Source organism: Mustela putorius, unplaced genomic scaffold (assembly GCF_011764305.1).
Source record: "Mustela putorius furo isolate JIRA1106 unplaced genomic scaffold, ASM1176430v1.1 tig00000281_pilon_pilon_pilon, whole genome shotgun sequence".
In the NCBI taxonomy this organism is placed as follows: Eukaryota; Metazoa; Chordata; class Mammalia; order Carnivora; family Mustelidae; genus Mustela; species Mustela putorius.
This window is the reverse complement of record NW_025421343.1, coordinates 26716824-27005181: the sequence shown is the minus strand read 5'-3', so window position 1 is coordinate 27005181 and position 288358 is coordinate 26716824.

The following is a 288358-nucleotide window of genomic DNA, read 5'->3' as shown; positions in this document are numbered from 1 at the left end:
AGGAAGGGAAGCAGGCTCCCCGCTGAGCAGAGAGCCCGACGCGGGACTCGATCCCAGGATCCCTAGATCATGACCCAAGCCGAAGGCAGCGGCTCACCACTCGTATATCTTCTTTGGAGAGATGTCTATGCAGGTCTTAGGTTCATTTTTAAAAATTGGGTTTTTATTATTATTTTATATCAAGTTACACAAATTCCTTACATATTTTGGATATTAACCTCTTATCAGATACATTGAATAAATGTTTCTTTATTTGCTGGATGCTCTTAGACCATTTCCAGCGACTTTAAAGGGTTCTTTTTACATAATTTTTCATCAGTTTCTGGGAATGAGGGGGGCATTGGGGCGATGGCATTCCTCATCCTGCCAGAGATGGAACCCATGTAAATGACATAATATACACACGTTATAAATGATACAAATACATGTGGATAGAACATTGACACTCCTTCAGATCTTCCTATGTGCTCTTTTTTTTTTTTTTTTAAAGATTTTATTTATTTATTTGACAGAGAGAAATCACAAGTACACTGAGAGGCAGGCAGAGAGAGAGAGAGAAGGAAGCAGGCTCCCTGCTGAGCAGAGAGCCCGATGCGGGACTCGATCCCAGGACCCTGAAACCATGACCTGAGCCGAAGGCAGCGGCTTAACCCACTGAGCCACCCAGGCGCCCTTCCTATGTGCTCTTAATTGACATGACGCCCTGCTTCCCTCTCCTCAAAGTGACCACATACTGAAATTTTATAGTTTCCTTTACCTTACAATTCTTTTTATCAAATAATGATCTAGGCCTAAAATATGTAATATTTTATATTAATTTTTTGAATATAAAATAAGTATTTTATATTGATTATTTTATATTAATTATTTCATATTAAAGACTATTGCCTAAATATAGCCTTCTGAGACCCTGTTTTTGGCCTACATTATATTATTAAGATTTCTCCATATTGCAACATGTAGTTATCATTTGTTATTTTACTTCTACCTAACATATTATGGGGTGAATTTATTTATAAGCCCTTTCTCCTTGTGATGGATGGTGGGTTGTCCCCAGTTGTGCTTTTTATTCAGTGTGTGGCTCACTCTGCTATGATGTCCGACCGAGGCACTTGACTAAAACTGGTGACAGCAGCTAATTAATTATTTCTGTAATACACAATCCAATGGACACCTAGCAGCCCACATCCTACAAGACTACACACTGCCACTCAACTGAGCTGGCTTCTCCCTCCTTGAAAAACTTGCTCTCTTGGTTTTCATGACATCGCTAGTGTGGCTTATCTCTCGCTTCACTGATTTTCTCTTCAAAATCTCCTTTGTCTTTTCTACCTTCTATCTGTGGCCTTTAAATTATATTCCCTATGGCCTGATCCTGCCTCGCTCAGCTCTCTCTCCTTCAATGTCAAAGAAAAGTATTGCCTGAGGTACTTATTACAATGCAGATTTTTTTTTTTTTTTTTTGGAGCTGGGGGTAGGCGAGTTGGGGAAAGGGGTTCCCAAAGAGATTCTATTTTAGTATAGGGTGTAGTGTAGGTTTAGTATAGGGTGAGAAACAAGAGTTTACATCATTAACAAGCACCCTTCTCTGAGTGGATGGTGGTAGTTCTTGGGATTTATCCTATTGTCTTCTCTGTAAAAAATTCTCTGCTTTTCTTAACTTGTGATGTCTTCTGGAGATTTTATGAAAGTTAATTTATTTTTAAAGAAATTGCTGACACTAATAACACTTTTAACAACCTTGCATTGAGCACTGCCTTTAAACAGAGCAGAGTAGCTGTCAAGCAGAGTTATAGACTGTTTTCTATGCTTTGGAGATAGCACCAGTGAAGAGCCGGCTGTGTGGTAGAGCTATCGGTTACCAGAACTGATGGAGTCAGTGGTGCTAGTCAGGCTAAACAATTCTTTGAAGCAACGGGAACCAGAAAAGCTTGAAAACCATAGCCACCTAATATGAAAAAGTTGTTGGATAGCAAGACTTTCCCTGTTATCTGTAGATTTGGGCAGTGTGGTGTTGATGGGCAAGATGATGCTAATAGATAGGCAGGAAAGAAAAAACTAGCATTTTGTAGGCCATACGTAGGACTTTTATCTTTATCTCAGTTGGAACAAGATACCACTGGAGAGTTTTAGGTACCGCAGTTTCTCCCTTATGTGCAGTTTTGCTTTCCATGGTTTCAGTTATCTGCAGTCAACCTTAGCCTGGAAGAAAGTGATCCTTCTGACAATAAGTCAGAAAGTCAGTAGTAACTCAACACTATGTTACAAGGCCTACGTCATTCCCTGCTCTTCATCTTACCACGCAGGCATTTTCTCCTGTCACGTCATCACAAGAAGAGGAAGGGTGAATATCTCAAAAGATATTTTGAGAGACAGAGAGAGAGTTCTCATTCACATAACTTTCATTGAAGTATATTGTTAAAATTGTTCTACTTTACTATTAGTTATTATTAATCTCTTCCTGTGTCTAATTTATAAATTGAACTCTATAGTTCTATGTGTATAGTTTTTTCCTATATATGGGGCTTGGTACTATCTGTAGTTTCGGGCATCCTTTTGGGGGTCTTTGAACGTATCCTCCACAAATAAGGGAGACTACTGTATAGTGATAAGGTGAAGGCAGCGGGACCCATGATTCCAGATGTGTACTTTGAAAAGGTCACTCAGGCTGTGTGTGGTGAATAAAATGAGTGTAGGATTCCGTTGTACTTACTGATTGAAATCAAGGAGAGATAGAGGGTAACTTGAATCAGAGTGGTAGCAATAGAGATGAGATTTGATTGCATGGCTAATTATGACTTATGATAAACTGGGCTTATTACTGGGTTACACAGAGGAAAGAAGGGGAAGAATGGTTTGAGGAACTTCCACGTTCCTGACTATACTACTGGATGAGTTAGGGTGCCATTGACTGAGGATTGGACTGATGTTAAAAGGCCACTTCTGGGTCTTTGCTTACGTAAGCATCGGCAGTCTTTAGATCTGAGTGATAGTGACCCACGTGGACAAGTCATGATTTGTGGTTTTCCTGTTTTCGTGGATGGAGAACTAAGGAAAATTTGTTTTTGTGTATTTCATGCATGTTAATCTCTCATCACTGATAGTTATTCCCATGTGGATGTAAACATGGTGCACACAATTTTTATCCCTGGAAGAGAGAGTGCCTTGACTCTCTCTGGTTCCACTTCAAACATCCAAAGGAATGCCCTCATTGTTCCAACTTGCTCAGCTGTCTATCCGTGGGCTAATCAATGGTGCCGGGATGGGTGGGGCCATGTAAACACGTAGCGATGCCTGTGGGAACCACGTGAGTGGAATGGGTGGGGAGAATTAAGGGATCGTAAGGATTCAGAGACTACTGTACAGTAGGTGTCCAAGGTATACTTGTTGAGAAAAACAGAAAACAAAAACAAAAACAAAAGCAAAAACAATTCACTCTCTACAGGACAATGCTGGTTTTATAATGTTTGCCTGATCTTGTTTTGGGTACAATGTATGCACCCATAGTACTTTCCTTATAATATAAAATACTGTGAAGTACTTATCTTAGCACAGTAAAGTACTATAAAGTAGATATCTATTTTGAGTACTGAGGTATGGGATGAATTGTGCTTTCTGGGTTAAAGCACATAAAGCATTTTATTTCCCTATGCTATGATTTTCCTTCCGTAGGTCCTTTCCATCCCTATAAAACTGGCCAGAAAAAAAAAAAAAAGAAACTTGGATATAGTAAATGTGGTGTAATGCTATCTTTCCACACCAAGAAATTGTCAATTTGCTCTATAAAAATATGGATTTTATGTACTTCCTGTTGTGTGCATGAGGAACCCCCAGCGCTCCAGCCCCCTGCCCCCATATTTGTGTCTTCCCTCACCCCATCCTCTCAAATTATACTCATTTTACTTCAGGAAATGCTAAATGACTTCTCTCATCCAAAACTGATTCACTCGGGTAATCATTCCATCATTTCACTGAGGTTAAGAGAGTATAAAAATTATGATGATCCTTAAGAAGGAAAATGGAAAGATAAATTGGTTATGACTAAGACAGAAAAAAATTGAAACACAATTGCTGGCGTATAGATGACTTAGGCAAAGGGGAAAGCCAATTATCCTACTTCGAAAGATTATAGGCAATAATTGTAAAAGCTTTCCTATTTGCATAATCATTTTGCGTCAGAGTAGGATTGTTTATCTCTCTTACATGCCCACATTGATAAATTGTAAATTATCCTTAGTACATTAGTGACACAGGAAGATGTCCTTTTCTTTTCAAGCAAACACACTTTTTAAAAAGTAAGGAGGTTACATTTAGCATTTTGTACTTCGATTTTCAAATACATTTGTTGCTCATGTAGGTACTGCGTTGTTTTCTTTGTTTTCTGAAATTCAAGAATGTTGGAGGAGATCATGGAGAAGATTGCCCTGGGCAATCCAAAGAGCCTCACCCTCTCTTCTGTCCTTGGAATGGACATTCCGCCCACCCTTCCCACGGTGGGAGCCATTTTCAAGGATGCAGCCTTGACAGAGCAATGTGTTGTTGAGGCCTCTGGCTTGTTGTCTACATGAGTGAACACCGTTAAGGCCTCTATTTAACTTCTAGGATTCTGGTGGGCAGGTACGGAGACCTGGGGTCTTACAACAAAACTCTGCAGGTAAGCTGCCTTACTTACTTAACATACCACCTGCCAATCTGGAATGCTCGGCCTCTTCCGGCTCTCCCTGCCCTCAGTGTATGGAGGCCAGTTTCTGATTTCACTTAGGAAGCTCTGAGGTTTGTGAACACCAACAGCTTAAAAAATATCCTTTGGGGGGGGCACCTGGGTGGCTCAGTGGGTTAAATCCTCTGCCTTTGGCTCAGGTCATGATCTCAGGGTCCTGGGATCAAGCCCCGCAACGGGCTCCCTGCTCAGCAGGGAGCCTGCTTCCTCCTCTCTCTCTCTGCCTGCCTCTCCACCTACTTGTGATCTCTGTCAAATAAAATCTTTAAAAAAAAATATCCTTTGGTTTTGAAAAATAGAGCTGTAGAAGGTTCACATTTTTACGTTTTAAGCCCTTTGAGATTTTTTTCTAAATTTTAACAACTCCTAATTAGACGTGTACCATATATTGTAATAACAGACAAATAGTGTAAAAAGGAAAACCACTAACTAGGATTACTTGGTACTCTCATTTGATCATGGAGTAAAATCTAAATCTTTCAAATGCCAAATTTAAATAAGATAAGCCATATTTTGGGGTGCCTGGGTAGCTCAGTGGGTTAAAGCCTCTGCCTTTGGCTCAGGTCATGATCTCAGGGTCCTGGGTTCGAGCCCCACATCAGGCTCTCTGCTCAGCGGGAAGCCTGCTTCCTCCTCTCTCTCTGCCTGCCTCTCTGCCTGCTTGTGATCTCTGTCTGTCAAATAAATAAATAAAATCTTAAAAAAGATAAGCCACATTTCATGTTTCTATTACTCTCCTCCTTCTCATTCACTGCAGTTATAGGGACATGTTAAGGCAATCTTCTAAATTTTTCTTTTAATCCCTTGAACTAGAAGCAATGTTAAGAATAAGGAGAAACTTACAGACTCTGCTATATGCCTTTCCTAGGTCACGAGAAGAAAATAACAGCAAAGGGAAAGGAGGATCAATACGTATTTTTCTCATGGTTCACGCCTTGATTCTCTCATTCATTCATTTTTTCATTCATCGACATTTGTTGAACATAGCTTTCGTTTCAAGGGATAAGGAAATAGCAAAGCAAGGCAATCATAACCCTGGTGGGATGTCAAAGAAAGATACACAGGACAGTTGTTACAATTCGGAGGGATTAGTGCCGTGGGGTGGAGTGGAGTACGGGGGGGGGGGGTGGAGGAGACAAGTCAGGGGAGTATCTTCTGACAAGAGTCATTTGAATTTAACATTAAGGGACAAATTGCCATCCGAGTGCAGTGAAGAGAAAGGATATTTCCGGGCGCCTGGGTGGCTCAGTGGGTTAAGCCGCTGCCTTCGGCTCAGGTCATGATCTCAGGGTCCTGGGATCGAGTCCCACATCGGGCTCTCTGCTCAGCAGGGAGTCTGCTTCCTCCTCTCTCTCTGCCTGCCTCTCTGTCTACTTGTGATCTCTGTCTGTCAAATAAATAAATAAAATCTTAAAAAAAAAAAAAGAAAGGATATTTCCGCTGGAAGGAGTCACATGTGCATGGCGTGGAAAAGGTAAGCTCGCTGGGGGACACATGTGTGGCTTTCCACGGCTAAGCTTGTGGATATCTGAGAGGGGCGGTAGGTGAAGCAAGAGGAAGGTTTGGTGGGGAAATGTTCACTGGGAAGGCGATCGGAAATGGTCTTTCTGTCCTACTCGTGAAATACCATTATTAATCTTTTCCTAACTTGGTGAAATCTTTCCCAAAGCCATTGTCTACCGGGAAAGTCCTCATAAGTCAGATTTGGACAGCTTTGAATTTTCCTGATTAACGATCGGTTCTCCATTACACTTTGTAATATGTAGGCTCGGCCCAAGTTTCGTAACTGTATCTTTACGTCGATAAGCCAAATATGATTCCTTTTCTTCAGTCTTAAATACCAGTGAGTGCTATTGTGAATTGATGAACCCCTGTTATTTGCAAAATTACCTCTATTGTTGCAGCCTGACAAATTACTAACAGATACACATCACAAAAATGCCAGGCACTTCAGCTCGTTTAACTGCTTTCGTTGGCATTTTATTCCGTCCCCCCATGATTACTGTCATTTTTTTTTTAGCTCTGTGTTAAATCACCGTCTAATTATGCATCATCACAGCAACTCGTAACAGTTGAGCATGTCTCACTCCTAAATTCTAAAAGCAACTCTGTTGAGTCAGGCTCATGGGAGAGAGTGTTGTCCCTTTACTTGACCTTGCTTTACCCTTCGGGTGTTTGGGGTTTTTTATCTCCTTTGTGATGGGAATCTGCTCTGGGATAGTGGGAAGCTTTTGAAAAATTCATTGATCACAGGAAGTGAGGAGTAAGAAGCAAAGCAGGAAACATTCCCCCAATTGTCTCCCTTCCAAATTCAGATGACCTGGTTTGTTTTTTTTTTCCTTTCTGATTCACCTTCCTCATGCACTGATGGGAAGCTGGAGGTTGAATCTTGAGTTTGGAGCCAAATAGGATCACACAGGTACAAGTCAATTAATCTCTGTTTCCTCATTTGTCAAATGAGCACAATCCCACTTTCCCATCTCATAGGGTTGTGGTAGGGCAAAATGTCCTAAATGATTGCTTGGTCCCCACCGAGCAATCATTTGGCAGACTGCCATCCATGACTTTCAGGGAATGTTGCCTTTTTAAAATAGCTAGGGATGACGGGAATTTGCCTCTTGGAAATCATACTACTGGTGCTAACTGGGAAACCTTCAGGTGGTTTAGGGAATCCTGCAGAAAGTATCAGTTTTGATCCTGGTGAAATCCCTTTTAGAATTTGGAATCTAAGGTGAATGGGTGTGAGAATGAGCCATTCATCAGTGGTCCTGGAGTATTTCAGCGGCTCCATGACCTCTATTTTCATTTCTCACATACTTTTCTTTTGATCCCTCGATAAAAATATCAAAGAATTTCAATAGGTTCATTTATAATTATAATCTCATCTGGGATCATCACCTGTTCCCATTTATCAGCATTAGCAAGGAAAAGTGGTACATTTTTATTTTTATTTAATGAAGAACCAGCTGCTTTAACAGATGTTTCATAAATTTAGAAGATGCCTTGCACTTCTTCATCAGAGAAAGAACACCTAAATGCTCTCTACTTACACAACAACGAACGTAAGTACTTTCTTGACCATCGCATTTCTCAGAATAAATAAATCACAAATTATTCAACTCCCACATCAATAATCAATACATAATGGTAGATTACACAGGCTTATCTATCTTCGCTTTGTGTTTTATCTTGAAGACCATTATTCAGAGAGAGATGATTATAATGTGGGGTTGTTGGTGCTTCTGTAGCTTGGCTTAATCTGCAATCCAGCAATGGAAGTATTATTATCTTTAAAAAGCCAGAGGTGCAGGGATGCTAAGGTCATTCAGCTAGAAATAGCAGAGTCTATATTCAAACTCCGGTCTCTCTGACTTCAAAATACATTTTCTTTGCACCCTTACCTGTCTTACCAGCCAGGTATAGTTCCATACAATTTTTCTAGTGAATGCATAAAAAATATTCTTTCATCATGCTTGGAAGAGATATATTGTTCAAGGAACTCAAGAAGGGCCTTCTTAACAATCCCAGAATATTGGCAATTGATTAGAAAAATAAAAAGAGTCAGGGCTCTTCCAAACATAATGGAAATGAAGATGATTTTATATGGTCGTATAACCTTAGGAAGGTAGTACGCAGTCAGAACACACTAGGCCGTGAGTCAGACTATCTTGAAGGAGAAATCTGAGATGTGCCTGGTGGGGAGTGTGAGGGCATTGTGCTGTGTCCTAGAGAGGCCCATAGACTTGGGACGCTGTCCTGATGTCTATAGAAACACTCCCCTCCCAGAGTTCACCATACTGAAACTTAGACATTGAAAATCTTCTGAGTTACTCTGCATCTCTGAGGCAATACCTATGCCCCAAGGTGGGTGGTGAAAACACACTCTATAATTTAGTTAAAAAAACTTCACCATTTTATTCCCAGTCAGCTTCACATAGACACTTGTTTCATTCAAGTAGTCATGAGTGTTTTGTTTTGTGGGAAGCAAAACTTTTGTTGATACTTCCTACCTCCTCATTCATTTTATTCTCTGAAATTAATTAGAAGAGAAACAAAACATGACTTCCAACACTGTTTTCCTTGAAGTTTTCGTTTTGTTTTACTATCAAAGATGAATTACTTTTCTGTTGTGGCCTTGATCATTCCATAGTATCAGGTAACCTTGTTTTCTTATTTGCTCCTCTCACATATTTAACATCTCTTGCCAGTTACCGACTCAGTAAACACCCATCCTATCCATCCTCTCTAAGAAAATAAATCTGCAGTTCAGAAGAGAGGTCTGGGCTGCAGATTTAAATCTGGGAGTCACTGGCATGTGGTGGGTATTTAAAGCCATGAGACCAGATGAGGTCACGATAGGAGTGTGTGCAGGTGTCCCAATGTTGTGATGATGGGTGGGCAAGTGGCCCCAGCAAAGAACATGACGAATGACTAGTGAAGTAGGAAGAAAACAAAGGGAGGGCATCCTGGAAATCCCAGTGAAGAAAGTGTTATGAGGGAGAGAACAGCTCTGCTAAATGCTGGTGATAAGTCAAATAGCTGTAGACCGAGAGGCAGATTATCGGGTCATTGATAACCTTTAAAAGAGTAAATGCTACACTCGTAATAATGATTATGAAAGTACTTTTGTTTTAAAGTCAAAATAGAGAAAATCTTGATTAAGGCAAATATTAAAGACAGTATTAGCAGGTTAACTCTAGGAAAAGACATTAGAATCATTTTGAGCCAATGGAACTTTAAAATATTTAAATAATACAAAGCAGAATGCAATACATTGTATTATGTCAAAATTCCTTTTGTTTCCAATTTTTTGCATAAAAAGAACCATTCCATGATTCATATTAAAAAAACTCTCCTTACCTTATATTTTGTCATGTCACTGTAGTCTGTCTGTGTTAGCCCATTGCCAGTCCCCTAGATCTTTTCTGCATATACGTTCAGTATTTCTTATTGCACCTATCAGCAAATTCTTATCTTCCCTGATTCCTTGTTCAAAGGGCAGCATAGCATAAAGACTTTTTCATTTTTTCTTCATTAATAACTCAGATATTTCTGCATTAGTATACAGAGAGCTTTCTCATTATTTATGGATGGATAGTGTTTCATCCCAGTTTATTTAAAGAATTTTCTTTTGATGGACACTTGGATTTTTTCCCCTAACTTTCAAAATTAGATGATGCTATCACCTTATATATTTCACATGTGTTCAAGTATGTGTATAGGATAAAGTCCCAGAAGTGAGATCCTGATAGAATTTTTTGTAAATTTTATATGCACCATCAAATTTCCCTTCCTAGAGATTGTACTATTTTGCCCTCCCAGTAGCCAAGGTATGTGAGAACCTGCAACTCTAAAGCCTTATTAACAGAATGTGTTGTCAAATTTTTGGATTTTTGCCAATATGGTAGATGAAAAATGGTATCTCTTAAGGTTGAGGATGAGTACATTTGTGTATGTTTAAGGGCTGTTTGTATCTTTTTTCCCCCTGTGAACTTTATGATCATATCCTTCACCCATTTTTCTATTGCGTTTTTGATGCCTTTCTTCCACCCTTTTAGGAGCTTTTACTATATTAGGGAGATGAACTCTTGCTTGTGAGGTGAGTTGTAAGTACATATTTTCTGTGATTTGTCTTCTAGCTTGGATTACTTTGGTCATGTAGAAGTTTTTATTTATTATTTTTTTAAATGCAACTGTGCATTTGAATTTATAATTTATTTTATAGCCTGTAAATTTTAAGTCAGTAAAATGTCTCCTCCATATCAAGATCATAACGGGATTTGGTATGTATACTTCTAGTACATTTTTGATCCATACCAAGTTTGGTTTGGTATGTGCTATGAACACAATTTATCTTTTTCCAGATGTCTACCCAGAGGCAACAACTCCATGAAATGTATATATATTTGCACACACACACACACACGTGAGATTTTATTTATTTACTTGATAGATAGAGATCACAAGTAGGCAGACAGGCAGGCAGAGAGAGAGGAGGAAGCAGGCTCCCTGCCGAGCAGAGAGCCCGATGCGGAGCTCAATCCCAGAACCCTGAGATCATGACCCCAGCCAAAGGCAGAGGCTTAACCCACTGAGCCACCCAGGTGCCCTATGTGTGTGTGTGTGTGTGTTTGAGTGAGAGAGAAAAGGCGGGTGCACATGTGTGCACATGAATGGGGAACTGGGTGGGAGGGACAGAAGGAGAGGGAGAGAGAGAGAGAGAGAGAGACAGAGAGAGAGACCTTTAAGTCCTTTCAACTTGGGGCTTGATCTCAGGGCCCTGAGATCATGATCTGAACTGAAATTAAGAGTCAGACACTAAATTGACTGAGCCACCCAGGTTCCCCACCCATAAGAAGTCCATCTTACTTCCTTTGATTTAAGATTCTGCCTTTATCATACATCAAATTCTCATATGTATTTGGGTCTCTACTTGGGTTTTCTATTATCTTCTGCTGGGCTGTCCACACGATCCCACTGCTCTAATTACTGTGGCTTGACAGTATGTTTTAATATAATAAGGTCCAACCTCCTTCCTTTCCTTTCCACAGTTTTCATAGCTATCTCTGGCATAATTTAAATAGTTGTGGAATTACTTGATATACTTATATTTATGACATTAAAGAAGCTTAAAATTGTTTTTAGTTGATAGTCACTTAAATCCTTTCAATCACCCACTTATTCCATCAATATTACTTGAGCACCTACTATGTGCTTAGCGCTTACTATATATTCAGGACATGAGTGAACAAAACAAGCTGCTGCTCTCTTAAAGCTTTGTAGCCACCGACGTTAGTCTTGAGTCTTTCAAGACTCAAGAAAAAGGTATATTTGATTATTCTTCACATCATCTGAATTGAATTAAAGTAGAATGTCAACTTTGCCATCTCAATATTTTATGAAGGAAAAATACTCAAAATCTCATGCAACATCTATAATAAATCATCTTTGAATCAGAATAGTAAAGAATATAAACAGTATGAAGAAAAGAAGAAAGTGCTGGAGAAATATGAGATACCCAAGAGATATCTTGTTCTTCAACTTACCTCGGTTGAAATTAAGTGTCTATTTAGTGTCATAAATTTGCAGTACAGTGATCATATGAACATTTCAGCAGTTGACCAGGCTAGGAAATGATCATTTATACACTATATCAAGTGTTTAAAATTTGACTCCTAAACTGTTAATAATAAGATTGTAGTAATAATTTTTTTGTTGTTGTTGTTAAATTCAAGATTTATTCCTAACTCTCAAGAGCTATGACAGGATATTTGACATCAGCCTTGGCTTTGGTTAACTATTGCTTTTAGCACTTGACGACTTTGTATGATATAAAAATACATATTCTGAGGTTCTTTACCATCAATTATGTTTTCCAAAGATAGAAGCCAAAAGATGGAAATTACAGGCATACGCTTGCTGTGTCAGTGACACGTCAGACTCACGACTATCTTTTCCACAGTTAGAAGTGTTCTCAGCCCCCAGATAAACTGTCCAGTGAACAAAAGTTACGTGGAGGCAACTTACCCAGACTTTGGCCTGTTGCCAGATAGGATTATCCCTTAGTCCTTTAGCAACTGTCACACACCCTAGATAAATCATTTCAGGCCTTGTCATTACAAAACCAACTTATTCAAGGACATAATAAGAAAACACCTCATGTATGTAGTTCACTGCTTATGCCTTAGAACCTCCTTCCCCTTCTCACCTGCCTTTTCAAATTTCAGCCATTGCCTCTACAAGTGCATTCTTTCTGTACTTACTCCCAGGGAGTTAAGCACAACACATCATTAGTTGTTCACAATATACTGATTGCCTCATAGCAATAGGATTAATACTGTGGTATACTCCGATTTGGCATCCATAGAATCACCTGGTAGGACTGTTGAACCACAGACTGGTGGGCTCAACCATAGATCGCTGACAGAGTAGGTCTGGGAGTAGGTCTGGGATGGGGTCCAAGAATTTACATTTCTGACAAGTTCCTCTATAATGGTAATGCTGCTGATCTGGGATAACACTTTGAGGACTACTGATCCATTATTACAGTAGTGGTTTAACTTTGTTTTTCCACTTGTCTATGAATTTGTGGAAAGCAGATCAAATTTAGTTTCATGTCAACCTCTGGAATCTAGAAAAGTATCTGTCACATCATAGATATTTTATAAACAGCCGTTGATTAAATGCATGGAGAGTTTTGTTGAATAGTACTATTTTGGATGTATAAAATTTCACAATTTTTGTACTTGTGAACTACTTTTTTTTTTCTTGAGAACTACTAGTTATTTTCTGGGGTATTCAATTTCAAAGGTAACCGATAGCTTTAATGTAAAATATGAAGTAGTTTGTCCAGGAAAGTTTGGATTATTTGCTTTATTAATCACTAGCTAATATCAAAGATAATTTTTTTTTTAAAGTAGGCTCCATGCCAGCGTGGAGCCCAACATGGGGCTTGAACTCATGACCCTGAGATCAAGGCCTGAGCTGAGATCAAGAGTCTGACGCTTACCTGACGGAGCCACCCAGGTGTTGTTCCTTCAAGATCATTCCAAACTAATATTTTACTTATAAAAAATGGAAACAGGTTCTTACTAGTGTATTGAGACTGTATGTATTCTCAAAACAAAACACCTCAATCTCAGCAGAGATTTCAGATAATAATAATGAATATTACCATTGCCTGAAGGTGAAGTTGCATAGACTATGTGTAATAACACTCCGTGATGCCAGCCATTAAGACCTATTGCATTAGCTCTATGGGGCAGTGATCTCGGGATTCCCCAGGTAGAAAGAATAATTGGCAAACATATAGAAAAGTTGAGTAGAAAAATAGTACCAGTTTTCCAAAATTGCCACCACCACCAACACCCTCCAAAAGGAAAATCAAATGAATCAAAACAAAACAAAACGAAATGAAACAAAAACCCCCCTAGGATATTTTCTACAAAATTAAAGATGGAGAGGGATGAAGAAGGGGAGAACTATCCAATGGATTGGTGAAATGAGCACAAGCCACAGCACAACTTTATTTCCTCTCAAAGCAGCACTCTCCTTTGGTGTTGGTTTGTGGAATAATCAGGTCTCCCCTGAAGGGTCTTCTCTCTTTCTGTCAACACCTCCCCCACCCCAAAAGGCAACCTGTAGAGGGACCATAAGCTTTGCCCTCCTTCGCCAGGCAGGGTACGCCAAATGCACCCTCCGGCCACGTGCAGGTGAAGAAGCTGCAGGTCAGACTAGACAAACATTTGGTCCGTTGACCGTTAAGTCAGAATACAGCTTGAGACACACCATGTGTATTTTGAAAACAAACCATTTTGAAATATTTTTGAAAAATAGAGCAATTACTTGAAATAAATCTTAAAGTAAAGGTTAAACATGTTGACAGCAACATGTGCATTTAGCTTTCTTCCCATTTCTAGTACTTGTTTTAAGATTTTCTTATTCTCTGCCCAAATATTTGTTGACTTGGGAACTGATGAAAGGACAGAGATAAGAAAACAAAACAAAACACACACACACACACACACACACACACACACACACACACACCCCAAAAAAACCCATTTAGTCTGTGACCTTACTCCTTGGCTTATGCTCACTGAAATAATAAAACTGAATGAGGTAATTTTCATTTTGCTATTTTCTCTTCTTTCTTTTCACTCTTAATCCCACTTTTAGATTGCCTTTTTTTTTTTTTTGTTTTTAACCTTACTTTCCCTAGATGCATCTTCCATTGTTAGTGCTACCCAGAGTTCAAAAGTTTTTTCAGAGGTAAAATTCTTCTGCACTCATTGTCTGGCATTTAATTTTTAATGTCTCTCTTATTCCCACCCCCCACCCCCCCCAACAACTTGTATTTTTCTTTTCCACGGATTTGATCTCTTTGGCAGCTGGCATTGTCTCCATTATTTCATCCCAATCACATAAATATTGTCAAAGTACTCACCTCTGTTTTACCCCAAAAGAGAAACTAGTGGATAAAGAACATGCTACACCTTTTCTTTCTTTCAAAGAGAAGATAGCTCTTTTGCATGAAATGTCTCCCTTGTAAATTTCTTTATATTTTCCTGTAATAATTAATCTAGTCTTTGTATTTAAAAAGTGATGTCATCCTCTTCTACAGATTCATTCTTTGTTGGAATCTTATGTATTCTTTTCACCACAGAAGAGAAAAATGTTATAAGAAGTGAAGAAAGAGCAAAAGTGAGGAAGAGAGCTCCATCTTACCTATTAAATTTCTTCTCTTTCCTTTAGGACAATCATGTCTGATTTCAAATTTTATGTAAGTGCCTTGATTTTATACTGATTTCTAGTTCTAGCCTCCAGGAAACTTAAAACAATAGATAATAATATTAGATTATATCTCCTAAAATTACTATATATATATATATATATATATATATATATATATAAAATATCTCCTAAAATGTCCATGTATATTTATATAAATATATAGATACAACATATCTCTCTCTATATAGATATACCATATCTATCTATCTATCTATCTATCTATATCTCTATCTATCAATATATATATATTTCAACTTACTGAAATAGAATCATGTCTAGGAAGTATGTTCTCAATGTGATATCTGCAAATTTTGGTCTGTAAAATTTTCTATTCCAGTGTTAACTACTTAGCTTTTGTTTCTGGCATGAGTGGATTATCTTGTTGATTTTGCCTTCCTGGGATCCAGGAAGGATCTTTACATTAATTTTGTTGAGACTTTTTTAACAGTCAGGAAAGGGTACTATTACTGGCTGGTAAGATTTTGGCCTTGATAATAGTTTGTGGACTAGAACAAAAAGGACATTTCTTTGTTTAGTGTAGTTGGTGTCGACTATCCCTGTGCTTCAGAACCACCTGGAGAGTCTTTTGAAAACTATAGATGCCAGAAATTAACTCCCAGAGATTTGATTTCAATAAGCTTGTGGGGAGGGTAGGGAAGTAGTCAAGAAGTGAGTGTTGTTGAGAACTTTTGAGTTGATCCTAATGTGCAGTTGGCATTGTGAATCACTGGTTTATCATCAGGTCGATAAACTGGACGGATACAGGTGCGGGAGCTTCTTCATGGCACTGAGCAGACCATGGCCTTTCAACATGTGTCCTTTTTTGGTGTGTCCTTCAGAGTCCTAAAAGAAGACTTGAACTCTGGACCCACAGTGGTTACGTTTGCCTCTGCCTTTTCTTTTGCATGGCTACCATATACCATTCCTTTGAGAAGAAATGTAAATGTCCAGATTATTGATGAAAATCAGGGTAACTGAAGAGCGGAAAAGACAGAGCATCCATTTCAGGGGGGAACAATGAAAGAGAGAGCATGTGCTTTTGTTTCTGAATCTGGCAAAGGGTGCTGCTAATCTGGTTATATCCATCTTGTCAACGTTGCCTACAGACTTATTGTTGTCTGTCTACAGAGATGGGACATTAAGTAGCCCATATACGGTGTTATTTATTTGTTTATAGGTTAATTGTTCAGAATATTGATCTCCTGGGCTCATTTTCCCATTCTTTCTCAAATACCCTTTCAAATCAACAAACATAAACTAGGACAGATTCTTCCACACAGAGGACTCTTAAATGGTACAGATTCTTTCTACTTGGTGCCTTTTTGAAAAATCACTCTTGTACGAAAGCAAAATCTGATATAAATATTGTCACCATTCTAGAAGTTAACTATACCGTTTTTGATCCTCACTTTGGGAGAGATGCAAGAAACTAGCTGGGAGGCACCCAATTTTTGACCATTGGCCCTTTTGATTAATTTAGCAGGTGACTAGAAGGAGACCTCTGAGTTGCCATAAAATTCTATAAATTTTTCCAAGAAATTACTTGAGGATGTATTACCCAGCTATGTGAGTGCTTCTGTGGGACTCTAAATCTGCCTTTAAAATTGCAATAAAGAAAAAAAAATTACAATAAAGAATAAAAGCTTAATTCTGAGCAGTAGGGATATAGGCTCTTCCCTGCCCTCATTTTCTACTGCCCGTAGTTGTCATTACACGGTAACCTCAGCCTTAATTTTGTAATGCATTTTGTTTTTTAATTAACAAAAAGTAAATTTAAAGCCTCCCACCTGACCATTGGGTAGGTATGTGAAGAGAAGGTGGGTCAGGTGCTTGCTAGAGGATTTTAATTTCCTTGATGGTGTTGTGTACAAATCCAGTTGGGAGACTCAGAGGTTGAAGGGCACGGTGGGGAGACAGCACCAGAAGTAGAACCTGAAAATCCAGAAGCTCAAGAAATCAATGGAGAATCTGAAGAGACCTCAGAGACGGAGGGCAACAACTTGAGCTGACAATCTGAGTAAGAAAAGGGAGATTCTGCAGTGGAGGCTTCAGAAGCGAAGAGGGAGTCAAGAGCAGGAGATAGAAATGTAGATGCAGAAAGGAATTCCAGGAGCAAAAGTAGCTGGAATAGGGGAGTGTTTGCAGAGGCAGCAGAAATGAAATGCGATGAGTTGAGAGGTAACAACAGGATGTTTTAGTTGTCTCAATTCCACTTTTGATTTTACACTATTTTTTAAAAGTATATTTTATCTTTGGTATTATTTGGATTTATGATTAAGAAATATATATTTTTTTCACAGGACCTTATGACACTTGCCATTGGAGAAGAAAATTCTACTAGATAATTGGTTTTTTGAACGCACTGAAGCATCCTCTGTCAGATGGGGGGTTTGGAGGCCATTTTTTTTTTTCTTGAGCATGACATTTAGCTTTTTTTTTTATATGAAGAATCTAGATATCGCTGGGATCATATCTGTACTCACACACCCTCCTCAAGTGAAATGTGTTTTCTTCGCCATGAACAGGGCAGAGGGAGAATGGTAGAGGATGAGTGTGGAACTTTGTGGAACTTGAGAATTCTTAGGCAATAGTGAAACTTAGTGATATTGTAATCAGTTAGGAATGTGTCCCACTCTAAGCGACAGAGATCCTCTAAATGCTGGTTTAGACACATAGAGACTTATTTGTCTCTGATTCCAAGAAATCCAGAAGTAGACAGTAGAGTCTGTCCCCAGAGGTACTGTTGAGATGCTGGTTCTTTCTCTTCTCTTACATCTGTTCACTGTGTAGGCTTTATTATCACGCTTATGGACATATGGTCTCTAAGTGGCTCTCACTTCAGTGTCCCAGGCGTAAGAACAGAAACAGTGTCATGTGGCAAGAATGGAGTTGGGGTCTTCTCTTTCCTGTAACAGAAATCCACGGTTTGAATGTCAATCACCCTAACTATGTCACGTGGCCACTAGAGTTGCAGGGGTGTATAGAGAAGTGAGTATTTTTACGTTGGCATATTATCACCCTTAAACAAAATGAAGAATTTATGTATGTATGTATGGATATCTGTATTTATGGATGTATTTCAGGGAGAGAGAGCATGCCCCAGTGGTGGGGAGAGACAAAGGGAGAGGGAGTAAGAGGAAGCAGACTCCCTACTGAGCAAGGAATGGCTCATCCCAGGACCCTGAGATCATTACCTGCGCTGAAATCAAGAGTCAGTGGCTTAACTGACTGAGCCACCCGGGGGGTCCCAAAATAGGAGTTTTCTTAAATGACAGAGTGTATACTGGGTGGACAGTTACAAGTGTCACACAAAAGCTTATAGGTAAGTGCAGGAGTAGATGCATTTCTAACACCTGAGAATTAGACCAGTTAGGGGGACAATGTCTAAATTAATAGTGAGATTAGTTAGATCATCCACAGTATAGTCAGTGGATAAGGTCTGAGGCAGTTTTTTTCATAAGGATACCAATGTTTCTGTGAGTTCAAAAATAAATATCTTAAAGTGAGGAGAGTTTTATTTATGTTTTCACTGATCTATGAATGGGAGTAAAATATGTCTCTTCTTTTTGTCTACCTGTGATCCTTAACTCCAACCCATTCCACTCACATGAAGCCAGAACCAGAATGCTGTTTCTTCAGTAATATGGAATTTTGACCTGTAGTTCTATGCACTTACTTAAAAAAAAGACATTGTGTTTATTTCACAAATAGAACTAAAACTCCCACTCATGTGGACTAAATCTAAAAGTACACAACTGGATTTCTGTATTTCATTTTTATTTTTCAATAATAAGGTACCTGCTTATTTTTATTATTTCTTCTTTTTTCTTACACAGTAGGTAGCATACTGTATGTGCTCTTCAAACTTTAGTTTTTATTTAATCTTTCTTGGGGAAAAAGTGCTTGATTTTTAGAGATCTTCCTCATCCTTTTTCATAGCTGCCTAGGACTTCGTGGTGTGGATGTATCAGAGCGTGTTCAAACAATTTTCTACACATGGGCATTTATGTGACTGCCAATATTTAATTTTGGGGGGGAAATAGACTGTACATACATTTTTGTTATTGTTAGAAGTGTTTCTTCAGAGTCAGTTTCGAGAAGAGGATTGCTGTATCAAAATGCAAGCATTTGTACACATTGCTAAGACTGCCCCTCCCCTGCATTAAGCCTGGCAACAGTTCATGGCAGTCAGTTTGGGCTGCTCTAACTGATTAGCATAGACTGGATGGCTTGAACAACAAACATTTATTTCTCACAGTTCCGGAGGCTGGAAAGTCCATGACTGAGATACCAGCAAATTTGGTATCTAGTGAGGACCCCCTTCTCAGTTGTAGACTGACAACTGCTTGTTGTATTTTCACATAGGCACAGAGAGCAAGAGCATTCTGGGGTCCCTCTTAATGAGGGCACTAATGTCATTTTGGAGGGCTTCACCCTGATGACCTAATCATTCACCCTGATGACCACATTGGGGGTTAGCATTTCAATGTACGAATTTGGGGGACACCTATTCACAGCCTGTTGCTGTTTGCATCCCTGTTAGCAATGTAAGAGAGTGTCTCTGTCCCCGACTGCCTCACCCAACAGTGTGTTGTTACACGTCAGAGTTTTTTCCAATCTGACAAGGGAAGAAATGGTATCTCAGTGTGGTTTTCACAGGCATTTCTCTTGTCATGGCAAGGAACATCTTTTCATATGTTAAACAACCATTTGTACATCTTTTTGTGAATTCTGTTCATGTCATTTGCCAACTTTTCTGTTTTCTTACTGAAACCCTGCTGTGTTCCTTACACTTCCTGCAGACATCTCAAAGACCCGAGAAGGAGAACCTAAGTCTATGTGCAAACAGAAGCTTCCAAATGCTTGTTGTGGGTTTTGTACCAGCCTAGTTCCTTAACAATGAGCTAGGCAATACAGATTAACTCTATTATTTTCAAGTTGCTGATTCAAAATGACAGGCATGGGTCCCGGAATTCTTTATTTTAAGCTGCCCCCCAGTGGTTTTCGCTGCCTAGCCCTGTGTGGGCACTATTGATAAGGCTCTTCCTGGAACAGCAAGACTGGCTTCAATTCAGAAGCCTTCCCTGGGAAGAGAATGGGCTGGATGGGTGGCTGGTGAAGGCTGCCTCAGACCTCAGGAATACACCAGAACATTATAGCTTACCTACACATTTTACCAGGTTAGCTTTGTCCTCCATGGGGAGAAGGTGCTGGTTAAGCCATTCCTGGTCTTCCAAAAGCTGCTGGACCACTAGGCATCTTGCCTCTGAGAACGAATCAAAACTCACTATTGCATAAGCTCCTCAGATCTAGATTGCCTAGCTGACTTGCTGTTTTCATTTTGTTGGCTTTTGTGTTCTCAGATTTACACTTTGGTTTCTCAGGACTACCTTATACTCTGCTTTTTGGGGTGACTTGATTTTCTACACTACTGACTTTAATTCACTCCATTCCTTTTATCTTATTATGTACGGTCTCTTGGTTTTGACTGCTCCTTTGGCTCTGGGAAAAGGAATTCTTAGCCCTTGGAACCCAGAGCCCAAGTATTCCGTGATTTCTATGTGGGTAGAGCTTAGGGGCAGCAGCAATCTGGTTTGAATGTGGGCCTGGGATATCTCTCCAGAAGATGTGTTTGCATCATTAGAGTCTAGATTTTGCTTAGATTTTCTGTTTATTCACATGGAGATCCTGGAGGTTAATAAATTAAGTGCCTCCCATTTGTTTTCTGGAGTAGCCACTAACATATATTAAGTTGGGCTGGGCCTCTGTGCATGAGTACATTTTATATGTAGGTTGCAATACAATATATGACAACCTGGTCACAATCTAAGTTCCTGATCCTCTCATATTTTCCTAGCTACAATTGTTTGTTTGTTTCTTTCTTTTTTTAGATTTTATTTATTTATTTATCTTCAGAGAGTGAGAGCATGAGTCGGGGTAGGGGCAGAGGGAAAGGGAGAAGCAGACTCCACGCTGAGCAGGGAGCCCAATGTGGGACTCGATCCCAGGACTCCAGGATCGAGCTGAAGGCAGCCACTTAACTGACAGCCACCCAGGCTCCCCATCTACAATTGTTTCTGAATAAAAAAGTAGACTGATCTAAGAAACGTAGAGCAATAAATTTTTTTTGAAATGGGGAAAGCTATATATAATGATATCTTTTTTTTGTTCAGCAAAAGAGCTCATATTCTTATATTTATAATTGTTTAATACAAATAAGATTGAGAGGGTATGGTATGCTGGTCAAAAGAGGAGATGTGAGAATAGTTGGAGGTGATGGTAGGGGATCAGCAACAGATCAAAGATAGGCTGGCTCAGAGGAAGAATGTCTTCTTATTGTGCCAATCTGGATTTTCTTGTCTTTGACTTTATGAAACTTTGGTCTAATTCTTGTATTTACAGAACTTTACCTTAAAGTTCAGAATCACTGCATAAGGGGTGACATTAATATAAAACCAGAAATCACTCAAAAAGAAGAGTGAAAGCCTGACTAAAGTCTGAAACATAGCCAGGTATCACAGAAAGTGAAAAAACTGAATCCGCTGTACTATTTCTGCAGGTGGAAAGGCCACAAAAATCACAGATGTCTAAATTTGGAAGGAAACATCTTAGAAGGGCTCTCTGGTATATGGCCTGAATATTCTTTTGGAATTCTACAATATCCCCAGGGAAAAAAGGATCTTAGATAATTTTCTTTAAAAAGATTTATTTTAGACATTAAAAGTAATGCATCTCTCTTTCTTATAAGTGTAAAGCATACAGATTCTTTCTTCTTATTTTTTTAATCAACTTCTTCTTAAGGTCATCTGCCCTATATAGGTATATTTCATTTACCTATTGATTGAAATTGGGTTAGGGCTCTGCACTAAGGTTCTTGGTTTCTGGTCCTTCTCTAAAACTTAACTTTTAGCTTTCTGATGTTGTCCCCTCTCCCCATCCCCACCCCCGCATCTATCTCCTTTTGTCTTGAAGACCTTTCCTTATCTGTAGAGAGGTTCTAGAATATGTATTAATGGTCATTCTCACAGTCTCTTGTTTTGGAATCTCATTATTGTGAACAGACTGCAAGTAGATTTTCTTTAATATTCTCCTGAAACATATTCATTTTGTGTGTCAGCTGGTAAATAACATTATGGAATAAACACAGCATCATTAATTAAGTATAATTGGTAGTTGGTCGTTCTCTCCTCAAAAGTTGGAGGGAATAAAAACACATTCTTACTGTTTTGGTTGGTCTGTTATAATTAGGCCAATCACCAGGAAACAAAATACTTAAATGTAATTTGCAGAAGCCACTAATTCTTACCTACTCACTGTTCAGTTATTTCATGAGGTAAAGACAGTGGTGCTATATGAAATAGGTGTTGAACCCAAAAGCCATTTGGGTACCATTTGGATTTGCCTCCTAGGAGTCTAGTAATTATTCTTGAGCACCTTTAAGAAAAAAAAGACTTGAGCTCCAGGAGGACCTCCAGATTTTGAGTCCATTCAGCAATGTTTTACAAAAGAAGGTTTAACTCAATATGTACTCAATAAGTGATAGCTTGTGTAAGAAAGGGGTTGTTGCTTTCCCCCCCTCATTTAAGAAAGATTATTTTTCATCTCTCCTGAATGAAGAATGAGGGGATGTGCTTAGGTTAGATGACAGAAGGAGTTTCCTCCTGACTAGGATTTCTTCTGTGGTTGTGAGCTCTCTTTTCAAAGAGGGAAGTGGTTTTCAGAGTGTAGAGACATCTGCACTGTTTTTTCAGGCGACCTAAATGCTGTTTTATCTATAATATAAAAATGTCTGTATTTTGGGTTCTCTTATGTGTAACAATTTATTTGTAATTTTTAAACGTTAAAGCCCTGGGAAAGTTCCGGGGACCAGCAAATGAAAACAGATGGGTTAGGGTTTTGAAGACTGTAGGGTCTTTGAGATCTTCGATGAGAATGGTGTCATGGTCTGAAAGTCAATGAAAAATCTTTCCTTCAAGGACTTCAGTTTCTGCCTCAAAATGAACTTATGAAACAGATTTTAAAAAGACTAATTAATTCACTTGCAAGAAAATTCAGTAAACAATGAAACTATGCATAATATATGTAAGGGTTAGTCAAATTCCTCTATCTTAGATAATCATCTGATTCTCCATGGTGGGACTCAGGATTGTAGTTCATTGGGAACTCAAGTCTCTCTCATGACTATGTGTCCCACCTTGCTGGAAAAGGCCAAGTAGATGAAGACCCAAGAGTAGTCCATCTCTGCTCTGGTTATTATCACATGGTTTGGAACAAAATCATGAACCAATACAATTTTCTCACTTGTTTATTTGAACTGAGAAGCATGAAGGGAAGTTGCTAGCTAGTGGAGGACCCTGAGGTCAAAGAGTCAGCATCCTGAGAATTGTAGCAAACTTATGAACTTGTATAAATCAAGGAAGTTTAAGATTCTCTTCAGTGAATAGCTAAGAATGGAACAAGCATCAGAGAGGAATTGAGATGCCCCCGGGGAGATTATATGCCTTCTGTGTTCTGTGTTTCTAGTTTCTTGAAACCTCTTGGAAATATACCACCAGTCCTGAGATTTCAGATACTTATTATATTCTTAAAATGCATTTCATTTTACTTGCAATTTTATCTGTTTTCTTTGCAGCCAAACTAGCCATACAAATAATTTTTATACAGATGTGTTTAAGTAGCAATATTTTTCACATTATTTATTCTATGTTTCATTACTTCTACAGCAAATATCTTTTTTTTTCTGAGAGGAAGTGTTTATTACTAATGCAAATTATTTTATTTTTTATTTAAAAAATTTTTTATTTATTTCTTTGAGATAGAAGGAGACAGCGAGAGCTCGAGCAGGGAGAGGGGCAGAGGGAGAGAGAGAAGCAGATGTCCTGCTCAGCAGGGAGGCTGACATGGGCTCTATCCCAAGATCCTGGGATCATGACCTGAGCTGGAGGAGGACACTTAAACCGACTGAGCCACTCAGGCCCCCCTAATGTGAATGATTTTAAATAATATGTTAGTGACATAAATTCAGTCTAGGAAAATGAGAATAAAATACATTTGAGTATTTTGATTCAAATCTATTCACTTAAATCAATTTTTATTTTTAGTAAATCCAATACATTCTATGTGCTCTTTTTTTTTTTTTAAGATTTGTTTATTTATTTTAGAGAGAGGGAGATCGAGTTGAGTGTATGGGGAGGGCATAGGGAGAAAGAGAGTCTCAAGCAGATTCTGTGCTGAATCCAGAGCCTGACTTAGGGCTGGATCTCACAACCCTGGGATAATGACCCTGAGATTATGACCCTGAGCCAAAATCAAGAGTTGTATGCTAACCGACTGTGCCATCCAGGTTCCCCTCTGTGTGCTCTGAGTTATGGTAAGTTGTACTCAGTGGTTAACAGATGATGACAATTTAATGGAAAGGGAAAATGCAAATTATCTAAATATGTAAAAACAGCATTTGATGCAACTTTTGAGTTTCTATGTGTATAGATATCAATTCATTGACCTATAAAAGAAATTGTTTTATTTTATTGAATAATGGTTTCCAAGTGAATACATAAACATGTTTACTTTGAAGCTTTATTCTTACTCTTGATCAAATCTCATCTTCTCCCTAGCTGGGGCTATGGCAGCTGGATGTAGAGAAGGTGCAGGCTGATGCCTGGCTCTGGGTCCTCCCTCTATATTATTCTTTCCTGGGCATTGAATTCTCTGGTGTTGTGGACAAGACAGAAACATATGGGGAAGCAGACATCTTCTTCTGTGTCAGTGGTGGATCTATGTCTTTTCTTAGACTCAGTCTGGTTCTAGATGCTTGTGGTATCTATTGGCATGAGCGTTTCCACTGTGCTTGGTTTTCCTTAGGGCCATTTACCTCTTTACCCCAGCTCTCATTGTCACAGAGATGTTCCCCAGGAGGAGCAGACATGTCTCCCTTCATTTTCCTGGAAGTACCTACTTCAAGTCATTTCTTGGATTGGACATCCCATCAGTTGGTATCTTCAACTGCCTGGACATTCTCAGCCCATATATGTACACCTTTTTGTGGACTGGATGTTTTCCTTTATGCTCTGAGGGCTGTGGACAGCTGGAACAGGTGCCTAGGAACACCAAAGCCTTTAAACTGCCTTGGTAACCTCCATCCTTCGTGAATCTCTAAGTCAGAAAGATACATCATTTTTTTATGTTTGAGAATGACCTCTAAACTTTAAAGGAAACCTGGGAAGCGCCCACTTCCTCCACACCATGGTGGAAGAAACAGACGCCCAAATGGTAATATGATATACTTTGGAGTTCAAGAACCCTTAGCATGCTTCTCTCCAGGGCATTGCCAACAAGGGCCTGAGAGTTCTGTGGCTCAGCAAGTCTCCAGCCAGAAAACTAGATGTCATTAACTTTTTCTTCCTGGAATCTCCAGTCTTCACAGATGATTATCTGGCTCTTTGGAGGGAGAACATTTCTGATTCCACTATCTTTTCTTCATAAACACCATAGCACCCATCTCTATGGCTCCCTTGTCTTCTTTTTGGATGTGGAGATTAGTGGAGGGTCAACCACTCGGGGAAATTCTGCACTGTGCTTCTCAACTAGTCCTGCAGGGATATACTGGCTTCAGCTCCAGCTGAGGACAGCTCCTTGTCAATAGAAGATAACTTTTGCCTTTTGTCCAGAACAACACAGGAAATCCCACTTTACCTATAAATCAGAGACTCTATTTGTCCCCAACTCTCAACATTTTATTCAGTGCCTTTCAAATAATTGGAACTCAGTAAACATTTACCAAAAATAAAGACAGGAACAGTTTGGATAAGTTCAACTTTAATTTCAAGAAAAAAATTTAAGAAGCTTCCAAGAGAGATGGAAAATGGCTGATAGAATGAAAGGCTATATAGAGGTTAGAAGGGATTTATGAGAAGAAATCAGGTCCAAGTAATCTGACATAATTCCCTGCTGACATTCTCTGATGAAAATTAATGATTGGAAGATGATGTATTAAGATATTGTATGTAATTTAAATCGAGCGAAGTTGTGCATTTTATAAAATAGTAGAGAAAAGGGACTTGGGAATCAGTATTAAACCAAATAGCCAGAAAATAGAAATAAATACTGAGTTTTAGGCTGTGCCTATTTAGGATGAAGATATCAACCATTTCAGTTTAAGTGAGTGTGTGTGTATGTGTGTGTGTGTGTTTTAACTGATTTGACTTTTATTTGACTGACTTGACCAAATTGACTTGCTGTTTTGAAGCCATGGAAACAGAGTTGTGATGTGCTATTGGAAGAGACAAAATAAATACAGATGGGCTAGGGTGTTCATGAAATTTTTTTGTTTCGTATGGCTATTTGTGGGATTGACTTGTGTAATACAATTTCTAGTTCATATTTCCTTTAAAGTTTCCCCACTTTTTTTTTTCAAATGGAGAATTATATTTGAAGTAGGTAGATTTTAGGAAATTTAGAAAAGAGAGTTATCAGTTTCTTATTACTATAGATACTCAGGACCTCCAAAATTCAGGAAGACCCTCCATTTCAGAAGCATTCCCTATTGAAACTGCAGTGCATTAGCTCTTGACCGTCTCTCCCCCTGCACGTGGTAAGCTATTTGAAAAGTACCTCTTTTTAATAGAGGCTAGTACATACTAGGAATACAATAGTGGCTTAAGGCACAAATGAATAATTATTAGGAGCCCCAATACCAGTCTTACAACCCAACTCAGGTATTTCACATGCCTGGAGTGAATCCTGGTTACCAAAGGGCTCCTGAAATTGCTGGCTTCTCCCTAACCTCTGGTATGATTACTCAGTTCTTTACTGATGGGCAAGTTTATAATATGAATTAGGACTTTCTGCTGAAATGCATCTTGGTTACTAGGGCACTACTACTTCCTAGATCTTGCCGGATCACTAGTCAGCATAGACCCCCTCACTATCCCTCAACTGCAGACCGATTTCTAACCAAGCATCTCTCTGGGGGAAGCACTGCAGAACCTTCTGTGTGACCTTAACCATTGTCTGAAGACACTCCTTTCTCCATATTTGTGACTGGAGTCTCAACCAGCTCAGAATCTTTGAATACTGTTATCAGTCAGAAATTAGTTCCATCTTTCCTTCTGCTTTGGATAATGGAATTTTTACTGCTGGGACCAATTTCAGCTCATAGGAGGCTAGTCTTTAGTTTGAGTTAGTCCTGTAGCTCCAGAACAATTTGTCCTTAGGGTCCTCCCTTGGCCCATAAGCAGATAGGTAGATGAGATAACATTCAAGCTGCTCCGAGCTAAGGTCATCCTGGATAGAGCAGCCTTTTGCACCCCTCTGCTCTCCTTTCAATTACCTACCTCTTCTGTCCACCAAGAACTTGCTACCCACACTGCTTCGGGAAGCTGAGAGGCTTCCAATGTACATTAATGTTCTTGGGGTGTTGGCTAGAGCTTTCCCCTGGGACTGGTCACCTCCCTTATTACAGCCGCTCAGGATCTTATCCACTACTTGGATTGATTAGAGAAATTGGACAGTAAACGTTTAATAGATTCTGCAAATGTTATAGGTCTCATGTATTATAAAGAAACATCCCCCAGAATCAATAAGTGCATTCCCACAAATGACTGAAATATGTGTGGATTATTCTGAATAAATTACACAGGAACAAGAACAAATGAAAAAAAAAAAAGAAGAATTGGGCTTTGTAACAGCTGTTATATCTGTTGGCTCATCTGAGTAACATGGCTGATGACTTACAATGAGACACAAGCATTTATTGTGGGAAATATTTCAAGGAATGAAAGCTAGCCTTTTTATTTGAGATGAAGAAAATATTTGAGAGATTTAGGTACCTTTAGAAAAAGATGTGTTTGGTCCCCATTGAGGACTTCTGGTCACCTCTTAATAATCCGAGCTCTTTAAAGTTAAGAAAGACAATCTGAATTTGATGAAATTGACATTTTATTGCATCTAGTCCATTCCTCTATGTGGTACCCACCTCAGGGGTTTGAGTATCTGCAAAAAACCCCAATCCCTGATAATTTATTTTCTTTTCTGATTGTGTTTCCAATGCCAGTTATCCCAAACTTGTCCTATTTCTCTCCCTTCCTCAAACACAGTTCTTAGAGGATATCCCTTAGAAGGGATATCCCTTAGAAGATATCATTAGTTATATTACCGAAATGATTACAACTACCTGGTAAACTATCTCTATTCAATATTTTTCACATCCTTACCAAGTTTTCTATTTCCCTAAGATTTTGGAGGAAAACATATCTCTTCTTGAGAAGATGAATCCTCCACTCTTGCACAGAATCTCATCCCTCAGCTTCCGGTAAGACACTGTGAGAGTCAGTGCTATGTCATTGCATGCATCATCAGGTCTTTTATAAAAAGAATCTATTCTTCCTCTCTATCACTTAATATTTTAGTCTTATGTCTCCTCCCTTCATTGTAAAACTCAGTAGAATATCTTTTGAGCACTGCTTGCTGTGTTTTACAACTTTAACCTAGTCCTTTCTTAATGAGTTTCCATTAGCCTTGGATATTCATCATTCTACTCAAACTGTTTTCTTCAGGATTAACAATAATCTCTTAATTATCTCTGTACATTATTCTTGGGCTCCCTCTTCCTCAACCTCCCTGCAATATATGGGATAGCTACTCCCTTCTCTCTTCTTGAATAGCTCTCTTTGCTTTCATGACATCACATTCTCCAAATTCGCTTTCTACATTTAAGAAGATATCAGCTTTATTGAGATATAATTCATATAAATGATTTTTAGCCAATGGAATGTGACTGGAAGTTATAGATGCCATTCCAAGACTCCTCCATAGATACTTGCAATGCTGATTTTCATGCTATTTCCATCTTTGGCTTGATATTGGAACCTACAAGCCACCATGTTAACAATGGTTCACAAAAGGGAAAAAGGAAGGGGCCTGAGTCTCTGAATCACTGCTTGGAGAGGAGCCTTCTGCCCCTCAGGTGCACTTCTATGGATGGAAGGAAAGCAAAACCGACATGCATTTATGTTTAAGCCATTGTACCCTTTTCACTTTCAGGCTTATTGTAGTAAATGCTACGTCAGCATATGGAAGTCAGCTGTGCCAACATTCTGTATTTTTATTTGCTAACTTTATTATTGAAATATAATCTTTGTGTATTTTTCCTTATTATCTTAAGTAAATGTTTTTATATATTAATTCACCATTTGTATTTATTTTTTGCAAATTGCCTCATTCTTTGTTTGTTAATGTTTCTCTGAAGTTGTTTTTTCCTTATAGATTTCTTTACATTTTAAGGACATTATATTTTATGTTAGATAGACTGGTGATACTTTTTCACAACTTTGTACTTTGTCCTATTTTTAAAAAATCTTTTACTACTTAGGTATTAGTGATTTTATATAGGAAATCCTTTTATGGTTTTTGTTTATGGTTTTCTCTTGTTTCTATGTTTAGTGTCATTTCCAAAGTACTTTCCTATTCTGGAATTATATTCTAGAAGTTTCATAACATTTTTAAAGCATCTAAATCTTTAATCAATCTGGGGTTTAATATAGTATAAAATTCCTTTTATTTTTAGTATTTGGTCCACGATCTTACTCATAGTAGGTACTTAATTAATATTTGTTAAATTTTACTGTCTCCTTTTAAAAATTTAGGGTTGGATTAGATCTGTTGTTCTTACACTGTAATCCTCAGATAATCAACAGTACCTGGGAACTTGTTAGAAATGCAGTCTCTTTTTTTTTTAAGATTTTATTTTTAAATTAATTAATTAATTAATGATTTTACTTTTTTATTTGACAAAGAGAGACACAGCGGGAGAGGGCACACAAGTGGGAGAGTGGGAGAAGCAGGCTTCCTGCGGAGCTGGCAGCCAGACGTGGGCTCTGTTCCAGGATCCTGGGATCATGACCTGAGCTGAAGGCAGACAACAACTGAGCCACCCAGATACACCCTAAGATTTTATTTATTTATTTGAGAGAGAGTGAGAGAAAGAGACAGCACAAGTGGGTTTGGGAGGGGCAGACGGAGAAGCAGACTCCCACTGAGCAGGGAGCCTGACTACCCAGGACTCCATTCCAGGATTCTGGGATCATGATCTGAACCTAAGGCAGCCCACCCGCCCTAGAAATGCAAACTCTTGGGTTCCACCCCCCGACCTATTGCAGGGCATAGCAGTCTGTGTTTTAACATGCTGTCCTGGTGATTATAGTGCAGGTTAAAGTTGACAGTTCCTGGAATAGAACATACGGAAGGTCGTATTTCTAGCCAAATTCATCTGAGAAATACTTTTTTTTTTTTTATGTTAACAAAACCTACTGCTGTGGAAACCTGATTCTCTCATTATTGGCGGAGTAGGAAATAGAGAAGAATATGTTCATTGCTAGTCCTTGTGGGACAAAGTCATGATTGCAGCAAGGGTCATAGTTCCTGGGCTTCTCAGCCTCCACTCTGCTGCCCACAGGATGCTTCTGCTTGCCTCGGATGACTTCATTTCTTTGGAATCTTTCTTTAGAACATCCTAGAAAACCTTTTCTTCCCATGCAGTACATTGCTACAAACGCTTTAAGCCCTTCTCTATCAAAACTCATTGCCTCCAGTGCTTTGCTCCAATGTGCAGTCTTGGAGGAGAGTTCCAGTGCCCCAGGGCTCTCGGCACAGAAATGCCAAGAGCTCAGTCACAGTAAGACCTTACAGCTCTGAATGGCTGGCCAGATCTCGGGGGTGTTCCTGGGAGGTCACTCAGTGCCTCTTGCATTCCCCCTTTACTGCCATGCGCACCCCTGGAGTTGCACTGCAAATTTCTGAGGTTAAAGAACCCTTCTGGTAATGGTCCAGGGATATTACAGATCTCACAGTCTAAGCAAGCATTCTTCACTTACTTGCTTCCAAGGCTGTCTACACCTATCCACCACCTTGAAAACAACATTCTTTCCCTTTGCCTCTTATAGCCCTGGAAGACTCACCAGGAAGAGTTTATAGAGGGTAGACTGGGAATTATGTTTTAACAGCATATTTAGTTTCCTCCAACTTAATGTTAAGATGAATCAATCTTTAGAAAGAACTCCTAGTCTCTACCTCCTGCAGAGCAGTAGGAGAGAAGTTTCTATTCTAATCCGGGGAGTGGAATGTAGGAGTGAGTGCTTGTTGTAGTCCTTCTAGGATGGGCTAAGGGATTTCTTATTATATAGCAAAGCAGACAAACAACTCACCAAAAACAAGAGTTCAGGCTCTTTCCACATATGTCACACTAAGCCCAGACACATATTTCTCTGATATCAGAACTGATATTAACCACATCAAGGCTATGATGTTGAGATTAAGTGTATTTGTGTAAAGGGGGATGGGGAATGAGGTTTAGGTAGTAGGTGTAGGGATTCAAGCAAGAGGAGTAAGAGATTGCCACTTAAGCCATAGACAAGACCTACTGAGCACCTTTGAGAGAGAGAAAGACAGAGAGAGTGTGTATGAGCACTCGTGCACGTCAGGCACATACATTCAGAGTTATACTCTGAAAAGTCCCAGGATGTGATTTTGCTTTATGCGGAAGCCAGAAATGCCAATCCTACTTCTTGAGGGTAAGACCCTCCTGCAGGGCTTCTGGCCTGGGGGAATATTCTGGTGGGGGGGGGGGCGGGAGACAGCTAGGCAGTGCCTAGGGGTCTGCTTTCACAACCGGGTTCACATTTAGAAAGTGATGTTCTACCTGACAGCACGCTCACTGCAGCAATTTCTGGCAGTGTTAATACTAAGGAATTTGTGTTTGGGGCCGGGAACGGAGAGGGAGGAAGATAATTGGCAGGCTGCACATGCTGATCTTTTCCCGGGCTCCTCTTTCCTCGGGCTTGTGGCTGGGCTGGGTTTGCTCGCTGCCTCCGACCCGCTGAGCCGATTGGGCTGTATGCAGCTCGGGTCAGAGCCTCCTGGCACAGGCAGCCGCGCTCCCTCACTTGACATCTCATCTCTCATCCTTCCTCAGATCTCGTCAACCTACAGAGCCTGCTCTGGCGACAGCTATTAGCGAAATGACGGCGAGGAAGGCGGTGACAGCGGTAGCTGCCGGCATTTATTTTACCTTTGGTTTTTGCTGCACAGAAAATTCCAGAGCTGATGAGGTCTGCGCTGTGGGGGAGACACGGAGAAGTGTGCATTGGGTTTGAGGAAGGTGGCACTCTCAGAATCTGCCCTTTCTCCTATAATAACATGACATTTGGGCTGAATGGTCTCCAGCAATGATTTAATGCCTCCTTTGCCTGGACGTTTGTCCATTAAGATCGCAGGCTTGACAGGATGCGTTCAGGGTTGTATACTGGCACCAAGGCTCAAGGACTACATATTTCTGCTTCCTGCATAACATTTGTAAGACCTTTTATAAATTCAGGGGCAAAACAGGAAGTTAGTTTCCTACTATCTCTTGCATTCTTGCTTTTTCTCTGTTCTCCTTGCCAAAATGATATCTTGTACCATCTGCTTACCCAGCTCAGTGCTATACAAAGTAGGGACAGAGGCTCCCCTAACCTCCAGTGCCATCCAACACATGCCTAGATAGAAATACACATGATTTCTGCATCCCTTTCTTCTCTGTTACCTACTCTACAGTTTGTCGTAGTGCATGGAGTACACAGACTTTATAGTCAGACCTACATCCCAGTCATGTCCTGGTCGTTTACTAGCTATGTGACCTTGGGCAATACGTTTAACTCCTGAGTCTCAATTTCCTCATCTGTAAAGTGGGTGCAGCAATGAAACCCATGTTTTAGGGTTTATAAACGTAGTGTTTATAAAATAAGCTGGCCTACAGTAAGTCTTCAATGCCTAGTAGTGGTTTTGACATTTTGTAAAATGTATCTTGTGTGTGTGGATTTCACATTTCTTGTGATGTGTATGGATGGGTCCTGGGTGAATACAAAGGACTTAAGCTATGAAAATCTTTTACTTCATATTAACCATTCTCTCTTCCATGCATCGTTTCTATTCCGTCTGCCATTGATCAAGTTATGGAGCTAGCATGAAATACTTATTAACTTACCCACAGAGACATGAAGGTATCTGGATACATATGTACATGTACATGTGTGTGTACATTTGTGTATGTACCTGTATATACATATATATGTATATATATCCATCTATATGATAGATTCATAACACATATTATCTGGATAGGTTAGCTTGAGTATAGCATTTCCATTAATCAATTTCTGCTTCTAGATTATTTATAAGATATTGGTCTTTTCGTTGATTATCTTCAACTAGAGTCAGTAATGCTTACACTTATTGCATTATTGTAGCTAATGGAAATACTTCCATTTGGATATCTCTATTAACAAATATTGTGCTTTTAAATATATGTTCTTTGATGCATTTATGTATGTAATAATTTAAGTTGGTAATTTGTTCATGTATAATGAAGATCATCCATTATAATGAAATTGAGGAACACTGTTACAGATTAAATGATAATTACGTTTGATCCTTCTGCTTAACTAGGTAGTACTGGCTATGCTTATACTGGATACAGCTTAAGCAGAATGAGTGATAGGTAAGATGAGTTTTTTCATATCAATATTTCACTAATCTCATATGTCCATGGGCCAATTTTCCAGTACAGTCTCAGGAAGGTGCTGCTATAATTTTTTTTCCCCTGAGCAGGAAAATGAGCCTTCTGATGTCCTCATGGTTCTGCCCTTAGCTAGCTAGCTAAGAATTACACTTACAGCAGCATGTTCTCTTCATAGTTCGTTCACTTGAACTCCATGATACTGGCCCCATTTCCAGCTTCCACCTCCTTGCCTCCATATATGAAGAAAAATGCCAACTACCCAATGATGTGAGGGAAAAGTGGGAATAATTCTTTGGAATGTTAAGCATTTTCCTTGACCGTTTGGAAGTCCAGTGTACAGTGAAGGCATAGGGCCATTTTTGGAAGAAGAGAGGGAAGATGGAATTCACAGTTTTGGCATTCTTTCACATTCCAGAGACTGGAGCCTGTGTGTGTGTGTGTGTGTGCCCGTGCACGTGTGCATGTGTGTGTAGGGGAACTTACTGCCTATATCAATCATAAACCTCCTTTGTTGTTCGCTGATTGAAGTATGAGTTATTGAAACAAGATTGTGAGTAAGTTGAAGCCAGAGAATCTTTTTTAGAAATGTACTTGCCTCAAAATGCTTAGCATAGTGTAGGGACATTTTAGGCACTCAGTGGGTTCTTGCCAGGTGAAACTGAAAGATACTTTTTTGCTTCTTACTGCCTGCCTAACACTGGGTTGCATAAAAGCAGCTCATGGGAACTTGTTCATTACATTTGCTCCATAGATAGTAAGGCAAATGCTTACTGGAAGGAGGGTCAGTGAGACACAAATTCAGGTGGTGATGAATGGTCCATGCCCTTTTTTGATCCCTAATGACTCTAAATTACTTTTAGTGATAGATGCCCATTGAGTTTTTCACAAAGTGGTGATATGAAATCTACTCCAAAATATAGGATTGCTTAAGAATAAGTCTCCTAGAAATTAAGCTGAAAACAAGAAAAATTTCCGAGACAGAGCTGATGTCCATTGCATGGTAGCACGCTGCCAATTGGGAGCCCTTTCAAGATTGGAGATTTTCCTAACCAGTGCTAGGGTCAGAAATAAGTGGGACTGGCAGTCAACCATGTACATGCCCAAGAAGCATACTGTGATGGTGAGGCTTGAGAACATTTGCTGTACCCTACCATTGTTATGTTAGTGTTATCACTTATGGCTAAAGGGTGCTGATAAGGAAAGGACTGTGGGAAAAGAGGTAGTCCAAGTATTTTAAAATGAGCACAATATTCCATTACTAAATATATCATGTCCCCACTTATTGGATCAAAATTATCCTTATTGAGCCAGGGATGGTCATGGGAATTGTAATTTCTCTTGTCTAGGTGATTTATTCATTTTGTGTTTCTTCGGTTTCTCTAGGGTGGTCTGGCATAAGCCTGATCACCCAGTAGAATTTGCCTAAAGCTGCTGTTGTCTTCCTAATGGAGTGAATGAGGGATGTGCTGATTTTGTGCCTCTTCTCATGAACTTCGTGGAAGATGGCAATATCGTTGACACGGGATCCTTGGTTTCACCTCTCCTGATTCTTTGTTCATGATTGTGCTTGAGGTAGTTGTCTTTCTGGTACCATTTACCACTACCTAATTCCAGAAGACCTCTAAGAGACATTCCCATGAAAGGCCAGGCATACAAATTCTACCCTTCTATGAAAAAGAGGGTGGTTATGGAGATTTGTGTGAAATGATGAAATGTGACATGTTTATGACTCAAAATACATGCTGGCAATATCATCTGCAGAGTGGGAAAGTTTTATTTTGTAATTTCCATAACTCAAAGGACTCGGTGGTTTTTACTTTAAGTTTTAATTTATTGATGTTCTACACCTGCTTGTAAAATGCTGACCCTCTGGGAAGTGTACTTTGATGCCTACAGACACCTGAAAACCAGGATTCATAATTTTCTAACTAAAGTCTTAAAAAAATCCTTTATTTATAGCAATCTTATGAAGGAATAATATATTGAGGTAACCAGGAACTTTCTGACTTCATGAAAGGGGTACATAAATGACAGTTTAGGAACTCTATCAAATCAGGCCCTTTTGTTAGGGCTGTTTAGATTACTGATACATCTTTAGTACATTTTAAGCATTTGGCAAAATTTGGCTCTTTAGCTTAAATACTGTCTCAATATATTTATTTAAAAATAGTGTACTCCTGACTTTAGAGCCTGATTAGAAGTTCTAAATTTTGACTATAAAATAGGATTCACTAAAAAAAAAAAAAAAAGTTTTAAAAAGATTCAATTTAAGGGTCCCTGGGGGCTTGGTTGGTTAAGCATCTGACTCTTGATTTTGGTTCAGGTCATGATCTCAGGGTTGTGGGATCTAGCCCTGCACTGGGCTCCACGCTGGGCTTAGAGCCTGGTTAAAATTCTCTCTCTCCTTCTTCCTCTGCCCCTCCCCACTCTCTAAAAAAAAAGAGATTCAATTTGAAATAGTGTTCCTTATATTTTATGGATTTTTCTAAAAAGCAAACTGTTCAACAAAAAAAGCCAACCTGAAAATCTTGTTTAGAAAATCGCAGATCTCTTATCATCCTATTTATTTTACTGAAATTACTTTCTACTCTTCTTGTTGAAATTTATTTTGAGTGCCAGTGTCCACTCCGTGTACCCTCACACAGCAATGATGAGCTGATTCATAAATGTTACACAGTAAACTCATACATGAAAATACAAAAATAAACCCTTATTTCTAAAAATAATATCAATACATTTGACATCAAGAATTCCGTGTTTCCGCAAGGGCTCTGTGGGTAATAGTATCCACAAATCCAAAGTATTTGGCTGGAAGAGACCCCCATCAGACATGAGTGCAGTAGGTCTTTGAGACCCTGAGCGCACCCCTCTTTTGGTTGGTTTGATTTTCTAATTGTATCTTCTAGGGCACCTAGGGGTTTGCCTTCTCTCCTTGACTTTATTCCTAAACTTTTGACTTAGGCTTGGTGACCTGACTCCAACTTCCAGGTTCCTATACCACTCTGAGTTGCTGCATCTGCTTCTCTTTCAGATCCCCAAGGCCAGATTTCCCAAGTCAGTAGGTGACTGGAACAGAATTCTTTTTTGCCACTGCCTGATTTGACTAAGCTTGGAGATTGGCTGCATACTAATTTCACTAAGCTCCATGAGAGCAGGGCCTGACCCCTTTATAGCAGCCATCATAAAAGAGCTATTGAAGCAGAAGAGAGAAGTTCCAAAGAAACTTCACTAGAAGTGAAAATTTTCACTCGAGTGAAAATTTTAGTAGAGCTGATGACACCTTCACCTTTTCTTGGTCTTAAGTTTAAATATTTCCTATGGGGTTTACGTAAATGACTTGCGGCTTTTTTTCCCAATTTTCTTCTAGGCTTTAATTTACAGACCAGAATGACATTCTTGCTCTTTACCTTTTGGGGAATGAATAAAGTGGTTGAATTGAGAAATAGAAGAAGAATCAGTGTGAGGTAGCCCAGTGATCTGAAGTTATGTGGTTTTGATCGGAGCCCGGTTTGAAAGAGGATGACTAAGTACTACAGGCAGAGTAGTTGAGTGGGCATTTTATTAATTTGGCTCATAAAAAAGAGAGTCAATCAGTATCACACCTCGGGGAATAGTCACATAAAATCAGATTCAAATATGGTTAATTAAAAGGAATTTCCAAGAGTAACTCAGCATAATGCCAAATTAAAGAGCAAATGCACCTGAGGAGCTAGAAGCAATAAGGGAAGCTGAGAGGTTTTTCGGGAAGAAGCTGTGGTTAGCATCAGTAAGAGCCTTGGGGAATGAGACTCAAGGTCAGGGACTAGAATCAAGAAAAGTTGGATGAATTGTACTAGTCCCAAAAGGAAATGCTCCAAGAAGACAGAGTCAAAAATAAAAAAAAAATCATAAAAGGTATATTAGACTGTGTTAAGGATCTGGGTCCTGTTTGCGTTGATGACCCAATGGGAGCTACTTAGGATGGCGTGTGGAAAAGAAGGATCTGGAAGCACAGAGGCCAGGAAATAGTGAGAGAGATAAAAATGTAGCCAGGAGAGGAGTCTAGATTGAAAGCTGAGACAACTGGATTAAATAGCAAGATGGCAGGACCAGGCAAAGATAGAAACATTGGTTCATATCAATGCTAGTTGTTAAAAGGGTTGAAAAATGTAGGCTGAGTTTTGGGTGAACTCTGGGGTGAATCTTGAGGGAATTATGGAGAACAGATTCCAGGCATAAAACTCCAAGTGAAGAGTGAATTTACTAGTCTGTCCACAGATCTATTTTGAGCATCTACTATGTAATTCACACTATAATTAATATTTTGGATGAATACAGAGGTAAATGAAACACCTCTCTTGTGTCAGGTTGCTCAGTAGCGTCAAGGTATATATAGCTTGGCACCGAACAGACACAACAACATACTTTTTCTTCTGTTGTGCTTTGGTGACAGTGGAGTAATAGAACCAGCTCATATGAGCGGTTTGCTAGCATCTCTCCCCAGCACCGTGTTCAGGGACATCATGTTGGAAGCTTGAAACTGGCCATGGTGGAAGTATTCCCAGCATAAGAACTGGCACACACTCCAGATTGGGACTCCTCCTCCCCCTCCCTCCAACCCAGTATTAGACTTTTACCAGCATACTGGTATTAGATCAATTTAACCAGTTTAATTTAAGAAATATTAATTGAGGACTTCAAAAAAGTACAACCCTGTTTTGGATACTTGTCATCCTGCTTTCAAAAGATATTTTTCATTTCCTAGTCACTTAGGTGGTTTGAAGTTTTCCTTTAACCAGTACTATATTTTAGAGTGATGGTTTGCCTCCACTTTCCTGTGAAACAGGATTGCAAACCCAAAACAAGTTTGTGAGTTTTCTCCTTGGATTTGGAGTATTGGCAATATGTCTCATGGATTTGCAAGGGAAGACCTTTCTACTTCCTACTAGAATTCAGGTCCTGAGAGGTGGATACTTAGCTTTAAAAAAGCTGTTCTTTGATCGGCTCTGACAACGATTCATGGTGGAAATTTGGAATCAGTGATTATCTAGGGGATCATGGATGGTTCTTTTGTTATTTTTTTTTCCGTGAAAGTGGAAGCATTATGTTTCTTTCCACCCCTGTAAAAGATTCCCTTCATAAGTGTACACAAACTGGGTCCTAGCCCTACCACCTCTTAGGTTAGACATTCAGGGTCACTTTATATTTGTAATTTCAGATACACTAATTCACTAACATTGAGATTAGAGTGGGAATCACCTCAGTGCTCTGTTAGTGCCAATTACCTCTGCAACAGTCAGACTAGAGACTGATAAGAGTCCCTGATGACTGATTAAAATATGGTATCCTGAAAATTAAGTGTCTAGTTTGAGTGCAGATGTAGCACAAAGATTTGTTATCTGAATTGACTCAGATTGAATGCTAATATTGGGGAAACTCACCAGGAATAATATAACTGTTCTACTTCCCCAGTAGGAATAAAGAAAGTCTTGACACTTCTGGGCCGTTTTAACATCAGAAAAATTGGGATTGAAGTCTTCTATGATAACTTTTAAGTCATAAAGCCTACTAATGAGGGTAGAAGTAAAAGTAGTAGAACTAAGTACGGCATTAAAGTTTCTGTGGTGTAACTTCTTTAATCTAATTTTACCATTTGATTTATGCTTTTCAAATAGTGTTATATGTAACTCAAAATATTCATAAGGGAGCAAAAAAATTTTTTTGTTTTGAGTTCATTTCCTTCTGGCTGATGCTGTTTTCTCCAGGTAGCATCCAGAATTTGGATAATTACCTCCTTTTAAAACATAACTTTGGGAAAGATTTTAAGAGATTAGAAAATGACTGGTCAAATAGAACTAATACCAGACTGGCAGGGAGCTTTAATAGCCAGGTTTTATTTTAACTAATGAAAAATCAACATATGGATAATGTTGAGGAATGAAATAAAAAATTAGGCAAAGTTTTTGAGTTGCTGTTTGTTTGTTTGTTTTAAAGATTTTATTTATTTATTTGACAGAGATCACAAGTAGGCAGAGAGGCAGGCAGAGACACAGAGGAAGCAGGCTCCCCGCAGAGCAGAGAGCCCGATATGGGGCTCGATTCCAGGACCCTGGGATAATGACCCGAGCCGAAGGCAGAGGCTTTAACCCACTGAGCCACTCAGGTGCCCCAAGTTGCTCTATGTTTAAGCTCTCTCATAGATGCTAAATGTAGGCAATATTTGTATTTCTAGAAGGTTATAACGATATAAAGTACATTTATTCATGTATTCTTTTTTTAATTTAGAAAGGTAAAAAAACAAAAGATGAACAGAATCTTTATTCTCAGAAAAATTCTATTAAAATAGTTTAATATTTATAATATTATGTAATATATAGTAGTTTGTGTATATATATCAATGGCTATGCATATGCACATCTGTATATACATGTCTCCATACATACATATATACATCTATCTATATAGACATATATGTATCTATGAATGCACGTGTAGGTATCATTTATCATTGTTATCTATTATCTATCAATTTATGGTCTATCTTTTTTTTTTTTTTAAGATTTTATTTATTTATTTGACAGAGAGAGATCACAAGCAGGCAGAGAGGCAGGCAGAGAGAGAGGAGGAAGCAGGCTCCCTGCTGAGCAGAAAGCCCAATGCGGGGCTCGATCCCAGGATCCTGAGATCATGACCTGAGCCGAAGGCAGCGGCTCAACCCACTGAGCCACCCAGGCGCCCCAATCTATGGTCTATCTTATTTGTCAGAAAACTCAAAAGGTTTTACTGGTTTCTGTAAGATTGAGGATTCAAATAATGCAAAATTGAATGCTGACCCAAACTTACAGGAAAGAACACGGAATCCTTGTTCACCAGAAACAAATAGGGAACTCTGAAAACCAGAACTCCAAGAACCCGATCTTCCAGCTGATAAACCAAGAACCTGTATCATCCATCTGATGCTACTCTACCATCTTATATTTCTACCCTGAGTCTGAGCGACCCAGTTTCTCTGTATCTGCTCCATCATTTGGTATTATCACTATTTTAAATTTTGGGTGTTCTGACAGGTGTAGAGTGATACCACATTGTGGTTTTAGTTTGCATTTCTCTGATGGCTAACAATGTTGAAAATCTTTCTTTTCCTTCTGGTATTCCCATGTGCATGTTGTTAATACCTTCTCTAGTTGTCTCACAGCCCCGGGGCCCTGCTGCTACTCCCTGGCAGAGTGGAATGTTGTTGGCCCCATGGCCTCAGAAGGATGGGTAGGGACAAGGTCCGCACTGTTGCAGCCCCGCCCATACTTTCCTGGGGAAAGTGGACCGCGGTCTTGTACCTTTCGGGTGCTCCTTCGTGCAGGGGGTAAGGTGAGCACCTTGATGATCCTCACCGACTCCCAGGTAGGAGGACATGGAGGACTGACTGGCACTACTTTGCACAGTTTTATGATGCCTTTTTGTTGACCTGGGGTAGTGCAGGCTCAACTCCCTGAAAGGGTGATTGCTGGAAAGGTGCAGGGAATGGGAAGAAAAGGAAGAAAGGGCTTTCCTTCTTTATCTTCCTTTAAAATTTTTTTTTGAGCTAAAAAATGCACTTACTTTGCCCTCATTCTTTTGCGTTTATTTTTTAATTAATTATTTTTCATTTTATTTATTTATTTATTTAATAGGCTCCATCCGAGGGCAGGGCTGGAATTCATGACCCCAAGATCAAGACCTGAGCTGAGATCAAGAGTCAAGAATCAGATGCTTTAACTGACTGAGCCACCCAGCCACCCATTTTGCCTTCGGTTTTAATTGGTCATTTTTCTGTGTACAGAATTTTTGATCTAGTCATTTTTGTTGTGCTTTGGAGATTCTCCTCTGTGGTCTGTTGCTGCTGAGAATTCTGCTATCAGTCCTATCTGCGTTCCTCTGCAGGGATGTCTTTTAACTCTTAGTTAAGATGTTTCCTCTTGTTATACTGTTTCTCAGTCAACTTTCATTTATTTGTATTATTCTGGCCAGGCAGTTAGTGAACTTTCAGTCCTCAATTTGGAAGAATTCTTAACCTTTGTCTTCTCATCTTTCTCTCCACACATATGCCCCATTTGCTTTTTCTTGGGAAATTTTGTTCTTATATCTCATAGTTTTTATTTCATCATTTCTCTGTGTTGCGTTCTTTTTGACCTCTTCAGTGCTCTCTTCTAATTCACCAATTGTCTCATCTAGAGTTTATGCCAAGCAATGATTCTTTAATTGGGTTATGTTAGTCACCATACAGTACGTCACTAGTTTTTGATGTAGTGTTCCAGTGATGTAATTTTTAAAAAAAAATTCAGTGACTATATTTTTGTTTCCGTGTTTCTAATGAGTTTTTCTTGCCATCTGATCTTGTTTTAGTTCGACTTTTTAAATTTCTTATTTTTTTTAGAAGAAAGCTTTATATCTTGAGGACCCTAAAAGATACTTATTTTAAAGTGATTTTTAGATGGCAATCTTATTTTGGTCTGGTCTAGAATGAATCCTTCTCCCAGTTGTTGATTTTGTTGTCTATTTTTCTTAGCCTCAGTGTTCCTCATGTGATTTTAAATTGTGGTTTGTGGGTTCACCTTGATTGTGAATTTCTTTGTTTTCTCTTCCTCTTCTCATTCCCTCCTGTCTAGTGGTTATCTTCTTTTTACTCCCAAAATCCTATGCTGGGACTTTGGGGCTTATGTCCTGCTCCAATAATGGCAATATTGCAGATCCAGTCAACAAATCAGAGTATAATATCATTAATACAATAAACAGTAGGTGTTGGTGAGGATGTGGAGAAAGGGGAACCCTCCTGCACTGTTGGTGGGAATGCAAACTGGTGCAGCCACTCTGGAAAACAGTATGGATGTTGGAAAAAAATTAAATATAGAGCTACCCTACGATCCAGTAATTGCACTATTAGGTATTTACCAAAGAATACAAGTATACTAATTCAAAGGGATATGCACCCTGCTGTTTACAGTAGCATTATCTACAATAGCCAGTTATGGAAACATCCCAAGTGTCCATCGACTGATGAATGGATAAAGAAGATGTGATATATCTGTATCTATATCTACATGCAATGGATTATAACTCAGCTATAATAAGAATGATATCTTGCCATTCACGACAATATAGATGGAGCTGGAGAGTATTATGCTAAGAGAAATAAGTCAGGGAACGACAAATACATAAATGATTTCACTCACATGTAGAATTTAAGAAACAAAAGAAACGAGCAAAGGGGAAAAAGAGAGAGAGAGAGAGAGGCAAACCAAGAAACAGACTCAACTACAGAGAACAAACTGATGGTTACCAGAGGGGAGATGGGTTGGGGGGGGGATGGGTGAAACAGGTGATGGGGATTAAGGAGGGCCCTTGCCATGAGGAGCATTAGGTCATGTATGGAAGTGTTGAATCTCTATGTTGCACACCTGAAACAAATATTATACTGTGTTAACTGGAATTTAAGTAAAAACTTAAAACAATTAGGGTATAATTTGCTTCTGTCCTTGACCTTGAGGTCAAGTCTGTCTCCTTGGGACCACCAAGTTCAATTAAGTTGAAACCCCAGGTAGTTTTCTTCCACAGGTTTTTCTAGGCGCCCTTCCCAGGTGTTGGAGCCTCATTCCAATCTCAGCTTTGAGCAGCGAGACTTTGGTCTACTACTCATGAGGCACTTCTTGTCCTTTTATTTAGAATCTAAGACAACTGGCTAACTTTTACTCCCCAAACTTTTACTCCCCAAAGAACCAGAGATTCTTTCATATATTATGTATATTAATATGCATAGAATATGCATAAATACTATATATTAAATGAGAACATGTTGTATTCATATATATTTATAGTATATATGAATCCTTCACTTAGCTATTAGCAGAGTGCATGACATCAAGTAGCTATATATTAAATATTTGTAAGATTCAGGTTGGTTGACTATGTTATGACTTTGGTTACTAATTTAACATAGTGAAATTTTTATACTCTTACAATATTTTTTCAAAGAATTTTTTCTTTGTTAAGCACTGTAATTCTGTGTTTACCTAAAATTATACTAAAGCAAATTTAATTTTTTGAAAATAATTTACTTTTATGTTGGTAAGCCAGACTCTATCCTTTGGCTTCGAATGAATTAACATGATTGTACTAGATTGTAAAGATTTTAAACAGGGGGAAATAATCAATAAAGAGACTAAATAGCACACTTAGAAGATAGAATTTCCTTTTGGGAAAAAATGAAATAATTTTTTTTAGGAAGTTACTTTGATAAATTTACAGTAGTGGGTTAGTGTGTTCATCGTGGGTGATCAGACTTGTGGAAAACTTCTGGCATCCTCAAAAATGTAGTAAACAATATAAAAGCTAACTGAAAGTTAAAGAAGATGATGTCAGGAAAGGGAAATGATGCTCACAAAGCCATTAACTTTGCAGATGGAGTTGCCCTTAATGGTGTAATATTGATTTAAAGTCAACTTAATTTAAAAGCATATGGACCTTTATTTAATAAATTTCAGAAAAAACAGATCAGAAAAATTGAGGAAGGTAAGATGGTGGGGTAATAGGGAAGCTCAGAAGACACAAAAAATAATTTGTGATGTGTATATGTTAAATGGATGAATGAATTATGTTCACAAACAGATGAATCCCTGAAAACACATATTTACTAGTGAGCCTATCAGAAAAAGAACAAGTGTAGTTGATTCTTGAGCAACATGGGGGTTAGGAGCACCTACACCCTGCACAGTTGAAAATCTATGTATTAACTTTGATTCCCCCCAAACCTCTACAAAGAACCTACTGTGGATCAGGAGCCTTACTGATAATGTAAACAGTGGATTAACACATATTTTGTATGTTATATGTATTACATACCATATTCTTAAGATACAGTAAGCAAGATAAAAGAAAATGTTAATTAAGAAAACCACAGGCAAGAGAAAATACATTTATAGTACAACCCGCATATAAGTGGACCCACACAATTCAAATCCATGTAGTTCAAGGGTCAACTGTACTCCCAGTACAATCACAAATGGTGTAGTCTGGAGTCAAATAGAAACTCCATGTTTTACAAGGCACAAGGATATCATGGTATTAAAACCACGTATATTATTGTGTCAGTTTCTTTTAACTGCTGTAACAAATTAACACAATCTTGGTGACCTCAAAGAAAGTGTTTTCCTCTAAGTTCTGAAGACCAGAAGTTGGCAAGGGGCACACACTTGTTCCGAAGTCTCTAGGAGGGATTTCGTTCCTTGACTCTCCCAGCTTCCAGTGGCCGTTGGCATTCCTTGGCTTGTGGCTGCAGCATCTTCCACTCTGTGGCTATCTCTAAATTCCATCTGTCTCTCTCATCATGATACTTGTGATGGCATTTAGTCCCATGCAGATGATCTAGAATAAGCTCTTTGTTTTCAAGATCCTTCATCACAGTTCTTGCCATATAAAGTACTATCCACTCTTTTGCCACGTAAGGTACTATTCACTGATTGCAGAGGTTAAGACATTATCTTAGTTTGTCAGAGCCTCATTCCAATCTCAGCTTCAAGCTGGGTGGTTTAGACAACAGAATTTGATTCTCTCACAGTACTGGAGGCTGGAAGCTTAGGATCAAAGTGTTGGCAGGCTTGGTTTCTTCTAAGGCCCCTCCCCTTGGCTTGTAGACAACTGCCTTTTGCTGCATCTCTATAAGTTCTTTCCTCTGCACACACCTGCCCTTGGTGTCTCTTTGTGTGTCCATATTTCTTCTTCTCACAAGGACACTACTCAGATTGGCCCACTGTACAGGCCACATATTAACTTAATTTCTTCCTTAAAGAATTTATCTCCAAATATAGTCATATTTTGATGTACTGGGGATTAGGCTTCAACATATGAATTTTTGGGGGGACACAGTTCAGTCCATACCAGATATGAATGTATCTTTTGGGGGGGGGCACCAGTTAGCCCACAACAAATATGTAACTTTCATTGAAATGAGGAAAAAGTTAAATATAATCTACCATGCTCTACTCACCAATGCAGGCAAGTGTAATAAATTTAAGAAGTAGTCTCAACAAAACAGTTAAATTTTCAGAGAAAAAGAACTCTATCAGGAGTTGCTGACAATTAACTAGAAAAATCACTTATGTGGAATAGTCATTTCTCAATGAGGCAAGATTAAATGTAATGCTAGCATATTGCAAAAATCTCATGCTGATATTTATTTGGGAATATTTTTTAAAGCTCTTCCTTTCATTTATGGATTTATAAACAACTTGTGAAGATTACAATAGAAAAGAATTCTCCCTTGGTTAAAGGAAAACATGTAATTTAAGTGGAGGCATAATTTATACTATATACTGCAATTGCCTGACTTTAATGAGAAAATAAAGTAAATTCCAATATACTTTCCTGGGAATCATTCCAGCTTTCAATAATCGGCTGCAGCAGGATGCCAGGAAGTGGCTGTTCATAGGGAGATGACCCAAAGTCTATATCTATAAACACAAATAGGTTGCTTTCTTGGTAACACTATCTTTGATTACAAGGAAAGTGAACAAATGTTAATATGTATGTTTTCAGAGATATGTCATGCACATACTGTGTACCTGGTACCAGGACATCTAAGAATGTAAAACAGATATGTAAAAAAAAATCACACCAATTTTATAGAGGGTCCCTTGCCTTGTATTTTGCTTCAGAAAAATCTAAACTTCCTTATTTTTTATTCCTGCTCCAGACCTTGAGCTTTTCTGCATTGCCCATATACAACACTTCCAGTTCCCCTCCCATATCTCATCTGCATGGTTCTTCCATTTACTCTCAGAATTATGGGCATAAGCTTGGGATTCAAGAACAGCACAAGCTCATTCAGCATCAATTGCTTCAGAATTCATGATAGTTTGAACACGTACTGGGTTGCATAGAATTTCCCCATTCCCCTTCAAAAAATGTCTAGCCGGAACTTCAGTAGGTAACCTTATTTGGAAATAAAGTCTTTGCAGATGTAATTAGTTAAATTAAGATGCAGTCATGCTGGATTAGCGTGATTTACAATCCATTCACTGGTGTCTTTATAAGAAGAGTAGACAGAGATGGACATGCGCGGGAGAGGCCACATGAAGACTGGGGCAAAGGCTGGCGTGATGTAGCCACAAGCCCACAAAGGCCACTTATTGCCAGCAACCACCGGTAGTCAGTAGATGCAAGGAAGCATTCTTCCCAAGAGCCTCTGGAGAGAGCATGGCCTTGCTGATGGCTTTAAGTTATATTTCTAGCCTCTAGAACTGTGAGACAATACATTTGTTTTTTAAGCCACTCAGTCTGTGGTAGTTTCTTATGGCAGCCTTAGAACACAAATACAGAACATGAGAATGACAATTTGAATCTATGATGGAAGTTTACTCCAGATGAAGTTTATATGAGAAAAGAGCCTAGACATCATATAGTTAAAATTATACCCACGTAGGGGCACCTGGATGGCTTCATTGGTTAAATGCTGACTCTTGTTTTGGCTCAGGTCATGATCTCAGGGCTGTGAAATTGAACCCCGCATAGGGGCTTAAATAGGTTCCATGCTGGGCATGTAACCAGCTTAAGATTCTCTCTTAAGATTCTCACCCCCCCTCATTTGCTTCTAGTTAAATAATAAAGTTATTTATTATTAAATATTTTAAATAACCAACTATAAATATCAACATAATTATTATTTTAATACCTAATAATTAATAATTAAATAATAAAGTTATTTAACTAGAAGCAAATCCAGGTACTGTCTAGTTAGTTGTATCAACTGAGATTTTTGAAATAATGTGATTTTTTTTGTTTGTTTCTGGGCTCTGGTCTATAGGGTGGTGCAGGAAGAAATGGGTTTATGTTACAATTCTTTTTCAAAATAGGAATGGAAAATCTGGACCAAAAAAACCCCAATCACTTAAATGACCACAACATTTTTGAAATATCTAGTCAATCACCACAATCAACACAACAAATTATGAAATATCTAGTCAGTTTCACAAGTTTTTACTTATAATTTGCTGAAGTTAAAGTAGGCAGAAGTCAAGGGCAAATGTATTTAAAATTTTGGTTTATAGGAAATGGTTAAAAAATGTGAAAAACCTGCATTTATCTATAACCTAATAGCTGGGGGAAAATCTTTCTTAGTAATAATGTTTAAAAATTTGCATCTTGAGTCATTGGAGGAGGCAATTTTATATTTATCTTTTAGAGAGCTTCCCCCCACCCCAGATAAATGATATATTTATGTGTTTGTGACCTGACCAATGAACTGTTTCCCCATCCTGAGTTTTGCTGCCGAAGTGATTTATTTAGTGATGGATAAGCGTTTTCTATCAGTTGGGGTTCCTAGCTGGAAGCTGCAGAATTGATCCTGACAGGGGAGTTTGCTGAAAGGATATTAGTGGAGAGGACAATGCTCCCGAGGAAGGGGGCAGGCTGTAGGTAGGGGTGCTGTCTAAAGAGTCAGGGGGCATAGCAAGCAGCCCCCAGCCAGAATGACCTGGGCAGAAAGCTGCTTCTGCCCACTCTGCAGCAGCAGCCGTGTATGACCTCCAACTGTGCTCTATCTGTTGACCCCTTCAGGATGGGAGTCAGTGTGTGGAGAGTTGGCTTCTGATTGGCTGAGCTCAAATCACAAGCTTTGTCCCAGCTATACTTGGTAGAAGGATGTGTTCCTTTCTTCCTTCACCGTGGAAAGCAGTAACGTGGCTATATTAATTTTCTCGCATAGCAGTAACAAAGTACCACAGACTGGATGGCCTGAACAACACAAATGTATTTCCTGGCAGTTGCAGAAGCTGGAAGTCCATCCATGTGCCAGCGGGTTTGGTTCCTTCTGAGGCCTGTGAAGGAAGGACCTCTGGTGTGTAGCCGATCACATTCTCCCTATGTCTTCGCAGTGTCTTTCTGCAGTACCTGTCAGGGTCTAGATTTTCAATTCTTGCAAAGACACCAATCACGTAGGATTAGGGCCCACCCTCATGACCTCATTTTAATTTACATCCTTAAAGATTCTATCTCCGAAGATGGTTACATTCTGAAGAACTAAGGAGTAGGACTTCAACATGTGAGTTTGGGTGGAGGGTCCCACAATCCAGCCCATAATACCGGCATTTCTCTTCCACGGACATTGACACGGTACAGTGCATGGGAAAGGTGACTCAGGCTAGAGATGGGGGTGCTCCTACAAAGAGGGATTAGATTCCAGGCAGGTAAAAACAAATGATAAATCTCATTCTACTTTTTTTGTGTGCCCATATTATGAAGTTAAAAGATCTTTTTAATGGTATCTATAGAAAGCTCGAAAATCTAAAAAAATACCAACCACATATCATAATATTCAGGGTTGGTAAAGGTGCAAAAAACCCCCAAACCAAAAAAACCAAAAAAACATGCTCTCTCTGCCAGTGGGAATGCAGGCTTTTATCTCCCTTCTTATCATTCTGTTTCTACTACTGCTAAAGTAGAGTTGTGCCACTTAAATCCCTCTTCAAGAAGGAATTTGCTCCGACACCTGGGAGGCTCAGTTGATTAAGCAGCTGCCTTGGGCTCAGGTCATGATCCTAGGGTCCTGGGATCGAGTCCCACATCGGGCTCCTTGCTCGGCAGGGAGCCTGCTTCTCTCTCTGCCTCTGCCTGCTTGTGCTCTCTCTCTCTTTGACAAATAAATAAAATCTTAAAGAAAAAAAAGAAGGAATTTGCTCTTCAGCTGCAAGGGGAAGGAGGTTAGATCCTTTTCTGCTCTCGTGCCTTCAGGATCCAGTTCCACTTTCAAGCCAGGGCTGAGCACTTTCTGGGCAACCTCCGATAACTGAGCATGACAGGGGTACTAGGGCCTGTCCAGCACTAGCCTCTTTGAACAGGGACTCTTTGCTCTGGAGCAGCCATTTAGTTTGTATGAGGCTTGGTCAAATCCACACGGTGATCTGAGCTTTGCCCACCTGCCCCATCCTACCTCTTCCTCCTCTCCTGTCTCAGCCTTATCCTGACCAAGGCTTTCCGTGCTCCTAATTTCACCTCTGTCTGCATCCCAGAGGGTCCAATTTGCATTCATGTAACAGCCACACCCACACAGCACATATATGTAGTCATATTTTTGTTTTCTTGCTGTTCTCATGTTTCTTTGTAGGTCTTTGTTATGCTAATCATGGATTTGCAAACCACTGTTATTTTTCGAGGTCGAAAACCCTGTGGTTTTAATGTATTATCATTTCTCTTTTACCATCTTACCCTTAATGATAGCATGAAAATTTTGTATGTTTTTCTGAAATCAGTTACGCTGTGTAATTGACAATTCACCATCTTCAAGCTTAATTTGGGACTACTTAATCCAATGACTCATTTAAGACCTAGATAGAAACTGTGGGAGAGAGACAGACACAGACAGACTGGGAGACCACAGAGAGGTCTCCCCCTGAGTACTTGTATAGTAGAGCATAAAACTGAGTGGCTAGTGGTGGCCATGGCCTGTACTATGAACTTATGATCAGAGGAAGGTCTGCAGTTAGAATGAGGAACTGAGCAGATGAACAGAGGAAAATGGATTGGAATAGAGAAGACCTGTTCTGGTTCCCTACGAAATGGTATGGGTCAGAAGCTCACCTGGCTCCCAGCTCCATTCCTGAGTCTTCCCTCTGGGTTTGGTGCCATTCTTTAGAGGCTCTCTAATGAATTCCCTGGACTCTGCATGTGTTAGTTTAGACGTGGTTACCAAGCTTTGCGACTCAGGAAGTTATCACTATCACATCACATAAGCACTTTGTAGAGCATAGTAGGAATTCAAAAAGTTTAACAAAATCTGCATCTTGTTACATTTTTTAGGTGCTTTTTTTTTTCTTTTTTTACTGTTTCTTCTCAGTGGTCACAAAACCTCTTTTATTATTTAAATGTATTCTCTTAAGCTGTAGATATATGGTAATACTACACACATTCTTTTGCAACCTGTTATCATTTATAAAATATTACTTAGAAAAAATAATAGCAGGGAGAGATGGAGGGAAAGAGGCAGAGAGAGGGAGTGGGCAACCTTACTATTGGACTAATGGAAAGATTTTCCTCTTCACTAAAGAATCAGTTTAGATAAAAGACTTCTGTCTACATGAGGAGTCCAATTTCCAGTTCCTTTGGTGGTGTAAAGTTTTAGGCTTATAGTGGGTAGGGGAACTAGACAGAATCAGTTCCCTTGATTGAGAGTTGACTCTGGACATACATAAAACATACACCGGACATACTACCTTGATTGAGAGTTGACTCTGGACAACTCTGGAGAAGTTGTCACAGGAGTTTGAGTTACCTGAGAAGAAGGGTGGGGATCCTTATTTGGATGAGATTCCTAGATCACTTGGGAACATGGATTTCCTCCATATGTATCCCAACATGGGCCATAATATTCCACAAAGAGTGCTGGAGGCAAAAATTCAAAGGGATTAAAATTGGTAGACATGGATGAGTCCCTTCTTATGATGATCCCATGATCCAAATATACTGAATAATGCTTCCTTCCCTAGCCCGTATCATGCTGGGTTTTCTTTTTGCCAAGAAAAGGCCTTTGTTTTTGCCCTACTTTTTCCAGATGTCTCAAACTCTTATGCTAATCTAGAGCCTTCAAAATGGTTCCCCTAGGGCAGGTCTCATCTTGCATCTGGACTAAAGGATTGACTGGAAATCCATGCTCTGACCATATGTCTTAGAGCCAGCCACCTTCCAAGTTCTCTGAGATGATTCCTTTCCTTGGCAGCATTGTCTTATCTTTCTTAATCTTGTCACTCTCTGGTACAGGGCACCGGGGTCCTGAAACTTGTTCTTCTGATCATTTTGTTGCCATTTGGAAATGAGTGAGCTCTGCTTTTCAGCTCTTTTTCAGCTGTTGTTATTAATGACTCCAGACTTCTTCTCTGATCCTGGAATCTGTGACTGGAAAATGTAAGACTACAGAGAATACAAGCCAGTGGTGTTTTCCAAATGTGTATGTGCAGACTCTATTTCTTCTATGAATTCATGATGATGGTGCCCGCAAGGGCCAGAAGGATCTTCAGATTATCTCCAAACCCTTTTAACAGCTGATAAAACCCATATTTTATAAGTAACAAAGAAGGCATGTTTTTTTCATGTATGGCCTACACAGCTCATAGTCAAGGGCCCCATGAGATTTCTGGTGGTGTTATCTCTCAGCTGTTATATTGACGGTACATGGTGAATCCTGTCACTTGGACATCAATAGAAAAGTGTGCACTTGACTACACTTTTAAGTGTAATGTCTAAGACAAGATAATTACAAGCAAACCTTACTAATTCTTGGTTACCTATTAATGGAAGAGAATAAGTAGGTGGGCTTATTTTGGGGAAAAAAGTGAATAATGCATCATTCTGTAGTGCCAGTAGCTCACACAAGTGATGGGAAACAGTGATAGACAACTGGGCTTTGGAGATCATTTCCCCTGGCTTTCAGTTCCAGTTCTGACTCTTTTTGATTGTTTGACTATGGCTTCATTAAGCTGGCAATAGTCATACCTATTTCATAATGTTTTTGCTGTAATTAAATATGATAATACTTATAATTCTAAGATATTATAGATTATATTATTTATAAACCATGTAGCAAATGTTTGTTGCCTCCTAGAGGCTAATTTATAAAAGTTTTTTGAGTACCTTCTATAAACAGGTGTTAAGTGCTGGGGATAAAAGGACAGATAAGTCAAAATGCTTGCCTTCAAGAAGGCTGCAGTCTAATTGAAGAGACAGGTCTACAAATAGACATTTTGAATGCAATGTGGTAAAGGCAATTATATGGAGAGACATACAAAAGTATAGAAACAGAGGAGACACACAATTAACCTGGAGATGGAGGTGGGATAAGGAGAGGCACTGGGACTATGTGCCCGAGCTGGGGATGAACCAGAAAACAATGAATAAAGACATGCAATGCACACATTTTCAAGATAATGTGATATTCAATATATGTGAGTTTTCCTTAATTTTTCCTGTCTTAACTCCCATTGAATCACCAACATTTTTCATATTTTTGGTCATTTACTGGTAATTCCAGGACTCAATTTGTTGGTGTTGGGGAAGGAGGGACCAAATTTATGGACCACCGTGGGTTTATCATTGCAAATTAAAATTCCTCAGATTGGTCTTTAAAATATTGACCACTAAAAGACTAAGAAGAAAAAAATAAGACTAGAAAGACATTAAAACTGGGAAATACTGGGTGTTATAAAATTAGATGCTGAGAAGTATAAACTGGAGGGAAAATTAAGGCAGTAAATATTACTGGTGTGTCCACATGTTTTAAATCTTGCTTTCCTGAGGTGGAAGCTGCCTAGCAACAGAGCCTCCCTGAGGCCCTGTTCTCCACAGCTGGTCGGCTCTTCAGGGTCTGAAGTTGCTGAGATCAGGGGTTATAGCTTGGGAAGGTCTCAGCTTAGAGCAGTTTAGTTGTCAGGATGCTAAGTCTCTGAAAGTCCTAGGACAGCAGGACCAAGGAGATTCAAGGCAGAGCTCTGGGAATTGGTTAATAACATGCAGCTTTGTTGCCAGTTAAATAGATTTTTGTGGACTGGCCTTGGAGCTTTACCATCCTTTATAACTTTTGCTATTGGGTAAATTTATTTGGATTACCAACAGGGCATTGAGAACACAATTCAGCCATAAGATAAATTTAACTATGTCTTTTTCAGGCCATGAAGTGAATCTGTGGAAGTCTGGAGTTTGTACCTAAAATGCATAAGTGCCATTTAATGATTGTTTTTTCATTTTTGTACCCTGTTGCTAACACACTTCCTGAGTATAGTGTCTTTAGAATCCTTTCAATGACTTTTCAATGCACAGTTTGGTTGACTAACAAATCAAGTAGCATCTATGAGATTAAGTATATAGGGTACTTTGCTGAGTAGGTTTATCAAATAAAGCTCTGCATTTCAAGATGCTCACCCTGTAGTCTATTTCCAAGAACAAACCAACGCTTGGGCCAGGTCTTCAGGAAATCTAAACATCTGGATTAAAAAAAAATGGCAGGAACAATCAATCATCCAATTTTGTCAACATGATGCCAAAGACCTAGATTATTGGAAAGGTTTCCCACCAGATGTTAGAAAGTCTGTGGATGTGTCTAGAATCAGGACTACAAACACAGCCCAAAGAATAAAATGCATCCACAGTTTTGCGAGTCCACATGCATTTTTGCTTTTCTAGTTGGGACAAGGAGAAACGAAGTTCAGATTTTGTGGAGATGGTGGAGGTTTGCTCCTGTAAGACAATCATTTCAGAATGAGAAAGGAATATTTAGATAGTTTTTGGGGAACACACTAGGTGCTAAGAGAAAGCTGCATAGGATTTTGACTACCTCTGCAGTGTAGACTACTGGTCTGGGATTGTGCCAACTGGGAAACACAGTTGTTCTGTGTAAAACAAACTGAACTTTTTGTATTATTCTGTTAAAAAAGCTCTTCTTTTGAGTTTTAGAATAAATTTGTGTTGCTTTTATAGCAAAGAAGAATAAATTTTAAGTGTTCCTAGCTACTATTTATTAAGCACTTACTAAGTTGGCACTATAGAAATTTTCTGTACTAAACCCAGTAAGTTAGGAACCATTACTAGCTTTCTTTTGAAGCCCAGAATGCTGAGGCTTTGAGAAGTTCTATAAAAGATTCAAAACTTCCCCACCCATAAGTGGCAGAGTTGGGTTTGAGGTCAGGCAGTTTTCTCCAGAATCTGCCACCTGCCTTTTCCCCTCAGCCAGGCTGTCTCTATTGTGACAACACTACCCTGGGGATCTGCGGCAAATCCAAAGCAGGTCAACAGTCTTCAGTAAAACAGCACTGGTGACAGTACAGCAACAATAGTAATGATTGATAAGTACTGAGGACTTACTGTATTGTAGTGGTTTTATTTTTATCTCTCATTTTCAGAACTCTTGCTCTGTTCCTACACTGTACAGATAAGAAAGCTAAAGTGGAGAGAGATTGAGTAATGACCAACATCACCTGGATCTTAAGTGGTGGAGCTAGTACTGACCAGGTGAGTAAAATAAAACACAACAAATATGCTTTTCATTGTATCAGATTGAAAATCATAGAAGTAATCCTAGAAGTTTGTTGGGAACATACTAGGTGCTAAGAGAAAGCTTTTGATAATTAAATAGAAGAGTCTCATATTAACATCAAATTGCAAGATTATTTTATGCAGTTTGAATAAAAGTGAAGGGTCGCATTGGTGAGGAAAAAATGGAATGTTTCAATGGGAAAAAAACTGGATAAAGAATATAGAAAAGGGATAGTGAAAAGAAATAAGGGAGGATAGTCGACTATGGCAAATATTTCATTCCAATATAACCCAGCAAAATTGATGCAAAGAAAATTGATAAGAATAAAATAAATTTAAATTTGAGACGTTAATCTTTAAACACTGTGATTTTCAAAATAATGCCAACTAAATCATTTGCTACTGATGTCAGAAAACTCAGGTATTTGGGGAAGATGTCATTTAAAAATTGTGCTTCTACCACATACTGGTTATGAATTATTCAATAAATGTGTGGGGGTGATATTGTTTACAGCACATTTCTTGCCAACTTCTGTTTGTCACTAAATTTTTTTTTAAACTTGAGGCAGCTTCATAAAGTAATTGGTAATAGAAACAGATGGCACTTTTTTGACCCTTTATTTTAGCTTCTAGGCATTTGCAATCAGTTATAAGCAAGATATGGGGACAGACAATATGCATTCAAATTAGCCCCATCTTTTTTTAGCTGCCAAAGAGTAGACATGGTCATAAAATTTGAGTGAAGAACCTCAGTCATCTAGTCTGATTCTCATATTTTATAGGTGAGAAAATGCTTGAGGTGAAATGACCAGCTCAAGGTCACAGAGGAAGTAAGGGGAACAGATCTCAGCCACTTAGTGTCAGTGATTGCTTGCCCCCACTCCCAGTAGCAAGGCTACATTTTCCATTTGGGGAGATTGAAGTGTTCATATATTATATAAAATTAGGAAATATTTTAAGCATGAAAATAAACAAGAATAATATAACTTTGGAGCATCTTCCCACCCAGTTCTGTCAATAGTTAAAACATTGCCATATTTGGATCACCTTTAAAAAAAAATCATGACTGAGTTTAAGTCTTCTTTTATAGATCAGAATTGCTATATTCAATTTACATTGAAATGATAGCATATTAGCTGTGGATTCATTTGTAACTCTTTTTAAGTCTATTACACAAATACTCTCAATATCCTGAAAATAACAACAACAACAACAATAATAATGTTATTATTATTATTACTAGTAAGAGTAACAAGTAGCCTTTATTGTTCTGCTTACTGTATGACAAGCACTTATTTTGCATGCATTGAATTATTATTATTGTTGTTGTTATTTTAGAGAGGGAGGAGGGGGAAGGTAGAGGGAGAGGGAGGTAAAGAATCCTAAGCAGGTTCCACACCCAGTGTGTACCCTGATGCAGGGCTCCATCTCACAACGCTGAGATCAGGAACTGAACTGAAATCAAGAGTCGGATGCTAGCCCTGCTTCAGGCACCATGCTCACCATGTCTGCTTGAGATTCTCTCTCTGTCCCTCCCTCAGCTTGCACACTCATGCTCTCTCTCTAAATAGATAAATAAAATCTTAAACCAAAAAAGAGAGAATTAGATGCTTAACTGACTGAGCCAGTAGGGATCCCACACATTGTATTATTTTATATAAAATCACATTTTGTTTTTGTCCTAGAGTTCAACTCCTTTTCTTCTAGACAAATTTATTCTCTTTTGTCATTATTCTTTTCAACCAAAATAGGACCGTGTCATATATAGGCCTATTTTTTCCTATTGGGCCACGTGGCCTCTGATAGCCTAAAAAGTGCCTTGGTATAGAAAGAGCCAGATGCTTTATTTTGGGGCTGGACATTGCTGCCTGTCAGTTCCATGACCTCAAGAGCAGAACTGGTGCTGGATTTCAGCCTCTACATGCCCCCTTTATGGGAGCACTCTTGTTTAGGGGCAGTCGTTGATTTACGGTGGCTCTTCTGATGGCCAGAAAGAGAGGACTCTCAATCTGGGGAGTGAATCTGATCAAGACATGGCCGATCTAAAAGAGGAATACTGTGAGAACATTTGAATTTGGTTTTGGATGGGTTTATTGAACTTATGTTTGAATATGGGTTACACCCAATGATGTTCTGAAAACTGACATCAAAGAGAATGAGGAAATCACACTGTGAATGAAGGCTGGGCTGAGGAGAGGCTGGGAGCCCATCCAGGTTTTCCTCCAAGAAATCAAACCTTCCTTGGAACAGATCCTAAATTGAAATGATTGGATTTCAAAGCACAGTCCTCCTGAAAATGAGATGGACTTAAAGCTAAAGCAACCAGGTAGGAGGAGTGTGATAGGATGTACCACATGAAAGCTGTACTTGCCTCCAACTTCTTCTATATCATCTCCCTCTGGGACCGGAGTAAAATAAAGATGGTGATTCTGTCATCCACACTTACCATGTCCCTGATATTACATTTCACCCACGTGTACTCTTCACCTTTCCCCAAAGCAGACAGAGATCGTTCACATTTCAGGTTGTCTGTTCATGCCACTTACTTCCTGGCCTGGAATCCTCTTCCTTCCTCTACCTGGAAAATGCCTACTACAGTCAAGTTCCAGGAAACACAAGTCAGGAACAAGGTGCTTAAAAATAAGTGCAAATCTGGAGAGATAAACAAAATATATATTTAGACTATTCAAATTTGGATAGGATCTCAAATGTCTAAACTCAAAAAACTGGTACATAGGCTGTTCTCAAGAAATATTAATGGAATGAGTGAAGCAGATAATGCTGTGTACGTGTAAGAGACTTGATAATTTTTTGTTGGATTATAAGGTCTTCTGCAATCTTTTATCTGCAGTCAGGTTCCTTTATTTGGCTCTATCCACTAGATTTTGAGATGCTGTGTGCAATGCCTTGCCTGAACTGAGACATAGTGATCTGTGAAATCACAGATTATATATGTCACCAGCAGCCTGGTGTGCCTGGGATGACCCCAGGCACTCATATACCTGACAAGTATTTCTTTACTCCTGTTGTGCTCATTTACTTGAGGGTCTTGACCTCAGTCTTCTTTCTTGCTCTGGCATTGTAGCTCCTGGCTGGAATTTGGAAACTGCCCTGAGCCCTGATAGACTTAACTAGAGCCTGGGCCCACTTGGCTGTGTCTTGCTTTTGGCCCGGGGTGTGGATCATGTCCCCTTCTGTCTACCAAAGTTTCTGCTTCCACAGATAGCACTGGGAATTGAGAGGCTCCAGTCCTCTCTGATATGGAACATTCCTGTGCTGCACCATAGTGCCGTAGTCAAGGGCGCAGGCCCTAGAATCAGATGGACCTGGGTAAGATTCTAGCTCCTTTATATTTAAGTTTAGTCAAGTTTTTCAACATCTCGTGTAAATTGGAGCTAACAGTAAATCTTCATATTGTAAGGATTAACTAACAATGTAGAGAACACTCAATACTGTGCCCACAGAAGTGATTAATATCTCTTTGATTTCTAAGATTAAGACCACTGGTCCAAAGCCAGCTGAATACTGGTTACTGGGATGGATCCTTGCCTACTTGGAATCTGGTTATTGACCTGCAGAGGTCAGACCTACTGTGAAGTAAGCAATTCTCCTTCTAGTGTATCTTCTTTTTGTTTCTCTGTTTTCTAGTCCGATTCTAACAAGGAAAGAATGGGAGGAGCACAGAAGCATCTATCCGTCTCATAATTTGCCGTGGCCATGCTAAGACAAGAAAGATTGATTATTTTAGAACACAGTAATTAAGTAGGCAGAATACAAACTGCCAATAATATCAACAAAGCAATTCATTAAGCAGAGTTGGTGCACTTAGTTAATAAACTGACTCTAAACAAAAGTTTGCCATGGGCAAGCCAAAATTTTGCATAATTCATCTAAAGATGAGGGAGAGGTGACTTTATTTTTAAAGTGTTTCTAGATATTACTCAAAAATGAGTATGGAATAAATACTCTTAGAAATGAATCAGGATATTTCTCTAGAAGGAGTTACCCCTTAAAATGGTACTCGAATTGTGAGGAAATTTCACTTGTGCTCAGCACATTTCATTGTCTCCTTTCAGTGATGTGGTAACTCCGACTCTTTTTTTTTCTTTTAATTAATTTATTTATTTGACAGAGAGATCACAAGTAGGCAGAGAGGCAGGCAGAGACTGAGGGGGGAAGCAGGCTCCCAGCTGAGCAGAAAGCCTGATGCGGGGCTCCATCCCAGCACCCTGGGATCATGACCTGAGCTGAAGTCAGAGGCCTTAATGCACTGAGCCACCCAGGCACCCCTCAGTGATGTGGTAAAACAACCACACATCTTGGAGTCAGGAAGACATGGCTTTGAATTCCATCCCAACATAAACTTAGTATCACTGGACCTCAGTTTTCTCCTAGGTGAAATAGCTTTAGTTTCCTCTATTTTTTCAAGATGGTTGTATGATTAAATGTGATAATGTATTGTGGTTAAATATGATAATGTATTCTAAGTGATTTGCATCGGGCAAGGTCCAGTTTCTACTCTTTTATCTTTGCCTTCCAAATCTATATGGAAGGCATACTTACATTGAATAAACTTAGGGAAATCACACATTTCCTCATCTGAAAGCTGTTCTGCATTTATCCCCCCATACAAGAAACATCGATGTGCTCTAATATTATAGCATAGGGCTTGCTGACACTGTGATCCATTCTACTTTGGGGCAGTGCAATTCACTTTTGGGGTGGGGAGGAGGATAAGGGAAGTAAAGTGATTGAACTCATTGACTTGGAGGAACAGGAAAAGGAGGGTTACTGAGCATGTGCTACTATGAGTGAAGTTGTTACCATAGACTATCCATTGCACAGATAATCACTGAGTGCCTAGTACAAGTAAGGCCCTGTTCTTGGTGCCGAGGATACAGCAGTGAACACAACAGGTCAAGTCCCTGGTCTCAAGTTGTTTAAGTGTTAGTGGACATCTGTGTAACTCACGTAACTCAGTAAAGTGTAGAGTGCTATTGACAGTGGTCATAATGTTAAGAAAAATAGAGCAAAATATGAATGATGAGGAGTGCTGGGATGGGTGCAGTATTTCTATCTTACATAGTGTGGCCCAGAGAAGGACTCTGATGACATTTGGGCAGGAGTCTGAAGGGAGTGAAAGTGAGTTTGGAGATATTGAGCCCAAGAGCATTCCATGCAGAGAAATAAGTTGCAAAGGTTCTTGAGGATGGAGGGAACATGGACTTGTTAGAGACTATCGAGGAGATTGGTGTGACTGGAGCAAGAATGAACCCTTAAAAGGGGGGCTCAGAGAAATGAGACACGAGTGGGCTGTTGTTCCCAGAAGAGCAGTTTGCAAATGTGTGGGATATTTTCGGTTGTTGGAATGAATGGGATGTGGTATTATTACAGAATGGATGGAGATCAGAGACGTTGGGTATACTGCAATAAGTGGGATGGTCCTGCACAGTGAAGAATTGTCCTGCATCTTGTCCAACATTCAAGTATCTGAATGGGTATACTTGTAGTATAGGGCTGCCACATACAGTTGTGTAGATTGTGGATTATGGGATTTTTGGGAGCACCACTGACATAGCTCTGCCGGGCGTGGTGACCCCATATGACAATGTTGTAGACAATATGTATAGATATAAGTGACCCGCTTGCACACAGGTAAAAAAAACTTTGTAATTTTCTGAGTTTGCACCCTAACTCCATTTAACATATAAACAAAAAGCTTATATTTTGCAGCATTATATAATTTCTGAATTTCTTAGGAATGCAACTACTGTATAAATACAAGAAACTTTACCAAGAATTGTTCCCTATTGTATCAGTCAGGTTTCAGTAAGAAGAGTGAAATCCTATGGTAATTTAAGCAGACAAAATTTATTAATCTAAAGTATTATTAACTATAACATGGAATGAGAATGAGGGATTGGTTGGTAAGAACAGAACTCAAAGAAATAAATGAATGGCAGATATAATGATCAGTACTATCTCTAGTTGAGAGAGAACATACAAGGAAGAACCACCACTCTGGGTGAGGGGATGTTAAGAGACACTATTTGTTGAACAACACAATCATGAATTACTGAATGGTAAAGAAGTTGCTTTTGCACTGGCAGAACTTGCTGGAACTTGCCAGAAAATCAGGTGCTGGGGAAAACCTTTCTATGGAAATGTCTCTCTGAGGCATTCTGCTATGAGACTAAATAAGAGGTATGCCTGAGGAACGGTTGTCTGCTGGATGTCTGACTGCTGTTCATTGCCTGAGCTAGCTAAAGCCCTGGGGGAGGAAATAGCTTATAGGATCTATCATAGTGGCTTCCAGAATCATTTTGTCTGAGAAGAGAGAATAAATAATCCAATCTCTGCTCCCCCCACCCTCTCATCTTCTGCAACTGTCTTCTGTTGACCAAACTCAACTGGAAACTAGCAGGCTAGTGAGTTTGGGTCATTCTGACCACAAGAGTCAGCTAGCTGAGCCAAAGACCAGAGCAGAGAAAGATCTATAATGGATTTGAATGGGAAGCAAATGGACAATATAGAATTGGATCAATTCTAAAAAAAAAAAAAAATTAAAATAATGACAATTGCCTCAAAGTCCTCTGTTTGATTTGTTATTGCATATGAGATAACTCAACAATGAAGCTTATTCTAGAAGACATTTTTGAAAGGTAAAATGTCCCCATTTATGACTTTATGACCTCATAAAGTCATAAAGAGGATACGAAGGGCTGGCAGGCCTAGAGAAACTCTGCTATGCTTCTTTCCTGAGCTGTCTCACACTTTCTGGCCCCAGGGGCCGTGCTCTTCCCCTCTCCCCTCATTACCCTAGAACTTGCACTTCATATTTGTAATTGGGACCTTTAATATGAGAGATCCATCCAGATTTTAATCTTCTTCCATCTATGTCATCAAAACATCACATTATTCTCACATGGAGTTGAACTAATTTGAAGAAGAGATTTATGCCAAGCCACTCGTGTGTATTAGCCATTGTTGCTAAGGGAAACAATTTTTCTTTCTTAAATCTCACAAACATCTTTAAGTGTTTCAAGGCTTATCATTTAAAAGTGGGATTAGAACTATTGTATATTCTTAGCCATCTCCAGAGATGGAAAAGGACCAATGAATCATAACCATGTGCTTATATTGATCTGAAGCTTTCCAATTGTGGAAAGATAGAAAAGGCTATCTTGAGAGACAGTGAGGTCCCCCTCATCATAAGTGTTTGGCTATTAACTGTAGAGGGAAGTTGTAGAGCAGATTTAAGTTTTGGGTGTATGGTTGACCCTATTATCTTTTTCAGATCCCTGCCAATGCTGAAACTCCCTGATAGTGTATGATGAACTTTTCCTTCGTCTGGTTTCCTGAGAGATAATTAACAGAGTAGAACTCTCCAGCAACCCCCTAATGGAAACACAGCCTAAGTGAGAATGAACTTTTGAACTACTCAGGTTTTGGGATGATTTTTACTGCAGCATGGGTATGCTGGTGCTCCAGCATGGGTATGGCTGGGTACCCAGCCAGCCCTGATGGATACAGGCATCCTTCATAACAAACAGAGTTAGGGTTTACTCCCTTTCCTGATTCTTCTACCCAGGGCACCATTTCCTAAGGACCCACTGTTCATCAAGAAAATCTACTGGATCCTAAAACAGACAGCCTGGCCACTTAAATCTCAGTTTGTAGAATATGGTTTATCTGTGGTTCCATTCACCGTTCCAAACACTTCCCATTTTAACCCAAGCTATTTCCTTGGGGATAGAGCATATACTACTCTTCTGGCTTGTGTACCTGCAGCTTTAGGTGGAGGAAGGCTTTGCCTCCAAACCTCACTCTGGAGACCTATCCCTGCAGAGGCTAGTTTGCATAATCTCCCTGCCAGTGTATGAGCACCAGCTAGTGCCTGTCTCTGAGCTTGAACACTCTCTACAGTGGCGTCAGAGTTGATGAGTGCTCACGATAGGATGAGATCGAATTTCCCAGTTTTTCTAGGTTAGCCTGACATGAAGTCTAGAGTTCAAGCATGTACTAAAACTTATACTCAAAATTATTAGTTTTAGATGCACTCTTTCTAAGGAAAATAACTCAGGAGTGCTGTGAAAGGGGCCTGGGAAGACTAATACCTTCTGAGAACATCTAGGTCATGGTGTTCATGTCATAAATCATATGGGGCAGCTGCGATTCTTACAAACTAATGGCTAAGAAATTTACCTCCCTTTCAGTGACTTCTCAGTGTCTTCCTACAGGCAAGCACCCAGGGGCAATCACAAGCCGGCGTGAATCATGGAGCACAACTGCGTGTCCCTCATGTGTTGTAGGGCTCTGTGCGAGGAGAGGAGGACAAGCAAGCAGGAACAAAGAGGGCGGCTCTCATGTCCTTGAGCCACTGTCAACAAATTGGAGATAATTACAGTCAGGACACTTGAGAACTTGAACCAGAAAGTTCATCCTCTGATATTGAATTTTAAGGTGATTTTTAGTCATGTAACAGGGTAAAAGGAGGTCAGTTTGAAAACATGGCAAGGTAGGAATGTTGGTGTGAGGTTTTCTAGAGCAACTTATTTAACTGGGAGATTGCCTGAGAACCTTTTAAGAAATACCAGGAGGTCTTGAAGAATTGTTTCATTTTCCCCAATATTTGTTTCCTGTGAAATTTATTCTGCTGAACCTTCAAAACAGAAATAAAAAGAATGGGAAATATATTTTTTTCTTCATTTTCAGTCAATGACTGTGACATAAAAAATTCAGATTTAGTACATTGCCACACCCCCCAAATATACTGACCCTTATTTTATCTTGCAATTTGTGTGGACTCCAATAAGCTGCTTCTCTTCCTGAATTTTGTGTGTATTGATCCAGAATAATTTTTTGATTATTTTTAGATTGAAGGCACAAGAAACGTTTCCATTTAAAACACAAGAGAGAAAAAAAAAAGACATGAGGCTGTAGCAGGATCGATAACTGAAAACCTTTTTCCTGACAGCACAAGTATTGTGGTGTATTTTGTTTTAATTTAAAACAAAAAATTGGAAATGATTTAATTCCAGTTTATATGTCTTGTCTTTACCATGTGGCATGTAACAGAACACTTAAAGATGAGATATTTTATTCTTTATTAAATGACTGGATAAATTAAACTGTATTTGTAAGTAACTCATTTGTGCATCTGTGTGTGTGTGTGTGTGTGTGTTTACAGAATTCAGCGACTTTGTATCCTGTGACCACGATGACATCGTATCTCCCTCCCCTCACCCTCAAATTACTCAACAAGATGGATGTCCTATAGATAACAGCTTCAGTTCTAATGGAAAGAAATTATTTATTGGACGAACTACAGCGTGTTCGAACTGCTAAATGAGTAACAAGGATTTGTAAAGAGCCGTAACAGACTTGAAATCAGGAATTGTGGGTTCAAGTCCCAGCTCTGACATTAACTGCTGTTAACCTGTCACTGAGACCCTTGAGCCTTAGTTTCTTATCTGTGAAGAGGAGGTGATAACATTTCTCAAATCTACTCTGTCTTGCCTGATTTTTCAGGGCATGCTCTTCCATTTACATAGAACAGTCTTAGGGCCTTCCTGCCTACTTCTGCCCAGCAAACTCATTTGGAGCATCAAGAATCCAGCGAAGCAGCTTCTTTTCCTCTCCAGCCTCCCAAGTAAACTTGAGTGTGTCTTCCTTAGAGACACCAAGGGACTTTGCATTGCCTCTGACCTGGGAGGTTTCCAGACATCCTGGGACTCTCTTTGCTTGGGAATCTCCTTGACTAACCCTCATGCTCCAGGATGGGTGGCGTTGGGTTGTGTGCCTACTCCTTTCTGCAATGCCCGGCAAGGCTAGGTGCACTTGACAAATGTGTGTGGATTGAATTGGTGTACACACCCGCCTGTCTTAGGGCTGCTGTTGGTTGTTCTGAAAACCACAAGAAGAGAGAGAATTAGCTATTTAAAGAAATAATAGTGATGCTTTGAAAATATCTTTGTTGCTTCTGGATTTCTTTCTGCTTGCACAGCTGGATGCATGGGTCACGGCAAATCTCACCATCTCCAAGTTTCAGATATGAGAATCTGGTACACTCATGGAGCTTTTCCTTTCAGGTTAAATAAGCCCCAATTCCTGTAGTCATGATTTATAGGCCCCATTTTCCAACTCTTTAATCATTTTCATTGGTTTTCTCTGGACCTACTCCAAGTTCTCCAAACACTCATGTTTCAGGCTCCAAACTGGACATAGTATTGAGATACTGAGTAAAAGAATTATCCGTGTGCTCCTATATTTAATATTCTTGTTTATACATAAATGTTTTCTTTTCTCTAATCAGTCTACAAATATTAACTAGGCACTTATGTTATACCTGGCACCGTGCTTCAAAATTTTTGGCAATTTCAAATGTGATTCCTCTCTGTGAGACAGGCTTTCCTTGGTGGTACTACATGAAAAACGTTACATTAATAAGCATCTGTATGGTAGTAATTTATAGAAGAGTGAAGTGACTTTCCATGTCAATAAACATGCTCTTTCTTATCTGGTATGTTTACATGAAATTAATTTAATAGCTCATCTGCTCCATGAATATAACAAGTTCACTTCTCATCCCACATTACACTATAAATAAAGAAGGAAAAGAAAATGATCTAATGATTTTTTTCTTTTTTTCTTTTTGCATTCTGTACTTTCAATATGTTCCGATTTTATTCTAACTCACAGATTTTAGTTCTGGTTTAGCTGACCATTAAGCTTTTCTCTCTACTGTCATTAGATCTCAGTTAATACTACATATTAAACATTCAACTACTGTATCACTACTGTATACTGCTTTATCTTTGAAGGCATTTTTCATGGCTCTTATTTGATCTTAGTAAGAACCTTATTAATAAAGGTAGAAATTATCACCATCATTGTCCATTTGGTTACTCTGAGGCACATTGGAGTCAAGGTTCAGCCAATATCATACAGATTAATGGAGAGATAAGTGTTCTGACTTATATAGGTTTTCCATCTGAGTTTCTCAAAGCTTGAGAAAAAAATTGGACCATTACAATTACATAAGATCCCTATAGATTAAAACTTCTAGGAAAGCCAAAGTTATAAAAGTTGTAGTATATAACAAATGCTGTTTTAATGAAAAATATTTGTAATGTACATATAACACTATGTCATGTGATATAATTACACTATCAACAATATAATTAATGTGTTAAGAACAATATTTATCATAAGGATTATGTAAGGATTGTGGTTTGGTAAAAGAGCACAAAATTGGATTATTTAGTGTTGGTATTAGTCAGAAATATCTACCAACCAAACCATCTATCATCTATGATTGATGATAAAAAAAAATTGGTTCACGTGATTCTGGAGGCTGAGAAATCCCAAGACCTGCAGTTGGCAAGATGGAGACCCAGGAGAGCCAATGGTATAATTCCAGTCCAAGTCCAGAGGCCTCAGAATCTGGACAGCTGATGATGGTATGTATTTCAGTCCCAAAGCCAGCAGGCTCAAGGCCTAAGAAGAGCCAGCATTTCAGCCAGAGTCCAAAGGCTGGAAAAGACCAATGTCCTAGCTCAAGGGGTTAGGCAGGACAACGTCCCTCTCATTCAGCCTTTTTTGTTTTATTCAGATCTTCAGTTGGTTGGATGAGCCTCACTCACATTAGGGAGAACAATCTGTTTTACTCAGTGTACCCATTCAAACATTCATCTCATCCAGAAACACCTTCACAGACATACCCACAATGTTTGGTCAAATGTCTGGGAACCCCCATGGCCCAGTGAAGTTGACATATAAAATTAACCATCACAGGATACATGATGAACCTTTTAAAATCTTAACAGTATGACTGTGTACCTCTGTGACTACATTATAAACTCACTTAGAAGTCTTGTCAAAATTTGAATTTTGAGGCTCTCTAAGCACATTAATCATCGGCCAAATGTCCTTTCTGATCTTGTATTCTGAAAGGCCATGTTTTTCACTATACTATCGGATGCCAACTGCTAAATTTCTCAAGATAGAGATGTGAGGAAGCTACCAGAAGGTTAACAGAAACCAAACATTATTGGTAACCTATATTTGCTGATGTCACTGTGGAATAAGTTTTCTTTGAATTATTTAACTTTTTTCATGCACTGCATCAAACATGTCTAAATATGTAAGAAATAAAAACTAAAGCCTATTTTTGTAGTCCATTTGTGAAAGATTGAGCCAAACATACATTCCTTTCTCTGGTCCTCTGAAAAATTACTGCAAATTTTGTTCATTTTTGTGAGCAAGTATTTTTGGGTTTTGTGAAAAATATTACTAGGTTGTTTAAAAATTTTTAATAATTTTTAATAATCTAAACCCCAGGGTTTTAAAAAGCAGCTTTAGTGTGATGTAATTCCCATACCATATGATTCTACAAAGTGTACAATTTTCCTGGTGGCTGAAATCATGGGCTGAGGGGTCTTCTTGGCACTGAGCTATGCTGCTTTGGGGGAGGGCTGACCCAGGCAAAACAAAACTTTTATTTTATACTCTTCAATGTGTCTATTTTTGCACTTTTGCTCAAAAGAGGTACTGTCACCTCTCCACTGGGCTCCCAGGCTTCCACAGGGGTATTCCTGTCTATGGATGGTTATCAGGACTGACATTTCTATGGAGGTATGAGGGCTGGAATGTCTTTTCTGCCATCTTGATGACATCACATCTGTATTTCCCTGCTGCAAATCTGATGTGCCTCTCCCCTCCAACCCGGTTGAGAATTACTGGAATAAAGAGACTATTAGTTCTTTCTATATTCATCTGGGCTCAGGGTGGGAAACATGTGGCCTTTTCTTTGAATACTTCTTGTGAGAAATGTGGCTGTAGTGACAGCAGGTTTCTCAGAAGAATCTAGAGAGTAAAGGGGCCCTTCCCTTTCTGATGATACAAAGCTTAGATTTTTCTGAACTTGAAATGAATGGCATAAACTTGCAGAGATGTCCAGGAGAACTTTCTGCGATGATAGCAATTTTCTATACCTGCAGCATATGGTACTATTAGCCACTAGCCACATGTGGTTCTGAACTCTTGAAACAGCTAAAATGAATGCAGAACTGAATTTTCTACCTGAGTTATGTTTGACTTAAAATTAAATAGCTACATGTGTGTAGTGGCTACTGTATTGGACAGTGCTGATCTAGAGAATCTTTTTCCTTGTATGCTGTGAGGTGGGCGGGAGCAGCTGAATTGAGTAGATCTAGGTGAAATTTTCTCTTAGGCAACTTAGCCCCAGTGATTATAGAAAGTTCTGGTGGTTGATCTAAAAAAAAAAGAAGAGCGTTTTAAGAAATGTTCAAAAGAATTTCAAAAGTACAGATTCTTAGAAATCTGTATTCAATCTAAATCACCTTGAGTTTCAACTGTATTACGTCTGACAAAAGTGTAGACATTTTGTCATCTTTTCTAATAGAGGAAATAGTCTTTAATATACCATTTTCCTCCTTTTGTCTTAAGGAAACTATGTTTATAAAGCTTATTTTTAAAATAAGTCACTCATTTTATGAGGCCAGCATCACCTTGATCCCAAAACCAGACAAGGATCCCACCAAAACAGAGAGCTATAGACCGATATCCTTGATGAACACAGATGCGAAAATACTCAACAAAATACTAGCCAATAAGATTCAACAGTACATTAAAAAGATTATTCACCACGACCAAGTGGGATTTATTCCAGGGCTGCAAGGTTGGTTCAACATCCACAAATCAGTCAATGTGATACAACACATCAATAAAAGAAAGAACAAAAACCATATGATACTCTCAATAGATGCTGAAAAAGCATTTGACAAAGTACAACATCCCTTCCTGATCAAAACTCTTCAAAGTGTAGGGATAGAGGGCACATACCTCAATATCATCAAAGCCATCTATGAAAAACCCACCGCAAATATCATTCTCAATGGAGAAAAACTGAAAGCTTTTCCGCTAAGGTCAGGAACACGGCAGGGATGTCCATTATCACCACTGCTATTCAACATCGTACTAGAGGTCCTAGCCTCAGCAATCAGACAACAAAAGGAAATTAAAGGCATCCAAATCGGCAAAGAAGAAGTCAAATTATCACTCTTCGCAGATGATATGATACTATATGTGGAAAACCCAAAAGACTCCACTCCAAAACTGCTAGAACTTATACAGGAATTCAGTAAAGTGTCAGGATATAAAATCAATGCACAGAAATCAGTTGCATTTCTCTACACCAACAGCAAGACAGAAGAAAGAGATATTAAGGAGTCAATCCCATTTACAATTGCATCCAAAACCATAAGATACCTAGGAATAAACCTAACCAAAGAGACACAGAATCTATACTCAGAAAACTATAAAGTACTCATGAAAGAAATTGAGGAAGACACAAAGAAATGGAAAAATGTTCCATGCTCCTGGATTGGAAGAATAAATATTGTGAAAATGTCTATGCTACCTAAAGCAATCTACACATTTAATGCAATTCCTATCAAAGTACCATCCATCTTTTTCAAAGAAATGGAACAAATAATTCTAAAATTTATATGGAACCAGAAAAGACCTCGAATAGCCAAAGGGATATTGAAAAAGAAAGCCAACGTTGGTGGCATCACAATTCCGGACTTCAAGCTCTATTACAAAGCTGTCATCATCAAGACAGCATGGTACTGGCACAAAAACAGACACATAGATCAATGGAACAGAATAGAGAGCCCAGAAATAGACCCTCAACTCTATGGTCAACTAATCTTCGACAAAGCAGGAAAGAATGTCCAATGGAAAAAAGACAGCCTTTTCAATAAATGGTGCTGGGAAAATTGGACAGCCACATGCAGAAAAATGAAATTGGACCATTTCCTTACACCACACACAAAAATAGACTCAAAATGGATGAAGGACCTCAATGTACGAAAGGAATCCATCAAAATCCTTGAGGAGAACACGGGCAGCAACCTCTTCGACCTCTGCCGCAGCAACATCTTCCTAGGAACAACGCAAAAAGGCAAGGGAAGCAAGGGAAAAAATGAACTACTGGGATTTCATCAAGATCAAAAGCTTTTGCACAGCAAAGGAAACAGTTAACAAAATCAAAAGACAACTGACAGAATGGGAGAAGATATTTGCAAACGACATATCAGATAAAGGACTAGTGTCCAGAATCTATAAAGAACTTAGCAAACTCAACACCCAAAGAACAAATAATCCAATCAAGAAATGGGCAGAAGACATGAACAGACATTTCTGCAAAGAAGACATCCAGATGGCGAACAGACACATGAAAAAGTGCTCCATATCACTCGGCATCAGGGAAATACAAATCAAAACCACAATGAGATATCACCTCACACCAGTCAGAATGGCTAAAATCAACAAGTCAGGAAATGACAGATGCTGGCGAGGATGCGGAGAAAGGGGAACCCTCCTACACTGTTGGTGGGAATGCAAGCTGGTGCAGCCACTCTGGAAAACAGCATGGAGGTTCCTCAAAATGTTGAAAATAGAACTGCCCTATAACCCAGCAATTGCACTATTGGGTATTTACCCTAAAGATACAAATGTAGTGATCCAAAGGGACACATGCACCCGAATGTTTATAGCAGCAATGTCCACAATAGCCAAACTATGGAAAGAACCTAGATGTCCATCAACAGATGAATGGATAAAGAAGAGGTGGTATATATACACAATGGAATACTATGCAGCCATCAAAAGAAATGAAATCTTGCCATTTGCAACAACATGGATGGAACTAGAGCGTATCATGCTTAGCGAAAGAGAAAGACAGAGAAAGACAACTATCATATGATCTCCCTGATATGAGGAAGTGGTGATGCAACATGGAGGCTTAAGTGGGTAGAAGAAGAATAAATGAAACAAGATGGGATTGGGAGGGAGACAAACCATAAGTGACTCTTAATCTCACAAAACAAACTGAGGTTTGCCGGGGGGAGGGGGTTTGGAAGAAGGGGGTGGGGTTATGGACATTGGGGAGGGTATGTGATTTGGTGAGTGCTGTGAAGTGTGTAAACCTGGAGATTCACAGACCTGTACCCCTGGGGATAAAAATATATGTTTATAAAAAATAAAAAATTTAAAAAAAAAAAGATGTTTAGCAAAGAAGGAAAGAACAAAATTAAAATAACAACTAGGGGAGATTCAATATTTAAGACAGAAGACCTAGCAGAATTGTGAGTTTTTCATACTGAGGAGAATGAGACTCAAGATTCTAGAACTAGAAACTAGATTCAAGAAGAGAGTAAGTCAGCATTAGGCCTTGAGAAGATTAAAGGACTAGGAGGAGATGGGAAAGGCGTTAGCTTTGCATGAGAAGAGTTGCTTTTCTTTTTAGGGAACACAAAACAAGGAAGGCTGGGGGCAAATGCACATTTTCACAGTGAATGTGTGCATATATATGTATGTATATAGGTGAGATCTTTTTCTCAGAAGGACATGAAGGTGATTTAGTCTACATACAAACTTTGTAAAGTTGGAGACAAGGACATTTGAGAATAAAGAAGTCCAAAATTTGAAATTTCTGATAACTTAATGGAAAGTGAAGTAACCCCTGGTATTGAAACTGCCAAATGAAATTGCATCTATGTTCTGAACATAGGAAGAATAAAGTATCATTTTCATGAAAACAAAAAAAAAAATAAAATAAGTCAGTAATCTTTTAATACATTTCAGATAAAGTTTTCAGGGACTTTGGAAAAAGATCCTTTCGAATAGGATTTAGGGAGAATGACCATTGTGAGTTTATTTTTTTCCCATTTCTGAATCCCCATGAGCATTTAAGGAGAAGCAGTCTGTGAGAAATGCCTTCCTTTGCAGACATTCTTTAGTCATTGACCAATGTGAAGAGTTAAATGTCTACCTGGCTTTGGCAGTGCAAGGCTGCAATTTTGCCTGAATTCTGCTGTTCTTTGATTTCATCAGAAGGCATATTTGCATATGGACTGATAAGGCACCTTAGCACTGGGATCTTGGATTTCATACAGGCACAGACTTGGCACAGGATTGATGAAAACTCAATTATGATTTATGTCTATGCAACAGAGTTTCCTATTGATTACCTGCCAGAACCATGATAAAGCAATGTTAGGCCTGAAGCCAAGTCTTCCCCACCATAATCTTTCCTTAGGTTTTGTTTTCTATGTCCTTGCTGCAGTTTTCTGAACATTTGTGAGCAATAATGGTTCACAAAAATGATCCCTGGATATGCAAATATGTCTGCAATATAGGATCCTCTTCCTAGCGCATAGGTTTACTTTGTATTTACCTTCTAACAATTTGGGATTTATCCAGCACCTGCTTGTGTGTAATATATTGTTCTAAGTTTTATAGGATGTAGAAGAAATGGATAACCTGGCTCCCGTTTTGAGGAACTTGCCTACAGTAATCTGGAAGAGGTAAGCTGTCTGGAGATGAAGACACGAGTCCAAGAAGCAATTGCTTTCTAATATTGATGTTGGTGAAATTAAGCAACTCAAGACAATGACCAGAGCGAGCCAAAACTAGGCTATGAGGCTTCTTGGTTATGGTAAAAAGGAGGGGCTTTAAAAAGTAAAAGGAATCACAAGTAGGTAGAAGGGATATGGGATGAGGGTCATTAAGGGGGTTCTTGTAGAAAATCTAGCTTGCCTGATATTCAGTGTCCTGCTGAGATGGTGAGCTGTCGCGGCCGGCGAGACAAATCTCCCAGGAAACGTGAGGATAAGAGGATGGTGAAAAGAAATTCAGAGACAAAGAGATGGGAGCAGGAGGGACACTGAAGATGATGTCCAACAGTGCTGATTTTATTCCATATCTTACAATCATTTATAAGGCAGACCACAATAGGAGGAGTAATACATCAGTACCTAGTCAGATGACCGCAAGTTTCTATAACAAGTTGACATTAACTACAAGCAAACCTTGTGATGCCAGGTATTCTTGGCTAAAACCATTAGCAAGACAATCAACCAGGGAGTGGGTTATGGGAGGTACAGGAACAACAAGGACCAACTAAGAACTCATGACCCTGACCACTTTGTTCCCTTCTGTAGGGAGAGCATGTGGGAAGTCACGTAGGCAAGCGCATGACACAGAGCACAGACCCTTCCTCACTGTTACTCAACTTTCCCATCCTTAACCCCTTGTCAAGGTGTCCGGACTTTAAAGGAGACACAAGTCAGGGCCTGGTTTGATCCATGACTCCAGCTGTGCCATGGCCACCAACAGTGAGCATTTTACTCCTCATACTTACAAATAATATCTTTATTTGAAATATCTAACTTTAAAATAGTTTAAAATATCTAACATTAACATAGTGGGTTGAGCCCTGCTTTAAGTGCTTTGCACATATTAACTCATTTAAATCTCAAAACATCGGGATGCCTAGGTGGCTCAGTTGGTTGGATGACTGCCTTCGGCTCAGGTCATGATCCCGGAGTTGGGGAATCGAGTCCCGCATCGGGCTCCCAGCTCCACGGGGAGTCTGCTTCTCTCCCTGACCTTCTCCTCGCTCATGCTCTCTTTCACTGTCTCTCTCTCTCAAAAAAAAAAAAAAAAAAAAAAAAAAATCTTTAAATCTCAAAACATCACTGTGAGGAAGTTCTATTATTGTTCTATTTTACAGATCAGAAACAATAAGAGACTTGTTTAAGGTCCCCTAGCGAATGGGTGGTGGTACTGCAATTTGAACGCAAGAGTATGGCTCCATAATCTGAGCAATCAATCATCACCTCAGATGGCCTCTCAACTGTGGAGAAGAACAGAGGGGCATATGCTATGGTTTATGTCTTGGCTCCCCAAAGAGTAACAGAGTTGTCCTTTTCTCATGGTGGGTGCAGAGAGGTCACTGCTCCTTAATTTCAGGATGACCTAGGGTTGGATGGGCAAGCCACCCTCCCACTGCTTAAAACAGCCAGTTCTGAAGAGTTTTTCTCAATTCTGCAGAATAAGTTCAGTTAATGTGGTGTTATGGGTTGAATTGTATCCCCCCAGAAAGATATGTTGAAGTCATAACCTTTAGTACCTCAGAATATGACCTTATTTGTAAATAGAATCCTTAGAGAGTAATGAAGTTATTTTGTTATGGCAGCCCTAGGAAACTAATACAGGTTGAAAGTGGTTTTCAAGTGTGTAAGGTGGCCTTCATTAGTTGAAAACTATTTAAATCCTCAAGAGGGGATCTAATTTCCACATATCAGAGAGTGCAACAACTTAAAACCTCCACAGAGAGGTTAATGAGGTATCACAGGAAACAAAAGATCTGATGCGACCACTTAGAACCTCAATTAAAACTTATTTCATGTTATCAGTACCACAAAACACTCACCTAAAAACACAATTTGTGTCAGAATTAGGCTGTTAGGCTACTATTATTAGATATTGTAGTTGATTCTAGGGAAGTTTTCTTCTTCTTTTTTTTTGTTTCCTTCCAAAGCTTTTGAAGGACCCTCTCTCACCAACTTTCCTACTATTATTTAGGATACAGGGACAATTCCACTTGATTGGATGAACAGTAAAATTCATTCCATATTCTAAAAGGACAATACTCCCTATCCAAAATGGTAGCCTTCTTTTGTTAGACAATAGCCCTGAACTATATGCCAGGTATTTGTCAAATGATGAGCTTAGTTTTCATAGGTCAATGTTTTATATGAGGAACAGAAAGCACCAAGAAAAGCCCATTTCTTCCTAGAACACTGTCATCTTCTTTCTTCTTTCCTAGAGAAATACATTAGAGATATCGAATTATTGCTGCATTTATTTCTTGATCTTTATTCTTATGTACAAGATTTGGCTGGGTTACGAGCATGAGTTCAATCTAGACAGAGCCCCAGGTACAGATACTTTTGCAAACCGGGCCCCATTATGGTTCTGCTCAGATCAGAGCCAATAGGAACAGTCTTTCAACACAGAAGACCATAGCCTTTGGATTATGTTTAGGTTTCCTTTCTTTAAAACTTGGCTCTTAATGATCTGGTTGAGCTTACTTCAACCCCTCCCACTCCTGGCTACAGAGAAAAGTAGCATAAACATTCTTTCTTACACGAGTGTTAAGGCCCTATTATTTCAAGCAGGGAGTGGATTGAATAGGCCTCTGACCCCACTGGCCAATTACTGTCCAAAATAAAGGCCACTGGTAAGGCTTTTAGCCTTTTTCTTATTTACTTTTATTTTTCCAAACAAACTATGTCTTTGCTAGATAATCTCATCTTTTAGCTGGTTTATAAATAAGTAACATTCCCACACAACTTGTTGCTCTTTCCTCGATGTGTATTTATCATGGCTTCTCTTGGAACACACAATAGAAAGTATTCTTCTCAAAGTTAAATATGTTTTCAGGACTAGGTGGATATTTTATTTTGCTGAAGGTGGGTGTCTGGTTATCTTTGGCTAGTTGAGGCTAATACTACATGGAGTAGAATTTTGAGGCCTCACTGCTTTTATCTGGGTTTGTAGAGGGTTCAAAATAATTTTCTTGAACTCATCCTGGCCTTTCTTGACAGAACTCCCCATGCTTACCGTATAGAAGGGTGGACTGGATGTCCACTGGATGTGTGCCTTGATGGGGTCCCCAGCTTCTGCAAAAGGATATGGACCCCAAGTCCAGCTTTGGGCTCTGCTTGGGCACTGATGGATGAATTCAATGGTCTAGGGACTAGCCAAGCTCTCAATACATTTGCCATCACTCCACAATATCAATCATAAGGTAGGTGGAACAATATTTAGAGAAGATTGCTAAAATTCTTCCAATGCCAAATATTCTGAATTAAATCCCTGGATCCATGCTCATCCAGCAGAGGCTGCAATACTGTTATTGTTGTGCCCATCACCCCTATCTTGTTTTACCCCTTTCCTTTCCAGAAGAACACCTTATCTCTGTATCATGCCTGTGTATGTGCCATTAGCCTATATCGAGTTATTTTGTTTTTTAAAGATTTTATTTATTTATTTGATGGAGAGAGACACAGCAAGAAAGGGAACACAAGCAGGGGGAGTGGGTGAGGGAGAAGCAGGCTTCTGCTGAGCAGGGAGCCCCAAAGCAGGGCTTGATCATAGGACCCTGGGATCATGATCTGAATCAAAGGCAGATGCTCAATGACTGAGCCACCGAAGCACCCCTCAAGTTATTTTAATAAGCAGCCCCATGGATCTTGTTGTATGACTTGTAAAGAAGCTGTGATGATTATTCGTTATATCACCTACTTATGAGGATCCCAGGGAAAGTTCCTGTCTGGTCTAAGTACCAACGACAGTTAGACTACCCCAGGAAATTTGGATTGTTAGTATCTTATGGACACTATGAACTGTATAACTGATAAAGTTTCTCTTTTCATGGTGTCTGCCAGAAAATTTAGGACCAGATTTCTGGCCTACCGATTGCACACATGTGGGTTATGATGATAGGCATTTTTAGATTCATTCCTGGCTTTGCTTCATCTCTGCTCTTGTTTTACTTTCTTTTCTTGCCCCACTTTTAACAGATGCCATTGGGTCATCTTTGATGTGTCTTATTATAGGCTACTTCAAATCTTTTCAGAAATAGAGCAAAATACAAAAATAAACACATATACATAAATGAAATAATTTCAGAGAGAGTTTTGAAGGGAGGGCTGCAGATTGGTTGGTGAAGAGAAAATAGGGGTTTCCAGATGCAGGGAGCAACATGAACAAACATAAAATCTTCCTTATTACAGTTAAAGTGATGCAGCAAAGCTGTTCAACTATCTCTAAAATAGAACGTGAAAAAAGATGCGTGATATAAAATGAAATTGCTTTTAAAATCTCTCAGCCTGAAATATTTTATTTTAAGAATAAATTTGTGAAAATATTTTAGTTACTCTACATTGGAATGAAACTTAGAAGTTCTCTGAAATAAAGGCAATCAAGATAAGAAAATCATATTAGTATCTTTAGATTAATACATCTTCATAATGTGTTATTTAAATACCTCAGAAAGAGTTACGTGAAGACCTTCTTTCAATTTTATTCATGCCTTCCAAAGGTCATGCCTACATCTATATGACAAAGCAAACATGGGAAAACACTGAACATTTTATAGTGAGATTAGGTCTAAATTGGAAATTCAGATGAATAATGATGGCAATAGTTCAAAGATAAGAAACATTATGTCTATTTGTTTACCTGGAGATCTTTTAATCTCAAAGCTCCATTTTCATTGATTAGTTCCATTAGATTAAGAGCTTATCTAGTTTATTATTGCTATATCCCAAGTATCCAGCCCATTGCACAGAACATAGTGGATAATCACTATGCATTTGTTGAATGAGTAAGTGAATGAAATGAAAGCTAAGTTTAGGCAGTACTTGTAGAATCAGGATCAAATTGAAGACCTTTTTCCTTCCACAGTGTGGAGCCTAACCTAATATGATTGCTTTGTGAAATAAGTATCCTGTTGCTGTTAGAATCATGAATGCTAATGGTGTAAGGAACTTTAAGACTGTTAGCTCCTCCCCATGGAAGGGAGAGGCTAATGACTGGGAGGTGATACTTGTGGCCCAAATTACTTGGCTCCATTTTCAGGAAGGTTGTGTGGCATGGCAGATATGCACTCTCACTCTGGAGACAGGCGAATCGCTGCGAGAGTCTGTTTCATCTGTAAGATGAGAATAATAATTCCTACCTCATAGGGTTGTTTGGAAAATATGATGAAATAATGAATGTGAAGTATTTGGAAGAGTGTTTGGTATTATTGAAATCAGGGGTTTGAAAGTATGGCCAAGTTGTATTATTAGAAAGCAAAGTGTAATTCGCTTGAGAATTCAAAGTCAGCTTTCCAAATGAATTTTTCCCTGATGCCCAAGTAGAATGGATTGCTTCTTTTTCTAAAGTAGCTTACGTGTGTGTTACACTACCACCTCTCAAAACCCTTGTAAAGGTAAGGTCTGCCTGCCTGGTAGGCAATTGAAAATTATCTGTTAATTTTACTTGAATAATTATCAATATCATCCCTCAATGAAATTAATGGAGTGGTCTGAGACTAAGGCATTGTACACACAGATGACTTTAATGATTAGTTCGATTCATCAAATTACGAATCTTTTGCCCTTATTCGACTGTTTCAGAGAGGAATAAATTAGTCATACTGGTTATTTGTCTAGATAAGGGTTTTCACACTTGGCACAACTGATGGTTTAGTATGGATAATTTTTTGTTCTGTGGGGCTGTCCTGTGCAATGTAGGAGGGGCTCTGTATCACTGGCTCTACCCAATAGACACCGATAGCACCTGCCTTCCCCACCGGTTCTGACAATAAGACATGTCTCCAGACATTGCTATAGGTATCCCAGAGAGAGCAGTATCTTCCCCAGTTGAGGACCACTAACATGGATTACATTATATAGCTGCTTCTCTTTTTTGCATTTTATAATGAACCTTTGGAATAGGCTTTGAAATAAGGTCATGGAGTCTTCTTTCAAAGGCTATCCAGAAACAAAGAATGATAATTCTCAGTTCTGGAAGGTATAGAAAGTTGAATCAAATGGCTTTTTAGGTCTCAGTTCTCTGGATTGATGATCAGAAGTCCCACAAGCCTCCTTGAGGCAGCCCGCTGCTTATCTGCGTATATAAATATTTAGCATACAATCTTAACGTTTGCCCTTCTAGGATGTAGTATATAAGGACTCTAGCCAAAATTACTGGAGAATAATTACAAATCTTGCTTCCTTTAAAACATTATTGCTTTGTTTATTAGTTTCCAATTTACCGTATTTGCCTTGTCCTTCCCCTCGGCACAGAGCATTCTGAATCATTAGCTGGGTCTACTGACTATAGTAGGAGAGGAGGTTTGCGGAGACTGTGGGTATACACACACCTCAGAGCCTCTCTGCACATCCAGTGGCTAACACACCTGGTGCTTAGAATGTATCTTAGCATGGCTGCTAGAGCAAACTCCTAGCACCTACTCCAACGCTCTATAGCTGCCCCACCCCACAGACAATTGGAGCATTGTGCAGAACAATCCCAGAGCTGTTCAAAGAGCATAGCCTAGGGCTCAGGGGGTTGCTGTTAATTTGTGGCTCTAGATCAAGAATGATATGGCAGTAGCTTTATGAATGTGCTTAGGAAAGACTTGTATCAACAGCACCTGAGGCTCTGGCCCTTTCTCTCAGCTTTCTACCGTCCCTGAAAACAATGCTGGTATGTATTTGAGGAGTTGGACATGTTCTAGGAAAACATGTATTAGGAATGCACTCAAGCCCACAGTGCCCTCTGAGTTTGTGGGCACATCCCTTGGTATTCCTCTGTCTCAGATATACATCATTATGCAGGTGAAGAAAAGTAAGACTGTGCATGCTTTGTTAGATGTCTGTTGGGCTTCATGGTCAGGGCTGGGACATGGAGTCACAGGAGGCTATGAGGAAGCTAAGATGGCTCTAAAAGAACCAGATGCTTCCTGTCTCTATAAGGGGTCCCTGAGCTCTGTCCAAAACATGTTTGAATGAAGGCTTTTCCCAAACCCTAGTCATCCTTTAATTATACACGTGATCTAGTTAAAATAAATCACACTTAACTGATGGGGCACCCAGAGAATCCAACTTCAAAATACCCACATACAATAAAGGTAGAAAAATCCTAGTGACAAGGAAGATTAGCTAAAGGAAGAGGCAACAATAAATGAACCCATAATCTTTTTCCAGATGTATGGCTTTGACTTAAACACAGATAAAGCAGAATTGTGAACAAGATTTAGAAAGAACTCACAGAGGATTCTTACTTATTTAAGTATTTTTTTTTAGCACTAAGTTTATATGAAGCATGGAAGAATATTTATTTTGAACATTAGTGACTTGTGTTGGCACAATGTTTTTATTGACTATTATTCCAAGCTATGGCTTTTGTATTTTCCTGTTCTCTTTGACTGATATTTAATGAATATATTTTAAAGAACATTTTTGCTATTTTATGGCCAGGGTGCTAGCTATAGCAACTGGAAATTTGTAAAACTGTACAATATAGCCCTTCTAACATGGTTCCATCAGTTATACACCAATAAATAATGGTGATTTCAAGGATGATTAATCATAATCATTATAAAGCACTTTGGCCAAGCCAACATCTGTTTCCATGGATACAGCTGCCGGCCATCCAGGTTTTGTAATTTATATGTTTTAGTTATTGTTCCCAGATGACTATGAGGACCATTCTACACAATATGACCTTTTAACTTTAGGCCCCAATGGACTCTGTGGTTTACATGCAGCCTGTAGTTCTTCTGAGAAGTTTTTATTGAGAATTTGTAGGGCTCTGAGGAAATGAAGCAGGGTTTCCGAAGTCTTCCCATCATTGCTTCCTTGAAGAGGCAAAGTGAAGAAAAGAACAGTGGTAACAATGTCAGTAACAGGCAACTAACTAACTGGCGACCTTGTCAGTGAATCAGAGATCTAAAGACCCACAAGGTACTGGGGAAACTGAGAAGTGGGAGGTTGGAATGTCTTGCTCCATGTCACACTGAAATTGAGTGGAAAGCTGGTTCCTAGCCAGATCCCCTGACTCTCAGGCCAGGGCTCATCTTTTCCTCAATTACTTTAGACAAATAGGTTTTATTCAGTTCTTTATTGAATGAGTGTTTATTGAACCATACTATGTGCCAAGCTCTAGGCTCAGTGCTGGCAAGTTAATGTCAAGTCAATGAGAGAAGTCAAAACTTGTCTTGGTTTTTGCCTGTGTGGCTCAAAAAGAGTCTACTGGGGAAGGCGGGCGGTAAGCAAATAGTGACACAGGCGAATGGACAGTTAGGCTGCGACAAGTGTTGAGTAGGTGAGAGCTATCATATCCTCAGGGTCTGTCGTTGGGTTTTAGGTCAAGTTACAGAGGTAAGGGCAGTTTCTCTGGAGGTGATGTCACCTGAGCTGAGATATGAGGAAGGAATTAATTTTTTGAAAACAAAGGAAATAGCTTGTCAGGGGCCAGCATTTGCAAATGCCCATGGCGAGAAGAAGCAAGGTACATACTGGCAGTAAAAGAAGGTATGACAGGAGTGTAGAAGTGTGGGACAAATGATCAGGGGTCTGATTATACAGGACTTGTATAGCCCATAATGAAATATTCTGTCCCTATTCTAGTTACAGAAAGTACTCACCAGCAGTAGTCTAGCTTGATTGGTCTGTATCAGAATCAGTGGGCGTAGCTGGGAACTGGTGGTTGGAGTCTCTCCAGCTGGGAGGGTAGAGCCAGGCTTTGGTCCTTTGCCTCTTAAGCACCCTACTGTGACTTCTTCACATTTCTTCTTTGCAGTCCAGATACTGAGAATGGCAAGAAAGGCCTGAGGTCTTGGCTGTGATTGGATAGTTTGGTTTCTTATGTGGCAGGTGTCCAGGGCCCTGGTCTCCCCTCAGGAGAGGAGGGAGACCATGCAGTGGACTGTGGCCACAGGGCTGAAGAAATAGACTTAGCATAGACCCTTCTCTTTCTATGCATAGGAACCAAACTATAAAGTAATCAGAGAGTGACATCCCATCAACAATCAATTCTGTTGGTCAGAATAAAGTCATGTACGGCCTCCACACAGAGGTTGTGGATTATAGATGGCAGTGAACAAAAAGAAACCAATCGTGGAGCCAGTCTGCCTGCCACACTAATCCATGCCCTAACATCACAGACTTATCACGCAGGGATTGTCTGCATAAAGCCTGGGTGAGTCAGAGAGACCTCTGGAAATAGCATGGCTGCCACCTAAGAGGCCTATGGAAGCCCAATAGTAAGTCAAAATCCCTTGGTGGGAAGGAAGTCCCCCAGCCTAGTTCTTTATAGAATGAATGACAAATGGAATATCAAGTGCTGTGGGTGATGAGGGCAATGGGAGGGTCTCCGGGGATTTTCTCCAGTTCACCCTGCTTTCCTTAGAAGGGATTCAGCAAGGAAGGAATAGGGAGCTTGGCTGTCACGGCAGGAGAAGGCAGGCTGGGGGCAGGACAGGAACTGGCTGCTTTGGGTGGAGTTCTGGTTCTGCTGTCTCTGGTGTCAACATTCTCCCATGGGATGTGCTAGTAAACAAACAACTTGGAAGAGGTGATCTCTCAGTCTCTAGAATGGTAATCTGTGTGTGTGTGTGTGTGAGAGAGAGAGAGAGAGAGAGAGAGAAAGAGAGAGAAACGTGTGTGCACCTGTGTGTGTGTGAGAGAGAGAGAGAGAGAGAGGAACAGAGACAGAGAGACACAGAGGCAGAGAGAAATGGGATGGAGGGACAGAGGGGGCCAAATCCTAAGCTTAGCTAGATGGTGAGGAAGGAACAATGTAGGACTTGAAAGGCTACAAATCCTAGATTATGGCCTTTGGTGTTAATTTATCATCCTGTAAGAAAGATAAGACTCAGCAGAAAATTGATTTAGTTACTTTACCAGCAGCTCTGGGCCCAGGGTTGACAGCTGATTACCAGTTTGTACTTCCTTGCTTCCCCATGAACTGCTAGGCTAAGGAGGGAGGCGTCCGGCGTTTTCAGGAGGGTAGGCACAAAGGCAAAGGGGAGACTGCTCAAAGGAAAATGACAAGACCCCCTAATTACAACGAGGCTGATTTCAAACTTCTACTTCAGTGGGGAATGATGGAGCGTTACCGCTCTGAACCAAAAAATTCTGTTTTTTTAAAAATATCACTCTCAGATAGACATTCTTAGTCACATAGGCTGCTCTTGAGTCTACCACTGCACATAAGAGGCAGAGAGTTTTTTGTTTCATATTATTATGCAACACTGGAAGGCTTGCTAGGCATGGTATACCGGGTAGGCCTTTTTTGGAACCTCGTGAGTCGTAGTAGGCAACCGGACGATAACACAAGACCCTGCAGAGACAGGGCTGCTGACAGTACCATCACCTGTCTGTAACCAAGGCCAGCTCCCCAGTGTATCACACCAGGGAGAATTTCACTATGTCTTCCTTGCTCATAATCTTGGGGATGCAAGTGAAAACAATTATGAGCAGTTTTCACCCATCAGATTATCAAAAATGAAAGACTCAATAGCCAGTAGGATATCAAGGATATCATCACTTCGGAGAACAATTGGTGGTTTCCCCCCAAAATCCTAAAAGTGCATATTCATTGCATTTCCAAATCTATACCTCAAAGAGGAAACTCATCTAACTGCATAAGCTGATGTGCATAAAGCTGCTTCTCATTCAGCACTGTTTGTGTGTGTAAAACATTTGAACAGCCTAAACGAAAAAAATATAATGAAACATCCTAACAGAATAAGTGTAACGGGGTTTGTTCATAAAATGGAACATGACCCAAAGGTAAAAAAATAAATGACTACAATCTCTCAACATGGGTAGATCTCACAAACATAATATTAAGTGGAAATACTGCAGAACGATATGGTTTTATGATGCAACTTATTTAAATGTGGAAAGCAACACAAAAATAAAAATATGCATTATTTATGAATACACAAATGTATATCCAATATTATAAATAAATAATGGATATACATATTGAATATATATAAAATAAATATATTATATGTAAAACATTATATATCAATATAAATATATTAAGCATTTATATAAAATTATTTATATATACACCCACACATACATACATACATATATACACACATACATCCAAGTATCATAATGGATTGGAAGGCTGAATAGCAAAGTGCTGGTAGGAGTTCCTTTGAGAAGAAAGGAGGAGATTGAATCGGAGGGTAGGAGGAGAATAAGGGAACTTTTACTTTCATTTTTTTAAGATTTTATTTATTTATTTGACACAGAGAGAGAGATCACAAGTAGACAGAGAGGCAGGCAGAAGGGGGTGGTAATGAGGGTCGTTGCTGAGCAGAGCCTGATGCAGGGCTTGCTCCCAGGACCCTGGACCCTGAGATCATGACCTTTGCAGAAGGCAGAGGCTCACCCCACTGAGCCACCCAGGTGCCCCGGGCACTTTAATTTGATTTGTAAGGTATTATTTCCTTTAAAATTTCCTTAAAAATCTGTGTGTGTGTGTGTGTATGTAAAAAATGCAGGAACAGGGCTCCTGGGTGGCTCAGTGGGTTAACGCCTCCACCTTTGGCTCAGGTCATGATTCCAGGGTCCTGGAATCGAGCCCCACGTTGGACTCTCTCCTCAGCGGGGAGCTTGTTTCCTCCTCTCTCTCTCTCTCTCTCTGCCTCTCTGCCTACTTGTGATCTCTGTCAAATAAATAAATAAAATCTTAAAAAAAAAAAGAAATGCAGGAACAGGTTTTTAATTTCATCTTTTGAGGTCTTTAAAAAGTTCTCAAAAATATTATTAAGGAAGAAGATTAACACTTCTTACCAAGGGAATGACTGCAGAACTTTGGAAATCTATTCCTTTTAACTACAATGAGAGGGGTACCCTGAGTTGAAAAGCAGTTCAAAGGGTTAGCTTCAGCAGAATTTGGGATAATGGCATGTACAAGTGTACAATATGAAACTACAAATGGGTAACTACATTCAGAAATGACCCCTTGGTGGACACATTTCAAGTACATTTGGAACCACAAGACTTTTTAAAAAAACAATGTGTTCAAAGAAAGCTTTAAGTAAACACTTGCTGACTTGAATATGCATGATGATCGCAGCTAATTGTATTTTTAACAGAATTATTCTTTGGTGTTTAGGAAAAGGAAGCAGGAAATAAATTATTTTTTACATTAAGTCTAAATTTTGGACTGGTTCCGATTGTGATGGAAATTGCTTTGTTGGTTTTTCTGTTGTTCAGATGGGTGGCCATGAAGCAAAAACACTTAGTGAATTACAGGGGAACCAATACACTTATAATTTTGAAGGCAAAGGCAGGGATTTGCAGCAGTAAACATTTCTAGTCAATAATATTCAGGAAACCAGACCTCTTGCTGCTTTGATTTGCTAGAGTAAAAAAATCCAAAGACACTGCTGGAGATCCTCTGATTTCTTTTAAACTGAAATGACTGAGACAGTTAAATGATGATGCAATCCTAGATTTCTGTATCTCAGAAACCTGTTTTTGCTGCATATCATTAAAGCTCTGTTTCAGTAGTAAATTATTCCAAGGATTGTTAGTGGCGATTCTGGGTGTGATTCTGTATGTATGGTACGCCACTGGTGTAGAAGAACCAACACTTGCTGTTCAGTGAGGAGTTGTTACACAAACAGAATACTGGATTTGTTTCTTGTTTTGTCACTACCTCTTTCTCCCCAGCTCATCTCTCATTTTGGTTCCAGATTAAACCTCTCAAGGAATCTCTGATGTCATCATTCCCTTTCTTGGAAATGTTCAAGGACACCTCACTTTCCATTGAATTAAGAAAAAATTTAGGAGCCTCAGCTAATGCTCTTTCCTGGTGTTACTCCCCACTCTTCTACAAAATATGCCACTCCAAGTAGTTTCCCCCCCATCTTTATTGAAGCAGTCTAAGAGGGTTTGATTTGGGATCTTTTCCGAGTAATTCTCACATTTTGTGCATTCTTTTCCCTTACCTGTCATACTTCTCTTGTTCATTTTATCTGTTCTAGACATTACAAGGAGTATCTTAAAACTCATAACCTCCATGAAACCTTTCCTAATTCCACCCCATGGAAACACTATACTTCTTGCATAGCATTTGAAGAATGGTTTATCTGTATATTCATGGGTTCTTGAGTATTAATTCAGTCTTTCTCAGTCCATTGCAGGCTTCTCCAGGCATTGAACTTATGACTTAATTATATTTATGTCCCTCACAGCAGCTAGCACTGTGCCCTACAAATAGAAAGTGCTTAGTTAATGTTTAATTAATGATTACCTGATTGAGAATGCAGTTGTATGGAAAAGTTGACTCTAGTCAGCTATTAACTGACCTGACGTCAGCTTTCCAATTGTCTGAACAAACTGAAGATGAAGCAACTGACTTCATCTGAGACCTGTTTCATGTGGTAACTTTGCTAGAACAGGCCAGACACCAAAGTGTATTTGTTTTCTTGCCGCCATATGTGGAGGTTGCTTCCATGGTATGTTGAAGCCAGAGTTAAGGACCTCCAGAAGTTCTCATCATGTGGGATTCTGCCAATTTTCTTGGGAGGCAAAAGATTTTCTTTTGGGTGTTTCCAACTCAGTGGCATCAGGGGTATTTTTCAGAGCATTTAGTGTATATAGGATCTGATTTGCTGTGGTTTAGGAAGACTCCATGGCATCTGGATAGGCAGGTATGCTGTAGGGTGAAATGACCTTAGGACTCAGGACTCAGGACTCAGGACTAATTTTAAGTTGTTTATGGCCAATGCATATATCAAAACAGTGAAGTACAGACAGGAGAGAAAAATGTTCAAACTAGGGCAAATGTAAGTTTGCATCAGAGAAAAGTTAAGATGGGCAGGAAGAGGAGAGGAATAAGAAGAAATCCCAGTGTTCACACTGTATGGCTCTTCATATTTGTGAGAGATGAACAAGAAATTGGGCTCATGCTGGCAACCTAGATGAAAACAAAAGTTGGCCTGGGACAAAGTTTTAATGTCTAAGAGAACAATATCAACCTTGGTGAGAAACAAGTACTTTGCTAGATTAAAATCTAAACTAAATTGCTCATGGAACTTCTCCAAAGGACAGTGGATGATATTCTCAACAGTACTGCACAAAGTTGTGTGATGTTAGTATCGTTTCTCAGTAAATTACAGAGATGTAATTCTGTACAAGACCCATCTCAAAGGCCACTAGGTCCCAGGACAAGTGTGTCCCTTCCTGAGGGATTAGCTTGATTTGAGGGCAAAACCTGAAATGTGAGAAAGAATGGGAAGACTATCAAAAAGTCCCTCATAAATATCTCCTTCAACACACTTTAGATGTGAGGGGAAAGGCATAGAGTTCATGATTGCATTTTTTATGAGCTCATGAGGGATCCTTCATTATTAATTGAGAGTACATTATTAATTATTAATTGGCCTTCAGTCACATTGTATGGCGAATTATCCTCATTACAACCACCTCTACCAGCCTCACCCTCATCCTCAGAAAGTATCTGTTTTGCTCCCACAGTGATATGCACATAGTTGGTGATTAATGAACATGAGTTCATTAACCATGCTAGGAGCCAGTTGAAAGTAAAGCCCAAGTTTATTTCTTTTTAGAAATTGACCATTAAGTAAGCACTAGAGATGTATCAAGGCTAACTAGAATTGTCCATAATCAAATGCATCTGCATGAAATAGTTTGCAAGCCAAGGGGAAAATGGTTCTAAGAATTATATTCATGAAGTGGGACTTTTTGGAATGTTTTAAAGTGACAATGAAGAAATGGTCAGAAAATGTATTCTAGACAAAGAGCAGTGTTTAAGAGAAGATTCAGTAGGGAGAGTATTTCTAACTTATTTCAAGAAGTCCAAGCCCAGAGAAATTATTAAAACGGACATTTCACAAAGATTACTTCCTTTTACCCTAGTTGAGATTAGTATCTAGTCAACTATTCAAAGAGACCAAGAGAGCTTACAGAAAAGACCTCAAGGTCATAGCACTAGGACTAAGAATGTTTTCTGACTTCAAATCCAAAGCTTTAAAAGTTGGTGTTTTGCCTCTCAAGTTGCTAAAGGGGTATTTAATAAATATTATGCAGGGAGGAGCAGACATTCCACTTGCTGACTCTTTTCCTCCTTACCGTCTTATCCAACTATGCCCCTTTTACTTTGCAGTTCCTTCTCATCTTGTTTCCCCTTTGTGTCAATCCATAAAGACAGAGCACAGCAACGTTTAATGATGTTGGTACTTATGGATTGATTCTTTAATTTGGAGAATGAGGTTAAGAAAACTTGCTTTCTGAAGAATGTTACAACAGTTCCTGACAAAGCAGGAGCAACGTTAACATATACTTGACCTATCATTTGTAATTTGAATTTAGCTGTATCAAATACCAGGAATAATCATAGCTTAATCAAGATAGAAGATGTGCAATGGATGTCTAGGGGTGGCCATACAAAGCTGGGAGAGCAGACTTGTGGCGTCATCATGTCCTAGGATTCATCCTGCTTTGTCAGTCTTAGCACCAGCTCCTAGTCACCGTGTCAACCCCTGAACTGAGTTGCTTCATGGAGTTCTAGGCATTATTTCCACTGAAGGTTGGCAGCAGAGGAAACTGGAGGAAGACAAAAGGCTTCATCTTCGTTTTAAAAGAGTGGTCTTACCCATAAATTCAGGGAACAAACTGAGGCTCCCCAGAGTGGAAGGAGTTGAGGAAAGGAGCAAAATGAGTGATGGGGAATGGGAGATAGAGGCCTCCAGTTACTGAGTGACTAAATCATGGAGATACATCACAGGAAATATGTAAAAATGTTGTGTGGTGACAGATGGTATCTACACATGTGATGAACACAGCCTAATGGATAGACTTGTGGAATTGCTATGTTGTACACCTGAAACTCATGTAACATTGTGTGTCAACTATAATTTGATAAAAAAATAAATAACAAAAAGGTGGTCTTAAAGAGGTCCAGTTGGGTCATATAAGGTTTTGATCATATCACATTGCTCAGAGCTTGGCCACAGGCTGCAGAAGAACTGGGAAATGAAAACTGGTCTTGGACGCAATGTGCCCCACTAAAAATGGGACTCCACTACTGAGGAAGGGAGGAAGCCACAGAGAATTTAGATTAAACTACTGTAATTAGGATTTCTAGTTTCTGATGATTATGGATTTTAGACTTTTTTTTTTCCAAGTTAAATAGTTTTCTCATTTAGCTTACTCTTTCTGAGTTGCATTAACTCTTGACTTTACTTACATCTAAATAAATCTCACTAAACAAATCTCTAAATTATATGTTCTCACAAAAAAAATAAAAGAAAAAGAATGGATTGACATCTCATTTCTTTGTTTTCTCTAATTATAGTTGATTAAAAACTCTTAAAATGTTTGTGATAAATTTTACTTTTAAATATCCTGACATTTATTTCTTTTCTAATATTGCTCCCATTTTTGACATTCACCATTTACTTGTGTTTGGGAAAAACTGAGGACTCTTTCTGACTACATGTGTATTTATATCATTGTTTTCTTGTTTTGGACAATAAATTCCATGTGAGATTAAAACTACTTACCTTCAAATCCTTCATACCAAATTTAATTATGTCTGAATTCTGAGCCACTTTTAACAAAAGATGATAAAAAAGATAGATACTATCATTTTCTGTTTCTAAATTTTACTCCCTGGCACAGGATTCCCCATCCTCTTTAAGTTGTACATAAAATAAAACTACATCCTACAAATCACTAGGTAGATTAGAAAACATTTGAAACCACCTTCCTCTTCATTCTTTCTTGCTAAAAATTGGTTCCTGCCTTCAGAATTCCTTCCACACTCTTTCTCTGCTTAAAAGATGGCTTAGCCATCAACATCTATGAAATATCCTTATGAATGCATCTGCTTCTAGAATTTTCCACCACCCATCAGACTCATTTAACTCCATCCATTTGTTATTCTTTTAAAGTTGTTATGGAAAAGAGTTTATTTTTGAACATAGGCAAAACGAAACACCTAGAATCTCTCAACACAACAGCTTCATATTTGCCCTACTTTCTAATAGTACCACATTTCACTTAATTAAAAATGTATTATTATCGTATGTACCTCTAAAAGAGAAAAAGTGCTCCCAGTTAAACATAAGACAATATTCATTGTTAAGGTGTATCCTCATTTCACACTGTTGACATGCTAAAAATATGCCTTTTAGAATTGAGAAAATTCAGTATTTGTCTAAATAAATACATATTTTTACAGTTATAGTCATAGAATCCTGGCCTCTCTTCATTCTTTTTTTCCCAATTAAACTATAAACCATGAACATTTTCTATATTTCTACATTTATTTTGTAATTACAATTTTAATAAGTACATAAAGTACTACTTCCATTAAGTACTACTATAACTTACTAAACCATTTTGCTGTTGGGCATTTAGGGTGTTTCTAGGTTTTTGACAATAAATATACTATGCATGTAGATCTTTTTATACTGTTGAATAATTTACTTATTTCACTTCCTGGACTATCTGGATCAAAAGATTCATGAAAATTTGTATACTTCTTGCTATTTTTCCAGTGCTTTCCAAAAATGTACTAATTTCCATTGCCACCAGAAGTAAATGAGTATCCCAGTTTCACAGGAACCACTCCAAATGTGGAGAGCTATTTAAAAATCCCAGTTTTTTTCTCAGTCTAAATGCTTCATAAATGTTCCTTTAATTTATATTTATTTGAACTAGTGAGGGTAAACATTTTTTCTCATGCTTGTTCATTTAATTTTTTCCTATTGAACCTTGTTTACTAGCCATGTGTAGTTTTGGTTTCCATTCCTTACTTCCGTTTGGCACTGGGACAGTTTCACAAATAGTTGTGCCGCTGGTATGACAGAAAAAAGAATCTAGTCTTTGTTTTAAGAAAATCAAAATTGTGGTTGTGGCAGAATGGGGTGACGTGGAGAAAGAGACCTGGTGACCCTGGTTTAGCAGAAAGAATGGGAATCTTCTGAACCTGAATTTCCAGCATTTATAGGAGCCCAGCAGTTTTACTTCTTTTTTGTTTTTGAAAGACATAGGGTGATGGCTGTAGAATGAAGACTTTGGTATTGGGCTTACTGAGTTTTAATTCTAATTTTCACACTTAGTAGCTATATGGCATTGAGCAAATTACTTAGTCTTAGTCTCATCTAAAGTTTTTTTTTTTAATTAATTAATTTATTTGGAGATAGTGGAGGGGAGCGACAGAAGAAAGGGGCAGAAATAAGAAGGGAGCCCAACACTGGACCTGATCCCAGAACCCTGAGATCATGACCTGAGCTAAAGGCAGATGCTTAACTGACTGAGTCACGCAGGCATCCCAAATCTCATCTAAATTAAATCGGATATTAATCCTCACCTAGCAGAGTATGAAGAACACTGAATAAATTTATGTATGATAAGCTCCTAATGTGGGACCTGGTTTGCAACAGTCCACTTAACTATGCTGTGGCTACTGTGGATACTAGAGCAGACCATCCACATTGTAAGGGCACCATATTTAAGGGGATACCATTTGTATAATGGTCATTGTAGATTTATATATATTTATTGCAATATAATAGACATTGTAACTTTTTAATTGCAAGTTTTTAAAACCAGGGGCGCCTGGGTGGCTCAGTGGGTTGAGCCGCTGCCTTCAGCTCGGGTCATGATCTCAGGGTCCTGGGATCGAGTCCCGCATCGGGCTCTCTGCTCAGCAGGGAGCCTGCTTCCCTCTCTCTCTCTGCCTGCCTCTCCGACTACTTGTGATTTCTCTCTGTCAAATAAATAAATAAAATCTTAAAAAAAAATATAATAGACATTGTAACTTTTTAATTGCAATTTTTTAAAACCAAATCAATACATTCTGATGTCATTTCACGAGATGCAAAAGAAATTTTCTTGAGAAAAGTGTACTTTTTTAAAATTTACAGAGCAAAACAATGTACTGGCTAGATGAAAGTTTTATTAATGACTAGTTTAAGATTACTTATGTGTTTTTTTGTTACAAAATAATTCTCATTTGTAATAAGCAGAATAATGCTTCCTCAACCCCTCAAAGATGTTCACATCCCCAGAACGTGGGAATGTGTTACCTTACATGGTAAAAAGGAATTAAGGTTCCTAATCAACTGCCCTTGAAATGGGGAGATTATCTTGGATTATCTCACTGGGCCCAATGTAATCACAAATGTCCTTAAAAGTAGAAGAGGGAAGCAGAACAACAGGTCAGATGATGCCATATGAGAGGAACCTGATCCATTGTTGTTGGTTTTGAAGATAGAGGAAGCTGGTAGGAGCCAAGGGATATGGGCATGTTTAGAAGCTGAAAGAGGAAACAAAGTGGATTCTCTCTCTGCCCCAGAGTCTCCAGAAAGGAACACACAACCCTCTGACTCCTTGATTTTTGGCCAGTAAGATCCATATTGTACCTGTAAATTATAGAACTGTAAGATGTGGGATAATAAATTTATGTTGCTTTAAGGTACTCAGTTGTGGTATTTTGTTAAAGCAGCAATAGGAAACAAACAGCATTATTAGCAGGAAATTTAGAAACTATAGACAAGAAAAAAAGAAAATAGAAGTCACTCGTACTATTTTCCAGCTCTGTCTTCTGATCAGGTCTGAGAGGGCCTAGAAGCATGGCATCCCAATTGCAGCAAGCACCTCTCTCCCAAGATTTTGCTCTGGAAAGGAAACAATAGTAGCTTTGCAGTGGAGATACCGGGGAGACCCTACTTTAGCCAAGTGGTCAAGGTTAACATCACCAGTGATAAGTCATGTTGTTGTCATATACCCCTGATTTGATGTAATGAGAAAGCCACTTTATTTTTCTGGTGTTTTTCTCAAAAACCTATAACCTCAGTCTAAACATGAGAAAAGAACAGGAAAAATCCAGATTGAGGCACAGTCTACAAAACACCTGGCCAGTCCTCATCAAAACTGCCAAGGTTATGCTAAACAAAGAAAGACTAAGAAACTGTCATAGACCAGTGAAATTAAAGAGACATGATGGCTAAAGGCAAAGTAATATCAATATACCAGTTTTAACAAATGTACCAGTTATGGAAGATGTTGACATTGGAGGGAAATGGGAGCGCTCCCTACTGTCTTCCCAACTTTTCTGTAAATCTAAAATTATCCCCAAATAAAAAAATATGTTTCACATAGTCTAATCCCTCAAAAATTACTATTAATATTTTAGGTTAATTGAGGGTAAACTCTGCAATTTTTGGTGACCTGCTTTTTTACTTGTCAGCACAATTGGACATTATCCCATTGGTAGAGCCACAAGAGACATCTCTCTCTCTCTTTCTAGTTGTTGTGGTTCTTTGAGGTCCTCTGGCTACTTAAGAGATAGTGACTGGCCAGTAGAGTCATAGATTGTATGGTCATCTACTATATGGTGAGAGGTAGGCTCTGCAAGTGAGGTTTGGTACAAACCTCACTCCATATGTAAAAGAGAGAAGCGTTCATAAAGATTTTATAAGTTTTAATGATCCTTCTACCTTAATGTATTGTCAACTCGGCACAATTGTTCCCCTCCTAACGCTTATAGAACAAGAAAGGCATAAGGAGAGCTTCCTGTGGCTTTAACACAAGAGCACTGTCTTTCTTTATAATCCGTAATTTATGATGCCACCAAGAGACTTGACCTTGCACTTTGTACAAAAAAACACCCCAGATGACTATTTACTACTTGGCAGTCACCAAATGTTTCATGCACATCATTTAATCCTCAAAGCAATCCTCTGACGTAGGAAATATTCTCAACCCCATTTCATACATTTATACAGAGAGATTAAGTAACTTGTCTAAGGACACACAGTTGAGTAGCAGAGCTAAATTTCAATGCAGGCAGCCTGGATCTAACCAGAATATTATCATTGTACTAGGAGTCTCCTCAAGGAACAGTTACCTGCATTGGGAGTTAGCAGAGAAATCACAGAACTTATACTATGGAGATTATTGTAGATCAAAAACAAGAACAGAGACAGCAACAGCAAAACCCTCCTGCAATTGTCTTGTGTTATTGAGCCGTTCTGCTTGGAGGAGATAATGTCAGAGCAGCCAGAAGGAAAATGCGAGGAAGAGTAATCTAGAGAGTTCTCTGCCACTCCTACTCTAGTAAACTTCTGTAAGATTGACATTATTTTCAATATCTGTCATAAATATTTTTCTGCAACATCATTTTTGATGACATCACAAGGCATCACATCAGTGTAACAGACCTAAAACTTTTGCAAGTTCAGAAAAGAGGGTGTGGCTTTTAAAGCTTCAAAAAGCTTTATAAATTATAAATTTTTTTTTATAAATTATAAAACATGACTTTTAAGCATCCTATTAGAAAATATTTTAAAAATTAGAATTCTTTTCCTACAAAGATCCCTAGGTATCCATCTAGTTAGTTAATGCTAAAATGAAACAAAATTTAGATGTAATTTTCTCTTATCTTTATTGCTGTCTTGCACATTTCTTTGTGAGAAGAATTAAATTACAACCAAAAATAGAAATGCATTTGTTAGCACCTGGTACCATTGTTCTGAAGGAAAGGTATTTTTCTCTATGATGGCAAACCTTCCTCACATTGAGTAATATACAATTGAATTTGCATGTTAAAGAATATGTGCCTTGCTTTTTTATAATTAAAGATAAGATTAACCTGAGTGTTGAATTTTCCTCCAACAACAACTTGAAAGATTTTCATGTTAATTTCACTGAAAACAGGGTGAGAATAGTGGGTAATTATTTTCTGCCAACATTCTCTCCCATTAGACTGAATGTGCATTTTGGAACTGAGCTGTCAGTTTTGATTTCAGCTTAGTTTTAACGAAGAGTTGGTGCATTGAGACTATTTTCCCATTATTGCTTAATATGTCCTTTTTTATGGAAGTGGAAGTAATTTTGGGCCATCCTGTCAATCATCTCCCCATAGTTTGGACAAATATATATGTGCAATATAAGAGGAAAAAGTCTTGAGCCACTTGTTTCAGAGAGTCTAACTTATTTACATATATTAAAAACCCTGATTTCATACCCTTTCTTAGAACTGACCATTGTTTAAAGTTAAATAATTTAACGGAAATCTATACAGTGCTGATGTCATGGACAATAGTCATTTTATTTGTTTATACAAATGAATCCATTCATTCATTTTTAATGCCATGCTCCTATGTATATTGCATTGAGGGAATGGTATTTACCTAGGTAGCTCAGAATATAATGTCAGCTGATCTCATCTTTGCTCAGCCTTCTTAAGAATTTGAGGTGTTGGATCAGATGAAGAAGTTCTGATTAATATAATTATTAATTCGTAAGGAGAACTTCATTTTCATTTTATACACTGATGGTTTAATAACAGTTTTAAGTGTATTATTCATTCTTCAAATAATATGTGCCCAGTATATATAATCACCCTGTTAGGTAGAAAGAGGGATCCTAAAAGATATATGGCAAGGTCTCTGAGCTCTAGGTATCAATAATTCAGCAGCCTGTAAATAAATGTTTGGGTTTTATTTGATAAATTTTGGGGAACTAATGAATGTTTTTGACCAACAGCATAAACATGGTGATTTAGAGAATTTAGAGAATTTAAGTGGCCATGGTATGTGGGCTACATACCTTAGACCATAGACTGGGACACCTGGTAAGAAAATATTACGGCAGTACAGGAGGCAATTGAGGGTGGTGGCATTTAGATGGATGGACAAAAGAGGAACAGGTCTAAACACCCACACAGCTGACAGGCTAACTGGAGGTTTGCATTTGACCAAATGGATGAATTATTTTAGACATATAGTCAGGTCCGGAGGAGGCTGTGGGTCAGAGTGGAATAGTTGTTGCTTTGATCAACTAGAATACAGGAGGTGGTGAGATTCTCAGTACACAGGTGCGCATACAGGCTGAGACGTGGAGAGAGGTTAGGGAGATACAATTTCTAGAATCCATTTCTTATAAAAAATTTAGAGTATGGTAGCTGTCAGAGCAGATAGGATTCATGAGGGCAGCTGCTTTCACACTGTTGACTGTGTGACCCATAGTATATTTTACATCATGACTCATTACATCTAGGTGTATGAATATGAATATTTATATATGATATATACCCATATAAATTTATATGTAATCTTCATATAAACTTATGTCCCCTCCCCAATTTTGCCCTCCTTACATTTAATGTACTCTGATAATTTTCCATTCTATTTTTAAAATCTTGTTTTTTCAAAAAGTCCTAGTTAAGACCCATTTATTAGATTTCACAGTCTATGAATCAGTCACGACCTGTGACTAACAACATCCCTGCTGTGGATCCAGCTCCTGTTTGTTCTTCCTTATCATCACGCTCCTATACTCTGCAGGGAGGCTCAGGGAAGATTTTGAGCAAGCTGGCGTTGGGAGCCCTGCTACCATTGCCCCTGATTTCCCCACCCACCAGAAACCAAACTGCGAAGAAGCAACAGCATTGTTAAGGATAAGTCTTCTGATTCTTAGGGATCCAGGATGCATAGAATGTGGTTCTATTTTATACATGATAAAAAGAAAGGTGAGGAAGAAAGGGAAAAGGTACAAGATAAATGGATAAGAAAGAGAGGAAAGAAAATGTACTTTGATGTTGTCTTTAACTTTCTTCATATGTGTATGAGGTCAGATTATTGGCAATCAAATACTTTCAAGGTGTCAGAGGAGCCAGAGCTTTTAAATCTGTTTTTTTTTTTCATTTGTTTGTTTAGAGATTTTTATTTATTTTTTGGGGGAAGGAAGCATGACAGGGTGAGGGGCAGAGGGAGAAGCAGACTCCCCACTGAGCAGGGAGCCAGACTTAAATCATGACCTGAGCCCAGGGCAGATGCTTAACTCACTGCCCCTAGGTGCCCCTTAAATCTGTTTTTGTATTGAGAGGAGGAAGGCTGGAGGGTAGTGTGTGCATTTATCATGTATACATGTGTATTTGTGCATTTCTATGTTTTTGTGTGTGTGCACTTACATGTTTATGTATACATGTGTGTATACTTTATTCCTTTATCTTATTCAATTTTCAACACTCTGACATTCAGTATACACAGGCTCTGACATGCCTGCTTTAGCCTACACCATCTGCTACGATTTCTCCATGTGGGATTCAACTATTCCCCTTCCAGACACTCTCTCCCTAATTCATTAAAGATGTAAGTATCTTCATGTATCTTCTTTCTCCTACTAATTCTGTCATCATGATTGGTAACATCACACGATATTCATGTAGACAATGCAGTCCCACACCCCACCCTCTCCTCAAGATCTTCCTTCAAGACTCTCACTTCCCTCCTAGGTGGGTCAGTTAATACCATAGCCATACTTATTCGCTCTTACCAAATCTCCACACTCCTTGACTCATTCTCATCCTTCGCTTAATCGTAGATCATCATTCTTAGATGACCTTGCGTCTTATTTCAGTTGTAGAAACAGAAGCTACAGAGAAATAGAAATAGAAGTAGAGAGCTCTGACATAGTTCCTCACTTCTTCTTCCAACCCAGTCACATTTTTGCTTCTGTATGCTATCTTCCTCCTGCCACATGGAGGAACTATTAGCTGCCATTATCACTTCACCTGGTACACTGGACTCACATTCTCTCATCTACTCAAGAGTATTGCCCCTGTGGCTATCTATACCTTTTCTTAACATAAAAGTTCCCCTCTGCTAGGTTATTTACATCAGCAGACAAACATTGTGAAGTATCTCCCATCCTTAAAAAAGGTCCCCTTCCTTAAAAGAGTGCTCGATACTTATAATCTTCACTTCTTAATCTCATATTCTCTCTTTAATTCATTTCAGTCAGGTCTTCTTCCCTACTCTTGCACTGAAATATAGTTGACCCCTGAACAACATGGGTTTTAGCCGCACAGGGCCACTTATATGCAGATTTTGGAAAAACACAGTACTGCAGATGTATTTTCTCCTCCTTATGATTATCTTAATAACCTTTTCTTTTCTGTAGCTTTACTGTAAGAAAATAGTATGGAATACCTGTAACACACAAAATATGGGGTAATCAACTATTTATATTATTGGTAAGGCTTCTGGTTAACAGTAGGCTATACATAGTTAAATTTGGGGGGAGTCAAAAGTTTTATGTGGATTTCTGACTGTGCAGAGGGTTGGTGCCCCTAACGGCCACATTGTTCAAGGGTCAACTATATTACCAATGACCTCCAACTATTAAAGTCCATTGGTCAGTTCCTTTCTCTTTATACCCAGAGCATCTCATTACATCAATTTCAATGATATGGTACTCTTAGAGCTAAATCCAAATGTGGGTATTTGGGAAAAGTCTTGACTGATTAAAACAATCTTTTTCATTGTGTTCAAGTGAATAGAGAGATGCACCACAGCAAGCAAGTACAGTTTCCTCCTTTGTTATTGAGTTCTGCCCCCAAGTATCCTGAGACTGCATAAATTCTGCTGGCAGAAACAAGGTAGGAGTCAAGGAGATGTAGCTAATTGCAGCACTATTAGAAACTAGCAGGAGGGTTGGGGGGATCGCCTAATGTCAATCCTTGATGCTCAATTTTCTTTTTGAATTAGGGATGGCACCAGAGGCTGGATGGTATCTCTGGCTTCTCTCTGCTTCAGTATCGCATGGTTCTTCTGTCGAGGAAGACCTTCCAAGATGAGCCTCAGCCATAGCCTTCAGTTTTTTTTTTTTCCCCAGCTACTTCATGTATAATGCAAATATGAACACATTTATTTTTTTTATTATAGAATTTAAAATTTTTTAAATAAACATATAATGTATTATTAGCCCCAGGTCTGTGAATCACCAGGTTTACACACTTCACAGCACTCACCATAGCACATACCCTCCCCAATGTCCATAACCCCACCAACCTCTCCCTCTCCCTGCCCCCCTCCCCACCGGCAACCCTCAGTTTGTTTTGTGAGATTAAGAGTCTTATGGTTTGTCTCCCTCCCAATCCCATCTTGTTTCATTTATTCTTTTCCTCCCCCAAGATCCCCACGTTGCATCTCTACTTCCTCATATCAGGGAGATCATATGATAGTTGTCCTTCTCCAATTGACTTATTTCGCTAAGCATAATACCCTCCACTTCCAACCACATCATCGCAAATGGCAAGATTTCATTTCTTTTGATGGCTGTATAGTATTCTTATATATATATATATATATATATATATATATATATATGTATATATATCACATCTTCTCTATCCATTCATCTGTTATGGACATCTAGGTTCTTTCCATAGTTTGGCTATTGTAGACATTGCTTCTATAAACATTCGGGTGCATGTATTTATTTATTTTTAAAGATTTTATTTATTTATTTGGCAGAGATCACAAGTAGGCAGAGAGGCAGGTGGGGGGGGGCGGGCAAGCAGGCTCCCTGCTGAGCAGAGAGCCCAATGTGGGACTTGATCCCAGGACCCTGAGATCATGACCTGAGCTGAAGGCAGAGGCTTAATCAACTGAGCCACCCAGGTGCCCCAAATATGGACAGATTTAACCTTTGTGAACCATTTAGCTTCTTCTGAGGGAGAGTGATCTGTGTCATGCTGAGCAATCAATCCCATGCTGCTGGTACCAAGAGCTGTTGGATATATGCGGGGGTGAGTTGGAGCCAGTGCCCAGGGCCATACTGTGTGTCTCTTTCCAACTTATTGTTCAGTCATGTCATGCTGTGTCAGTAGACTGAAACTGGCCATGGAGGGAGTATTTACACCAAGGAGATGTGATACATCAGGGCTTTTCTTCCCCAACCCCACTCCTCGCCTATGAGCCTCTTGTTAAACACTTATCAGCACACTAGCACATACATGTGAATGGGTGTCACCATCACTAGATAAGTAAATCAAAGGATGTCTTTGATTCACGGTGCTACCTGGGCTACCTGGAAAACCCACGTCTAACCACCACCACCAGCATCTTTTTACAACCTTGATGAAGAGGTTACTTACCGAGTCACGAAACTAAGAACTTTAAATCATTTATTTAATACTGACAACAGCTCATGAAATGCTTAGTAATCATATCCTTGTTATAGACAAGGAAGCAAGAACGGAGAAAGGGCAAATTATCTACCCCTGATCGGACAACTGGTAAGTGAGAGAACCTGAAGTTGCGCCAACGTTTCTCGGATTCCAACAGTGAAGCTACACTCGCTCCCTGACACGTAATAGACACACAGAGACATTCCTCTCCATGTATACACTGATGGGTTTAAAAATACTTTTCTCTCCACTGTGGTAATTGTTTATCTCTTTCTTCACAAGTGCACAAATGTCATGAACGTTCTCTGAAACATGTAAAACATTCCTGAGAGACTATTTCAGAAATGAGACTGAGGACCTCCTTTGAGTAAAAATCATCAGAGAGGGTGATATGGAAGAAATGCACACTTTTGTGCTTAGAAAGCTTTATTCCTTCTTGCTTGCAAAAGAGCTGAAAAGAAGACTGCTTAGCCTAAGACAGGGCACTTTGCCCTCAAAATAAATTGCTTCCTAAAAAAAAAAAAAAAAAAGTGGTTGCATAATCTTTGAATTAAAATTCCGAATCCACAGAGAAGAATGTTACCAGCACCATGTTAGCTTTAAAGCAAAGTGTCCATTAGCTCCCAGAACAGGCGAAGGAAGCTAATCTCGGGACAGGAAGACGGGTGTGGGAGTAAGGGCGATGCTTTTGATCCTCTACCCATAGAGCATTCTTGACAGAATTATGTAAATGACCTTTAAAAAGTATTTTGGAGCATGCAGACCTGGACACGTTTATAGATTTCCAAATCTAGGTACCTAATCAGATGAGAAGGAAAATTAAGCTTTTCTCCATTTACTTCAACTAGAAGCTCCCTTTTCTAATTTTTCCTTGCATACTAATTTTTAAAGATGGCAGCCGCAATGCCCCCAGAAATGCCTCCAGGAGGTAAAGAAGGGGGGTAGAGAATTGCCGCCCATGACTTGTCAGTTTCGGTGTATTGCTCACCTTCCGCTCCCGGGAGATTTGGCTCAAGTGGGTGGCGAGGGGTTTGGGAAATGAGGTCAGGGGTTTCCACCAGGCAATCACACCTGAGCCAGCTGAAACATATGCGTCTAAGGGTTTGTCAGAAATTAAATATGCTAATGAATCGAGTTATTGTACTGTGGGAAATATTTCTAATCTGCCTGTATCTTTGTGTAAAATGGAAGTGTATTTTCCGAATGACCTTGAGGTGTTTATAGACTGACGCTGCTGGTCCAGAGAACAAACTTCTGAGAAACGCTGGTTAGTGGTTTTCGACTCTAGCTTCACTTTGGAATCACTGGGGGTTAAAAAGAAAAGCGCAGCAAAGCCTGGAACCTGCCTCTGACCATAATCTCGAGTGGAACTGGAACATTCCATGCTTTCATACGCCCTCCCAGGTGATTCCCCTACAGTCAGGACTGAAAACCATGGATCTAGCTTAACTCTTTATTTTACAGGTGAAGAAATTCAGTTTGAGATATGTGAATGGTGCAAGGTTATACTTAATTTAGTTCAATTCAGCAAATGTTTATTCAACCTCAGCTTATGCGTTGGACCCTGGCTGTGAACTCGGGGGTACAGGGATGAGGGCATTGCTTATGCGGAAAGGAGACGTCTGTGCTTCCCCAGTGTGGCATTTCCTGAACTCCTTGCAGGCCTCACAGGACTCCGGGGAATATCTTCATTATTTCAAAAATCCTACAGGAGACTCCATGTACACTGGTGGTGAATCTGCATAGACAAACCACATGGTCTAATGTATTAGCTATTAAGTTTTATTAAGTAGGTATGTGGTAGCTCTGATGTTCTTGTGCCAACCAGGAGCTCTGACTCCGGGAGCCGATAGCTAGCTGTTATAAACACTGACTTCTAGAATCAAATGGTCAGGGTGGGTCAAGTCCTGCATCCTCAATCGACTAGTGATTCAACTATGGCCAAATAATTTTATTTTTTTTTCTGTGCCTCAGTTTCTTCAAAGGAGTGATGATAGCTTCTTAGGCATAGGGTCGTTTTGAAAATGTAAAGTGCTTACGTTGTCAGGAAAATAACACCCTGTAAGCGTCAGTTATCGTTACCAATGTTTATTTTTTTCTTCATTCTTTCTTCTAGAGCTTTTACTAAGCTCTGAGCTGCCCTAATGCTAGGGAATGCAACAGATTGCCAATCACTATACATCTCTAACCTCCAACTCTGATCATTATCAAGGTGAACTAGAAAAATAAGAGCCATGAGCTGCACTTTTTTTCTTTGTGGAAAGCAGTTGATTAACTGGAGCAGGAGGGACTTTCCCTATGCTGTGGTGGAACTGTGCAGTGGTCATGTGGGCGGGGAGGGGTGATCTGGAGAGAGAAGCAGGAGACAAAACAGTGGATTCAGCAACACTGAAAGTAAACGGTCTTTCCTTACTTCCAAGAAATCTTTGGTAACAGACAACTTTTACAGCAATCAGTTAGCATAAATGAAAATTGGTACAACAAATTGTTGCTTTTATTGTTGTCCCCACACTACTGCATCAATTAAAAAAATTTTATTATGTAGATTTTGCAATGAGAAGGGGAACATGGTAAAAAAAAAAGGTTAATATGAGGGCATCTGGGTGGCTCAGTTGGTTAAGCAACTGCCTTTGGCTCAGGTCATGATCTTGGAGTCCTGGGATCGAGTACTGAATCAGGCTCTCCCTCTGACTTCTACCCTCTCTTGCTCTCTCATTCTCTCTCTCTCTCTCAAATAAATAAATAAAATCTAAAAAAAAAGATTAATATGAATTGGGCCATTTGGGGCAGAATTTATTTGTTTGCTGATCCTCTTTCAAACTGACATTAAAAACACAATACACAGTATATTCTTTTTTTTTTTAAAGAATTTACTTATTTAAAAGGACTAGTGTCCAAAATCTATAAAGAAATTAGCAACTCAACACCCAAAGAACAAATAATCCAATCAAGAAATGGGCAGAGGACATGAACAGACATTTCTGCAAAGAAGACATCCAGATGGCCAACGGACACATGAAAAGTGCTCCATATCACTCGGCATCAGGGAAATACAAACTAAAACCACAATGAAATATCACCTCACACCAGTCAGAATGGCTAAAATTAACAAGTCAGGAAATGACAGATGCTGGCGAGGATGCGGAGAAAGGGGAACCCTCCTACACTGTTGGTGGGAATGCAAGTTGGTGCAACCGCTCTGGAAAATAGCATGGAGGTTCCTCAAAATGTTGAAAATAGAACTGCCCTATGACCCAGCAATTACACTACTGGGTATTTACCCTAAAGATACAAACGTAGTGATCCGAAGGGGCACGTGCACCCGAATGTTTATAGCAGCAATGTCCACAATAGCCAAACTATGGAAAGAACCTAGATGTCCATCAACAGATGAATGGATAAAGAAGAGGTGGTATATATACACAATGGAGTACTATGCAGCCATCAAAAGAAATGAAATCTTGCTATTTGCGACAACATGGATGGAACTACAGCGTATCATGCTTAGCGAAATAAGTCAAGTGGAGAAAGACAACTATCATATGATCTCCCTGATATGAGGAAGTGGTGATGCAACATGGGGGCTTAAGTGGGTAGGAGAAGAATAAATGAAACAAGATGGGATTGGGAGGGAGACAAACCATAAGTGACTCTTAATCTCACAAAACAAACTGAGGGTTGCTGGGGAGAGGGGGGTTGGGGGAAGGGGGGTGGGGTTATGGATGGACATTGGGGAGGGTATGTGCTTTGGTGAGTGCTGTGAGGTGTGTAAACCTGGCGATTCACAGACCTGTACCCCTGGGGATAAAAATACATGTTTATAAAAAATAAAAAACTAAAAAAAAAGAATTTATTTGTTTATTTGACAGAGAGAGATCACAAGTAGGTAGAGAGGCAGGCAGAGAGAGAGAGGGAAGCAGGCTTCCTCCCCAGCAGAGAGCCCGATGCGGGACTCAATCCCAGGACCCTGGGATCATAACCTGAGCCGAAGGCAGAGGCTTAACCCACTGAGCCATCTCGGCGCCCCACAGTATATTCTAATGCCAAATATTCCTCATCAATAATTAGTAATTAGTCATAGTTTATACTTTCAGAATAAGAAAATATTGTCTCTGGTGAGAAAATCTTTTATGCTCCGTGTATGTGTGTGTGTTTTCTCTCTCTCTCTCTGTGTATGTATGTGTATGTGTTTAGGACTGAATTCTCTCTCTTTCATAGAACCCATGTAGAAGCTTTTCACAGAATCTTTTCTTTGCCTGGATGTCTTTGGACATTGTGAAGCTACAGGCCTTATTCTCAGGAAAGTGCTCCTAGGTGTATATGCATGATTTTGCATGCATTTATACATTCTTTCATGTTAAAACAAACTCTGAGGTTTTACCTACCAAAGCTTATGGTCCCCAAACTTGTATCTACAACAAAAAAGGGAAGGGTGAATATTTGCTAGATGGAAACATCAGATGGGACATCAGGACCTTCCAGCTTTCCTGAAGGTTCAAGGCAGGTGATATACAGGTTCTGTTTCTTTTCATTACCACAACAGCTACTAGATGCTGGTTTGAAGCATCCCTCTCCCCACTCCTGCAATAATTTATTAACATTTTGTTGAATCTGAAGATACAGTTGGCACTTCATCATGTGCAGAAAACTGTGGGGATGAAGTTCCTAGAAATCTAACTTCTTTTAGTTTTGGATAACTTGTAATCTGACACAAACTGCTGAAGCCAAATTTGGAGATGCCAGAAGCAGCACTGGCTATGTGATTTGTGGGGACCAGGGCAAAATGAAAATGCTAGGCCTCTTGTTCAAAAGGCATTAGACTTTCAAGATGGTGACAGTAGAGCATTGAATCATGTGAGGATTCACGTGATTTCTAAGCTTGGAGGTCTGTGCAACTACACTGGATGTTCTCAAATGAAGTTGGCCCTAACCACGAGACACAGAGACATTAATGGGTCACAGTAACTAACACAAAATTGAAAATTGTTTAAAGAGAGAGAGAGGACTGATCTTGTTTTTGGTGGGAGAGTAGAGACAGGAAACAAAGAAGGATGGATGGGAAAGAATTTTATAATATTGTCTTTTTATTTTTTTTCCCCCACATTTTTCTGGGTGGGCCTGAAACTGGAAGTTCAATGTGAGAGGTTACAGCAGTTTGCCATGCCTTCTCACATGGCCCAGGTGAAAAGGAACTTAGCAGGTGGGAAAAGCGTGATTTTCTGGGAAAGAGGTAACTGCAGTGGGCACAGTGGACAAATTAGACTCTATTGGTGCCTCCATTCCTTCCCCCTCCTCCTGGACTAGGCAATTACAATGAGGGGTGGTTGCTGTACTGCTGCTGAGAGATAAGGACTAGGAACAGGCAGGGAACTTGGGTTGGGGGAATGGAATGGAATGGGTCAGTCTAGACAGTAGCACTAGATGTCTTCTGCCCCCAGCGACTCCTCATCATCTCCACTCCTATAAGGACCCCAAGTTAGGCTCAAAGCCACTAAGAAGATTCACTATTTGGGGAACATAAGCTCCAAACAAGAAAGAGAGCTGAAATTAAAAGCCTTTCTAGAGGAAGAGCTAGTGAAATAGAATATGAATTTAAAATGGTCTTGGGGCACCTCGGTGGCTCAGAGGGTTAAGCCTCTGCCTTCGGCTCAGGTCATGATCTCAGGGTCCCGGGATCAAGCCCCACATTGGGCTCTCTGCTTGGCAGGGAGCCTGCTTCCTCCTCCTCTCTCTCTCTCTCTCTGCCTGCTTCTCTGCCTTCTTGTGATCTCTTTCTGTCAAATAGATAAATAAAATCTTTAAAAAAAATAAAAAAATAAAATGGTCTTAATATCTTCACAGAGAGATACAGGAAGCTTTCAAAATTATAGAGCAGGAAAAGGCACTGATTTAAAATTGGGGGTATGAAAACATAACTATTGTGATTAAAAAAAAAAAAAAGGAAGAAAGGAAGGAAGCAACCAGAGAGCCAGTGGAATCACAGAATGGTTACTGGTACAAGCCTGTAAGCCAAAAGGTTGTGTCACAAAACTTTCTTGGAAGATATCAGGAAGGAAAATGTCAGGAATAGATGGAACCCATGAAAAATGTTGAGTCATGAAACAGAGAAATAAAAGTGTCAAAATCTATAAAATAGAACTCACAGACAGTGAGAAAGAAGCAAAACAGAGGAGAAAATATGAACAAGCATTTCCAAGGATTAAAGAAAGATATAAAAGCTCAGGATAAAAAGGCTAATGGAGTGCTGAACAGGACAGATAAGAAAACTAAAATCAATATCCAGACAGATTATAGTTAAACTTAAGAGCATAAAGCCAAAGAGAACATTTAAAAGCTTGCAAAGAGAAAGAAAAGACCTAAACAAATGTCTGATTTATGGAGGGCTGCTCAACAGCAACATTGGAGTGTGTCTTCAAAGTTTAGAAGGAAAAGGACTTTGAACTTAGAATTTTATATCCAGATAAACTACCATTTTAGTAAAGACATTCTCAGGTTTATAAAGTTTAAAAAGTTTGCTACTCAAAGATCCTCTTCTGCGGTGTTTTTGTGAGAAGTGCTCTACCAAAACGTATGATCAATATCGAGGGATAAATGAGTATGGAAAATAAAGCAGTTAAAGAAATTGATCAAGCTTATTAATATCTAAAGGAGCCATGACCTTATAAAAAGATTTATAATTTTAACAGTGAAGAATGTACACTCTAGATGATGCCACCAAGGCAAGAGCAAAGAGGCTTTAGGGGGAAAAGCATGATCCAGAGTTTGATTTCTTTGGGAGGTATGGAGAGGGAACAGGAAGTGTAACAATGGGTTTTAATAAATTAGGATTAAAAAGCAAGAATAAAAAAGCAAAATGCACAAAGCCCAAATGGCAGAAAAAATGTTTAACTTAACAAGGATTGGCTCAATGTCACGGAGGTTATAACACAGACTTAGAGGTAAAAATACTTATGTTCAAACACCGACTGTGCCACTCATCGTGTGAAAACAGGCAAATAACCTCTCTAAATCTTGGTTTTGTGTCTTCTGTAAATCTGGAACAACAAGCCTGTCAGGAAAGACTTAAGTGGTGCTGAAATAGCATACTATCAGTATTATACCTAGTGGAAAGCCAGGGAATAATAAATGCTCAATAAACGGCAGCTGGTCCAACCTAGGTTCATAGTTTCAGTGCTGACCTAGCCCTTTCCTGTTTTTTGGGACCAAGGCTACTGAGATTACTACCTAGCACACACTAGCATTACTAGGATTCTCACTGATCGCTTACTTTTGTGAAATAGTCTTGTGTATACAGTAGTCCTCCTTATCTGCTATCTCACTTCCTGAAGTTTCACTTACCTGTGGCCAGCTGTTGTCCAGAAGCAGATAATCCTCCTGACCTAACATCAGAAGGTCAATACTACCCTAATGCTACCCTATGCTATGTCCCAGTGCCTATGTCATTCACCTTAACCTCATCACAAAGGCATTTTATCGTCTCACATTATTATAAGATGAAGGGTGAATATAGTACAATAAGATTTTTTGAGAGAGAATGAGATCACATTCACATAACTTTCGTTATAGAGTATTGTTATAATGATAATATTAGTTATTATTATTATTATTGATCTCTTATTGTGCCTAACTTATAAATTACACTTTATCATAGGTATGTATGTGTGTAGAGGAAAAAACAGAGTAAATATAGAGTTTAGTAGTATCTATGGTTTTAGGCATCCATTGCAGGTCTTGGAACATATCCCCTGTGTAAGGGGTGTGTGTGTGACTGTATTTACATGCTGCTCTCCTTGAATTAAAACTCTTCCTGTTGACTCACCATCAGTAAACATGTGTTTTGTGGACTCCTCACAGGGAAAATTAATCCATACTTCACCTCAACAAGACATAATGTATAACCTAGTAGTTAATACGGGTGTTGGATGCAGCCTGACCTGGTTTTATGTTCCAGTTCACTGACATTGACAAAGTCATTTAACTTTAATATACCTCTGTTTCTTCAGAGTGTGACCTGTGCTATGACACTACTGACAGAATCTATCTTATAGTATTATTTTGAGTATTAAGTAAGACGAGGCATGCAGAATGCCAGAAGCAGAATAAATGTTCAGTGATTGTTAGTGTTGATGGCAATCAGGATGGTGATAATCATCGTTACAGGGGCGGATATGGTCTACTGCTGTGGGGACTTTTTCCCTCTATCCTTTCTTCCATTCCTGCATGGTTAAGAATAAAATATTGAAATTAAACCTAACTATCTTAATCAGTTAATGTAAATAAACCAGATGCTTATGAGCATGATATAATGTTTGTTTCTTTCCCTCCTCTAATAGTGACGGTTCACATAAATAAATGTTTGTTTTCTTTTAAGATTTTATTTGTTTATTTGAGAGAAAGAGAAAGAGCAGGAGAGAGAGAGAGAGAAAGAGAGGGAATAGGAGTGAGAGAGAGAGAGAGAGCACAAGCAGGGGGAAGTGGAGAGATAGAGAGAGAGGGAGAAGCAGACATTCTGTTAAGCAGGGAGCCCGAGGCAACTCAGGGCTCAATCCCAGGACCCTGGCATCATGACCAAAGGCAGACACTTAACCGACTGAGCCACCCAGGCACCCCATCACATAAATAATTTCAACTTCACAATTGCTAATACCTGCTGAGAGATTAGGGCAGGTTTTTGTTTTTGTTTTCTGATCTTAGATGGGGTGAGATGCCTTATCCAAGGACACAATACACAGTAAGAATGAAGGTCATGTTCCTTATGAGACCTGGAAAACACCTTTTCCCCCTTGATTTGACAAAAGGTGTCTCCATGCCAGTTTTCATGAAAGATTTATTAAATTGTCACAGGGAGTCATGCATATTCTAGTAGAAGCTACTGATGATGATTCTAAAGACACATTATTTTGTGACCTTCAGGCAGTAATAGACTAAAACCAATGTCTGATGTGAAACTCCCAAGAAGATATGGAAATGGAGTAATGTGTCACTAAAAGTGAAGTTGCAGATTCATTTTGTCGTGCTCTTTAACACTTAATTGAATGGAAGTGGCTCTGGATGGTGAAAGGGTACTCAGTGTATTTGGCTGGAGGCACTCCTATGACAATACTGAAAATAAAAAGAGCCAGCCTATAAGGAATAATGTGGGGACAAAAATGCCTAGGCAATCACCAGGGTGTAAGAGAACCAGCTACCTCAGCACAGTGTTTAGACAGAAAGATGTGCTACATGACGAGAAGGATGGCAGAGTAGGAACAAGTAGGCAGGACTGGAAGGTGGAGCTCAGGGTGGTATGTTCTCATGAAGGAAGAGGGTTATCACTAAAACCGCCAATGGATGATTGGGTGCTTATGATGTATCAGACCCCCTGACAGTCATTTTATAACTATTAACTCATGCTATTCTACACATCTTTACGAGTCATGTTCAAATATTACCATCATTTTTTATAGATGAGGAACTAAGACGCAGAAGTTTAAGGGATTTTCCAAAGCTACATCTTTCAGAAAGGAAAGCACTGGAATTGGAGTTGGGGAGGTCTGGTTCTATAGCTGGGATATGATAAGTTGTCATTCAAAGGCAAGGAGCAGGGAGCTGGTGGGATGGGGGAACCAGAGCTCTGTGCTCAACCACTGTGCTATACTGTCTCTGGTTGATGCTATGTAAACAGGTCTATTGTGTGAGTCCCTCAGAGGAATGGATGTCCTGGGGAAGTCTTTATAATATCAGAGACCCACAAGCACACAGCTCTGTTTTGAATTCCCAATAGTGTTATCATATGTCCCTGTTTGTTCAGGACAGGCCTGGTTTATGCCTGCTGTCAAGGTGTAATCAATAATAGTGCTCTAAAAAGTGTCCCAATTTGGAAGATAAAGTATATAGTCATCCTATGTAGACAGTCAAATGGTTACTCCCTGGTCAAGACTAAATCCACTTGAAAGCTGACGTGCTGCGCTGATGATTTCTTGTATACACAAGAGATGGATGGGGTTGAGGAGAATTTGTTCTATAATGGGAATACTAAGGAAGTAACTCCTCTCACATGCAGGGCAGAGGGGATAAAACAATAGAAAAAACAAACAAACAAACAAATAGAAAATAGCAGGAGACTCAAACAAGGCAGCATAATTAGATTTAGTAAAAACTACTCCAAAGAGGGCATTTTATTGAGCTTACTCTGCCAAAGGCTTAGCTAAGATAAAAGGCTGATTTCCTCAGAGAAAAGTTGAGGTGAATTTCAATCATATCTGGGTTGTTTTAATATCTATCTAGGTGTTAGAACCCGCCCTTAAGTATCAGGAATTAGGGGACAGGAGGTGGAGTTAATTTACTGGAGTTTGTTCACAGCTTGCTATAGTGAGCCTGAATCCATTTTGCCAGTGTCAATATGTTGACTCTCAGAGGGAGTTCACATGTGGTGTTGGTCATCAATAAATTAGTGTACCAGCTATTAAATTAATGAACTGATTATTAAATTACCTTTTGTGGGGAAGTTAGTCTTTCTTTATTCATGTCTATCCTCTGTGTCTTTCCTGAAATAAGTGCTGGGCCTTGCCTTTTCATACCTGGACAACCACAAATACATGTATGAAGATATTGAGTCCTCTTCAGTATCAGTGAGGTGTTACAATGAGTAACTCTCAGCCTTTCTTAACCAGTCCTTGAGAAGGCAGGAAGCAACAACTTCCTTATATAACTCGCAGCAATGATTATGGCAATGTTTCCCTGCAAGTCCATTAAAAACTGCTTATTTTGTGTCTGCAAGATGTGGAGCTTACTAAATGTGATAACTCCATTCATAAACTCCAGAAATTTCTGGCAAATCCATTCTTTTTGCCAAGTAAATCGATGTTAAGTTCTTAAGGTCAAAGCAGGAAGTTTGTGTCTTTGGGATATCATTGAGAAGACATGGGGAGAGGGAAGCTGAAATGACCCTTCGTGTTGTCTACACATAAAACTTCACATAAATAGATTTTCCATTAATAAGTCTCACTATACACTGAAAGTATGGAAAAGAGTATACTCAATGAGATATAAAATGCTGAAGTTTGATCATAAAAATTGAGTTCCTGTTGTTAATATAGCAGAATGGGGCCTTTTATGGGATATATTGCAATGGAAAAGCACTGACTCTTGATAAGTGGTAGACCCGTTAGAATTCATTCCTATGATTACCAGGTAGGCAATTCCTTAGAAAACTATAGAAACCTGGTCAAGTACCTCTATTTATTTTTCACTACATTTAATTATGCTCTATTTCCCATCTGTCTTTCTATTGGTAAGTTGGTGCTGAGATAAAAGGATTTTTGTGCTGTTAATGTACACTGTGGTCTAGTTTCAAGAATATTTGAATAACTGGTCCAGGATAGGCTCAAAACTGTGAATCAGAAACCTCTGGGGGAACTTGTACTTGATCTGGGCTGTTTTCAAGTCTATTGTTTCTGCTACCATTTCCAAGAGAATTTTATCATCCCCTCTTTCTTTTTTTTTCAGGTAATCTTTGTGACAAAGATTTTTATAGGAAACCAGGTGCAGTATAGTAAAGTTGAGCTGTACTATTCTTGAAAACCAAATACCACCCAATAGTGCCATGCCATTTATCATTTTCTTCTCCATATTCAAAGGCATTTAGGTCCCCATCTGCACATGGGACTGTGCTAGGGCCTAGACAAACAATTTAATGGAAAACAATCTTGCCCCCTTGGGACTTTCTATCTATTTTGATCAGGAGGATCTGATGGTTTTAACAGATAGCCCTCAAATCTCAGTGGGTTAACACAATAGAAGTTCATTTGTCATTTACTTCAGAGTCTAGCAAGGCCTGGCAGAGGTTGTGGTCCATGCAACCATTTAGAGACCCAGGCTCCATCTATCTAAGTGTATCTCCCCTAACCCAGAAAACCTCAGAGGCCTCCACGACAACCCCTAGCTCCAGCCAGCAGATGAGAGGAAAGACAACATTCAGGGCACACACAGAAGGTTTTCAGAGGTCAGGTCTGAAATTTATGATCTCATATAACTACAATGGGCTGGAAGCTGATCTCCCTGTAGATCAGGGAGAAAAAAACAAAAATAAAACAGGGTTTTGTGATTACATAGCTGTCTCCCCCATATTCCATACCATCAGAGACACATCCTTACCTCAAACAACATGGTTACAGTTTAACACTGCTTTTTTTTTTTTAAGGAGATTATTCCATTTGTAATGTCGATGCTGAGATAAAACGATATTCATGCCCATAATATATACCACAGTCCACTTTCAAGACTACTCAACATAGTTGTTCTTATATTGTTACTGGTAGGATATGGCTTATCTGGGGTTTTGTGAAACAAGATTATTTACAGATTGGGTGATAGAAGTCAAACATTTATTCTGTTGCAGGAAATGATTATGAAACCTAGGGTACTGTACTTGGATACCGCCTCTAGGCATCTGAACTATTTCATCTGCCTGTCTGAAAGGTCCATTCAAATGGCTTAGAATAGGTGATTACAAATTCTTTGATACAATGTTGTCTAGGACATGGAGCTTAATTCCCCTCATTCTGACTGTAGGCTGGGCTTAGTGAATTGTTTCTAAAAAACAGACTATTTAAAGGAAAAAATAGTAACTTTTCAGTGGAGAAATCTGGCAGATACCACTTTAGCCAAGTGATCAGAGTGTTAACATTATTACTAGTGTCATGTTGCTAGCATGTACCCCTGATATGATGTGATGAAAGGCCACTTCATCTCTGCAGTATTCTTCCCCCAAGCCCATTACCCCAGGCTAATCATGAGAAAACATCGGACAACTACCAACTAAGGGACATTCTACAAAATATCTGGCCAGTATTCCTCCAAAGCGTCCAAGCTGTCAAAGATGCGGGAAGACTGAGAAACTGTCACAGATTGGAGGAAATCAAAGAGATATGGCAACTAAATGTCATGTGGGATCCTGGATTGGATCCTAGAACAGAAAAAGGACATTAGCAATTAAACTGGAGGAATATAGATAAAGCCCATAGTTTAGTTAATACTATTGTGCCAATATTAATTTCAGTTTTGATAAATGTGCTGTGGATATAGAAAATCTTAGCATCAGCACATGGAAAACTCAGTACTATTTTTGGAATTTTTCTGTAAATCCAAGATTATTTCAGTATTTACAGCTGAAAATAAAACTAGGAATGAAATTTAAAAATTAGATGATTGGCTTGAGGAGCAAAACATAGTTAACAGTGACAGAGACAGAATTTCAAGGGTAGAAGAGATCTTTTTATTTTTTAAAAGATTTATTTATTTATTTATTTATTTATAGAAAGGCAGTGCGAGTGGGATGGGTAGAAGGCGAGGGGGTGAGAATCTCAGGCAGACTCCATGCTGAGTGTGGAACCCCATGCAGGGCTCCATCCCAGGACCCTGAGATAATGACCTGAGCCAAAATCAAGACTTGGGCACTTAACTGACTGGGCACTTTTTCCAGGTGCCCTAGAAAAGATATTTTAGATCATCCCAATGTTATTACTTTATTGAGAAGGGGAAAATAAGGCTGACAGATGCAAATCAAATTGCCAAATATTTCAGAAGACATACACAGAACCTGCCTCAACATGAAGGGTTTATTACTCTTAACGCAATACTCTTGTCCCAGATTATTCCTGGGGTGCATGTTTGTGGGGAGAAGAGAGGATCGAGCATCGATCGAGCAATCACACAATAATACCCTTATGCACTATTAACTTCAATTTTTCTGGTTGATTCCTAATAATTCCTAAGGAATTATGGTTTAAGCTCCACTCTTCATGGAAATAAACATGCACACACACATATATCCCTCTCCCCACAGCATGCTACCTGCAGTCCTACAGGTAGGTTTTATTATTCCCGGCTTGAAGAAGAGTATAATGAGACCTGAATAAATGAAGTGACCCTCCAAGATTTCATGACCAAATAATTACCAAACTCTGGACTGAAACCTCTGTCTAGAGCCTAAGCTCAAGCTCTTTTCATTATACTCTGGTGCTTCCTTTCCTGAGAAAGGAGTGGAGCAGCCCCTGCAAAAGAGGAGAGAGGAATACCTAGAAGCAGTCAGCCGGGTGAGTGGCGAGGGTTTATCATAAAATATTTCTCAGGGTACCAGAACTGTAATTTATGCCCTAAATTCCTGACAAGGTCTTAAGTGAGTGAGCCTGAGGCAAAATGAGCCACCTTTCTGTAGTTTTAGGGGCTCTCCTTCAGAACAAAAGATTCAAATAGCTTCTTTTACTCCTTTGAATAACTTTCTTTAAGATCAAAATATTTAGGTATGTGATATGTTAATCTGGCAAGACAATAGTATTGGGTCTTGCTTCAACCCTGAAGGTATATATAATAACCCTGAATGTTGGCCATATCTTTCCTCTGTGCCTAGCACGTAATATATTATTTTTATTATTTCAATTTCATACCACGAATTAGGAAGGGAAATGTTATCTCCACTTGACAAAAGAGGAGATTGAGGACCTTTTGCCAATAGTGCCTCTCACCCCCGTGCCAAAGACAAAACTAATACCATTTCTGTGAAGCAATTAGTATAAAACCCAGTTTATATGAAACAGTGCTGCCAAAGGCAAGCATGTCTCTTCTCATAGATTTCTGTCACCAATCCATTTCATACATGTGTGCAGCCATTTCCAGGTATTGGATAACAAAACATCTATTAAGTCAGAGACCTTTTTGGCAACCTATTTAAGTTCTGGAAATTTAGAAGACATGTAAGGAAGGATATGGACTGCAATTCAGTGTGTGGGATTCTTCACCTTTCCGTTCATCCCTGTCTCCTTGAGGTTGAGACTGTGACTTTTTGAATCTCCCAGTGTCTCTGGGAGACTGCCCTGAAGCACCTGGAAGCCTCTGGGGCATAGGAAGAGGCCTCACAGAATGGCACTGACATAACACTGTTTTCACTTCCTGGTGGAAGCCCTAGCAGTAGTTGGTGGGCTCAGGTCTTCGGCCCATCATGAATAGGGCACTGAGACATTATCTTTGCCTTTCATCACCAACTAGAACCCCCTCATTTATCATTGGAGTTGAATAAAGACCATAGCTGATCTCCAAATTCTCGTTACCAAGCCTATGTTGTTAAAAGGAGCTCTGGGCCCAGAACTCCTGTTAATTCATGCATATCCATAAATGCTTCTCTCCTAGATAGTGTATTACCTGACAGGGTTTCTGATATGATTTTTATTACTATTTTGTATGATGCTTTTTACACTTACACAGATATCACTGTTTTCTACCATAGGGGAGTAATAGAGGAAACCTCTGCCAGTCAAGTGCTAAAGAGAAAAGAAATAATCTATTCCAATAAAATCCAGACTGTTACTTTCTTTTGCCTCCCCATTGACTGTTCAGCTTGAGTTAACTTCTTGCTAATAACAGCTGATGTCCTGTCTTGAGTATCTCCCTGGCACCACTGTAAAAGGGAGCAAGCCAAATGAGAGAAATTAAACAGGGCATAACCAAATTGACTGTCTCAGGTGCTTTAACAAAAATGCGTTATTTATGTAAGTTGGAATGAAACTCTGAAACGTGGCGAGACACATACATCCTATTTCTTTAGAGTTATTTAGCAATAAAAGATAAACTATGGTGAAAGGAAAGGTTATGGCTGCCCCTCTTTGGTGACCAACATTCTTCACCATTCTTTGCTATGCGTCTCAAGCTCTTAAATATTAAAAACATGATATAATTGATTATAACCAGTGAACACTTATTCAGTACTTACTAAGTACCAATCATCATGCTCAGAGTTAGGAAAATGATTTAGACACAGTTCCTGCCCCCTTTAGGAGAAAGATACAGGTAAACAAAGAAGTTATACATCAACAGAAGTTCATACAAACTAGACAGAAGAGAGTAATTAGCCAGAAAGGCTGGAATTTGAAGACTGGGTAGGATATCACCTAGAAGAGCAATTACAGAATGTCAGATATGCAAAAAGTACAGTGTGTGTTGGGCATGATGGTATACTACCAAGGTATGTTCAGGGAACTCTAAAGAACTTTTCCTAAATGCTAGAGGGACGAGGGTCAAGCGTGAGGGAGGAGACATGGTAGGAAACATTGCCAAATAGGTAAGCAGAGACTAGATCGTTGAGGCCAGTCGGAATTCATTAAACACTCAGCACTATATAAAGCACTACGTGGGATACCAAAAACTCCTTAGATCCTTTGCTGCTCTTAAAGATTTATGATCAAACTGGGAGGAGAAACCAACATATATGAGGCAATTAAGACACAATTAAGTCAAAGATGCATTATTGACTCTAAGTGCAGTTGGAATTCAAAGAAGATAAAGAAATCAATATAGTCTCTGATAATCAAAGAATTAAAAAGAAGGTTGGATTTGTACTGCTTCTTGACAAATGGGAAGGGGGAGTTCAAGAGTTCTTAACCAACCAGTACTACCCCCTAACGGATGTTTGGAGATGTGTAGGTTTATTTTTAAAAGTAGAAAAGGTGAGGGTTCCCCTTTCTCCGCATCCTCGCCAGCATCTGTCATTTCCTGACTTGTTGATTTTAGCCATTCTGACTGGTGTGAGGTGATATCTCATTGTGGTTTTGATTTGTATTTCCCTGATGCCGAGTGATATGGAGCACTTTTTCATGTGTCTGTTGGCCATCTGGATGTCAAAATGTTGAAAATAGAACTGTCCTATGACCCAGCAATTGCACTACTGGGTATTTACCCTAAAGATACAAACGTAGTGATCCAAAGGGGCACGTGTACCCGAATGTTTATAGCAGCAAGGTCCACAATAGCCAAACTATAGAAAGAACCTAGATGTCCATCAACAGATGAATGGATAAAGAAGTGGTGGTATATATACACAATGGAATACTATGCAGCCATCAAAAGAAATGAAATCTTGCCATTTGTGACAACGTGGATGGAACTAGAGCGTATCATGCTTAGCAAAATAAGTCAAGCAGAGAAAGACAACTATCATATGATCTCCCTGATATGAGGAAGTGGTGATGCAACATGGGGGCTTAAGTGGGTAGGAGAAGAATCAATGAAAGAAGATGGAATTGGGAGGGAGACAAACCATAAGTGACTCTTAATCTCACAAAACAAACTGAGGGCTGCTGGGGGGAGGGGGGTTGGGAGAAGGGGGTGGGGTTATGGACATTGGGGAGGGTATGTGCTTTGGTGAGTGCTGTGAAATGTGTAAACCTGGCGATTCACACACCTGTACCCCTGGGGATAAAATATATGTTTATAAAAAATTAAAAATTAAAAAAAAAGTAGAAATGGGGAAGAGGGAGGGTCATTAACGTCATTCATTGGGCTAGAGAGGCTGAATGCCTTGCAATCCGTGGAAAAGAATTATTCAGTCAAGAATTGTCCTGTACTATGCTGAGTGAAATAAGTCAGTCAGAGAAAGACAATTATCATATGATTTCTCTGATACAAGGAATTTGAGAGGCAGGGTGGGGGTTTGTGGGGAGAAGGGAGGGAAAAATGAAACAGTATGGGGCTGGGGAGGGAGGCAAACCATAAGCGACTCTTAATCTCGGGAAACAAACTTGAGGGCTGCTGGGAGGACGGCGGGGATGCGGTGGCTGGGTGATGGGCACGGGGGAGGGTATGCGCTACGGTGAGCGCTGTGAACTGTGTAAGGCTCATGATTCACAGACCTATATCCCTGAAACAAATAATACATTACATGTTAATAAAAATTAATTGATTAATTAATTTAAAAAATGGATTGTCCCTCTCCAAACTACTAGTGCCCCCACTCAGAAGCACTAATCTGATGAATAGAGGGCAGAAAGAGTAGATTCTAGATGTTGAGAATGAAACAAATATAAGAATTACAGGTACACATCACTATTGGTCATTAACAAGATTCAACTGGAGAAGTCAGAAAAAGAATCTATTTTTAAAATGTCTCACTTCCTCAGTTTATTTCAGGATATTCATGATTACCTAGGCCTTTTAGCAGGATTGCAATCTCAAGTGTTATTAGGGGTATGGCAAAACACATGGATAAGTAAATTGGTGATCTAATCAGCACCACCCCTCCCTCAACCTTGCAAGGCTATTTGAGATATTTGAGATGTACAGCAGCTCAGCACTGTGGCTGCCTTACCCCTCACCAAGCAGTATGTGATCTTTCTTCTGCATCCACCATGGGATGAATCCAACTCTCTCAGTTTCAACTGCTTATGTCACTCTTCTTCTTACATTATGGTTTCTGTTTGCTCTTAGCTTTTGCTTACGGTTCTCCTTCAGATTCTTCCCCCATAACTAACTATCAAATGTTTACAGGTCACCTCCAACACCCCCCCCCCAAACTGGGTACCTGATCACTTTGCCTGAGGCTCCTTCCCTGATGGACAAAGCCTGAGTCCACCTTGTGGGTTCAAGAGTTGGAATGAGTTGGCTGACTTATAGGGTACTTTCTTTATAGCCTTGAGTTCGGTCTTCCTGCCATCAGTTAGCTGTAGACACAATGATGTGGTCACAAACATGGCTCAGGGAGACCCATGCAAAAGGAACTGGGCCACAGTCTCAACAAAAAATGAAGAGGCTTTTCAACAATGACTCTGGCTATATGAAACTAAGAAGGTTTAATTGAAGTGGAACTGCAGGATCTAAGACTCACAATGCAGTGAAAAGGAGAAAAAACAACAACAACAAAGCCAACCTTGATGAACACAAAGTGTGGAAAAAACTGTTCACAATTTAGAACTCTTCTGTCACATTTATGCATACAGATTGTCATCAGTTTCAAATTCAGGTGGCGTTATTTTCAGATCAAGTTCATGGGCTTAGTATCACTTCAAAGTCAACAACTGAAAAGTTTAACTCATAGATTTCTATCAGCACTAAATCACCCTTCAAGTTTCTCTATTTCTATCATAGTATCAGAGATTTTATAGGGAATAGAGAACTAAATGTTAAGGGGAATAAATCATGGCTGTGAACTGCAAATATCCTAGGCTCCACTTGTTAGAATGCCCTAGGGTCAAGATTGATGGAGAGAAATAACCATATAACCATATAAAACAAAATTTATAACCTGATGGACTGCTAGCCAAATTGGGCCAGGAGATGTTTTTCATTTTGATGAGTACTGTATATTGTAAGCATTTGAATTAGAATATGAATACAAAAAAAGGCAGGTGAAGTAGAGATTTTAACAGCCTCTACCAATCCAGAAGGGGCTTGCTAAAGATAGAAGCTATCAATGAGTACCAGCTCACAGGAGATGAAGTGCAAGTGTAACACCAAAGCAGGACAGGGTGATGAGGTCAGGTGGGAAACACTTTGTTTGACTCATACTTTCAAATGGTCACAGTGCACTTCTTATAAGGTGGTCACGCTCTCCAGCCACTCTGTGACACCTACAGTCACATGGCTGTCTCTTTCACCTGAATGTGGGACTGGTCTAGGGGGAAAAATAAATGTGCATTTAGAAGTCTAATTAAAACACACGCTGTCAGCAACCTTGTACTGAAAGCCCCATTAAGCATCTTATGAATGCCCAAGAGTGCCCCTTCCCATGTTTGGAGTGACACATTTTGGCTCGGCTGGTGACAGTTAGGATCAGACCCAGGACACTGGAGAATATACTCTGCATCCCATATGGCCTAGTGTGTAGGTAGATGGGTCCCGGGTGCTTGAAACTCAATGAAAAAACTCTGGGTAGGAATTAGATGAAAATGATGGAGAATACAAATTAGCACACTATAGATGGATCTGTATCATGTATGGCCACGTTATGGATTGGATTCAACTGTCAGATGGTTATGTATTATTCATGATCAAATTCAGGGTAAAGTTACCAGATGGCAAAGGCATATTCATGGTCAGATCATAGTTGTTAGATTAATTATAAATCTACATAAGAATTGGATAATAATCATTTAGACTGCTCTCAAAAGGATACTCTGTAGATCATCTAATCAGAAGTATTTTTAAAATAAGGTGCATAGGTCATTAGGTGACATTAAACATTTCATGTTGCCATAAGTTATTTTCCAAAAAGACTCCCTAGTACATAAAAAAAATTTCAGATTTCACTAACCTGTGGCTTCGGTCTTAATGTCCGATAGAGCTGGCGGTAACGATGCCATTTCTTTAAAGGATTTTAGATGATTTACACTAAATGGAATGTTAAGGGACCGGTGGAACTCGGTTAGGCAGTAACAGTGTTTTCATCTGTATACCTACAACTCATGATGTACAAAAAGTTCTACCTAAATGTCATTGACATCCCTGTGGGCTGGACATCTTCTGATTGCTCCCCCAAATCCTTTCTCTGTCCTTCCCCACCCTGCACTGTGCTCAGTGAGGACGCTCTAAGGGTCATATCGGAGAGCTCTATTGTCTTTTGGATTCCAGCTTCTTCACCCCTGAAGAGCGTCAGTGGGAGATGGAGCTTGCAATATTTGCTTGGGTCCCTTCCTGCAGAAACTCTTCAGGCTGGCTGCATCCAATACAAATGCCACAGCTCCCATTAGGTCCTCTCCAACACACCTTCTCTGTCTGAAAGGTTTTCTTTCTGAAAATTTCATTGTTGATTGTGGTTTTCTGCTGTTACTAGCCCTGGGATTGTTACCTTTTGTGGTTTCCCTAAAACCTGCTAATATTTTTGTAAATAGTCGTCTTATTAAATTATCCTTAAATACTTCTTTGAATGTGCCATCTGGTCTGCTAGGATTCAAACTTAAATATACCTTAACCACAGAACCATAATATCAAAGAATAGTTTGGCTATAATGGAATGTATACATGATCGATCTATTCAATCCTTCCCACTTTACTAATGAGGACATTGAGGTGACGAGCTGTCAAGGGATTTGACCAAAGTCACGAGCTTCTATATGACAGACTAGGGACTAGAACCCAAATACTCTGAATCTCTTCAGCGCATTTTCCACAACAGAGTCCTCTGTGGAAGGTCATGGGCACCACAGGTATTCACTGAAGGTGTCTGTCAAAGACAGTTAGCCCCAAGGGTTGGTCAGTAAAGAAATTTTTTCTACACACAGCAGCTTATGATCAGGATGTTATCAACAGTTTCAGGAAGAGAATCAGTAAGAAGGCTGGTGAAAGTGAAAATCCCAAGATCCATATGGTAACTTGGAGAGTAGTTTCCAAATATCCTAGCTAAACTCAGATCCCAGAATGTTACCCCAGAGGGAGGGAGAGGATAAAGGGGGAAATGCATGAAATGGGGTGTTTACTTCTCAGGGCTCAGGTGTTGTCCATAGACAGGTGGAGAGGGGGGACAGGGAGGGGCCGGGAGATGGTTGCAATTAGGCAAGACAGGTGTCACTAAACAGGCATGAGAGAAGAGAGATAGGGTAAGATAATTATCATAAACTGAATATCTATGTGCCAGGATCGGCACTGTTTTACATTCATTACTTTGTATAATCCTAACCATAACCCTCATTTCAAAGATGAGAACAAAAAGATTCAAACAAAAAGATTCAAGCAAAATAAGTTATACCTATAGGGAGTGGGAGGCAAGCCCCAGAGGAGACCTGGAATTCAATACACACTGAGAACAGTGACAGTAGCAATAAAGATGATAAAATGTTTGTTATTGCCTATCACTGACTAGGATGCTAGCGATGGAGGAGATCAGGAAAGAAGCACCATAAACTAGAAAGATCTAGCTGCTGCCATAGTGTCCTATCGGGTGTGGGTCTATGGGCGTGGGACAGTACACAAATGACTACAACATAGTTGGAAAAGTGTTATGATTTGGAAGGATGGGTACCATGGGGATTCAGAGGGAGGGGCACATGACAGAGCCAGGGGAGGGCATGAAGCAATGAAGGCACAGAGGAAGTAACACCTGAGTTAACAATTGAAGGATGAAGACGAGTTGGCAGGTGAAGTGGAAAGGAAACATGTTTCAGGTAGAGGGAACAGCATGTGCAAAGGCCTGCTGGTAAGAGAACTTCTGGCAAGGGACAGCAGGGTGGTTCAGTCAGTTAAGCATCTGTCTTTGGCTCAGGTCATAATCCTAGGATCTTGGGATCCAGACCCTACTTGGGCTCCCTGCTCAGTGGGGAGCCTTCTTCTCCCTCTCTCTCTACTCCTCCCCCTGCTCGTGCTCTCACTCTCTTGCTCTCTCTTTCAAATAAATGGATAAAATCTTAAAAAAAAAAAAAAAAAAAAAAAAAAAGAAAACTCCTGGCAAATAAGTTCACTGGAGTTGATCATACAGGACTGTGGGAAGTGAACGGGGCAAAGATTGTATAGGTTGAGCCTATAAATCATGTAAAGGAATTTGGATCTTTTTTCCTCCTCAAAGCATTAGAAAGACACGGAGGGTTTTACATACGAAGAAGACATGACCATATTTTCCAGGGTCACTGATCCTTGGACAGAGTTTCATTGGGTGGATGACAAGACCACACGGTATTTAGGGTAGGGCTATGAGGCAGTCAGCATGTGGTTGAGCTCACGGGGGCCCATGGGTATTCATCATCCTTGACTGAGAGCCAGGCCCCACCAGGGATCCCTGGCAGTTCTGGTCACTGACAATGCTTCGCTGTGTGTGCCAGTCCACGTGAAACTCTCTGTCTAGCTCCAAGAAATCAGAATTTACTTTTCCATCTTGCTTCCTTTAGTGTTTTGTCCAGTTTTTAAAGAAGAACCCAAGATACTGTTCAGCAGAGGTGGTGAATTATTTTCATAGTATGGTATCTATCATAAGTACAGATCTTCCTTAACTTATATCCCATAAACCCATTATAAACTGAAAATACTCTAGGTTCAAATATGCATTTAATATACGCAGCCTACTGAACATCATAGCTTAGCCTAGCCTACCTTACATGTGCTCAGAACATATATTAGCATATAGGTGGGCAAAATCATCTAAAATGAAGCCTATTTTATAATAAAGTGTTGATTATCTCATGTAATGAGATGCTGCACTGAAAGTGAAAAACAGAATGGCTGTATGGGTACAGAATGGTTGTCAGTGCATTGGTTGTTCACCCTCATGATCATGGGACTGATCGGGAGCTGTGGCTGGGGCTGCTGCCCAGCAACACAAGAGGGTATCATATTGCTTATTAGCTCTAGGAAAGGATTGAAGTTCCACATTTGAATTATGGTTCCTACTGAATGTGTGTATTCCTTTTGCACCACGGTAGAGCTGAAAAATCACAAGTTGAACCCTCAAAAAGTCCAGGCCCACCTGCAGTTGCTATCTCTTTTTAATTAACCTTTGTGTTTTGTTTGCTTTTCCTATTCCATTCAGTAGTCTAGCATTGAGCTGGAACAATGGCTCAGGATATTTATCCGCCTTGGAGGGACTTGGAAAACTTGACCTTGAATTTGGATCTGGTCATATAATACAATCAGAACTTGCTAACCTTTAGGAGCCATAGAATTGATAGGAAAAGCATTTCCAGGTAGGAAAAAGGAAGAAAGGATAGTCCTTTGTAAAATGTGAGTGAGTACAAGACTGAAACCTAGGCTGTATTTGTATGTGCATTAAACTGTCCAGAGAATTTACCTGAATGATGCTTAATGAATAAAAGACAGAAGTGCTTGGCTATTCTTTATGACCAAAGCAAAATATTCCCAAGTTAATATCTACCCTTACATGTGCATTTTTGCCATTCCTCTTCTCTCTCTCTCTCTCTCTTTTTTTTTTCTATTCCATTCTAGTTATAAGGAACATACTAGTTACAAGCCACTGAATTGATTTCAGAACTCAATAATGATTGGATTATAACCTGCAGTTTGTGAAACACTGTTAAGAGCGGATTTAACCAAAATGTATTTTTCCTAGCATTCCATTATGGCAAAGAAACTGATTCTGCTTGAACTATGGAGTTAATAAGTCCTACCTAATTGCTTGGGGTATCTGAGGACTGGTGAAGATTTCCACAGAGACTCTTGCCTCACTGGAAGGGTAGCAATACCATTTCTTAAAGGAAGGCATACTGTTCTGTGGCATGCGATGGTAAACTTTTGAATCCCACTATATTTGGGAGGATGGTTAGTAGTGTTTGATATTGTGTAACTGTTCCTTCCCACGAGAAATCTGTTTTCAGTTCAAACTCTAATCAGATAGGCATTCCTCTGACTGAAACAAATGATATGGTATATATACTGCTGATCACCAACTCAGAAACAGCTCATTAGAATTCAGAATGCTGAGATCAGAGAGAAAAAAGTACAGGGTTGGGCATAGAGAAGAGGTACCATTCCTGTGTTCTAAAGGAACTGGAAGCCTGAATTTCTCAGATCCTATTGAAGGAAGTAGTTTCACTTAGCATTCACGTTAATTCTTAGTCCTAAGAATTAAGGAAATGAATAGAGACTTGAAAGACTTGAGAATTTTTCATGTGTCATGATGGAAGTATGAAAACCTTCTCAGTCCCAGATGGTGTGGCAGAAAACCATGGAAATGACAAGCCCCAGGGAAGAGGATCAGAGCAGTAAAGGTAAGAAGATAAACCCGATGGAACTGACAGAACAAAGACATCATCTCTTAACCTTCTGGGTTAAAAGATTCCCTCCAATTCCTTACTGAGAATTAGAAGAATTAGAAATGGATATCAGGAACTCAATGTGGGTGTTATTTGCAAATGTACTTAAATAAATGAACAGTCAACATTATGCGGCTCTCCTTCTGCACTGTGGACTCAATCATTCTCACAAACCATTTGTGTGGCCCTTATAAGTTGTAAGTCTATGACTCAAATCAAAACTGATAAACCTGAGGGTATGTGCTATGGTGAGTGCTGTGAAATGCGTAAGCCTGGTGATTCACAGACCTGTACCCCTGGGGCAAATAGTACATTATATGTTAATAAAAATAATTTAAAAAAATGGAAGTTTCTGCTTCTGCTGGTATTCAAAAACAAAACAAAACAAAACAAAAAACAAACAAAAAAACAACTGATAAACCTAACCTCAGCTGATTCTATCCTGTTCTACATGTCACCAGTGAATGTAGTTTTGGCTTTGCCTTCAGCAAACATAATGTTAAAATAATGTTTTCCTTCCTGCTATGGTCTGAATATTTGGGTACTTCGTGGAAACCCAAAATCCCACAAGTGATGGTATTAGTAGGTTGGTCTCTTGGGAGGCACTTTAGTCATGAGGGTGGAACCCTCATGGGGGACTGGTATCTTATTTGAGAGACCCTAAGGAGACAGATCCCTAGCCGGTTCTGCCAGGTAAGGACATGATGAGAAGTGTGTGACCTGGAGAAGGGTCCTTGCCTGACCATGCTGACACCATGATCTTAGACTCCCAGCCTCTAGAACTGTAAGCAATAAATTTCTGTTGTTTATAAGCTACCCAGTCTACAGTATTTTGTTGTAGCAGCCCAAACACACTGACATACTTTCTTTAGAACTTGAGTTTTTGGAGATTTTCAGCAGCAGTTCTCAGGAGGAGAACAAACAAATCCCTGTTCTCTATGCTTGTTCTCTGCAACACTGTGGAGCAGACGGTGCTGGCTTTCCACGTCCCCTTGCTCTCCTTCTGCAGCAATCTCTTCCCTCTCAATCTTGCCTTCCTCAGGAACCAAGTTCTGGAGGAGGTTCTCTCTCTTTGATGGCTTTGCTTCTCTTTTCCTCCAATAGCATATCTGTATGTGTCTCAGTGCTAGAGTTACTCTCTGAAGGATTTTTGAGAAATTGTTAATGAGGGAAGAAGGATATGTCTTTTGGAGATCATTTTCAATTTAACTGAGCCCTTCTATGCCTTGACCCAGGGGTTAGACATAATTAGACCAATACTTTCATTCCTTAATCTAGAGGAAGGAGGTAAGGCTCAAAGAAGTTGTTACCTTGTCTTATTCTCTCCTCAAAAGGAATATTCTATCAGCCAGATTTTTAAGCTTCTTGGTCCATCATCGAGAGATTGTGTTTTTTTCTAGGAGGAAAGGAAAGAGGGCAAGTTTCTTTTCTGAACGTTATGGTTTTTCATACAGACTGTTGGCAAATTTTCTTGGTGTGTATTAGAGCACTAAAAGTTGGTTTGTAATGTATTATGAAAATAAAAAGGAAACATGACTGGAACTTCAGTTGAATATATTAAGTTTTGCTGCCACTCCACGTCCAGTGTTCTTCTGAGATTCTGCAAGACACTCAGATTAAATACAAGGAGAAAACAGGAAGAGAAATGTGCTTCCATCTTTTGAAAGCTTACCCATGTCAAGGGTTTACGCACCTCTTCAGTTCTCTTCAATTCTCACAGCAGACATTTCAGTTTGTGGATTTTTGTTTGTTTGTTTTTAAGAGAGGGGGGTGGTGGGGGCAGGGGGAGAGAGACAATCCCAAGCAGGAATCCCAAGCAGGGTCCTTTCCCAGCCTGGAGTTCGATATGCGGCTCCATCTCACCATCCCGAGATCGTGACCTGTGCTGACCAAGAGTCCTATGCTCTTCAGTTCGGCATCTACATCTTACAGAAGAGGAAATGGGCATATGCACTATTTTGTTCATGGTCACAAAGATCATAGAGGCAGGGTTTGAGCTTAGTTTCTTTTTGTTTCTAAAGTTCATACTCTTTCCACTAGTCCATGAAAACGTCTATCTTTCACAAAGCTTGCAATTCAGATGGGGACCATTTCAGACATCAAAAGGAGATAATATATATTATGAAGTCCAAAAAATAAGTGATCAGTTGTGTTAAGATAAGAGTGGATAAGTGATGGCTGATTTCACAAATAAAACTTTTCTAAGTTCCCACTCAAATATGCAGAACTAGAAAGAGCATCTCTCACACTTATAATAAAACAAACACACAAATCAACAAACAAATGGCAAGTTCATGACTGTCAGAGAATTTGTTATAGGGTAACCACGTAGCTCAAAATCTAAGAAGAGAAAGGCCCTAAGGGCCACAGAAATTGGTGAATCTGAAATCTCTTCAGGTTTTTTTTCCCCACAAGCCCTACTGAGAACTTGCAGAAAAGTTTGGAGAGAGTTCTCAGAAAGTGTCCTATTGGGGAGGGGAAGAGCAGCTGATGAAGGCTGGTCCCAGAATGCTACCTGGACCTCTTTCTCTGTTGTTCCCCACTTAATGAAGGGCAGCAATGTAGTGATTTATGTTACTAGTGAAAACCAACTGTAACTGGGGAAAGAGAACAGGGGGAACACTGTACCGTTGGGGGAGAGGCAGGAGCAAGGGACATGTCGGCCCATAACCACAACCAGCAGAGGAGCAGAAGCACTGACATGGCCACATCCCTGGCAGGTTTAGTCTTCTGAGAGTGCGATGACACTCCAGTAGCAACGAGGACACCTAAGTGCTAATGCTCAGATATTGGCTTCTATATACCATCTTCAATAAAAGAAATCAGGGTTCGTCAGAGAAGTGGTCCATTCTGCGGTCATTCCCCGCTGAGGCAGGGAAATACAGAATAAGCCTGGAGCATCTGGAGGTACCAGAAAGCCCAGTAGTGAAAGAAAAAAAAGAGACTAGTGTTATATTATAATTTGAGTAGCGAAATAGATAGTATTGGAATATAACCCAAAGAATAAAGTTCATATCCATGAGTCTATACTGATGTAAATAAATAAGTGAATAAATATAGAAATGGAGAAGAGGCAAATTCTCCTTATAGAACAGCTCCAAATAATAAATGTTGAAGGAATGAGGGAAGGACAAAATTTACCATTAAAATATAGAAAAAATTGCTACAATCCAGATCCACTGATGAGTGTTCAAAATCTTTGGATGAAAATTTGAGAAGAGTTAAGAATATTTGTTTTGTGTCTTTCTCCAAATATTTATTACTTCCAAAGGGAATATAGTAAGTTTATAGTGGAGAACTGTGAAAAAGCCACCTTAACCAGGAGATACCCTGAAATGTATCGACATCATGGAATCCCTGATATGATTCACTGCAGAGAGCACATCTCTCTCGTGGAATCATTCCAAACGGAGCATAACCTCAATCTAAGCATAACGCATTTCTTAACATCTCTAACTACATAAAAATGTATATCTAAGCATATTACAAGCTTTTCGAGGATAAGGGTGTCAAGTGTGTTTCTTTTTCTTCATTTTTAGCCCGTCAAAAAAAGGAGATAAAGTGGAATACAATCAAAGCCTTGAAAAGAGAGAATAAAATGCCAGCCATAAGTGCTAATGTCATGCAGTTACTGAATAATGTATGAGGCTCTGAGCTTCCTTTCTCCCAAGGTAAAAAGAGAATTACAAAGAATGAACACCAAATTTGGTGAAAGACAAAGTTTTCCATACCAGTATGTATTTCCGTGCCATTCTGAATGTGTGCTTTAAAAGAGGGAAAGGGCATCTATAATTTTACTCCTAATGTATAGTTTCCTTTGAACATTCACTCTTGTGTGAATATATATTCTGTATATTTGTAATCACAGGGTAGATGTCATTTTGTATTGTTTTACTCACTTATGTCACTTATTTTCCATTTTTCTACACAGTAATCAAAACTATCATTTTAATGTTTATATAATATGTTGTTATGTGAAAATGTTGTAACTTACCTATGCATTTCCCTATTATTGGATGTTTAGGCAACAAATGTTTCTTGGCATTAAATTCTGGAAGAGGTTTTTTGTTTTTCTTTTCAGTGTAACAGAATTCATTGTTTATGTACCACACCCAGTGCTCCATGCAATAAGTGCCCTCCATAATACCCACCACCTGGTTCCCCCAACCTCCCACCCCCTGCCCCTTCGAAACCCTCAGATTGTTTTTCAGAGTCCATAGTCTCTCATGGTTCGCCTCCCCTTCCAATTTCCCTCAACTCCCTTCTCCTCTCCATCCCCCCTTGTCATCCATGCTATTTGTTATGCTCCACAAATAAGGAGGTATTTAAGGTGGTTTTTTTATGTGGGATCCCCAAAAGGAGACATGGAGCAATGAAATAGTGTCACTGACAACACTTTTACAAAATACAGAAAAGAATTTCATGTGACTCTTTCTGATGATCACTCTCCATAAGAGGTGAGGGTATGGTCCAAAAAGGTAAACCAGTGAAGCAGATTTACCAGTCTCAGATCGGCTCAGGTACTGCAGCACTGATTCGTGGTATCATACATCATCCATCTTGGTATGGCTTTCTGTGTTTAGCATTGAACCTTTCATATCACTGAAGCTCAGTAAATGCATGCCAGTGTAAATACACATCCATCTCCTTCATTATTCCATCTCTGTACCTGCCTTCACTTTGAAGAAAATTCACCTCAAAACCATATTATTTCTAAGGTTTAATGTCAGAGTCATGTGGGTAAGAAACAAAGTACAGCTGACTCTTAAACAACGCAGGGTTCAGGAAGCCAATCTCCCTGCCCCAGCCCTGTGCCCCTGAAAATCCACATATAGCTTTTGACTCCCTGAAACCTTAACTACTAGTAGCCTACTGTTGGCCGGAATCAATCCCAATAACAGGAACAGGTGGTTAACTGATATTTTGTATGTTATATGTATTATATATTGTATCCTTACAATAAATAAAGCTAGAGGGAAAAAAATGTTGTTAAGAAAATCATAAGGAAGAGAGAACACAGTTACAGAACTGTATTTATTAAAAAACAATCCATGTATAAGTGCAGTTTAAACCCATGTTGTTGAAGGGTCAGCTGTACTTACATGCAACAGAGGAAATCAGAAATGCCCTTGTGTTCAGAAAAATAAAGGAAAACAAAAGGAACTCTTAAACCTACAAACCACAAAGAATAAAAATACATTTATTAGCAGAGCAAGCAGTATTCTTCAAGGACTCAGGCTTTCCCATTCCTCACCCCCAAATTAAATGAAAACTCCACAAGCTTTCAAATGTCTTCAAGTTGATTTTATAGATAATTAGAAATTATTTTAATGTTGGGCTATATGAGAAACGCACTCACGTCTAACAACAACAACAAAATCTTTGTAAAGAAATCAAGCTTTCTAAAGGACCAGATGTCTGCACACTTACAGAAAACTACATTTCTGAATATACTATTTTAATCTCTGAGTTCATCAAGGAGTTCTTAATCTTCCCTGACATGTCTCTCTTATAAATATCTTAGTCTTCTCAATTATATTCTTCATGATTAGAGTGATGATTACAAATTTTTTGAACAGAAAGTTTTTTGTAAATATTTTCACTTTTAGGTTTTCTACCCATGAAAATATATTTTCCCTTCTTTGAAAGTTTTGTATTTCTAAGTCCTAGAATTCACCTGTGACTTAACTCAAAATTTACATTTTTTTTTTTTTTTACTAAGACAAATTTCAAGATTCTATTATAATGCCTTGGGTATTCTGTGGTTTCAACACTATATAGGTCTAGTATAAAACTGGAAGTTTTTCACTTGCCCCCCCCCTTTTTTTAAAAAAGATTTTATTTATTTATTTGACAGAGAGATAGATCCCAAGTAGGCAAAGAGGCAGGCAGAGAGAGAGAGAGAGGGAAGCAGGCTCCCTGCTGAGCAGAGAGCCCAATGCGGGGCTCAATCCCAGGACCCGGGATCACGACCTGAGCCAAAGGCAGAGGCTTAACCCACTGAGCCACCCAGGTGCCCCTCACTTGCCCTTTTTGTGTGTGAGTTGTTCTATTCAAATCAATGATTTTCATCAACTCTGAAAAATTATCAGCTAACAGTTCTTTAATGTTGGTTCTTTATTATTATTTATATTCTTTCCTTCTGAAACTGATTATATAAATCTAGGACAGTTTCATCTGCTCTTCATGTGTTTAACTCCTCTTTCACATCCCTATCTCTTGGTGGATAATTTCTTAATATGGATCTTTTCTCAGTTGTGTCTAATGTACTAACCAGTCCATACCATTTTAACTTTATTATATTTTATTCTTCATTTATATGTTATTTATAACTTATGTTTCACCTTGCCTGTCATTTGCATAAACTATTTATCCAAAATGTCTATGAGTGTGGATAAAGATATGTTACTATTCACTGCCTGATGTTAATAACCTGGCTTCCTAGGTAAGCATATAAAATAAAAGACATCTTAAGGAAATGACAACAAATAATTTTTTAGTTATACTTAATCAAAAAGGCATTTGTTACTTGTCTGAAATTCAAATTAAACTGAGTATATCTTGTATTTTTGTTAAATCTGGCTATCTTAGGAAATGTTGAGGCACTGTGCTGAGTAATATGACATTCTTTATTCATTAGCAATAAAATGAAAAACACACGTTGCCAGTCTGCAGTAATCATGTATGGTAGAATCTAGACTTTTTGTCAATAGTTACGTCCAAATTCTTTGGGAATCCCCTGATTCATTAGCACGGAAATGTTTGCCCAGGCTCTGGCTTTCTCCCAACTCATATAGGTATCACAAATCACATGGAACCTGGAGGTAGTCTCACACTTCCAAAAGCTCACTTACCAGCTAAGTGACTTGCTCCCAACAGTTTTGCAATGCAAGATTCAAATTAATGCCTTAGAAACATGACAAATTATTACTTGTCATAGACCTTTCCAGCGGGTTGCAAACTGTCACAATCATAAATGCAAAGAGGATGTGATCATCATAGCAATGACTTTCACACTGCCTCCTTCAGTTCTAGGGCTCCTCTGAGGTATTGCTAAGGCCACTACGAGGCCAAAGTTCTCAGTTCCTGATTGAAGCTGGGTCTCTCATTTTTTATCTGTTACATGTACTTGGTCAGAACAAAACCTTTCACTTGAATAAGATCTTCTGCTGTTAAGAAATAATTTGAAAACCAGTAATTTGGATACATATAGGCTTTAGTATAAGAAAAGCTTGTCTTACCCTCGTTTGGGCATTTATCTTTTATGTAAAATTAGGCGGCTTATTTAACTTCTCTAAACCTTTTCCCCAAATGAGAAAAAGAGATAATGACAGAACTTTCCTTATAGCTCTTTTTCTTCCTTCTCTCTCTCTCTCTCCTTTTTTTTTTTTTTTTTGATAAGAACACTTAACATGACCCCTGTCAAAAGACACAGGGTATCAGAATGGATAAAAAAACAAAACCCATCTATATGTTGCCTACAAGAAACTCATTTTAAACCCAAAGACACCTCCAGATTTAAAGTGAGGGGGTGGAAAAGAATTTACCATGCTAATGGACATCAGAAGAAAGCAGGAGTGGCAATCCTTATATCAGATCAATTAGATTTTAAGCCAAAGACTATAATAAGAGATGAAGAAGGACACTATATCATACTCAAAGGGTCTGTCCAACAAGAAGATTTAACAATTTTAAATATCTATGCCCCCAACGTGGGAGCAGCCAACTATATAAACCAATTAATAACAAAATCAAAGAAACACATCAACAATAATACAATAATAGTAGGGGACTTTAACACTCCCCTCACTGAAATGGACAGATCATCCAAGCAAAAGATTAGCAAGGAAATAAAGGCCTTAAATGACACACTGGACCAGATGGACATCACAGATATATTCAGAACATTTCATCCCAAAGCAACAGAATACACATTCTTCTCTAGTGCACATGGAACATTCTCCAGAATAGATCACATCCTGGGTCCTAAATCAGGACTCAACCGGTATCAAAAGATTGGGATCATTCCCTGCATATTTTCAGACCACAATGCTCTAAAGCTAGAACTCAACCACAAAAGGAAGTTTGAAAAGAACCAAAATACATGGAGACTAAACAGCATCCTTCTAAAGAATGAATGGGTCAACCGGGAAATTAAAGAAGAATTGAAAAAAATCATGGAAACAAATGATAATGAAAATACAACGGTTCAAAATCTGTGGGACACAACAAAGGCAGTCCTGAGAGGAAAATATATAGCGCTACAAGCCTTTCTCAAGAAACAAGAAAGGTCTCAGGTACACAATCTAACCCTACACCTAAAGGAGCTGGAGAAAGAACAAGAAAGAAACCCTAAGCCTAGCAGGAGAAGAGAAATCATAAAGATCAGAGCAGAAATCAATGAAATAGAAACCAAAAAAACAATAGAACAAATCAACGAAAGTAGGAGCTGGTTCTTTGAAAGAATTAATAAAATTGATAAACCCCTGGCCAGACTTATCAAAAAGAAAAGAGAAAGGACCCAAATAAATAAAATCATGAATGAAAGAGGAGAGATCACAACTAACACCAAAGAAATACAAACTATTATAAGAACATACTATGAGCAACTCTACGGCAATAAATTTGACAATCTGGAAGAAATGGATGCATTCCTAGAAACATATAAACTACCACAACTGAACCAGGAAGAAATAGAAAGCCTGAACAGACCCATAACCAGTAAGGAGATTGAAACAGTCATTAAAAATCTCCAAACAAACAAAAGCCCAGGGCCAGACGGCTTCCCGGGGGAATTCTACCAAACATTTAAAGAAGAACTAATTCCTATTCTCCTAAAACTGTTCCAAAAAATAGAAATGGAAGGAAAACTTCCAAACTCATTTTATGAGGCCAGCATCACCTTGATCCCAAAACCAGACAAGGATCCCACCAAAAAAGAGAGCTAAAGACCAATATCCTTGATGAACACAGATGCCAAAATACTAAACAAAATACTAGCCAATAGGATTCAACAGTACATTAAAAGGATTATTCACCACGACCAAGTGGGATTTATTCCAGGGCTGCAAGGTTGGTTCAACATCCGCAAATCAGTCAATGTGATACAACACATCAATAAAAGTAAGAACAAGAACCATATGATACTCTCAATAGATGCTGAAAAAGCATTTGACAAAGTACAGCATCCCTTCCTGATCAAAACTCTTCAAAGTGTAGGGATAGAGGGCACATACCTCAATATCATCAAAGCCATCTATGAAAAACCCACCGCAAATATCATTCTCAATGGAGAAAAACTGAAAGCTTTTCCACTAAGGTCAGGAACACGGCAGGGATGTCCATTATCACCACTGCTATTCAACATAGTACTAGAGGTCCTAGCCTCAGCAATCAGACAACAAAAGGAAATTAAAGGCATCCAAATCGGCAAAGAAGAAGTCAAATTATCATTCTTCGCAGATGATATGATACTATATGTGGAAAACCCAAATGACTCCACTCCAAAACTGCTAGAACTTATACAGGAATTCAGTAAAGTGTCAGGATATAAAATCAATGCACAGAAATCAGTTGCATTTCTCTACACCAACAGCAAGACAGAAGAAAGGGAAATTAAGGAGTCAATCCTATTTACAATTGCACCCAAAACCATAAGATACCTAGGAATAAACCTAGCCAAAGAGACACAGAATCTATACTCAGAAAACTATAAAGTACTCATGAAAGAAATTGAGGAAGACACAAAGAAATGGAAAAATGTTCCATGCTCCTGGATTGGAAGAATAAATATTGTGAAAATGTCTATGCTACCTAAAGCAATCTACACATTTAATGCAATTCCTATCAAAGTACCATCCATCTTTTTCAAAGAAATGGAACAAATAATTCTAAAATTTATATGGAACCAGAAAAGACCTCGAATAGCTAAAGGGATATTGAAAAAGAAAGCCAACGTTGGTGGCATCACAATCCCGGACTTCAAGCTCTATTACAAAGCTGTCATCATCAAGACAGCATGGTACTGGCACAAAAACAGACCCATTGATCAATGGAACAGAATAGAGAGCCCAGAAATAGACTCTCAACTCTATGGTCAACTAATCTTCGACAAAGCAGGAAAGAATGTCCAATGGAAAAAAGACAGCCTCTTCAATAAATGGTGCTGGGAAAATTGGACAGCCACATGCAGAAAAATGAAATTGGGCCATTTCCTTATACCACACACAAAAATAGACTCAAAATGGATGAAGGACCTCAATGTGCGAAAGGAATCCATCAAAATCCTTGAGGAGAACACAGGCAGCAACCTCTTTGACCTCAGCCGCAGCAACATCTTCCTAGGAACAACGCCAAAGGCAAGGGAAGCAAGGGCAAAAATGAACTATTGGGATTTCATCAAGATCAAAAGCTTTTGCACAGCAAAGGAAACAGTTCACAAAATCAAAAGACAACTGACAGAATGGGAGAAGATATTTGCAAATGACATATCAGATAAAGGACTAGTGTCCAGAATCTATAAAGAAGTTAGCAAACTCAACACCCAAAGAACAAATAATCCAATCAAGAAATGGGCAGAGGACATGAGCAGACATTTCTGCAAAGAAGACATCCAGATGGCCAACAGACACATGAAAAAGTGCTCCACATCACTCGGCATCAGGGAAATACAAATCAAAACCACAATGAGATATCACCTCACACCAGTCAGAATGGCTAAAATCAACAAGTCAGGAAATGACAGATGCTGGCGAGGATGCGGAGAAAGGGGAACCCTCCTACACTGTTGGTGGGAATGCAAGCTGGTGCAACCACTCTAGAAAACAGCATGGAGGTTCCTCAAAAAGTTGAAAATAGAACTACCCTATGACCCAGCAACTGCACTACTGGGTATTTACCCTAACGATACAAACGTTGTGATGCAAAGGGACATGTGCACCCGAATGTTTATAGCAGCCATGTCTACAATAGCCAAACTATAGAAAGAACCTAGATGTCCATCAACAGATGAATGGATAAAGAAGAGGTGGTATATATACACAATGGAATACTATGCAGCCATCAAAAGAAATGAAATCTTGCCATTTGCGACAACATGGATGGAACTAGAGGGTATTAGGCTTAGTGAAATAAGTCAATCAGAGAAAGACAATTATCATATGATCTCCCTGATATGAGGAAGTGGTGATGCAACATGGGGGCTTAAGTGTGTACGAGAAGAATAAATGAAAGAAGATGGGATTGGGAGGGAGACAAACCATAAGTGACTCTTAATCTCACAAAACAAACTGAGGGTTGCTGGGGGGAGGGGGGTTGGGAGAAGGGGGTGGTATTATGGACATTGGGGAGGGTATGTGCTTTGGTGAGTGCTGTGAAGTGTGTAAACCTGGTGATTCACAGACCTGTACCCCTGGGGATAAAAATATATGTTTATAAAAAAATAAAAAAATTTTAAAAAAAAAAGAACACTTAACATGAGATCTATCCTCTTAACAAATATTTAAGTGTACAATTTAGCCTTGTTAACTATAGGCACCATGCCATAGAGCAGATCTCTAGAACTTACTCATCTGGGATACCTGAAATGTTATAGGCATTGAACAGCAACTCAATCTCTCTTCCCCCTGCCTCCTGCAACCACTATTCTATTTCTGTTTCTATGGGTTTCTATGGGTTTGGCTACTTTAGATACCTCATATAAAACCCGTGTTTGTCTTTTATGGTTTATTTTGCCCAACATAATGTTGTCCAGATTCATCCATGTTATTGCAAATAGGATTTCTTTTTAAAGGTGAAATAATATACTGTTTTTTATGTATATAACATATATATATGTACATATGTATATATATACATAAAAAACAGTATATTATTTCACCTTTAAAAAGGTAATATATATATGTGTGTGTATATATATATATATATATTTATGTCTATCTATCTATATGTATATATATATGACATTTTATTTATCCATTCATCCACTGATGGACATTTAGGTTGTTTCCATATTCTTGGCAATTGAGAAGAGTGTTGTAATGAACATGGGAGTACAGATATCTCTTTGAGATCCTGCTTTCAATTTCTTTAGATATATACCCAGAAATGGATTGCTGGATCATATGGCAAGACTCTGGACCAGTAACAAATATACTTTTTTTGTGCAATCTTCACCCTACCTCCACTGCCATGTGGAAGTCACTGCATTCTTTCTCTTTTTTTTTTTTCAATTTTTATTGTGCTATGTTAGTCACCATACAATACATCATTAGTTTTTGATGTAGTGTTCCAAGATTCACTGTTTACATATAACACCCAGTGCTCCATGCAACAATAGGTGCCCTCCTTAATACCCACCACCAGGGTCACCCACCTCCCATCCCCCTCCCCTCTGAAACCCTCAGTTTGTTTCTCAGAGTCCACAGTCTCTCATGGTTCATCTCCCCCTCCAATTTCCCCCAATTCACTTTTCCTTTCCTTCTCCTAATATCCTCCATGTTAGGGTATTACTCAGCCAACAGAAAGGATGAATACTCAACTTTTGCATCAACATGGATGGGACTGGAGATTACACTGAGTGAAATAAGTCAAGCAGAGAGAGTCAATTATCACATAGTTTCACTTACTTGTGGAGCATAAGGAATAACATGAAGGTCATTGCATTCTTACACCATGGAGAGGTGTGGAAACAGACCTGGGGAGCTCGGCGAGGAGCACTGTGCATTCAGCTGTAATTGGCTGACGAAGGTTTTGAATTTAGGTATACTGAGTGCAAGTGTGATAGTCTTTCTATTAAACCCAAACCTTCTCCTCCAGAGTCAACAGGAGCATGCTGATCATGATTTATACTATCATTTAAATTTTCAGACATTTAGGGTGCCTGGGTGGCTCAGTGACTGATTCTTGATTTTGGCTCAGGTCATGATCTCAGGGTCCTGAGACTGATCCCCATATTGGGCTCTGCACCCAGTGGGGAGTCTGCTTGAGATGCTCTCTCTCTCTCACTCAGTCAGCTTCTCCCCTCTCTTTCTCACTCTCTCTCAAATAAATAATTTTAAAAAATTAAAAAATATTTCAGATTTTGAATTTTGGAGTTTTGCAAAGACTTGCATTATTAGATAATTACCAGCACCTTCTTTCCAAGAACCAATGTCAATATGGTTAATAGAAGTGACCAAAAGAATTTTTAAGGGCCTTTGATTCAGGTGCTTTCTGATTACTTACTTCCTAGACTCCAGAGGACTGTGCTTTGCTGCATTAATTGATGTACCCTTCAGGAGTGGAGGAAAGCTCCGGTCACCTCACCCTTTGAAGAATTTTGCATTGCTTTCCTATAATTATTTCTGTAGGTTAATGACATCAAAGAACATTCTGCAGCAGATAAACTGAACTGCTTCTGATAAATATATCATTACAGTGAATCATACCAAGTAGGGTGCCTTTTCTATGCTGCCAAAATATACAAATGCCTTATTTTTTCCAAATGTTCCAAAAAATTTTATAATTAGCATACCAGCTCATCCCAGTCATTGGGAACAGTGACATAGAATTATTTCACTAGAGATTTGTCTGCTTGTTGAACTGGCATCAATCTGAAGTATTTTTTCTTCACCTGAATTTCCATTTTTATATTTCCCAATAAAATATTAATGGAACATTGATAAAACATCTCTTTTTAGTACCTATTACATTGTTGCTCTTTGTGAAACATCATTTTGTGTCTGCCACTTTACACATATTATTTCACTTAGTCTTTATTACAACTTAGCAAGGTAAGTCTTATTCCATCTTAAAGAGGAGGACACTGAAGACAACGGAGTGAAAACTGCCCACCTAAAGTTTCATTATCTGCAAATGAAGAAGCTAGAACTGATTGCCAGGTTTTGTTCACTCTGAAGGTTAAGGTCCTTCTGGATATAAATGCAAATGAGTGCAAATCTCAAATATCCCAGCCTCCTAAGATCTTCTCCATGAACAATGTACATGATTGTTAGCTACAGGAAGCCATCGCTTAGGGTGCAGTGGAGATCTATGGAGTAAGCATGGTAATAGCTAAAATTTACTGGCAGTTTATTGTTTGCTAGGCATTGTGTTGTACTTTGCAGGTATGAACTAACTTAATACTCCCCCACACCCTTAGGTAAGGGGGTATTTTATACCCAATTATACCCAAATTACAGATGAGGGAATTGAGGTGTAGGTAAACTGTCATGCTCATAAACATCCACAAGCTAACAAGTGGGGAGGTTGGGTTTGACTTGCTTCTGTGTGAGTAAAGGCCTCCTCTCTACCCTGAGATAATGTACAGATTTTGGTTCTAGTTACTCCCTTTCTTGTTGAATATCTTGCCAGGTTCTGATCTGTGCCATATTTTGTATGTTGGCAGAAATTGTGTGTCGACTTAATCCTGGGGGATTGATATCTGATTTCTTATTTAGACTTTCCTTGTATCTTCTGGAAGTGAGAGAGAACATTTTCCATGCTAATTCTCTCTTAATCTAGTTGATTTGTTGCATGGGTTTGTAAATAATGCTGGTTTTAGTTTTTAAAATAATGCCTTTTCTTTCATTTAAACAAATACCCCTGATTCACTTCTTGGAAATATGTGTTATTAACTGAGTGCTTTTCATTTTATTTATGCATATTATTTACATATTTGTTTAACCTCTCTGTGGCAGGGCACCTGGGTGGTTCAGTCAGTTAAGAGTCTGGCTCTTGGTTTTGGCTCAGGTCCTGATCTCAGGGTTGTGAGATCAAGTCCCACATCGGCCTCCATGCTGGGTGTGGAGTCTGCCTGGGATTCTCTCTCCCTCTCCCTCTCCCTCTACCCCTCTGCTCATGCTTGAGCTCTCTCTCTCTTCCCCCTTTTCTAAAAACAAAACAAAACAAAAACCCTTGCTGTGGTAAAGATTCTTTTACATTTTGCACATTACATACTTTTTCAAAACACTAACATTTATTAAATTTGATATTAGTTCTTGATTTTAAATCATTACAGTTGACATAGAGTATTATATTAGTTTCAGATGTACAACATGATGGTTCAATATTCTATATATTGCAAAATGATCATCACCACAGAAGTCTAGTTAACATTCTCACTATATATAGTTACAGACATTTTTTTATGACGAGAACTTTTAAGATCTAATCTCTTAGCAACTTTCAAATATGCAATATATAGCCACAATGCTATTCATTACATCCCCATTACTAATTTATATTTTAAAAATAGGTTTTCATCATAATTTTTAAAAAACACAAATCATTAAGTCCCTATCCTCTTACAAACCTATTTTTAATTACTTTAAAAAATTTATTTATTTATCTGACAGAGAGAGAGAGAGAGAGAGAGAGAGCACAAGCAGGGGAGAGGCTGAGGGAGAGGGAGAAGCAGGCTACCCGCAAAGTAGGGGAAGCCCAATATGAGACTCTATCCCAGGACTCCGGGATCATGACCTGAGCTGAAGGCATTGGCTTAACCAACTGAGCCACCTAGGCGTCCCAACTTCCCTAAAACTTCTCTTTTGTTATGGCCATTTAAAAAGTCTAAATATTTTTAAATTTCTGCATTAACTACTGTGCCAGGTATTTTTAAATGAGCTTTTAACAACATGATCCACACCTGACATCTCCTTTATACATGTGCCTGTCCTCACCTGGGGATCGATACAACATCAAAATGGAACAGGTTATAGAACAACCAACCCATAAAGTCACCTCTGTTGCTCAGCAGCCACTCTCTCCATTATCCTTCCCCCTGTGACTTAAGTTCCATTTAAGAATAAATGTGGCACTGAGAGGAGTCACATGCAGCCTGAAGCAGTGCATCATGTCCACATAGTAGTGGGAGGTCTAAGTGTTTCTGTGTTGCTATGATGAGTTTTGGGAAGTCCCTGCAAAGAAGGGATAAGGGTCCCTGGCTTCAGAGCCGGAGTGGAGATCATATCCTTAAAACACGGAGAGGCTCTGGAGGTTCTCTCTGCTTAGGTTGGCCATTACAACTTACTTTTATTGGGGTAACTTTAAAATAAAAATTACTGAGATCAAAAGGAGGGGTACTCATAATCATGCCCATACAGCAGGTTTAGACTGGACTCCCTTGGAATCTTCCCTCAAAATGGTTTGCTCACTGTTCTGTCCACTTTCCTGAAATTTCTTATCTTTTGAATCTATTCCCAATGATCAAGGGAGTTTGTAAAGGCAAGGTTCTTGTCTAGATGAAAATACCACAAAAATAATAATAACTCTTCTATAGCATTGTTGCAGGCACTCTTCTAAGTAACTTACACACATTGACTCATTTAATGTTCAGTATATGACAGATGGGCAAATATAGGTACAATAATGGTAGTGGCTGCCCAAGGCACGCAGTGAATAAGGGGAGATGCTGGGATTTGAAACAAGGCAGGCTGTTCTCAGCCATTACACCATATAGCATCACATATTTATCTATTAACACTAATTGAATGCATTAAAATCAGTTCATGATGTTTCCAGATTGTAAAAGGATAAACCTAATAGGGTCTAGTTTATTATTATTGCAACAATAATTCACTCAACCATTTAGCAAATATTTATTGAACTTCTGCTGTGTGCTTGTCACTGTGTGAGGCATAGATGGTGCAGAATAGACAGGATTCCTGATTTCATGGAATATTCAGCCTGTCTAGAAACACGGACTTTTAAACAAGTGATTATAAGAAAGCAAGCATGTCATGTGAAGGGATGGGGTGTGGAGGTGTTCCAGGGTATAGAAGACCTAACTATGTCAATGTATCAGGGATGGTTTCTTTGAGGAAGCAACATTCACAATGAGACCTGAAGAATGAGTAGAAGTTCTTCAGGCAAAGGGCAAGAGGAATGGTGTTCCTAGGTGGAAGTAGCTGAAATGGGGGAGGTTATCAGCGAAAAGAACCATCTGGAGCCTGTAGAGAAGGTTCAATGTGCAGAAAGAGCAGAAATGAGGCTTAAGAGGTAAGCAGGACAGATCATGGGCAGCTTTGAAGCTATGCTGGAGTTCCCCCCTAACTCAAGACCAAAAGGAGTCCAAATGAAAGATTTAAAAACTGGAGAATGATGTAATCATATCTTCATTGTAGAAAGAACATTCTGACTACCATATGGACAGTAGTTTGAAAGCATGTCTTATGTAGAAGGTCAAGACTAGAGGCAGGGAGACAAGCTAGGAGGCCTGGAGTCAGGAATCCAAGAACAATGGTGTCCAGGTCTAAGTGTTCATGGAAATGGAAAGAACTGGACAGATTCAAGAGATAAATAAAAGGTAAAATCAGTAGGGCTTAGGAATTGACTAGATTCAAGGATGAGGAGTTGAGGGTCAGATGTTTCTGGCTCTGGCAGAGGAGATGATGATTATGCACTATAACAAGTTGGAGAACCTTGGATATATGCATAGGACATGGAGGAAAGATGATGATAATGGCATTATCTGAGTATGCTGAATTTTAGGTGCCTTTGAGATATTTAAATGAAGATGTTAAAAGCCTACAACAGTGCACCTAGTATATTGTAGGTGCTCAATAAATACTGCTGAGTTGAATGAATACATGGCAGACAGTGGGGTGTATCTTTTTTTAGCTCGAAGTCAGGCTTACAGAGACAGAGACAGAGACAAAGATTTCTAAAATATTAGCATATAGATGACAACTGGAACAAAACCAGTTCTGGAATGTGGGAGCATCAAAGGTGAGAAGAGCAGAAGGCCTGGGACTGAGCCTTGGGCTGTGCCAGCATTCAAGCAGTAGGTGGAGGAAGAGGAGGCTATAAGAACTAGCCAGTAAAGCAAAAGGAAGATCACAAGAGTGCTGTGTCATGGAAGCAAGAAGGAATGGGCTATGGTCAGAGGTCAAACTATCAAATGCCTCAAACAGATTAGGTGGTATCTTTTGGGTTTAAAAATAAAGAAGATATTGGTGACCTAGTGATATCAGAAAGTGCTGAGGGCTGAAGCCAGATGGGAGTGGGTTGAGGAGTGACTAAAGAGTAGAAAATGAGGACAGCAAATATGAACAACTTGTCAGAGAATATTGGCAGTGCTTGAGGAACAGATAACAAACAAACAAAAAAAGGCCAATAAAAAGAACACTACGCCTCTTTTCCTTTCCATTTGCCTTCTCCTTGAGTAAAACCAGTAGGTGGGGCAAAGCAAGAGAGCTGTGCACACAGACAGCTGGCTTGTGTGGGACACTGGAGCCTAAGCAGGATGAGGAGTGTGTCCACATAGGGGAAAGGCCAGTGTGAGGTGTTACACATTTGATCAACCTTCCTGTGTGCAGCCAATCACCCGTCACCATGGTCACTGTCTCCTCTCTCTTAATATTGTCTTTCCATCCCATATAGCTTTGTGTTCTTATACTCCGTGCTGAGCCTTCCTCTGTTCATCCTGCTTGAGCTCTGAGGTCCCTCACCAAGCAACATGTCTGCCTGGACAGCATGCTCACCTTGCCATGCTGTGACACCTATGTGAGACTTCCCCCATTCATGGATGCCCTTCCAACCTCATTTGTGTTCTAATAACTCCCAATGGGTCCTCCCCTGTATGAACACATTTATCACCCCACTTAGATTCTGAAATTGCAGCCAGAATATCCTCATATATGGATACTGTGATGGCTAAGTTTATGTATCACCATGATTTGGTCATGCGGTACCATGGGTTAAATTATTTTTGGTTGTACCTGCTAGGATGGTTCTAGATGAGATTAACATTTGAATTTGTAGCCTAAATAAAGCAGACTGCCTTCCCCATTGTGGATGGGCCTCATCCAACTCATTGAAGGCCTGAATAGAGTAAGAACAAGAAAGAATTCCTGCTCTCTGCCTAACTACCTTTGAGCTGGGACACTGGTCTTCTCTTGACAAAGACTGGCCAAGACATAATTTCAGACTCAGACTAGAACTTATACCATCAGCTTTCCTAGGTCTCCAGCTTGCTGACTGTAGATCATAGATTTCTTAGCCTCAGTAATCATATAGTAAATCTCTCTCTCTCTTTTCCTTCTCTCCCCTATTGATTCTGTTTCCCTGGAAAATTCAGAATAATTTGGTCCCCTTCACCCTGCTTAGGCTCCAGTAGCCCATGCCAGGCCACTCCTCTCCTCTGCCCAGTTATCCTGTTTAGCACCCCACTGTCTTCTGCTTTGGGCTTAGGAAATCTCAAACTGGGCCTTTCCTCTGTGTGGACACACTCCTCACCCCGCTTGGGTTTCTCCATCTCATACCAGCCAAGTTTCCTTGTAAATAGCTCTCTTGTTTTGCCCCATCCTATAGCTTTCTAGGATGATATAAATGAATTATAAATTATAAATAAACGAATTATTCAGGAAGAGAAAAGGGGGGAAAGGGAAGGAAAAACTTGTATTATTTTCTTATCTTATTTTTTGTTATCTCTTCTTCCTTTCACAGCCAATCTTCTCTCACAAGCTGTTCATATTTGATGTAAATGTGCGTGTATGAATGTGTATATGCATATATGTACATACCCTCACTCTTCTCTCCAGTGAAAAGGTCTTGCAGTAGCTTCCTCTATTATACCTAGGAGTATTCCCAGAGCCCACATCCAAATACCATTCTCCATGGAAAGGTCTAAAAGAAACCAGATATCCATGAAGAAATAGCTGATTCCAGAGCCAGGACAAGGAAAATACAAGAGCCTTGAATAACTCTTTGTATGAGAAAGTAAGAAGGTGCTAAAGATGATAGAGCACATCAAAATGACATATTTTGTCTCTTCGCAGGAAAATCTTGAACTATTTGGGCCTCAAAATAAACAATCAATCATTGACTATAATAAGAAATCACAAGTCCATACTGATATACATAAACAATTGAATAAGTGGAAACGTTGATGAGAAAAAAAGGATGTTTACATAATTTCAAGATACCTCTTCCACACAGTCCTTTCCCCACACAATATATATGAATAAAGGGAAAAAAAAGTTAAGTTCACAGTGGAAAAGCCTGGTAGATACCATCTCTAGCAAGTGATCAAAGTTAACATCACCAGTGGGACAAACAAAAATCACACATCACCTAAGAGGTTGCGAGAAAGAATGCACCATCACTTTTGTGATATTCCTGCCAAAGACTCCTAACCAGAATCTAATCATGAGAAGCAACAGACAAAGTGAAACTGATGGACATGTCACCAAATAACTGTCCTTTAATCTTCGAATGTGTCAATGTCATATAAGTTGAGGAAAAGCTGAGGAACTCTTCCAGAGCAAAGGAGATTAAAGACACATAATGACTAAATGTGATGTGTGATTCTGAACTGGATCATTTTGCTATCTGGAAATCCTTGAAAGGTTGAGGAATAGGTGGTGGTAATGCATCAATGTCAATTTCCTGATTTTTTTGTTGTGTTGGAGAATGTCTTTGTTTACAGGAAATAGAACATTCAAGTATTAGGGGGAGATTGGGCCCAAGTCTGAACTAAAGAATTCAAGGAAAAAGTATTCTTTGTACTGTCTTTGTAACTTTTCTCTAAGTTTGAGATGGGTTCAAAAGCACCTCCCGACATACACACTAATACAACAACCACACTGACATGTGAATGACTCTTCAGAGTTTTCATTATAACTCTCTTTATATTAACTAATACTTATAAAAAATACAGTGAACTATGAATACGGGTAGTTTTAATTTTATATTTTAAATGAGGATACATGGTGAAGAGAAGTTAAATACCAAAGAACATGCAGGGAGTAAGCAGCTAAGCATGGACTGGGTGGAAAGAGAGGAGAGACAAAGTCCTGGGATAGAAGGTCATTTTTAGGGAATACAGGTACAGATGAGGGTGTTATGATTACAGTGGGGTGGGGGGGTGGCTTTACAGTATCAGGATAGAAGAAAGGTAGATAGAAGAAAGGTAGATCTCTTCCTCTTCAGAGAGGAAGAGATGGAAAGAGGAATAATAACCAGCTCGGAGAAGTTAAATAACTTGCTGAAGAACACCTTGCTAGAGAGAGTGAGTTGGGCTCAAGGGGTTTTCTTTGACTTCAGTTTTACAACCTTCAGTTTGTCAATTAGAGAGGCCTTGATGATTCTGAAGAAGCAGGTTTAGTAAAAGAGGATGGGAGCCTGAAGAGAGGGTTAATAGGAGAGTAATGTGTGGGAGGACTGGAGTGTTGTCTTCTCTGTGGTTGAAGACTATGAAAGGGAGAGGTGAGTCAGGAACTTGTAAGGGTGACAGGGTTAATGGAAGATCTTTTTCTTAAAATGGTAGAATCCGGAGTAGATCTGCACACAGGAAGCAAAGATCAGTGAAAAGGAAAGCCTGGAGATACAAAAGAGCAGTAGGTGGGGGTTACATCACAAAGGCCTCTGAATGCTTTCCTAGGAAGGTTAGTTTGAAGCCTGTGAGTGACTGGCAGCCACTTCAAATGAATGGAGGCCATATTTAGGTCATGGAGTGGAGCAGTTAAGAGCTTAGGCTATGAAGTCAGACTGCCTGGACCCATACTCTGGTTCTGACACACTTAGACATGATATTGGGCAAGCAATTTAATTTCTCTGCCTTGACTTCTTATCTTTAACATGGAGGATCATAAAAACACTTACCAAGGATTACATGAGTTAATACATGCAAGAACCCTGAAACGTGCTTGATACATGGGAACACTCAATAAATGTTAACTATTATTATTTTTGGTGGGCTAATGTGTAGAGGTCTGAAAATCTTTTTCAGCAGTTGATGTGAGATATAATGAGCACTTGAGCCAGGGTTGTGGTAGAAGGGTTCCATGAAGGGGCTAAATTTGAAATGTATGAGTAGCTAAACATGGCAAGACATGGTACCTGACTGAAGGCTTGGAGTAAGGGAGACTTGCAGAGCTAGGTGATGATGTTGCCATGGTAACATGGCAAATGATGAACTGAAGGTAGCAAATTCAGTTTGGGATGCATTAAGATTGAAGTGCCATGCACATCTAGGTGGAGATGCCCCACCAACAGTTGGGTATGTGAGCCTGAATTGCTGGATAGAAGTGACCAAGTATAACCTATACCTAAACCATGAGACTGGACAAGGAAGTTGGGCCGAAAGCAGTGTTTGGCACAGATTCTGTCAAAAACTCAGGAATAAACGAAAGAGAGCCAAGCAGGGGCTGCTTGTGGGTAGGTTATACTGGACCTCCAATGCAGGTCAAAGTAAAGACATGGTGTTCCCATTCAGATGGTAAGGTGGCCCTGAGACTGGTGAGGAAGTTCTTCATGACACCGTGGGCATTTTAGGAAAGTCAGATACAGCTTCCATCTGGCAGGCCCAAATACTAAACTTTTATAATTGATTATGTCCATACATGATGGTCATAATGTTTTCTATTGAAACATTTTGCCCAGAGTTAAACAGAAAGTCAGACTGGGCAGAACTGCTACTGGGAGCAGCATGTTTTATGTCTGATCCTATCTTCAGTTGATTGTTATGCCTCAAAAGTCCTGGCGAGACACCTCTATGTGGCACTGTGCCTCCCTAGCAGATGGGAATGAGTATAGTTATTCAATGATTTGGTATGTGCATCAATTTTAATGATCAAAATAGGATTTCCTGTGTAGAGTGTCTAGGCATGAGGTTAAAAGGATAAAATACCATTATATCTCCAGAGCGGAAATGGATTATGCTGAAAAGTTAGCAATCACTTATGCAAGTTAAAAGTTTGTTAAATTTTACTCTGGATTTGTGTTCGTCTGGGAACTTATGATAATGAAGGCTTTCAGTCCCAATTTGGGTCTCTAGAGGAAGAATACATACAAATTCATTTAATAACTCAGACTGACTTTGATCTCTGAACAGATGAATCAGGTGCAAAAAAAGTAGAATGTAGATCTTTATGTGTGCCTCATATCACATTGCTTTTGCAGAAGACAGCACAATTTTGGAGGCATAAATGTATCTCTATAATTAAGTTCTGGCAATCTAACATATAGCATGGTGGCTATAATTAGTAATATGGTCTTGTATACTTGAAATTTGCTAAGAGGGTAAATCTTAAGTATTCTTACTAGCTACACACACAAATGGAACTATGTGAGATGACGGGTGTGTTAAGTAACTTGATTGTGATAATTATACCACAATGTATGTATACATCAAAACATCACATTGTATCCCTTGAGTATATATAATTTTTGTCAAATAACCTCAATATATTTGAAAAAATGAAATGAAGGTAAGAGGAAATGCAAAATTAAAGGCAATGTAACAACAACTTCAGTATAGAAAATATTTTAAAGCTAAAATACATAAATAATAATAAAAATTTGATCCCAATGAAACAAGATGGGATTGGGAGGGAGACAAACCATAAGTGACTCTTAATCTCACAAAACAAACTGAGGGTTGCTGGGGAGAGGGGGGTTGGGAGAAGGGGGGTGGGGTTATGGACATTGGGGAGGGTATGTGCTTTGGTGAGTGCTGTGAAGTGTGTAAACCTGGCGATTCACAGACCTGTACCCCTGGGGATAAAAATATATGTTTATAAAAAATAAAAAATAAAAAATAAATAAATAAATATTTTCATTTAACAACAACAACAAAAATTGATCCTGGAGTCAAAATTTTATGGACACTTTATACAGTCAAAATAAAAATTCAGGGAAATAAGATAATTATATGAAAAAATGTTTTACTCTATTAAATTTGGCTAAAACACTTTTCTGCATAAGGGTTTCCATTTATTTTGCTTTCAGTATAGATCTACATCTATCTCTCTATATATCCAGTATATATATATATATAATATATGTATATGATATATAATTATAATTAATTATAATTATGTGTGGTAGTATATTGTCTTCTATTATTCCGTAACAAACTATTCCAAAACGTAGGGCTTGCCGTCATCATTTATTTTGCTCATGACTTTGGGATCAGGAACTGAAGAAGGACTCTGCTGGGTGGTTTATCTCTGCCCCATGTGGTGTCCACCAGGGTGGCTGGGGCTGGAAGGTCCACTCCCAGGGTGCCATCTTCACTCATGTGCGATGCTTTAGTGCTCCTTAGCATTTCTCTTTCTGTCTCTCAATTTCTCTCTTTCATTCTCTTTCATCACATGGTGTCATCTTTTAGGGCCTTTCTGTAAGGCTTGGGCTTTTCACAGCATGGTGGTTTCAGGGTATTCTTGTGGTTTAAAGATGCAGGAAGCAAATAATTCCAGGCTAGTTAAAGGTTATGCCCGCACCTTGCACATCATCAGTTTTTCTGTATTTTATTGGTCAAAGTAGACACAAAGCCCACTAGATTCAAGAGGGTAGAGAAATAAATTCTTCTTCTTCTTCTTCTTTTTTTTTTTTTTTAGATTTTGTTTATTTGTCAGACAGAGAGAGAAAGAGAGAGAGCAAGCTCAAGAGCAGGGGGAGCAGCAGGCAGAGGGAGAAGCAGGCTCCCTGTTGAGCAGGGAGCCTGATGTGGGACTCGAACCCAGGACCCTGGGATCATGACTTGAGCCAAAGACAGACACTTAACCAACTGAACCACCCATGCGTCCCTAAATTCTACCTCTTGATGAGAATATGGCAAGAAAAGAGCATGTGTGAACGACATGGTTGCCATTGGCATTAAAATATACACTAGGCCACATAGCAGAACCAAGGAGACACTGCAAGGATTCCACTGCTTTTCAAAGTGTGATGTGCACTCTGCCTGCATTAGAATCACCTGGAGATGGGGTACTGTTAATATGTAGAATGCTGCATCTCATTCTTGATTTTCTGGATAAGAATCAGAAACCCAGGGGCGCCTGGGTGGCTCAGTGGTTAAGCTGCTGCCTTCGGCTCAGGTCATGATCTTGGGGTCCTGGGATCGAGCCCCACATCGGGCTCTCTGCTCAGCAGGGAGCCTGCTTCCTCCTCTCTCTCTCTGCCTGCCTCTCTGCCTGCTTGTGATCTCTCTCTGTCAAATAAATAAATAAAATCTTAAAAAAAAAAAAAGAATCAGAATCTCAGTGGGACTCCGTAGCTTTAAGTAAGACCTTCATGTGATTGTTAAGTGCACTAAAACTAGTGCTGTTTCTGAGCATGGCTCTGGAAACATAAAGACCTGGATTCAAATTTGACTGCCACCAAATAGCTGTGTGGCCTTGGGAGTGACTTCATTCTCTCAGCAATGTTTTACTCATCTGTAAATTGTACCCAATGATAGTATCTGCTTCATTGTGTTGTTTCTGAGATAAATACATATCACCTATGAACTCTATAGTATAGTGTCTGGGACATTGTCAGAACCTTAATAATAAAGGTTTAGTGAGTTAGTAAGTTTCATTCCCTAAATAGATGATGACTTTTGAATGTGTAGTGAGGCTTTACCCCCAGAATAGCCTGGACCTGAATTGTGGGCACAATTAAATTCACTGGTGTGCCAATATACCACTGATACATGAATATTCTCTCATTAGAAGCCATCAGGTGAACAGGTGTGGACCTTCCTATTTGTCTAGGGTGTTGAATGTATTCATATATAATAAAGAACTGATTAAACAGTGGCACCCTAGCTGACAATAACCCTGAAATTGTTTTAAAAAATGGTTCAGTGAAATGGTGGGTGCAGTTTGGGCACTAAGACACTCTTGGCATTCCATGACCGGGTGAATTTCAAATATGCATTCATAAGGCCCTGATGAACTCAAGGCCTGCTATTACATGGTAGTGGGAAGGAAGCATTTGGTAGGAGAAAATGGAGGGCTCATCTGGCAACTGGTTGAACAAAGAAACCAAAGGCTCAAAATCATACATTTATTAACAATTGTGCTATACTAGAATTAGAATTAAAAACATGAAACATGAACAATTATGAAAAAAGTATGAGAACGCTAAGTTGTTTCTGAAAAGTTTCAGGCTTAGAATGTCAACACATCCTGCAGAAAAGACTCTTAACGTATTTGATTCTGTTCTAGATGTCAGCTGCAATCGATAAGAGACTATAGTATCTGAAAAATGGGCACTGTATGTTTGTGACAGTGAAGGAAGACAAGAGTGTTCAGAAGAAGATGAAAAGCACCCAGGTTCTGTTACTTGTCTCTGAAGAGCTCCCAAAGTGAGGTTCTTTTTTAAAAGTCAACATACTTGAAATCCCATACTTAAATGTGTTTTATATAGCTTAGAACGAAATGAGAAATAGGTCCTGGGAGAGGTCCACTGAGAATGATAGACTGAATTTTTACACACCCTGTGAATTTTTCATGTTGTCTGTCCCTTTAGGAAAAAAAAAAAAACAAAAACCCTCTTATTTATGCAATGCATAATCTTCTAAAGCACTCAGGGCTTTATGGCTGACACTGATCTATACTTATCAAATCAAGTCCCAAAGATTCCTAATTATCTAATTTCTATTTCTTTATGTTCCCTTATTGGTTCTCTCCTCCTCTTCCTAACTTTCTAAAATCTCTATTACATTTGTTTATTTGTCTTCTCTATCTGTTCTTTTGTGATGTCTACCTACCCAACCTATCTAATATTGACCCTTGGTAACGATGACAATCCAATAATATAGCAATAATGACACAATTGGCTAATCTCTGGTGAGCATTTGCTCTGTATCAGATGCTCTTACTTCCTTCTTTCCTCTTCTTTCACCTGTACTTCTCCCCAAGTATGGGCACTTTGGTCTTACATTTTGAATAGTGGATAGAAATGTGCTTTTGTGGTGTATCATAACCTTATCAGAGCCAACACAAGCCATGAGCGTACTCTCTCGTTCCGTTCCAGTATTCAGAATGTGGGAAGAGGAAGCCATCTTGGAACAAAGAACAAGTAGAGTCACTGTGTACACACTTAATCTTAGGCCTCATAATCTAACAGAATCTACTAATTCATCCCTTTGTTCCATTGTCAGTATCTCGCCACCAAGAGAGGGACACAATTTTTCCCTTTGACTTCCGTCCTGCGTCATCAGCGGATTGAAAGAGTTACGTAGATAGCACAAAGCCCCTTTTCCAGACTCACTTGAGGCTGAGATGAGCTCACTTCATGCCAGTGAATGTGGATGTCCAAGCCGTTAAAGGGTGAAGTGGCCTCAATGAACCCTTGGGCGAAGAGCTCCCTGACTGTCCGTCTGCCATCTCCTGGGCCACCCAGGGGTTGGGAATTTGTGGAGGAGCAGCTAGGCAGGGAGACACCCGTCCTCGGTGCCATGTGCACAAGTGTGGTTGTTTCCATTACTAAATTCAGCCAGAACAACTTAGTATTATATTGGCGTGCAAACTGCTAAACTGAGAACTTTGTTTCTCTCTGAGAGAGTCCACCCTTGGTATTTCTTTTATGCCTGATATTTTTATGAAATCATTGTAGAGCTCAACTGTCAAAGTATATCCTCGGGAAATACATTAGATCTCTTCTATGTGAGGAAGAATTATAGGACTAAGAAGAGGTTTTTGTTTTATCAAATCTCTAAAAACTAATACAGAGGAGGAAATATTCCCAGCATTTTTTCTTTCTTTCTTTCTTTCTTTTTTTTTTTTTTTGAGAATGATAAAATTAAGCCGGTTTAAAGAGTTGTATTTTCTGTGCTATTGCCTGAGCACAACCCACTTCTCCATGAAACTTTTATCTTAGCTGTCAGGACGAAGACATAAGCACGACTTTAGCAATTTGTATTCTAGGCAGACACATCAATTCATCTCTAAGGAGTCAGAAAATGGAAGGAAGCTGCAATGAAGGTGGCTTGAATGAAATGAACAAGAAACTGCGTGGGATGCCTCATAACACAGCCTTGCTCTGGACCAACCGCGGCTGTAATTGATCCCTTGGGAGGCTGAAAGAACCTCAGCCTTACAGGGGAAAGAAGGAGGAAGAGAGATGCAAATTAACATGGCTTATGTCAGGTGTTTTCCACCTGTTACCTTCACTCTAAGCTAGTGGAGCCAATAGTCTCATCCAAAAGCTTGGTGAGTCACATTGCTACTAAGTGGGAGGAAACAGGATTTGAACCTGCGTTTGTTTCTTAAGCTTGTGCATATTCTACCTCTTGCTGCTTCGCTGAGGAACTACATGCTTAGAATTTCTTTCTTCAATAATTGGAGTTACTAACAATATTGAGGCAGACAATTTTTTTCTAGCTCCAATTCAAGCCCAGAGAAGTTCTCACCTATGTTTTTATGTGTGTGTGTGTGACCCAATGTACCAAGCTTACATATTTATTAGATAAACATTTAAACTATACTATATCTTGTCTAATTTTGCTATCCCATATAAATGTGAACTTTCTTTTGTATTTCTAGACCTAACGATGACTCTCCTACACAACTTTCACATGTTTTGAAGGCATTACTGGAGGAAGCAGTTTAAATTTAGTTATCGTTTTAGGTATTTTATTGGTTCCATCAGAAATTCCCATCTAGTCTACGGCCATACCACCCTGAATGCGCCTGATCTCGTCTGATCTCGGAAGCTAAGCAGGGTCGGGCCTGGTTAGTACTTGGATGGGAGAAATTCCCATCTAGACCTAGAGGGTATTATGCTAAGTGAAATACATCAGACTGAGAAAGTAAATACCACAGGATTTCATTTATATTTGGGATCTAAAGAAACAAACAAACAGCAGAATCAGGCCTATAAATACAGAGAACAAACGGATAGTTGACAGAGGGAAGGGGGCCTGAGGGATGGGCAAAATGGGTTAAGGAGGGTGGGAGATGAATGAGTCATGGAAATAAAAGGCAAAGTGTAGGGAATATATCCAATGATATTGTAAGAGGGTTGCATGGTGACAGATGGTAGCTATACTCGTGGTGAACACAGCATAACCTATAAAGAAGTTGAGCCGCTATGCTGTACATCTGAAACTAATGTAACACTGTGTGTCAATTATATGCAAATAAAAAATTATAAAAATTTCCTGTCTATTGGAAACTTGACTGCCCTATTGAGTGCTGCAGAAACTGCCAGCTTGCCTAACCAGCCTTCTGTTCTCAGGTCAGCATGGAGTTTCGACTCTTAAAACAGAGATCTTCTTCATTTTGGTCCCCTCTGATTCATGATGTAACAGCTCAAATAAAGAAGTGCAGCCATCGGCTGGAATCTACGCCAGGCCCTATCCATATCATGTGGTTACTCTGTAATGACGCCCTGTCACTTAAAATGGGATTTTGCATGAGTGCATCATATAACTGAATTACCCTGTTGCAAACAGCTTATTTTCTCCAGATCCATAGTCCAGAAAAATGACACAAGGAATGACATATTAGATGCCTTTGTACTTTGACTTCATTTTTCGCTTTGCCACAGCCTGCATATGATTATAGATGGTAGAAAATTAAAGTGCCCAGCCTTCAATTTTTTGATGATTACCATCTTACTTGTGCAGAAAGGGGCTCACCAAGAAACCAGTTCTGCCAATTCCTTCTCGACTCTCTTCTGCATGTCAGGAGAATGAATCGAGGGCCTGGGAGTTTATCTTCAAGGCTGAGAAAACAAGGGCAGCTAACCCTGTTTACAACATCCATGGACTTTGGACTCCTAGCAGCACCTGCGTCTGGAGCTGTGGATGAGTTAATATTAAAAATATGGTGTGATATGTCAGTCTATGTGGTGATAAATGACTACGGGAGGAATTGACAAGCACTGTGAAAGCTTCATTTCAGAATAAATTCTGGTGGCGCTTCTCTATTTTAGCGACTCAACATTCAGCATTTGGACTTAACTGCGTACTTAACCCTCTGTTCTTTATATTTTCCTGTTTGTGTGTATTGATGCTGTTTCTGTTAGGAAACCATCGTCCTCAAATTCTTCTGTCTGGAGGAGACACTCTTTTTGCCTTGTCATCATTGCAAACTCACAAATGGGCAGATTCAGAGTCAAGGGAACAATGGGCGGTGCTTACTTTCTCTCTTCGGCTTTAGAAGTGGGATAGCTGTGGTTTGTATCTACTGCTTTTCTATAGGTGGTAACGGACATACAACATGAAAGATAATAATAAACGTTTGTTTTCAAAAAGATTCCTTAAAAGTCAGTTTCTTACAATATCCACAGGCTATCACTCCCTAGCTTCCAGCCATCGACATGCTGCTTTTCAAACACACTTTACAATCTGACCTCTAGTCCCCATCCTTAGCACTTCTTTCCCAAACCCCAATACCCAAGCTCAATATTTGCCTGATCACGGCCATAGCTCTTTATACCTCAGCCCTCATCAATCCTAGTCCATCTTCTTTTTTTGACCATGTTACTTTCTGAGAAACAAATCTGATTACATTATTCCCCTGCCTGCTCAAGTAGGATCCCCTTTGCCTATAAGGTACATTGTGATCTTCATAGCCTGACACTCATCTTCTGACCACAACTGGTCTTTCTCTGATTATTTTATTTGTATTTTTTTAAAAAGAATTTATTTATTTATTTGACACAGAGAGAGAGAGATCACAAGTAGGCAGAGAGGCAGGCAGAGAGAGAAGGGGAAGCAGGTTCACCGCTGAGCAGAGAGCCCGACCCAGGGCTCGATCCCAGGACCCTGAGATCATGACCTGAGCCGAAGGCAGAGACTTAACCCACTGAGTCACCCAGGTGCCCCTTATTTGTATTTTTAAATGCCATTCTATTTTGGTGGCTCTTAGAAATGTATGCAATCTAATAAGCTAAAAATGAAAGAAGAAAGGAATCAAATCAAAGGAATTGATGATATCTTATTTTCCTTTTTGTTTTGCCAAATTGATGAAATTGTACTGTCAAAGTGGTTAGAAAATTATTGCTGTATTGATGGAGGCAGCCAAAGGAAATTTTACGTTAGTGCTCTGTAATTAAATAGATATGAGGATTTACTTGCCCATTTTCCCTTCTCGAACTCTGTTTTCTGTCTTGGAATCTGTTGATGGTAAAGCATAGTTTACGTGCAAATGTTTACATTTTTATTAGGATAATGTCAGTATTATTGTGCAGGCATTGCTTCTCTAGCGAATGAGGAAAGATATTTTAAAACTAGAGAAGTTTAAAAACAATTTAGCCTGTCTATTCTCTTCCCAGTCTGGGTTAAAGCAGAACCAGAAATTAGATTAGACTAGTTGGGTCTGATACAGAAGTAGGGAAAAGTAAGATACAGCATTTACTGGATGGCATAATCCATATGGAGCAGAAAATTTTAAGTAGTGGGAGAAGCATAAGTAAATGTATGAAAACTGAAAGACACATTATATATTTAAATTACAATGAATAATTGTTTGGGTAAAAAGGAATTATGTCCAGAAACAGAAAGCAATATGAGCAGAAATGGTTTTAAGAACAGGGCACAGAGGATCTGAAATGCTGGACTTAGGGGTCTGAATGTGACTCAGTAAGGAATAAGGAGAAGCATTTCTACAAACTGAGTTTGAGCAGCTCCCTGGAGATACAAGTGGAGATGTTGGGTAGAATGCTCCGTATCTGGGTTTGTTCTGAACCCAGTCCTTTCCAGGTTAAATAAAAAATTTACAATCTTTCCATTTTTCATTTGTGGGAATGATTCTCTCCATTTGGAGAGAAATGGAATCTGCAAGTTTAGACTCCTGAATGAACACAGTTGGTAACAAAATGATAGAAGTTCAAATCCCACCTGTGAGGACACACCTGTGTGACTTTGCCAGTGATCTCATCTATGTTTCCACTCATAAAATTAATGAGTACGAATGAAGTGCATGGGATGTGTGAACAGATCACAGTATGACAACTGAGGGGCTTTGCAGTCTGAGAAGCAGTGTCAGAGGATTCCCAAGAGCTTTCTTCAGTAAACAGAAAACAGCACTTAGAGGCAGGAATATTCCAGGTCATCAATGAAAAGTTGGGTAGCACCCATATTTAGTACCTTGACAGCTTTTATAATATGTACTGTATAATTTGATTATAATAATGAAAACAATAACCACTATGTTGAAAATTTGGAAATTGCAGAATAAGTATTAAAAAAAAACAATCTGCAACCCAACCATTCAGTGATAATCATTAGCATTTTGGTATATATACAGATAAGCCTTTTTCCCCTCAGGTATTGCATGTTCTACTCCTGTAGATACATATAACCTGCCTTCTTCTTAAAAATGTACAACAGTACTCTTTGCAGACCAGAGCATCTTTTTTTTTTTTTTTTTTTTCCTCTCAGGAATAAGTGAAAGACAATCTGAGGTCAGCTTATATCCAGCATAGGCAACTAAGGGTAAAATGGCATATGATTGCCATTTTGAGTATTTAGTGAAAATTTTACCTTATTATAAAACCACAGGCTAGGCCATGCCAACTGCACTGATATAAATCATGCTGTAATAAACAAAAATTCTTTCATGTATTTATTTGTTTCCTTAGGATAACTTCACAGAAGTAGAATTTCTAGGTCAAAAAGTTGTGAATAATTTTAAGGATGTGAGGTTTGTTTTTTTTTAATAATTCATATCCTCCTCTTTCCCATGTGTTTTCTATTTTGAAATTTAGGGGATCACGATTTAATGGATTATTTGATTAATAAGTCCTGTGGATGTGCAGTGGCACTGGAACGTATTAAATGTCAGGCTGGGCTGTTTGCTATAGTTTCATGTAGATTGCCACTCTCCTTGATATTTTAGAAATATTTAAGCAGGTGCTTAATAGATGATAAATAGCTTGCACAGATCCTTTGATTGTACATAAAACATTTATTATAACTCCTGAAGGTACTGGAAAAATCAGCAAAGCATATGAAAATACTTAATCTGGCTAGTTAGACATTTATAATATAAGAGGTACTTTTTGTGTGTTTATTAAAGTGGAATCAGATTGCAGAATTCTCAATAATTTAAATGAAATGTTCCCATGGAAGACACCATATGCTACCATCTGAATTTTGTATGTTTTATTAATTCAGAGGGAAAAATATCTTAAGAGCTACTGGCAAAGCATAGCCAAATTTAACTGAAGCATTTATTTTGTTGAGTCATTCAAGGGGTATGTCCTTATGGGTGCAAAATAAATATTATTGAATTAACATTTTTAATCCATAAAGGAGCCAAAGGGCAAGACCCATTTTCCCAAAACTGGAAAAGGAATGCCAGCAGAGCTCACTCTCTTTACAAAACAATAGATTCTATAGGGATGTGAGTAAATCTTAGAGAAGTTGTTGTTGTTGTTTTTTTAATGTGATATTTGCTACAGACTGGTCCATTTGTTAAGAATACCTCATGACCAATGGAGGAGTCAAGATGGCGGAGAAGTAGCAGGCTGAGACGACACCAGATAGCAGGAGATCAGCTAGATAGCTTATTAAACCATTACAAACACCTACAAATCCAACGGGAGATCGAAGAGAAGAAGAACAGCAATTCTAGAAACAGAAAATCGACCACTTTCTGAAAGGTAGGACCGGCGGAGAAGTGAATCCAAAGCGATGGGAAGATAGACTGCAGGGGGAGGGGCCGGCTCCCGGCAATGGAGGAACGGAGCACAAAATCAGGACTTTTAAAAGTCTGCTCCACTGAGGGATATAGCTCCAGAGGCTAAACCGGGGTGAAGCCCACGCAGGGCCAGTGAGGCCCCAGGTCCTGCAGGGTCACAGAAGGATTGGGGTGTCTGAGTGTCACAGAGCTTGCAGGTATTAGACTGGGGAAGCTGGCTACAGAGACAGAGCAGAGGAGTGAGCTCACAGCTCGGGGTTACCTTGAACCGGTCGCAGGCTGGGTGAGCTCAGAGCGGGGCCAGAGGCCAGGGAGACGGGAGTGATTGTGCGCTTTTCTCTGAGGGCGCACTGAGGAGTGGGGCCTGGAACTCTCGGCTCCTCTGGGCCGGAGACTGGGAGGCTGCCATTTTCATTCCCGTCCTCTGGAAATCTACGGAAAGCGTTCAGGGGACAAAAGCTCCTGAAAGTGAACCCGAGCAGATTACTTAGCCGGGGCCCTGACAAGGGCGGTGCAATTCCACCTGGGGCAAAGACACTTGAGAATCACTACAACAGGCCCCTCCACCAGAAGACCAACAAGAAATCCAGCCAAGATAATGTTCACCTACCAAGGAGAGCAGCAGAATTCCAGTGGAGGAGAAAGCAAAGCATAGAACTCATGGCTTTCTCCCCATGATTCTTTAGTCTTGCAATTAATTTAAATTTTTTTTTAATTTAATTTTTTTTCTTCTGCTAAGTTTTTAAAACTTTTACCCGTTTTTTAAATGTTTTTAAATTAGTTTATCATATATATATATATATAGATATATATATTTCTTTTTTGTTTTTTTTCTTTATTTGTTTTTTTTTTTAATTTTTTTTCCTGAACTTCTTTTTATCCCCTTTGTCCATCCCACGATTTTGGGTCTCCTCTGATTTGGTTAAAGCTCATTTTCCCAGGGTCTTTGCCACCCTTTCAGTATTTTATTTGCTCCTTCATATATTCTTATCTGGACAAAATGACAAGGCAGAAGAATTCACCACAACAAAAAGAACAAGAGGCAGTACCGAAGGCTAGGGACCTAATGAATACAGACATTGGTAATATGTCAGATATAGAGTTCAGAATAACGATTCTCAAGGTTCTAGCCGGGCTTGAAAAAGGCATGGAAGATATTAGAGAAACCATCTCTGAAGAGATAAAAGCCCTTTCTGGAGAAATAAAAGAACTAAAATCTAACCAAGTTGAAATCAAAAAAGCTATTAATGAGGTGCAATAAAAAACGGAGGCTCTTACTGCTAGGATAAATGAGGCAGAAGAAAGAATTAGTGATATAGAAGACCAAATGACAGAGAATAAAGAAGCTGAGCAAAAGAGGGACAAACAGCTACTGGACCATGAGGGGAGAATTCGAGAGATAAGTGACACCATAAAATGACACAACATTAGAATAATTGGGATTCCAGAAGAAGAAAAAAGAGAGAGGGGAGCAGAAGTTATATTGGAGAGAATTATTGTAGAGAATTTCCCTAATATGGCAAAGGGAACAAGCATCAAAACCCAGGAAGTGCAGAGAACCCCCCTCAAAAGCAACAAGCATAGGTCCACACCCCGTCACCTAAGTAAAATTTACAAGTCATAGTGACAAAGAGAAAATCCTGAAAGCAGCCCGGGAAAAGAAGTCTGTAACATACAATGGTAAAAATATTAGATTGGCAGTGGACTTATTGACAGAGACCTGGCAGGCCAGAAACAACTGGCATGATATATTCAGAGCACTAAACGAGAAAAACATGCAGCCAAGAATACTATATCCAGCTAGGCTATCATTGAAAATAGAAGGAGAGATAAAAAGCTTCCAGGACAAACAAAAACTGAAAGAATTTGCAAACACCAAACCAGCTCTACAGGAAATATTGAAAGGGGTCCTCTAAGCAAAGAAAGAGCCTAAAAGTAGTAGATCAGAAAGGAACAGAGACAATATATAGTAACAGTCACCTTAAAGGCAATACAATGGCACTAAATTCATATCTCTCAATAGTTACCCTGAATGTTAATGGGCTAAATGCCCCAATCAAAAGACACAGGGTATCAGAATGGATAAAAAAACAAAACCCATCAATATGTTGCCTCCAAGAAACTCATTTTAAGCCCGAAGACACCTCCAGATTTAAAGTGAGGGGGTGGAAAAGAATTTACCATGCTAATGGACATCAGAAGAAAGCAGGAGTGGCAATCCTTATATCAGATCAATTAGATTTTAAGCCAAAGACTATACTAAGAGATGAGGAAGGACACTATATCATACCCACAGGGTCTGTCCAACAAGAAGATCTAATAATTTTAAATATCTATGCCCCTAATGTGGGAGCAGCCAACTATATAAACCAATTAATAACAAAATCAAAGAAACACATTGACAATAACACAATAATAGTAGGGGACATTAACACTCCCTTCACTGAAATGGACAGATCATCCAAGCAAAAGATCAACAAGGACATAAAGGCCTTAGATGACACACTGGACCAGATGGACATCACGGATATATTCAGAACATTTCATCCCAAAGCAACAGAATACACATTCTTCTCTAGTGCACATGGAACATTCTCCAGAATAGATCACATCCTCGGTCTTAATCAGGTCTCAACTGGTATCAAAAGATTGGGATCATTATCTGCATATTTTCAGACCACAATGCTCTGAAGCTAGAACTGAATCACAAGAGGAAGTTTGGAAAGAACCCAAATACATGGAGACTAAACAGCATCCTTCTAAAGAATGAATGGGTCAACCAGGAAATTAAAGAAGAATTGAAAAAATTCATGGAAACAAATGATAATGAAAACACAATGGTTCAAAATCTGTGGGATGCAGCAAAGACAGTCCTGAGAGGAAAATATAGTGGTACAAACCTTTCTCAAGAATCAAGAAAGGTCTCAGGTACACAACCTAACCCTACACCTAAAGGAGCTGGAGAAAGAACAAGAAAGAATGCTTAAACCCAGCAGAAGAGAAATCATAAAGATCAGAGCAGAAATCAATGAAATAGAAACCAAAAAAAACAACAGAACAAATCAACAAATCTAGGAGCTGGTTCTTTGAAAGAATTAATAAGATTGATAAACCCCTGGCCAGATTTATCAAAAAGAAAAGAGAAAGGACCCAAATAAATAAAATCATGAATGAAAGAGGAGAGATCACAACTAACAGCAAAGAAATACAAACAATTATAAGAACATACTATGAACAACTCTACGCCAACAAATTTGACAATCTGGAAGAAATGGATGCATTCCTAGAGAATATAAACTACCACAACTGAACCAGGAAGAAATAGAACACCTGAACAGACCCATAACCAGTAAGGAGATTGAAACAGTCATCAAAAATCTCCAAACAGGGGCGCCTGGGTGGCTCAGTGGGCTAAGCCGCTGCCTTTGGCTCAGGTCATGATCTCAGGGTCCTGGGATTGAGTCTCACATCGGGCTCTCTGCTCAGCGGGGGGCCTGCTTCCCTTCCTCTCTCTGTGATCTCTTCCCTTCCTCTCTCCTACTGTGACCTCTCTCTGTCAAATAAATAAATAAAATCTTAAAAAAAAAAAATCTCCAAACAATCAAAAGCCCAGGGCCAGATGGCTTCCCAGGGGAATTCTACCAAACATTTAAGGAAGAACTAATTCCTATTCTCCTGAAACTGTTCCAAAAAATAGAAATGGAAGAAAAACTTCCAAACTCATTTTATGAGGCCAGCATCACCTTGATCCCAAATCCAGACAAGGATCCCATCAAAAAAGAGAGCTATAGACCAATATCCTTGATGAACACAGATGTGAAAATTCTCACCAAAATACTAGCCAATAGGATTCAACAGTACATTAAAAGGATTATTCACCATGACCAAGTGGGATTTATTCCAGGGCTGCAAAATTGGTTCAACATCCACAAATCAATCAATGTGATACAACACATCAATAAAAGAAAGAACAAGAACCATATGATACTCTCAATAGATGCTGAAAAAGCATTTGACAAAGTACAGCATCCCTTCCTGATCAAAACTCTTCAAAGTGTAGGGATAGAGGGCACATACCTCAATATTATCAAAGTCATCTATGAAAAAACCCACTGCAAATATCATTCTCAATGGAGAAAAACTGAAAGCTTTTCTGCTAAGGTCAGGAACATGGCAGGGGTGTCCGTTATCACCACTGCTATTCAACATAGTACTAGAAGTCCTAGTCTCAGCAATCAGACAGAAAAAAGAAATTAAAGGCATCCAAATCAGCAAAGAAGAAGTCAAACTATCACTCTTCGCAGATGATATGATACTATATGTGGAAAACCCAAAAGACTGCACTCCAAAACTGCTAGAACTTATACAGGTTATTCAGTAAAGTGTCAGGACATAAAATCAATGCACAGAAATCAGTTGCATTTCTCTACACCAACAACAAGACAGAAGAAAGAGAAATTAAGGAGTCAATCCTGTTTACAATTGCACCCAAAACTATAAGATACCTTGGAATAATCCTCACCAAAGAGGGAAAGAATCTATACTCAGAAAACTATAATGTACTCATGAAATAGAGTGAGGAAGACACAAAGAAATGGAAAAGTGTTCCATGCTCATGGATTGGTAGAGCAAATATTGTAAAAATGCCTATGCTTCCTAAAGCAATCTACACATTCAATGCAATCCCTATCAAAATCCCACACATTTTTTTCAAAGAAATGGAACAAATAATCCTAAAATTTATATGGAACCAGAAAAGACCTCGAATAGCCAAAGGAATATTGAAAAAGAAAGCCAAAGTTGGTGGCATCACAATTCCGGACTTCAAGCTCTATTACAAAGTTGTCATCATCAAGACAGCATGGTACTGGGACAAAGACAAACACATAGATCAATGGAACAGAATAGAGAGCCCAGAAATAGACCCTCAACTCTATGGTCAACTAATCTTCGACAAAGCAGGAAAGAATGTCCAATGGAAAAAAAGATAGCCTCTTCTATAAATGGTGTTGGGAAAATTGGACAGCCACATGCATAAAAATGAAATTTGACCATTTCCTTATACCACTCACGAAAATAGACTCAAAATGGTTGAAGGACCTCAACGTGAGAAAGGAATCCATCAAAATCCTTGAGGAGAACACAGGCAGCAACCTCTTCAACCTCAGCTGCAGGAACTTCTTCTTTAGGAACATCACCAAAGGCAAGGGAAGCAAGGGCAAAAATGAACTATTGGGATTTCATCGAGATCAAAAGCTTTTGCACAGCAAAGGAAACAGTTAACAAAACCAAAAGACAACTGACAGGATGGGAGAAGATATTTGCAAATGACATATCAGATAAAGGGCTAGTGTCCAAAATCTGTAAAGAACTTAGCAAACTCAACACCCAAAGAACCAATAATCCAATCAAGAAATGGGCAGAAGACATGAACAGACATTTCTGCAGAGAAGATATCCAGATGGCCAACAGAGACATGAAAAAGTGCTCCACGTCACTCGGCATGAGGGAAATACAAATCAAAACCACAATGAGATACCACCTCACACCAGTCAGAATGGCTAAAATTAACAAGTCAGGAAATGACAGATGCTGGCGAGGATGCGGAGAAAGGGGAACCCTCCTACACTGTTGGTGGGAATGCAAGCTGGTGCAACCACTCTAGAAAACAGCATGGAGGTTCCTCAAAAAGTTGAAAATAGAACTACCCTATGACCCAGCAACTGCACTACTGGGTATTTACCCTAACGATACAAACGTTGTGATGCAAAGGGACATGTGCACCCGAATGTTTATAGCAGCCATGTCTACAATAGCCAAACTATAGAAAGAACCTAGATGTCCATCAACAGATGAATGGATAAAGAAGAGGTGGTATATATACACAATGGAATACTATGCAGCCATCAAAAGAAATGAAATCTTGCCATTTGCGACAACATGGATGGAACTACAGCGTATCATGCTTAGCGAAATAAGTCATGCAGAGAAAGACAACTATCATATGATCTCCCTGATATGAGGAAGTGGTGATGCAACATGGGGGCTTAAGTGGGTAGGAGAAGAATCAATGAAACAAGATGGGATTGGGAGGGAGACAAACCATAAGTGACTCTTAATCTCACAAAACAAACTGAGGGCTGCTGGGGGAGAGGGGTTGGGAGAAGGGGGGTGGGGTTATGGACATTGGGGAGGGTATGTGCTTTGGTGAGTGCTGTGAGGTGTGTAAACCTGGCGGTTCACAGACCTGTACCCCTGGGGATAAAAATATATGTTTATAAAAAATAAAAAATTAAAAAAAAAGAGAAGAGGTGGTGTATATTTATACAATGGAATACTATGCAGCCATCAAAGGAAATGAAATCTTGCCATTTGCAAAGACGTGGATGGAACTAGAGGGTATCATGCTTAATGAAATCAGTCAATCAGAGAAAGACAACTATCATATGATCTCCCTGATATGAGGAAGTGGAGATGCAATGTGGGGAGTTAGGGGAGAGGAGAAGAATAAATGAAACAAGATGGGATTGGAAGGGAGACAAACCATAAGTGACTCTTTATCTCACAAAACAAACTGAGGGTTCCTGGGGGGAGGGGTGTTGGGAGAGGGTGGTGGGTTATGGACATTGGGGAATGTATGTGCTATGGTGAGTGCTGTGAAGTGTGTAAACCTGGCGATTCACAGACCTGTACCCCTGGGGATAAAAATACATTATATGTTTATAAAAAAAATAATAAAATAACCCTTAAAAAAAAGAATACCTCATGATCAGAAGCACCTGGGAGGCTAAGTGGGTTAAGCCTTTGCCTTTGGCTCAGGTCATCATCTCAGGGTCCTGGGATCGAGCCCCACATCTGGGCTCTCTGCTCAGCAGGGAGCCTGCTTCCCCCTCTCTCTCTGCCTGCCTCTCTGCCCACTTGTGATCTCTTCCTGTCAAATAAATAAATAAATAAAATCTTTAAAAAAAAAAAAAAAAACCTCATGACCAAACTGATGAATTTCGTCAGACAATAGGTGATGCCTCTCAAGTATCGAGGCCACACCAGAAATTCCGAAGTATCTGAGAGAGAGCAAAGAAATAGCTTTTCTTTCTTTTCATTGACAATATTTGGCAACAGAGTTTCTGGGAGTGGTGGTTTAATATAGGGAGTCTCATTTGGCTAATTATTGGTTTTTAAACAACTATCACTTGCCTAACCATTGTGTTAATTGGTAGACTGAATTTTTGTAATTGTGCGTTGTTAGGTTTTAAGGGTCTTAAGAATATATACCTCATTTGGCAACCGGATTCTCAATATTAGTTTATAATAAAAGGGGAGTGGTTAAATGCACGTACAACTTCTAGGGTGGCACCTGTGTATTGCAAACTATAAATAAATATTAGCTGTTTTTATTTAAATGTTATAATACTAGTTGTTGATGATGCTATGGCTATTTTATCGTTATTGCCACTATTATTACAATCAGGAAAGCATGGTCAACTTTTCTCTTTCATTTTTTCAGAGAACTGCTAAGTGACACAAACTCCTGCAGGGTAGGAAACCTCTTCCCATGAGGGCAGGGAGAAGTATCTGCTGAGCATTCGTCTAGGAAATTTCCTTATGTTGAAATGTACAGCAGCAGGACTCTTCAGCTCCCTCACTCTTCAGAATGAAACAACACAACCACCACTGCCACAACACAAGACTGTCTCAAATGATGATTCATGTACTGGCTACTAGAGATACGGATGGTGATTCTCTGAGTGATGTGACCAAGAGAAATTAGTGACCCTACTTTCCCTGTCCCTGTTTTTCCCTCTTAATAAGATAAAGTTAGTGTCCCCATCACAGGAAAGATAGGCCACATAAATATAAGTGTATTGTCACTAAAAGCAGATCTCATGCTTTCCTTCTTTCCAATCTTTTAAGTTACATAAAATAAGGAAATAGTCTTTAGCACACATCTGTTGGGGTGCTTCTTCTTCAATGGTAAAACAGTCTTTGGTGCAAGGTGATGCTTAGAATGAATGCCAAAAAGACATCTATGGAATTGTCTCTCCTGACTCCCTCTCATCTCCGTGAGTTTTCCGTGTGGCTATCTCAGGGATGCCCTTTTCTCATATGACCCTTTTCTCCAGGCCAAATTTCTTGATACTTAGAAAAAGATGGGCTCCAGTGGGAAAGAAGGAATCCAATATGAGAAGGACACAAATAGAAGAGAGAAAGAGTAGAAGAGAGAAAGGGGAAGGGGGGAGAGCGAGAGAGAGAAGAAGATTGAGAGAGAGGCATTCATCACTCTGGTCATAGCTCTGGCTATTCTGAGGCCCAAATCCACCCCTAACCTTCCTGCTTTTTGATGACCCAATTATAAACTGGAGTCCCTGTGCCAACCAACTTCCCTTTGTTGTTTACGCTGGTTTGGGTTTGCCTTAGGGTTTCTGTACTGTCTTTTCTGATTTCTTGTTATCTGTATTCAGACTCTTGAGGCTCATGATTGTCCACTGGCTGGTTTGCGCTCACTCTACTTCGCAAAGCATTAGCCCCAGGAGTCTCAGCCTGAGCATCATTTCATAACAACATGAGATGGATATCACTCATTAGTTCAGCCCTTGGTGCTGATAGAGTTAAGTGTCCTAATTCAAATAGCAGTACTTATGCAAAAGAAAAGCCACATTCTAATCTTGTCTGTATTTCAAAAGCTCAAAAGCTTCGTGTTCTAGCAAATGATCACATGTGAGATGTGCCTTTCTCATTTTTTGCCAGTTGTCCTGCTTACTTATTCTTTCTTTCATTTGTAGTGTGGCAGTAGTATGGAGCAGTTTTTCTCTTTTCAAGGCAATTATTACTGGTATAATTTAGACAGCAAAATGTGTTTCAAATTAAATTTAAAACCCATGGGCAAGAGATTGATGTTTGAAATATATCTAAAATAAGTCTGCCGGAGATGCTGTGATTATTTTGGGTTTGGAATCCTTTAACATACTAACGTTAATTATATATTTTTCATAATTAGTTCCAAGGCATTGGTGCTCCATCTCTGTTTTGCTACCATAATCACTGTGCAGGAAAGGGTCAGGAATACCGTCAGAGATTCGTTTTATATGTATCATCTTTTTGGCTAATTATCTGACTAAAAGTCTCCCCAATTCTCTATTTTGACCCATATTATAAATAAATCAGGCACACAGTCAAAATGGTTTGATTTGTTAAAATGGAGGGTAGGGTCGAACGTTAGGTAGGTGAGGCAGAAGGGTGAAAAATATAAGGAAGCAGTCCCAGGGCTGCCTCTGTCACCTCGTCCTCACCCTGAGTCTGTCCCAATGTTATGAGCTAGACTGGGAGGTGCTCACATGCATCATACTAGAAAATGAAACAGTATACATACCAACTATGCGATGAGAGTATGGACCAAAATTACGTCATGTATGTACCAACTGTGGGATTAAGAAAAAGCCAGAAGGAAAAGGAAAAATAAGAACAGACTCTTTAGCAGAGTTGCCAGATTCACCTTCTTTCTTTCTTCACTCCCTCAGGAAAGGTGTCACCCACAGCATTCAGCACAGGTTTGTCCCAGGAGCTTTCTAGGACACTAGGCAGAGCACCTGTGACTCAGGGTCATGTCCTTGAGTGAGTTACGCTTGACTGTTGAAAATAAAAATATCATCATCTCCAAGGTCCTTTTCTGCCAGGTGTCTAAGACATTTCTTCACTCATGATGACTTAGTAGGTTCTGCTCAGTAGGGCAGAAGAGAAGGCCTGCCTGGGCAACTATAACATGAGTGAGGTTTTTTTTTAGCTACCCTATCCTTTTTATTTTGTTCCCCCTTTTCATATTGATGGTTTCTTTTTCCAGTTCTTTCAAGCTCCAGTTGCCCTCATGCGTTCCTCATTCTTCTACTCACTCATAGGGTCCGTCCGAACCCTGTTGTTGCCAGCATGGAAATGACTACTGATGATTTGAAATAGTATTCCTCTACAGGGAATGGGCAGCTGGGAAGGCACAAGTAAGACTTGGCTTGATAGTAAATGGGCAGCGAGGTGGGCAGATTGGACATGGATATAGAACAGGTACGCCAGGACAGGTAAGCTCCAAGTTCAGCTCAAAATGAGGGTGACAACGTTTGAGCAAGGACAAAGACTAGATCTCCTCCGACCCTATCCCAAGGTTTGGCAAAAGGGGATGATACTCAGAGTGGTAAAGTTTACCTCAAATCCCCATAAGGACATGTTGCAACTTACTGGGTTACAGCCACTAAGATTATCCCTTATTACTGCAATTTTGGCAATATGCTATTCAATTTTAGTTCTGCTTTATGCATTTAAAACTTGTTTCCTCTAAGATTATAAGTGAATTGAGGTCATGTACCTCCCATTTCACCTGGTACAATGCTAAAAAGGTAGCAGGTGGTCAATATGTGCTCACTTAAATTGAATTTTATTACATACAGGGTATATTTGTCTCACATACATATGTAGCCTTCATACTATTAATGTTCTTCTGGCTTATAAAGATAATATTAACACTTAATTCCTTTGAACAAAATTACTTTTATATCTCTCCTGTTTTTGCAATAATTGTATTAGAATAAACTCTTTCAGCTCTTAAATCCTATGTGGTTTAATTGAATTATCAAGAGACTTCACTCTCCATCCTGAGACAATCCAATGTACTTTTTTCCCCCTAGCCCATTCTACCTGCATTAGCTCCTATAGGATTTTTTTTTTTTTTAAATAGCAATCTGAGCTCTTTAGAAGTTCTGCTAGGGCCACACATCACCAGCACTTGGCGGTTCAGTTATCAGCAGGGTGATTCTCAGTAACCACCCCCCCACCCCCCACCGCCCGCTGTACTCCCCCTTTGCCAAAACAAACAAACAAAACACCAACAAAAGCATCTTCTAACATCAGGGCTTTGGTTACTCTTAAATACCATGTGCAGGTAATATAACCACATGACCACATGTTCCCTCCAGGAAGTGCTTGCAGTAGAAGTGAGTTCTGCGTGTTTGTTTCAACCATGCAGCACGTATGCCATCTGGCATATTTCGCATAAAAATGAAACTGCTTTCATGGCTGAGTAGATGCCAAAATGGAATTGTATAACAGTAATAAGGCCTTGTCTAGTTCATGAATATACCTGAGGTGCTGCTTCAAGCATGAAACTACAGATGATGCGAAAATAGTCAGCTTTTTTCTCTTCAGAGGTGAAGAATATACTAAAAGTGAAGTTACTCACTTCTGTGAGCTTAGCTCCTGGCCATGATTTTTAATGTGGAGAAAAATAGTTGCAAATTCTTGGTCTATGATTTTTGAAATGTAATTCAAGGCTTTAATTTAACTCTGGGTTTATGCTTCTCCAAAATAGCTGGGAGGTGGGGAAATAAAACATTCAGACTAAAGACTGGATCTTTTGTCTCCATAATAGAAAATAAAAAAAGTTTCTAAATGTCTAGGTGTCTCGAGTTTTAGGGTTTCTAGAATATATCAAATACATAGATGATTGATGGAATTTTCTCCTCATTACTTTAATGCTATACTGCCAAATCCCAACCCATGTCCTCTTTTCCACCTTTCCCAAGCACCTTATACACCTTAAGAAAATGAATTTTAATCCATCTAGCCTCCAGGGTGCTGATGGAGGTTTAAGGAATTGTAGAGCACTGTATCAATTCCAGTGGGGCATACTGCATTGGTTGAGGAGGTGTCAGAGATAGAAATAATCCTTCATGGTTAAAGGTATTTGTAGGAAATTTGAGCATCTCCACCATGTTCTACAACCTAATAGTATATTCATATTCTCCTCTGTCTATAATAACTTATTTTCTGATAACTTGGGACTCAGCATATCTCATGGCTGATACTCAGATTTACACAAAAGTGTTCTTTTAATGCACATTTGTGCATCTCATACATACTTTCTTTCAGCATTTCTAGTATTTCTTTCCAGCATTATTTTAGACCCAGTAGAGTGTTGTAATAAACCTTCCCTATGTTCTCAGAACCAATATCTATAGCATCCAAGCAATTTTCGAATGTTTCAACTCATTATCTCAAGAACTTGCTGCAGTATAAGCATAAGTGCAATCAGATAGGGCATGTTTCTACTTTTCTGGACAACTTACCTTCAATGTGTACTCGTCTCTTTGCATGCAGTAATGAAGTGATTCATATCTCAAATGGCACATTCTTATAACAGATGATGGAACTTTATGTCATACAGCTATGAGCGAATCTTAGAAATTTAGCTTGCAAACTAGTTTCTTATTTGCTTTATAATCTAATACTGGGAACCTGGATAAGAGACTGCTCCAAACACTTTTTGTCTCTTTTAAGAGGGGATATTTCACCCCACTGGGTGCAGACATTTTCTGATGTCTGCTGCTACAGAAAGATGCACATGTTGGTTCTGTTCAGCACTTGTCTACATAGTGTTTGTGAAGATAATTGTTGTTAAAAATGTCTTTGAGCTGGATACAAATGAACTGAGGCTTCCTTTCACTTGCAATTAAACTTCAAACTATGTGAAGCTGTAGATTTGTGAGGGATTAGAATTTAGTAAATGTTCTGCAGAATTGATTTCAATCTCACAGGTCTTTGGAGAACTATCACTCGAACTTTAGAATACCTGTTCTTTCTTCTAAAACTTTCTATGTAGGAAATAGTTTTCTTCTACCTATAGTGCCTAGAAAAGAGTGAAAAATTGTGTAGGCTTCTTCCACAGGCCCTTATAGTTGGGGATGAAAGCTTATAGCAATATTGACCTTTTAGTAACTTAGTTACAAGCCTGTCATTCATATATAACTTGTGGTTATTACTCTTGAGTTTTATAGTTCAATTAGGAATTCAGGGTATAAAGATTATAGCAGATTGTCAGAGCCTACTCATTATTCTGTTTTGCTAAGCATCCATTCATTTTAGGAAATATTTTCCACCCCTGAGAACAAAAATAACCCTGTTTAAAAAAAGCAACATTGAGATCCCAGTGACACAGACATAGAGCCGCCATTTTGTTCCCCATAGGACCATAAATGGTGTTGCAGATGAAGTGCCCAGTGTAAAGCTGATCCTGAGGGAATAGCTTCCTATATGCAGACTTATAGGTGGTCTTGGAGATGGGTTTTTTACCAATTTTGTACTGATGGAATCACATCTGCCTGAGAGACAGAAAAAAAAGTCATTGCAGCCAGAAGAGAACATACTTACGATGAGTGATATGGCACAGACTGGAAGAAATTCAGTAGTGAAAATTATTTACTCATGTTTTTCCCCTTCCACTTCCTCAACTGATATGCTGCATTAAAGACAAGTGTGGGATAATTTGTGAGAACCGATAAAGAGGTCTGAAATTCCAAAACTACATCAGCAACCCATTGGATGGCATTTAAATGTTTTAAATTCAGTGTCTCAAAATGTGCAGAGGGTGGGGGGGTATGGAACGGGGACTGTTGGAGTATTGCTTAAGTTTTGTCAACATGACCGAATAAGAGGATGAGAAAAGAGACCTTCCAATGATGTAAAGAAATCTAAATTTCTTTAGATGGCCACATCTAGGCATTTGGTATTGGCACAAAAATATTTTCTAATGGTATGAAATTTTTGCTTTCTTCTCTAGATATTTTAGAGATGTGTAGTCCCAGAGCTAGACTAAAATCTCCAAATAGCATTGCAGGATTTCTACCAACTATTTACTAAATACATCATCATTTACTCATTCATTCATTCAGTTAACAAATATGTAGTGAACACTGACCAAGAACTATTCCAAATGTTGCAGGTCCACTGGTGAATAAGTTATACTTGGTCTGTCTCTCTTGGAGCTCATATTCTTCTCTCAATAGAAGGAGGATGCAGGGAAAATTTCTACCCTGAGAGTGTATTTGATAACCTCACCTCTCTTCTAAATCCCATTGGCAGTAATCAGGGGTAGCCTGCTTTATATTCATAAATCTACCAACCCCTAACTTTATCAGTCCTTTCACTAGTCCAGCAAAGTACTTTTATACATGTTTTCCCAGTTGTGCCTCATCTCCTGGTTAAGCCATTGGTTGACTTTCTAATGTCATTTTTAGAAATTATTTTGATTTTTTTCTATAAGCTCTATTTAATTTTTTTCCAAGTTTATCTCATTCATAGGCTCCTCTTTGTTATACTTCAGATAATTTTATTTCTATAACTATATTAAGCATAATTATTTTAGGATGGGCATTTGACAGTTCTAATGTTTGCAGTGCTTCTGGGCCTGTTTTTGCTTTTTTGAAATTATATGTTTTATGAAAAATAATTTGTGGAATTTTTTTCTTGAAGATCAACTTTAAGATGCTTTCCACTTGTTTATGATAAGTAAATTCTCATTCTAAACTAATTTTTAAGCTAAATGCCACCCCTCCCCCATGTGGATAGTGTAAATGCTGGCTGTAATCCATGTGAGTCAGACTCACAATTGTAAATTCTTGGGGAACTATTTCTCCCTGTCCCTTCCCTCCACCAAGAGCCAAGATGAGACACCATGTCTTCATTGTCTCCTTCAAAAGTAACTCTTTCCTTAGCTTATCTCTTTTCATAGAATGTGTTACATTCTGCAGGTCCCTGCTTTATGTGAGATTGTCCTCTGAAGATATACCATCCTTCCCAGTCTTTGCTAGTTTTAATATCTTTATGACTCAACTCAGATGTTACCTCTTCAAACAGTCCTTTCCTGACTGTCTGAAGTAGAGATCCTGGTCATGTCATCCTATTATTGTCTTCATACCCTTACCAATACTTGAAACTATCTAGTTATCTGGTTTGTGTATTTTTTTTTCTATTAAAAATCAGTTTATAAAAAATAAAAAATTAATAAAAAAAAAAAAGAAAAGAAAAAAAAAGAGACCTATTAACCACATGTAACAAGGAACCTAATCTGGTTCCTAGTTTGAGGAAACCAACTGTAAAAAAATAATTATGAGATAATGTGGAAGATCTTGAGCACTGGATATAAATGATATTAAGAAATTATAAAAAAAAATCAGCTTTCCCAATCAAGACTATGAACTGCACAAGTGTGAGAATTTTCTCTTTCATTTACTGTTGCAATCTCGGTGCCTGAGACAGTGCTTGGCCCAAAGGAGGCTCTCAGAGAATTATATTGGATTAGAAATTGATGGAATGAGCTAATAGGTTAATATTATACCACTCTATATGCAGAGATTAACTTCCTTCATACCCATGTTGTTTAAGAAAGAAAGAAAGAGCACAAGGATTTTTGTGCTTTGCAGTTATTTACCTTGGTTCAGTTGCCCTTTGCTCACTTCCTTCTATTTTGCTCCAGAGGTTCCCTCACACTTTGGTTGGATTGAGAGGAAATGCAGGCTGAGTGAGGACTAAGAGTAGTCAGGCTTTCCACTGCATGATGGATGGCTGGGATGAGATTCAGGTGTGCACTATGACTTGCATCCCTTAGTATTTGTAGCAAGGCCCTGCTGACAGATGTGTGTACTTGCAGAGGCGAAGGCAGGATATGGTGCTAACTCTTCATATTTGATGGAGCTGACTCTCATTGACTATGAAAGGATGCACTATCACCCTTCTAAGGTGGTAATGGCTGCTTCCTGCCTGTCCCAGATGATTCTAGGTTAAGGGAAATGGATCTTAAAGCAGCAGTTTTACTGGATATGCAGAGAATGAAGTATTGGAAGTCATGTAGCACATGGCCAAAAATGTAGCCAAAATAAATGAAAACTTGACCAAATTCATCAGCATCAAGAATTAGTATGCAAGTAGCAAACTCCTGAATATCAGCATGACTGCTCAGCAGAACTCAAAAGACACCAAGAGTTTGCCTCATTTCTGATGGGATGATCCTAGGCCACCCCTGAGGAAAAGTAGTTCTGTGCACTCTGTATTGCTGACTAAGTGCCCCTGTGGTCATAAGTCTTGCCTGGTAGCTTAGTTCTCTCCAAAGAGGCAGAGAGTATGGGGATTCTATTAAGTATATGAGATATCCTGTGATACGCCAATGTATTGCCTTCTATTCTTTCCCCTCCCCTTTTTCTTTGGGCTGTAAATTTGGGTTTCTATCCATCTTTCCATTTCTAGGTGGACTAATGCCAGTTTATAACTTTGACCATATAATGATAAACCTGCAGCTGTACCCAGTTGATTTCAGACCTCTTTATGGCAACTTTTATATCTCATTCTGGGTTCCCAATTGGAATGCCCACTTCTTATTTCTTTTATCACTGCTACAATTTGCCTTGATCCTCTCTTATTTAACAAAAAAGGTGAATTTAGGAGGAAAACAAAAACAAAAGTGATCTAAATGAATTAAGTTAGAGAAAGAAAAATACCATATGATTTCACTCATATGTTGGAATTTAAGAAACAAAACAGATGAACATAGGGGAAGGGAAGGAAAAATAAAATAAGATTAAAAACAGATAGGGAGGCAAACCATAACTCATATACTCTTAACTATAGGGAACAAACTGAGCGTTGTGGAGGGGAGGTGGGAAGAGGGAAGGGAGGGGGTAACTGGGTGATGGACATTAAGGAGGGCGCCTGAAGTAATGAGCATTGGGTGTTATATGCAACTGATGAATCACTAAATCCTACCTCTAAAACTAATAATGCACTGTATGTTAATTAAATTAAATTTAAATAAAAATTTTTTTAAGGTTCACTTAGAAATTTTAAAATATTAAGTATTTTAAAATATAAACGTACTATTAAAATTGCATAACCTCATTAAAGTAGATGTTGAAAACAAATGGAAACAAAGAAGGAAAACAATCACTTACAATCTAGACACCCAGTCACAATGATGGTATTAGTTCCTTTTGGTCCTTTTATAATGATTAATTTTATGTTCCCCACACTGTGTGTATAATTATACTAATTATACTGTATATACAATTTTGAATCATGAGTTTTTAAAATTTTATCTTTAAGAACACTTGAATATGGTCTGTAATGGCTGCATACTATTCCAGTTAATGGATATACATTAATTTCTTTAGGTTTTCACTTACTATGAACATTTGCGTTGTTTAACAGGTCATATGTTCATACAAATGTTTATAGGCCTATTATATAATCCATATCAATGAATCAATTCAGCAAAACCTATCATTGGTTGAGGTGAGAGTTGGCTATAAGATGCTCTGAGGAATGTGCTTTGTAATTGATCACATCTTAGGAGGTTGGAGGAGGACCCAGAGGCTCACATACACCAAACTGGGTGTGTGCAGACATGCACATAAGCACAGATCTGGAAGGGATCCATTTGGGGTTTGTACCACACAGAGCATGGTAAGGATTCATTCTTTGGTACAAGGGAAACCCATACCTATACTTCTCTAAGAAAAATTTTGTAGTTCAAGGAAATCCCCAAATTCCAATTTATTAAAATAGTCAAACAAATAAAAATAAAAATTGCAAGTTTCTTTTGTATTTCTAATACTATCCAAAGTGTTATGTTTGGATTTGCAAATTTATGAAGGAAAGCAATATTTTAAAGTGAAATTGCTTCTGTGTCAAGGATGTCATTGTTGCTTGGATGTTCATAAAAAAACAAAAGATTTATGACTCTTAAAAGTGTGAGATTAGGTTTGGCAGTGATTCCCCATTAAATGATACAGATATTTCAGAGAATCAGAATTTAGAATTACCGGGATACTTTATGGGAAACACAAAATGAAAGTAAGATTAGGTTATCTTGATTTTAAGAATGTTCTTAAAGGTGTCCTAAGTAAGCTGTAATTTTTTTGAAAGTAAATCATTTCAGCATTTCTCTGTAAAATTTATGCTAAAAAATAGAAAAATCAAATCTGCAGGGGGCAATAATCTGGTCCTGATGGAAAAAAGAAATATAGCTCTGTTTTATGGAATATCTTTGCTACGCTGACATGGAAGTGACATCATGTCTTAAAATATCCTTCCGGAGTAGCGTAAGTGAAAACATATTTTTCTCTGACTTCCTTCCTTTTAACTGCTCTTTACCCTGTCTTTGGTCTTTCTGCTCTGATCTGCCATTTCTTTTGTCCCTTCTTGGCCCCGAAGCCCTATCACTTTGATCTGCATTTCCTTATAATTCCCACTCCATTCTTTAATTTGAGACTTCCTTCTTTACTTCTCTAGCATCTTTTCCCTACTGCACTGAAACTTTCTTCTAAATCAAACAGCCACATTGATCATGAAAAAGGAAAACAGTGTCAGATGTTACCCTCTGCCCATAAGTAAAAGCAAACAAAACAAAATGAAAACACAGATGCGAGTATTAATATGTTTTTCTCATTTTAAGAAAAGAGTTTTGCTGAATGTCTTTGATCTGTGTGGCCCTATCATAGTCTATTTGTTTTTGAAGAATGAAAATGATGCATGCTCCTGTTTATACTTATGATTGATATTTTATTCCAATAACTTCTCATTGGCTGAATAAACTTACAGAGCTGACTTCTCCATCAGAATAAGGGTATAGACTGGTTAGTTTTAATCAGTCAGGGCCAGAGAAGAAGGAGATACCACCCAAAATGGTTATATAATAAATAATATCTTATATCAGGGATGTCATTTATATGTTCCCCTCCTATACTTGGCTTTCATGACAGACATCACTAATCAATCATAGCACTCTTTCCTATTTAACATGGATATGGTTCCAAACTCCTAAGCATTACAGACAGTTATAAGTTAACCAGATGTGTTACAGAAGTGGAAATCGATTTGTTCTCCCTGCTTTAGATAAGGTCAATATAAATCTCTAATGACCTTTTCCATCTCCTACGAGCATGAGGTAGGTATTGTATTAAGGATTTTACAGGAGGCAGTTTTCCAACTGAGAAGAATTTAAGTAACTCAGCAACATCACGAAACTAGTGATAGGAATACTTCCATTTTTCTTATGGCAAAATCAATATTCTGTTCTCTATAGTTGTGTAAAGAGCTAATTGTGGACATTTGCCTCAGAACGCCTAAAGAAATAGCTAGAAAATGGTAAAAAAGTTTTAGTTGCGCTGGGAAAATTCTTGTTCTGGGGCTCCGGCAAAATGTCACTGAATTTTGGTGTTGAGTGTGAGTAAAATAGGTGCCATCTACTTGCAGTGAATAGTAAATTCTAAAAACGGAGCCTAACACTTCACTGAAACTATCCTCAAACCAACACCTCCCTGCAGACAGTCACCTCCTGTGCTTGTCATTGATATTTCTTTAGATCTGGGGATTTTTTAATTTTTTTTTTTTTTAAAGTTAGTCAACACTGCCGAACCAAGAAACCAATTCAATTTGTAGCACTTAATGGAAAAAGGTATACCCAATCATTTATTGTTACATTGGAAATCTACAACAGTGCTTAAAGGAAGGGAATAATCAGAGAAATGATATAATTTCAAAAGCCTGAAGCGTTACTCAGGAAGGCAGGGTTAGAAGTGGGTGATTCCAAAATGGCCACTGAATTAATCTGAATTCATCTAGAAGAAACATGAGCTTTTCAATTTTAAAGATGACTGACCCAGAACAGATAATACCTGCCCTTGATCCTCTCTCTTCTAGGTCCCAATCTCCCTTTGCCTTTTTCACTAGTGACAGAAGGAGACTACTTTTTCCAAACAATCTGGGCAGAGATCTTCCCTTTCCTGAAACGCCCACCCCTGCCCCCAACATTTAAAAGATTAGCTACATATTCTTTTGAATATTTTTAACAGGTCTTCCATAGCTTTGCATATTTGCATATAATGACAAAAATTCATTTCTTAGTTATTTTCCTTAACAAGCTGAAAAATTCCATGCAAACCTAAAGTGGAATCATCAAGGGGCTACCACATATTGCCCATTTGATCTTCTCTATACTTCATCAAGTTACTTCACCTGAATCCTAGTCCAAAGCACTTTTCTTCTCCATTGTCACAAATCAAAAAAACAATGTCTTAGAATAAATAGGACATTTCAAGAGACATCCTATTGTTCTTCATACTATACTACATTTCCTTTCTCATGCTACTTTCTTAATATGAACTCTGGCTGGGAAGGAAGCACCCTATGCTCTGACAGCAACAACATGATCTACAACCCCTCCTAAAGCTCTGGGTGTTTGTTTATTGGATCAAGGAGCTATTTGACTCTACAGTTGTGTAGGGAACTTACAGATTTTTTTTTAAAAAGATTTTATTTATTTATTTATTTATTTATTTATTTGAGAGAGCATGGGAGCAACAGCACAAGCAGGAGGGGGGTGGGCTTGGGACAGAGGGAGACAGATAAACAAACCCCCGCCCTGCTGAGAAGGTAGCTCTATCTCAGGACCCTGGGATCATGACCTGAGCTGAAGGCAGATGCTTAACCGACTTTGCCACTCTGGCACCCTGGGAATTTATAATTTAGAAACATTTTTATTTTGAAGAGAATAACACTTGTGTAAGACTGCAAAATATTATATACATCATATTTTTATGCTGATGCATCAGTATTACTTCTATATAATTTTAATGAATATTTTCACAAAGAATTATTTGTAGAAATGGGTTGTTTAAAAATCAATTATGTGAAAATTAAGGTCCTCTCTGCATCTCATTCTGCTAGAAATCTACAAATTTAAAAATTAATATCTATATTTTTCATAATCTGTTTAAGAGATGGAAACCGAATTTAATTTCAGAAGATGAGATTTGCTAATTGATCTTTCTAGAGTAAACAAACTGAGGAAATGAGAATATAAGTAAGTTTAAGAAAAAGGACTTATGTTGTAACATATATTTATAAAACATGCATATTCTCCATGACTCTATTGTGTATTCTAAGAACTTATATTATTTATTCCTGTGGTTTATAAGCCCTCTTCCAAAGTAAAAATCGTATTTGTTTATGTCAGCACTGTTTACTATTTATGTATTATTTGTTATATGAATATTAGAATTAAATATTCTTTTGAAAGAAATAATCGCTAGTTTTTCCCAGATCCAGAAATCCTAACACAAGGAAATAAAACCCAAGGCTTTTTATGCTCATGAGTGCATTTAAGTCTTTAATTTCTGAGAGAATGAACAATAGTGAGTGATAAACTGTAAGTGAGCAAATGGTTAGCATGTTTTCTCAGGGTCCCTTGCTGGTGAGTTGGCATATATTCATCAGAATCAAAAACAGCTTCCTCTTTCCCTTAGAGGAGCTTCCAGTTCTTAAAGAGCAGATGGGATAGAAGTAAATATGCAACATCAACAGGTAACTAGAGAACTACAAAACTATGTTTGGGGCAGCACATAAATCAATACATGTTTCTTTTGTTAAAGAACAGATTGGCTTTCATAGTTACTTTCTAGATCCACTGAAAAGAAAAAACAAAAAAAACACAAACCATCCATACCAAGCTACAGCTGCTTGGGTCTCATCATCTTCATGATCAAACTGAGAGCCTGAAAGTCCTTACTTTCAAGATTCTAGTTTTCTATTCCTATGTACCAGTCTGAGGATCTGTAAAGCAGATGTTCTTCTGGTATAAATCCACGTGCCTTGAATTATTTCAGTCCCTCTCAGTAAATCATCCCTCTCCAGTCCCTTTCCAGGAAGCATTCCTTTGGTAAACATGAACACAATTGACTACTATACACTAGGAACTGGGATGAAGAGAACCAACTGTAGGGCATTGTCTTCCAATCTCCTCCACTAGCATCAAAAATATCTTTGATCCTTGAAATTAATCAATCAAAGCTTACTCTTTTACAATGGAAACCAAAAAAAGATAAGAGAGGGTGTTAGATGCTAAATGACTTATCCAAGTTACCTTAGGACAGAGTCCACGACTGGTCTATTTTGAGATGGAGGCTGCTGTGACCTGTCCACCCCTTCTGCACCTTCTAGGCACTTCTAGTAGAAGGGATATATGCTAACACCTGCCACCATGACCCCTCGCCTAGAGGGACTGATGAAGAAAGAACGTCTTGCCCAACCCTCGTCTTGTACTACAAGACGATGTATACTATCTGCTCACGCTCCCACCCCAGGCCCACAGAACTCCAATTTTTACAGAATTTCCCTTTAGGGAATACAAATGGAGACGTCTTCTAAGAAAATCTTAGAATTTGGGGGGAACAAAGGTATTTTCTAGGTTGGCCAGACATACTCCTCAACTTGCTAGAAAATGATCTGACTCTTAATTTCACTTTCACAGTGTGACTATTGCCAGTGTCTGCGGGTGCCTGGAAAACCTAATTAGACACAGGAGGTGAACATTTTACTTTCAGTCAAGGGAATATTCCTCCTGGATAAATCACGATGGGACCCTAAAAAATAATGGTGTTTGGCTTAATTTTAAAAGAACTGAATGAGCCCTCAGATTGTTTGGGTTTATTTGGTATTTTAACACAGGATACAATCTATAAGATATATGGTTGGCAAATCTCTTTCTTGAGGGCAGTTTTTATTCAAAACAAGCATTCTAAACAACAAGGATCTGTTTGGTCAAAAGTAGAGTACAGATATGTATCCTATCCTAATTTCCTGTAGTTCTTTTTAAATGATGACAGAAGCCCATATTTCCTCTTCCATCCTTGTAACACTGAATGTTTTGAAGATGATGCTGTCCTTTAGTAAGAGAGACACAAGACACTTATTTGAAAAGCTGACTTATATCTGTATGTGTTTGAATCTTACATATAGTCATTTTCCCTAGGTGTCTTCCTTACAAGTGGATACTTGGGTAGAGTTATAGTTGTGAGGTGGCCACAGAAACTCTCCAATCTAACTGTTTGGGTCTGCTTGGGATTGACCCTTCCCTTATGTGGCTAAAGACCCTGTTTTCCAGGGCCAGACTTTTGGGGCTTTGCCTATCTGTGGATAGAGACAGCCCCCTTGATTAGGCTCAGCCCTACCAGCATCTAATCTGGTACTGGACAGCACTTAGGGAGTCTCCTCTCCAACAATGAGTGGGGTCCAAGTTATGCATGTTTATGCAGTCTGATGTTCAGTGTGGCCAAAGTAAGCTCACACACAGATACATTTTTATGGGGTTTCAGGCTCTCTCTAAGCCCTGCTTTGTTGGTCTGTTCTCAGGTTCGGTTTAGTATCTCAGTTCTCTTGCAAGGATTGGAGATTGAACTCCAGTTTGCTTGGATGGAGCTCTCACCTCCTCTGGTCTCTGCTGATGTTCTCTGTGAGGAGCCTGAATTTCATCCAGATCTCAATGAATTTATCTCCACCTCCTATCTATCCTGCACCGAATGACAAGGTTTTCATCCCAACTACCTTCAAAACTTGCTTGGAACCCATGTTTATGCCTTCAAGCTTTGTTTATCAAATTGAATTGACTTAGATTTTGATGCCAAACTTTATCAAGTTCAAGCTCACCCACTCTCCGACTGGTGTGTTGGACTGGTGGATAACATCGATAACCCTCTTCTCAGCGATTCATGCTGATCACACAGAGTCTGTTCTTCTTCCTTTTTCCAAACTCTGACATTGCAGTGTGCCCACATTCAAGGGGTGGGAAGCTATGCTTTACCTTCTTATGGGTAAGGGTAAATAGATCAGAATTTGGAATTCTCTTGCATGGGAGAGTTATGTGTTCTTCTCATTTATTTATTTATCAATCATTCATTTAAATAATACATATTTATGGGTGTTCTCCTCTTTGAATAATAATCCAGTCTAATTTTCTTACAATTAGTTCAGGTATTCCTAGGGCATCAGAACAGGTATTCCTAGGGAATTAGAACTGATTCCTGCTTCTATCAGTCCCCCTGCCTGACAAAGAACAGATGCCTCCAAAATAGGTACTTGTTAGTTAATAGAACTAAAATAAGAATTAAGGTCATAATATCTGTAGTGATATCCCAAAGCAGCCTAACTGGTCTTCTGACATGAACTTATTATATTTAACTGCCTTTCTCATAAAGATGTCAGAAATGGAAAGATCCTCAGAAATCATCCAATCCAACCCTCTCATTTATGGATGGTAAAACTTAGGACTGGAGAAGAAGTATATGGACCCGTATATGGGATGAGAACCCACTTTTCCTAACTTCTAGTGTGTATCTTTAGACCTAATGCATGCATGGCACCAACTACGGTGTCTAATGCACTCAACCCAGGTTGGCTGATTTGTATCTGTTAGGCAAAAGAGAGAAATCAAAAAGATTAAAGCAGATCAAGTGAGAGCCACTAAAGGCCTGAACAAAGCCAGTGGCTTGGAAAGAGAAGAGCAGATATATTGAAAGGCATTTTAGAAGGAGAGTTAATGTATTCTGTTATGAGTTAAAGTGGAGGGTGAGGAAGTAGGAGATGTGTAAGGTGACTCTGAGGTCCCTGGCTTGGGCAGCTAGATGGAAGGTGACATCACTAGTCAAGATAGAGTAGGTTTGGAGAGGAAGATGAACTTGTTAAGTGTGAAAGAGTTGTTAGTCTCTGTAGTTCCAGGCGTCAGCAAATGCGTGGAGCTTAGAAAGAAATTTAAGTCCAAGGTATTGGTCTAAGAGTTAATGTCAAATGACTGATGAAGTCTTTGAAGGTGGTGGTATCACTTAAGAAAAGCAGGGTAAAGAGAGAGAACTAAACACCCAAGTTCATGAGGGACGGAAGACATTGGAGGCAACAGGAAATAAGGAGAAGCTATCAGAGATCCAAATGTGCAGTAGTGTAAGGAAGGGTGGTGAGGAGAGATGGTGAGCTGGTTATGTTTGGCAATGAGGTCAAATGAGATGAACATTAAAGAGGCTGTGGGGATGACAGTACTCACTCAGGTCATGGACAACATTAGCTAGAGTCATTCTAGTGGAAAGGTACAGGGCTTTATATAAAAGAACCAGACAGCGCAGAAATGGACAGCCAGGTCAATACATACCTTTGCATTATGTTTCCTCCTGGCTCACGCTCTCTTCATTTCCAAAGATTACAATTAAATATGAAAAGATTTAAGTTAAACAGGAAAAATGTCCTAATTGTTTTTATGAGACATAGGAATAGATTAAAGGGGTTTTGAATCTCTCATCTGGGAGAGTTTTAAGAGTAAAGACGCAGATATTTCAAACTAGAGTTAAGTTAATCTTATCTGAAGCATGCCTATGAATTCCCCTTCAAGTCTTTGGCTCTTACTCCATTAAAAGTGAGCATATAAGGTGACCAGGAGAGTGTTTTTATTTTTTTGCAGAGTACTTATAGGATAAATTTGCCCTGTCTGAAAATATTGAATTTGCTAACTAGTTGATTTATTCAGAGGTCCCTGAATATTTCAGTGTGCAATCAATTGTACTTTTAATAAACTATAAAGCATGTTTACTGCCTTATTTATTGAATTTAATCGAAGTGACTTGATGGGTAACTAGTACAGTGCTCTTGACAGGCTTCAGAGACTGGGTCTGCTTACTGGAGAAAATAATACAGCAAGATGATAAGATGATCTTATTCTTGAAAAATGCAACAAAGCAGAGCAAAGTAAAAGATTTCTTGTTTGTTTGTTTGGGGCAGGGTTTTTCTGGAAGATAGAAGGCCAATACTGTGAAAACCTTCCTGTGGTTCTTCCCGTCTTTCAAGCAGGTGCAAGCGACACAAGATTCTTATTGAAAAATAGCCTTCCCAGCTCCTCACGGCCTCACTGCTGTGTCTGCCCAGAGGTGTAAATAGATTCAAAGGTCATCTGCTTCCTAATATCCCATTTCTCTCCTTTTGGAGTGGTTTCAGTTAGAGTTTGAAGCATTGAGATGAGGCAGCTCCCCAGTCAATCTGAGAGAATCAAAAGAGCCCTTATACCCCCTACAGAGCCTTTTGCAATCTTCTCGGCCCTAACACTCCAAATGATTTGATTATGTTTGGTTATAATTGCAATATTGATTGAAGTTAGAGGTGGCCAGGAAGGGTCGAACTATGCTTTATGTCTCCTTGTAGTCACATAACTCAGAGTCTGTTACTTTTACATTACCTGCAGGAAGGAATCACCAGCATCTTTCTAAAAAATGCACTGCAAAAAAATTTCGTAGGCCTAAAGAGAGCTTTGAATAAACTAGTTGGCACAGTAATAATTTGATTTTCATGAAGCAGTTTCCTTTAGTGAATAAACAGCACTGTATTTACACACAGAATGAAGATCACTGAAAATCTCTTTATTTGGTTTTGACAAGTTCACTGAAAAATTGACAAAAGAAACATTTATTTTAGACAGCACTGGCCAATCCAATAAAGATCCTGCTGAACTGAATTTTTAGGTTTTATTTCAAATACAAATAGACCTACAGACTGGGGAGGGGTAGTTGTTTTCAGTACTTTTTTATATTTACACATCAAACACTCATAGAGGAATTGCTTTCTAAAATATATAAGCCTTGGGTTAAAGAAGATTCTAACATGAAGGATCATTTTGAGGGTTCTTCATTTTGCACTTGGAGTCCATCAAGAGCAGGAGAAATCTACACCCTAGTGAGCATTTAGCATGGTTCCACTCCCATGTTGTATATATTCAGTACAATGTTCCAGAAAGAAGCTCAATGGAAAGAGCCAGGTAATATAGAATGTGATGATTAAGTGACCCAGAGCTTTTCCATTTCTAGGGATTTCACAATATGTAACATCTCCAAGATCACTCACTATCTCCGGAGAGGGAGCAGAAGACTTGCATGGCCCTGAATCTTGAGGTTTCCTGCCCAAGTGTCTTCTGGGACTGCTTGCCTCTGATCCAGCCAGGGTTTGAAAGGCTGCTGTTAGCATGACTGTGCTTGTGAACAGGAAAGGGAGAGACAGAAAAATTAAAGAGGGGGAAAAAAAAAGAGTGCTTTGCTGGGAAATCCACACTTTCTTAGGGAAAATAGGAAAATAAAAGGAGTTTTATGTCATTATATTTTGAAAATGTGTTTTATTTATATTTACTAACTTCCATAATAATATAATAACTTTGACATGACAGTTATATTGTATAGAAGCAAATGTGATTTGACTGAAATAGCACTGTACTCGCTTTGAACAAAGCAAACATCTGACAAAAGATGGAGGAAAGAGAAAACACTTTTTTTCTTGCCTCACATAAATCATGGCACACTGGAAATAGAAAATGCCTTTAGTGAGAGAGTAATGAATTAATAAATGAATTAAAAAAAGATCCCCATTGAACCGTAAGATCTTTTATGAATACAAGTATTCCAAGGATGGGAATTTTGTCTAAGCTCTTACTTTCCACAGTGCCTAGCTTTGGTGTGGAGTCAATCAATACTTTTGGAATGAATATACTGCATTCTACAGTCTTAATGACAGTTTACTTGTTTAGAGGGAATTTTTCAAAAACAAATTCCTTCATAGGCCCAAAAGAAAATTGGAAAGCAGATTACAGTGTGCAATGGAACTGAGGTCAAACAAGGAGAAAAGGGCAAGGGCAGGGCATGCCCGGGAGGCTAGGTGTTCTGGAAGCCTTATTTATTTGGTGAGGTAGCTCAGGTCTAAAAACCCCCTGTCTATGAAATCAGATGACCCTCAGGGATGTGATGCCAGAATGCCAGTAGCTCCAGTACACAAATGATCCTTTGGTCCCATTTCATCCTGAAAAACCCTTTCCAAACCCTGAGCTTTCTAATGAAAAAGACCCATTTTTAGGATCCTGCCTAATCCACCAACCTGGAAAACAACCAACAAACATCAGCTCTGGCTTGGGGCAAATAAGATTTCAGGGCAAAGGGGAAATTTTCCAATATCATCCCCAAACCCATAAGAAATTTATTAAAAAACAAAACAAAACAAAAACAAAAACACCTTTCTCTGGAATTTAAATTTTCTTCTACAGGACTTCGTGGAAGTGAGATCTCTGGTGAAAACAGACTTGCCTAGGGGAAGTCTGTGTTGTTTCACTGTAGTCACATGCACACAGGTTGCTTATGAGATCATTTGCAGGAACCTGGGGAGCTTTTCATTACTAGAAAAGTTATGGAAGCACGTTGAAGGCTCAGAAAATCTAAAGCCTGTAAGTTTTGCCCAGATCTCACTGTAAGCACTGAGGGTGATAAAAAGACAAAGATAAAAAGATAAGGCACCATTTATATCTAAGAGAGGCAGCTAACTTCCATGCTACTCCAGAGTAATATTCTCCAGATTTCTTAAAATCTTGACTGCTCTAATTAAGAAATACAAGTTTGCTTTATTCTCCAGGTAGGTGCTAATAAAAGAGAGAATAGTCTCTCCACGTCTGTCTTCTAGCTACAGCCTTCCTTTCCTCCTTCTCTCCCTGACTCCTTTCTTGCCTTCATCCATCCGTTCCTAAACATTTTCCAAGGAACTACTGTGACGATGTCACATAATATGAAGTATATAGGACATGGTTCCTGCTTTCCTGAAAATAAAGATACAAATACATATTTAAACTATGCCTGAATATGTTATGTCCTTCATTCCCAGCATGCCTGTCAGATGGGGCAGTGGAGGGGTGCCTGGATGGCTCAGTTGGTTAAGCGTCTGCCTTAGCTCAGGTCATGATCTCAGGGTCCTCGGATCTGGTCCTGCATTGGGCTCCCTGCTCAGTGGGGAGTCTGCTTCTCCCTTTCCCTCTCGGAGTGCTCTCTCTCTATCTCAAATAAATGAATAAAAATCTTGAAGAAGAAGAAGAAGTAGTAGTGGTAGTAGTAGTAGTGGTTGTGGTGGTGGTGGTGGTGGAGGAGGAGGAGTAGGAAGAGGAAGAGGAAGAAGAAAGAGAAGGAGAAGAAGAAGGGTGGTGGAGGGTGTGGCAGCAGCAGCTGGCAAAGGGGATCTAACCTGAATGTTGGGTACATGGACAGTGTGAACAACAGAATAGCAAGACATTTGTGTATAAGAGGTCAGATATGCTTTTTTTCTTATTTTAAGATTTATTTATTTATTTTAGAGAGCGAGCGAGTGAGAGAGAGAGAGTGAGTGGAGGGGGAGCAGAGAGAGAGAGGGAAGGAGAGAATCTCAAGCAGACTCCCAGCTGAGCTTGATCTCACAACCCTGAGATCATGACCTGAGTTAAAATCAAGAGTCAGAGGCTTAATCAACTGAAACACCCAGGTACCACAAGAGGAAGGGTATTCTTAACAAAGAAATGAAAAGGAACACTAAATTCATTACTTTGGCATCTTATATGAATTATGAAGCATTTGTTGAATAAAAGAAAATTAACATACAAATGAGGGGAAGTAACATTGTCCTGGGGACCAGTGGATCAGCTCATTAAGCATCTCTCTTTGGCTCAAGTCATGATATCAGGGTCCTAGAATTGAGCCCCTCCCTGCCGAACAAGGAGCCTGCTTCTCCCCTCACTCTACCTGAGTCTCTGCCTCCTTGTGATCTCTGTCAAATAAATTTAAAAAAATTAAACCAAACCAAACCAAACCAAACCAAAACACTGTCCTGGGGATTCCACACATTCCACCTTCATTATTTCAATGAGGTCTTATAATAACCCTAAAAAGCATGTGTTTTCCATATTTCTTTTCAGTTGTAGAAACTAAGACTCAGAGTTCTTAGTCTACGATTCACACATTGTCTAAGTTAAACCATGATTGTAAACAAAGATCTGTCTGATTCTCACATTTTTTGGGGATTAGCGAGGTTAGGAAAGGTGATAAGGGAATCTGAAAAAAAACATGGAAGGGATTAAAAGGATCTCTTTTGGGTATTTTCTCACAATGCTAGGAATATGGCAGAAATGGCTTTCTTCCTTTTCTAGTGTTCTGCTGAACACAGCAAATCCCATTATAGTAAAAATTAGACATGTTTCTTTAACATCTTTTAGAGTAACCAAATAGTTAATATTCCATGATATCCTGAAACTTATCTAAATCCCAACTATCCCAGAGCAGATTCAGATATAACTGGATACCCCTACACTGAAAATAGATCACAGCCAATCTAGGAAACACAGTTATGAGTCCAATCTAAATCACATTTCATATATGTCCTTTACCAATAAATAAGGTGAACATTTACTGCTTCCCCAAATAGTTAATTGAATATTTTAGAGGAATTTCTAATTGCAATGTCATTGTCTTGCCATTCCTTAGTGCTTAGCCCTCTAATTTGAGATCTACTGGAGGGCAACATTTGCAAATTAGAAACATAATTGAAATCTACTGCTGAATAAATTGATGTTTACCGCTACATAAAATTAGTGCAATCGTTTTAAATGGTATGGAATCTATTTTCTTTTCACTTCACTGACTTCTTGCTTTTCTTTGATGGAATTGTATTTGGAGATGACCCTCAGAAACAAGCGAGTGTTCTCCCTTTGATATAGTCCCAAATGAACAGTCAGAGGGAAAGAATGGTGGTCATTGTTGAGGACCCACAGGTTGCTGTGATCTTTCATATGGTGGGCTCTCCCTAGTTTCCTGACTTTTTGAACCAATCTGAGTTAAGGATGTTGTTGGGAAACTAATGCCATCTTAACAGACTTTTAAAACTTGAATAATTGAAAGATATGAACAAAGAGTAGATTTATATCTAGACCAGTAAAAAAACAAGGCTGAATTTTGTCAGTGTTGAATTATTAATTAAAGATTTTATTTATTTATTTATTTGACAGAGAGAGATCACAAGTAAGCAGAGAGGCAGGCAGAGAGAGAGGAGGAAGCAGGCTCCCTGCCGAGCAGAGAGCCCGATGCGGGACTCGATCCCAGGACCCTGAGATCATGACCTGAGCCGAAGGCAGCGGCTTAACCCACTGAGCCACCCAGGTGCCCCTTAAATTATTAATTAAATCAAAGTTTTAAAAACAAGCAAACTCTGAAGAATACACTGTTAAGAGAATGAATAGAAAAGCCACAGACTGGGAGAAAATATTTGCAAATCACATATCTAATAAATACTCAGAACATGCAGAAGTACACACTGAAAACGCTAAAGAAACAGAACTCTCTTAAAACTAAACGAAAAGAAAACAAACAACCCAATGAGAACTGGGCAAAGATTTGAATAGGCAGTTCACCAAAGATATGCAGATGAAAAATAAGCATGTGAGATGTCCAATATAAACTATCATTAAGGAACTGCAAATTAAAATGAGATACCACTGTGTACCTCTTAGAATAGCTAAAATCCCCAAACCTGACAATACCAGTTGCTGATGAGGATGTGGATCAATAGGAAATCTCAGTGCTGGTGGAAATGCAAACTGCTACAGCCACTTTGGAAGACAGTTTGGCAGTTTTTTACAAAGCTAAACATGGTTTTATCCCATATGTGTTCCTAGATATTTACCCAACTGACTTGAAAATATATGTTCACACAAAAACCTGGGCAATAATGTTTATAGCAGCATTATTCATAATCACCAAAACTTGGAAGCAGCTAAAATGTTGTTTAGTAGGTGAATGGATAAATTGTGGTAAATCCATACAATGGGATGTTGCTTAGTGATAAAAATAAATGAGCTTTCAAGCCACAAAAAGATGCAGACATAACTTAAATGTTTATTTTTAAGTGAAAAAACCCCTCAGGTTGACAAGGCTCCATGCTTTATGATTTTTTTTTATAATGTTCTGGAAAAAGGCAGAAGTATAGAGACATTAGATCATTTAGTGGCGATCAGGGGTTTGGGGAGGGAGTAGGATACAACAGATAAAGCCCAGAGGATTTTTTAAAATGTTACACAACTATATGTATGATACTGTAATGGCAGACACATGACAATGTGTATTTATCAAAACCCATACAACTTTACAGCACAAAGAATGAACCTTAGTGTATGCAAATAAAAAAATCAATTAGGAGGTTAAGGGATCCCAGGCTGGAAAGCAGATTGTTACAAAGAAATCTAACCATATCACTGGAAATGTGTGATATAAGCTTACTAAAGTTGGGAAAGGTGGAGAAATTATTGTTTAATAGGTACAGAGTTTTTGTTGGAAATGATGAAAAGGTTTTGAGTAAAGAGAGTGGTGATGGTTATACAACACTGTGAATGTATTTAATGCCAGTGAATTATACAATTGCAAATGCTTAAAATGATAAATGTTATGTTTATTTTACCACAATTAAAAATGCATGAGAAGAAATTGTATACTTAAGTGAATAAAATGGTAAATTTTGTTATGTATAGCTTACCACAATTTAAAAACAGTTATATGAAAATGCAAAACAATAAACAAAGTAGGGACAATAAAAAGATCATTGGTTGTCAGGAGCAGAAGGGATATTTTTAGGGGCAGTGGAACTATTCTATATGATACTGTAATGCTGGGCATCTGACATACATTTGTCAAAGCCTATAAAACTACACAACATACATGGCTAATCCTAATGTAAACTATGGACTCTAGGGGTGCCTGGGTGTTTAGTGGGTTAAGCCTCCACCTTCAGCTCAGGTCATGATCTCAGGGTCCTGGGATGGAGCCCCACATCAGGTTCTCTGCTCAGTGGGGAGTCTGCTTCCCCCCTTCTCTCTCTCTGCCTGCCTCTCTGCCTACTTGTGATCTCTCTGTCAAATACATAAATGAAATCTTAAAAAAAAACAAACAAACTGTGAACTCTAGTTAATAATAATACATCTATGCCCCCAATGTGGGAGCAGCCAACTATATAAACCAATTAATAACAAAATCAAAGAAACACATCAACAATAATACAATGATAGTAGGGGACTTTAACACTCCCCTCACTGAAATGGACAGGTCATCCAAACAAAAGATCAGCAAGGAAATAAAGGCCTTAAATGACACACTAGACCAGATGGACATCACAGATATATTCAGAACATTTCATCCCAAAGCAACAGAATACACATTCTTCTCTAGTGCACATGGAACATTCTCCAGAATAGATCACATCCTCGGTCCTAAATCAGGACTCAACCGGTATCAAAAGATTGGGATCATTCCCTGCATATTTTCAGACCACAATGCTCTAAAGCTAGAACTCAACCACAAAAGGAAGTTTGGAAAGAACCCAAATACATGGAGACTAAACAGTATCCTTCTAAAGAATGAATGGGTCAACCGGGAAATTAAAGAAGAATTGAAAAAAATCATGGAAACAAATGATAATGAAAATACAACGGTTCAAAATCTGTGGGACACAACAAAGGCAGTCCTGAGAGGAAAATATATAGCGCTACAAGCCTTTCTCAAGAAACAAGAAAGGTCTCAGGTACACAACCTAACCCTACACCTCAAGGAGCTGGAGAAAGAACAAGAAAGAAACCCTAAGCCCAGCAGGAGAAGAGAAATCATAAAGATCAGAGCAGAAATCAATGAAATAGAAACCAAAAAAAACAATAGAACAAATCAACGAAACTAGGAGCTGGTTCTTTGAAAGAATTAATAAAATTGATAAACCCCTGGCCCGACTTATCAAAAAGAAAAGAGAAAGGAAAGGACCCAAATAAATAAAATCATGAATGAAAGAGGAGAGATCACAACTAACACCCAAAGAAATACAAACTATTATAAGAACATACTATGAGCAACTCTACGGCAATAAATTTTGACAATCTGGAAGAAATGGATGCATTCCTAGAAACATATATAAACTACCGCAACTGAACCAGGAAGAAATAGAAAGCCTGAACAGACCCATAACCAGTAAGGAGATTGAAACAGTCATTAAAAATCTCCAAACAAACAAAAGCCCAGGGCCAGACGGCTTCCCGGGGGAATTCTACCAAACATTTAAAGAAGAACTAATTCCTATTCTCCTGAAAACTGTTCCAAAAAATAGAAATGGAAGGAAAACTTCCAAACTCATTTTATGAGGCCAGCATCACCTTGATCCCAAAACCAGACAAGGATCCCACCAAAAAAGAGAGCTATAGACCGATATCCTTGATGAACACAGATGCGAAAATACTCAACAAAATACTAGCCAATAGGATTCAACAGTACATTAAAAGGATTATTCACCACGACCAAGTGGGATTTATTCCAGGGCTGCAAGGTTGGTTCAACATCCGCAAATCAGTCAATGTGATACAACACATCAATAAAAGAAAGAACAAGAACCATATGATACTCTCAATAGATGCTGAAAAAAGCATTTGACAAAGTACAACATCCCTTCCTGATCAAAACTCTTCAAAGTGTAGGGATAGAGGGCACACATACCTCAATATCATCAAAGCCATCTATGAAAAACCCACCGCAAATATCATTCTCAATGGAGAAAAACTGAAAGCTTTTCCGCTAAGGTCAGGAACACGGGCAGGGATGTCCATTATCACCACTGCTATTCAACATCGTACTAGAGGTCCTAGCCTCAGCAATCAGACAACAAAAGGAAATTAAAGGCATCCAAATCGGCAAAGAAGAAGTCAAATTATCACTCTTCGCAGATGATATGATACTATATGTGGAAAACCCAAAAGACTCCACTCCAAAACTGCTAGAACTTATACAGGAATTCAGTAAAGTGTCAGGATATAAAATCAATGCACAGAAATCAGTTGCATTTCTCTACACCAACAGCAAGACAGAAGAAAGAGATATTAAGGAGTCAATCCCATTTACAATTGCATCCAAAACCATAAGATACCTAGGAATAAACCTAACCAAAGAGACACAGAATCTATACTCAGAAAACTATAAAGTACTCATGAAAGAAATTGAGGAAGACACAAAGAAATGGAAAAATGTTCCATGCTCCTGGATTGGAAGAATAAATATTGTGAAAATGTCTATGCTACCTAAAGCAATCTACACATTTAATGCAATTCCTATCAAAGTACCATCCATCTTTTTCAAAGAAATGGAACAAATAATTCTAAAATTTATATGGAACCAGAAAAGACCTCGAATAGCCAAAGGGATATTGAAAAAAAGAAAGCCAACGTTGGTGGCATCACAATTCCCCGGACTTCAAGCTCTATTACAAAGCTGTCATCATCAAGACAGCATGGTACTGGCACAAAAAACAGACACATAGATCAATGGAACAGAATAGAGAGCCCAGAAATAGACCCTCAACTCTATGGTCAACTAATCTTCGACAAAGCAGGAAAGAATGTCCAATGGAAAAAAGACAGCCTTTTCAATAAATGGTGCTGGGAAAATTGGACAGCCACATGCAGAAAAATGAAATTGGACCATTTCCTTACACCACACACAAAAATAGACTCAAAATGGATGAAGGACCTCAATGTACGAAAGGAATCCATCAAAATCCTTGAGGAGAACACGGGCAGCAACCTCTTCGACCTCTGCCGCAGCAACATCTTCCTAGGAACAACGCAAAAGGCAAGGGAAGCAAGGGAAAAAAAATGAACTACTGGGATTTCATCAAGATCAAAAGCTTTTGCACAGCAAAGGAAACAGTTAACAAAATCAAAAGACAACTGACAGAATGGGAGAAGATATTTGCAAACGACATATCAGATAAAGGACTAGTGTCCAGAATCTATAAAGAACTTAGCAAACTCAACACCCAAAGAACAAATAATCCAATCAAGAAATGGGCAGAAGACATGAACAGACATTTCTGCAAAGAAGACATCCAGATGGCGAACAGACACATGAAAAAGTGCTCCATATCACTCGGCATCAGGGAAATACAAATCAAAACCACAATGAGATATCACCTCACACCAGTCAGAATGGCTAAAATCAACAAGTCAGGAAATGACAGATGCTGGCGAGGATGCGGAGAAAGGGGAACCCTCCTACACTGTTGGTGGGAATGCAAGCTGGTGCAGCCACTCTGGAAAACAGCATGGAGGTTCCTCAAAATGTTGAAAATAGAACTGCCCTATGACCCAGCAATTGCACTATTGGGTATTTACCCTAAAGATACAAATGTAGTGATCCAAAGGGACACATGCACCCGAATGTTTATAGCAGCAATGTCCACAATAGCCAAACTATGGAAAGAACCTAGATGTCCATCAACAGATGAATGGATCAAGAAGATGTGGTATATATACACAATGGAATACTATGCAGCCATCAAAAGAAATGAAATCTTGCCATTTGCAACAACATGGATGGAACTAGAGCGTATCATGCTTAGCGAAATAAGTCAAGCAGAGAAAGACAACTATCATATGATCTCCCTGATATGAGGAAGTGGTGATGCAACATGGAGGCTTAAGTGGGTAGAAGAAGAATAAATGAAACAAGATGGGATTGGGAGGGAGACAAACCATAAGTGACTCTTAATCTCACAAAACAAACTGAGGGTTGCCGGGGGGAGGGGGTTTGGGAGAAGGGGGTGGGATTATGGACATTGGGGAGGGTATGTGATTTGGTGAGTGCTGTGAAGTGTGTAAACCTGGTGATTCACAGACCTGTACCCCTGGGGATAAAAATATATGTTTATAAAAAATAAAAAATTAAAAAAAATAATAATAATACATCAATATTTGTTCATCAATTGTATCACACCAATGTTAACAATTGAGAAATAATAGGGAAACTGTTTGTAGGAATGTAGGGAAGAGCTACATGGGAGTTTTCTACTTTTTGTTCACTTTTTTTGTAAACTGAAAAAATAATTCGTTAATTTTAAAATATGGTGCTGACCTAAATAACTACGGGAGATTTTAAGACTAAAGAAAAAAGGAACTATACATAAGCACTGCAGTCTTGTTAACAAACTTGTTTCTCATAGGAAAAGAGTTTACCAATTCTGAAATTACTATACATGTACACTAGGATTGAAAAATATTTAAATAAATGTCTGAATGGTGGGAGTTACTGGTGGAGTAGAAGGTTACAGATACATAAAGAAGGGAGACTAGAAAAAATCATTTAGTACTGGATTATGATGGGGTATACTGATATGAATTCACATTTAGTTTTATACAGATACAGATGGCTAAATAAAGAAACAATTATAGATATGTGTTTGGATTAGTAGACAGACATATCTTTCAAAGTTCTGTTTGCTGAGAAGGCCTGGAAGCAATTGCTACATTCCAGTAGTAATGAGCATACCCAGAGTCCATATCTTGGTTACTAATACCATTTTCCCTTAAAGGAACCAGGGTTTCTTGGAGAAACGGTTAACTCAAAAGCAGGAGCAGGGAATACACAAGATGAGCTTGGATCATATTGTAGTACTGAAAAATAAGAAAGTACTCAAGAAAAAATATCCAATGGGGCATTTCAAAGGGATGCAAGAACCAACTGAAAGGGCTCCCAATGGTTAAAGTTGAATCAACTGAGCAAAAATATAAATAACATAGTATTGGATTATAATCCAAAGCACAAAATAAATATTCATAAGTCAATTCTGACATAAATATTTGATTGAATAAGTTAATTAATGAGGGGTAATTTATATAGATACTTCTTTTCTCTCTTAAGAGAGTGGAACATAACTCTGATTCCTCCCCTATCCCTTATGTGTGGGCTAAATATAGTGATTTCCTTCCAAACAGTTCAGTATGGAAAGGGGAGGGGGAAGATGAATAACTTTATAGTATGGAAACCTGAGAAACATGTTTCCCAGCTTGTGAACAAGTTTAACATCAATAATTGATAGTATGTGCCCTTTGATATGATGTGATAAAAATGGGACTTTACTTCTGTAGTTTTCCTCCCTGAAACTCATAAACCCTGTCTAACCATTAGAAAAATATCAGACAGACATAAATCAAGGGATAGTCTACAAAATAAATGACAACTACTACTCAAGGTCATCAAAAAAGTCAAAGAAAAGTCTGAGAAACTGTCACAGTTTCTGTGACAGGGTAGGGGAGACATGACAACTAAATACAATGTGGCACTCTGGGTGAGATTCTGGAACAGAAAAATATTAGTTAAAAACTAAATAAATCTGAAAAAAACATGGACTTTAATTAGTAATAATGTATCAGTATTGGCTGTGGCATTCATTATGACAAATGTACCTACTAATATAAAATCTTTTTTCTTTTTTTAAGAGAAATAATGAGCGAGAGTGTGCATGGGGTTGGGGGTAGAGGGAGAAAGAGAAAGAGAATCTTAAGCAGGCTCCCTGCCCAGCACAGAGCCTGATGTGGGGCTCAATCTCACAGCCCTGAGATCATGACCTGAGCTGAAATCAAGAGTTGGATGCTTAACAGATTCAGTCACCTAGGCGCTCAATAGTAATATAAAGTCTTAACAACAGAATGGTCGAGCTTCATTCTTCTATACATAGCTGTCCAATTTTTCCAGCACCATTTATTGAGGAGATTGTCTTTTTTCCTGTATATTTTTTCCTGCTTTGTTGAAGATAGAGTTATGGATCCATATCTGGGCTCTCTACTCTGTTCCACTGGTCTATGCGTCTGTTTTTTTTTTGCAGTACCATGCTGTCTTGGTGATCACAGCTTTGTAGTAAAGCTTGAAATCAGGCAATGTGCTGCCCCCAGTTTTGTTTTTCTTTTTCAACATTTCCTTAGCAATTCAGGGTCTCTTCTCGTTCCATACAAATTTTAGAATTGTTTGTTCCAGCTCTTTGAAAAACTCGAAATGGATAAAAGACCTCAACGTGAGGCAGGAATCTATAAAAATCCTAGAGGAGAACATATGCAGTAACCTCTTTGACACTGGCCACAGCAACTTCTTTCAAGACACGTCCCCAAAGGCAAAGGAAACAAAAGCAAAAATGAACTTTTGGGACTTCATCAAGATCAAAATTTCTGCACAGCAAAGGAAATAGTCAACAAAACAAGGAGGCAACCCACAGAATGGGAGAAGATATTCGCCAATGACACAACAGACAAAGGGCTGATATCTAAGATCTATAAAGAACTCCTCAAACTCAACACACACAAAACAAATAATCATGTCAAAAAATGGGCAGAAGACATGAACCGATTACTTCGGTTTTACAACTGCAGGGGCATACCACAATGAAGACATACAAATGGCTTACAGACATATGGAAAAAATATTCATCATCATTAGCAATCAGGGAGTTTCAAGTCAAAACCACATTGAGATACCACCTTACACCAGTCAGAATGGCCAAAATCAACAAGACAGTAAACAGCAAGTGTTGGAGAGGATGTGGAGAAAAGGGGAACCCTCTTATACTGTTGGTGGGAATGCAAATTGGTGCAGCCATTTTGGAAAACAGTGTGGAGATTCCTTAAGAAATTAAAAATAGAGCTACCCTATGACCCTGCAATTGCACTACTGGGTATTTACTCTGAAGATACAGATGTAGTGAAAAGAAGGGCAATCTGTACCCCAATGTTCATAGCAGCAATGGCCACAGTCGCTCAACTGTGGAAAAAGCCAAGATGCCCTTCAACAGACGAATGGATAAGGAAAATATGGTCCATATATACAATGGAGTATTATGCCTCCATCAGAAAGGATGAATACCCAACTTTTGTATCAACGTGGACAGGACTGGAGGAGATTATGCTGAGTGAAATAAGTCAAGCAGCAAAAGTCAATTATCATATGGTTTCACTTACTTGTGGAGCATAAGGAATAACATGGAGGGCATTGGGAGAAGGAGAGGAGAAGAGAGTTAGGGGAAACTGGAGGGAGAGACAAACCATGAGAGACTGTGGACTCTGAGAAACTGAGTGTTTTGGCGGGGGGGGGGGGTGTGGGGGTTAGGTAAGCCTGGTGGTGGGTATTAAGGAGGGCACATATTGCATGGAGCACTGGGCGTGGTGCATAAACAATGAATCTTGGAACACTGAAAAATAAAAATAAAACTTAACAGCAAAAGAAACTGGATGCTGGGTACATGGGAACTGTTACACAATCTTTGCAAATTTTCTGCAAATCTAAAACTATCCTAAAATAGAAAGTTTATTTTAAAAACAAATAAACAAGAAGGGTGTGAGTATGAGTATAACCTGAATTTAGTCCATAAGTAAGGTTTCAAAAGTGACTGTGATAATAAAACCACAAAGGCAAAGGAAAACGAAAAATATCAAGACAGAATCATCTACAGAATTGTGGAATGACTGTGATTACTTCGGTTTTACAACTGCAGGGGCATACCGCAAGTTTGGAGACTACCTTTCACATATGTGAAAATAATGCTCTCTTTTTTTTTTTTTTTTTTACCATCATTGCCCTGTTTCTAGGTTTTTACTTAATATATTCTAAAATTACCTTTCCGTTCCTATCTCCCAATCATTTAAATAAACCTATCTTCTAGGCAAACTGGTCTCCTCACCACCTGCTAAGTATCAGAAGGCTCTTATGTTCAAAGTTGTTCCCCTCACCTAAATGCACTTTCCTCTTGCAGGTGTAACCATCCATCATGAAGTCCTAACCATCTCAACACGAGCTCTTTGGCTTTCCTTGATTTTCTCAGCTGAAAGAGATTCCATCCTCTCCTAATCTACAACGTTGCTCTGTCCTTCTCATGTCAATCATATAACTTCGTACTAAATATTTTATACATAGCTTCCCTATTGGTTATTAAATACTTTGAGAATGGGGTCCTGATTCATGCATCTCTGCATTCCCATGGCTCCGTCCATACATTTATAGAAGGTTGAACTAATGAATTTTAAAAATGTTGGACAGTCATTTTCAATAAAGGGAAAAACTTGAAACCAAGATCAATTGGATTAAATTAAAAATAAAATTTTAATTATTCATAACAGAAGTCATTTGATGGAAAGGGACTGCTACATTTCCCCTACATCTGTTATTATTGTGGTTTCTCCATTTGTGGTCGATAAAGCACTGAGTCAATGCATGTCGGGTAATACCTCCTGTGTGTGAGCCATTATTACAATAATTAATAACAATGGCAGCTCAGTGATAGGAACTTGGCAATGTGTATATCCTTATCTTCAGAGTTACAAATGGTATAGAATTTGGCTTTTTGTGAAACCATTTAATAGGAAAGTGTGTGTTTAGAATCTGTTCTTAGCTCAAAGACTGACCCTTATCTCTAAAGTCCTTAATGAGAAAGCACCTGACAAATTGACTGGCACACTCCACTCCTCCAAGTAATTTCCCTTCCTGCCAAATGAGTCTCTTGCAGCCTCCATTTCTAACTCAGAAAGTGTTGAATGATGAACAGTCTGAAGCCAATGTCTGAAGCTTCAGAAAGCACTCTTCAAAAGGTTATTTCACAAAGTAAAATTAACTTATTGAAAAGGTGGAAAATCAATCAATCTTTCTCTTCCCATTGTGCCAATTAACTACTTGATGAGTTTTACTTGGCTAAATTGACTGATGCGTTTAGTACTCCACAGCTGCCCCAAAAGGAACTTTCTTAATGATTGTCATAGAGTTCTTTTATTTAATGGAGTACAGTTCCATACAGCAGCACTGCAAATAAAAATCAAATGTATTATCAATCTTCACAATTATTGTTTGAGTCTACTCATAAACTTTCTTACCTAGAGTTTATTACTAATTTATTTGTTTGATAAATATTCAATAAATACCTAAAGTGGGTAGGATTTATATTGTGACCAAAATGCAAAAGAAAATATCTGGCCTTATTTTGTTGAAAATAAATGCAAAAACTTTTAAGTGAAAAGAATTAATCAAAATGGGACTGGAAGGACTATAATCACTGATTCCACTATCCTTATCAAGAGAAATAATTACTAGTTTATTACAACACAAAAACATTTCTATTGTGTGAGATTGTAATCTCAAAACAATGTGGAAATTTCAAAGATATTACACAGCTTTTAAATCATGTGTTCAAGAATATTAGTTATGGAGAATGCTAAATATATAAGTTTAAAGAGTTAAGAATTTAGTGGGAAATCAAGAATGGATAATGTAAGATGGCACAACTCTTTTCAAAAGCATGACTGAAAAGAATGTGAGATTATGAGGACAGTATCTAAATGAGATCACAGAGTAAAGGGAACTTAAAAGAAAAGATGCATAGGATCAGCCTGATTATTTTAAAAAGCTGAGGAAGAGTGCCAGGAGGGAAGAACAGACTGAGGATCAGGACAAAGGAGTAACTGATCATAGTGCAAAGTATCAAGAGCAACATACAAGTTGTTCAAGAATAAAATGATGATTCTTCAGCCTTGAGCCTGGAAGGAAGAGGGAAATATGGGTGGACACATACATACTCTTAGAACTTAAGTGCTTGATGACAAGGTGATGATTTGCAAAAGGGGTCAGCAAAATGAGAGGGGCAGATAACTAAAGATCAAAAAATACACTGCTGAGCAGGACGGGAAGGCCCACACATTCGAGGGGCACTTAAACGGATGATGGTTCTATGATATTCTTCGGCTGTGCACAACAGTTTGGGTATCATAATGGTAACAGTAACCTACTGTGATAAGCACTTTAGTTAGACTGGCTCATTTAGTCTTCACAGATAGCCTCTGAAAAGTACAATTATTATTTCAATGAAAACGAAGGCTTTTGAGGCCAGGAAATTTGCCTGTATATACATACTATTATTTACTTGAACCCGGGCAGTCTGACTTAGAGATTGAGCTTCTGCAGGGCTATTTAGGTTTGGGAGTACATTGTTTTAAATCAGAGACTTGGAATATTAAAGACCAAACACAGCAAGAAGTTTCAATAAGGCAAGGGGACTAAACTGTTCATGGCCATAATCATGTCGTCCAGGCTGAATAAGGAAGTAAGGCCAGGAAGAAAGACCACTAGAAGGAACTTATGGTCTCTGAGTCTGGCAAGAAGTTGTGAAGGAGATGGAAGCATGACAGCTCTATCGGAAGAGAAGATTATGGACAGAGAACAGGAAGCTGGAGGTTTCTGAGGTGGTATAGTTTTGAGTGATGATATGGTTCAAGTTGTGGGCATTAGTATGAGTAGCCGGAGGGGCAGGTGTAGAGAGAAAACGAAGGACTCAGGAGGATATGAGGGCTTAAAGAATTATGGTAGATTCCTATTTATATAGAACTATGTTAAGAGATATTTATTTCTAAATGACAGTTTTCACTGAGCAGACCTTTCCATCTCTGCTATAAGGCAGAGATTTTAGGATTTTAGGAAGTAGCGGAAACAAAAGTTGCTTTCCTCATGAAGTTTACATTCAGCCATCCATATATCAGCTACTGATAAGTGCTTCAGAAAAAATATTATGCAGGTAAGAATAGATACTGTCAGGGCAAGGGGTATAACTGTTATAAAGGGTGATGAGGAACCAGTGAGGGCCATTATGGCCAAAAGGACCGAGTCATCATTTTCAGAAATAGGGAGGAATGTGTGGGATGTGTACAGTTTTGTTAGGTCTGAGAATTAGGAGTTATATTTTTGAATTAGCCATAGCGGTGCCTCAGATAAAACTCACTGGCTATGATACTGCCACCATGCAAAGCTGGAGTTATATTTTTGACCAACTAATTTTGAGATGTTCACCGAGCATCCAAGAGGACTCCTGAATATTAAGTAAAGATTGGATATCAGATTCTGGATTTCATAGAGACATTTGGAAATGCAGGCTAGAGATATAAATTTGGAAGTTGTAAAGATGGTGCATAAAACTATGGAGATGAAGGTGATCACTAAGGAAGAGAGGGTAGATAGAGACATACAATACTCAGATGACTATATATGTAGGGACATTACTAAACGATTGAGATGTTCAAAGAATCCAGCAGAGGCTGAGAAAAAGAGACCGGAGGAGAAAGGAGGAAAACCAAAAATATGGTATCATGGAAACCATGTGAAAAATGTGTTTCAGAATGGAAGGATGTTCACTTAAATAAAATACTGGTCAGGAGTTTAAAGAGAGAGAGAGAGAGAGAGAGAGAAGACTGAGAGTTGACCACTGGATGGGGAGGCAATCAGTGGCTGGGGCAGAGCTGCTTGGTTGGTGACGGTTTAATAGAGGAGGGAGGAAAGGAAATAGGGTGAGTATCAACACATTTTTGTAGGTTTTCTATTGAGTAGAGCAGAGAAATATAATGACACTTGAGGAAAGACGTAGGATCAAAGGAATTTTTTTTTTTTTTAAATATTTAAGGTGGAAAAAGCTACAGCATGTGTAGGTTGATGAAAGCTGCAGCATTGCTGAGGCCGAAGTGTGAGGCGATGAGATCTCAGCACAGGTCGAGGGTTGCTCCTGGAGCACTCACAATCCATCCACAGTTGCAACTCTAAAGCTGTTAAGAGGCTGGGATGCTAGCTAGCTAGCCGAATGGTGGCAGAGATACTATTTATTCGGGATCTGCGTACACGGAATACTGCTGAACAGTGTAAATTCCAGTGAGTAACGGTTAATGACATCGAACGCGGAGGCTATACAGGGAATTACCCCTTTGCTCTCAAGGAGAACATGACCGAATAGCTGAATGATCAGTGTTAATAAACTATGACAATTAAAAATATTCATGGTAACCTATGAAATGGATATTTAGTGTGACTTTCCCTTCCAGAAGTGAGATTCTTTATTGAAAACTACAGTCTGTGTAATGGGAGTTATTACCTACTCCCAATCCCCATCTCTTCTAACTAAAAAAAAAAAAAAAAAAAATCTGCTTTTCACCCATAATGGTGTCCTAATAATATTTCGTGGCTGTTTAAAACTTCTCCCTTATAGCTTACCTCTGTAAATAGGACTATTTTTTGCAAATGGAGGCAAACTGTATATTCTTTCACCTTTTTACTTTCAGAAAATAAGGTATGTAAGAGTGTAAAGAAATCTGAAATGGGAATCAAGACACTATGTTTCTTGCCCTGGTTCTGCCACTAACTTACTCAGAATTGGTTTCTTTTCTGGAAAATAAAGTAGTTGGTCTGGAGGATCCATAAAGTCCCCTTTTGAATCCAAGTAATGAAATCATAATAACAATCTAAATAATTCAGAAATTCACAGCTAATGCCCTTTATTTTTATATGCCCATAATATTCTATGTCAAGATAAGTCACATTTATATTGTTGAGAGGTTAACAATCACCCATGCATTAATATCTTACAGGGTTATAGTGAAGATTAAAAGGGAAAATGTGAAAGAAATTCACAAATTGTAAAGTGAAATACTGTCAGTCATTAATAACACGTAGGCCCTGAAATATTACATCCAGATTCAGCATCTACTATGTGGCTTTTAGGACACTGAATAAAGTCAGTACACAAGGAATGTAAATGCGGAAGAAGGAGATTTTACTCGAGGAAGGTGTACAATTGATTTTTTTTACTTCCTGTTATGGTTAAAAAATAGCCTTACACTATTATAGGAATAAAAAGACTTTAAGACCTAGGGAAAGACAATGAGACAAGCACAAGGGATGGTTGTATTGGTATTAATTTACCATCAAACAGTATGTCTGCAAAACAAAAACTAAGTACATTGAAAATTTTAATTAATTAATGTGATAGTTTAAAGTTTCAGGGTTAAATCAACAATCTAAAAATGATAATCTATTACCATAATTATATCCTTCCTTCCTTCCTTTTTGCATAGTTCTAATTTTTTCTGTTTTTACACATTCCTTTATTCCTTCACAGGAAGAGATTTAATAATAAGCATATATCTGACACTCATTTTTTCTTGTAAAAAGAATTGTACCTTCCTCCTAGATAAACTGTTGTGAAGGATATGCTTTAACACCAATAATAACAATGATAATCCATTTTAGGTTTGCATAGCATTTAATTTTTTTCAGGGCAGCTTCACAATTATCTCACTTTATTCTAGCAATGCCCTTTATTAGCCATATGAGCAGGCAAGTTACTCAACTTCCCTGTGCCACGGTTCCCTTATCTGTAAAATGGGGATAATAGCAATACTTTTCTCAATGAGTTGTGTGAAGATTCAATGAGTTAATTTATGTAAAATATTTTGTAATTATGCTGTCATAGTAAACATGGTGCCATATATCATAATAATTATATAATTATTATTACTCCTCTCAGTGGTTTGGAGATTATATCAGGTCCTACTGACATTTTGTGGTAGTCCCAATGATTCATCTGGTATCATAAACTCAAACGTCTAGAGGTGTCTGACAGTAATATAAATGGATACATCATGCTAGGGTCAATTGTGGCACAATGAATAGCCCACACTCCTAAAACAAGCAGATCCTACTCAGTCCCAGGCAATGTTGCCATACAGGAATACAGTCCTGGTGTTGCCACACTAACTTCTCAAGAAAGTAGAAATTAAGATTTTTATTTAAATTCCTGACTTATGTGGCGCCTGGGTGGCTCAGTTGGTTGAGCGACTGCCTTCGGCTCAGGTCGTGATCCTGGACTTCCAGGATCGAGTCCCGCATCGGGCTCCCAGCTCCTTGGGAGTCTGCTTCTCCCTCTGACTTTCTCCTCTCTCATGCTCTCTCTCACTCATTCTCCCTCAAATAAATAAATTAAAAAAAAAAAGATTTTTATTTAAATTCCTGACTTAAAAAAAGGATGGTAAATTATTTGATTTTTGGTAAAGCACAGATGGATCACATACACACAAGTTTGTGGATGGCCTTGTACCATGATCAGCAGCTTCCTTACGGGGTCTCATTACTGTAGTATGCATTATAATCTTGATACAATCCTAATGGACTATAAGAATTAGGGAATCATGGTTATTTGGAGGATTAAAACACCATTAAAAACAGATACGTGAGCTTCTCAATGGGCATTAATAATGAATGGACTGGAAAATCTAACATAATAGATGAAGCTCAAAGAGGCACTGTGTATACCATGGATATGATCCCTACAGAGCACCTCGATCTACAAGGATGCAGACTGTAGATTACCTGGTCTCTGGGGAGACAAGATGGACAGCAGGATAGGAAGTGCAGCAGAGCTGGTGGGGGAGGGTAGAGAAAACCCCTAATAAAATGGAAAAAAAGCACACAGGTCTTCCAGACACCAATGTCCATGCTTTTCCATCGTGTCAAGCTGCTTCTAAATTAAATTAACAATTGCACAGCCCTTTCCAATCTACAGAATATTAGCTGAGCCCTGCTTGGGGATTCAATATAGTATTTATTGGCACTTGAAATTCAGATAATGATTACTGATACTCTGCTTGTATTTATTGAGGTAGATGTTGAAAGTACCATTTTAGAGCCAGGTAAGTGTGGTTCTCTGACCCTATCAACAGGGAAAAAAACTTGTTAGTAATGCAGACAAGTACCTCACCTTTGATGTGATTCAATTTTATAGAACCTACTACTCTTTACGACTTTAAAAAAAAAAAAAACATTTTAAATCACTTAAATCCCAGTTCTTTGATGATTCCTTTATCGTAGAGGGAGACTCTTAGATAATTGAAAAGGGATGAGTCATAATGAGTTTTCACTGATGCATGTTGCCTCTCATCACTAATTCCACTGATATCCTATAGGGAACGTAAAGAGCCTCTCATCTCACTGGTGGCATGAAAAGGCCTACGTCTGACACATAGAGCTTGACTCTGTCCTTTCTGAGCTTGCCTAGGGACAGAAAGGAGAAGGCCTTTGTTCTTTGACCCTCTGTACCACAAAAGCTCTAATCCAGTCAATTTTATTCCTGGTGGACTGGAGAATACCCAGATGCCATGCTCCATTATTATCCTTCCAGACATTTGTTCCACATTTGCACCTGCTCTCAGTTGTTATTCCCGTGGGACAGTTAGAAGACTTAGATAAACATGGTGTAATTTCACATTTACTGCAGAAAGCACTCTCTTTGTTCTTGAAATATTAGCTATTCCACCATCAGTTCACCTGATATTTAATCATAAGACAGTGTTACATTTCAGTCCCACAGGCAATTGAAAAATGAGTTTTTAAAAATATTGCAAACAACACAGGGATCTTTTTTCCCCTCAGTTTTGCATCCTCAAAGTCTAGAGCTCCTGATGACTATAAAGTACTCAATAAATGTTTACTGAACCAAATCAAAATTGTAAGGAATTGTCATGCCAGGGATATTTGTTTATATTTATGGGTTTTAAAGACATGCTTATATTTACATAACGAATTTGGGGGATGATTACAGCACTCTTGAATTAATATCCATTGATATAGAATAGAGAATTCTGGTGACTATAACCATCTAGAAATACAACCAGAATTCTACATGTAATTGAACTAAGGCTTCTACACAACAAGAAGGGAAAGAAACTGTCACAAAGCCTATGCACAGTACAGGAAAAATATAGGAGAGCTTGGTCTTTAGTTTCTTTCTTCATCTTCGATGCCTCTCTGTCAAGAGATTTGTTCTGTTATGAAACAAGTGGTACTAGTGACAGAATAGCAAGGGTAGCACTGTGCTTAGCCATGTTGGAGCCCGAGATGAGAGGAAAAATCAGTAATATTGATCTTGACTTTTTGAATGCTTTGATAACTTTTGCTCACCATGAGTTTTAGTAATTAATTTTAAGTTTTAAAAAGATTTTTTATTAAAATATTTACCTGGGGGTGCCCAGGTGGTTCAGTCATTTAAGTGCCTGACTCTTGATTTTGGCCCAGGTCATGATCTGGGGGTCATGAGACAGACTCTCACTTTGGGCTCTATGGTGAGTGTGGAGCTTGCTTAGGATTCTCTCTATCCCTCTGTATCTGCCTCCCTGCACGTGCCTGCAACCTCTCCTTCTTTAAAAAAAGAAAAGAAAAGATCTGGATTACTGAGGTTTCTGAATCCCTCTCAAATTTCACTCAGTGAGTGCTTCACTTGCCTTACCCTAGTCCCAGCCCAGGATATAACAATAGAAATGGTATTTTCTGACTGGTAAAAAAAACCCACTTCACATCTTAATAGAATGCTGAGTCATTAAAGAATAAACACACAAAAAAATCAATCTTTTATTTTTAGTAAGGGAGGAAAGTGTGGTATTTTAGAAAGATTTCTATCAAATAGAAATACAATTATAAGTGGCCTATTAGTTAGAAATGCTTTCAGCTGTAAGTAATGGCATATTCGACTTACAGAGGCTTAACGTTATAAATCTGGTTTTTTCATTTTTTTTTTTTTTTCCATATAACAAGTGGTTTGGAGGCGGACAAATGGGGAATTCCTTTTCTTAGTTTTCTAGTACTTGTTGCCTCATGGTTGTATAATAACATTAATTCTAGCAATTGCATGCTTTTCAATAAATGCATTAAGAAGGGGAAAGAACCTCACTACAAGTATATATCCCCTTTCATCAGGGTGTTCATGCCTTCCCAGAGGCCACACCAACATATCTTGGCTCATGCTCTCTTTTGGAATGATGAGTCACCCTATCTCCCTCTTGTGGACACTGGGAAAGCCAGACTATCACATGGATGTGGTCACATTCCTGCCCTCAACAAAAGGATCTTAAGCCAGAAGGTAACAGAGACTGATTTACAAGCTAAGAATGCCTATGATAGTTAGCTTCTATAGAATTTGTGTAAATGATGTTTTAACTACCTGATGGTAAACATGAGCTGTTGTATTTATAAACTCATCTTCAAGAATGCCATTCTTGAAGTTGTTTTCTTGAGACTGTGGTTTTTATTACTTTTTACTTAGAAATTAGCTCCCATGGTCCTAACATTTGTATTGATAAATCTTAAAATGTGAGTGACAACAAATATGTCTGTGTACTGAACTGCCAGAAAAAAAATAAGTGGATGGGATGTTTTAGTAACTCTGTTTAAATGTTGATTTCTGTGAGTCTGATTTTATTTTGTTAGATATAGTTGTGCCTTAGGCAATAAGCTCTCATTATCCATCAGCATTTGGGGTTAAAATATCATTCACCCTCCTTTTCAACTAAGTTGAAACACAGATGAGGCTGGCTTCTTTGGACCACTATATGCACTATATGATAGTGTTTTTAAGGAAACTATGTGCAATCAGAAAACAATAAAGGTACAATATATTTAGCTACACATTGTAAGTTTCACCTTGACAGTTTATGATCTATTTCACAGAATTTTTTTTTTTATCTTTTAAATATTAAATACCTCCAAATGCTCTTAACAATTTAATTATATGGTGCTCAGCTGTTTAATTCTGTGGATGAACGTTCCCAAAGTTCATCAAATAGTATAGTATTTCTTTTCACGTTTCTAGTGTAAGTCACAGAGGTGTGATCACCGGAAGTTCATCAATGGCTAGCTGGGCTTCAGGAAGGTCTGACAGGTTTAAGGGGTGAAGGGTTCAAGTTCAGGGAGCAAAGCAATTTCTATAGACTTGATGAGGTGCAGTTCAGAGATTTTCCTGACAGGAAGTATGCCATTTTAAAAGAGTCACAAGTCACGGTAGTTAACAGAATGGATTTTTGTTTCCTTTGCTGGTTTCTTTATTTTATTTTAGGATCACCTTTGTATCCTGAGAGCATTATGATCGAGTGATCTGTCTTGTAATAGAAAAAGCTTGTGCTGGTGTCTAAAAGGACCTGTGTTAGCCTAATGACTCTGCTAGTATTTGTGTATAATGACCTTGGGTTAGTCACTCCATCCTTGGGGACTTATTTACTTATTCACAAAATTGGTGCCTTTTTTTTTTTTTTTAAAGAATAATTCCTTTCTTCAAATCTATTCTTATAGAGAAACCTCATATATTTGGACAGATGAAAGCAGAGTTACTCTGCTTGAAGTTAGGAGATGGGTCATCCTTGAACCCGGCCCACTGAGTCCTTCTTAGATCTTGTCTTAGTCTTTGAGATTTGGCCACAAAATCGTTAGGCTTCAGGGAGTGCCCTTAAACACTCCTGAGGGAGAGAAGAGAAAGCAAGCTGTGTGTAAGATCTTAAGGGATAAATCTGAACTCATTTTTGTTACTTTCCTGCCTTTGCTTCTTTTTAATTTGGGGGTTTCCTTAGAAGTCCCAGGAAACCGCTTTCATGCCCTAATTTATAATTGCTTTAATTAACCTGTTTGTGAATATATAATTATCTTTATTCTAATTATTTTGTATCTGCAGGTGACATCCACTTACTTTCATTGACATGTAGTTACAACATCCGCATCAGCAATTTTCTTATTTTAATATTTAACCTTCTTATTGTGCAGACAGCAAACACATACAGTCAGTGATTCTGTCCCAAAGCAGCCATCCGTGGAGCCACCAGAGTCCAGGAAAGGGAACATTGCCAAAATTCCAGAAACGAAACTTCCCCCACTGAATGCCCCCATCATTGTTCACTCCCTTCGCTATTCTGGCCCAGCGTTGGTGATGGGGCCACACTCTTCCCATTTCTGACATTTCACCAGTCCTTGCTGGTGCCCCTATTACTGGGAGCACCTCTTTTCAATTAAGCTGCTTCTCTGTGTGCGCGCGTGTGCGTGTGTGTGTGTTCTGCTTCCTGGAAGGAATCTGAATGACAAAACCCCCAGAGAATTTTAACAGAAGTGATGTTAGCAGTCTCAGTGGAAGGCTTCTCAACATGTCATGATTAAATACGAAGCTTGCTGAAGGTGTTTTTTAGTAGACATGACTTATCAGATTTAGGATGTTCCTTTCTATATCTAATTTGCTATATACAAATGGATAGTGAATTCTGTCAAACCATTTTTCTATACCTTTTGAGACAATCATGTGATTTCTCTTCTTGATTCTGCAGATGTTTGAACTACATTAATTGCATTCTGAATGTTGAGTTCTGTTGAGTTCCTAAAATAAAGCAGTTTGGTCTGGTATGTTACTTCCTTTTCAAAATATTACTAAATTTGGCTTATATAGATCTTGTCTACTCAAAATAGAGTGAAATTTATCCATGTTTCACTTCGCTTCACGTATGCAGTTGAAGCTCCAATTTAATACTCTGGAAACTTACACAGGTTTTGATGGATACTATATTTGGAACTATCATTCAGATCAAATTATTTTATTACAAATTTTAATGATGATGGTTTTTAGGGACCCAATGGGTTATTTGGAACTATATTTCTTAATTTCAAAATATAATTATTTCTAGTTATCTTTTTATTATTAATTTCTAGCCAAATGTCATTGTTGTCAAAGAACATATATTACATGATTTTAATTTTTGATATTTGTTGATACTTATTACCCAGAATATGATTAATTTTTGTAAATGTTCTGTGTATTTTTAAAAAAATGTTTGTTCTGCAGTTTTTGGGTAAATTGTTCTCCATATATTCAATAGGTAAAATTGATCAATTTTGTTAGGCAAATATTCTACCTCCTTACTGAATTTTTGTCTGCTTGTTCCATGAATTACTGAGAAAAATATGTTAAAAGCCTTCCAATATGATTTTGGAATTGTGCATTTCTTCTTTCACCCCTGTGAAGATTTTGCTTTAAAGATTTAAAGCTACTTTATTCAGTGCAAAAAAATTTAGTGTTTTTGTATCTTCCTGGTAAAGTAAATGTTTTATCTGTATCATGTGCACTTCCTTCTCCTCAGTGATGCTTTTTTACTTAAAACTCATTTTGATATTAATGTAATGACCCCAGCCTTTTTTGGTTAGTGTTTTCATGACCTTCTTCCATTATTTTGCTCCTTAAGTTTACTATATACTTGTTGCTTTGTGAACAATATATAAGGTTATTTTATTTATTTATTTTTTAAAAGATTTTTATTTATTCATTTGACAGACAGAGATCACAAGTAGGCAGAGAGGCAGGCAGAGAGAGAGAGGAAGGGAAGCAGGCTCCCCGCTGAGCAGAGAGCCTGACATGGGGCTTGATCCCAGGATTCTGGGATCATGACCTGAGCCAAAGGCAGAGGCTTTAACCCACTGAGCCACCCAGGTGCACCTATGAGGTTATTTTAAAATGCAATCTGACAACATACGTCTTTGAATTGGAACATTAAGTTCATTTGCTTTAATGTAATTACTGATGTATTTTGATTGAAATTTGCAATCTTAGTGCTCTAGGTTCTTTTTTCTCTCCTTTATTATTATTTTTTCTCCTTTGTGCTCAAAGGATGTACATTCTTTTACCATCTTCTCAGTGCTTACCTGGAGATTAGAGCATTCATTCTTAATTTGTTAATGGCTAATATTAATTGGCACTTTTACCTATATAGTGCACTGGTCTTCTAATCTACATGCTATTGTTTTCCTCTGTTTTATTTTATTGTATATTTTAATTCCAAAGCAATATAAAGATTGATTTATTCAGTCAATATTAATTTATATTTTCCTAGAAACTTGTTATTTCAATGGTTCCTTTTCCTTTCTCCATCTCTCATCTTCCATCTGGGATCATTATCTTTCTGCCTATAAAATATCCTCAGTATGTATTTTAGTGTGGGTCTGATGGCAATAAATTTGCTGATCTCTCATTCTTGTCTGAAAACCCGTTTACAATTACCTTATTATTTGAGTGGTGTTTTCACTTAGAATACAATTTACATTACCTCAAGTTTTTCCTAAGCATTTTGTTCTACGTCTTCTGTTGAAGCATCAGTGGTTACTTTAATTGTTGCTCTTCAAAAGATATTCTCTCTCTCTGTAGCGGTTTTAACAGTTTGTTTTCTTGGTATTCAGTAATCTTCATATGCTATACCTCTGGGTACTTTTATTGTGTTTTGCTATTTTATTCTATTTATCCTTCTTGAAGCTCTCCAAGTTTTCTTGATTCTTTGGCCTGATGGTTTTCATTTGTTGTGGAAAAATTACAGCTATGATCCCTTCACTGTTTCTTCTGTCCCATTCTGTCTTTTCGACTCTCCGAATATATGTCTATTATACCCCATGACCATATAGTACATGTCTGTTTCTTTCTCTTATTTTTTAGGCACTCTGTTCTCTGGTTTTCCTTGGAAGCATTTTTTTTTTCCTGATTTATCTTCTAGGTTACCAACAATCTCTTCAGCTATATCTAATCTGCCGTTAAACCCATCCATTCATTTTTTATTTTTGGTTAATTTTCAGTTCTAGAACTTTTATTTGGTGCTCTTTCAAAAGCTGTTAATGTTAGGTTAAAATTTTTTACCCTAGTCTTTTATTTCTTGAACAAAGTACAGTTATTGTTTTTTTTTAAGTGTGTATGATGATTTGAGGATATTGAACCTTCCTTATGAGTCTTCTTCTGTTGTCTCTTGTTTCTGTTGTTTTTGTTCCTGTTGTCTTGTTTCCTCACTCTCGTATGCTCTGTTGTTTATGATTCCATGCCAGACATTATATTCAGAATTGTTTGTAGAAAGAAATGTGTGACCTAAGAGGATGTTATCTCCTAGAGAACAATGTATAGTATAGATGTATAGTTTGCTTCTGCCTGGGGGTATTGCCAATTTAGAAACACTGAAATCCAACTTTATAGATAAAAATGACTTCAAACTGAGCTATAATGCCCATGAAGACCTGAAAACTTCCTCCTTCCAGTTCACTCTTACTTTTAGTTTTTACCCTTTTGTGATTCCAACCCAAAGGAAGGAGGAGGAATAGAGGCCTCTCTTAGTGGGTTATGGCTTCTGATCTCCATCTCTTTAGCCACATAACATGGCCCAAAGCACTTCTTGCCTTCTTAGCCATCCTCTCTTAAACCAATAAATATTTCCAAAGAAAAGAAGTTTAAAAAGCTGGGCCTCCCTTCTTGAAAGCAGCTCACCCATATCAAGCCCTCATAGTTCACTATCTCATTAGCTCTCTGATGTCTATGTTTTTCAATTATTCCAAGAGGGAATGTTGGTTTGAATTACTAGTCTGCTATAACCAGATGTTGCTGTCTCAATGAATATGTATATATACTTTTTTCCCCAGGTAATTTGTTTTATGGGTTATTCCTGGAGTGTCATAGTCCTTTTACTTTTACTCCTAGAAAGATATGAAATACTAGGCATACACACACCGTTGCCACGAATTATATTTAAAAGTTTTATTCACATACAAAAAACTTGGCTGTGACACATAAATTCTACAGGCTACCTTAGATACTAGAGAGATCCTGGAAATCTGAGATTTTATGTAAAGTCTACTTACCTTTCCTTGAAAGATTATGTAAGCCCTCCTAAACTGGCATGCCAAACTGTGAGGTACAACTTGCTTCTGTTTCTGGGTTGCCCATCTTCCCAAATTTCCAAAAATCCATTTAAGCACCAACTTCTGCTCCCTTTGATAGTAAAACTGAATATACTTTCAGAGCACAGCTATTTTAGGGCTCGTTCCTATATATCCTAAGTGTCAGGATAGGAATGTCCACCCAAATCTATCCCCGCTAACCTTCTTGCTCTTCTTTCTCCTATCACTGGCTCTCATCCCCCACTGGCCTGTGGAATTCCCAGTCCATTTTTTTTTCTCCCCCCATTCCAAGAATCCATAGGTAACATAGTAGTCAGTGCTTGCTCATACTGGTGTTGAAAGAATCACTACTATTCTATTTAATCTTTCTTTTTAAGATTTTATTTATTTACTTGAGAGCTAGAGAGAGACCAGGAATGTGAGGGAGGAAGGCGAAAGGCAGAGGGAGAGGTACGAACAGACTCGCGCTGCGCAGGGAGCCCACTGTGGGGTTCCATAACAGGACCCTGGGGTCATGGCCTGAGCTGAAGGCAGAAGCTTAACTGACTGAGCCACCCAGGCACCCTATTATTCTATTTAATTTTAACAAGATTGCTCCTTGTTCCTCTCTCCTTTGTGAATTTTACTTTACCTGAGAAAGATGTTTCTGGCTCCCAGTATCACCTTTTTCTCTTTGTTTCCTGGTCAGTTTTCTGAGACGCTTGCTTCCAAAATGCCTCCAACACCCACTTTTTACAAAATCAAGCAAAACAAAACAACAAACAAACAAAACTAAGACAGAATGCAGCCAATTCTCCTTTATTTCTTGTCCCTATGTTTTTAGTAACCAATACCAGAACATGGTCTGTATAATTTCACCTGGGAGATTCCATCCATGCTTTTAACAGAAATTATCACTATTTGCAAATGATTAACATTTAGAGTTCCAGCTTAGACCTCTCCTCTGAACTCAAGACCTGTATATTCAATTACTCCTTGACATATCCTTTACGTATTTGAAGGTACTTTAAACTCCGTATATCTGAAACCAAAACAATGATCTTTTCCCAAACCGGACTCTTTTCTAGTCATTCATATTTAAATAAATATCACTGCCCATTTCCTTTTTAAAATGTATATCTGAAGTTTTCAAAATTAATAGACTTAATTTCATAGAACAGTTTTTGGTTTAAAGAAAAACTGAGTAGAAATTACAGAAAGTTCCCATATTCTTCCTCTCTTCCTGCCCTTAGTTTATCCTATTCTTAAATTTTGCACTGATGTGGTGTATTTGTTACAAGTGATGAACTAATATTGATAGCATTAATGAAATTACATAGGTTACATTAAGTTTCACACCGTGTATTGTATAGTTCCATGGATTTTTGCCCAATAGAGAACATAATATATCCACAGTTACAATATTATAAAGGTTACCTTCATTGCTCTGAAAATCCCCTCTGCTCCACCTACTCACTCCCCCTACTACATCCCTCTCCCTCTCTCCTGCAACCACTGATCTGATCTTTTTACTGTTTCCATAGTTTGACCTTTTCTAGAATGTCAAATATTTGGAATCATATGGCACATTAGCGTCTTTCACTTAGCAAAATGCATTTACGATTTCTCCATGTCTTTTTTCTAGCTTGAGAGATCATTTAGTTTTTAATGTTAAATAATATTCCAGTATATGGATGTACCACAATTTGTTTAGTCATTCACTTATTGAAGGATAACTTGATTGCTTCCAATTTTTGGTAATTATGAAAATGCTATTAATGTGCAAGTTTTTGTGTGGCCATAATTCTCTGACTCATTTGGACAAATACCTATGAGCATAAATACTGGATCATATGTTAGGCTAAGTTTAGCTTTGTAAGAAACCGCCAGACTGAGTTCCAAAGTGGCTATGTCATTTTGCATTCCCACCAGCAATGAACGAGAGGTGCTATTGCTCCAGATTCTTTCCAGCATTTGGTGGGGTCAGTGTTTTAGATTTTAGCCATTCTAAAAGGGATGGAGTGGTATCTCATTGTTGACAGTTTTATAAGGCAGAATCCTTAGCTGTCTTTGACACCTTTCTCTTCCTTCGCTTCTATCACCAGTTTTTTTCTGCAGATTTTCCTTTTACATATCTTTCCATTTTATCTACTCTCCATCTTCATAGCTGCTCCCCTAGTCCAATCTGTCATTACTTCTAAACCACCTCAAGGCTCTCTTGCCTCCTAAATGATTCAACCACAGCAATCTTTTCAAAAAGCAAATCTAGGGGCGCCTGGATGGCTCAGTGGGTTGAAGCCTCTGCCTTCAGCTCAGGTTGTGATCCCAGGGTCCTGGGATCGAGTCCTGCATCAGGCTCTCTGCTCAGCAGGGAGCCTGCTTCCTCCTCTCTCTCTGTCTGCCTGCCTCTCTGCCTATCTGTCTGTCAAATAAATAAATAATATCTTTAAAAAAAAGCAAATCTAATCATGTAACATCACCCCCAAAACTTTCTGAAAACTTCCCAATAGATCTGCATTGTGCTTAAGATAAAACCCAATTTTTGTCATGACCTACAATGTTCTGCATAGCTGTCTTCTACTTCTTCAGTCTCATTTGGAACCAAGCCCCTACACTCTGCACTAACCCCACTAGTCCTACTGAAAGCCTTGAAAGCACTGTCTAATGACATTCTATTCTGCTAATTATGATCTTCATCCCCACTGCACTCCATTTTCCCCAACTCCCTTTGCCTAGTTCATTCTTACTATTCCTTCCACTCTCAGGAAAATTATCACATCTTAGGAAAAGTTCCCCTGAGCTTACTATAGAGGTGAGTTTTCCTTTTATCCTTGCACAAAACCATATACCTTATGTGAAAGGTATATAACATTTGTTTTTATGATTATTTGATTGCTATCTGTCTTTCACACTAGATTCTAAATTTGAGGAGGGGTTTACATATTTGCTTGCTTATTTATTTAGTTACTCATTTATTTTATTTTATTTTATTTATTTTTTTAAAAATATTTTATTTATTTATTTGAGACAGAGACAGTGAGAGAGAGCATGAGCAAGGAGAAGGTCAGAGAGAGAAGCAGACTCCCCATCGAGCTGGGAGCCTGATGCGGGACTCGATCCCAGGACTCTGGGATCATGACCTGAGCCGAAGGCAGTTGTCCAACCAACTGAGCCACCCAGGCGACCCAAAGATTTTATTTATTTATCAGAGAGAGAGAGGGGGAGAGAGCGAGCACAGACAGACAGAATGGCAGGCAGAGGCAGAGGGAGAAGCAGGCTCCCTGCTGAGCAAGGAGCCCGATGTGGGACTCGATCCCAGGACACTGTGATCATGACCTGAGCCGAAGGCAGCTGCTTAACCAACTGAGCCACCCAGGCATCCCGTACTCATTTATTTTAAATCATACATTGTCAGCAACTAATACACTGTGTGGCATCAAGTAGATGCCCCTTAAAAAATGTGTTAAATAAATGCTTTGTCCTAGCTGATAATGAGATTTATTAGTCAGATAGTAAAATTTAGGAGTCTGAGAGCTAAAGAGTCAGAGAAATCTAACTGGCAATTGGATATAAGGCAAAGGAAAAAGAGGGAAGAAAAAGGAACTGTCATTTTCAATACACAATGTTTTCTTTTTCTTCTCACACTTAAGGAACATTTAGGGGATAACAGCTACTTAGGGAAATTTTGGGTAACCGAAAAATGATGGCAGTGTTTTTTTTTTGTTTGTTTTTTTGTTCAATATCGTCACTTAAAGAAAATGAAACCGCTGGTTTTATTTCCCTTATACCTCCAGGAGTTTTTCTCTTCAGTTTTTCTATTTGGATGAAATACCAAATCTGTGGTTTTTAATCAGCCTGTCCATATGCAATGCTCCCTTTATCGTGATGCCTCTCTACTTGTATCATCCCCGAGATAAAGAACCCAAGTGTATGAACGCGATGGCCCAACCGGTCACAAGGACATAATAGAAAACAGCCTGTTGTCATCCTTTCCAGTCCGTTCCCAGATGTCTCTTCCACACAGTAAGGTTATTTGCATGTGCTGAGAATTGGCTAAAACCTCTGACCACGTTGTGCTTTTAGAGTATTTTTCACCTAAAAAAAAAGGATCTGCCATTTCCTCTGAGATTTGCAAAGTAGCCCAGTGAGGTCCCTGCACCTTGAGGAAGCTTGTGAATTATTAATTAAGGCAATGAGAAAGAAGTGTGCTTGGGAGGCTTCTCTTTTTCCAGGAGTCATCTTAATGCCTTTGGATGTGCAGAGGTGGAGTCACAGTGAGGTCTTCCGCTCAGGATGGCTTAGCCTGAGGCTGTGCATTCAAACTTCAAAGCTTATTTCCTGGCTAGAAATGGGTGGGGATAAACTAGAGTGCAGAGAATGACTGACAAAGACTTTGGAGAGACACTGTTTATTTCAGCAGAGGCTGGCATTCATTCATTCAGCTCTCCATTTGTCCATTCACTTCAAAATTTCCAAAATAATTTTGGGTGCCAGATATGCACAAAGCATGGGACTAGCCACGTGGACATACAAATGATTTATTTGGCTTACAAATTATAAAGGACCTACACGTGCAGTGGGCTACATGCTGTGTAAGAAAGAAGACCCCATGCACTGGGGTCAGGTAACATGGGGCTCCACACTCCATCCTACTTATTTCTGATTTTCTGTTTTTCACTTGGCTGCTGATTTTCCAAATTTACTGAGAGGAGCTCCCGAGAGGGAAGTCTGGGCCTGTGGGAAGGGGGCTATCATGAGGCAACAACTCAGCAGGCAGGCCTCCCATCTTTCACTCCCCAACCTTTGACTGAGGTGCTTTCATTTTACCTGTTGTGTTCCTTTGTCTGATTCCACTGGAAGGAGTCAGTGACTGAACCACTTGAAAATTATGATTCTAGGATTAGCCATCTTTTCTGCTCACTGGGTTGTCTGCATCCCTTAACTATACAGACTTTGCAACTGTTCGCATCCGTTTGCTCATTGTTTCTCTTTCTTTCTTCCAACTTGGTAAGCTCTTTCTATTTTCTCTGTTTACCATACATCAGCCCATGGGAGATCCCCCTTCCAAGGCTCAGTTCCATGGAAGCCTTCTTAATAACTCTCACCTGAGTCTCTAATTGTTTTCTTTTAATCATCAAAACGTTGAGCACAATGCTAGGATCCCATTGTGTCCTAAGTGGATATGTGTTGGCTGAACGAGCACATAAAAGGACAAAATAGAAAAGAAGCCATGATTTTATCTGAAGGACAACCCCAGTGAGTTCAGCTAGAGGATGCATACCGAATTTCATTTTTTAATCTGACATCTGGAAAGTTTGTACAATTTCATTTTTTATTCAGAAGAATAGGAAGAATAGGAGAGTGAGTACAGGAAAAGCTAAATAGTTTTCTTCAATGGAAAGCAATCTATTCAGGACTCCTGAGCTATGCGTTTAGCTTTAAAGAAAGACCTTAATTCTCTACCCTGGCCTGTCTGGCAAATATTAGAACTCTTCTTAGAATTTTACAATTTCTAAAGAAAGGCTGCCTTTTGTTACAATCTAGTTTCTTCTATTTCAACAACTCAGTCAATGTTTATTGTGTATCTACTCTGAGGAGTAGGCAAGAAATGAAATTGAATGGGACATGGTTTTGCATCTGGCAACACACAATTTAGTGGAGAGACCATGGCAAAGAGAAGAAACACTGCAGCCTACCATAAAAATTAGAGTGGAAGGATAAAGTGCAATGATAAATAGAGGAGGGAGAGATTCATTTTGTCTGAAGGGAATCCCTAGCAGACCTGATAGACCCAAGTACTGCCTGAAGACTGTGCAGAAACTCAGTAGGGGGAAATGAGGTCAGAGTACTGAAGGCTCTGGGGACATCACAGAAAAGGTATAGCCAGGAAACTGTAGTAAATGTTTGTGATGCGGAGAATCACATGTGTGACCACAGCACCAGTTACAATGGGAGAGGCATATGAGAGGTAACATGGAAAGTCCGCTATAGCCAGTTTGTAAAGGATATTTGATTTTATGTACAGTTGAAGGACATTAAATGTTTTCAGAAGGAGAATGATTCATTTGATCAGGCTTGGGTTTGGAGCTAACTTTGGTGACAAGATAGAACAAAACACTCAGGAAACCACTGGAATGCTTCTGACAAGCCTAATGGTGACTAGACCCAGAATAACGGCAAGGAGACCAGACTGAATGACTAAGGGTGAGAGATACCTCAGGAACCAACTCACAGGATCTGATACCACTTGGATGGGATAGAAAAAAAAAAAAACTTTAATACAAAGATAAAGTTCTTTAAGATGTCGCCAAAGTTTTGAGCTTGAGATACTGGGATAGGGTGATTCTACTTACTGAGATACAAAATATAACAGAGGAAGTGGGGGGTAGAGAGGAATAACTAGTGGAAGAAGATGTATTTAGTGGTACAAATACTAAATTTCAAACACTTATAATTTTTCTAAGGAATGATGTCCCACAGGTGATTAAAGGTGTGTGGTCCGAATCAGGAATAGGGAACATATTTGGGAATCATTACCATAATGGTAATTAAGTTGTGGAGAAAGAAAGGCAAAGATAGAGCCTAGAACCCTTACAGATACCTATAGAGAGTATGGCTGAAGAAGATAGTCTGGCTGACTAAGACCAATCATGAAATGAGGAGGACACCCTACTAAGGAGGAGGGGGGTGGGGTTATGGACATTGGGGAAAGTACGTGCTCTGGTGAGTGCTGTGAAGTGTGTAAACCTGGTGATTCACAGACCTGTACCCCTGGGGCTAATAATACATTGTATGTTAATAAAAAAAATAAACAGAGAGAGAGAGAGAGAGAGAGATGAACAGCAGACAGAATGAGTAGATGAAGAATATAACGTCTTGAATTTGCAAATCAGGCCCATATTAATGATCTAGAAAAATAATTTCCTTAGAGGAAATAGAAGGTGACAGTCAGATTGTATGAAGTTAGGAGTTGATGAAAGGGGAGAAATGCGTTAGAAGCTTGAGGAGGAAGAGGAGAGGGACCTGGTTCTTGGAATATGTTTTGAATGTGTTTATAGGTGAAGGAGAAGGAATGAATGAATGATCACAGAGAATAAACTACACATAAAATTAATAATAGCCATGCTGCCGAAATAACTAGATATAAGCAAATGAAAGAAGACCTATGGCAAAAAACAGACCCAAAGATGAGAACGGTGGAAAACAGGTTAACACATTGGTGGGCACTGGAGAGCTCTACTGGAAAAGGATATTAGGCTCTTAAGTAGTTTCGATCGTAACAGTTTGGGTCACATATGGTGTGCACACACTTGGAGGGAAACCAACCAGCAACAGGTTTATCTTCAAGGCAGGACTGAAGAGGGGCTTAACAAGGAAGCCTGGGCCCAGCCACTCCTCCTACTATGATGACATGATAATGACAGGAAGTGTGGCCTGATATGGCTCCAGCGGGAGCCCGGAGAGAGTAAAGCAAGAGAACAAAGGAGGGAGAGGGTTTGGAGTTTGACAAAAGCACATGACTCCAAGCTGATATTCTGAGGTTATCCAGGGATGCAGGCATGTCACCTCACTCTGTTTTGGTCAAAATCAGCATTAAAGTAGAAACCATGTCATTGTGAAACCAGGTTGCTCACAGCATTTCTACTCAGCATTTCTGACTGGAGTAAACCTTGTACCAGAGAGTGGGGACCTGTGACTCTCCCTGGCAGCCTGGAGAGGGGATCTGACTCATAGAAGCCAAAAAAACCCTATTGCTTAGGTCACTTTCTCTGCTCTGACTTAGTATCCAGGAGTACTGGGGATTCTCTATCTGAAGAGGTGGGGAAAGGTAATCAGCAGAAGAGGAAAATGGAAGTTAGGGGAAGGAAGAGGCTGAGGCTACTTAGAAGGAGATCGGTCGCAAACATGAGTAAAGACAAAAGTCATTGGATTTGGAATGAGGCAGAACAAATGGAGAGAAGGGGCAGAAAGGGATGAGATCCCCTGGCCTGAAATTTCTCTCGACCTGTTGATGTGGGTTAAAGCGTAAGAACTTGGAAAGAACTGAAAAGATTTTCAACTGTTTCTGTGGGGGTCTTCAATTAAGTGCTTATAGGTGGGTTATTGGGACTCATGAGCAAGAGAGCATGGAAAATGCTAGTAAGGAGAGCTGAAGAAGTGGATGGCAGCCAAGAAATGGAGAAGGTAAAGGTCTGGAGGGTGAAGGATGGGCTTGGTTCTGGTCAGAGAGAGACAGCAATGAAAAGATGGAAGGACGGCACTCCCAGTTGAAGGCAACATTAGAAATCTATGTTGTGTTTCTTCAGCTGGGTTAAGACTCCTTGAATTGTCTCAGTGATTCCTGTCATCAAGAGGAAGTCCAGAAAGGTAGAAACAGAAATTCAAACCCCCAAGACCGTTGTCCAGTAGAAACATAATGTGATCTTGAACATATTTCTAAAATTTTCTAACAGTCACAGAAAAAAAAAAAAAAAAAGGTCTTAATAATATATTTATTTACCCCCATATATCTAAAACATTATCAGTTCAGCTCCTAATCAGTATAAAAATTATTAATGGGATAATTTATATTCTTTTTTTTCCTACTAAGTCTTTCAAATCTCCTATTATTCCCCTTTATTATGTCTCAACTTGGATGCTAAATTTTTATCAGAAACACTTGTCCTGTACTTAGATTTCATGTAATTGACTACTGAGAAAGTAGATTCACATATCCCAGTTGTTTCAAACATAATTACATTTGGTGAAGTTTTAAAGTTTAAATTAATATTAATTAAACTGAAATAAATAATTCAGTTTCTTAATCACATAGTCATATTCAAGTGCTCAGTAGCCATGTGTGGCCAGTGGCTCTTGTATTGAATAGAGCAGTCCCAGCATAATTGGTAACTACTATTATAAAGCACTTATTGATTGCTATTGGGGTTTATGTACTATTTTATTGAGATTAAGAGGTGAGAACTGGACACTGCCCTTTAGAAAATAAAACTATGAGGCATGAGAAAGCGGGCATCTGGTTTTTGTAGTTTGGGGAAGCACCAGGAGACATATATAGACTGACATTGTTATAACCAGCCGGAAAGAAAGCTCCTGTTTTCTCTCACATACAGATGATTTATAAAGCTGACCTGTCTTCTCAAACTATATCCCTGCCTTAAGTATGAAATGCAAATGATAACCATATTATCAAATCATTTACTCTTTTTTCCAAGCCCTTTTACTAGAGTGGGCCCTTGATAAGAGGCTTCTTAAAATTATCTCCCATTTTCATTATTTTAAAAGATAGTTGGCTCTTGTTCTTGCATCAATTAGTAAGCTTGGATAAAAGGAATTGGTGGAAAGAGGAGAGATCCACATTATTATTAGTGTGATTTATGCTACCTGCTCTGTATCACCTGTATATAGCTCATAATCAATTTGCACATAAAGTTGATTGAGCTCTATGGGAATATTTAGATGAAAGAAACTCTGTAAATGCCAGGCATTTATTATGTTCATTATGGTCATATAACGTGGTAATAACAGAAATGTTACAACGGATTTAATGGAGCTCTGTTATTTGAAGCACGTCTCTAGAATTATTACTGTGAACTTATTTCTTGAATTTTTATATTATTTCATGTGTGTTATTTCATCTATGAGCTTCCTCATATACTGACCAGATGTTGCATAGATGTAGTTTTTTCAGAGTTCTATCACCGTGTCCTACACATACTGATTACAAAGAACAAACACATCTATTGTCTGATATTAGTGGCTGGCAAAGGAGGAAGGACTGGGTGATGGGTCCTATTTTTGAGACTAGAAAAGTGAGGCCCAGAGATCTGCAGTTTAAGATTACACAGTTAGTAAATGGCTGTGCGAAGACCAGTATTCACACATCTCCCACCATAAAGTATTCTTGTTTTATTGTTTTCCTGTTTTATTAAGGAACAGCTGACATACATCACTATGTAAGTTGAAGGTATACAGCACGGTGGTTCGATTAACATATATTGTGAAACGAGGACCATGGTAGGTTCAACCAGCATCCATCTTCTTATATAGATACAATGAAAAGGGGGAAAACAAAAACAAAAACAAAAACAACCCTCCTTATGAGAACTCAGGATTTAATCTCTTAACAAGTGTCCTGTCACACACGACAGACAGCAGTGCTGGCCAGAGTCCTCATGTTGTACATCACATCCCTAGTGCTTATTTTTCTTACAACTGGAAGTTTAGTACCTACCCCTTTTTTATCATAAATTCCTAATTTCTATGTTACATGTTAATGAATAATGTTCCAGAAATGCAGTATAAAAGAATGTCTAACACACAGGTGTGGAACTGCGAGGGCCCCTGGTTCAAATCCCACTCTGCCGTGCACTAGCTATGTACCGGTACTGCCAAAGCCCTGGTTTCTTCCCTTGTAAAAGGGGAAATCATAAAAATTAAATGAGATTTTTTTTTTAACATGGAAAGTATTGCTCAATCTGAATTGTAGTTGAAGAATACGGATATTTACGATGGCATATAAAATAAATACCTGTAGATATGAACGTTAGATAGAAGTACCACTGTGACCTGAATGACTGCACCGTATGAGCACTTGTATCTCTACCAACCACATCCCACAGCCTCTTACTCCCCACCTCCCCACCCCACTAGCCTCTTTTTGAAGCTTTGAACCCACTAAGTACTTTCCCTTCCACAGAGCCTTTCTAGACACTGGTCCTTCTGCCCAGAATGTTGTCTAACCCTCTCTTTGCGGGATCCGTCTTTCCTTCCTTCCGTCCATCCATCCTTTTTTCTCCTCTCAGGTTAAATGACGGCTCACAGAGGCCTCTCATGATTGCCCCAACTAAGGAGATGCCCTTCATTCCCAGTCTCTGCTTCTTCATAGTCAATATTGCTGTTTGTCATTAAAATTTTCTTATTTACCAAATGCTATTTGCTTGTCCACGTAAGAGTTGCCTAGCAATATGCTGAGAACTGTAGAGAGTGTGCATCTGTGTTTGAAAAAATATATATCCAATGTAGGATTTTGCTTTAATAATTTAGCATCTTACTGTGGGTATTTTTCAGACATTAAAAATAAGTTTATAACATAATTTTTAATATTTATATATTATTTGGTCACATGGATCGCTTCAACCACTTTTGTTTTCCTATGTATCTTCCTTTCATTTTTTTGAAAACTATTTTAAGAAACATTGCTATGAATATGTTTGTACATATGTCTCCATATATATCTTTGATTATTTCTTTAGGATATACTATGGGAAGATGGAATTACAAGATCAAAGAAAATACACCTTTTGAAAGACCAGGTTTATAATAGTGCCAAATTTCTTTCTGGAGAAATTTTAACAATTTATATTCTTGTGACACTGTTTTTGCAAACACCTGTCTTATACACTGTGAAGAACAATGAGCTTTATTCTTTATAAATAATGCAATTTTATAGGCAACAAAGAGCATTCCTTATTTTAACTTGTATTTATTTGATTAATTAGGACTAATCATATTTTTATGTTTATTAGATATTTGTATTTCTTCTAGCAGTGGGCTTTTGTTCTCTTTCTCATTTTGCTTTTATGTTTTTCTTATTAATATGTAAAGACAATTTTACATTAAGAATATTAACCAGTTTCTTACAACATTACTGCAAGTATTTTTCCAATTTATTGCTTGATTCTTAAATTTGTTTATATTTTTGTTAGATATGCTCTTAGAATTTTTGTACACTCAACTTTTTATGGTCTTCTCACTTCCTTTATATTTGGCAGGTCCCTATAAATGAACTCAAGCAGTTAAAATATCTACCATTTTTCTTGGACATATTTTACTTTTTCTCCACTTGTGATTAAACTTTTTAGGCCTTTTAGGCTACTTTTTTTTTTTAAATTTTTATTTCTAAATTTTTATTTATTTTTAAAATTTCTTTTCAGTGTTCCAGAATTCATTGTTTATGCACCCCACCCAGTGCTCCATGGGCCTTTTAGGGATACCAGGTGGCTAAATCAGTTAGGCGTCTACCTTAGGCTCAGGTCATGATCCCAGCAGGTAGCCTACATCTCCCTCTGCCTGCCTCTCCTCCTCCTTGTGGGTTCTCTCTCTCTCTCACAAATAAATAAATAAAATCTTTAAATTTTTTAGACTTTCTAAAATATTTCCTGAGGTATGGCATCACATGATATATTCTTTGCCTTTTTTAAGAAAATGAAAATAACTGCATTTTCCAAGTAATCGATTTCCTTCTCATTGGTTTATGATGTTTTTACCACATATTCTGTTCTCATGTATACAAGATGAAACCTAAACTGGTGTCCTTTTTTCTGTAATTACTGCAGGTTTAAATCATATTTTAATATCTAGTAAGATAATTCTCCCTTCCCTACTTTCCTTTCTCAAAAAGTTTCACCTGTTATTACTTCTTTATACTTTCAGATTAAGAGCTATCTTGTCAACTCTGGTAAGCCAAATAATGGCCCTCAAATCCTTGTAATTAGTGAATGTTACCTTATGGGGGGTTTGGGGGCAGGTCCTTGCAGATGTAATTAAATTAAGGACCCTGAGATGTAGGTAGGCCTTAGATGTAATCACAAGAGTTTAAACTGGAAGCAGAGGGATATTTGAGTGATTAATATCCACCATGTGAAGATGGAGCAGAAAGAGATTTGAAGATGCTATGCTGCTGGCTTTGAAAATGAAAAGGGTCCAGGAGCCAGGGAATGCAAGGAAAGCAGCTCTAGAAGCCGAAAAAAGCAGTTCTTCCCTAGAGCGTCTCAGGGAGCATGGTCTTACCAATACCCTGATTTCAGCCTAGTGAAACTGATTTTGGACTCTCACCTCTACAACTGTAAGAAACATTGAGTGTTGATATAAACCATCAAATTTTGGTAATTTATTATAGCAACCATAGAGAGCTAATATGTCAATTTAATAAAAAAATTTGAGATCTTTTTGAATTTTTGTTAATTTAGCTATAAATATTTAAAGAATTAAAAAATTTCAATATTCAATATTCCCTTCCAAGAAAATATATCTTTTTTCTTTTCTTTTTTTTTTTTTAAAGATTTTATTTATTTTATTTGACAGAGATTACAAGTAGGCAGAGAGGCAGGCAGAGAGAGAGGGGAGGAAGCAGGCTCCCTGCTGAGCAAAGAGCCCGATGCGGGGCTCGATCCCAGGACCCTGAGATCATGACCTGAGCCGAAGGCAGAGGCTTTAACCCACTGAGCCACCCAGGCGCCCCTCTTTTCTTTTTTAAATGGGCGTCACACCGAGTGTGGAGTCCACAGTGGGGCTTGAACTCATGACCCTGAGATCAAGACCTGAGCTGAGATCAAGAGTTGGACACTTAACTGACTGAGCCACCCAGGTGCCTTGAAAATACATCTTTAATTTTGAGTAAAATTTTGTGGCCTTTTGAGAAATTTCTTGTGCTAATATTTCCAATGAAAGTGATTTTTGTTTTTTAGAGAAATCAGCAGCATGTCTTTTATAAAGTGATTTTCTTTTAGAAAAACACAGAGTGAATATGAGCGTCATTAAGATTGGCAGGACTTGGGCAATTAATAGGTCAACTTCTATAATATTATATAAGGAGCAACAATTTGGTTTTTTAAAAAAGGTTAGCTTAAAAGAGATAAACTTACAATTTTCCCCAAGTTATCTTGTTCTTTTGAAAGGCTCATCTGTGACCCGATTTTGTTCATTATATGATTATAGATGATGAATAAATGGAAATAAAAAGTTGCATTATCTCTCTAAAGTGCAATTTCAACAACACTGCATTAGAGTATACTCAAAATAGTCCTTAAAGACTGAAATTATGTTTTTGACAAAGACATCAGAACTCTGAAGATTCTGGCACTTTTTTTCACACTCTTCTTTGGTAATCAGCTTTTGGTATTTTACTGTCCTTCTCTTGATAACTAAATAAGTATTCTAAGGCAGACATCAAATTTTTCTTCGTGTTTCAGATATATTTGTGGGAAAAAAATTCTGACATGCTGGAGTGGAGTCAATTACAAGTTTTTAATATGGCTTACTGAAGCATTTTGGTCAGGTAACTTTTTCTAGTAGGTGGTTCTGTGGTTCCAGTAACTGAACATCAGTATCGCACAGGAAACTTTAAAAAGTGCAGATGCCTTGATCTTCCTTAGATTGTCCAGAAGCGAGTAAAAAAAGCATTTCTCTTTTTAAAGAGCTCTTAACATGATTCAGGTGTGCCCAAAGTGAATGTCCTCACTTTGGGTTATAGAGTAAGCTCTTGGGATTTGGAGATTTTCCTGAACTCTCAAGTACTCCCCAAAGCCAGCTGTTATCCCACTGAGGTTACTATGTGAATGGGTCCCATTCTCTCTTAGCTAAGAGAATCTCGCCCCCCCCCAACACCTCCCCCAGCCCCAGATTTTTCTTCTCTATACAGTGAATCTTATTAAGAGTCAGAAAGGGCAACTTAAAATATTTAATGAGTTTCATTTTATTGGGGAATTTTTAGGATAGCATAGCATTTGTGATTCGAGGATCAAAAGTCCTCTAGTATAACTTTTTCAAATGTCAAGAGTATATTGGTTTTATTTTATAGTAATATTGTGAATATAAGTTTCATAAGAAAATGGAAAATATTTACAAACATAGTAATTTTGAAGAAAGGAAGTATGTCATGCTTTCTTGCTGACTCCCTAATCTTAAATCTTCAAGAAAGATTTCTTCTTTCACGGACTTCTAAATACTCAATTTTGCTCAATGGTAACCTTTCTTGTTTATAATTGTGAGACATTTGCAATCATTTTGGTGCATGAATATCATAGTTTCTATTGTGCTTCAATTATCACATACATTTTTTTTTTCCTCAACACATATGAGGTTCTTGAGTGTTGGCATCTTTGGTATGCTTTGTAGTGCTAAGAATATTGTTAAGTATGTTTTAAGTCTATGAAACTCATTTATTAAAAAGAATAAAGTAAAAACATTTTTCTTAACAAAGATACTGATTTCATAAGTGTCAACCAGGCAAACTCTCACTTACCTTTCTTTTTTTCTTAGTAGAAAAATTAAGGAGATTAAACAACATGACCACTTTCTTGATATATACAATTAATCTTCACTATATGATTGCCATTTGGTTGGTTTGAATAATCATATTTTTTATAAGAATGCATTTCAAAAGCTACTATACTCATCTATAAACTGCAAAACCAAACTTTTTAGATATAGTGGTGTGTATATTTATGTGTGTGTGTATATTTATACTTTTATATCTGTGTTTGGCTTACATGCCTGTGGGGAGGTGAGGGGAGAAACTTTCTTTACGGTAGTTATCAAAGCAGCCATTAACCAAAAAATATGCAACAGTATGTGATTCAAGATAATTCAGATCCATTATTACCCAAGACAATTAAAATCTCGTAACTTTGCTTAATGCAACAGTAATCCATCACCTGTGTGAATGCTTTCTTGGCAACACCGGCTGAATTTAATATTTATCATAAATACAATATTTGTTATAGAAATAGCATTGTAAGTGCTCTCTTCCACCTTTACGAAACTGGAATTAAAATATCTTTACAGAGTACAGCATCCCTCTCATTAAACTTCACAGAAGAGCTCAGTGAAAATAGGATTTCAACACAAGTTTCTTACCCATTATCTTTCTTTCCAGCTGTTCTAATTCTTCTAAAAACCAACTGCTGTTGATGGTTTCTGTTAATAGGTAATAAGACCAGTGATTTAAATCACCGATTACTCTCTTTTGGCTTTCAAACTGTTCTAGCATGCTTCTAGTTAGAATAATGATTGCAGTGATAAGTCAATGTGAGAGGATGGTAATTTTATACATTAATGCTCACCAAGCTTCTTAGATTTACATTAGCTCGTGCAATAATAAAAAAGTTCTAATAGTAGAAGAAATACTTATGTATATCTGAAATATAGATGTGCCCTCTAGCAAAATTAGAGATCTACACAAGCCTTGTTGGGATTCGTTTTGCTGCAACAAAACATGTATTTCCAGTACTGGTAATTGGTGAACTTAGATTACTCTGGTGTTTTTGTATTCAGTTCTCAAAACGTCATATTCTGATCAGTTCTACCAGCTGTGCCTTTAGAGATCTTCAAGGGAAATTCACTTATATTTATAAGACAAATTTAAAATAATTGGAAGTTGCTCCTCCTTCACCTTTCCTCCCACAGCGCACAAGTGCACATAGACATGCTTATATTTACTACTTCTGTCCGCAGAGTCTCAGTGACCCGGTGACTTGCTCTGACATGTCTGGTAACAACTCTGACATAGAAGAAGATGTATACTTTTTAATTGGGAGTAGCTACAATTTCAAATTCTTTAGCGAACCATTACTTAGCATAAAGTCACTTTGGAATCAATTAAATATGAACCTTTGTCACATCAGTATTCATTGAAAAGCACTTAGGTGATTAAAGACCCTTGGCCTCTAAATATTTGACTACTTACCAGCACCAGCCATTTAAAATGTCTTATTAGCTCTTTATATTTCCAGGGATGGCAGCGTGAAAAAGTAAAACAAAATGAGAGGAAAGGTAATTGCCTCCAAATGAATGTACCCTCAGCATTGTCATGGCTTGAACTACTCTAAGTGCTAGTAGTCTCTCTCTAGCTCCCTATACCTCTCTCTAACTTCTGAGGTTTCCTGAGCTCTCTGCTTCTATAATGCAGTATTTGTTTCATAACAATGCAAGATTAAAAAAAATGAATAAACTTACAAATTTTCATTATCTGACAGAGATTGGGTTAAAATATACATTTTACATTTAGTAAATGTAGCAAATTTTAGCATGTTCAACCTTTAATTTTAAACAAACTTTTGGAGCAAATGTAAACAAAGTATATAAAAATGACATCAGTTTAAATAATTATTATGCTAATTAAGTAAAAACTGTTACTCAAGGAATTCTGTGCGAAGCTGTGTGACTTATATGTGCTCATTTAATCTTCTCAACAGTAATGTTATGAAGTGGGTATTTTCATTGCTGTATTTGCATGGGAAACTTGAGGTTTGGGGAAGTAATTTAAGTAATCTGGATAATCTATCAAAGGTTATACAGTGCGCAAGTGGTCTGGTTGGGATCAGAATCCAGGTTTGACTAATTTTGAAGCTCTTGGTTTTTTGACCAGTAAGCCCAGATGACTCCTTATACAGGTTCCCTAAGCATATGCAGAAAGATTTCCTTATGAACTCTTCAAGGCATGAGAAAATAACTATTTTTTGTTCAGGAGGTCATTGAATAAATTTGAAACTTTTATAAGGAAAGGCTCTCGGCTTTTCCCCATTGAGGATATTTATTGTGGGCTTTTCATAGACGGTTTTTATGAAATTGAGGAATGTTCCCTCTATCCCTACAATCTGAAGAGTTTTAATCAGGAAAGGATGCTGTACTAGAGGTTTTGGAGAAAGGGGAACCCTTTTACACTATCGGTGGGAATGCAAGTTGGTGCAGCCACTTTGGAAAACAGTGTGGAGGTTCCTCAAAAAGTTAAGAATAGAGCTACTCTATGACCCAGCAATTGCACTACTGGGTATTTACCCCAAAGATACAAATGTAGTGAAAAGAAGGGCCACATGAACCCCAATGTTCATAGCAGCAATGTCCACAATAGCTAAACTGTGGAAAGGGCTGAGATGCCATTTAACAGACGAATGGATAAAGGTGTGGTCCATATATATAATGGAATATTACTCAGACATCAGAAAGGATGCATACCCAACTTATGCATCAATATGGATGGAACTGGAGGACATTATGCTGAGTGAAATGAGTCAAGCAAAGAAAACCAGTTATCATATGGTTTCACTTATTTGTGGAACATAAGGAATAGCATCGAGGACATTAGAAGAAGGAAGGGGAAAATGGAGGGGGGCGGAAATCATAGGGGGAGATGAACCATTAGAGACTATGGACTCCTGGAAACAAACTGACAGTTTTAGAGGGGTGGGGGGATGGGAGGGATGGGTAAGCCCGGTAATTGGTTATTAAGGACGGCATAGATTGCATAGAGCACTGGGTGTTATATGCAAACAATGAATCCTGGAACAGTACATCAAAAACTAATGATGTCCTGTATGGTGACTAACATACCGTAATAAAAAACAAAAACAAAAACAAAAAACCCAAAACTTACAAGGAAGAGCTTTTGCTCAACTCATAGTTTTACCTGTTCAAATGGAATATTCCACTCATTAAATACCTAATATTTCAGTGAAATCCAGTCCTTTGCTATGTAAAGATTGAAATATATAGTTTGTATACTCAAAAATATATATGGTCTTGTGATATCTGATTAAAATTTGCAAAACGTTTACCTGTTTTTTATTTGGGTAATCAATATTATTTTAAAATATTCTACATCATAAATGTCCTAATTTAAAAGGAAAAATAGTCTTTAATAAATTGAAACAAGTAGTTATAAAAAGGAGATACTTCTTTCTCTAACAGCAGAATAATAATGATCATTAACCGTCATTAGTGAGTGGCTAATGGCCCAAAGGGAATGTAAAACAATTATTATCAGACCAGAGAACTGATTTATAATAAAAAGGGATAATATACATTGTCAAAAATAAAGATGTGTTTTAATGTACTTGAAAAGAATGAATGCTACTCACTTAAGTTTATGATTCCATATTTTTCCTTCTATCTAGTGCCTATTTTCTTTAATCTTATGGAGATTAATCTCCATGGTATAAAATTCATATGTTTATTAATCTGATTCAGGCTTGAGAATTAAGACTTGGGTTTTTCTGCTGTCTGTGAAGCCCCCCTATTGTTTCCATTTAAAAAATCACTGCTAATATCACACAACATTGTCTGGAATGTTAAGTATCAATAGACATTGGAAGCTATGATTGAATATTCACTCAAAATATTGTTCTGTAACTTTATCAGTCTGCAACCTCATGAAGTCCAGGGTTTTAGTTGTTGTATTATTAATATATTGCACATTGCCCCCTCCCCTCTTTTTTTCTTTCAATGTACACTTTACTTCTATTTCATACCTTGGAGGTCAGGCATACATATTAAACTTTCATGTAGTTTAATCCCCTGAGTACCAATGTATTCTTATTTGGGTACTCACATGACATCTGATCATCTTGTGGCATCCAGGTGGAGAAGAGAAATATCTTCATGTGAGATGAGATGCTAGAAGAAAGAGAAAGGATGAGAATGTTTTAGATCAGTCAGAGGTTGCAGTAAGGTAAGGTAAGGAAAATTCTACTCAAATACTTATTTTCTCAGTGGAGCACATGGCAATATTATGACTTACAGTGAAGCCTGGGAAAGCAAGCTTAAAAGGGATCATACCATGGGTAATGAAAAGGGGCAGTGGTGATTAGGGACAAAGTAAGCCATAATGAGCAACAGTCAAGTTCCCAGACCCATGTAGCCAGTGCAGATCTGCTATATAGTCAGGATATAATTTTAGGATGAATGTTGATGAAGCCACCTCTGAGTTACCGATGCTTAAATATACCCAGATATTAATTTGAGGGGTGGAGCTAAAAAATTTCTCTCATTGACATTACTTCATTACATTAAATATATGCAGTTAGGCTATTTTCCCCCCAAGACTATAAAAAAAGCTTTTGTTAATTTTGAATTTTAAAATAATGACAAATATCATGATATATTATTAATGCAATTGAAAACTGCACATATTAAAAGGAATAAGATAGGACTGTATGTGCTTGCCCAAGAGGATTTCACAGAGATAGTAAATCAAATGTAACACAGAATGTATAATATGATCTCCTTGTTGTAAATAAGCTATAGTTAAAACATACCCTTGGAATGTTACCAGTTCGTAGGCATCAGATAGAAGTCTGCAGGGTGCAACTTTGGAAACTGAATATGGCTTCATAACAGCATGTTCCTTTGTTTCTGCAGCTGAATGCCTCACCTTTGTTAAAGGATCTATAAGATGGGAGGCTGACTACCTCAACTAGATCCTGTGTCTAGATGGAGCCATTTGACAAAGTATATGGGTGGAGCTAGGACATTTAGGTCTGACTAGAGCAGGTCAGAGCCTTACAGGAAAAATTCATACTTTGCCAGAACACGAAGGAGTCCCAGATCCTCATGATTCTTACTACTCATGAAACTTTGTGGGATGGGAAAGAGGGAGGTTTTATTGATTATTCTGGACATCAAAACTGTGTTCTATGCTTGGTCTTTGTTTTTGTTTTGTGTTTTTAAAATTTTATTTATTTATTTGTGAGAGAGAGTCCATGAGCCAGAGGGGTAGAGAAAGAGGGAGAGAGAATCCTAAGCAGAGTTTCTATTTTTTTTTTAAGATTTATTTATTTATTTTGGAGAGAGAGAGCGCACATGTGGGCTTGCAAGAGTGCAGGGCGAAGAGCAGATGGAGAGGGAGAGAGAGAATCTCAAGTAGACTCCGTGCTGAGCTTGGAGCCTGACTGCATGGGACTAGATCCCATGACCGAGATCATGACTCGAGCCGAAACCAAGAGTTGGATGCCCAGATGCTTCATCTTTGAAACTTCAGTGCTCACTTGAGTTGCTGGAAGTAGTGCAGAGGTGATCATCCCCCTTGATTGTCATACAACCTAGGTCCTAGTCCTTGGAGGTACACCCTTTTAATCAGAAGTGTTCAATAGCCAGCACAGGGTCTTGTGGTGGGGAGCCCACAACATTACATTGCTTCCAGGATAGTCATTCAGGTCAAAAATAAAACTTTTGATATCACCTGGATAGCAGCCAAACCCTTCAACATCTTGTGGACCACAGTAGATGATATATTCAGACATAAACATGAAGACTTTTATTTTCAGATATGGTGAGCAATTCATGTCAACTTTTCCACTCAACTCACAGACAACAGATAAAATATATTTCAAAAATCTTCTTTAAGTTACTGAAAAACAAACAAACATACAAACTAACGATGAACTCCCAAACCAGTGTCCTTAGAAAGGCAGAGCCATATGAAAGAAAGACTGGCATTCAGAGATGTTTTATGCTATGGGGGAAGGTGCTGATTACTGAGAAGGCAGGTCAGGAGGCTGACTAGCCCTTTTAAATGTGATTAATGTAAAGATGCCAGATAATATACAGGATACCCAGCTGAATTTGGATTTAAGATAAACAATGAATAGATTTTTAGTATAAGTATGTCCCATGCAATGTTTAGTTTAAGGTGAGTGAAAAAGAAAAAGCTAATATCCACAGGAGGCCAGCACATCTGGGTGTTCAACAATAAAATGTTGATATGCTTTATTGCTATGTAAGGTTTTAATTTGTGGGTAGACTAATACTTTGATAACAATAATATGTTATGACAACTGCTAGTTTCGTTCTTCTTTCCTAGTGTGAAAGTAGAGACACATTTGTGAATCTTGGCTGAATTTGGCAGGAAGAGGAGGAAGAACTGGGAGTAAGTGGGTTGCTTTTTTCTGCCTTCCAACACCCCTCCCTATGCCATATATACAATGGGAGGAAGGAGAGAAGAAAACCAAATTTTACCTCGTTGTTTGAACTAAACTTTAGTTAGAACTAAAGACCTAGGATTAGGAAAATCTGCATAATTCTTCATGTAGGAAGTTAGTTGGAGTATTCCAGACCATAAGATACGAAGAACAGAGGAAATGGCTGTGTAGCATGTGGAGATAGCAGAAGTAGGAGACAGGAGAGCATTTCTTTTGACTTCCAAAAGGAATGGGCAGAGCCCAGTTGTCCCAGTGAGATGTAGAAGTAGTGGAGGGGCAGGGCCAGGAGACCTGCAAATATCTGAAGAAGTGTAAGGTGAAGGGAAAAATCACAATTGCATAGTAGTGGTGAGGAAAGGACATCGTGGGTCATAGATAGTCAGCATATGTGGTGGAAATCTCCAAGAAGCCCTACTCCAGGAAACACCAGCTGAGCTGAAAGCTTGAGGAAGCTCTAGGAAGTGTGGGCACAGATGGGAGGAGTCTGGTTAGGACTGTATAGAGTCCTAACAATGGCCCAAATCTAAAAATGATCTCTTTTTTTTTTTTATTGGAATGGTTAATTTTCTGAATCAATTTGAGTGGGATACAAGATGCCCAAATAGGTGGTAAAAACATCATTTTGGAGTGTGTCTGTGAAGATGTTTCTGGAAGAGATTAATATTTCAGTTGGTGCTTTAAAAAAGGGGGGGGGCGCCTGGGTGGTTCAGTGGGTTAAAGCCTCTGCCTTCAGCTCAGGTCATGATCCCAGGATCCTTGGATCAAGCCCCACATCGGGCTCTCTGCTTGGCAGAGAGCCTGCTTCCTCCTCTCTCTCTCTCTCTCTCTGCCTGTCTCTCTGTCTACTTGTGATCTCTGTCTGTCAAATGAATAAATAAAATCTTTAAAAATATATATTTCAGTTGGTGAATTAAGTAAAGCAGATGGTCCTTCCCAGTATGGGTGGCCATCTTCCAGCTTATTGAGGGCCTGACTAGAACAAAAAGATGAAGGAAAGGCAAATTTGCTCTCTCTGCTTGAGCGGGGACATCCATCTTCTTTTGCCCTCCTTCTTCTCAGATTTTTGGACTTTGCCTGGGACTTCCACCATTAGGCCCCTAATTCTGAGGCCTTCAGACTTGGACTGGGTTATACCATCAGTTTCTTAGGCTTTCTAGCTTGTAGGTGTCAGATCATGGAGCTTCTCAGCCTCCATAACTGCATGAGCCAATTTCTATAATAAATACCCTCTTATATATCTCTCTATATGTCTATTGGTTCTGTTTCTCTGAAGAACCACGACTAATACACTTACTAACCCTATTTGGCAGCAGGCCATAAGAATATAGACAAGTAAGAGAAAAAGTAGATGTAGAGAAGATCCTGGAAATGAATATGAATCTAAGATGTAACTGATTCATAAACCTGAAGCCATCAAGAAATCACTGTCTATATTGCAAGAAATCCTGAAATTGATTTGAGTAGTACATTCACATTAAGTAAGCTGGGATTTCAGAGCCAGATGTGAACTCATTATAAAAATAAAGAGAATTTGTTTAGGATTTTGACTATAAATTTTAACTTATATTATACTTATATTAGTATCTACATAGAAAGAGTACCTGAAGAAAAATCATACCAAATCACTCATGGTGATTTGAGGCTGGGATGGGGTGGAGTAGAATGGGATAGGAGATAATAGCTATTTTCCCAAAGTGCATTGTGTATTTCTCTAATGTTTGAATATTTTACAAAAAGAATAATTTCTTTTGTAGCAATATTTACCAAAATAATGAAGATTAACATCAACAGGGGAAATGCCCTGAGCGATATACCACCACGATTTCTGTTGGGGCACTGCATTACTAAGCTAAGTCTACCCTAAAATTGGAAAAGGTGGAGGAGATCCCAAATGTAACATCTGAGTCCTCGGATTCACTAATGACAAGATGCAAGGTCTAGGCACCACTGTTGTCAATGCCAAGATGGCCAAGGTCCCAGTCATTTCAGTTCTGCATCTCTGGCAAAAGCCATAGTGAAAATCTCTGCCTTATAGCTAACATAGGTGAAACACTTGAGCTAACATAGAAGAACCAACCTATTTTCTCACACTACGTAGTACCCAGAAGAAATACTTTGCCTGCTGATACTAGGTCTGAGAAAAATGTCTAGATAGGGTAGAATTACTCCTTTCCCATACAGCTAGGAGGTATATTTCTCTATACTTGGAAGAGCCTCCTGACTAAGCCCTAGTGGAAAGGACTTGATTTAGCTCTGTCACCTCCCATCCTCTGGTAGAGAAAATCCCATAATATATTTCACTGCCTGATAACCCACCACTGCTGAAGCTATGTGAAAGCTCATGCTGAAGAGACTCTCATTTTCTAACAGGAGTATGCAAACAGAGTTCAGGAAGGAGACAGAACTGAAATATGGAAACAGGTGGATCTGATAGGGGAGACGGTACCACTAAAAGTGATAAAAAGAATAATTACTACTGAAAACAGAGTTTGTGATAAGAAGGTTAAATGGAGGAACTATATTTCAACACAAAAGAGAAATACTAAGCAATGTAAATCATGACTGAAAATATAAGAGATATGGAGGACAGTCCTAAGAGAAGTGATATGCAAATAATCAGCATTTCAAGAGAAAAAGGAGCAGATGGAAATGGAATCAAAGCAATAATCTTCAACTCCCTGATCTGAATATCAAAAAGTTTACTAAACATCAGGCAGATGTGATGGGAAACACACACACACACACACACACACACACCTAGACATATCTTTGTGAAAATTTTGGCATCTGTGGAAAAAGAAAAAATATATATTTTTCAGACAGTAAAACAAGTTTGAATATAATGGAAAAGGAATGTTTGACTTTGACTTCTTATATGCCACAGTAGGTGCTAGTGGAATAATGTTTATAAACTTTTGAGAGAAAGCACTGTTGCATAAAAATCCTACTCAGAAAAGTTATCGTTCATATGATAACAAAACTGGGACATTTTTTGGATATGTAGGAACTCAAAGTATTTTACTCATATTCTTATTCAAAATTACTCAAGGATGTACTCCAGCTTAAATGTTAGTAAATTTGAATAGAGATCTAAAGCAAATGAAAAATAAAGGGTACAAGATACAGCAGTGAGCAATGAATCTAGTAAAATATGTTGATGAGAATAAAGTGACTGCAAATTGTAGTATCACTTTTGAATAAGTATACTGAGAAAAGGCATACTCTCAAGGAAAAAGTGAAAAATAATATGGAATTACATTTCTGAAATAGTTCAGAAAATCTAGGATTTGGAAATGGTATGAATGAATGAGAGAGTAAAATACTCTTAAGGTCCCATCATTGTGGGGAATGGTAAATGTACTACTAATTTTAATGAAATCTCAGAGAAATATAGGTTTTAATGTGACTGTTTAAAATACACGCTAATGAACTAGCAAATATAGAAAGAGTACTATTTCTAAATGATTGTTAGGGGCAAGTGGAATGTAAAACAAAGTAAACAGAGTACACGTGTGTGCGCATGTACACGCACAATTTGTTTAAGCTAGTGGAAGTTAAAAATCATAAGAAAAGGAAAGAGTACAGGGGGTAGGGGTAGGAAGTTGGGTGAGCCTGGTGGTGGGTATTATGGAGGGCACGTATTGCATGGAGCACTGGGTATGGTGCATAAACAATGAATTCTGGTACACTGAAAAGAAAAAATTAAAAAAAAAAGAAAGTAGAGGAACACACACACACACACAAAGAGAAAAGGAAAGAGTATAATAAAGAGATTAACATAAAATTAGATGGGAATTAGAACAAACTTATCACATTTCACGATAATTGTAAATAGGTTGAATTCTCCAATTAAATGACAAAGTCCAGTTGTCTGCTTTTTATGAGATGTAACAGAAATATAAAAACAAACAAACAACAACAACAATACCAACAAAAAACAACCCGTAAGGGATATAGATAAAGGGAAGGGTAAAGATATGAGTAGTAAATGAAAAAAAAAAAAGGGGGTGGCCATTATGATATTAAAAAAATGGGGAATTCCACACAAAAATAAAGTATCAAATGCAGCAGAGAGACATCATCCAACAGTAAGTTTTTAAAAAGCTGAAAAACTACTTGGTATATATCAGAAAGGGTCCAGTCAGGAGATGATAATCACATTGCAATGTGAACAGGGAAAGTTTAATACAAAGAATTTTTAACTAGTAACAGGAGATTAGCTACAAAGAAGTAAAGTGAGCTCTAAAGAATGCAGGAAGGGCAGATAAAGAGAACCACCACCACCCCAAGGGCTGAGACAGAGTACCTAAGGAAGGAACAAGTTTGGGAAAGCTACCTCCCTCATCTACTCTTAATGCCAGCTTAAGATTTAGGTATCATGAGAAAGAATGTAACTAGGCCCTTGGATAGTGAACTTCACCAAGGTACTGCTATGGCTGATTGCAGCTGGTAAGCAGGAATTGCTTATTGGAAGAGCAACAGAAGTTGCCAGGAGGTTGCCCATGCGGTGAAGTGGAATTGCTTAGAAGCTACCTAGGGTGACTGTGAAACTTACAAGCAGTGTCCCTCCACCACCGTCTACTGAGAAAGGCTAATATTATGCCAGGTGTCAAAAGAGAAACATTTTAGAGCACCCAGCTCTAGTTTCACAAAGAGGGCAATGAAGGGTACATTTGGAACTGAGAGATAAGAACTTGATAACTGGCAGAGTATTCAGGACTATGGAATTTCCCTCTTCCAGAACTGGATAGGTCATTGGGAAAAAAATAAAAAGTAATGATAGCAAAAGGATTTCACACAGAAAATGTAAGGATTACAATAAAAGTATAATGTACTTGACCACAAAAATAAATCTTAAAAGTTCCAAAATGTGGACAAGATGCTTTAGCATCTCATTATTTGGCTACAAAATAAAAATATAAACAAAAATAAGAACATCTCAAAAATAAGATAACTTATGCAAAGTTTAATGAAATTTTAAAACAACTGCAGCTGAAATTAAGAAGGTTTAAAAGTAATTCTGGGTCAAGAGAAAAACAAAAGTGAAATTAGAAATCGTTTAGAAGTTGATAGGACTAAGGACACTAATTATTGAAATCTATGGGATATGGCTTTAGTTTAAAAAATGCATAACCTCGGTGCAACCACTCTGGAAAACAGCATAGAGGTTCCTCAAAAAGTTGAAAATAGAGCTACCCTATGACCCAGCAATTGCACTACTGGGTATTTACCCCAAAGATACAAATGTAGTGATCTGAACGGGCATGTGTACCCAAATGTTTACAGCAGCAATGTGCACAACAGCCAAACTATGGAAAGAACCTAGATGTCCATCAACAGATGAATGGATAGAGAAGATGTGGTATATATACACAATGGAATACTATGCAGTCATCAAAAGAAATGAAATCTTGCCATTTGCGATGATGTGGATGGAACTGGAGGGTATTATGCTTAGCAAAATAAGTCAGTTGGAGAAAGACAACTATCATATGATCTCCCAGATATGAGGAAGTGGAGATGCAACGTGGGGGATTTTGGAGATAGGAAAAGAATCAATGAAACAAGATGGGATTGGGAGGGAGAAAAAACATAAGAGACTCTTAATCTCACAAAACAAACTGAGGGTTGCCCGGGGGAGGGGTTATGGACATTGGGGAGGGTATGTGCTATGGTGAGTGCTGTGAAGTGTGTAAACCTGGTGATTCACAGACCTATACCCTTAGGGCTAAAAATACATTATATGTTAATAAAAAAATAATACTAATATTGATATTGATATGATAAAGGCAGAAAAAAATGCATAACCTTATGCTTACTAGCAAAAGGGAGAGAACATGCATGTTTAAGTGTTCAACTTAAGGAAAGAGAAAAGTAAAAGAAAGCAAAATAATAAAATTTGTAAAATTATCTAAATATAAAAAATTGAAAAATAAAATAAATAAAAAGCAAAGTGGAAAAAGAAAAGCAAAAGCAAGTGAAGAAATGATTTATAGCAGTAAATAAAATAAAAAAATTTACTCATGAAGAAATAAAGTATTTGAACAGACCAATGTATTTTTACGTTGTGTGTGTGTGTGTGTGTGTGTGTAAAAGAATACTAACAATCTACCACTAAAATGTACAAGGTTTGGCTGGCTTTATAGTTAAGTTCTAGCTAGTCTTCAAGAAACAGTTATCTTCTATGTATTCAGACTTTTCCAGAGCATGGAAAAAAGCTTCAAAAATTCAGTTTATAAAGTGAACACAACCCCTCACACAAAAAATTGAAAATGTAGTACAAAGTTTAGTCTAGGTCACGTCTGAATAAAGATGGAAATATACCAACTGTGATTTTGGCAAATGGAATCATAAGAGTGTTTTGTTTTATATTATTTTAAGATCTTATTTATTTGAGAGAGAAATATAGACATTGAGAGAGGGAATACAAGGAGGGGGAGAGAGAGGGAGAAGCAGGCTTCCTGCTGAGCAGGGAGCCCAATGCGGGGCTCCATCCCAGGACCCTGGGATCATGACCTGAGCTGAAGGCAGAATGCAAGAATGTTTCAAAGCTAAGATGTAACTACACGACTAGTAATATTAAATTATAGGGGGAAAACCCCCCCTCACTATTCAGTAAATTTTAAAGTAAAAAAATAAATGAATTGGGAATAAAAGTGGTAAAAATTGTTCTCCAGAAAAAAGAAGAAAAATCCTAATAAATGATCAAATAGTAAAGTCATTGATAGTAAAATCAAGTAAAAAAGAGGGAAGACTCTAATAAATCATTATTTTCAGTTTCATTTTGTATTTCTGGTTCATGCAGCATAACAAGAGATTAAGTAAATTGTAGCAACACTTGAAAACCAGAATTAAAATTACCATGATTTTCATATGATTTGTTTGTATACCTATGTAATTTCAAAAGTCAGAAAAAATCATGATAAATAATAAAAGGATTGGGAGATGGAGATAAGTGAGTTGGGGGAAATCGGAGGGGGAGCCAAACCATTAGAGACTGTGGACGCTGAGAAACAAACTGAGGGTTTTGGAGGGGAGGTGGGAGGGGGGTGAGCCTGGTGGTGGGTATATGCAGGGTGTGTATTGCATGGAGCACTGGGTGTGGTGCATAAACAATGAATTCTGGAACACTGAAAAGAAATAAAAATAAAATGAAAAAAGTAATAAAAGGAAGTTACCTGGAAACATGATAAATATTTAACGATTTTCCTTTATAGTAACAAAACCCTGTTAGAATGGAAATAAAAAAAATTCTAATCTCAACAGGAATAAACAAGAATGTTTTAAAAATTTGTTTAAAGAAAAACATTTACTGAATGGCAAATGAAATGAAAAGTGATGATATCCCCAGTGGGGAAAATTTACTAACAAATATAAATCCTTCCCAAATTAGTATATGCATTTCATATGGTTCCAGTAATAGTCCCAGTGGTATCTCTTGTGTCCCATTCACAAGAGATTCCTTTGTATGTCATTAGCTTTGTAGCAGAAAGAAGAAGGCACATTCCAATTTCAAAGGGAGTAATTGAAGGAACTTTAATAAAGGGATGATTTACAAAGGTTTTGGTAGGGTGAAGTGTAACCTGCAGGAGATGAAGCCCTAGACTCACATTATCATCACGAGTCCTTAACCAATGAGAAAGGGAGGGACTAACAACCAGAGAGTTCTAACTCTAGGTGTAGGAGAGGACCACCCCACAAGAACTGTGGCCATTGGATGGAAACTAGTGAGGACTGTTACTCCTGCTGGGAAGGATCTGAGTAATAAATGCCATATCTGTCCTTCAGTCTCCTGTAGATGCTTCTCCTTGACTAAACCCAAATGGCAACAGGCAAAAAATTCAGAGTGAAGCAGTCCACAGACTCCAGCCTCCTAAAATATAGAACACGCTGGTGAAGAGAGGCAAGTGAAACTGGAGAGACAAATGTCCATAACCATATGAAAGAATCAAGTATAACATCACTAAGAAAACACTGAAAGCTACATGCAATAGAAAGGGGACTTGTCTCCTCCCAGATTTTAAAATTTGCAATAAATGTGAAGATTAAGAAAAGGAATAACCAAGCAAAGCAACAGAGTTGAACAGAGGGCCCAAAATAAGCTTCAGTATATATGGGAATTAAATATACATTAGAGATTCTATTCTATTAGGTAGAGGAAAGATTGGTTATTCAATAATAAGTTTTTAGCTATTTGACTATTGATTTGGAAGAAAATTAAGTGATATTCAACTCATACAATTTAAAAATAAATTTCAGGTGAATGAAAAAATTAATTAGAGGGGCGCCTGTGTGGCTCAGTGGGTTAAAGCCTCTGCCTTCGGCTCAGGTTGTGATCTCAGGGTCCTGGGATCGAGCCCCGCATCGGGCTCTCTGCTCATTGGGGAGCCTGCTTCCTCCTTTCTCTCTGCCTGCCTCTCTGCCTACATGTGATCTCTGTCTGTCAAATAAATAAATAAAATCTTTAAAAAAATTAATTAGAAAAAGGAAATAACAATGTGTCTGAAAAAACTATAGCAGACTATTTTATTTATAATTTTGGTTTTAACTGAATTTCCTAAATTAAATAGGACATGTCATAAAGGATAAATGTAATGGATTTGAGCAGATAAAAATAAGGTCTGGATTTCAAGATATAACAAACAAAACAAATGTACATAACAGCAAGAATATATCTGCAACAAAATAATACACAGATCGACTGCCATAAAATAAATAAAGCTATTCTCTAAAAGTAAGAAAAGCTCCTATCATCAAATAGAGAAATGGGAAAATTGTATGTACAGGCAATTCCAGAAAGTGAAATATAAGCAATAAGTTTATGTCATACCTAACTAATAGAAACAGCTATAACTTGAGAATATCATCAGAATGAAAACTTATAAAGTATGAGTAATATTCAGTGATGATGAGGGTGTGCAAAAACACATGCTTTGCTACTGCTGGTAGGAGTGAACCTGTTACACATTATCAGAAATTACTTTTCAAGTATCTGTTAAACTTAAGTGTAGTTTTTCCCACTATTCCATTTAGAAATATAACCTATAGGAATTAAATAACCTTAAAGAAAATCTTTTCTTCTTTCCTTCCTTCCTCTGCTCTCCCCTTTCTCCCTTCCTATTAACAATATATATTTTCTGAAGAAACATGAATTTAACATGGTTTAATTAAATATCCTTCAGCAATGGAAGGTTTTATGTCAGAACCTCTGAGTGTTCTCAAATTTCCATAGCTTTATCTACATTTCCCAAACATCCTTGCAATTAGCTTGGGACCACACGATTACTTTGGCCTATGAATGTAAGCAGAAGGACTGACATGTGGAGGCAGCTGGAAGAGGTGTGACTTCTATTCTTCTCTTCCTCTGCCATGTGGACCTTGCAGGGCCTGTTTTCCAGATCACACTCTTACAATATGGAGGAGGGACTGCCCCACCCATGTCAGATTTATACCATCAAGGAATAGGCATTTATTGTGTAATGAACCTGAGTTTTATTTGTTATGATAGATGTTTGTCATTTTTGCTCTAAAGTCTTCAACTGATTGGATGAGTCCCACCCACAATATCAAGAGTAATTGCATTTACTTAAAGCCCAACTGATTCCTTTATAGCAACACCCTGATTATTGTTTGATTAAACAGCTGGATATTATAGCCTAGCCAAGTTGACACATAAAATTAACCATCACATGGCTTTATGTGCACTGACTCAGAAAAACATCAAGCTGTTGAGTAGGAAGAGAAAATTGTCAACAAATTGTGCAGAATGTGAAGCAGATACTTTGTGTTTGTTGGCTTATGCAAGGTCTACTCCAACTTTTTTTTTTTTTTTTCCAGCAGGCCTCTGTGCTCTTGTGAGACTGGAAAGGCAGAAACTATAGTTCCCAAGCTCATGCGAATCTTGGGTTCTATATGTAGCCAAGGTTCTCCTGGGTAGACATAATGGGATAAGGAAGAACAAGGTAAGACACAGCTGTATGTGGAAATGAGCTCTAATGAGCGATGCTGGGGACATTTGGCTCTTCTGGGGAAGCTAGGTTCAGGTGTCAAGTCCCAGTTTTCTGGCTGCCCATTTGTATAGTCTCAGTAGTATATTTTCTGCTAGAATAGTGGTGGTGTGTGTGGTGTAGGTGAGCCTTTCTTCTGGCTCCCTTTAGTTTGGACTGCATATAATACAAAGCTGACACTATGGTTTTGCCAGAAACTCTGGTACTACGTGCTCTCTGATAAATCTCATTATGCTTAAACAAGCTATATTTGATACTGTTTCAAGTTACTGAGAACCTTAGCCAATGATGTATAATCTATTACTGTAAAAAGAAAAAGACATTTCTGTTTAATTTTCAGTCTTAAGATGTATAAAATTTTAGATATGCTTAATAAGCATTAAACAAATGAGAAATACAGAGATCAGCATGGAGTGGAAGAGGGAGGGAAATTTACTTTCATATCAGGCAGAGTCCAAATCAATCAGGAAAATTTCAAAACACTCAAGGCTGGAGCTACTACTACCTTCAGAATTCACTATGGTTTATGAATAAATTTTCTTTTGAGTTGGGTTTTCTAATACTTACAAAAATAAATTTTATAAATTTATAATGACAAATTGTTGAGTGTATATTCACATTCAGAATATTGGGAGGTTGCGAGGAGGAGTCAAGATGGTGGAGATGTAGCAGGCTGAGACTACTTCAGCTAGCAGGAGATCAGCTAGATAGCTTATCTAAAGATTGAAAACACCTGCAAATCCATCGGCAGATCGAAGAAAAGAAGAAGAGCAATTCGAGAAACAGAAAAACAACCACTTTCTGAAAGGTAGGACTGGCGGAGAAGTGAATCAAAAGCAATGGGAAGATAGACCCTGGGGGGAGGGGCCGGCTCCTGGCAAGTGGCGGAGCAACGGAGCACAAAATCAGGACTTTTAAAAGTCTGTTCCGCTGAGGGATATCTCTCCAGAGGCTAAACCGGGGCAAAGCCCATGCGGGGTCAGCGTGGCCTCAGGTCCCGCAGGGTCACGGAAGGATCGGGGGTGTCTGAGTGTCACAGAGCTTGCGGGTACTACGGGAAAGCTGGCTGCAGAGACAGAGCCGACAGTAAGCTCACAGCTCGGTGTTACCTTGACCCGGTCGCAGGCTCGGTGAGCTCGGAGCGCGGCCGGAGGTTAGGCAGACGGGAGTAACTGGGCGCTGTTCTCTGAGGGTGCACTGAGGAGTGGGGTCCCGGGCTCTCGGCTCCTCTGGGCCGGAGACCAGGAGGTCGCCATTTGTATTCCCGTCCTCCGGAACTCTACGGAAAGCGCTGAGGGAACAAAAATTCCTGAAAGCAAACCCAAGCGGATTACTCAGCCCAGCCCCTGGTAAGGCTGGTGCAATTCCGCCTGGGGCAAAGACACTTGAGAATCACTACACCAGGCCCCTCCCCCAGAAGATCAACAAGAAATCCAGCCAAGACCAAGTTCACCTACAAAGGAGTACAATACCAAGGAGTTTCAATACAAAGGAGAGCATCAGAATTCTGGAGGAGGAGAAAGCAAAGCATGGAACTCAAGGCTTTCTCCCTGTGATTCTTTAGTCTTCAAGTTAATTTAATTTTTTTTCTTTTTATTTTTTTCCCTTCTTCCGCTAAATTTTTTTTAACTTTTACCCTTTTCTTTTTTTAACATTTTAAAACTAGTTTATCTAATATATATATTCTTTTCTTTTTTATACTTTTCTTTATTCATTTTCTTTTTAAAATTCTTTTTTTTTCTTTTCTTTCTTCCTTTTTGAAGCTCTTTTTATCCCCTTTCTCCCCCCTCACGATTTGGGATCTCTTGTGATTTGGTTAAAGCATATTTTCCTGGGGTTGTTGCCACCCTTTTAGTATTTTACTTGCTCCTTCATATACTCTTATCTGGACAAAATGACAAGGTGGAAAAATTCACCACAAAAAAAGAACAAGAGACAGTACCGAAGGCTAGGGACCTAATCAATACAGACATTGGTAATATGTCAGATCTAGAGTTCAGAATGACAATTCTCAAGGTTCTAGCCAGGCTCGAAAAAGGCATGGAAGATATTAGGGAAACCCTCTCGGGAGATATAAAAGCCCTTTCTGGAGAAATAAAAGAACTAAAATATAACCAAGTTGAAATCAAAAAAGCTATTAATGAGGTGCAATAAAAAATGGAGGCTCTCACTGGTAGGATAAATGAGGCAGAAGAAAGAATTAGTGATATAGAAGACTAAAAGACAGAGAATAAAGAAGCTGAGCAAAAGAGGGACAAACAGCTACTGGATCACGAGGGGAGAATTTGAGAGATAAGTGACACCATAAGATGAAACAACATTAGAATAATTGGGATTCCAGAAGAAGAAGAAAGAGAGAGGGGAGCAGAAGGTATACTGGAGAGAATTATTGGGCAGAATTTCCCCAATATGGCAAAGGGAACAAGCATCAAAATTCAGGAGGTTCAGAGAATGCCCCTCAAAATCAATAGGAATAGGCCGACACCTTTTCACCTAATAGTAAAATTTACAAGTCTTAATGACAAAGAGAAAATCCTGAAAGGAGCCCGGGAAAAGAAGTCTGTAACATACAATGGTAAAAATATTAGATTGGCAGCTGACTTATTCACAGAGATCTGGCAGGCCAGAAAGAGCTGGCATGATATATTCAGAGCACTAAACGAGAAAAACATGCAGCCAAGAATACTATATCCAGCTAGGCTATCATTAAAAATAGAAGGAGAGATTAAAAGCTTCCGGGACAAACAAAAACTGAAAGAATTTGCAAACACCAAACCAGCTCTACAGGAAATATTGAAAGGGGTCCTCTAAGCAAAGAGAGAGCCTACAAGTGGTAGATCAGAAAGGAACAGAGACCATATACAGTAACAGTCACCTTACAGGCAACACAATGGCACTAAATTCATATCTCTCAATAGTTACCCTAAATGTTAATGGGCTCAATGCCCCAATCAAAAGACACAGTGTATCAGAATGGATAAAAAAACAAAGCCCATCTATATGTTGCCTACCAGAAACTCATTTTAAGCCCAAAGACACCTCCAGATTTAAAGTGAGGCGGTGGAAAAGAATTTACCATGCTAATGGACATCAGAAGAAAGCAGGGGTAGCAATCCTTATATCAGATCAATTAGATTTTAAGCCAAAGACTATAATAAGATATGAGGAAGGACACTATATCATACTCACAGGGTCTGTCCAACAAGAAGATCTAGCAATTTTAAATATCTATGCCCCCAACGTGGGAGCAGCCAACTATATAAACCAATTAATAACAAAATCAAAGAAACACATTGACAATAATACAATAATAGTAGGGGACTTTAACACTCCCCTAACTGAAATGGACAGATCATCCAAGCAAAAGATCAACAAGGAAATAAAGGCCTTAGATGACACACTGGACCAGATGGACATCACAGATATATTCAGAACATTTCATCCCAAAGCAAGAGAATAGACATTCTTCTCTAGTGCACATGGAACATTCTCCAGAATAGATCACATCCTTGGTCCTAAATCAGGACTCAACCAGTATCAAAAGATTGGGATCATTCCCTGCATATTTTCAGAGCACAGTACTCTGAAGCTAGAACTCAACCACAAGAGGAAGTTTGTAAAGAACGCAAATACATGGAGACTAAACAGTATCCTTCTAAAGAATGAATGGGTCAACCAGGAAATTAAAGAAGAATTGAGAAAAATCATGGAAACAAATGATAATGAAAATACAACGGTTCAAAATCTGTGGGACACAATAAAGGCAGTCCTGAGAGGAAAATATATAGTGGTACAAGCTTTCTCAAGAAACAAGAAAAGTCTCAGGTACACAACCTAACCCTACACCTAAAGGAGCTGGAGAAAGAACAAGAAAGAAACCCAAAGCCCAGCAGGAGAAGAGAAATCATAAAGATCAGAGCAGAAATCAATGAAATAGAAACAAACAAACAAAAAAAAACCCACAACAGAACAAATCAATTAAACTAGGAGCTGGTTCTTTGAAAGAATTAATAAAATTGATAAACCCCTGGCTAGACTTATCAAAAAGAAAAGAGAAAGGACCCAAATAAATAAAATCATGAATGAAAGAGGAGAGATCACAACTAACACCAAAGAAATACAAACGATTATAGAACATACTATGAGCAACTCTACGCCAACAAATTTGACAATCTGGAAGAAATGCATGCATTCCTAGAAACATATAAACTACCACAACTGAACCAGGAAGAAATAGTGAGCCTGAACATCCAAAGCCAGTAAGGAGATTGAAACAGTCATTAAAAATCTCCAAACGAACAAAAGCCCAGGGCCAGATAGCTTCCTGGGGGAATTCTACCAAACATTTAAAGAAGAACTAATTCCTATTCTCCTGAAACTGTTCCAAAAAATAGAAATGGAAGAAAAACTTCCAAACTCATTTTATGAAGCCAGCATTACCTTGATCCCAAAACCAGACAAGGATCCCATCAAAAAAGAGAATTACAGACCTTGACGAACACAGATGCAAAAATTCTCACCAAAATGCTAGCCAATAGGATTCAACAGTACATTAAAAGGATTATTCACCACGACCAAGTGGGATTTATTCCAGGGCTGCAAGGTTGGTTCAACATCCACAAATCAATCAATGTGATACAACACATCAATAAAAGAAAGAACAAGAACCATATGATACTCTCAATAGATGCTGAAAAAGCATTTGACAAAGTACAGCATTCCTTCCTGATCAAAACTCTTCAAAGTGTAGGGATAGAGGGCACATACCTCAATATTAGCAAAGCCATTTATGAAAAACCCACCGCAAATATCATTCTCAAAGGAGAAAAACTGAAAGCTTTTCCGTTAAGGTCAGGAACATGGCAAGGATGTCCATTATCACCACTGCTATTCAACATAGTACTAGAAGTTCTAGCCTCACCAATCAGAAAACAAAAGGAAATGAAAGGCATCCAAATCGGCAAAGAAGAAGTCAAATTATCACTCTTCACAGATGATATTATATGTGGAAAACCCAAAAGACTCCACTCCAAAACTGGTAGAACTTATACAGGAATTCAGTAAAGTGTCAGGATATAAAATCAATGCACAGAAATCAGTTGCATTTCTCTACACCAACAACAACACAGAAGAAAGAGAAATTAAGGAGTCAATCCCATTTACAATTGCACCTAAAACCATAAGATACCTAGGAATAAACCTAACCAAAGAGGCTAAGAATCTATACCCAGAAAACTATAAAGTGCTCATGAAAGAAATTAAGGAAGACACAAAGAAATGGAAAAATGTTCCATGTTCCTGGATTGGAAGAACAAATATTGTGAAAATGTGTATGCTACCTAAAGCAATCTACACATTTAATGCAATTCCTATCAAAGTACCATCCATCTTTTTCAAAGAAATGGAACAAATAATTCTAAAATTTATATGGAACCAGAAAGGACCTCGAATAGCCAAAGGGATATTGAAAAAGAAAGCCAACGTTGGTGGCATCACAATTTCGGACTTCAAGCTCTATTACAAAGCTGTCATCGTCAAGACAGCATGGTACTGGCACAAAAACAGACACATAGATCAATGGAACAGAATAGAAAGCCCAGAAATAGACCCTCAACTCTATGGTCAACTAATCTTCGACAAAGCAGGAAAGAATGTCCAATGGAAAAAAGACAACCTCTTCAATAAATGGTGTTGGGCAAATTGGACAGCCACATGCAGAAAAATGAAATTGGACCATTTCCTTACACCACACACAAAAATAGACTCAAAATGGATGAAGGACCTCAATGTGAGAAAGGAATCCATCAAAATCCTTGAGGAGACCACAGGCAGCAACCTCTTCGACCTCAGCCACAGCAACATCTTCCTAGGAACATCGCCAAAGGCAAGGGAAGCAAGGGCAAAAATGAACTATTGGGATTTTATCAAGATCAAAACATTTTACACAGCAAAGGAAACAGTTAACAAAACCAAAAGACAACTGACAGAATGGGAGAAGATATTTGCAAACGACATATCAGATAAAGGGCTAGTGTCTAAAATCTTTAAAGAACTTAGCAAAATCGACTCTCAAAGAACAAATAATCCAATCAAGAAATGGGCAGAGGACATGAACAGACATTTCTGCAAAGAAGACATCCAGATGGCCAACAGAAACATGAAAAAGTGTTCCATATCACTCGGCATCAGGGAAATACAAATCAAAACCACAATGAGATACCTCCTCACAGTAGTCAGAATGGCTAAAGTTAACAAGTCAAGTGATGACAGATGCTGGCGAGGATGGGGAGAAAGGGGCACCCTCCTACACTGTTGGTGGGAATGCAAGCTGGTGCAACCACTCTGGAAAACAGCATGCAGGTTCCTCAAAATGTTGAAAATAGAACTACCTATGACCGAGCAATTGCACTACTGGGTATTTACCCTAAAGATACAAACGTAGTGATCCAAAGGGGCACGTGCACCCGAATGTTTATAGCAGCCATGTCTACAATAGCCAAACTATGGAAATAACCTAGATGTCCATCAACAGATGAATGGATAAAGAAGAGGTGGTATATATACACAATGGAATACTATGCAGCCATCAAAAGAAGTGAAATCTTGCCATTTGCGACAACATGGATGGAACTAGAGGGTATCATGCTTAGCGAAATAAGTCAAGCGGAGAAAGACAACTATCATATGATCTCCCTGATATGAGGAAGTGGTTATGCAACTTGGGGGCTTAAGTGGGTAGGAGAAGAATAAATGAAACAAGATGGTTTTGGGAGGGAGACAAACCATAAGTAACTCTTAATCTCACAAAACAAACAGGGTTGTTGGGCGGAGGGGGCTTGGGAGAAGGGGGGTGGGGTTTGGACATTGGGGAGGGTATGTGCTTTGGTGAGTGCTGTGAAGTGTGTAAACCTGGTGATTCACAGACCTGTACCCCTGGGGATAAAAATATATTATATGTTTATAAAAAATTAAAAATAAAAAAAACCCCAAAACAAACAAACACACAAAAAGAATATTGGGAGGTTATGTCAAATGTAACTAATTTATGTGCACCTAATATAAAAACAATTATATATATTTATTTATTACTGACATGCTATAGGAATCTAAAGTTCATTATGGAGTAAATGTCACAACTTTAATCAAAATAGTATGTCTGTGCTGAAATGAAAAGATTATTTTAAGTAACTGATTTTTATTGCTCTAATTTTACATTTGGTTTCTTTGGTTCTCTACTATCAGATTTGTTTTCAATTATTTGACTAATGTAATCCAATGTCACTTATGTCTACTTATATATTTTTATTTATTTATTTTGAAAGGTTTTATTTATTTATGCAACAGAGAGGAGAGATCACAAGTGGGTAGAGAGGCAGGTAGAGAGAGAGAGGGAAGCAGGCTCCCCGCTGAGCAGAGAGCCTGATGGGGAGCTCGCTCCCAGGACCCTGAGATCATGACCTGAGCTGAAGGCAGAGGCTTAACCCACTGAGCCACCCAGCGCCCATACTTATATATTTTTAAAGCCCTGAAAAAGTATCATAATCCCATGTGATTAAAGAAATAGTTACTGAATGGGAGGACTCTGTCCTCATGATATCCTGAATGCAAACATGCTGTGGACAATTCGTATTTTATTTGCTCAGCACCACCTCTGCTTTCCTTACTGAGAAGGTTTCCAGAAGTAGAATGGCAGCTGCTGAGGTCTTTCATACCCTAGGTCCTCCCTGCAGTTCTTTTTTCTTTTTATTTTCAAAAATATTTTATTTGTTTATTTGAGAGAGAGGGAGGGGAGCACTAGCAGAGGGAGAAGAGGGCTCCCCTTTTAACAGCACAGCGTGAGGCTTGATCCCAGGAACCTGGGATCATGACTTGAGCCAAAGGCAAATGCTTAACCTCCTGAGCCACCAAGGTGCCCCCTCCCTGGAGTTCTTTTGGATTTTTTTTTTCCTTTTAGGGTGGAGGAATGTGCTCATGACCTAACACTTCTTGAAGATGAAACTAGAGAAAGTAGAGGTCAGTTCTCCTGTGGGTGAAGCTGTGAGGCTTTTACCTAGTTCATCAACATATGATAATGAGGCTTATGTGCTGAGAACAGATAAGGGATGGTGAGAATCCTGGCAGCATTTTTGGTTACCTAAACGTGGTTGCTTAACATGCAATTGAAGTAAGAGTTTCAATCACTTGCAACCAAAAGAGACACAAGTAATGGAATCTCCTATGGAGCTTTTATTTTTCTTGAGATTAGTTTGGTAGAAAACATAACTGCTTACCCTGCAGGGTTTAGTAACAAATTACCCAGCAACACTGAACTGGGATGGGGTGGTTTAAATGCTGAGTGCTACTTAGACGAAAATAACCCACAGGTTGTTGAGAAGATAATTTACACTAATCTTTTTGAGTGTGGAAAGTGAGGGAAGTAAACACTGTGTTCATGCTACCCACCTTTCATTGAGCCTGAGTTCGAAATTCTTTCCATCCTAGATAGCCATTCTGGGATTCCCAGACCCTCTAATTAAGATTGCTACTCTCCTCTTCTACTGCAGCCTCCACTAACTCTCCATGCCCTTCTCCTATCCCCTCTCATCTGGTTTCGGGGAGGAGAAACCTTCTCAAATCAATAAAGAGTTGCATGACCATGAACAAGCAGCCTCATTCCACCCAGGCCCAAGTTTCCTGGTGTATAAAATGGAAGAGGTTGGCAAGATCATTTTTACTATTGAAGCAGTGATCAAAAAACCTCCCAAAAAACAAGAGCCCAGGACCTGACGGATTCCCTGGGGAATTCTACCAAACATTCAAAGAAGAAATAACACCTATACTCCTGAAGCTGTTTCAAAAAATTGAAGCAGAAGGGAAACTTCCAGACTCTTTCTATGAAGCCAGCATTACCCTGATCCCCAAACCAGGCAAAGACCCTACCAAAAAGGAGAATTTCAGACCAATATCACTGATGAATATGGATGCTAAGATTCTCAACAAGACCTTAGCAAACAGGATCCAACAGCACATTAAAAAGATTATCCACCATGACCAGGTGGGATTCATCCCTGGGCTACAAGGATGGTTCAACATTGGCAAATCAATCAGTGTGATAGAAAAAATTAATATGAGAAGAGAGAAGAACCACATGGTCCTCTCAATCGATGCAGAAAAAGCATTTGACAAAATCCAGCATCCGTTCCTGATTAAAACGCTTCAAAGTATAGGGATAGAGGGAACATTCCTGAACTTCATCAAATCTAGCTGTGAAAGACTCACAGCAAATATCATCCTCAATGGGAAAAAGCTTTCAGCCTTCCTGTTGAGATCAGGAGCACAACAAGGATGCCCATTCTCACCACTCTTGTTCAACATAGTATTAGAAGTCCTAGCAACAGCAATCAGACAACAAAGAGAAATAAAAGTTATCCAAATTGGCAATGAAGAAGTCAAACTCTCTCTCTTCACAGATAACATGATTCTTTCTATGGAAAACCCAAAAGACTCCACCCCCAAACTACTAGAACTCATTCAGCAATTCAGCAACGTGGCAGGATACAAAGTCAATGTACAGAAATCAGTGGCTTTCTTATACACTAACAATGAAAATACAGAAAGGGAGATTAGAGAATCAATTCCATTTACTATAGCACCAAGAACCATAAGATACCTGGGAATAAACCTAACCAAAGAGGTAAACGATCTGTACTCGAAGAACTACAGAACACTCATGAAAGAAATTGAAGACACAAAAAGATGGAAGAACATTCCATGCTCTTCGATCAGAAGAATAAACATTGTTAAAATGTCTAAACTTCCTAGAGCAATCTATACTTTTAAAGCCATTCCAATCAAAATTCCACTGGTATTCTTCAAAGAGCTGGAGCAAATAATCCAAAAATTTGTATGGAATCAGAAGAGACCCCGAATTGCTAAGGAAATGTTGAAAAACAAAAATAAAACCAGAGGCATCACGCTACCTGATTTCAAGCTTTACTACAAAGCTGTGATCACCAAGACAGCACGGTACTGGCATAAAAACAGACACATAGACCAGTAGAACAGAGTAGAGAGCCCAGATATGGACCCTCAACTCTATGGGCAAATAATCTTCGACAAAACAGGAAAAAATATACAGTGGAAAAAAGACGGTCTCTTCAATAAATGGTGCTGGGAAAACTGGGCAATCTATACATAGAAGATTGAAACTTGACCATTCTCTTACACTGTACACAAGGATAAACTCAAAATGGATAAAAGACCTCAACGTGAGACAGCAATCCATCAGAATCCTAGAGGAGAACATAGATAGTAATCTCTTCGATATCAGCCACAGCAACTTCTTTCAAGATATGTCTCCAAAGGCAAAGGAAACAAAAGCTAAAATAAACTTTTGGGACTTCATCAAAATCAAAAGCTTCTGCACAGCAAAGGAAACAGTCAAGAAAACAAAGAGGCAACCCACGGAATGGGAGAAGATATTTGCAAATGACAGTACAGACAAAAGGTTGATATGCAGGATCTATACCTAATTATAACTAACTCCTCAAACTCAACACAAACAAAACAATCATATTCTTTTTAACCTGAAAATGTGATCTGCTCCTCTTGGTTTGATAGACAGGCACATCTTCTGGTGTAGTTCCAGCCATGTTCCTGAGAGATGACGGTGAAGGTCAGAATAAATGGATTTGCCCATATCAAACATATATCTGTTCATTGGGGCTGCTTTTAACTTTGTCAGAGTGGATACTGTCCACATCAATGACCCCTTCACTGACCACAACTATATGTTCTACATGTATGACTCTACCCATGGCAAATTCCATGGCACAGTCAAGGCCAAGAACAGGAAACTTGACATGAATGGAAACTCCATATCCATCTTCCAGGAATGAGATCCTCCCCATCAAATTGGGGGTGATGCTGGTGCTGAGCATGTCTTGGAGTTTCCTGGGGTCTTCGCCAGAAGGCTGAGGCTTACTTGAAGGGTGTGACCAAGAGGATCATCATCTCTCCCACTTCTGGTGATATCTCCTGTTTGTGATGGGTGTGAATTATGAGAAGTATGACAAGTCCCTCAATATTGTCAACAATGTCTCCTGCATAATCAACTGCTTGGCTCCTCTGGCAACGGTCATCCATGACAACTTCAGTATCAAGGAGGGCTCATGACCACAGTTCATGCCATCACTGCCACCCAGAAGACTGTGGATGGCTTCTCTGGGAAGCTGTGGTATGATGGTCAAGGGGCTGCCTGACTATCATCCCTGCGTCTATTGATGCTGCCAAGGCTTTAGGCAAGGTCATCCCTGAGCTGAATAGGAAGCTCTGGCATGGCCTTCCGTGTCTTCACCCCTAAAGTGTCAGTCAGTTCCAGTGACCAGATAGATGGGGTAAGTGACCCAGCTCTGACTCCTGACTTAGAAGAGAGTGTTGTCTGGGGACTTCTGGGAAAGATTTTTCTTTCTGATAAAAATAGATGCATGTAGGAAGAGATACCCTCCCCATTTCTTTTCTGCTCTTGGATGTTGTCAAATGAAGAGATGATGTTTGGCACCATGGCAGCCATCCTATGACCATAAAGAGAAAGGCAAAAATATCTCTGAGAATATAACCAAGAGTCTCGGCATTGGAGACCTCATGATTTAATTAACCTTGGAAACATGTAACTCTAATCTTTTTGTTATTTGAAATAGTTAACCCATCTCATCTAAGGTTTTTTGTTATTTGCAGGCAAAACTATATTATCTGAAATAAAAGTGATCTAATACTGTTAATTTGTGTTCATTATAGAATCAAACAGTTCTGAATTCGAATCAAGGAATTCTCAATTCTCAATTCTTTACAGATTGTTCTTAACTCTTCTGAGCCTCGGTTTTTTCATCTCTAAAACGGGGATAATAACGTAGTCCGATTCACTGGATTGTTGAGAGGATTAAATAGCAGACTGCATTCAGAACAGTCAATAAAATGCTGGCTGCACAGTGAACATACAGCAGAAATTAGCTATTTTTTATTAGAGTTTAATTTGGTTACTATTAAGAGGCTTGTGACTATAACATAGGCAGCTCTGGAGCAGCTTTACCAAAGCAAGTTGGAGAAAAGTAAGCACTCTCTCCTGTCTTGCTTGCCCCTGATCAGCACTATTCCATTCACAAAATGGCCCTTTAGTTCCCTCCCTAACTGCTGCAGAAGTTTCAAGAACAAAGGAGCACTCAAAGACAGCTGTGCATTGGAGGAATGGAGATAACTTTGTAGGAAATTGTGCATATTGAGATGTTATTAAAATGGAGATTGTGGGGCAACCTGGGTGGCTCAATTGGTTGATTAAGTCTCTGCCTTCAGCTCAGGTCATGATTCCAGAGTCCTGGGATCAGCCCCAGGTCAGGCTCCCTGCTCAGTAGGGAGCCTGCTTCTTCCTTTCCCTCTGCTTGCCACTCCTCTTGCTTTTGCTCTCTCTCTCTGTCAAATAAATAAATAAAATCTTTAAAAAATGAAGATTGTGGGTGGTTCGGGAGTTAACCAAGATATGAGTGCATCTGGAAGTAAGGAGTAGGTTAAGTCTTTGATAGAGGACAGGAAAAAACTGAGTTATACTCTTCTGAGTATTTCAGGGGGCACCTGGGTGGCTCAGTCTTAACGGACCTTCCTTAGGCTCAGGTCATGATCCCAGGGTCCTGGGATGGAGCCCCACACTGGGCTCTCTGCTCAGCGGGAAGCCTGCTTCTCCCTCTCCCACTTCCCCTGCTTGTGTGCCCTCTCTCACTGTGTCTGTCAAATAAATAAATAAAATCTTTAAAGAAAAAAAAAAAGAAGATGAGTATTTCAGGAACTGACTGAAAACTAAGGAGAGCAAAGTAATATTTGGCAGTTGGGAAAAGAGAGAAGGCGGCATTGGCACGTTATTTAACTGCCCACATTGCTGAGTTTATGGTAGCTGCTTCTCTCTTCCTCACTTTAATTTTTGCATTCAGTCCAGGATAAATAACAGGGAATGAAATGGTACAAAGAAGAGGATTTACAAAAAGGTCTTTTCTTTCATCTCTATGTCCCAGAAACCTTTTTTGGTTTTTTCATCAACTCTTGAAATAATGTAAACCCCAAAGGAGCATCTTGGTTTGAAAAGCTTACACAGCCAAACCTACTGCAAGGAGGGCAGGCGAGTGAGAAAGTACAAGCTGCAGGTCTTCTGCTTCAAAGTGGGACTTAGTCAGTGACTCTGAAAGCCATGCGTCAACAGGGGACCTCCGCAGTGCCTGCCTCCTGTCTGCATCATTTCCTCTGCCCTGTAGGTTGCATCATTTCCTCTGCCCTGAAGATTGCATCATTTCCTCTGCCCTGAAGATTGCATCATTTCCTCTGCCCTGAAAGTTGTGTAGGAGCTAAGAGAAACCAGCAGTGTGGCTGAACAATGTCTAGCAATCTGATACAGAGTCTCAAAATTTTAGTACTTCACGACCATCCAATAAAAATGAGATTTGGGGTAAGGAAAGCATTGACTTCACTACAGTCTCTCTCTGGAGTCAACTATTTGGTACAGTTTCCCAGACATCTAAGTTACCTTAAAATTCCACAAGAACCACCTGGAGTGGTTCTAACAGGGCAGATTTTAGGGAGGGTCTCATTCAGAATGTTTGTATGGGGCCCAGGAATCTGCAATTTTCAATAAGCATCCTTGGTGATTCTAATGCAGATGGTCCAGGAACAACATTTTAAAAAATGTGCTCTAAAGGCTTGCCTTCAAAATGTCTTTTTCTTCCTTTCTTCCTTCCAACTCCCAAGATAGGTAGCAATAGTAGATGCTACTTTTGAATAACTGCTGGTGAGCCTCTCTTTAAAAATTAAACCTAACTGGGCAGTGTTCTGAAATTAAGACTTGGGCTTGGAAGACTGGGCTACTATCAGAAGAACAGGCCTCTCCTGGGAAGACAACACCACTGAGATATCCCAGGACCAACTAGTGTAGCTTTCTCAACTTTCAACCTCTCCCTTCATTCAAGGGGAGAGCCCTTTTTTATATCAACAGGAACTGTGCCTGAGAACAAAACAGCGGAAGATGTGAGCCAAGGACCTCAGAAAAGTCACATTCAGGCACATGTAATAGGTTAATTAGTGAAGGAAATTTTATAATTTGTTTGGAGACAAGAAAAACTTTAGTGACATGGTGAAGGAACAGATCCATGCTCTCCCCCGGGTGGGGATGACCCAGCTGAATACTTGAGGTTGGAGGCAGTGCGCAGGGAGGCTTCTGCCTGATTGGTACTCGGTAGAGCGTTCCTAAAAGAGGAGGAAGGTCGGTAGGAGAGGAGGAGGAGAGGCTTCTACTCTTAATTACTGTCATCACACATGCTTACACAGGAAGCACTCTTCCACAAATTTCATCAGACGTGATAAAATGAGTTAAATGGGTATCAGAAGAGGTATTCTTAATCTTTTTTTAAAATTTGAATTCATTTTACTGAAGTTATGAATTCTCTCTCCAAACAGAATGCAAGTGAGCATACACATGAAAAATTTCCGTACTATTTCAAGGATTCATGGCCCCTCTGCAATTCATCTGAAGGCTCCAAGGGAAGGATGTCTTCTCTAGAATAAATATTGCAGACCCTGGAGATGGAAGTCGGGATAGTCTAATCCAATAAAAATGAGATTTTGGTTAAGATAAGCATTTTAGTAAGATAAGATTTTACTATAGTGTTTCTCTGGAGTCAACTATTTGGTTCAAATTCTTGTTGTACCTCATTACTCCCCTCAACCCCCTAGCTGAGGCGTGAGAGGCAGCCCATCATCTCCCATGTGGCACAGGTTTCTAAAACACAGGTATGTTTGCTGTGAGGAATGAAAGAGTGAATGTGCGTCAGGTCCTAACCTGACACATAAAGGTTTCCTGATATTATTATTTTATTCCTTAATGAATGAGGCCAACATAAGCCACCTATCCAGCCAGTTTTGCTAGAAAGCTTAGAGTTATCATTTGAATTCTTACTCTTCCATACATACTATATTTTGTCAAATAGATAAAGGCTGCTGGAGGATTGATTTTAACATTTTAGACCATGTGTTCCATGTAGAATGACTGCTTAATAAAAATATGTAGAAAGAAAAAAAATTGTGTGGAATGAATTTTACTAGGCCTCTCCAGATGTTCTTCTCTTTCTTCCTTTCTTCACACCCTCATTTCAGAACCTGTCTTTCCTTATCAGCACTCTCAAAATAGCCATGGCCTCCCAAAGCATTTCTGGGACATGCCTACCATTAGAACCACCTGTGGTGACTTTTAACTACAGATTCCCAGCCCCTATGAGATGGACACAATCAGCAGCTCTGAAGTGATAGCACTGAGGGAAGAGGAATATTTTCAGAAGTTTCTCAGATGATTCTTAAATAATGCTAGTTTTTGAAACTACTTGTTCCATATTATAAAGTCAAAACTGCTTCATCCTTTCATGAGAGGCCCTTTAACCTTTCAGTCACTTGTCTGTTCTTTCCCAAGCACTGCCTACCACTCCCCACACACATCCTTTTTCCAAGTGTACAAAACACCTATTTCCTAGAGCTCATTCTGGATATCCTCGATACACTTCTGAGCTCTGCAAGGAGAGGTCATTTTTTGTTTATTTTTATTAAAGTCAGATGCTAGAAACTATTTTATTTCCCAGATTCATACCCCCCTTAGAATCTCCAACAAAGTTCCAGTTTATTTGGTTCACTGGTAGAACAAAAAAGATGAAACAAACGAACAATTTACCTAAAAAAATCTGAGATATAATTTACATACTACAAAAGTCACTCTATTGAAAGATAAAATTCACTGATTTTTAGGATATCAAAAAATTTTTGCAACCATTATCACTATCTAATTTTTATTACCCACAGAAGTAACTTCTTGCACATTACAAATCACTCCCCATTATTCATCACCCACCTTCAAAGCCTGTGGCAACCACTAATATACTTTTCATTGTTATAGATTTGCTATTCTGGACATTTCATACGAATGGAATCATACATCATGTGGCCTTTTTGTGTCTGGATTCTCTCACTTGGCATCATGTTTTCACAGGTCGCCCATGGTGTAGCATTATCAACATTTTGTTCTCTTCAATGAGCAAGTAATGTCAATTATATGAGTATATCCCATGTTGTGTATTCATCTATTGATGGACATTTGGGTTGTTTTCACCTTTTGGCTATATGAATAATGTTATAAACATCGTATACAAGTTTTTGTGTGGATATGTTTTTGATTCTCTTGGGTATCTACTTATGAGTGGAATTGCTGGGTCATTTACACTTACCTTTCTAAGGAATTGTCAAACTGTTTGCCAAGGCAGCTGTACTATTTTACATTCCCACCAATATATGCAGGCTCCAATTTCTCTACATCCTATGGAAACCTGTTATTTTCTAGCTTTTTAAAAAATTTTATTATGACCATCTTAGCAGATGTGAAGTGATACTTCATTATGGTTTTTATTTGTATTTCTCTAATGATTAAGGATATTGAACATCTTTTCATGTGCTTATTGGCCACCTATAAATCTTTGGAAAATGTGTATTCAAATCCTTTTTATTTTTAAAAAATTTCCTCTTCCTTTCCTGTCATTGTTGAATTTTAAGAATTATTTATATATTCTGAAAACACATCTCTAATCAGATATATGATTTGCAAATATTCTCTTGAATTCTGTGAATTATCTTTTTACTCTTTCAATAATGACCTCTGGAATACAAAAGATTTTAATTTTGATGAAGCCCAATTTATTTTTCTTCTGTTGCTTGTGTTTTTGGTGTCATACTAAGAAACTATTGCCTGATTCAAGGCCATGAAGATTTTGCATGCTTTCTTTAGTTTTAGCTCCTAATATTTACTCTTTGATCGGTTTTGAGTTAATTTTTGTACATGTATGAAGTAAGAGTTATTCATTCTTTTGCATGTGGCAGTGTGCCAGTGTTGTGTATTGAAAAGACTATTTTTCCCCCATTGAATTGTCTAGGCATCCTGTTGAAAATCAATTGGTCATAAATGTCAGGAGTTGTCTGGACACTTAGTTCTGTTTCATTGATCTATGTCTAGCTTCCTACCAGTACTACATTGTTTTCATTATGATAGTGTTGTAGTAAGTTTTGAGATCTTGAAGCGTGAGTCCTCCAACTTTGTTCTTTTTCAAAAATTTTTTGGCTATTAAGAGTCATTTGCATTTCCATATAGTTTTTTAGTATAACCTTTTCAGTTTCTGCAAAAAAAGCAACTGGGAGTTTGATAAGGATTGCACTGAACATATAGACAAATTTGAGGAGTACTGTCATTTTTTAAAGAAGATTTTCTTTATTCATTTGCCAGAGAGAGAGAGAGAACAAGCAGGGGAAGCAGCAGGCAGAGCAAGAGCGTAAAGTCCCTTAGCAGGAAGCCTGGTGTGGGACTTGATCCCAGCGCCCTGGGATCATAACCTGAGCTGAAGGCAGCCATTTAATGAACTGAGCCACCCAGGCATCCCGAGTATTGCTATTTTAATAATACTGTCTTTTCATGAACATGTGATATCTTTCCACTTATTTAGGTCTTCTTTAATCCATCTCAATAATATTTTTTAGTTTCTAGTGTATAAGTTTTGCACATTTTCTGTTGAATTTATTTTTAAATATTTTATTTTGATGCTACTATAAATGGAATAGTTTTCTGAATTTCATTTGTGAATTGTTTATTGCTAGTGTATAGAAATACAATTGATTTTTGGATCTGACTTACACTGCAACATTACTGAATTCATTGATTAGTGGATTCCTTAGGATTTTCCTTATACAAGATCATACCATCTGTGAAACATGGGCTCTTAATTTATAGGGGATTTTGGTTAACATGCGCTTTTGTATCATTTATTGCTTTATCTTGATCAAACTGGTTAGCTTTCATGAGAATAATTTTCTTCATCTGTAAAATGACAGTAGTAATTCTGAAATCATTGCTGCATATGACCACACTATTCTGACTTGGCTCAGAATCATAGACTGAAAATCAGTGTCCCTCCAAATTTGAAGGTTTAAAGGCATTTTAAAATCTGGGAGTACAGCTGAAAAACCTGACATCTTTCTGGTACTTATTTCACATTTATGTTCTGTGGTTCTGCATTGAAGGGCTACTGAAGTTCACGTGAAGATCTTGGGATCGTCTATTTCTTATCTTCTGAAATTTCACAATGATATGTGTATCTCTTAAAATTTATTCTCTTGGCATTTGATGGGTCTTTTCAAACTGGAAACCCATTTCCAACAGTTTGGGGAATTTATCTGTATTACTGATATGCCAATTTTTCATTCCTTTTTCACATTTGTCTTTTCTTAAAAATTCTGTAATATGGAAGAAAGACTTGAATGATCTAATATTTTTTTTCCTCCTATTGCCTTTTTACTATAATGTCTGAAAGATAATTGACTTCATCTTCCATTTATTTAATTGATTTTTTCCATATCATTAATTTGTATTTTTGGCTATTTTTCATTTTAAATATTCTTTCATGTTTAAAAAATTAATAGCATCTTGTTCTTTTTTATGGATATAATACTTTTCTAATCTTTCTGCTTATGTTAATTAGATTTTAAAAAGTGATTATTTCTCTCTCCATTATCTGTAATTTCCAATTTCTTCTCCTGTTTATTTTTTCTCTCACATTCATATTGCATCTGACCCCAAATTTGTTTGGTTTGTATGATATTTATAAAATATCAGATTTCATATTCTAAAAATCAGTGCTTTTGGATACCTTAAAAAAAAATTGAAAAATCTGGAGTATTAAAGCCATGTTTTTCCTGGTGAGTAGAGGCTGTCCATTTTATTTTTTATTTTTTTTTAAAGATTTTATTTATTTATTTGACACAGAGGGAGATATCACAAGTAGGCAGAGAGGCAGGCAAAGATAGAGGGGAAAGCAGGCTCCCTGGAGAGCAGAGAGCCTGATGCGGGGCTCCATCCCAGGACCCTGAGACCATGACCTGAGCTGAAGGCAGATATCTAACCCACTGAGTCACCCAGGTGCCCTGTGACTGTCCATTTTAAATAGAACATACATTCTACTGGTTTCCTGTTTTATTCCTTTATCTGTCAGGCCCTATAGGCATTTAGGTAAACCATTTTGTCCATGCTTCTCTGTCACTTACACGTCTCCAGTCCACTCAGAAATCCCCTGACTTATACTTCTGGACACACGGCTTATCTTTGAAGATATATTTGCTCTGTTTTTCTTTCATAAAATCCTCTCCTATCACCAAATCCTTTTGTAATGTGGTTGTTCCTCTATCAAGACAGAGAGAACAAGTTTTATGACCATTGAAATCCAATGAAGACAGGTTATTATTTGATATGTTCCAAAGACACTCATTAGCAGGGATAATTTAGAGTGTTCTATTTCATAAATCTACTTTTGTACAAATTAAAGACAATTTAAAGCTTTAAATTTCTCGTGTATCATTTTGTGAGGTTTGAGTCAATTAACACTTTCTAAAGATAGGGCTCTCTTTTTATATGTGGATATTGTGACTTAATTAAATGTTGACAACTTGGTATTTATTTATAATATGGTAAATAAATTTTTTCTTTGGTTTTTTTTTTTTTTAAATAAAAGAACTGGTGTAATTCAGTAAATGCCCATGATAGTTAAATGAAACAATATGCTGTATCTTATAGGAAGACTGGTTGGGCTGAAATTCACAGGAGTCATATTTCAGTTCATTGACTCATCATTCAATCACGAATATTTGTTGAGCACCTACTATGTGCTAAGTACTCTTCAAAGTGCTATGAGCATCAGTCAACCAATTAGAAGAAGTTTCGGTTTTTAGGGAGCTTATAACATAGTGGAGGGAAAATAGATAGTAAACTATACAAACAAATATGTTAACTTCATGGTTTTGGGAAAAATTATTTTTTATTTCTGAGACTCAGTCTCTCTATTTGTAAAATTAGAATGCTGATCTCTAATAATTCCTGTATCTATAAGTTAATGTTCTGCTTTACATTTTAATTTGTTTTTATTTACCTTGCAGAAAGTCTTAACTGAGTCTGGATGCTGTATAAGGGTAACATAAAGTGGAAAAAATAACCTCTTTTTGTGGTTTGAGAGTGTTTCTTTAGGAACAGAAGAGTCTCATATTGATTTTTAAATTGTCCAAGTCTGTGTGATGGAAATAGCTTTGTATTTCTCTAGAAATATTCTGTGCTTAGAAAATGTAAGAAAGAAATATTTACGTTCATTTTTAACATAACCATGTGCTATTCATTTAACCATTCAATCTATATATTTTATCATTTATTACATGCTGGGCATTGGTAAAAAGGTATAATAAAAGGCAAATACTCTATCCTCATGAAATATACATTTTTAGATAGGAAGATTTTTCCATAATCATAAACAAGTAAATAACACTTCAGGTAGTGATAAGTGCTATAAAGACAGATAATTCAGGGTAGGAGATTAAAGAGTGACAGAGGAAGAGAGGGGCCTATTTGATACAGGATAACAGGAAAGGCCTCTTTGAGGAGCTAATTGTAAGAATGCCAAATAAAATACAGGATGACCAATAAAATTTAAATTGTAGATAAAGGACAAAGAACTTCTTAGTATAAGTGTGTCCTATGAACTATTTTAGATGTAATTAGAGTATAAAATTTATTGTTTATCTGAAATTCAAATTTAACAGGGTATCTTGAATTTTTATTTCCTAATCTGGCAACATAATATTTGAGCCAAGATGTAAATAGTGAGAAGACTGTGTACATACTGGATCTAGAGAGAGAGATTTCAAGATTTAAAAAAATGGCAAGTGTAAAATCTTATAGTAGGGAAGAATATGACTGTTCAAGAAATAGCAGGAGAGCCAACATGGCTGGGTTGGATTGAGAGAGGAGGAATGGCTATCCGTGTTGGAGACAGAGGCATAAGTCGTATCATAGAGGTTCACTAAGCCATTGCAAATAATTTGTATTTCACTTGATGGAAAGTCATTAGAAAGTTCTGGCTGTGGAACAATGTGATCTAATAAGTTTAAGGAAATCACATTGGTTGCTATATAGACAGACAATGTAAGGACAAGAGATAAAGTGGGAAGGCTTGTGGGGAAGCCTGTGAAACAGGTCGTGCTAGAGTCTTTAGTTTGGAACACAGCGTTAACAGTGGGAATGATACTCAGAGGTCTGAATTGGGTTCTATTTTAAAGGAAGAACTGCAGGACTTACTAGTGAGTTTTAGGTATGTGTAAAAGAGTAATTAGGGTTTTTTCTTCGTCTTTGCCCTGAACAACAGGATAACTGTTTCATGACAACTAAAGGGAAACAAATTAAATTTGGGTAAGCACTTGTTTACTGAAACATACATAAATGCGTGCATGTGCGCACGCGCACAGATAGATAGAGAGACAGACACACACACACACCTTGCACATTTCTTGCCAGGGTTATCAATTCAAGTTACTGCTCTACTGTATCATCATCATAATCATCATCGCTTTCGTGTGTTTATTATAGCAGGCAACATTACTAGCCAGTTAGCTCTATTATTCAGTTAAGTGTCACAACACTATGATGTAGATACTGTTATTAAAATCATTCTTATTTTACAAAAGAGGAAAATGAAGCTCATGGAGATTAAATAGTTTGCCCCAAGTTACACGGCTTGAGAATGGCAAAGTATGGCTCTAAAGGCAATCTGGCTGATCTCAAAACACTTTCACTAAACAACTAAGTTTTGCAAAAATGAAAAAAGGGAAAAATGGCAGTGTGAATCATTCTGAATATGAAAAAAGAATAGTCATTCAACTTTTATACTTCTATTTAAAAATTCAGAATTTTTTAAAAATTTAATGAGAAAATTTATGGAAAAATGTTATTTGGTGAAAAAAAAGATTTTGGAAATTTAAGATGGGAAGATTGAAATTATATTCATTTTTTCCAAATTAATTTATACTGTCATTCCTATCAAAATCACACACGTATGTGCACACATATATACCTGTACATGTAAATATATGTATATATGTGTGCACATATAATGTGTAACATATATTATTAGTCTTATTTCAACAAATCATAAACAGTTAAACAATATTCTAACTTTATCAAGAACAGAAGGGGAAAGTAGAAATATAAAACACAGGAAATAAAAAAAAAAAAGGAAAAAAAAAAACCACAGGAAATAAATAAAAGTATTCTGAGAAATGACAGAAATTAGAAAATTTATGAGATTACTTTTATCCCTTCAAATATATTCCAGATATATCTGAAAATGCAGTTGATATATTATGCTTACCAAGATATGTGTTTACTGATGGAAACAAGGTGAGGAACTGGAAAAAAATAATCTATACTTTTGTGTGTCTAAAGAGGTAGAAAACAAGATCATAGATTCATATTCACTCTTATCTCCATAAAGAAACTCTGAAAGGATATACCAGACACTCATGAAGGTTATACCTGCATGAGGTACAGTGAAGGAAGACTTTCTGCTATACTGCTTTAATACTGAGTAACAGGACTGTGTTACCAATACAAATATTTAAAAAATAATATTAACATGCCATATTTTGGAAACTGGAAGGCAATTACTTCTGTGGTAAAAAAGACATGCTTTGAGCACTGACCATACAAAATTTGAGTAGTTTCACTACAAAGCTGTATTGGTTGGGAAACATATGGTTTTGATCAAATAAATCTCTGGATGATTTTTATAAGTCTTTCATCACCTATTGATTCTAAAAAAAAAATCCTTTTGACATCACAGTCTATGTTTGATCCAATTACATATTACTAACTTGATTTCCTTTCTCATAGTCTCTGAAGCAATTTGCTTCCATGCCTGAGCAGGATTTTAATTCAGAGATAAAATAGAAAAATTATTAACTAAATATGATGCATTATTTATTTTGTTCTGTTTCTTACTCTCTAAATCTAGTTTTGTGTTCAATTTATTTAAAAATATAAATGTTTCTAGGCTTAATGCTTTGAGCACTGGATTTTGAGATGATGTCCATATTTAATCATCTTTTCTGCTCTATAACAAGCCGCAAAATAGGTCTGAATAGGTTTTAACAAAGTTCATCACATTGCTCTCTTCCAGGCCTCTTACATTTTACATAATACTCTTTGTAATTCTGCTATCTGACTCATGTCTGTAATTTATTCAGGACAATTTCCTTTTCATAGTTTTTTAATTAATATTAAATTTTAATAAAATTAATGGTTGTTAATGAAAATTAATAACAATTAATTAAGTATTAAATATGTTATATTTACTAATATATTTTTAGCTTTTATCCTCTTATTTTAGTCTGTCAATACTTAGCTGAATTTGGAGATTATATAGATTTGTCTTATTTATTTTTACTGTATTTTCCATTCATTAAAAGCTGATGGTTTGAGAGATTATAATTTTTATTTTTAATCTCTTGCAATGTTATAGCATTGTCATTAGAGTTGTTTCACTTCTTGAACCACAGATAAATCATTATGATGTTCCAAATCCTTCTTCCGTATAGGGCTTCTTGTTCTTCAACTCCACATTTCCAACATGCTAGCTCATAATGCTTCTAAATGTCACGTGGGGTAACAAACTCACCTGTTCCTGAAAGCTGGTCACATTTGTGAGGCATGGGAAAAACTACGTAGTTTATTAAACTGACAAAGAAAACTATTTCTATTAAGGAAGTGGGTTCTACAGTTCATTTCAGATACTGATGGTATCATAAGTCTTCTCTGCTTAATATGAGGAATAACCTAAAAATTGCCTTTATGAGATTTCTCTTAGCTAAAGAAAATATAGGACCCAGTGGTTTTTTATCTTGTGGAGATAGTATGAAAATAATGAAGAAAGAAAGCTTTGCTAGCTATGATTTTCTGAGGAATTTGTCTCAATTGAAAGAAAATGTCAGGGACCCTGGGTGACTTAGTTGTTTAAGTATCCTACTCTTGATTTTGGCTCAGGTCATGATCTCAGGGTTGTGAGACTGAGCCTTGTGTTAAGATTCCATGCAGGGCGTGCAGACTGCTTAGAATTCTCTCTCTCTTTCAACTTCTGCCCCTTCCCTGCTTTCTCTCTTTCTCCCTCTCTAAAAAAATGTAGTGAGGTCATTTAAGGAAATCTTAAGGTGTTTGTATTCAGATTATATAGTTGCCATAACAGATAAATATAAGGCATGGTGTGAGTTTTAGAGTCATCTTTCCTATACTGGAGGAGAAGGATGTCAGTGAAGGCATTTCAGAGAATGTTACTTGATTGTATCCTAAAAGCATGTGGGGGGGTTTTGCCAGGTATAGATGTGAAGGATAAGGCAGTACATACAGAAGAAAGCACTGTATGTGAAAACAGAGAAGCATGAGATGCTCTGGCATTTGGGGCAAATGATGGAAATATGATGAGATGCTGGGGTGATGAATAACTGAAGATAAAGGGATTCAGCTATATAAGGACCAAATCAAAGAGATCTTTGTAACCCATTCTAAAGATTTTTTAAAGTATTTTTTTCTAACCATATTCTTAGTAAATAAATAATAGTAAATCTGCATAAACTCTAATCTTGATTGAAATGTACACTGTATTAAACAACTCCGTTAATAGAGAGTACAGTGTAGGCAGTGAAGAAAAAGTATGAAGTGTCAATTGAAAGAATCTCTACCTGAGTGTCTACTTTCTTACTTTTCATTCACTCTTCCGACAGTAATTTGGTTCTGCTTCCACTATACCATCACAATTATTTAGGTCACTGTTATAGATTGAATATGCATTTCCCTCCAGATTCATCTACTGAAATCCTAACCCCCAATGTGATGGTATTAGGAGGTGGGCTTTTGGGAGGTCATTAGGTCATGAGGGTGAAGTGCTCATGAATGGGATTAGTACCCTTATAAGAAGAGTCACCAAAGAGGAAAACCCAAAGACTCCACTCCAAAACTGTTAGAACTTGTACAGGAATTCAGTAAAGTGTCAGGATATAAAATCAATGCACAGAAATCAGTTGCATTTCTCTACACCAAAAACAACACAGAAGAAAGAGAAATTAAGGAGTCAATCCCATTTACAATTGCACCCAAAACTATAAGATACCTAGGAATAAACCTAACAAAGAGGCTAAGAATCTATACCCAGAAAACTATAATGTACTCATGAAAGAGAGTGAGGAAGACACAAAGAAATGGAAAAGTGTTCCATGCTCCTGGATTGGAAGAATAAATATTGTGAAAATGTCTATGCTACCTAAAGCAATCTACACATTTAATGCAATTCCTATCAAAACACCATCCATCTTTTTCAAAGAAATGGAACAAATAATTCTAAAATTTATATGGAACCAGAAAAGACCTCGAATAGCCAAAGGAATATTGAAAAAGAAAGCCAAAGTTGGTGGCATCACAATTCCGGACTTCAAGCTCTATTACAAAGCTGTCATCATCAAGACAGCATGGTACTGGCACAAAAACAGACACATAGATCAATGGAACAGAATAGAGAGCCCAGAAATAGACCCTCAACTCTATGGTCAACTAATCTTCGACAAAGCAGGAAAGAAATGTCCAATGGAAAAAAGACAGACTCTTCAATAAATAGTGTTGGAAAAATTGGACAGCCACATGCAAAAAAATGAAATTCGACCATTTCCTTACACCACACACGAAAATAGACTCAAAAGGGATGAAGGACCTCAATGTGAGAAAGGAATCCATCAAAATCCTTGAGGAGAACACAGGCAGCAACCTCTTTGACCTCAGCCGCAGCAACATCTTCCTAGGAACATCGCCAAAGGCAAGGGAAGCAAGGGCAAAAATGAACTATTGGGATTTCATCAAGATCAAAAGCTTTTGCACAGCAAAGGAAACAAAACCAAAAGACAGGGGTGCCTGGGTGGCTCAGTGGGTTAAGCCACTGCCTTCGGCTCAGGTCATGGATCTCAGGGTCCTGGGATCGAGTCCCACATCGGGCTCTCTTCTCAGCAGGGAGCCTGCTTCCCTCTTTCTCTCTCTCTCTCTCTCTCTCTGCCAGCCTCTCTACCTACCTGTGATCTCTCTCTGTCAAAGAAATAAATAAAATCATAAAAAAAAAAACACCAAAAGACAACTGACAGAATGGGAGAAGATATTTGCAAACGACATATCAGATAAAGGGCTAGTGTCCAAAATCTGTAAGGAACTTAGCAAACTCAACACCCAAAGAACAAATAATCCAATCAAGAAATGGGCAGAAGACATGAACAGACATTTCTGCAAAGAAGACATCCAGATGGCCAACGGACACATGAAAAGGTGCTCCACATCACTTGGTATGAGGGAAATACAAATCAAAACCACAATGAGATACCACCTCACACCAGTCAGAGTAGCTAAAATTAACAAGTCAGGAAATGATAGATGCTGGCAAGGATGTGGAGAAAGGGGCACCCTCCTACACTGTTGGTGGGAATGCAAGCTGGTGCAACCACTCTGGAAAACAGCATGCAGGTTCCTCAAAATGTTGAAAATAGAACTACCCTATGACCGAGCAATTGCACTACTGGGTATTTACCCTAAAGATACAAACGTAGTGATCCAAAGGGGCACGTGCACCTTAATGTTTATAGCAGCAATGTCCACAACAGCCAAACTATGGAAAGAACCTAGATGTCCATCAACAGATGAATGGATAAAGAAGAGGTGGTATATATACACAATGGAATACTATGCAGCCATCAAAAGAAATGAAATCTTGCCATTTGTGAAGACGTGGATGGAACTAGAGGGTATCATGCTTAGTGAAATAAGTCAATTGGAGAAAGACAACTATCATATGATCTCCCTGATATGAGGAAGTAGAGATGCAACATGTGGGGGTTAAGGGAGTAAGAGAATAAGTGAAACAAGATGGGATTGGGAGGGAGACAAACCATAAGTGACTCTTAATCACACAAAACAAACTGAGGGTTGCTGAGCAGAGGAGAGTTGGGAGAGGGGGGTGGGGTTATGGACATTGGGGAGGGTATGTGCTATGGTGAGTCCTGTGAAGTATGTAAGCCTTCTGATTCCCAGACCTGTACCCCTAGGGATAAAAATACATTATATGTTTATTTTTTAAAAAAAAATTAATTAATTATTTTTTTTTAAAAAGAAAAAAGACAGGGGGGAAAAAAAAAGAAGAGTCACCAAAGAGCTTGCTTCTGCTCTCTGCTTTCCACCATGTTAAAAGTTAGAAGACACACATATTAGAACCCAACCATGATGACACCCTGATCTTGACCTTTCCAACCTCCAGGACTGTAAGATACAAATATTTGTTGTTTTAAGCTATTTGGTCTATGGTAAATTGTTCTAGTAGTTCAAACTGATTAGGAGAGTCACCAATGGGTGCGCCTGGGTGGCTCAGTCCTTAAGCAGCTGCCTTTCAGCTCAGGTCATGATCCTAGGGTCCTGGGATCAAGTTCCGCATCAGGCTCCCTGCTCTGCTAGGAGGCTTGCTTCTCCCTCTCCCACTCCCCCTGCTCATGTTTCCTCTCTCATGGTCTCTCTGTCATATAAATAAATAAGATCTTGAAAAAATAAATAAATAAGATCTTGAAAAAAAAAAAGAGAGTCACCAATGACCTTTATTTATAAATTTAAAATTTTTAAGTATAAATTACAATTAAATTCAATACTATATAATTAAATTTTATATTATATGTTTTTAGTACAAGTTAAATTTATAAATTATGAAATTATAAATTAAGTCCTGTTCTTATTTGGTCATTTGGGAGCATTTAACATTATATACCACTAACTGCTCCTTTAAACACTCTATTCTTGTGTCTTTCCAGATGCCCTACTTCTGTCATTTTCCTTGTTTCTTTGGTTCCTAACTTTAGGCTACTTTGATAGCCCCTACTCTATTCAGCCATTTAATTTTGGTCTTCTAGGGATGGTAGGTCCTTTCTCTTTTCATCATGCCCTCTCTGCTGGGGCATGTCAATTTAGTTCCATAATTTCAATTACAGTTAATATCTGTATGTAAGTGATTTCCAAACCTTTACTTACATCAAAAATGTTCCTCTTCCTCAAAAAGTTAAAAACTGAACTACCCCATGACTCAGCAACCCATCAACTGCACTACTAGGTATTTACCCAAAGGTATTTACCCAAAAATACAGACTCAAAGGGTGTACATGCACTCTGCTGTTTATAGCAGTATTATCAACTATAGCCTAACTATGGAGAGAGCCCAAATGTACATGATTGGACTGAATTATGTCTTCCCCTACTTCCAATTCATATTGAAGTCTTAACCCCCAATACTTTAGAATGTTGACTGTATTTGGAGACAGGGTCTGTAAAGAGGTAATTAAGGTAAAATGAAGCCAGTAGGGTGGGCCCTAATCCAGTATGACTGGTGTCCTTATAAGAAGAGGAAATTTGGACACAGGTACAGAGGGAACACCATTTGAAGACAAAAAGAGAAGATGACCATCTACAAGGCAAGGGGAGGGGTTTCAAAAGAAACCAACCCTGCCAATACATTGATCTCAGACTTCCAGCCTTGAGAACTGTAAGAAACTACATTTCTGTTGTTTATACCACACAGTTTGTGGCACTTTCTTTAGGCAGCCCCAAAAAACTGATATAGTGAGGAAGGGTAGAAGTTTATCTTTCAAAGTAAATCTCTAACTGATAGGATAATCTCTTGCTACATATATTTAGAGTAATAATGAATCAGAATACCTTATTTTAGTTGGGAGAAATAAAACAAAAATGTGATTTTTAACATTAATTTATAGTTTCACATGACTTTTCAGATGTTGCTCTACTGTAAGGACTATAAATACAATAAAATATAACCCAATGTAAGGAGTATGATATGGTCTTATGTGTATGAACATATTATTGCATATTCTGGTACAATCCAGAATTTATTTTAAAATGAGAAATCAGAAACATTTTGTTTGAAATAGATATAAGCCATAGATAGTAAAGTTATTTTATGTCACCCAAGGATGTCAAATGGATCGTATAGTAATGTGAAAGTGCCAACCCTATGTTTATGGGTGGAAAAGTCATTTTCATTTAAACTCCTATTTCCTATTAATCCATTTGCTGGAATTTCTCACGTTTCATCTCAATTTCAGCCACGTATTGTGAGGTTACACAAAAATTCATTTGGTCAATTCTGAGACATCCAAATGTGAAGGACGTATTTCGGATAGATGAAGTTTTCTGAGACATCCAAATGTGAAGGACGTATTTCGGATAGATGAAGTTTTTGAACCTAATTTTAAGATTTTGATCATTCAAAATGGTTTGGCCTTCAGTTTAAGTAATACTTTTACTTGACTTAAAATAGCGTAGATTAGAAAGAGCAAATATGCAGTCTTTTGAAAGAGATGCCTTTAGCATATGGATGGTACTGGCTCACGCATGGAGTTGCTCTAGGGGACTCCCCAGTGTTTCTTCTGTGGAGTTGTACACCAGCAACAGTGAGATGGTCCACCGAGAGATGGCAGCTCAAATGTCCTTCCTGAGGCTAGCAGTTAGTTATCTGAAGCAGCTCAGTTCCTCCCCCTGTAGCTCATTCAGGGCTTTCTAAAGTTGTCCAATATTCTCCAACATCACCTATGACAATGATTCTCAGTCACAATTTCCAATGTACCACACACAACAGTTTTGTTGATTTATGCTGTGGAAATTAAGGCATGTATACCCACCCATCCATGCACCCCCCCACACACACACTCATGGCCACAGCATTTAGAATCATCAGGGTGTCTACATCATAGGCTGTGGTATAAGCATTGCCCCAAGACACAGGAACAGGTAGCCAGATGTTGAACGGATGAAGTGGAGTTGAGAGAAGTGCTTCTCATATAATTTCCAGTAACAGCAGCCCAGGAAGGAATGGCATTAAGCTTGATGCATTTGCATATTTACATTTACATATGTTAATGAGAGATCTCTCTCTTGCTTTCTCATTTGCTTTCACTCTTGTACTTTTGACAGTAAATAATTATGAAAATATAGAGTATAGGGTAGAAAATATAACTATTCCTGCCTATGTGTTCCTATTTCTTTATCTTTATCATCTATTTATAATATAATTTGCCTTATAATATATTCATGTAGTTCTTTATTCTGATTTTTTAAAATATATTATGAGCAGTTTGTCATTTTCTTAAAGAACTAGATATTTAATGATCATATGCTATTATTTTTACCATTAAATAATTGTTTCGGTTTAATTTTGTTCTGTTTTTTTTATTATAATTGACTGGAATATACAACTGTTGTAACAACATCATTAAATGCCTGGGAAATTCAATGTTGAAACAATGACGGGCAGATGTCCGGATATGACTGCACAGGAACTTTGCCTCTGGTGGGACAACTCTGAGGCATGACTTCAACTTCAAAGTTTCCCTGAGGGATTAGCTGAAGCCTGCCTGGAGCTTTACCTACAACTACACCCTTCCTTTGCTTCCTTTCTTCCCACTCCTGCTTCTTCCGCTTGCTTACTGCTTCCCCCGGGAGCACTTCTTTAATAAATCACTTGGAATAAATCTTTGTCTTGCACTCTGCTTATGAAGAACTTGGCCTAAGACATCTTTTCATAAATATATGATTATTCTCATAAGATAATATCTTAGAATTACTCTTTTACGTTGTACATACTTTCCAAAGTGTTTGACAAACATTGTTAATTTGCTCTGTAGAAAAGTTGTACAGAATTAAATTCTTACCATCAATGCATGAGTGCTTCTCCCATTGTGTCCTTTTGAATATTATTAATTATAATTTGAATAAATCTTTGTCTTGGTAAGCTAAGAATACTTCATTGTCATAATTATTTTGGGGCTCTTTGGTGAGCAATTTCTGCAAAGAATTTAGTCATGCTCTTTTGTAACTGCATATGGCTATAGTACCATGCTTTGACATCCTCAGAACAGAAAGCTCTGGGTTGGCTTCCTTTCCTACAATAGTTTCACCCTCTCTGGAGGTAGAGCCCTCTCTGTGCTTGGGGAAGATCCTGATCCCTACCAACCATTACGGAACTTGGAGTAGATACTTGATTGACTAGGGCCTATTAGGATCTCTTTCTTGTGAATATAAAACTGACAGTTAAAGCTAGAAAATCTAAAAAGGCAAAGAGACTAAAAAAATCTAGGGAGTGGCACTATGCTTATGGTGTTACCCTAAAGGAGATCCGTTAGCTCAAAGAGGACAGTAGAACAGACAACTGGGCTTAAAAATTGACTCATGCTGATATATGGAAATTTGATAATTAAACAAGTTGGTGTTGCAGAACAGAGAGCAAAGAAAGAACTATTCAATAAATGACATTTGGGAAAACTACTTATTCATATGGAAAAATGAAAATAGATTTCCTCCTCATATACAAAAAAGCCAAATCCAACTGGGACAAGAACTTCCATGAGAAAGGTGAAATTATAAACATTTTGGAAAAGAACTTGAGAGAAGGAACTTATAGTTGGGGTATAGAAGGACTTTTAAACAAGACACAAATGATCCTTTGCACTACACAGCTAAGTATAGACTGATAAATTTTATTAGATTCAAGTTAACAATTTCTGTCCTTCAAAAGCAACTTTTTTTTTTTTCCCAAAAGCAACTTTTAAGAAGAGGGAAAAAGAAGCCACAGACTTGGAGAAGCTATTTGATAAACATTATAATAAAGAGATTATTAGCACCATACTATATAAAGATACCTATAAATCAACAAGAGGAAGCAACATAATAGAAAAAATGAGCAATACATATGTATAGATATTTTCCAGTGGGGAAATTCACATGGCTTGCAAATGAGAACATATATTCAACCTTATCTGTATTTAGGAAAAGGCAAATTAAGCATCATAAAATAACATTTCACCCACCAGAGTGGCTGTAATTTATAAATCTGATAGTTCTAAATATTGATAAGTACATTGAACAATGGACTCTTATGAGCTGCATTTTGGAGTGTATATTGGAACAGACTCTTTGGAATAACTATCTAAAATCACCTTTTAAATTTAATATTTCCATAATGAAGACCTAAAAATTCCATTTCTAGGTGTAAATACACCCTTTAGAAACTTGTATGTTATACCTGAAGACATGCATAAGATCATCCTGAGAAGAATTGTTGCAATGGCAAAATCATGGAAGCTGTCCAAATGTTCATCAACAGTAGAATGGGGAATTATAATACAGTATACTCATGTGTTGGTATATTATAGAAAATGAAATCATAGCTACATGCATTAGCATGTAAGAATCTCAAAAATAGTACTTAGTCGAAAGAGAAAACCATAGACTACCTATAATAAATGTCAGTTCAAAATCATAAAAAAAGCAAACAATATATATGTGTGTTTATATGTAACACACAAAACTAAAAATAAAAGCAAAAGAATAATTAACACAAAAATCAGACTTGTAGGTGAATCCACCTGAGGAGAGCGAAGGTAATGAAATCAAGAAGGGCATACAGGGGTCCTCAAAGTTAATGGTAATGGACAGTTTCATGATTAGGGTGGTTGGTCATTGTTTTTATCATTATTTCTGAAACTATACAAAACATTATGTATACTAGTATACACACATCCATATTCATAGGTTTGATAATTTTATAACAAAATGGTGGACTTGGAATGCGGCTAACAATGGTGTACATAAACATACCCTACAAGGACACGGCCACTACTCTGAGAATGAAATACTGGTGACAGTTGTCAGTTAGATATACCAGTTTTGAGGTATTTGTTTCTTAATTAGAGAAACAAACTGAAAATTTGTAATATTGTTTTAAAAAGCCAATTCACTGAGAATATGTGAGATTACAGACATGAGATGGTGGAATGAGATTACAGAATTTGTTCACCCATTCTTGAATAATGAGTGATTTTTTTTTACTTATATTTTTTCTTTTTAATTTAAATTCAATTAACTAATATATCATGTATTATCTGTTTCAGGGGTACGGGTCTATGAGTCATCAGTCTAACATAATATCCAGTGCTAATTACAACACATGCCCTCCCCAATGTGCATCACCCAAGTTAACCCATCCGAATACAGATGTGTGTATACTAGTATGACTTTAAAAAAAACATCACATGTGTTAGTTACTTTCTAGATGAGGTGATTGGAGCATTAGAAAGAAGATAAAATACTGGCTCTCTTAGACCTTTCAATCAAGATGCAATGGGGAAGACTTATAATAAGAAAATAAACTAATACTATAATATATCAATAGGCTCATAGCTATTATGAGAAAAAATAGATCCAGATGATTTTAGCTTTTGGCCACAACAAGGTAACTTGCCTTCTCAATAAAAACAAACAAACAACAACAACAACAGCAAGAACTATAAAATATATAATGTAACTATTTTCAAGCATAAACCAAAAGACAACATAGGACTGTGATCGTTTTGAAAGGGCAAACACACAACATGAGGCCAGTGGTTCACCAAGATTTCTCTGGATTTTCATCTATGGCACTTGACTATTGTAGAGCAGGAAGATGGATCCCAAATAGAAGAGGGGGTTGGATTTCTGGGTTGAGGAAGCAGAGCAAAATTCCATGTTGCCTTAAATATTTGAAATTTGTGGGGCAGCATACTAGAGGAGAGGTAGCTGAGCAGAGAGAGGGAGGACTCAGACATCTGTGTGGGAGTTCCTCATATATAAGCAGTCAAGGATTGAGCTGCACATATGCAGGGAAGTATTTATAAGGTCTAGCAAGAGATTGCCTGCTGAAAGACAGAGTTGAAAGAGGTCAGCTGATTATTAGAGGTTCTGCAGTTTTGGAAGGCACTGGAGTTCCAGCCAAGTCAGAGTGGAGGCCTTGCTGGATAGCTGGAGCTGTCAATGCTAGAGACTTCACAATGTCCACATTTTCGATATTTTAAGGATATTATTGCATCTATGATAAAGGATCACATTTCTAAATTCAACACCAAAAGAAAAAAAAAAATCTTCCACAAAAAAATCATAGGACCAAGTCTGATAGAACCAATATCATCCCATAGTAATTTGATTAACTGCCAGAACAAAAGTCAACACTCTCTAAAGGATGGAGTCATAACTCAGACTCCCTATCTTCCATTGTCTGCAGTCTAATGTATACACTGAAAATTACTAGACTTGTGAGGAAATAGGAATACCTTGCCCATAGTCAAGAAAAATTAAGTCTATCAAAATTAAATCTAGAACTAGCAAACAAAGATTTTTAAAAAGCTATTATGTACATATTCAAAGACTTGAAGGAAAATGTGGTTATGCTGAATAAACAGCTGGGGAATCTCAAAAGAGAAATAAAAATCCTCTTTTATAAAAATATAAAAATTGAAAATTTAGAACTAAATGTGTAATATCTGAAAAGAAAATTTTAGATTGCACAGGAATGCATCATTGAACTTGAGAATGGGTCATTAAAAATTACCCAATGTGAAGATGAGAGAAAAAGATGATTAAAATAATAAACGTATCTTTCATGATCCATAAGATATTATTGATTGGTCAAGTATATATGTAATTCAACCAGAAGGAGAGGAAATAAATAATGGAGCAGAAAAAATTTAGAGATACAATGGCCAAAATTTTCTCAAATAGTATGAAAGATATAAATTCAACATTCATGAGGCTCAGCAAACTTCAATTAGAGTACAGCAAAGAAAACCACACTTAGAAATATATTTCAACCTCCGGAAACCAAAGATGAAGAGAAAATCTTGAAGGCAGACAGAGAGAAAATGATCTTTACTTACAAAATGATGGCAAACTTCTCACCAGAAGTGGTAAAGTTAAGAATTAGTGGGATGATATCTTTAAAGTCTTAAAAAAAAGAAACACTTGTCAATTGAGATGCTATATCCATCAAAAATATTCTTCAAGGGGCACCTCGTTAAGCATGCGACTCTTGATTTTAGGCTCAGGTTCTGATCTCAGGGTTGTGGGATCAAGTTCAATATCAGACTCCAAACTAAATATGGAGCCTGCTTAATATTCTCTGTCCCTCTCCTTGTGCACTTAGCACCCCTCCCCTGCTCACTCTTACATACTTTCTCTCTCAAAAAATTCTTCATGAATGAAAAAAAAAATTCAGATACATAAAACAGAATTCATTTCTAGCTAATCTGCATTACAAGAAATGCTAAGGTAAGTTCTTTATACTTAAGGAAAATGAGATCAAATGGCAATTCCATTATATGAAGTAGTTAAAAATATCATACATACTAAAGATGTGAATAAATATACAATACTTATGTTTTCTTCATTTCCTCAATTTTTTAAAAAAAGATATATGGCAGTATTTTTTAAAGATTTATTTATTCATTTAAAAAAAAAAAAAAAGATTTGTTCATTTAATTTAGACTGCACTAACTGATGTGAGGTTTGAGCTCACAACCCTGAGATCATGACCTGAGCTGAAACCAAGAGTCCAATGCTCTACCAACTGGGGCACCCGGGCATTCCAAGACATATGACAGTTGTTAGAGCAAAATTTATAAAACTGTGTTGTGGGATTTATAAAATCTATGGATATATTTGTAATAACTATGACAGAAACATAAAGGTAGGGAGTAAATGGAACCACACTGCTATAAAAATGTATTTTATATAATGTAGGATAATGTTAATTCAAAGTAGATTATGAAAAATAAAGTATACTGCAAACCTTGGAACAGCTAACAAAATTAAAAAAAAAAGAAAAAAGAAAAGAAATAAAATACAATATAAGGAGGTACAGCTAAGAAGCCAATAGAGGAATTGAAACCGAATTCCAAAAAATATTTGATTAATCCTAAAGGAGACAGGAAAAAGAAATGGAAAAAAAAAATTGGACTAAAAGAAAACAAATGGCAATAGAGCCAAATCCAATCCTATCAAAACGTTAAAAAAAATGGCCTCAAAATTCTAATTTAAAGCCACATTGTCACACTGGATAAAAACTGAGAACGATTTCTGTGTTATCTACGAGAGAGACAGTGTTGTTTAAACTAAAACCTCAAATTGCTTTACTTATTCTGTTGTTCAGTCTCTGCTTTCAAAATATTGCCTTAAAGTATAAATAATCTCTATTTACCTTTAGCTTTATTAACGATGACATCAAACACTATGTCTCCATCCTGTTTTTTGAGCTATGACTGTCACATGACTCTGCTATATTGTCACATTAGATGACACATACCTAAGGGCTGACTTAATCATTCTACCCCCAAAACACATTACCTCCCCATTTTTCTTTCTCCATTTATGGAGTTATCATTTTTTGCAAATTGCCTAGGTTCAAAACTTTGATTGAAGTGAACTTAGTTAGATTCCATCATCTTTTAATCACTAAATCACACTGCATTTTTTTTTTTCAAAATGTCTCTAATGCCACACCATTTAGGTCATCATTATCTCATATATTTTATAGAGTGTCCACAAAGCGTTTAAGCAGAAATGATAGATGTTACCTCTGTGTGCTTCTTCAATTTCTGCACACACTTTGGTTTTTACTCATGCTCTTCTTAACTTCTTCTATGTTAATGAATAGAAGTAATTAAAACAGCCCCTGATAACTATTCCTAGGTATTACATTGATTTCCATTGAATTTCAAACATAGGAACTTTGTAGTCACTGGGTGTTAGAAACATAAAAATGCTGTCAAAAGAGCCAAGATTCCAGGTGACGTATGAGAGCAGCTGGGAGAAGCAGAGAAATAAGAAAAAAAAAATGCATTGAGGAGTGTAGGAATAACAGATTTACATACCTCCAACACTCATCCCCTAAGCCCTGGTGTGGAAGGACACTCCTTCCTCATGGAAGGAGAGTGAAGTGAGTGCCAAGTTCACTGCTGACCCAAGAGGTGGCGGCCCCTGGGTGGCTCCCTGGATTCTCCCAGGAACCCATGCCCCAGCTTACTCAGTGCCTGTCAGAGCTAGTGGCACCAGGTCCCTGCTGCAACCCAGGTGGTTTCTGTAGCACTAAGCTTCCAGAGGGCTTCTAAGAACCCATCTCTTCCACCTCAGCTTACCCTGGCACTGGCTGGTTCCAGCATACCTGAGTGGATCCCATGGCCCTCAGGCACCCAATCAGCCACCACAAACCCAGGCTGCTGGGTAGGTCCAGCAAAGGAAGCTGAAATGAAACATAATGAACTATGTAATTAAATATTATTATTTAAAATTAACGTTCATAATTTTAATAATAAATCAAATTAGTTTTAATGATAAGTTAATAACAGAATGTTGCATTCTCAAGTCTTTTCTTTTCGAAAACTCATGAAATTCTTAATCATGATTTCTTAAACTTTAGCAGTATCTTTGGCCCAATTTATTCTGGTTTCTTCTCTTTTTTCCTGAAATCAGAGTATGCTTTATCTATTTACTTATTTGAACACATTCATACTGCTACATGAAAGGAATTCTCAGCCACATGGTTTGCAACTGCAGTTTCTAGACTTTAAAAAAGAATCTTCATCCACTATATATCCTGGGCTTTCCTGTAGAGAATTTAAGGAAGTTCTGTCTTTCTACAAAACTCTTTACAACAGCTTGCAGTGTTTTTTCTTTTTTCTTCCTCCATCTTCTCCCCTACTTCTCCTTTTTCTTCTCTCTTTTTGTAATTCCAGTAATGCACTTTACTTTCACAGGACCATTTTTGCCTGCCCTTTTTCTGACTCTAAATTGAAAAAGTTTACCCGAATTGCTGCCAAAATCATCGGGCTTACCCATACAGTACAGCAAACATACCACTTGGACTAAAACTCAGGTTTGCAGCTTGGCTTGTGTAAACCACATGTATCATGTGAAGACAGTAAAAAGGGAAAGGGGACAAGTACCTTCTACTTCTGTGGTTCAGTAGTGCCTTTACTATCAGGGATTTTGGAATCTTGTCTATGGGAATGAGTGGTCTTTATTTTCTTGAATAATTTTGTTGATATAGCAGAGTTATGTCTGTCTGACAATAATCCAGCCTGTTCAAGCTTTGGTAAGAGGAACTAAGGAGAGGCCTGTGCACTTGCTGGCTCTAGTGCTTCATCCGCTGAGCAGCCCACCCCTGGGGAGACTTCTAGAACAAAAGAGAGCCTGAATGAGGAGAGCTCTGGATGCAGAGCCAGGGTCTGATTTGTTTTTCAGTTTTCAACTAAAGGTAGGGCATGGTCCATGTAAAGAGAGTCCTTACGGGTCTGTCTCTTAAATAAACACGTCTGAAAATAGCTTTTCCTTTTCCATAGGAATGCCAGGTCACCAGTACACATTTCTGACTTCAGAGACCTTCCCCAGACATACCAGCATTCTTTCTTTCCATTCCCTTTCAACTAGATTTCAATCCCAAGTGACAATTTCTTCCATGCAAAATCAACAGGGCTGTAGCTAGAGCTATAACTACAGATTGACGTGAAAGGAGAGAGGCTTGAGGAGAAAATGAGAGGAAGTAGTAAGATTAAAAGTCAACCCTTTGCAACAAAGAAAAGAGCCTAGAGCCAAAGGCCTAAACTCTGCTCTGCATCACACTGCTAAGCTGGTTCCTGCATCCTGGCTGCCAAGGGCTTTATGGCCAAGCAGCTCTTCCTGAAGAGAAATCTGTGCATTTACGAATGAGTCTTTGAACTATAATATATGCTTTTTTTGAGTTATGTTATTACATTTATGTAACAGGGAACTGAGTGCCATTAATTCACTCCTGGATAGAAAAGTTATTAATACAGAATGTGATTGTGGTCTTTTATTTATGACCACTTTTCTTTTAACTCTGCATTAGAATTAACTCAGCACTGCATTTCAGGTATTGATTTGGAATCTTAAAGTTTAATTTATTACCTTAATCGGAATCTAGGGTATTTAGACAGCATTTGCCTTTCCCCTGTGGAATGTTACTCTATGGCTGTCCTCTGGCATCTCTCTTCTTTTTCTTTTCTTGCCTTTCTTTGGGTGTTTAACAGCTCCCTCAGGGCATTGCCAATTATTTATGACATACTTCTCCTTGTAAGATCTAGTTGGAAAACCTGTTCCTATGGCAACTGCTGTTTTCAAACAGGATGGTTCCCACTTCAAAACAATATCATCAAATATGCAACAGCACATATATCTTTTAATGGCAAGCGTATTCTAATGATTTGTACAACCAAATCTGAAAATCTGAACACTTGGGAAAAAAAAGATGAAATGGTTGGAAAGCCCATCTGACTGAGTGGGCATAAAGGTGAGATTGCCTGTAGAAAACTTCTGGGGATTGGTTTGGCTTGGCATTACTTAGGGAAGTCTGGTGAGAGGAGCACAGGCTTTGAAATTGTGTTGAGCAGAGAGCTATGACCTTCATGAACTAAAATTACCAGAGGTGGACTATATCTAGGTTTTAACATTTCTCTCTTTTTAGTACATTTAAAAAATTTTAAACCCCTACTGAAATGTGTTCAATCAAAGCACCATCACTGGAAACATAGCACCCAAATTTTAAAATCAGAGTATTTATTAGCTTATTACTCAGTCATAGTTTGTTTTCTTTGTCCCACCATTTATTCATTTCAATGCCAAGGAAATGAAGGGCAATGTTACCACTGAGTGATACTCCCTACAGAGAGCTTTGTTAATCAGGTTACTAAGACAAGATCACTCTATATCCTTGACTATTATTTTTTCTTTTGTTTGTTGAGAGACAGTCATTTTCTCTCACTGCATTCAAATCCAAATTTTGCTAGTTACCATGGTAATATTTTTGAAGTCAATATCATTCTAATGTTTCATCATGACCTATTATGATACAGCTTGGGTTTGTTGTAGACCCCATTAGTCCATCAATCATATTGGAAAATTCTGGGGAAGGGAGGTACAGAGGGAGGAATTGAGGGAAGGAGGAATAGAGAGAGAGAGAGAGAGAAAGTGAGGAGGGGGAAATAAAGAATCCTAGAGAATTATTGTATAAGAATAATTATTGTTGAGGAGGACAAATTATTCTTCTAATCCTTATTCGGCTGTAATATAATATAAATCTAGGCACAAATTAATTAAGTCCATTGTAAGAACATGCTTGTTCCTTGATTTTAAGCCATGAGACTACCCAAGATGTGTATAAATACTTAGGAAAGTCAGAATGTTCAAATTAAAGATGCAATGTTAGAGTCCCTGCTGAGGAGTTCACTTTTAGAGAATTTGGATCTGATTCATGGTTGGAAGCTTCTCCTTTAATGTACATCATTTCTGAGTGAGGTCTACCAGCATGTAGGCCCCTGGGAGACAGATGGTACAAACTGGAAAGCAATACCACAAGAAGATTTTAATCCCTAGTCAAAAGTCAATGTCTAGGTCTAGAATAGAAGGAGCCTGATTATATATGATCAGAATAAGTTTCATCTTACCCTGATCCTGTAATTCTTACAATCAATTATCTCTTTGGGTTTCACACAGTTCCTCACTTCCCTGAAGACTAAGGCACATCATTTGTAATCATTTGTAAAACTTAGGAAATCAAATAATTATATTTTGTAGCTGAAATACACATCAACCATGTAGTACCATGTATTTTCAATGAGGGCAACCTTGGTTCTTGGAGGAGAAGAAAAAAACCTTATTCTTTTTATGTATAAAACACAGATATATATACACACACACACACACACACACACATATATATATACATACATACACACATATACATACATACCCATACACACATATATATGTATATTGATAAACTGATATATAGTATATATATGGCAAAATCTTATGAGTTACTGGTTATTTTAAAAAAATGTCTACAAAAGACTCCTTAGGGGAATAATAATGAAGAAAACAGTTGAGAAGCACTAAGCTAGAGCAAGTTCCAGTTCCAGGTTAACTGACCTGACCAATTTCCACAGACAGTGCAAATATGGCTCTTGGTTTGAAATCTCAACTTCCTCACAAAATTTCTATATTTATTCAGCAAACATTTATTGTGTGTCCATCATGTGTTATAAACTGTTAAGACTGGAGACGCAAGGGACACCTGGGTGGCTCAGTGGGTTAAGCCTCTGCCTTCGGCTCAGGTCATGATCCCAGTGGAGAGCCATTGGGCTCTCTGCTCAGCAGGGAGCCTGCTTCTACCTCTCTCTCTGCCTGCCTCTCTGCCTACTTGCAATCTCTGTCTATCAAATAAATAAATAAATAAATAAATAAATAAAATCTTAAAAAAAAAAAAAGACTGGGGACACAAAAACAAAAATGTCACAGCTCCTAACATCAAGGAGACAATGAAGACTATTTGCTAATTATAGAGCAATGTGGTAAGGACAGCAGTCAAAACAAACATCATACAGATCCCCTGCCCTATGGAAGAACTAATTAATTTTACATGTTGATTTAACTTAATATGTCCTCATTTCTATGAGTTTGACATTGGTTTCTCAAGTGAAACTGTTGCTTAGAACACACACTATGTACTTTGTGAGGACATCATAGAGAGAACATTAGACATCAAATAGACCATATCGACTTGAATCCCTGGCTTTTGCCTTTGGTAGTCTTCCAGATAATTCTTGGTTGGCTATGGACATGCTCATGTATCTGAACTTTGGTTTTCTCATTTATTGATGTCACTGGATTTCTTTGAGAATTAAATCTCATAAAAAATATCTATTAAAACCTAAGAAGACACTTGGATGTTTCTCTGGCATAAATAAAATGTTTTGTCATAAAATTTAGGGCCTGTCTCTCCATAAGTAGGAGACTGATTGCTCTGTTTCATCAGCTATATTTGTCACCTTCTTGTGCTCTACTGCCCGAGGCCTACTCCTTGGAGATACATTTTTTAACTCATGGCATCCATGCGTGGGACTTCAACATGAACATTGTTAATTGGAATGATGAAGAAAGCCTCGCATATTAATACTGACTTCTGGTCAGATCCATTGGCAGGAATGTAGCTTGCTCCTGATGAGTTCAATCAAGTCAATGAAAGCTGGAAGAACAAGAGGGAACCAGGGGCTCACATGTGGGTGATGTATTTAGTAAGTGGCCTCTGAAAGTGAATGGGGACTCTGGATTTTGCTAAAGGTTTACTGTGTATAAATACTTGACTATTTAAATAAGAACAAGCAGAAGCTATTTATTTAGAGTTTTCTATAGCAAGGGAATCTTTGTATTTGGCAGAAACTCAAAGTTAGGCTGGGTAACGGAAAAGCAGTGTAGTAAAAATAGAGTGGGGAGGGATGGGGAAAACTTTAGGTATTCTCTGACTGGAGGTTATCAGCGTGCAAGGTGGGCTAACTAGAAGCACAGAATTTATATGATTGGTTTAGGGATCATATCTGGTTTTCTTTGATTGATTCTTATTTGAGTGGAGGACAAAAAATAGGTAAGTTGGCAGTCATTGATCAGGTCCTGACCTTTTTGGGCTAACAAATATTGCAGAAGTTGTGGTTTGGCTTCCTGGACTGGATTCTGCAGAGAAACCAGATTTCTATTGTCATGATGTGGGTCACATTTATACTGCCATGTACGGTCTGGTCATTGTTCATTTGTATATGCAGTCTCTTAGTTGGTATGCGCATTGACCTGTTATATGAAAAAAATATATGAATTAAACCTCCTTGGGATGCTTTTAAGAAATAGGTTGGCCAGGTTATATAAAAGAAAGGCCCAGCCTGAGTGCTTCAGTAAATCTCAGAATAACCACGACACAAATTTCCTGAACTATCTGAAACTTGTACAACTTCCTTGCATCTATTTCCCCCAAGATGACTCGAATTGAAAGTTTAAAATAAAATAAAAATAAATAAAACTCAGGTACTAATTTCCTACAACATCCAGTAAAAGAATGGTCGGGAGGATTGTGTCATTTACAGCAGTTTTGAGATGTAGGAAAGTAGATGGAAGGAACTCTTGGGTTAGATTTAAAAGCTGGGTAAAGCACAAGGGTACAAAAGAGAACCCCTTTACACTGTTGAAAGCTGGAAGTGGTGCAGCCACTTTGGCAAACAGTATGGAAGTTCCTCAAAAATTAAAAATGGAATTACCGTATGATCCAACAATTCCACTTCTGGGTGTATGTTCAAAGGAAATAAAATCACTATCATGAAGAGATATCTGCAACTCCATGTTCATTGCTGCATTATTCAAAACAGCCAAGACATGGAAATAACCTAAGCGTCCATCAGCACATGAATAAATGTAGAGACAATAAATGTTTTACCAGATTACCGAAATCATAAATGTAGGATCTAGTATTATTACCACCTACATCAATATGATATTATTATTCCAGGAGATTTTTGCCAGCAATATAGAAGTTGCAAATAATTTTATTATTCATTCCAGAAATTTCCTGAAAGACTCACTAAATCTTCAATAGAAAGTATCAGTGGACTATTTACTTCCGAACATTTTTTTAATCCCTCACCTCAAAATCTTCACCTTGCTGATTCTACCAACCCCGAACTATCACACCAACACCTCTACTTAATCCTAGTCAAGCCTCTCTGCTAAATTTAGACTTCAAAATCTTAGTAAATCAGCCCTTGTTTTTCTCTCTTCAAGACTTAGTAGCATTAGAGGTCTCCTACTGTGGTAAGCGAGAAATTCTACTGCAACTTATCTTGTTAATTTCTTCATTTAATACTTATTTAGCATATCTGTGGGGCTAAATTGTGTATGTCCTCTACTCTTCATACTTAACGGATACATCCTTTATTGAAACATTTTCTTTTTTCTAAGTCCACCATCTCTGTCACGTGGATCTGCTGAGAAGCGCCTACACTGTCATATGGACAGGGAGAAAGGCATATACATGCATGGGATCAAAACTCTTCAATCGCACCTCAGTTTAACTTCAAATACAAAGGTCCCATGACATTGTTCTCTCCTTTTCCTGGTTAATGTGGGTGAAGTTTTAAACAGACGTAAACTATGGCCTTTTTCTGGTGATAATCCATGTGAAAAGATTATTCCCAACTATAATATAATCTTTTATTTTATGTCTGTGATAGAACAAAATGCTGCGACGTAGGGACATCCAAATTGCAAAGTAGTACTCATATACCTCTATTGTGATTATTCCTTCTGGGGACAAAGTAAATGTTTAGACCTCCATAAGCAGAGGAGAGAGAAGGGAGTATTGAGTCTTGGTGATTAAATAGCAGTTGAAGGTAAAAGGACCTTTCTACATAGTCCTTTCAGATTCAGTAAGGTAGAGTAGGAACAAAAAGCAACTCAGAAAGAAAACAGTGCCATAATTTTTTTTTAAACCAGTGCCATAATTTTTGTCCCAACCTTTAATGTTTTAAAAATAGGTGAAACAACTCCAGTTCTGTTGTCTTAACCCCTTATTTTCAGTAATAAAAAATAAGAAACAGAGTGGAAGATGTGTAGAAGTCAGAAACTTGACAAATGCGGATGAAAATCCTGAAACTTACCAAGTGGTGAATGGTTTTAAGAGGCTAAAGGTGGTTTTTAAGGAAATTAATGCGTAAACCAAAGTAAAAGTTTCAGTATTTCAATAATATCTGTAGTGCTACAGACTGCATATATTTGTAAAATCAGATAAATTAGATGCTTAGCCTTCAGGCAACAATGGGTTACTATTTACAAGGAAGCCAGAATATCTGCCTCTCTAGAGGCAGCCCTCAAGAGCCATGGTGAATTAGAGCGACTGAATCTGAGTTATTACCAATTCCACAGTGTGCAAGTAGATGTGGGTATTGGAAGTGGTTTGTTTATGCTAAAAAATTAAGGACATAAAATTATATTTTGAATGGAAGGAAATCAGTGGTAAATATCAGGTAATGAGATTCTAATACCACAACATTTCAAGGTTGTTTTGAAATCCATTGTGGGCAATGCAGAATCCAAACAGGAAGACAAGAAATTAGGTGTGATGAGGCAGGACATTTCCCTTCACAGCATGCACTGGAGATGGGGGAGCAGTTTTCTCCAATATGCAATTGGAGAGTACGTGTTTCCTTAGAGTGATGGAGCAGGAAAGCGAATAGTAAATGACAATCGAAATGTCAGATGGAATTGCACAGCTTTGAGTCCCCTAGTATTTTAATCCTTAGAAATTGCAGGATTCTGAACTCAGAGTATGCTACAGCATCAAATTCTCATCTGTTCAATTTCTGCTTTCAGCATGAAATTATGCAGTTTGTTTGGAAAATTAAAGGATTTTTCCTTTGCATTTTCAACCTGATGTTCACATACAATATTGACTATCTTGGGTCTTAGGATAACATAATTATTTTTATACTGTTGTAATTTTTATTGCAATTAATAGGCAACTTTTACAGTTCTATATCTCCCTCATTATTTCGGTCCCTTCCCTTTCAAAATCAGAACTTTATGAAAAAGACAAATGAGAAGGCTAAATTATACCAGTTAATAATCAAGCAGGAATGATTTTGACAAACTGACTTCATTGGCACTTTAATAAGTAAAATAACTGAAAAAACATGTGCCTTATTTACATTAAAAATATTCCAGTCAGATATATGATTTCTTCATGGCAGAACTATAAACACTAAATTGTTATATGTATTTTTTACATTATTC